The 288,358-nt window shown below is 41.5% G+C and overlaps 2 protein-coding genes across 3 annotated transcripts; both read right to left on the bottom strand.

Moving 5' to 3' along the window:
* Nucleotides 1–109,411: 109,411 nt before the first annotated feature.
* PDK1 (pyruvate dehydrogenase kinase 1) lies at nucleotides 109,412–149,186 on the bottom strand. Its single transcript, XM_060106413.1, has 11 exons — nucleotides 148,906–149,186; nucleotides 146,959–147,100; nucleotides 143,967–144,038; nucleotides 141,748–141,932; nucleotides 141,118–141,213; nucleotides 140,022–140,099; nucleotides 138,454–138,530; nucleotides 136,539–136,637; nucleotides 118,867–118,977; nucleotides 115,351–115,464; nucleotides 109,412–113,008 (listed from the first exon to the last, which is right to left on the bottom strand). The coding sequence occupies exons 1-11, from the start codon at nucleotides 149,105–149,107 to the stop codon at nucleotides 112,868–112,870; spliced, it is 1,317 nt and encodes a 438-aa protein (XP_059962396.1). The 5' UTR covers nucleotides 149,108–149,186; the 3' UTR covers nucleotides 109,412–112,867.
* Nucleotides 149,187–163,587: 14,401 nt separating this feature from the next.
* Nucleotides 163,588–241,597, bottom strand: ITGA6 (integrin subunit alpha 6). Of its 2 annotated transcripts, XM_060106029.1 has the most exons (26): nucleotides 241,213–241,597; nucleotides 203,788–203,912; nucleotides 202,293–202,372; nucleotides 200,628–200,883; nucleotides 198,867–198,998; nucleotides 195,533–195,743; nucleotides 194,633–194,826; nucleotides 194,400–194,488; nucleotides 193,566–193,684; nucleotides 188,413–188,511; nucleotides 188,102–188,163; nucleotides 183,613–183,773; nucleotides 183,304–183,447; nucleotides 181,779–181,894; nucleotides 181,474–181,663; nucleotides 181,302–181,385; nucleotides 181,125–181,204; nucleotides 180,896–180,973; nucleotides 180,706–180,808; nucleotides 179,132–179,305; nucleotides 178,644–178,742; nucleotides 178,433–178,543; nucleotides 178,237–178,335; nucleotides 171,439–171,564; nucleotides 168,163–168,292; nucleotides 163,589–165,989 (listed from the first exon to the last, which is right to left on the bottom strand). In XM_060106029.1, exons 1-25 carry the CDS (start codon nucleotides 241,392–241,394, stop codon nucleotides 168,185–168,187), a joined length of 3,222 nt encoding a protein of 1,073 aa, XP_059962012.1. In that variant the 5' UTR covers nucleotides 241,395–241,597; the 3' UTR covers nucleotides 163,589–165,989; nucleotides 168,163–168,184. The 2 variants fall into 2 exon arrangements, with proteins under 2 accessions (XP_059962013.1, XP_059962012.1); XM_060106030.1 differs by lacking the exon at nucleotides 168,163–168,292 and having other exon boundaries at nucleotides 163,588–165,989.
* Between the last annotated feature and the right edge of the window lie 46,761 nt (nucleotides 241,598–288,358).

Here is a 288,358-nt window from a genome sequence, read left to right as displayed (position 1 = left end):
CTCTGTATCTGAGAGATGGCAAGGCACTGGGCACAAAAATATCACCTTGGTTCTCTCTCTCCTTATACAACTGAAACAGAAGTTAGGTTTATAGAATATTAAACAGAGGTCTTCAAAATAGTTCAGGCAAACGGAACAGGTCACTTCTTTCCTGAGTTTTTCTATCACTGTCTATACCAGGTTGCAGAGTGTTTCTCAAAAATTCACATCCACCAGAACTCAGACTGTGACTTCTTTTGGAAATAGTATCTTTGGAGATGGAATTAGTTAAGATGAGGTCATACTGAACTAGGGTGGGCCCTAAATCCAATGTTATTGGTGTCCTTATAAGAAGAGGAAAGGATGCACAGAGACAGACACAAAGGAAAGAAGACCATGTTCTGATGGAAGCAGAGGACTGCTGGCAACCATTAGAAAGAAGCAAGGAAGGAAACGCCCCCAGAGCCTTTGGAGGGAGCGTAGCCATGCTGACACCTGATTTTGGACTACTAACCCCCAGAATTGTAAGATGATAAATGTCTACTGTTTTAAGCCACCCAGTTTGTTTTAATTTGCTACAGCAGCTGGAGGAAATGAATACATGGTCACATAGAAATTCCCCATGAGGGCAAATTCACTGGCCATCGTCCAGTGCCAGCTCCAACTCTTTGCCTAGTGCCAATTTGCTTCTTCCACCAAACTGAAAACACTCTAGACAGATAATAAGCCTTTTGTCGGTCTCCACGACCAAGGAAGAGGCACCTTAGACAGATCCCGTGTCCATGCATCCCAGAGCATGACTCTCCAAAAGAGTCCCCACAAAAAGGGCAGGTCAATACTTTCCTACGTTCAGCCAGGGATGCTCTTAAATTAAGGTCCTTTCCACAGGCATCCAAAGTGAAGACTTCCAGCTGTATCTCACAGGATCTGTACTCACTCTTGCCCTTTTTTATTGGACAGATAAGATCACATCTACAATTTGACTGAATTTCCACTGAAAAACCAAACAAAATAAAAGCAGGGAATTCACCAACCTATGTAGGAATGTAGGATTTTTGGAATGTACTTCTGCAGGTTCCATGTTTATTCAACCACCAAGTAAAATTTTACTTGGCACAAGTAAAATTTTGTGGAGTAAGTATGTAAGGAGAGAAAGTGTGCTTAAGGGTGAATAAGAAAGACTTGAACCATGTAATGGTAGTTACTATTGCTTTTTACAAGTTGAGTGGTATTTCCATTCATTTGTGTACAGAGTTTCTTTCTTAGCATGATCAAAAAACACCAAAAAAAAAAGGACATGAATGTATACACTTAAAATTTTGTAACATATACCAACAAAAAAAAAAACGGTTTAAAAAAAGGACAAACTAGATAATATTTTCATTACATAAAACTGGGATAGTCAACATTAATTATTTATTACAAATTCCTTCAAAAGATCTGCCTGTATTATCTAGCCATAGAAATGTATGGGTCATTTTTTCCTAATCTATATGTCACTGCGTCAAAATAATCAATTCACAATTTATGTATTCCTGGATAAATGGGGGCTTCTCAAGAGCAGGGAATGCATCACCTGGATGAGATGATACTCAATGTATTGAATACATATGACCCTCTGCTGTTCTCTCATCCACTCCTGCTTCTGTTTACTACTTTCATGCCACCTGCTCTGGGGAAATCTGATCTGATTTCCCAGACTCAGGACCCCTGTTTATGTTCTCAGAGCCTGACGTAGCCCTTCATACCACGTATGAAAATATGCTAAACACTTCTCTGACTACTCGTTCCGTGTCTGGGTCCCAAGCATGTCCTCTGTTCCCTTTGCAAGAATGAACCCCAGGCATTAGGGTCACACATAGTGTATTACTCTACATAAGGTTAATGGATTCGTATGCATAGCACAAAGGTTTTATAAAGAACCCTTTCAAAAATTATTTTCTTTCTCTCCTCTGGGAGATCTTGGTTTCAAAACAATAAGTTAAAGCCTTTCCTTCTTTACTAACTAGAAGGAAACACTGACATTCCGCACACTGGCCTCCATGGTCTCACAGGCACCGTGTTATCTCGCTGTGTATCCCTCAGTCACTCAGAGCAGAGGTCTCCCAGGTGCAGAGCGAAGGTTTTGTCGCTGGTCCACTTGTCCTTTCTCTATCTGCACGTCAACTAAGACAGTGGATCAATGCACAGGCAAAGATGTCCACTGCCCAATTCACATCAAGAGATTCCCATCTGTGATCTTGTGTTAGATGGTGATATGGTCCAAATACAAGGTAGGGATGTTGGAAGCCTGAAGCCAGGGGGAGACGGAGTTGTCGCTCACCAGCTGGGAGTGTCCATTATTGGCCACCTCTTCTTCTGTCCACTGTTTCTAATGGGGGACAAGTGGAGCCCCCGTCCCAGAGAGAAGGCCTCTTTCTACAGACAAATTCAGCCTCCGGAATTCCAAAAATCCCAGTTCGTTAATAATTAATAATTATCAGCTGAAGTGACAGAGTGAGAATGAGGGCTGAGTGGAAGGGAGGTCCCTTGACCAAAGAACATTTTTTAACCACTTTCGGGACTCCGTAAAGAGTGTAGTCGTCAGTGATTAAGGTACCACCCACCCCACAGTCTGGAAGAAGAAACAGGGGAAGCCAAGGTGAGGGTAGTCTATACCTCAGTAGGTGAGTCTGCATGTGGGGCGGCTGAAAAAGGAGGAGTCCTACTCTTCCCTTATATTCCTGCTGGATATAAGACAGGAAACAGAAGGGACCGTACACACTCATCATTTAACCTCACTCATATACCCTAAGTGGGTGGTGCAAGAGTATCTTTGGATGGCTTCTTTAAAAGATGAGATACCGGTACATAGGAAAAAGCAGCATGTTTTGTATAGACAGTGGAAACTGCAGGGCACTTGCGTTGAGGGTTATCATTCTAGTATCCGCTGATCTCCTCGTGCATTTCTGTTTTCAGGTTATGCAGCTTTAACTCAATCACTTTTCTCCTGGGCCGAATATTTTTACTCTTTCTATTGTTCCTTCTTCCCTCCTGAGATTCCAAGATTCCTTTTTTTCTCATCTTCCTTTAGCCACTTTTTTAGAGTAGGTCTGCTGTTGACAATCCTCCTAGTTTTCCTTTATCTGAGAATGTCTTGATTTCCCCTTCAGTCCTGAAGGTTATTTTCACTGAGTATAGAATCTGGGTTGACAGTTCTTTTCTTTCAGCACTTGAAAAATGTTGTTCCACTTCATTCTGGGCTCCACGAGAAATCCATTGTCATTCTAACTGTTTTCCCCCTATAGGTAAGGTATCCTTTCCCTCTTGCTACTTCTAAGTTTTTGTTTGTTTGTTTTTTGTTTTTGTCTTTGTCTTTAGTTTTCAGAAGTTTGATTGACTTGGCATGGATTTCTTTGGGTTTACCCTGGTTGGGGTTCACTCAGCTTCTTGAATTGGTAGGTTTATTTCTTTTGCCAAATTTGGTAAATATTCAGCCATTATTTCTTCTAGCAATGTTTCAGCACCATTCTCTTTCCACTCTCCTTCCAATCGTCTAAGGGACACGAATGTTAGATCTTCTGTTATACTGCCACAGACCCCTGAGTCTCTGGGGTTTTTTCAGTCTATTTTCTCTGTTGTTCAAATTGGGTAATTTATATTGTTCTATCTCTGAGTTCACTAATTCTTTCCTCTGTCTTACCCACTCTGTTGTTGAGCCATCCACTGAGTTTTTAATTTCAGTTAGTATATTTTTCAGTTCTCAGATTTCCATTTGGGTCTTTATTTCTTATATTTCTCTGCTAAGGCTTTCTATTTCTTTGCTTAGATATTCTGTTTTTACCAGTATGTTCATAATTGCTCATTGAAGCATTTTTATGATAACTACTTTAAAATCTAGGTGGGAAGAGCTGCTTCATCACAGTCAGGCAACAGTGAAAGTATAGACTCCACGCTTGATCTTTGCTGATAGGAGTGGGACTACGCCCGCAGTTTTCTCTGTGGTGTTTGTTTAAAGTAGAGCAGTTATTATCTAAAAGTTTTCTGTCTTACTAAGCTACCCCTTTTCTTAACCTGGAGACAACAGGCTTTTCTTGCGGCATAATTTTTGTCTGTGTTGACTGGCATTTCTGGAACACTGTCTCCTCCAGCACCCAGTCTGGGATACATGAGGCAAAAAGAAAACTCAAGGAACACACCACTATGTGATTCTTCAGATAGAGAGATCCCAAGCCAGTCTGCCTTCTCTCCATCATGTAGAGTCTTTTCCTGTTTTTTTTTTTTATATATATATAATGTCCAGGGTTTATAGTTGCACTTAGTGGGAGAAATAAGGAGAATGGAGTCCATTTGTCCAGACCCAGAACTTTATAGTTATCTTTTTAGCAGCATTTGTAATGGGGTAGTTACAATTTCACAACTGCCATATGTATCAAAAGCAAATGTGCACCAACCAGAAACTCATTTACAGAGGCACACTATCTCCAGAGAGGAGATGTTTCCAGGGACATGGCAACCAATGTGCCATATGTTGTTTATTTGTTAATCACTTCCCAACTCTGCCTTTATTGATAACATCACTTCTGAGTTTCACAGCAGCCCGCATGCCTCAGCTGTGGTAATTTGCTCCCTTGCTGTTCAGTATTTATCATGGTGATGTTGACTCCCTGCCCTTTTCTCCAACTGTTTCTGAAAAATAACACTCTATGTTTTCATAATTGCATTCATATTATCCTACCACTTGTCCTCCACACCGCTATAGCATGATTTTTCATCTTTCCTTACCTGGACTTTGCCATTCTCCTACATTTTAGGTGGATGATCTCATTCTAGTTTAAGCCACAGGCTATGCATTTGCCCTGCACCTTGTGTGTGAGATATTTTATTTTTGTTTTCAGTCCTGCTGTCTTCCTCAAAACAACATTCCAAGAACTGGCACAGAGTGTGCAACTCACTCAACTGCTAACCAGGCTGGAAAAGTAGACCTATTAGCCGTGTCATCTATAAAATATAAAACTTCAAATGCAAACCCGGATTGTGGTCTTTCTTTTTCCCAATGTTTTTTCATGATCTACATGAATATTTGGAAATGTCTCCACTTGCCTTTCAAGACACATTCCACGTTCCCTTGTTTTCCTCCTACCTCATTAGTCACTCCTACACAGCTTCTTTTGACGGCCCCTCCCCTTGAACACTTGTTGGAAGATGGCAGGACTTAACTGTTGGTCCTCTTCTCTTTAACAGTCACTTCCTTGATGTTCTCCAAATGTCACGGCTTTAAGTACCATCTATGTATTAATGATTCCCAAATTTCTATCTCCAGCTCAGACCTCTCTTCCAAACTCCAGAGTCACATATCCAATTTCCTACTCAACATCTCCAACTGAATGTCTAATAGACTTCTCAAACTCCAAACGTCCAAAATTGCACTCCCCTTTCCCTTCAAACTTGCCCTACCTATAGCCTTCCCCATCACAACAGAAGGCCCCACCATCCTTCCAATTGCCCAAACCTTAGATTTATCCCTGACTCCCCTTTCTCGCACATTCCCACATTCAATTCATGAGCAAGTTCTATTGGTTCTACCTCTAAAATGTATCCTGCCTCTGCTCATCATTCCCACTGCTGTCACTCTAATCCAAACCACCATCATCTTTCACCTGGATTACTGCAAGAGCTTCCTAGTAAAAGTCTGCCTTCTTCTATCATTGCCCCATCCCCCAGAGCATCTTCTTAATATTGCTATCACAGTGATCTTGTGAAAATGCAAATAGGGTTATGTCATTCCTCTGCTCTAAACCCTTCAGTGGCTCCCTATTTGATTCAGTGTAAAAGCCAAGCCCTTTATAATAGCTGTCGAGTCCCTACATGATCTACCTTCATTCTCTGACTTCCTCCCCTACTCTTTCCCTGGCTCACTTCATTTTACCCACAATAGCCTCCTTACTGTTCTTGGAGCAATCCACACACGCACCCATACCAGGACCTTTGCGCTGGCTGCTCCCATTGCTGGGATGTTCTTACCCTAAACATATGCTTGGTTAACTCCCTTACCTCTTTGCTAAAATTACACTTTTCCAGTAAACCATATTCTAACCAACCTATGTACTACTACAGTCTACACCACCCCCACTAGCACACTTGATCTCTCACTGGTCTCTATTTGTTTTTTGCTGTTATTGCTTTTTTCCATAACATATTACCTCCAAACATAACATATACTTTATTTCATGTTTACAGTTTTTTTTTTAACCTATTTCTACTGTTAGAATATAAGCTATATGAGAGTGGGGCTCTTCTGTTTTGCGCATTGAAGAATCCTAGGCACCTAGAAAGTGTTTCCTAAGGATTCAATAAATATGTGTTGATTAAAGGAATTACCTCATTACCTACCTTAATTCCTCAACTATTCAGAGGATATTTATCTGGAAATCTCAGTTTAAAACAAAACCATAGGGCTTCCCTGGTGGTGCAGTGGTTGAGAATCTGCCTGCTAATGCAGGGGACATGGGTTCGAGCCCTGGTCTGGGAAGATCCCACATGCCGTGGAGCAACTAGGCCCGTGAGCCACAACTACTGAGCCTGTGCGTCTGGAGCGGGTGCTCCGCAACAAGAGAGGCCGCGATAGTGAGAGGCCCGCGCGCCGCGATGAAGAGTGGCCTCCGCTTGCCACAATTAGAGAAAGCCCTCGCACAGAAACGAAGACCCAACACAGCCAAAAATAAATAAATAAATAAATAAATAAATAAAACAAAATCATAGAAGTGAGATCATGTAGCACCTAAGCTTAAAAGGCTTTGTATAACCAAAATTGAGGCCTAAAAATACTAAAACTCTGATATTCATACACTTTACTCAGAAGAGAAATCCTCGGGAGCAAAATGTACACACTCATATTATACATACAGCTCCAATAAACTTGGTTAACCTGGATTCTAAGTCCAAAGGATCAGAAGCAGGATACTATGTTTGTGCAAGGGAAGGAGATGGGACAGACACCTAAAGGGCAGCAAGCAAGGAGCGACAGCTTCTGGGCGGTAGGGAAGAGTCAGGCAAGTAAAACAAAAAAAGGCAGAACTTAAAAAAAAAAAAAAAAGCAACACTGGGGCATTTGGTATTGAAGCATAATCCACGTACTTCAAAATCACCATATTATAATACAGGATGCTAACGTGTTCAATACATTGAGCCTTAGTAATTAAGTAAAAGGAAAATGATACTCAGCATACTTTAGAAAAGGAGTTATATTAAATACCACTTATAAATACCATTAAATACCATTTCCACCAGAATTACTAAATTACACTGTTTGGAGGATTAATTGGGATAAACTTGAGATTTATTCCAATTAAACTTGAAATTAACTTCTCTATGATGCTGAATAACTGAAGACTCACTGTAAATAACTATCCTGTTTGGCTTTCAGCCATTTGTTTATTGTTGTATATCCAGAAATTAATCTTGTGTTCTAAAACAGAGCAGTCTGATCAACTTTGTTTCAGCAGGTTTTCAGAAATCTGGGTAATTTGAGGTTATTATAATTTAGAAAACATGTAATTGGCCAAAATATTTGGGAAATGGTATGCCCTGAGGAGGTGTGCTGGGATTAGGGCTGTTAGAAGACACAAATACACAGGGAGATCAGTTTGGTGCTTTGTGACCACTTAGAGGGGTGGGAGAGGGAGGGTGGGAGGGAGATGCAAGAGGGAGGGGATATGGGGATATATGTATACATATGACTGATTCACTTTGTTGTACAGCAGAAACTAACACAACACTGTAAAGCAATTATACTCCAATAAAGATGGTAAAAAAAAAAAGAAGACACAAATAACATTTCCCACATTTTCTATCATGAGCCTTTTTTTTCCTTGTGCTGTCTATGAACATTACAAGGAACATACTTGAAACACCATTATAGTGGAAAGGCAATGGGGTTTCATCCCAACTTGGTCTCTGGCACCTACCAGCCTTGTGACCCTGGACCGATAATTTAACTTTTTTAAACCTCAGTTTCCTTTATTTGTAAAACACAGATAATAGCAGCTATCTTACCGTCTTCATGAGAAGTAATTTGAAGATATGTATCAAAGCTCTTAGACCTCTTCACACACATTAACTAATTTTAGTTCTATGGATAGCTCTATCCTAAGGAAGTAATCTAAAACAAAGGAAAAACTGAATATATGGGCTTCCCTGGTGGTGCAGTGGTTGAGAGTCCTCCTGCTGATGCAGGGGACGTGGGTTCGTGCCCCGGTCCGGGAGGATCCCACATGCTGCGGAGCGGCTGGGCCCGTGAGCCATGGCTGCTGAGCCTGCGCGTCCGGAGCCTGTGCTCCGCAACAGGAGAGGCCACAACAGTGAGAGGCCCGCGTACCGCAAAAAAAAAAAAAAAAAAAAAAAAAAAAACTGAATATAAAAGGTGATGGCATCACTGATAACAGCAACAATCATTTTTATATGTCTTAATAGTCCAACAATAAGAAAAAAACGTATGCCATATGATCCATGATTTCAGCCAATAAAAATTATATTTACAAAGAATTTTTAATAATCTAGGAAAATGATCATCCTATAAGGTTAATTTTAAGAGGCATGAAATCTTAAAGTATGAGCTCAAACAGGTTAAAAAAATACTCACACCAAAACTACTGTAGGGTAAACACGCTAAAATTTTATGACCATTTATTCCTGGTGATAGGGTTTGCAGAAATAAATTAATAATTATAAGCCAGAAATGCTTTGATTTGCCCCCAATTAAAATGTACTTCAAATCACAGTTCATTACCTTTCATAAGCTCCTGTCATTCCCTCTGGGAAGGAGAAAGACGTGTCAATACGTGTCAACTTGTAACACTCTCAAAAAGAAGCAGGGTGTGTGTGCCTACTGTCAGCTCTCAGCCGCAAGTCAGCAACTGCTCTCACAAACCAAAGGAGAGAAAAGGACGTGGTGAGAGCAACTGCTCACGTGTCACACCAAGGAGTCGTGCTGCCGTCTCCGATGCCTGCTTTAGCATCTAAACAACGGTGGGACTTTTTCATGTTTTTCTTTTCTCCTATACTTTCCTTTATTACTCACCCTTCACTTTTTAAAATCTCTTTTAATTCATTCAATAGAAGTCCTACAAGATAAAACTCCTGTCGATGAAGTTTCTGCTATATAGTTGTAAGTAGAGGTCAGCGCATAACATCAATTTTATGCCTCTGCTGCTTGTCCCGATTCAAAAGAAAGAAATTCAAATGCTATTCTATTTGTAGAGGCATTCTTCGCTGGCAGAATTGGGCTGCAAAATTCTTTACAGGCAAGTAAAAATCAATAGTAAGTAAATAAATAAAAGAAAACCAAGGATAGCCAAACTAAAATGGAAAGAAGAGACGCTCCCTTTAGATAATTTTCCAGCATTTAAAAAATCATTCCATCCTATTGTTTTACTTTATTACTGTTCACTCTCAGTTCTCCCTAATGCCTATACTCTTTCCCTAAAAGTGATGAATAAGATATACAAATTTTTTAATTATTTCGATTTTGCAATTTGACTACTTTATGATTCTCTTTCAGGTAACCCCAAACAATATCAGGCTTAAGTAATGTCCACTTTTGATTTCTGTAAGCTTCTCTGAGGGGCAGTGTCATTGTTTGTTTCTCCTGTGGCTATTTTGGCTACTTCCAATGATAGAGGCCAAAAACATACTAACCACCTAAATACAACGGGTGTTTTTTAAATGAACTTTAATATCCTTAATCTGTTGAATGTTGAATTCTAAAATGAGCCTCTAAAGTTGTTAAGATAAATATCCCATGAAGTGCTGAAAAGGTATGAAGCAAAACAATAAAGATAATGGAAAATTCAACTGAGGAAAAGATAAGGAGCATTCACAAGCTGATAATGTACAGAAGATGAAAGACCACAATAAAACTGTCTTCTATTCCCAGTCAACCAGTTGGCCTCTAAGTCTGGCCATGCTTCAGAGATCTGCCCTATAGATGAAGCCACCTTATTATATGGTCCCGTCAGTATTCTCTGTAATTGCACATTTTTATATCAATAGGGGGCTTCCCATTTATGCTCTGATGACCTGGATAATTAAATAGGGATTCCTGGTCTAAGTATTTAAATTATTTTCCATAAATAAAATGTAAAACTTGGTTACTGATTAGAAAGCTCTAACTCTCACAAATCAGATCTTCAAGTACCACCAAGGAAGATTTTACAATGAGTCTGCTGCATGCAACTACCTTAACATCAACATAGACACTTAACTACTCTTAAGCTGTCTTCAGTTCTTGACATGAAAAAATTTATAAGTATATTGCCATATCATCTAATTAGTTGATGAGGAAAATATAAGAATTCAATACAAAACATTATCAAAAGGCAGATGGTAGAATAATGATAGAAAAGTTGTTTAAGAGAGTGAACAAATCCTCAACATGGAAAATTGCTAGAGTTTATAGGTTTTCAGGACCATTTTCTTGCTCTGGTGTATATTTGTCTGAGAGGCTTGTCTTAAGAGAACACTGACCCCACAGAGGTACCAGACAAATTCATCACTGATAAAACTAAACTGGTTAACTATGAAACCAAAAAGTGCATCAGTAGGATGGGGATGTTGATACCACTATCAGTCAGCCATCAGCATTCATGGTCAAAACCATATACACTATATACGATGGAATATTACTCAGCCATAAAAAGAAACGAAATTGAGCTATTTGTAATGATGTGGATAGACCTAGAGTCTGTCATACAGAGTGAAGTAAGTCAGAATGAGAAAGACAAATACCGTATGCTAACACATATATATGGAATTTAAGGAAAAAAAATGTCATGAAGAACCTAGGGGTAAGACAGGAATAAAGACACAGACCTGCTAGAGAATGGACTTGAGGATATGGGGAGGGGGAAGGGTAAGCTGTGAAAAGCGAGAGAGAGGCATGGACATATATACACTACCAAACGTAAAATAGATAGCTAGTGGGAAGCAGCCGCATAGCACAGGGAGATCAGCTCTGTGCTTTGTGACCACCTAGAGGGGTGGGATAGGGAGGGTGGGAGGGAGGGAGACGCAAGAGGGAAGAGATATGGGAACATATGTATAACTGATTCACTTTGTTATAAAGCAGAAACTAACACACCATTGTAAAGCAATTATACTCCAATAAAGATGTTAAAAAAACAACAACAACAAAAAACATATACACAGTAACTTTCGAAACTCATTTAAATGATAGTACATTTCCTGATCTGTATGGTGCTCATCAATTCTCTAGAGATAGCTTTCTTTTTTCTCAAAAATTAATATAATGAAGACCTAAATGAACAGCATTTTAAATATCTTTAAATAACAATATTTGAAGGATAAACCAAAATTTCAGAATTTATCCTTTTCACCGTTTTCTGAAATTACCTGTGTCTATTACATCCACAAAAGCAATAATATGCTCTAGGTACTATAAATGAAAAACTCAGCTTTCTTCCTTCTTCCCTACCGTGTTTCTCTCCTCTGAGTCTCCTTTACTACTCACACAGAACGCTTCACTTCTGCCAGTTCTGCTCACCAAACGTGGTAGGGGAGTTCACCAAAACAGCACGCAAGTCTCTGATACCAGCTGGGTGTCCTACAATTTAACTCAGTTCTGACACTATCTACCCAGAGATAGCATCAGATCTCACAGGTAAAGGGCTCAGTCCCCCAAGGCTGCACCCCTCACCCCTATTCCAGATTCCAGTGGCAAACTCAGGTTATCACTTGTGGTTTTTTTTTTTTTTTTTTAAATTTTTTTTTAAAAGGGCTTCAAATGCTTGGCTTTTTATTTATTTATTTATTTATTTATTTATTTTTGCTGTGTTGGGTCTTCGTTTCTGCGCAAGGGCTTTCTCTAGTTGTGGCAAGCGGGAGCCACTCTTCATCGCGGTGCGCGGGCCTCTCACTATCGTGGCCTCTCTTGCTGCGGAGCACAGGCTCCAGACGCACAGGCTCAGTAGTTGTGGCTCACGGGCCCAGTTGCACCGCAGCATGCGGAATCCTCCCAGACCAGGGCTCGAACCCGTGTCCCCTGCATTATCAGGCAGATTCCCAACCACTGCGCCACCAGGGAAGCCCATCACCTGTGTTTTTAACCAATCAAGCTATAGATCAGAGGTTCCAACTACCCTCTCCTCAGGTTCGATTAGTTAGCTAGAGGAACTCACAGAACTCAGGGAAACACTTACTTACATTTATCAGTTTACTAAAGAATATGATAAAGGATATAGATGAACAGCTAGGTGAAGAGATACATAGGGTGAGGTCTGGAAGGTCCCGAGTACAGAAGCTTCTGTCCCTATGGAGTTGGGGTGTGTCATGCTCCCGGGTGTGGATGTGTTCACCAACTTGGAAGCTCTTTGAACCCCCTACTATTGGGATTTTATGGAGGCTTCCTAACATAGCCATGATCAATTATTAAATCCATTTCCAGCCCCTCTCCCCTCCCTGGATGGGGGGTGGGTAGGGCTGAAAATTCTAAGCTTCTAATCATGGCTTGATCTTTCTGGTGACCAGACCCCATCCAGGAGCCATCTAGATGCCCACCCAGAGTTGCGTCAGTAGAACAAAAGACATTCTTAGTACTTTGATCACTTAGAAATTTACAAGGGTTTCAGGAGCCCTGCAACAGGAACAGGGTCAGAGACAAACATTAGGACAACAGATGCTCCTGGTGTTTTTGTCACTTAGGAAATGACAAGAGTTTTAGGAGCTCAGTGCCAGGAACAGGGGACAGAAATCAATATATATATTTTTTTCTATTATCTTACAGGTATTTTCTCAAAATAAGGCCTTGTAACCAAACAAAAGGGCACTACCTGACCCATGTTCTCTAAAATACCTCAACCACCTATTTAGTAAAGCATGGATTACACTGATGTAAATTCATACTAGATGGTCTCTCAGTTCATTCAAGGTCTTTGATCATATTTGACTTCTGCCAAAACCTGCCTACCCTCCCTAAAACACCACCACCCCTCAATTTCTTCCCCTGTTCTCTACTTTGTTTTCCTTCATTAGTCTTATCACTATCTGCCACTGTAGTATAGATGTGTCTGTTCCCTGACTCCATATCCTCTTACCTTTGGCCTCATAGCCTTTTTTACCACCTAACTTCTCCTGTTTTGTTCACCACTGTATTCCTTAGCACCTGGAACAGTATCCAGCATACAGTAAGTACTCAACAAATAGTTTTTTGAAGGACTGACTGAATTAATTAATGTCTTCCCAACTAATATGTAAATTCATGAGGTCAGGATCCACGTCAGTTTTTCTTAATAACCTATCCCCAGCAAGAATGTCTGGCACATGGAAAGTGGAGAGTAAAATCTCTGAACGAATGAATGAACAGTAGGAAAGGAGAGGACTAAGATCATATCCTTTTCTTACAGCACATTTGGGTTGAGGAAGGAGGAAAGGAGTGTGACAGAGGGAGAAAGAGAAAGGTAGAGGAGTGACAAAAGTAGTCTCGGCAAGGGACCCGAGAGATAGAACTTTCTTATATCTCAGGTTTGTTTAAAGAAAACATATAAGGACTTCACTGGTGGCACAGTGGTTAAGAATCCAACTGCCAATGCAGGAGACACAGATTCGAGCCCTGGTCTGGGAAGATCCCACATGCCGTGGTGCACCACAACCCCCGTGCGCCTAGAGCCCGTGCTCCACAACAAGAGAAGCCACCGCAAGAAGCCCAGGCGCAGCAGCGAAGACCCAACGCAGCCATAAATAAATTTATATATATAAAAAAATTCACTGGGCATAAAGAAAACATATAAGATTTAAGAACTCAACTTTTTCTGTAACATGTTCAATAAGTAGCCAATCAACAAGTAGAAGAATAAGGCTGTCAGAGCCTGAACACCAGGCAAGACATTAATGCCTTCATCTGAGGTTTAAACAGAATTGAAATGTCATATACAATATCAAGAATCAAATTATCAAGTTCCAAGCGATGTCTACTTCCCATCAAAGGTCTTTTCTATTTGTTTTCAACATCTCTAACAATTAAGCCTTTTCTAAGGGCCTTTAAAAAGTACTTCCCCATTTAATTAAAAGAGAGGTTTTTGAACTTTCAACCAATTTATAGGTAATAATCCTATTGAGCAAGTCATGCTAGTTAATATGCCTACATCTTACAATTTGATTCCATAAAAGGGTTTTCAGAAAATTATACTACTCCTTTTAAGAATGCTTCAGTGCAATTAACACATGTTCCTTAGTTTCTATGGTAACAACTATAGGGGCCAGGCTCTTGACCACCATTTGTGTGTAGAGAGGCACCAACATTCCTCCTTGAGAATACACCCTTGCCCCCACAATTTCACAGGGAAGGGCTGGACCACCATTAAGACATATAGTCTTGTTTGACTATCAAATGAGGATGTAATTTTCCTCCATGTTTGGCTAAGTCCAGAGTCATATAACTCTTCATCTACCCAACAATACAGAACAGTAGCACTCCAGGTATCTACTGAAAAATATTACTTCAAGTCATTGCTACCCAATTTTATTAATTATCAGCAGCTTAGATGTGAAAAAACAGTATTTATGAAAAATTTTCTGAAAGAGAAGTAATCCATCTGTTTCTCAAACAGCCTAAAATCTATCTCAGGATTAAATTAAACAATGAAAAATCTGTATATCATATTGGCCCCCAGGAGAAATCCTCTCTTTCAATGTCCCTTTGGCATTATGCTGTCAAGATATATTGAGAGCCCTATGAAACCCATTGCTGAATTCACTGTTGGGATATTTGTGGAGGATATTGTTCATCATGCTGCACAATATCTTCTCCGAGGTTGAAGAAGTCAACAGGTCCCAGTATCATCCTATTTAATATGCTTACTTAGCATATTAATAGCTCGATTAATTGTTCTTCTCTGGCAGAAATAATTTTTGTTTGTAAATACTGAATAATGAAATAACTGTGCTTCCTTTTTTGAGCTGACTGTGAGAAATCATAGTTTTAATGCTCATGTTAGAAAAGAAGAAAAGTTTAAAATTAATTATCTAAGTTTCCTTTTTAAGAAGCCAGAAAAAGAGAGCAAGTTAAACCCAAAGCTAGTAGGATAAATGAGGTAAAAAAGCACAAATCATTGAATTTCTCAAACAATAGAGAAAATCAACTAAAAAGTGGTTCTTTTAAAAGATTAACAAATTGAGAAGCTCCTAGCAAGCCCAGTCAAGAAAAAAGAGAGCAGACAAAAATTACTAATATAAGATTTGAAGGAGGAAACATCACTATATATCCTAAGGACATTGAAAGGATAATAAGAGAATACTAGGGACAATTCTATGCCAATAAATTTGATAACTTCGATGAATGGACAAATTCCTTGAAACGACTTATTAGAACTGACACAGAAGAAACAGAAAACCTGAGTGGTCTTCTATGTATTAAAGAGATTGAATTTGTCACCAAAAAATTTCCCACAAAGACTACTCCTGGTCAGAAGATATCTATAAAACATTATAAGAGGAAATAACACCAATATTACACCACTCTTTTAAAAATAGGGGAAACAGAGAAAAAAGAAATGTTTCCTGGTTCAAGGAAGTCCATTCTCACCCCTTGTGTTCAACTTTGTCCTGGCAATCCTAGCCAAGACAGTAAAGCAAGAAAAATACATAATACAAGACATAAAGATCAGAAAGAATAAGTAAAACTGCCAGTATTCACAGACAATAAGATTGTCTAGATAAAAAATCCTGAGGAATCTACAAAACAACTACTAAAACTGAATAACTTTCCCAAAGTTACACCATTAATAAAATCAAAACTGGAATTTGAAACAAAATGGTCTGGCTCCCAAACTCTCAACGCCTACACTATGCTTTCTACTTAGAGAAGAGCATGCAGCTACACTTGTATTAGCCCACACATCTCAACACAGCCCCTACAGTATATATTTGTAGTCTCATTTGGTGCTTTGGAAACAGAGATTCAGAAAGATTAATAATTTCACCAAGATCACATGGCTAAAGGGTTGGAAGTGGCAGAATCTGAATCCAGGTGTGGCAGATGCTACATCAAAGTTGATTTGAAAATATCATGCTTTACAGATTGGATAAGGAAACAATGAAAAGATCCAGATCCAGATGATAAGGCCCTAAAACAAAGCAGTAGAATACAAAGGCCAAGAGAAGAACTGGTGACTGGTTAGGTACAACAAGGGACATAGGAAAGGGAAGACAAAGGTGATGCATAGTTTTGAGAATGAGAGTGGTAGTGTCATTAATAAAACAGGAAAGTAAGGAGGAGGAACTAATGGAAAAGGAAGTTAAGGAAGATGAAGTCAGTTTTAGACAAGCTGAATATCAACTTGTTAGGTTAAGGATAGTTTTGACAGCAAATGATAGAAAACCTAACAAAGAGTGGTTTCTAGAAATAGGGTGTGTTTTTCTTGACAACAAAAAAGCTGAAGGTAGGCAACTATTGATCTATTCAGAAGCCGAACAAAGTCAGAACTGGAGTCTGTATTTCTCCTGGCCCTTCCTTCTGGGATTACAATATGGTTGCCATAGGCCCAGGCTTTAGGTAGTAATTCCACGCAGAAGGAAGAGAACAAAGGAGTGTCAAATACATCTGTATCTTTCATCAGTAAGGCAAAAACTATCCTAGAAGCCTCTAGCAGACTTTTGCTGTGTCTTATTGGCCAGAAGTGTATCACGTGGGTACCTAGCCTCTAGAGAGGCTGGGAAGATAAGTATTTTGTTTTTCTTACCTCTCTAGCAAAGGTGGATGAAGGAAAACAATGTCTGCCCCAAATATTAATGGAATATTTGATGTGGGAATATCCAACAGAGAGACAAAAATGCATCTGGTCTAGATGATAAACCAAGGATACTGAGTGTAAGTAATCTGCTCAGCTAAAGCACAGGAAATGGATTGGTGCTCCAAGGAAGAGTGTGCACAAAGAGAAAAGAGGGTAGTAATCGAGCTTTGTTTTTCTGTTCACGCAGGGGAAGCAAGCAATGCACATGGATACAGCTGAGTAAACATGGTACCCCAGCGCCTCCACTCCAGCCAGTCAGATTGTTTGCTTTCCTATGTTTGGCTGAGTCTTTCCCTGTCATCCTCCCCACCCAATTAGTTCCATCCTCTTTCTCTTCCCTCAGTCACTCAGTATTCCCAAGAGGGTCGGTCTCTCCTCTCCCATTCCCTCAACTGTGAATTGAAGGTACTAGAGGGAAAATTCACTCTTCGTTGCCACTGTTCAAGTGCATAAAAATGGATCTCAATCTGACTAAAGAAAAACTAGCTACCTTGGGGTTGGGGAGGTGGAACAAGATAAGAAGCAGCTACTCTGCAAGGGCTATGAAATCTTATAAACTCATAGGAAATTCAAACTAAAAGGGATCTTCCAATCCTGCCCTCATTGGAGGAGACTGAAGTCCATTTTGGGGAACCCAAACTAAGACAGTGAGGCAGAATTTGCTTTGCTGAGCACCACTCTACCTCTGATGACTCTTTCGGGCTCCTAGGCTGTGTCCAGGAGACGAGGCTGCAGGATCAAGAGTGTGATGGACCAAGTACCTTTCTCTCAGGCCCATTGCTCTGCGAGCACACCATCCCCCATGTACCTCTCATCTGAGGGAGTCCAGCTCTGGCTGAACCTTTCCTTTCCTAAAATCCTGAAAGGACAGGTAGAACACGCACCACAGAATTTAACCCTGGTTACATATTAGGGTGTGTTGTACTCTAATTGCTCCACACATATGTCGTGCTCCCATGTTTTGGAGCTACAATGAGATGTCCCTCAAGAAGTTGTAGATAAGATAGTGGCAAGTATCTTTACTTTTAAACTTGAAAGTATTAAAGTTTAAAAACAGTATATTGCTAACATCACAAAAAGAGATCACTTGACATTCTGTAACTCATAATGCAAGTAACACTTCTGAGAAGGATTGTTGCCAAAAAATCATATCTAAATCCAATCAAGCTCTAGATCTAAATACCAATTTACAGGAAATACAGGGGACAGGGACTTCCCTGGTGGCACAGTGGTTAAGAATGTGCCTGCCAATGCAGGGGACACGGGTTTGATCCCTGGTCAGGGAAGATCCCACATGTCATGGAGCAACTGAGCCCGTGTGCCACAAGTATTGAGCCTGAGCTCTAGAGCCTGCGAGCCACAACTACTGAGCCCGCATGCCACAGCTACTGAAGCCTGAGCACCTAGACCCCATGCTCCGCAACAAGAGAAGCCACCGCAATGAGAAGCCTGCGCACCACAACGAGGAGTAGCCCCTGCTCACCGCCAATTAGAGGAAAGCCTGTGCAGCAACAAAGACCCAATGCAACCAAAAAAAAAAAACCTGATTCTTCAACAAATATATTACAAGGAAGAAAAAGAGAGAGCTAGAGGGAGAATCCAGAGATTAAAAAAAGACCTAGAGATATGTCAACTAAATACAACTTATTTGGATCCTAATACAAACAGACTGCAAAAAAAAAAGAAGAAAATATTATGAGATAAATGGGGAAATTTGAACTTGGATATTTGATTATATTAGGGAATTAATGTCACATTTTTAAATGTATGACAATGGCATTTTTTATTGAGTCCTAGCTTTTAGAGATATATATGGAAATATTTACAGAGGAAAAAAATACTAAAAGGGACTTGCAACAAAATAATCCTGGGAGTGGTGGGGGACAAGTGGGGGTATGAATAAAACAAGATTGGATGTGAGCTGATGACTCTTGGAGGGGGAGGGGGTGGGACAAGAGAATTATTATACTCTTCTCTCTTCTTTTTGTGTAGTTTGAAATTTTCCATAATAAACTTTTAGAAATAAAAATTAGAATAGAGGGGCTTCCCTGGTGGCGCAGTGGTTGAGAGTCCGCCTGCTGATGCAGGGGACACGGTCAGGAAGATCATGCCCCGGTCCAGGAAGATCCCACATGCCGCGGAGTGGCTGGGCCCGTGAGCCATGGCTGCTGAGCCTGCGTGTCCGGAGCCTGTGCTCCGCAACAGGAGAGGCCACAACAGTGAGAGGCCCGCGTACCGCCAAAAAAAAAAGAAATTAGAATAGAGCTATGCCCTATCATTTCTTAAAAAGTATTCACATCAGTCAAGAAAACAAAGAAGGAACAGCAGAGGCAAATGCTGGTGCCCACTCAAGCCCTTTCCAAGGCAAAGGGGGCCCGTGCAAGGACTTGCCCTCATGGTGGCAGACGCTACTCCATCCTTGAGGAGGAGGATGCCTCTGGCCATCTCACCCTGATCCCATAAGCACTTTCTACAATCAGGGAGCTGCACTAAAGCTGGAGATAAAATGATGACTACAATACAACACAGCAATACATCAAGTGACACACAAAAAGGAGTCAATAGGCAATTGCGATGAAGTCTGACTTGTGCTACTACATTGTTGGACAAAGCGTGCTATGAGAGCACATAGAATGGTTCTCTAACTGGAAGAGGTGATGGCCAAACTGTCCTGAAGGATTCCCTGAGTTAGCTTCTGATTACAATTCAGTTCCCGGGCTCTGTCGCTCTAGGAAGAGAATGAGCTGGCCCAAAGTTATAAGTGTCCTGATCTCCTGGCAGCTTTGCTTCTCATTGTAAATGCATAACATGGCCTTCTAATAACAATTGGATTTCCATACAGCTTGCCCAGAGAAGGAATACATTAGCCAAAGGATGTCAGTATCCACTTCTCTGATGTTATTTTCAAACTAATGAACTGTCTTTCTGGTTTTTACAGGCTCTGAGAATTTGGTGCCTATGTATCTGTCCCTGAAAAAATGTATTAATTCTTGATGTGCTGACAAGTCAGCATTCCAAGATTGTAAGGCCAGTCCTGAACCCTGGGTAATGTCATCCCTTGGGACCTGCCTGGGTAGACAGACATCAGCCTTCCCCAGTGATAGCCTTCTGCTCTGCGTGCTTCTTTGATCTTCTATATTCCTCAAGGCTGGGACCATGTCTGATGCTTCTTTGATATCTGAGTCATCCTCTTTCACCATGTCTGCTATGAAGCATTCTGGTTTTTAACAAATTTGTTCCTTGATTTCTTTCACTCTCATTCAACCCAATCAAAAATAGCTAACTCAGTATCTATTTGGGGATCAAGTCAGATGCAAAGACACTATGTAAGAGGCATTTTTAGAAACATTAACAATTTTTAAATTCCTCGGCTGTTTTTAAAGATGACAACTTTTCCACACATCCATATCATGTTAACTTCATTTTCTGCTTGGGTCTGTGATCACCAGTGGTCCCCAAACAACCCAATCAGCCAAGGACCTCCCTTGACACTATACTTCTAACTGAAGAACAAGAAACCAAACATTGTGAACTCCTTCCCAGACAAAGACAACTTTCATCTCCAGTGGTTTCTCTGTCAATGGCTTAGGTAGATTCTTTCACCTGTAAAAGGGGATGGCAAACTTTTTCTTCAAAGATCCACATAGTAAATACTTTAAACTCTGTGGGCCACACAGTCTCCTGCCATTGTAGTGTGAAAGCAGCCGTAGACAATACTTAAGCAGATGAGCGTGGCTGTGTTCCAATAAAACTTTGCTTATGGACATTGACATTTTAATTTCATATAAATTTCATGGGTCACAAAAGATTAATCTTCTTGTGGTTTATTTCCAACCATTCAGAAATGTAAAAAAACATTCTTAGCTCAGGAGACACACAGGCAGTGGCTTGATCTGGCCCATTGGCCACAGTTTGCCAACTCCTGCCCCATAGTGATGAATACTGGCAACGATTCACTATATGTATTGTGAATATGAGTAGTCCCTTCATAACACTCCCTTACCAACCATGAGAATTATGACCTATAATGGTTCTTAAATTCACAAGTGGCAAAACTTAAAATCTTATGGAAAAAATATTTTCACTAATGTTAAAAAAAATGGTCAACACTTTTTTTTTTTTTTTTTTTTTTTTTTTGCTGTACGCAGGCCTCTCTCACTGCTGTGGCCTCTCCCGTTGCAGAGCACAGGCTCCGGATGCACAGGTCCAGCGGCCATGGCTCACGGGCCCAGCCGCTCCGCGGCACATGGGATCCTCCCGGACCAGGGCACAAACTCACGTCCCCTGCATTGGCAGGCGGATTCTCAACCACTGCACCACCAGGGAAGCCCAACACATTTTTTAAAAAGGCATTTTACATCCCAAATACTGGGGTACTATGTAATACATTTCTAGTTACCATCCCTGCTCAGAAAAAAGTTGTAAGATCAATGAGGTAGTACTAAGCTTGTTTTACTTTAACAATATTGTCTGTTGAGACTTTTTTCAATGTATTTTTATCCATCCGAATGTTCAATGTCTTTCTGATTTTATAATTAGTATTTGTACACTCTCACCTTCTGGGTCCCACCATAGTCCAAAAACTTGGATGCTTGATACATAAAAAGCTTTGGGTTTTCTTTCTTCAACCTAATCCACATATCTGCATATTTTTAACCCATCTCCCCACATGCAAGCTTATATAGCATTGCCTGTCTATGACAACTTCCTAGGCACACTTAACGAACATTTCTATGGGATTATTTTCCTTGTTTTTTTTAAAGTTGCTTCAACGTTCATTACATACATCTTTACTCCTGCAGACTTTCTACTTTAACTTCCCTTTTTGTTTTCAACCCCTCAGTTGCTCTTTTTCTAGTTGTCCATGCCACTTGCATGATGCAAATATCTAAACTACATTTTCCAGCTGTGGAAAAGGTTCCAGCATCATTTCCCCAAATAGGACATCAAGGATCACTGTACCATTTCCTCTTTGTTTATGTGTGTGCTTGAAAATGTCCATAATCAAGAGTTTTAGAAAAATAGAGTATATGTTCCTATGTTCTTGATTTGGTTACAAGAGGAAATTGTGGTTGAGAAGAAATTAGCATATTTATATGACACACCTGTGTGTCTTTGTTCACATTGCTCCCAGAATTCTCTGCCTGATAAAGTTCCCCTCGACCTCCACGGGCCAGGCAGGAACCTGTGGGAAGCATCCCTGGCAGAGCTGAAGACTCTCTCCTCTGCGTTCCCAAAGCATCTCATACATCTCCATTAAAGCACTTATCGTTGCATTGTGGTCAGTTGTTTATGTAGCAGTCCCACCCCTACCCGCCCACCCCCTCAGTCAATAAGCAACGCTCATCTTTCTTTTCCTGCTTCCCCAGTGCCCAACACAGTGCCTGGAACAGAGCATCAAGACTGCATTTCTCAGAAATATCGAGGGCAGCGTCCCAAAAGGAATGACTCCAGGGGCCTTCCCCAGCCAACTTCCACCAGCACCCTTAATCTTCCTCCTCCCCTAAAAAGTTAACAATCTAAGTAAAAATGCAACTTCAAAACAAGGACCTCAAGGCCCTCTTACAATGAGACTGCCACTCCTAAACTCTCCTTCAAAGGAATTCTAGCACCGACACTGTGGAAAATGCAAGGTTCTCTTAAAACCACAAAATAATATGCTCACATGGCACCTCACAGTTTTCAAATTACTTTCATGATAATTTTTTTTCATTTGGCCCACTAATCCTTGGTAAGACAGTGCTATCCTCATTTTTCACACACTCAAGGAAATAAAAGTCACATGTCCAAGATCAGAACTTGTGACTGGTGACAGCTCTGGGCCTAAAATCCTTAATTTATTGATCTGTCTACTCTCCTGAACTCCAGGAATGCTAGGTTCAGTATCTATGGAGGATTCCACCCCCAACTCCACCCCCGGAGGTTTCTCCCCATTATGAATTATAGTATTAGATTAGATTGTGGCACTATGTTCTAAAACTCCATTCCAAACAAAAACGTGTGGGCAAATACACATTATGAAAAGAAATGTGTTAGTTACCTTGTGTTAGCTTGTGTTAATACTGCTCTATGATTTTTGCTGTAAGTACTTATTGACTGAAGGGTTGCCTGTGAATTACTAACTGTTCAAAAAATGGCATGCCATGAATTTCTGCAAATAGAAATATGCAGTCTATTATCTGAAATAATGAGGATAGCCTTACTATTTATAAGTACAAGAACTTGATTTTCTCTTCCTTGATAATTCATCTTTCCTAAACTTTTTTTTTTTTTTTTATGCGGTACGTGGGCCTCTCACTGTTGTGACCTCTCCCGTTGCGGAGCACAGGCTCCGGACGCACAGGCTCCGGACGCACAGGCTCAGCGGCCATGGCTCACGGATCCAGCTGCTCCGTGGCATGTGGGATCTTCCCGGACCGGGGCACGAACCCGTGTCCCCTGCATCGGCAGGCAGACTCTCAACCACTGCGCCACCAGGGAAGCCCCTTCCTAAGCTATTAAATTCAGATTACTTATCACATTAGCAGGCTCTTCACTTATTCATGCTCTTACTTCCTCTACATAATTCTGTATGAGGAATAACATCCTCATAATAACCATCACTTCAATTCTCTTACTATTTATTGCATGCGACTCTTTCAGTATTAGCACTATCATCTTAGACGTAAACAGGGCACTGCCTGCCAAAAATCTTGCTACTGTGTGGTAATTGAAAGTAAAAATTATTTCTCAGATATATTAAGCTATTCAAATGAGCCACGTTTAGCTTTTCTCAAATTACTTGATTTTTTTCAACAAAGGCCTAGAATAGTAAATTATGTAAAGCAGGTCACGCTTAAGATTTTCAAGTTTGATCTGGTTACGAATCTGCTAAGTGTAAAAATTTCAATATGGCAGAGCGTAAAATATTTCACACAAATGCAAATAGAGATGTCATGCAGATAGCTGCAGGACATGAATCACTGCCCTGCTGCATCAAACTCGAAAATCAGAGGCAGTTCACTCTGCAAGGTTTCTTACCCAGTTCTTAAAAGTTCAGATGCATCACCTTTTAATCAGGGTAATAAACTATAATTGCTAACATACTGTGTAATGTTTACTGCTAAACCCACAATCTGGACAAACAGAAAATTACGCTGTCAGAGCCTGAAAACAACTGCAGTCCGCTATTACACACAGCACCCTCCTTAACACAGGGCTGTCGTCGGGAGTTACAACGCTTTATGGTTTTAATTTTTTAGAGTAAGGGTCCCTTCCCGAGAGGCAGGGTATTAAGACGAAAGCAGTCTCCCGCGTGACCTTCCTAACACAGACCTTGGGCAAGCGACTGCGGGAGCAGAAGCTGAGAATTTCAGAAGGCACTTGACATCTCCACTGGGTCCTTCACACTTGGCTTTCAGGAACTAAAAAAAAAGCACGTTACTCTGCACCTGCCTTTCCCCCCACCCTCCTTAAAACTTATTTACCCCTGAGGGTCTGAACAGCCGGAAGAAGGTAGGAATCTATTTTGCTGCCCTGTGATGCCAAGGAAAATAAACCCCGACCCGAGCGCGGAGCCGGGAGTCGCGGGGGGCGAGGAGACCGTCAAGGAGGGGCGGGGGGGTGGGAAGTGGCGGGGCTGGGGCTCCCCCCACTGCGTCGCAATTTCTCCACCACGTGTGAAGATCTCGTGCACGGGGAGCCCCATGAGAGACCGGGATCTGCGTCCCCTGGTCCCGGGTGCGGACCCTCCGCTCCCTCCCCGCTCGGGGACCCTCCTCCCGCGGCCCCGGCGGGCGTCCCTGCGGCCGTCTCCTGGCAGGGGCAGCGCGCAGAGCCCGGCCCGGCGGGGGCCCTTCCCCGGCTACCTTTTATCCAGGCAGGCGATCCACTCGGCGGAGGAGGAAGAATGGGCAGCGTGCGCAGCGACCATGATGGGCAGCGGCGCGCGGCGTCCCCCGGCTGCGGCGACCTCCCGCGCTCGCTCTGCCGCTGCCTTGTCTCCGCCTCGCCCGCCGCGCGGACCCGCTCCTCCCGGCCCGCCGCGCGCCCAGCGGCCTGCCGGGCGGGGGGCCGGCGAGGGCGGGGGACCCGGGGGGCGGGACGCGGGGACCGCGCTGCACTGCGGCGCCCGGGGGTGGGGAGTCCCGCGGTCCCGCCCGCTGCAGGGAGGGGGCTTGGGAGCGACCCCGGGTGGCAGGCCACCTGCGACTGGTGGCTGCTGCGTCTCGGGGAGACCTGAGCCCCACCCCTCACCTCGGGGCCTCTGAAGCGTGGAGGGGGGAAGGCGCCGCGGGTGGGGGTGGGGGTGGGGGGACGGGTGTCAGTGTCTATGTATTTTTCATACAGCAAATGCCACTAAAATGGCTGCTGCCTCTCTGTTTCCTTAGAAACCCATTAGTTTCCCTCTGCAGCTGTCAAAACCTGCTGGCGGTTTCTTGCTCACCTTTGCTGTTTCCCCTTTCCAAAGGGATGGAGAGGAGGGCTATCTTGGCTTGGGCTGGGGACGCCCACAGTGGTCTCTGAGTGTGGAATTAGTTTCCCCCTGAAGGGTGAGGGAGGGCTGGGATGGAACGGAGAGGCAGTGCAGGCATGGTTGGAAGCCCAAAGGGGAGGCCAGTGGGCCAGAATGGTGACCAGTGGTGACTGAGGGGTTGACAGACCGAAGTCGCTGGCCTTGAACCTTGAAGTTGCCTGGGCTCCCATCACCTGCTTGATCAAACACACACACACACACACACACACACACACACTTAAGAATGGGGAGTAGTGGGGCCACAGCAGAACTGAGGTTTGGATTGGGGGCCAAGATCCCACTGCGCTTGGTGTGACCTGAATGGCTGGCTCCACATGCCCTTCTTTCCGTGGCTGGAGTGTGGAATGGTTGGCTGGTCACTCCACCTGTCCCTTGTAGACGTACAAAACAAATGATATGCCTAGAAGTTCAGTGACGTTCTGCCAAAAATTAAATTACACACCGATGGTTGCTCAGGAATTTGGGAACAAGTTAAATCTTTTTGACTACTACCAAGCAGTGTTTTGATGTTGATGTTCACTTGGGAACAGACAATGGGGAAAGAGACATAGCATTGCTAACCTCACTTTGTTTTTTTTCCCTCCCACCCTCCCCTCACTCCTCTGCTCAGAGGGTGTTCAAGGAGACTGGAGAGAATGAAACAGCAGGTGCATTCTGGCACCTTTTTATCCTAATAAAACTCCTCCAAAGGACCTGCCATTTCCCCTCTGCTCCGTAACCAGGATCTGGTTTCAGACCTGCAGCCGTTCCCTCAGCAACACCTCCCTGCTCAGTGTTTGTCCCCCAGGTGACCTCCATCCTGTTGATTTCTACCGTGTTTAAGGGAAATAACATTTAAAATGCTATACTATACAAAGATTGCCAAAGGTATTCATGTTGCTTTTTTATGCTAGAGGTATGAAGAAGGAAATGAGTCTCCTATATTTATTAAGATTCATTTATAAAGGTATCAGAGAACTCTTGAGAACATTTCAAGGTCACCAAATGCTTTCCCCAAAATGCCTTGAATCAGAGAATGTTTATAGGTAAGGAGCTAGAGGCTAGAGGAGAAAAGGACTGCGCATGACCCGTCATTACCGGAGGCTTGGAGTTGCCATAGTTTTTAGCTATGATACTAATAATAGTCGTCATTTATTGAACTTCTGCTGAGTGTCAGATGCTGTGCAGAGTTCTCTACATGTGTTATCTCATTTAATCTTCAGAACATTTTATGAAGCAGAGCCAGAGGACAGATGTCCAGGGTTACTCCACAAGACAAATATTTTTGAAAATGTAATGAACTAGAGAAAATTATGTTTATCAGTACTTCCGGGGAGAGTGTTGATTGGGTTGGAAGGAAGATGCCAATGACCTGCTTGGAGTGGGAGTGAGAGCCCAAGGCCTCTATCGTGCATTTTAAGGACTGTAGGTCTAATGAACTGCAAGGCTTTTGTTTTGCCCTAGGGGGACACTGCCTTTCCTCCAAATAGAAATTAAAGTATTATTTAAAGAATATCCTTTCGAAGAAGCACCAAGAATCATTGCCTTCCCCAGAGCACACACATGTCCCTATCCAGCCCTGGATGTAGGTTCCAGTAACTCCAATATACTCACTGGGACACTGAACCTCCAGAGAGGTCCATACCCTCAGCTACTGGAGCAGGGGACCCTGAACCAGATTCGGGTCTGTCTGAATCCAAAGCCCTTTCACTGAGTGATGGTGTCACTGGTTGTCTATAATATAAGGGTAAAAGGCATGTCAGAAATGACTGCCCACGTGATAAGAATAAAATGGTTATAAATTGTTTTTTATAATAATTTTAAAAATAATAAACCTGTCTAGTAGGGGAAAGGAAAAAAGAACATGTATTGATCTTTAGGGGGAAAATAAATAAAAGTGTAGAATAAGAAGTAAATATTACTGATAATTCCACCACCTAGAGATAACATTGCTAATATTTGAGTACATTTCATTCTATATTTTCTATTTTTAAAAGATACAATCACAAATACAGCCATAAACACATGCATATAACTTGCTGCTTACATTCAATTATGTATATATGTGTATAGATACATGTATTCATACAGACTTGAAAGCATTAATATTTTATAGGCTACTTTTTCTACTTGGAATGGAAAAATGATTTGTGTGTTTAAGTGAAATCCTCATTAAAAATTTTTACTGGCTACAAAATATTCCAATGTATGGATATAATTTATCTAAACTTTTTAAAAAATTGAGATATAATTGACATATTATATTATATTAGTTTCAGGTATATAACATAATGATTCAATATTCGTATTCATTGCAAAATGATCACCACAATGGCTAGTTAACATCCATCACCACACTAGCTAGTTTTTTTTCTTGTGATGAGAACTTTTAAGATCTACTCTCTTAGTAACTTTCAAATATACAATATAGTGTAATTAACTATAGTAAACTTTCTTTTGAGGCCTATTATTTTGATTGGCAAAAATGTTTCTGCTTAATCTCCTTCCTATAGCTTTGCTCTGTGAGACAGCTAAACATCTCCACTGATGATCTCCAATGAGATGAGGACCAAAAATCACAAGATCCAAGTGTGTTACTGCTAATTATTACTAGTTGTAGAACCTTGAATGGGTTTCTTAATGTTAGAGTTCCATTTTGTTCATCTGAGCAGAGGTTCAAAGTTAGGAATTTGAGGACAAACAGCTGAGTTCAAATTCCAGCTTCATCTTCTACTAAGTGTTTGACCTTAAATGAATTGCTTAGCCTAAGACCCTGTTTCATCACCTGTAAAGTGGATAAATTAATGGTATTATACATGAATATGATGCTTATAGGACGTTTAGCATAAGTGCCAATCACATATGTGCTCAATAACTCTTAGCTGTTATTGTTATTAGTCTCTGTACAATGAAGATAAACAGTATCTGCCCTTTGCATTTCAGAGGGACCTGGTGACAATCATTTGAGATCACTTATGCTAAAGGGCCGTGACATTTGTAAATTGCAAGTTTTGACTATGTAGGATACAAGGGAAACAGAGAAACAGTAAAGCTTTTTTAGACTGAGTCTCAAAACCTTCTCATTCAGTCTATGCCTAGCTCTGGCATTCTTCATAGGACAGCTACAGGTACATAGCACTGGAGAGTTATTGCAATATGTAGGTCAACAGCACAGTAACAGAAGTAGGATAGGGCCCTACATTTTTCCATTCTGTGAATTCTACTGAAGATTGGGCATGCACTCATATCCAGTGTAAGGGGAGGATCTGATTCACCATGTTTTAGGTACCTCATGGAAGGTGGGTTATAAAAACACATTCATCACTCCTGCTGGTGCTGTAACCTATTCATTGAAGAAGCCGTACTTCCCAGGTGAAGTTATAACAGCAGTTTTAATGTTTTCTCTCACTGTCCCTTTAAACTTGCTCAATGAGGGTAATTCTACCCCTGCCACTGGATATAGCTTTTTTGGTCACTTATAGGTAATAGAAAGCATTCGTCTTTCTGTTAGAATATCCAAACCAATATATTACTAAATACTTCAATCTTTAATCAAAGATAAGAATTCTCTCTTCCTCCACCATCTAGAGCTGGTCACAGGCAGGTGTCCAGCTTTTAGGAAAGAGGAGGTGGTCAGCTTCTCCTTTCCTTGCTCATCTCTGCCCCTACTTAATACCTGCTGGTTTTTACCCTTCCAGAAACAGAGGAGTAAGGAAGAGAGGAGGGAAAAGGAGGGCGGGAACAGTTACTTGGCTGGAACAGTTGTAAGATGGCATCATATTTTCTGGGCCTGGCAACAAAGACAACAAAGGTGTCTTTTGGGTGCTTTCATGTATTTTTGGGCGGCCTCCCTGCTGGCCCTTTCAACATGAGCAGGTGTTGCTCGTTTGGTACCAGCTCCCTATTCAGACTTGGCTTTCCTGAGGGCCTCTCCAAACCACCTCCCTCTGTAGGAGAGTCCCAAGGTATCCTCCACTCACATCCCAGGGGTCTTCTTGAGCAGGGCTCAAAGGGGCTGCAGAATGGTTCTCTCCTGTGTGGCCCACAGCTGGTCCGTAGATACACTCGTGCCTACTTTGCTCCAATAAACTGAGCGCAGACCAGTCCTAATGATAGCACTTCTCACCCTTGCCAAAGAAGCTCACCAGTCCCTCTCTCCTGATCTTTAGATTTCCAGGGCTGGAGTCATGTCGGACGTCAGTCCCCTGTCCCCACCAACTGTAGGGAACTGTTCTCTGGGTGGTCCATTGAAGCGCTCCCTTCCCTACCCTTGGTGGTGGGACTCACAGCACAGCTTTCACCAAGAAAATACTCCTCAAGGAATCCTCCCTCTGTTCCTTCTTCCTAGATGCTTTTATTTACTCCTTTGGGTGAGGTGTTTTAGACTCATGAAACTGGTCTTCAGTATTTTGATTGAAAGTCTGCATCTTGCCACCTTACTTTGGAATTTCATATCTGTTCCATTTTGGTGCCTCAGGTGAAATTTGAATTTAGCATCTGTGACAAGCCAGTGAAAACTGAATCAAGTCAACTTTCTTTTCCATACCTTTGACATTAATGCCTGCTCAACCAAGACAACTGCCTTTTCCAGGCAGGGCTATCCACCTGGGAGTTGTAAGGAATACCACATTCATTAGGAACGTACTGCTCACTGGTCCCCTGAGCTTTCCAAAGAAGAAATGCGTAATTTAAGATATCTGATCAGGAAAGCCCCAATTTGTGGGTTATAATAAAAAACTTTGTGGTTTTGATTTAAAACTTTGAAGATTTGTCAATTTGGGGGGAGTATATTTGGATTAAAATCTTAAAACAGTAATAAGCGGGGATACGAAAGTGACAAAATTTTTGTTTACAGTAACATAAATATTATTTTTAAAAATTTTATCCATAAGGCAAAGTCAAATGACCCATAATATTTACATTAGTAAGTTATGTATTACTACATTTCTTTGTGAGTTTTGGGGGCACTGGAATTAGAGCAAACAATAAAATATTATGAAATCAAGAAAAAAATAGGTTTGGGACTATCTAGTGACTGCCTTCCAATTTCCAGATTCATAAAGGATTAATGTAAAAGTTTAAGTCAGCAATGTTTATACTCCCTGTAAAGAGTCTATATGTGGTTTTAGGCCCTCGTTTCGCAGAAAGATAAAGTGTACAGTCAAGAGGCATAGTTAAAAAGAACCGTCTGTCCTCAAAATTATTCAGTTAAAATTTGTGACTTAGTTATGGAAGCAAGTCCTAAAAGAAGAAAACTCTTTTGCTCCAGAAGTAAAATTGTATTCTAGAGAAACATGCTGACTTCTATATAGAAAACTGATATTATTGTATTAGTTCATTTAACATAAGAACTCCCTGCGTAGAGGGAGTGAGCTGTGAAAGAGCATGAATGCTCCAACTGGCCACCTTTCCAGAAGAGCCTATTCCTCTGCAACCAAGACTGGTGAAAATCACTGACATGCAGATCACTCAGATCCGAACTAGGCATAAAGACTAACCAGGTGCAATACTCCACCTGTGCCAAAGGAAGGCCTCTCGACATGTGAACGTGTTCTGTTCGCCACTTCCTCAAGGTGAGTGGTAAAGAGGCAGTAATGGACTTGGGTAAGTAATTTGGGGTGAGGAAAACGTCACCATATCACCACATTCATCTTAGGCCTATTTTCTAGTGGAATATATATATTTTGGTGAATTAACAAGCTTCTATTGCTTTTTGATATTGTGTGAGAGAAGCATAGTACATTATTCAACTGAGAAAATCTCTACCTGTGTCATTGTACACATTTTTCATATTAATAGAGAAAATTACCATTAAAAACAATTTTGAATGAATTGCAGTCACCTAGCTTTTGTTACAATTTCTTTCTCATCTGTAATCCAGTATGGGCTCCTACATATTTCAAAACCAGATTACTGTATATAGGGGATTCCACGGAGAAAATAAGAACAGAAAAGAGAGAATGTGACTAAAAATCTTATTGGTTGTATGAAACCAAGAGCACACAGAACTTGACGGAAATAAAACAGAATTGTCATTTAAAGCAAGATATATGTCACATGTTGACTGGGCAATAACCTGGCGATGAGTTGAGCTCTTTTGCTTAGGTGGCACCAATATTCATGTAAAAGACATGGTAGTGTTGCACAACTAAAGATATTTACTGGCTTTTCTGGATTAAAAGCGTAGTCGATTCCAGAAGCAGAAAATAACTCAGAAGACTTAGGAAGAGGTCAAGAAGCAAAGACAGGGTTCTTTACCCACTGTGACCTGCGGGGCAAGGGCACCACACACCTTCTGCCCTCCACGTTCACTTGAGGGAGATTCCAATTCTGTCAGCTCTCCCTGCCTGATGACCTAGAGGCCCTGATTCCCACATCTCTTCACCTTGTCCAGGAGCTGCACAGTTTAAACCCTGGAAATGGAGCCTTCCCTCCAGGTGAACCTAGGCCTACTCATGACAGGCCTGTCTGTGTCTAAGATAACCCCACTGGCACCCACTCAGCTACCCCCCAACCAACTGGAGAGACAGGGCCTTTTTCATTTTTTACACCCATCGATTCACCTAGTCATTCAATTCAATAAATATGTATCGAGTTCCTGCCATGTGCCAGGCACTGTGCTCGGCACCGAGGGAAGAGCAGAGAACAGACAAATTTCCTGCATTCACGATCCCTGTTGCAGTGGGTAAAATGAGAGAGAAGCAAGTAAGCACATAAATATATCATATGACCAGTGGGGATAAATGCTATGAAGAGCAATTAAGTAAAATAAAGGAATACAGAGATGGAGATGGACTTCTATTTGGTATAACGTAGTCAGAGAGGACCTCCCCGGTAAGGTGACTTTTTTTTGGCTTTTTTTTGTTTTTTTAATTAATTTTATTGGAGTATAGTTGCTTTACAATGTTGTGTTAGTTTCTACTGTACAGCAAAATGAATCAGCCATACATATACATTTATCCCCTCCCTCCCTTTTGGACTTCCTTCCCATTCAGGTCACCACAGTGCATTAAGTAGAGTTCCCTGTGCTATACAGTATGTTCTCATTAGTTATCTATTTTATACATAGTATCAATAGTGTACATGTATCAATCCCAGTCTCCCAATAAGGTGACTTTTGAGCAGAGCATGGGACCCGTCTACACACCACCTGTCTCATCTTCAGCCACTTGCTTCTCCTCAGCTGCCTCAGCAGCTAACCGACCCCATGGTTCCCCACACCCCATGGTTTCCCTGCCTGAGGCTCACCAGCCACAGGCCTAGAATATCTGTCTTCTCTCACCAAACTCAGCTGAAAAGCCAAACTGCAGGGCCTTGTTTCCTGAGCAACTGCCAATGGGGCTGATTGATGCGATCCAGAAATGCAGAGGCTTAATTCCCCCTGAATGAACTTTGACCAGTGGGAGACAGGAGATTGGAGGATACCAGGCAAATAAAACCTCTCCCTTGCTCCCTCTGATGGACTGTTTGGGTGCACGGTTTCTCCATACAGCCTGACTGAAGTCAATCTGTGTGACCAAGCCTGTGTGCTTATTGAGTGCTATGGGTTGGATCGTGTCCCCCAGAAAGATACGGTGACGTCTTAACCCCTGTGAATGTGACCTTATCTGGAAATAGGGTTTTGCAGATGTAATCAAGTTAAGATGCGGTTATGAGGGTGGTTCCCACTCCAATGCAACTGATGTCTTTGTAAGAAAAAGAAAAGACAGAGATACCCAGAGAGAATACGGCCAAGTGACAATGGAGGTAGACACTGGAATGATGCGTGTACAAGCCAGGGACACCAAGGATTACCATCAAACCCCAGAAGCTAGAAGAGGCAAGCAAAGGTCTCCCTTACAGGTTTCAGATGGCAGGTGGCCCTGCCAACATTCTTGATTTTGGACTACTAGCCTCCAGAACTGTGAGACAATAAATTTCTCCTGTTTTAAGGAATCTAGTTTGTGGCACTTTGTTACAGCAGCTGTAGGAAGCTAACATACTGAGTCACCAGCTGTGTTGGATTGTACCTCCTAAATACAGCCCTAACAGTCCTTGCCTGAGACTCTGTTTTCCAGAGAAACGTGACTATGACGACCAGGGACCTGAATAAATGAAGAATGATATTTGAGGGGTTACTTGAGGACAGAGATTACAGACAGAGCGAAGGCTTGATGCAAAGGCCTGAGGTGCCAACATGCTTGATTAGAGGAAGAGGAAGGAAGCCAGCAGATTTGGGGAGTGAATAAGGGGAAGAGTGTCAAGAGATGAACTCAAAGAGGGAGCCGAAGACACCATCCCTAGAGACTTAGAGGCCACAGAAAGGACTTTAGGTTTTTGTTTTTTTTTAAACAATATGTAACTGAGCTATAATTTACATCAAGTAGTAAAATGAACTAATCCTAAGGGTATGATTTTATGAATTTTTTTAACATATTGCTATGGTCTGTATGTGTCTCCCCCCAAAATTCATGGGTTAAAACATAATCCCCAAGGTGATGGTATTAGGAGGTATTGCCTTTGGGGGGTGATTAAGTCATGAGGGCAGATATTTCATGATTTGGGCCTTTCTAAAAGAGGTCCAAAACAGCTCCCCCTTGCCACCTTCTGCCATGTGAGGATAACACCAAGAAGTCTGTGATCCAGAAGAGGACCCTCACCATGCTGGTACTCTGATCTCAGACTTCTAGCCTCCAGAACTGTGAGAAATAAATTCCAGGTATTTATATGCTACCCAGTGTCTCGTGCTTTGTTATAGTAGCCCAGATGGGCTAAGACACATATGCATAGCTTAGTGTGACCATCCAGATCAAAATGTGGAATATTTCTATCACCCCGGAAAATTCCCTCCTATCTTCCAGTCAGTACAACTTACCAATTCTGAGGTAATGACTGCTCTCATTTTTATCGCTATAGACTTGTTTTATCTGCTTTTGAATATTATATAAACGGAACCATATAGTACGTACTACTTTTGCTTGAAATAACGCTTTTGAGATTCACCCAAGTTGCTGTATATATTATACTTCACATATTGTTATTGCTGTATTTCATTGCCTGAGTATAACACAATTTGTTACACATCCTCTTGCTGACGAATATTTGGGTTATTTGCAGTTTAGGTCTATAATGAATGAAGCTGCTAAGGACATTTATGTACTCTTTTTTTGGAAGTATCCAGTAATTTCTCTTGGTATATACCTCAGTGTGTACTTTCTGGGTCAATAGGGGTAGGTTTATGTTAACTTTACTGGTTTTACAAAGTGATTGCCCCATTTCACATCCCTGCCAGCAACGTGTGAGGGTCCCAGTTCCTCTGCATCCTCACCAACCCTCAGATTGTCAATCTGTTTCATTGTAGCCTTTCTGGTGTGTGTTTAATGGTATTTCATACTGGTTTTAGTATGCTTTTTCCTGACGACTAATGATGAGCTTCTTTACATCTACTCATTGATCACTTAGATATCTTCTTTCATGAAGTACTTATTCATGTCTTTTGTCCACATTTTATGTCTCTGGTAAGGCCATATCCCATTTCTGTATCTGTTATCTATTGCAGCATAACAAATTACTCTAAAGCTTGACAGCCGAAACAACAAACATTTATTATCTCCTGACGATCTCTGAGGGTCAGGAACCTGACAGCAGCTCAGTTGGGTTCTGGCTCAGGGTCTCAGGTGGCCAATGGACTGTTGACTGGGTTGTAGTCATCAGACCAGGCTTGACTGGGGGGCCAGAGAGTGCACTTCTAAGCTCACTGAGTTTTCATTGTGAGTATATGTATGATTTTTGTTAGGCTGGTGAAATATTGAAAAGCTTCAAGACACCCTGTCACTCCCACTGACTTCTGGGTGCCCAGGATCTTAGGTTGAAAAAACTCATCTAAAAGAGTAGATAGTAGGAAAGAGAGACCCAAGGTCCCACAATTAGTTGTGGGAGAGGGGGGCAAGGGAGGGGTGTTAACAATCAGAAAATACTCCAGCTCAAAGAAATGTAACTGTTTGAAATGGCTCACTTTTATTAAGTTCCCACTATCTCACTGGCAGTTTAAAAGAATCAGGGCAAAGTGTTTCTAGTCTTCCATAAATGATCATTTGATCCAGCAATTTCCCCTGTGGAAATTTATACCAAAACTAGAATCCACAATATAGAAAAAGCTACATACAAAGACGCCCACTGAAACACTATTTATTAGAAATCTAAATTGTGGAACTGTTACAGAAAATACATATTCCCTCAAAAGAATTCCCTCGAATCATTAAAAGTAGTCATTATAAGTGTTTAAGTTACAATATTATAGGAAATGCTGAAGATATAATGTTAAATGGAAAACTAGATGAAAATTATTATAATGTGATATCATTTATGCACAGAGGAACAGATTGGAAAGGAAAAGTATAATCCCTGTGTTAGAAATGATAGGGTAATTCCCCCCACTTCCCAAGTTTTCTGCTTATTCTTATAATTTAAAACATCTAAAATTACCAATTGCCATGCCTACCTTAGACATTGAACTTGATGAAATAAAAACAAAACATAAATTACCTTATTTTTCTCAATTTATTTATTTTCCTCAACTTTTTAATTTGAAAAATTTCAAACCTACAGAAAAGTTGGGATACTAGAACCATAAATTCCTGTATATTCCTTGCCTGGATTTACCAACTGTTGCCACATTTGCTTGCTCTCTCCTTGTATAATACACATTTCTTTTAACCATTTGAGAGTAAGTGGCAGATATTTTAACACCACGGTCTTAAATACTACCACAAGCATCTTCTAAGAGCAAGGGCATTCTTCTACCTTCTCCTACAGTTATCACACTCAAGAAATCTGACATTGATATATCCTATTATCTAATATAAAGTTTATATTCAAATTTCCCCAATAGACCAAAATATCATCTTTGTCTTTTGCTTGTTTGCTTCTGTTTTAGGCAAGATTCAAACAAGGATCACACGTTGCATTTAGTTGTTATGCATTTATCTGTAGTCTCTGGATCTAAAACTACCCCTTAACGGTGTTCTTTTTTTTTTTTTAATTCTTTCATGACACTGGCTTTTTAAAAGACTCTGAGCCAGTTATTTTGCAGAATATCCTTCAATTTAGATGTGTCCGACTCTTCCCTCATGATTAGAAATGACCTGAATTTCTTGGCTAATTCATTGATCTTATTTTGTGTGGAAAGATTTTACTCTTTCTTATGTCCTGTGAAAATAGAAAATCTTTAATGTGTTTGTTAGAAAGATTAAGCTGAGATTTTGTTTGGGTGAAGTATTAGTTGGACTTGGGTATGTGTATCTGAACTTCATCATTTTGTCATCTAGAAAATAGTAACTAAGAACAAGTAGCTTCTGAAATCCAAGCACTTGAGAGCCACTATAAGTAAACTCTAATTCCCACAGCAGAAAGGAGGGGGTCTGTCTGCTTTTTAACCACCCATGGATTATTTATATCAAAGGAATGTTTCCTATTTTTTATTTCCTTGTATTTGTCAGGTTGGTCTGTAAACCAAACAGGGAGTCAGTTGGTCATAGATTTAAAGATACCAGGTTGCAGCCTAGAGGATAAAATCATCTGCTTAGCCACTGTTCAGGGGAGTAATAGTATGTGTGTTTTCAAATTGTTTTACTAGAACTTTTGAGTCCTGAAAATACCTGACTTCTGAACTAAACAAGCAGAATCTAGGCAGAGGGAAATCTATATTTTCATTTATAACTTGGCCTGTTATAGCTGCCGATAAATCACACAAATTCCTATAAATAAGAGCCATGGCAAAGATATTGCCTTCATGGTAAGTTCCTCTTACTTGAGACTTATGAATCTGGGTGTATTGCTAGGAAAGGCCTACTGAATGCATCCACGGCATTGGCTTAACCCCAGGGATGATGAAATTCTTTGAACCCATGGCATCACTCTTACCTCGCTTGCTCAGGACAGCTACTGCTAATTAATCACAGAATTCTTTCCTTTTAGCCTGGACACTGCCCCAGAAAATTTCCCAGCAGAGCACTACAGGTGAATTAGTAATAATTTGGAGTCAATACATTAGATAAACTCTTTATAACACTTAATAAGACAAAGAATATTTTTCTAAATCTCATCTAGTTTTTAGCTTCTCAACTTCATCTGCACATGAATGACAAAGGCCTGGAAAAATGTTTCTTATGAGTGACCTACAGATAACTGACAAACTTGGTCAAAGACTTGTAATCAGAGCATGTTGACAAGGTGATTTGACAAGGGAAAAAAAAGGAGAGTGTATTAGTCAGGGCTGACTATTTGCTGTGACATATTGGCCTCAATCTATATAATAGCTGAACCAAAATAGAAGTTTATTTCTTGTTCATGAAATAATCCAAATTGGTTCTAGGTTGGGGGGATGGGAATGTGTAAGCTTCATTCTACAGTATGATTCCATTTATAGGACATTCTGGGAAAGGTCAAACTATAAAGACAGAAAAGAGATCCAAGATTGCTAAGAGCTGGGAATAGGTGGATGTCTTGAATACAAAAGGAATTTTTGAGGTGATGGACCTGTTCTATATCTTGAGTATGATAGTAGTCATACAACTTTATGTTGCTGTCCCAATTCATAGAACTGAACACTAAAAAAAAGGTGATTTAAAAATGTTCTGTAAACATATACTTGGCTTAAAAAATAATAAGCTACTACATAAAAAGATACAAAAGAAAAGGGCAGGGACTCTGCCTTACTTTTTCAGTCCTATAGTATACTGCCCTGCAAGAAGATGACATTTATGATCAATTGTATTTTGGTCCAGAAAATCCCTTGCCCTTCCCTGTCGCACCTCCCACTTTGGGAACTTGCCTTATCAACCCAAATGGTATCACTCCAAGTACTAATTCATTTGACATTGTTCTAAGAGTTTGCTAAAAATCCTATAAGCCTAGAGTATTACATCATATTTGATTGAAAATGCATTTAACATCAAAGAAAAAATTACTCTGAATGCTGTAAAGGGCTAGATTTTTCTAAAACATATCTTATAGATTCCAATTATTTTGTGAGCCATGTCAAATCAATCTTTGATCAGTTCAGTAATATGCATTTTTTAAGGTCCCTGTGAAAATGAAAATTGTACCAAATAAGGTATCATCAAGGTACAGTAATTTTTTGCCTTGCCCTCCTGTCACAATTTTGGATTTGCCCAAGTTAGGATGCTACTGGGCAGTGAGACTGTAACTGACATTTCTCTGCTTCACTAGACCCATATTCCTTCCATTAGTGTGTAATTCTACCTGTCACAAACTATCCTGTTACCTAAAACTAAAGACTACCTTCTCTTAAAAAATACATACCATTTCAAATGTCATTTTTATGATTACAAATTTTATATTCTTATATTCAAGTTTTTGAGTAAATTATATTCCACATGGCAGATTCCTGGCTTCTTTTACCTTTCCATTATGGACCATTTCAAAAAAAAAAGATCAGCAGATTTCATTTACCCTTCCCCATGAAAAATAGGACATCCCTCTCTTTAAGCTAGTAGTTCTGAACTCTATTAGAACAATATCCCCTTTTTATAACAAATATTGATATTTTATACTGTTTCCTTTACTATCTTGAAATGAAGTGTCTCGCACACTGCAGATGTCTAACACCCCTAGCTTCCATTCACCAGAAACCAATAAGCTCCACCAATCATGGTGACAACTAAAGTTCTAGGTTGTCCCCCAAGGTGGAAGGAGGGTGGAAACACCGCTATCAAGAACGACTAATTTAGGGCATATTTCCTTAATGGCAAATACTGGGCTACTTAAAACTGATAGATGCAGAGTAAAGAATAATTAAGTAACAAGTTCAATAGGTAGCACTACTCGGTAGCTTTTTAGTTACCTACTGTGGCACAACCAATCACCCCGAAATTTAGCAGCTTAAAACAACACACATTTATTCTCTCACAGTTTCTGAGGGTCAGGAGTCTGAGAGCAGGTTAGCTGGGTGGCCCCGGCTCAGGGTTGCCCGTGAGGTTACAGTCAAGCCAGGCTACAGCCATCTGGAGGCCTGATGTGGTCTCGAGGATCTGCTTCCCAAGTCGCTCACTAGAGCACAGGCTTGGTTTAGCAACACAGGGCCCTCCCGCGTCCCTGCTTCCCCTAGAGCAAGTGATGAGAGAGAGAGAGAGCAGTGTTGTTTATAGGAGTCTCAGAAGTAACCTACCGTTGTTTCCGCCAGATTCTATTGACCAGCCCTGGTACAGTGTGGGAGGGGACACCACAGGCTGTGAGTAGCAGGAGAGATCTCTGCATCTGTAAATAAAAGCCAGTACTCCAACCCATATTCAGGTTACAATTTTACTGAGTTGTAAAAGATTACTTCATAGGACTGAGAGGAACAGAAAATATTGGGGAAGTTTTGTTCCAACTAAATAGAAACTGTTCCTTAGCAACATGAAAATATCGTTTTAGTTATCTGGACTCAGAATCACAGTTGATCCAATGTCAATTTTTACCTCTGTATTTTAGACTTATTCAATCGCTGAATGTGAATAAAAAGCCCATTTAACATTATCTCAGGTATAGATAAGACTGGAAAACACACTCTTTGAATACATATATATATACAGTTGACCTTTGAACAACACGAGTTTAAACTGCATGGGTCCACTTGTACGTGGACTTTTCTCAATTTAAAAAAAATCCAAGGGATTCAGAACTATATATGGAGGGCCGACTGTAAAGTTATATTCAGATTTTGATTGCGCAGGGGTGGGTGCCCCAACCCCTGCATTCTTTAATGGTCAGCTTTACATTAATTCTAGAAAATAAATTTATTGAATTAGAATTTTAGGACAACCTAATCAGCTATTTTAGTAGTAAGTGTATATTTGAGCCAAGCATATGGAAATGGTGTAGACTGAGAAAAATGAAGGTGAATGTATGGGCAAAGTAAACACTTAAAAAAATCAAAGCCTTGTTTCTTTTTTAAAACAATTTTTATTGGGCTCCCCTGGTGGCGCAGTGGTTGAGAGTCCGCCTGCTGATGCAGGGGACACGGGTTCGTGCCCTGGTCCGGGAAGATCCCACATGCCGCGGAGCGGCTGGGCCCGGGAGCCATGGCCGCTGGGCCTGTGCGTCTGGAGCCTGTGCTCCACAACGGGAGAGGCCACAACAGTGAGAGGCCCGTGTAAGGCAAAAAAAAAAAAAAAAAAAAAAATTTATTGAGGCATAGTTGATTTACAATATTATATTAATTTCAGATGTACTGCACAGTGATTCAAAATTTTTATAGACTATACTCCATTTATAATTATACAATATTGACTATATTCTCTGTGCTGTACAATATATCTTTGTAGCTTATTTATTTTATACACAGTAGTTTGTACCTCTCAAACCCCTACTCTTATCTTGCCCCTCTTCCCTTCTCTCTCCCCACTGGTAACCACTGGTTTGTTTTCTATATCTGTGAGTCTGCTTCTTTTCTATAATATTCACTAGTTTGCTTTATTTTTTAGACTCCACATATATTTGTCTTTCCCTGTCTGACTTATTTCACTGAGCATAATACTCTCCAAGTCCATCAGTGTTGTTCCAAATGGCAAGATTTCATTCTTTTTTATGGCTGAGTAGTATTCCATTGTAAATACCACATCTTCTTTATCCGTTCATCTGTTGATGGACACTTATGTTGCTTCCATGTCTCGGCTACTGTATCTAACGCTACTATAAACATTGGGGTGCATGTATCTTTTCAAATTCTTTTTCATTTCTTCGGATATATACTTAGGAGTGAAATTGCTGGATCATATGGCAGCTCTATTTTTAGTTTTTTGAGGAACCTCCATACTGTTTTCCACAGTGGCTGCACCAATTTACATTCCCACCAACAATGTACAGGGGTTTCCTTTTCTCTGCATCCTCACTAACATTGGTTATTTGTGGTCTTTTTGATGATAGCCATTCTGACAGGTGTGAAGTGATATCTCATTGTGGGTTTTTTTTTTTTTTTTTTTGCTTTATAACAAATTTAATCAGTTATACATATACATATGTTTCCATATCCCCTCCCTTTTGCGTCTCCCTCCCACCCTCCCTATCCCACCCCTCCAGGCAGTCACAAAGCACCGAGCTGATCTCCCTGTGCTATGCGGCTGCTTCCCACTAGCTATCTACCTTACGTTTGGTAGTGTATATATGTCCATGCCGCTCTTTCACTTTGTCACAGCTTACCCTTCCCCCTCCCCATATCCTCAAGTCCATTCTCTAGTAGGTCTGTGTCTTTATTCCTGTCTTACCCCTAGGTTCTTCATGACATTTTTTTTTCTTAAATTCCATATATATGTGTTAGCATACAGTATTTGTCTTTCTCCTTCTGACTTACTTCACTCTGTATGACAGACTCTAGGTCTATCCACCTCATTACAAATAGCTCAATTTCATTTCTTTTTTTTTTTTTTTGAGTTTTTAGATTTCCTTTTATTTTATTTTATTTTATTTTATTTTTTTTAGGTTTTTTTTTTTATTTTACAAATTTAATCAGTTATACATATACATATGTTCCCATATCCCCTCCCTTTTGCGTCTCCCTCCCACCCTCCCTATCCCACCCCTCCAGGCGGTCACAAAGAACCGAGCTGATCTCCCTGTGCTATGCGGCTGCTTCCCACTAGCTATCTACCTTACGTTTGGTAGTGTATATATGTCCATGCCGCTCTTTCACTTTGTCACAGCTTACCCTTCCCCCTCCCCATATCCTCAAGTCCATGCTCTAGTAGGTCTGTGTCTTTATTCCTGTCTTACCCCTAGGTTCTTGATGACATTTTTTTCTTAAATTCCATATATATGTGTCAGCATACAGTATTTGTCTTTCTCTTTCTGACTTACTTCACTCTGTATGACAGACTCTAGGTCCATCCACCTCATTACAAATAGCTCAATTTCATTTCTTTTTATGGCTGAGTAATATTCCATTGTATATATGTGCCACATCTTCTTTATCCATTCATCTGTTGATGGACACTTAGGTTGTTTCCATCTCCGGGCTATTGTAAATAGGGCTGCTATGAACATTTTGGTACATGTCTCTTTTTGAATTATGGTTTTCTCAGGGTATATGCCCAGTAGTGGGATTGCTGGGTCATATGGTAGTTCTATTTGTAGTTTTTTAAGGAACCTCCATACCGTTCTCCATAGTGGCTGTACCAATTCACATTCCCACCAGCAGTGCAAGAGTGTTCCCTTTTTTCCACACCCTCTCCAGCATTTATTGTTTCTAGATCTTTTGATGATGGCCATTCTGACTGGTGTGAGATGATATCTCATTGTAGTTTTTTTTTTTTTTTTGCTGTACGCGGGCCTCTCACTGCTGTGGCCTCTCCCGTTGCGGAGCACAGGCTCCGGACACACAGGCCCCGCGGCCATGGCTCGCGGGCCCAGCCGCTCCGTGGCATGTGGGATCCTCCGGGATCGGGGCACGAACCCGTGTCCCCTGCATCGGCAGGCGGACTCTCAACCACTGCGCCACCAGGGAGGCCCTCATTGTAGTTTTGATTTGCATTTCTCTAATGAGTAAAGATGTTGAGCATCCTTTCATGTGTTTGTTGGCTGTCTGTATATCTTTTGTGGAGAAATGTCTATTTAGGTCTTCTGCCCATTTTTCGATTGGGTTGTTTGTTTTTTTGCTATTGAGCTGCATGAGCTGCTTATAAATTTTGGAGATTAATCCCTTGTCAGTTGCTTCATTTGCAAATATTTTCTCCCATTCTGAGGGTTGTCTTTTCGTCTTGTTTATGGTTTCCTTTGCTGTGCAAAAGCTTTGAAGTTTCATTAGGTCCCATGTGTTTATTTTTGTCTTTATTTCCATTTCTCTAGGAGGTGGGTCAAAAAGGATCTTGCTGTGATTTATGTCATAGAGTGTTCTGCCTATGTTTTCCTCTAAGAGTTTGATAGTGTCTGGCTTTACATTTAGGTCTTTAATCCATTTTGAGCTTATTTTTGTGTATGGTGTTAGGGAGTGATCTAATCTCATACTTTTACATGTCCCTATCCAGTTTTCCCAGCACCACTTATTGAAGAGACTGTCCTTTCTCCACTGTACATTCCTGCCTCCTTTATCAAAGATAAGGTGACCATATGTCCGTGGGTTTAACTCTGGGCTTTCTATCCTGTTCCATTGATCTATCTTTCTGTTTTTGTGCCAGTACCATACTGCCTTGATTACTGTAGCTTTGTAGTATAGTCTGAAGTCAGGGAGTCTGATTCCTCCAGCTCCATTTTTCGTTCTCAAGATTGCTTTGGCTATTCGAGGTCTTTTGTGTTTCCATACAAATTGTGAAATTTTTTGTTCTAGTTCTGTGAAAAATGCCAGTGGTAGTTTGATAGGGATTGCATTGAATCTGTAGATTGCTTTGGGTAGTAGAGTCATTTTCACAATGTTGATTCTTCCAATCCAAGAACATGGTACATCTCTCCATCTATTTGTATCATCTTTAATTACTTTCATCAGTGTCTTATAATTTTCTGCATACAGGTGTTTTGTCTCCTTAGGTAGGTTTATTCCTAGATATTTTATTCTTTTTGTTGCAATGGTAAATGGGAGTGTTTCCTTGATTTCACTTTCAGATTTTTCATCATTAGTATATAGGAATGCCAGAGATTTCTGTGCATTAATTTTGTAGTCTGCAACTTTACCAAATTCATTGATTAACTCTAGTAGTTTTCTGGTAGCATCTTTAGGATTCTCTATGTATAGTATCATGTCATCTGCAAACAGTGACAGCTTTACTTCTTCTTTTCCAATTTGGATTCCTTTTATTTCCTTTTCTTCTCTGATTGCTGTGGCTAAAACTTCCAAAACTAGGTTGAATAAGAGTGGTGAGAGTGGGCAACCTTGTCTTGTTCCTGATCTTAGTGGAAATGGTTTCAGTTTTTTACCATTGAGGACGATGCTGGCTGTGGGTTTGTCATATATGGCCTTTATTATGTTGAGGAAAGTTCCCTCTATGCCTACTTTCTGCAGGGTTTTTATCATAAATGAGTGTTGAATTTTGTCGAAAGCTTTCTCTGCATCTATTGAGATGATCATATGGTTTTTCTCCTTCAATTTGTTAATATGGTGTATAACGTTGATTGATTTGTGTATATTGAAGAATCCTTGCATTCCTGGAATAAACCCCACTTGATCATGGTGTATGATCCTTTTAATGTGCTGTTGGATTCTGTTTGCTAGTATTTTGTTGAGGATTTTTGCATCTATGTTCATCAGTGATATTGGCCTGTAGTTTTCTTTCTTTGTGACATCCTTGTCTGGTTTTGGTATCAAGGTGATGGTGGCCTCGTAGAATGAGTTTGGGAGTGTTCCTCCCTCTGCTATATTTTGGAAGAGTTTGAGAAGGATAGGTGTTAGCTCTTCTCTAAATGCTTGATAGAATTCGCCTGTGAAGCCATCTGGTCCTGGGCTTTTGTTTGTTGGAAGATTTTTTATCACAGTTTCAATTTCAGTGCTTGTGATTGGTCTGTTCATATTTTCTATTTCTTCCTGATTCAGTCTTGGCAGGTTGTGCATTTCTAAAAATTTGTCCATTTCTTCCAGGTTGTCCATTTTATTGGCATAGAGTTGCTTATAGTAATCTCTCATGATCTTTTGTATTTCTGCCATGTCAGTTGTTACTTCCCCTTTTTCATTTCTAATTCTATTGTTTTGAGTCTTCTCCCTTTTTTTCTTGATGAGTCTGGCTAATGGTTTATCAATTTTGTTTATCTTTTCAAAGAACCAGCTTTTAGTTTTATTGATCTTTGCTATCGTTTCCTTCATTTCTTTTTCATTTATTTCTGATCTGATTTTTATGATTTCTTTCCTTCTGCTAACTTTGGGATGTTTTTGTTCTTCTTTCTCTAATTGCTTTAGGTGCAAGGTTAGGTTGTTTATTCGAGATGTCTCCTGTTTCTTAAGGTGGGATTGTATTGCTATAAACTTCCCTCTTAGAACTGCTTTTGCTGCATCCCATAGGTTTTGGGTCGTCGTGTCTCCATTGTCATTTGTTTCTAGGTATTTTTTAATTTCCTCTTTGATTTCTTCAGTGATCACTTCGTTATTAAGTAGTGTATTATTTAGCCTCCATGTGTTTGTATTTTTTACAGATCTTTTCCTATAATTGATATCTAGTCTCATAGCATTGTGGTCGGAAAAGATACTTGATACAATTTCAATTTTCTTAAATTTACCAAGGCTTGATTTGTGACCCAAGATATGATCTATGCTGGAGAATGTTCCATGAGCACTTGAGAAAAATGTGTATTCTGTTGTTTTTGGATGGAATGTCCTATAAATATCAATTAAGTCCATCTTGTTTAATGTATCATTTAAAGCTTGTGTTTCCTTATTTATTTTCATTTTGGATGATCTGTCCATTGGTGAAAGTGGGGTGTTAAAGTCCCCTACTATGATTGTGTTACTGTCGATTTCTCCTTTTATGGCTGTTAGTATTTGCCTTATGTATTGAGGTGCTCCTATGTTTGGTGCATAAATATTTACAATTGTTATATCTTCTTCTTGGATCGATCCCTTGATCATTATGTAGTGTCCTTCTTTGTCTCTTCTAGTAGTCTTTATTTTAAAGTCTATTTTGTCTGATATGAGAATTGCTACTCCAGCTTTCTTTTGGTTTCCATTTGCATGGAATATCTTTTTCCATCCCCTTACTTTCAGTCTGTATGTGTCTCTAGGTCTGAAGTGGGTCTCTTGTAGACAGCATATATATGGGTCTTGTTTTTGTATCCATTCAGCCAATCTGTATCTTTTGGTGGGAGCATTTAGTTCATTTACATTTAAGGTAATTATCGATATGTATGTTCCTGTTCCCATTTTCTTAATTGTTTTGGGTTCGTTATTGTAGGTCTTTTCCTTCTGTTGTGTTTCTTGCCTAGAGAAGTTCCATTAGCATTTGTTGTAAAGCTGGTTTGGTGGTGCTGAACTCTCTCAGCTTTTGCTTGTCTGTAAACGTTTTAATTTCTCCATCAAATCTGAATGAGATCCTTGCTGGGTAGAGTAATCTTGGTTGCAGGTTTTTCTCCTTCATCACTTTAATTATGTCCTGCCACTCCCTTCTGGCTTGTAGAGTTTCTGCTGAGAGATCAGCTGTTATCCTGATGGAGATTCCCTTGTGTGTTATTTGTTGTTTTTGCCTTGCTGCTTTTAATATGATTTCTTTGTGTTTAATTTTTGACAGTTTGATTAATATGTGTCTTGGCGTATTTCTCCTTGGATTTATTCTGTATGGGACTCTCTGTGCCTCCTGGACTTGATTAACTATTTCCTTTCCCATATTAGGGAAGTTTTCAACTATAATCTCTTCAAATATTTTCTCAGTCCCTTTCTTTTTCTCTTCTTCTTCTGGAACCCCTATAATTCGAACGTTGGTGCGTTTAATGTTGTCCCAGAGGTCTCTGAGACTGTCCTCTGTTCTTTTCATTCTTTTTTCTTTATTTTGCTCTGCAGCAGTTATTTCCACTATTTTATCTTCCACCTCACTTATCCGTTCTTCTGCCTCAGTTATTCTGCTATTGATCCCATCTAGAGTATTTTTTATTTCATGTATTGTGTTTTTAATCGATGCTTGATTCATCTTTAGTTCTTCTAGGTCCTTGTTAACTGTTTCTTGCATTTTGTCTATTCTATTTCCAAGATTTTGGATCTGGGAAATAGAATCTTGGATCATCTTTACCATCATTATTCTGAATTCTTTTTCAGGTAGACTGCCTATTACCTCTTCATTTGTTAGATCTGGTGGGTTTTTATCTTGCTCCTTCTCCTGCTGTGTGTTTTTCTGTCTTCTCATTTTGCTTATGTTACTGTGTTTGGGGTCTCCTTTTTGCAGGCTGCAGGTTCGTAGTTCCCGTTGTTTTTGGTGTCTGTCCCCAGTGGCTAAGGTTGGTTTAGTGGGTTGTGTAGGCTTCTTGGTGGAGGGGACTACTGCCTGTGTTCTGGTGGATGAGGCTGGATCTTGTCTTTCTGGTGGGCAGGTCCACGTCTGGTGGTGTGTTTTGGGGTGTCTGCTGACTTTTTATAATTTTAGGCCACCTCTATGCTAATGGGTGGCGTTATGTTCCTGTCTTGCTAGTTGTTTGGCTTAGGGTGTCCAGCACTGTGGCTTGCTGGTCGTTGAGTGAAGCTGCGTGCTGGTGTTGAGATGGAGATCTCTGGAAGATTTTCGCCGTTTGATATTATGTGGAGCTGGGAGGTCTCTTGTGGACCAGTGTCCTGACGTTGGCTCTCCCACCTCAGAGGCACAGCACTGACTCCTGGCTCATCAATTTGGGATGATGTGTTGTCTATTCATGTATTCCACAGATGCAGGGTACATCAAGTTGATTGTGGAGCTTTAATCCGCTGCTTCTGAGGCTGCTGGGAGAGGTTTCCCTTTCTCTTCTTTGTTCTCACAGCTCCTGGGTCTCAGCTTTGGATTTGGCCCCGCCTCTGCGTGTAGGTCGCCGGAGGGCGTCTGTTCTTCGCTCAGACAGGACAGGGTTAAAGGAGCAGCCTCTTCGGGGACTCTGGCTCACTCAGGCCGGGCGGGAGGGAGGGGCATGGAGTGCGGGGCGAGCCTGCAGCGGCAGAGGTCGGCGTGACGTTGCACCAGCCCGAGGCACGCCGTGCGTTCTCCCAGGGAAGCCGCCCCTGGATCCCGGGACCCCGGCAGTGGCGGGCTGCACAGGCTCCCGGAAGGGCGGTGTGGGCAGTGACCTGCGCTCGCACACAGGCTTCTTGGCGGCGGCAGCAGCAGCCCCAGCGTCCCACGCCCGTCACTGGGCTCCGCGCTTTCAGTCGCGACTCGCGCCCGTCTGTGGAGCCCCTTTAAGCAGCGCTCTTAATCCCCTCTCCTCGCGCACCAGGAAACCAAGAGGGAAGAAAAAGTCTCTTGCCTCTTCGGCAGCTCCAGAGTTTTCCCGGACTCCCTCCCGGCTAGCTGTGGCACATTAGCCCCCTTCAGGCTGAGTTCTCGCCGCCAGCCCCAGTCCTCTCCCTGCGCTCTGACCGAAGCCCGAGCCTCAGCTTCCAGCGCTGCGCGCCCCGGCGGGCGAGCAGACAAGCCTCTCGGGCTGGTGAGTGCCGCTCGGCACCGATCCTCTGTGTGGGGATCTCTCCGCTTTGCCCTACCCAGGTATGTGGGGGGTTTCTTGCCTTTTGGGAGGTCTGGGGTCTTCTGCCAGCGTTCAGTAGGTGTTCTGTAGGAGTTGTTCCACGTGTAGCTGTATTTCTGGTGTATCCATGGGGAGGAAGGTGATCTCCGCGTCTTACTCTTCCGCCATCTTACCCGGAAGTCTCATTGTGGTTTTGATTTGCATTTCCCTGATGATTAGTGGTATTGAGCATCTTTTCATGTGTCTGGGGCTATCTGTATGTCACCTTTGGAAAAAATGTCTGTTCAGGTCCTCTGCCCATTGTATAATCAGGTTGTTTGTTTTTTCTTTACTATTGAGTTGTATGAGCTGTTTATATAGTTTGGATATGAACCCGTTGTTGGTTGCATCATTTGCAAATATTTTCTCCCATTCAATAGACTGTCTTTTTGTTTTATCAGTGGTTTATTTTGCTGTGCAAAAGCTTTTAGGTTTAATTAGGTCCCATTTGTTTAATTTGCTTTTGTTTCCTTTGCCTTAGGAGACAGGTCCAAAAAAATGTCACTATAATTTATGTCAAGGAGTGTTCTGCCTATGTGTCCATCCAGGACTTTTATGATTTCCAATCTTACATTTAAATCTTTAATTGATTTTTAGTTTATTTTTTTAAATGGTATGAAAATAAATTCCAATTTCATTCTTTTACATGTAGCTGTCCAGATTTCCCAGCACCATTTATTGAAGAGACTGTCTGTTCTCCATTGTATATTCTTGCCTCCTTTGTCATAGATTAGTTGACCATAAGCACATGGGTCTATTTCTGGGCTCTTTATTCTTTTATATTTCTCGACCTTGGAGAAGTAGTCTTTTGTATGAGATGTCTTATATGTCCCAGCAGTGCACTCCCTTCTGGTCACCAGAGCTAAATGTTCTAGGGGTGTCCCCTATGTGGGCTGCATGGGTCCTTCTGTTACAGCAGGCTGACTACTGTGGGCGGTCTGGGAGGTGTGGCTGGCCCCTGGTCCAGTTGGTTGCTAGGCCCTGCCTTGTGTGGAAGCTGCTGGCTGCTAGTTGGTAGGGCTAGGTCAGGAGGCAGCTGGCTGCAGAACCCTAGGGGGCCCTGGGCTAGTTCTGACTCACTGGTCAGTAGAGTCTGAGCCCAGGAGATCCCAGGGTTGGTGCCCTCCCCCTAGTGGGTAAAGCCAGTTCTTGGGGCAGTGCTGGGTCCTACTGGCAGGCTGTGGGGCTGTGGTTGTCCTGGGGCTGGTGTCTGACTCTGGTGGTTGAGGCTGGTCCCGAGGCTAGAGCAGGCTTGCTGGTGGGTGGGGCCAGGACCCAGGGGATTTGGGGGCTGACATCTACCCACTGGTGGGCAGAGCTGCTTCCCAGGGTCTCTGGCTGCAGGGCCCTGGGGGTCCTGGGTTTAGTGCCTGCAGGCTGGTGTGTGGGGCTGGGTCCTGTGTCCTTTGGTGGGCAGGGCCATGTCCAGGGGTGGCTGTGGCCTCGGGAGGTCTTAAGGTAGCCTGCCTGCTGGTAGATGGGGCTGTCTCCTCGCCTAGTTAGTTGCTTGGCCTGAGGAGTCTCAGGATTGGTGCCTATAGGCTGGTGGGTGGCAGGGCTAGTTCCTGAGCCTAGTAAGCTAGAGGGAGGATTCTAAAATGATACTCTCCAGCTGCAGTGTCCATGTGGTAGAACGAGCTCCCAGACATGGCTGCCACGAGTGTCTGTCTCCAAGGTGAGCTCCAGTTGCCTCCTTCCTCTCTGGGAGACTCTTCAAGATCAGCAGGGAGGTCTGACCCAGGATCCTTTCAAATCACTGCTTCTCCCCTGGGACCCGGAGCATGTCAGAGTTTGTGTGCACCCTTTAAGAATGGAGTGTCTATTTCCCACAGCCCTCTGGGTTTCCCGAAAGTAAGCCCCACCGGCCTTCAAATCCAAACATTCTGAGGGCTTGTCTTCCCAGTGCAGGATCCCTGGGCTGGGGGGCCTGACATGGGGCTCAGACCCCTAGCTCCTTGGGGAGAACTCTGCAATTGTAATTATTCTCTGTAATTGTAATTGTTTGTGGACCGTCCACCTTGGGGTATGAATTGACTTATACCACAACTCCATCCCCCCTGCCCATCTCATTGTGGTTCTTTCTTTATATCTTTTGTTGTAGAAGATCTTTTCTGATAGGTTCCAGTCTTTTTAATCAAGAGTTGTTCTGTAAATAGTTGTAATTCTGGTGTGCCCATGAGAGGAGGTGAGCTCAGGGTCTTTCTACTCTGCCATCTTGGGAACTCTCCAAAGTCTTATTTCCAACATAATTCCACCTTCTTATTAATGAGTATGCCATCTACACATCCATCTGTTTACATTTCCTAAATCTCAAGGGCAGGTTGTCCATTTTGTTCCTTTTGCACTGGATTGAATTTTTTCAAAAAATTTTATAAACACCTTATAAATTGTGCCAATTTAAATATAGAGGCTAGGGGAATTCCCTGGTGGTCCAGTGGTTAGGACTCCCCACTTTCACTGCCAAGGGCACAAGTTCAATCCCTAGTCGGGGAACTAAGATCCCATAAGACGAATGGTGCAGCCAAAAAAAAATATTTTTTTTTCTTTTAATAAAATAATAAAAATAGGGGCTAAAAATCATTATAATGAAATGTTCTCTAATGACCTAGAATGATTAATCACAATTATGATACTCTAGATTATAATATACACATTTATTAAATACCTTAGAAAAATGGCATAATAGTTTTATTTCATCTCTAGATTGATAAAAGAATGCTCATTTAGCAATTGAATTCCGGCCCTTCAAGGGATCTTAACATAAATATATATTTAAGATGACTATGACCTTGTCTGAATTTTTCCATTACATTCTAGTTTTTATTATACTACTTGGGCAGCCAGTTCACATGTAACAGGTTTTTTTTTTTTTTCCTTATGGAAATAAACGTTCACTCAAAGATGGAAAGCTATTAAAAGCACTGTATAGTCATCCATCAGGCTTTGTTTGCCCCGTGTCCTACCCTACTGGTTCAGTATCCTGTCAGAAAGGTTGCAGTCCCCTCAGGAAGGCCACTGTCACATAATGATTCAAGCTTATATGAAGGTCTCTCACAGGATAGCCTGGTGAGTTTCCTAGTCAGGCTTTGTGTCTCTGGGCTTTCTAAAAAGTTTAAACTTAAAATACACTGTGGATTTCAGAGGTCTCTACTGTGGACTTCAAACTAGGGTTGGTGCAGGAGTTGTGGGAGTTGAGTATGTTGGACAGTTTTAAGGGGATCGATTTCCAGGCCCTCAAATTCCATATTACTCATGCATAAACCTGATCTGCCTGAGAACTCGTGTTGATGGAGGCATTGTGCCCAGTCTTTCCCAGCTACTCCCTCCCAGTCACCTTTACCCTACTTCATAAAATAAGGCAAACCTCTCACCCACGTGGAGTCCTGCCAGGGGGCCTGATTCCAGGGTGTGAGTGTCTACAGGGACACGGCCTTGATCAAAGCACTGATTTGTGTCTCAGCTGCATGATTTCAAGAAAGAAGAGATAAAAATTACCACGATTATCTGCTGAGCAGGATTACATTTTCAAGTATCCAAAACATATATTAGAAGTGAGTGAGTGTTTTATATTTTCTTGTATATTCATCAGACTCATAAGATAAAAATTGTAATAAACTACTGCAAAAACATAATTAGACACTCTATATTCATTTTTTACTTGGATGCATTTCCTCCTTGTTCTTCTTGCTCAACCACTTTCTACCAGTTTATTCTATCCTATGATGTACTTATTAGATGTATCTTAGCTTAACAAGAATACTTGTGGATTCTACTGTAAACAGTCATTAATACAATTTTTGGTAAATTCTACATGTAAAAATATCCAGTAATTTGTTTTTGCTGTCAATTTCTATTGACATAGTCTATATATCTATGGATATATGGACTAATTAAAAGGAAAAAGGCTCCATCCATCTCATTAAGAGATATAGTTCCAATAACATTTTACTTATTATGTTTAATAATTATCAATTTTAATAATGCAGTTATGTTGTTATGTTTAATTGCATACTAATAACAGTGATGATAACTTAATCCAGAAGAAAAATTTAACACTCAGCTTTACCAATACAGGAAGCAAATATCTTAAATTTCAACATATACATAATTTTTGTTGCAGAAAAGTATGATAAGATGATTAATTTTTTAAACTTTCAAATATAAACAATAAAATTCAGTGGGTAAAGTAAAATAGAAATACAAGTTCAAGGGGAAATAGGTAATGTAAATTTTCCTAATGTTGAAAAAGAGACTATTTATATTTTTATTGAGATATAATTGACATATAACATTATATTAGGTTCAGGTGTACAACATAATGACTTGATATCTGTATATATTGTGAAATGATCACCACAATGGATCTAGTTAACATCTAGCATACATAGTTAGAAATTTTTTTTCTTTTGTTGAGAATTTTTAAGATCTACTCTTTTAGCAACCTCCAAATATGCAGCACAGTACTATTAAATATAGTCACCGTGCTGTACATTATATTCCCATGACTTATTTATTTCATAACTGGAAGTTTATACCTTTTGATCAACTTCACTCATCTGGTCCTACCCCCACTCCCCACCTCTGGCAATCACCAGTCTGTTCTCTGTTATCTATGAGATTTCACACATAAGTGAGATTATACAGTATTTGTCTTTCTCTCTGACTTATCTCACTTAGCATAATGCCCTCACGGTCCATCCATGTTGCCATAAATCCTATGTTTTTAAAAGTAAGCATATGGGCCTCCCTGGTGGCGCAAGTGGTTGAGAGTCCGCCTGCCGATGCAGGGGATACGGGTTCGTGCCCCGGTCTGGGAGGATCCCATATGCCGCGGAGCGGCTGGGCCCGTGAGCCATGGCCGCTGAGCCTGCGCGTCCGGAGCCTGCGCGTCCGGAGCCTGCGCGTCCGGAGCCTGCGCGTCCGGAGCCTGTGCTCTGCAACGGGGGAGGCCACAACAGTGAGAGGCCCGCATACCGCAAAAAAAAAAAAAAAAAAAAAAGTAAGCATATGAAATTGCTTTGGTATTCAGATTATATTGTATACATTAAAAAGAGCTGTTGGGTCTCAGGACAGGCCATCCCCGAATATGCCATGATGACATATTGATTATTTTGAATTAATGTTGTTTGAGAAACAGCCGGTGCAAGAACACTCTGATCCTCCTCCTCTCTGTCTCCCTGAAAGCAGGAAATAAATCTCCCCTGGGAAAGGGACCCTCCCTGCCTCTGAGGGTAGAGAGACAGCCTCACCGCTGGAGATGGGGAATTCAGGGCTGAGAAGCCTGTACAAACAAAGCTTGTTGCTCCTTTGCTAATTTACTACCCAAACCCAACCTCTGCTTGGATTCCTCACTAATTAAGCATCCAAGCCTAAGTTCCTTTGTTCTGTCAATTCCTCACAAATTTGTTGTTTCCTTGTCTCAGAAGTATAAAAGCTGCCTCCTTTGGCCACTTCTTAGCTCCTATTTCTATAAGACCTCCATATATATGAATTAAATTTGTTTTTTTCTCCTGTTAATCTGTCTTGGATCAATTTAGTTACCAGAACAGCCAAAAAAACTCAAGAGGGGTAGGAGGGAAATCTCCCCCTCCCCGGCAGAGTGGTACACTAGGTTTTTGTTAAAAGTGTCAATATCATTATAGGGCTATATCCTTTGCTACTATTTAAATTTATGAGGAAACATTTCAGATGTTAACAAAAAATGTGTGAGAAGGCACATTGTTTTTCAAAACTATTTTAGGGAGTATATAAGCAAAAAAAAAAAAATCACTACTCTAATGAAGTAAAATCAATGGCCCCGGTGTTCTGTTCCCAGATCTACTGTAAAATTAAGCATTTCTTTCAATTTCTTCATTTGCCTTATTTCTCTAAATATAAAATGGGAATAATAATAACTTTCTTTATGGTCAGAGATGTCTGCAGAATTCTTGCAAAAACATCCCCTGGACGAAGTGACAGAGTGGCATGGACATATATACACTACCAAACATAGCTAGTGGGAAGCAGCCACATAGCACAGGGAGATCAGCTCGGTGCTTTGTGTCCACCTAGAAGGGTGGAATAGAGAGGGTGGGAGGGAGACGCAAGAGGGAGGAGATATGGGGATATATGTATATGTATAGCTGATTCACTTTGTTATAAAGCAGAAACTAACACTCTATTATAAAGCAATTATACTCCAATAAAGATGTTAAAAACAAAAAACAAACAAAAAAATCCCCTGTGTAATAGGAAGCCACACTGCATGTTAATTTACTTACAAACTACTGACAGGTTGGAAATAAAAACATTCACTACCTTGTTCTTTTTATATTTGTTAGAAGTTATTTCAGAATCTGAAAATAAATGACCATCCACTGTCCAAGAGTTCTAACAAAAAAAATAATTCAGAATCTCAGAGCTTTAAGACAACTTCTAACTTTCTCTTTTAAACCTATTCCCTTTATTGTCTTAACATGACTGTTTTACATAAATAAACACATATGTCCTTTTGAAAACAACAAAAATATGAGATAAGCAGATAAAAGAACTTTAGAAGTTCATATTTCTAAATCTTCTATAACCTTCTCCTCTTCTGAGCAAACAGAGCTCTTAATAGTCTTCTGTAAGTTTCCAGATATATCATTTGCCTACACCTCAATTCTTATTCTCATTACTGAGTGACACTGACCTTGATTCCTTCACTAAAGAAAAGAAATATATTATTTCATTCACACATTTAACAAAAAATTTATTCAGCATTTCCAGTGGATTTAGCCTGTGCTAAATCACTGGGCAGGGAAGTGATGTTGCTCTATGTGGGAATGTAAACTGGAGGTGGGTGCAGGATTGGGGGTGAAAGAGGAGATGAATATAATATCTCGGAACTCAGTCTGGAAGCAGATCTGGAAGTTCTGGAAAGAAATTGAAAGGCTATATAGTTCTTCATATCAGTCACAAGGGACATCTCTAAGTAGCTATTAATGCTAAACATCTCTGAGAGTAATTGTCCAGGCAGCGAAGACAATCATAGAAATTGAACAGGAGAAGAAAATGTCAAGTGAAATTTGGCCTAAGTCAAAAATCCAGTCTCTGCTGGAAGATGATAGTCTCTGAGCTCACATTTACAACACAGGAAAATATTTTAGTTATTCAGTAAAAGTCATGCAGTAAAAGTAAAAATGTTAGTTTATGCTGGCATCAGCCAGCATTGGACTAAATCACTTCTGACATCTCTTCCAACAAGAGGCTTGCATCAGGGCTTCCCTGGTGGCGCAGTGGTTGGGAGTCCGCCTGCCGGTGCAGGGGACGCGGGTTCGTGCCCCGGTCTGGGAAGATCCCACGTGCCGTGGAGCGACTGGGCCCGTGAGCCATGGCTGCTGAGCCTGCGCGTCCGGAGCCTGTGCTCCACAACAGGAGAGGCCACGACAGTGAGAGGCCCCCATACCGCAAAAAACAAAAAACAAAAACAAACAAGAGGCTTGCATCAGAAGGCTACAATCTGAGCACAGAACCAAGAGAATTCAGTTATGTAACTGGTGATTGTTTATAGGCATCAGAGTCTTCCTCACGTGTGGATAAAATGACTAATCCAGCTGAGAATTAGAAGATCCTTGCTTGTGCTGGGGATGCTTTCCATGCCTTAAGGGTGGCAGTGAAGGGTAGGGCAGGGCAGAATAAAAGGTTGCTAACCACCTGGGTGTAGCTTGACAGTCCTTGGACAATTTCACTAATCTTTGGCACCTCCAGCAGAGGGCAGGCAGGTATAGGGAAGAGAGAGGAAACAGGCCTTTCTCCGTTTCGTTTACAGGCTGTCCTAGCCTTGCAGGGGAGTGTGGGAGCATAAAAATAGCCATGTGAGCTGAAACTGTGCAAAGCAATCTTCATAACTGATAAGTTTATATTCATAACATTGTTCCATGACCTTTAAAATTTTTGTCAAAACGTTTAAACTCTCTCACTATCAGTTATAAATGTATGGGGAAATGAAATAATAGTAAAGATAGTATTTATTTAGTACATTATAATGTAAAACATTAGATACATTGAGAGTTAGTATTTTATTTCTATGTAAAAAAAAATTATCAAGATACAGCGCTTACCTTCTCATTGTAGAACTTACAATAGGAAACACGCATCTTTTCTATGTCTTGGCTCATTTCTAAGCTTGGATCAGCCTCCAGCATCTTATCCTTTGCACTTTCAGTGTCAGTATCACCAAGAGTTCCTTTAACAGCAGTTCTTTGGTACTCCTGTGCTCTGGAAGGATATGTTACACACGATTTCAACAACTAGCCTCGCCTCAGGTATCAAACCAATTACCTAGAATATGTGTGGGTTTACAAATGTCCACCAATCCCTGCCTAGATGCCACCTGCTAATTCCCACCTAAACCACACCATGGCTAACTCCTTTGCAACTGACCTCATACAATCCAAGGGCTCAAGCCCTTGGGAAACTCATTTGACTGGATTCATTTACGCAGTTACTACCTGCCTGTCAAATTTCAATTGAACTCAGCTCTTTTCTTTCTTTAAATCAAAATAGATTATAAGTTTTCTATCAAGACAGTTTTTTGTGGGGACTTTGACACACAAATATGGATAGAACTATCAGAAGAAATAGCTGGCCAAGCAGAAAATGCCTGTGTCTGGAGAGCAGAATTTGGGGGGTAACAAGGTAGAACAAGCTGGTGATTTTTTTGTTATAAGCCATAACTTTTTAATTACGTGCATCTATTACTTTGTTACAAATAAAAATTAAAAAGGAAAAGCAAAAGGCAGCTTTATTTCCTCTGAAATAGGGTGACAATATTTGGTTAAATTAGGTCAGTATTTGTAGAGCATCTGTTATATGACAAGTGTTGTGCTGGGCACTAGGAAAACAAATCAGAAAAGAATGAAGTCCTGCCTGGAAACCGGCCACCATCACCTGAATCCTTCCCACAGAATCTTAGTGGTCTTGTGGAATGAAATCCAGTGTACTGTTTCTAACTTTTACAATCAGTGTAAAAAAAAAGTCAGGCAATGTCTGTATGCAAAGTCAAGTGTCTCAGAAAAAAACATGAAAGATTCAGTTGACTATTTGCAGGAATTGAGGGATGTATTTCCAAGCTCAAATTTATTTATAGCTCAGGTTCACTGAGAAGTTCTAGTTTTACTCAGTTGAGTCTCCTGATAATTACTCTATTGATGATGAATAAGTTTTCCATGCCATTTAATAAGTTCTTGCTGTGCTTATATCCTGCTAATTTTTATTCTCATAGAAAATGCACATTTATCTTGCCATAAAAATGCATAATTGAATGTCTGACCACCCACTGCAGCAAACAGAAGTGAAAGGCTTATGTTATTATGACAACGTACTATAATTCTTTGGTATTTGAATGCCAACAAATTCTGGGAAAATGAGACATATACTAAGGTGTGATGGCTTTTGAAATATTTTAAACGTTCCTAAAATATTAAAATGTGTTTCTCACATAGAAGACAAAATCTCTAGAGGAGGCTTTGAGTCAAGGCATTCTCTTCAAATCTCACCCCAACTTTCATCTGTCATCAGCTCCTCTTGTTGCAGTCCTTCTCACCTGGTCCCACATTAGCATCACCTGGGAGCTTCTAAAATAAACCAGCACCCCAGACCCACCCCATGAGATTCTGATTTACTCAGTCACAGGAGGAGCCTGGTCACGTGCATTTGTTTAATATGTCAACAGGTGGTTCTAATTTGTAATCAGGGTTGAGTACCATCGCCTAAAACAGTGTTTCTCAAAGTGTGGTCCTTGGACTAGCAGCGTCAGCATCATCTAGGAATTTGTTACTAATGCAAATCCTCAGGCCCACTCCACCCCAATGAATCCAAAATTCTGGGGGTGGAGCCCAGTAATCTGCATTTTAACAAGGCTTCCATGGGACTCATGCACAGTCAAGTTTGAACCATTAGACTTAAAAAGAATATAAAAACCGGAACTGCCAGGAGAATGGAGTTAAGGAATGAAGGAGAATAGAGCCAGGTGGGCTCTCTTCCCGGGGTATAGGAAGCTCTGTCATCATGCGGGTGCAACAGCAGGCCTTGCTGATGAAGAGGATTTTCTTAATAATAAGCTTATGCAGCATGATCATACCTTGGTGAAGTGAGTCACACTAGCAAGCTAGCCTGAACCTGCATTATATTTTTTTTTTGCATGAGATGAGGGAGATGCTTGGGAGAAAGAAAAAGAAGGAGCAGAAAAATGATCAGAAGTCTGGTGAGTATGAAAATTAGGAGATCTATATGTTTAGTGGAACAAAATGAGGGTGCATCCATGCGTACATGCACATAGGTACACATAAAGAGAATGCAAAATTGACTGGTTTTAGGAAATATTTTATCTAGTCCTCTAGGGGAGACCTTGATGACTTTTTTCTCTACTAGAAAAATTACCCAGTAGACTGGAAGTCCTTTGAGGCAAAGGTAGGAACGTTCAGCTCATCCCTGGATTGTACTTGCAAAATGAACAAGTGCTGAGATTCTGATCGTTTTATAGGGCTTTCAGCTTTCCAATGAGGTGCTCTGATAGTTGCCACGGTTTTAAGTCCCTTTTGGACAGTATTTTAAATTCTCATCATCAGCAAGGAGCACATGGTGAGGTTCCACTGTGTAGATTTTTTGCTAAAATAATAACTGTGGTAACAGGCAATATGGGTGAGGTACAGGCAGTTGGACTCCTGCTGTGTGAGTGAGCCAGTACCTTGGAAATGGGGAAGCTTCTTCCATCATGTAGTCTCAAGACAAGGATTACACATATTTATTGGAAGATTAAGGCCACACTAATTTTTTTTTTCCTTTTTGTGGTACATAGGCCTCTCACTGTTGTGGCCTTTCCCTTTGCAGAGCACAGGCTCCGGACACGCAGGCTCAGCAGCCATGGCTCACGGGCCCAGCCGCTCCGCAGCATGTGGGATCTTCCCAGACTGGGGCACGAACCCGTGTCCCCTGCATTGGCAGGCGGACTCTCAACCACTGCGCCACCAGGGAAGCCCCACACTAATTATTTTTAAGTGGATCTCCAATCTTGGGGAGAGCCTTATTTAATTGTTGGGGTTAATTAACATCTCTAACCATCTCAGAAGATTGCATTAGCCGAGACATTTGGAGCTGAGTTTGGAATCTAGGGCATCAGTGCTCAGCGTATTCTAAAGATAAGGAGGACAGTTGCTCAGTCCATCATGATGAATATAGTGAGCGCTGTAGTTGGTATAAGCAAAATCTACAGAAGAAATAGTCTTCTGGAAATGTCAGAGGCTCATTAAAGCTGGATATTAGCAGGAGAAAGTAGGAGCAGGAGTCTACCTGGATAGTTTGCCAACAAATTTAAAACTAAATGCAGTATTTAATCCTGTTGTGTTTCTCTGGGACTGTACAGATAGGGCCAATCACAGATCTGGGGAACTGGCCACAGAATTATTTGTTGCCTTGATGATTTTAGCCCAGTGGGTTTTCCCAGCTGGAGTTGGCAAATGGAGAACTAGATTTCCTTAAGGCAGAAAATGAGTAACATTTAACACAAAGAAGCCTCTCTATTCAGAGTAATAGCATAGTCATGATAAACTGGGAAATATGCTCTTACATCTCTAACAAGTTTACCAATTTTACAAGTATAGGATATATGAATTTATATTAATACATAAGTGCTTTTAGTAGAGAAATTTAGAAAAATATTAATTGGGGTAGAGGTATAGGAATAAATTAGGATATATTACATAACATGAATTTTTCATTGATTGGTACAAATGTCACCACTCTTTTCCTCTTCTTTATACATTATTTACATTTGAAGGTGTGTAATACTGTAAAAAGATTTCATACATACAAGGATATTTAATTGTCATGAATATATCATCTTGTGGATATTGAGAAACTCCATAGGACACCTTATGAAAAATATTGACTAGAAGAATTTTAAGAATACAAAAAAATAAATAAATAAAAGAATAAAATTGAATCTACTCTTTATATAGAAACAGAAGGAATGTTATACATAGTCGAGATGTATAAATGGGAAGAAATAAATCGATAATGATATTAAGTCCTAATATGTCTATCATCCTATGTGATCATATTAAAGCATATTATGATTATTACATACTTTCCTCAACAATCAACCTCTCAAACAGATTGTTAGAGCAACTAAATCAAAATGTACCATAGTCAATGATATTCCATAATAATGCCTTTTATCAACACTGTAGGCTATTATGTAGAATTTTATATTGCTGAAAAATGAAAATTAGAATGTGCTAAAAATCTGTTTGGGATGGGTAATATATTAGTTATCTATTAACGCATAACAAACTACCACAAAATTAGCAGATGAAAACAGTATATTACCTCCCAATTTCTTGGGTCAGGAGTCCAGACTAACTGCATTCTCTATTTAAGGTCTTATAAGTGTGCCATCAAGATGGCAGCCAAAGTGTGCTCTCTTCTGGACGCATAACTGGTGAAGAATACTCTTCTAAGCTTGCTCAGGTTGTTGGCAGAATTCATGTCCTTGCAGCTGTAGGACTGAGAGCCCTGGCTTCTTGCTGGCTTTTGGCTGTCAGCTTTCATCATCAACTAGGGGCTTCCCAGAGGTCCTGCCAGCTACCTGCAACTCCTGGACACTGCATGCAGTTCAGTGCCACCTGGGCTTTCCCATTATGGCTGCCCACTTCATTGAGCCCGAAAAGAGAGTCTCTAGACCAGGTCGGCTACAAGATGAAGTCTCACTTAACATTGCATAATAACAGGAGTGGTATCCATCACTTCTGCCATATTCTGTTGGTTAGAAGAAAACCATAGGTCCTGTCCACACTCAAGGAGAGAGAATTATACAAAAGCTTGAACACCAGGAAGCAGGATCATGGTGGGGGGAAGGAGAGGCACCTTAGAGATTTTCTACCACAGGTAACTTATAAAATCTGCCAGCATTTCATTTCCTCCACCTGCAAAGCAGGAGCTCACGGAGCCCATAAACCCCAGCTGATGGGTTGTTGTGTGAATCTAAATGAATATAACACAGAGCCTGACAAATAATAGGCCCTCAATACACAACAGTTAACACCTCTGTCCCCCCTCTCCCTTCCTTTCCTCCACAGTGTGATAGAGTATTTATTTCCTAGCTTTGCATTTTTGTTGTTGTTGTTCCTTGATGAAACAGGATCCTAATGATGTCTATCAAAAAAAAACAAATCAGGATGCTAAATTCTTGACTACTTGGAGGCGGGGGCGGGGGGTGTCTCTTTTGTCTCTGAGAATATTGGTTTACGGTAGCAAAGGATACTTACCTAAAGGTAGTGCAGAGTATAATTTTCTTAAATTAGCACTATGGATCAAGAACAGTTTTTACTCTGGAGACTGGAGGATTCATTTCCTATAGTTGAGGCTAAAAAGAGTTAAGCAAAGAGAAAGAGCAGCTAGCTAGATCCCCTGCCTTCCCCCGTCTCCTGGACTCACAGTTCTCTGCTGTGGTCCCTCAGAGATGAGATGAGCCCCTGCCCATCCAAAGTTGGTTCAGAAGTCCCAGACTGGTGATACTGCACATGCACCAAGAGGGTATAAAAGGTTTCTTTCTCACATAATGAGGCTTTCTAGGGAGAGCAGGGGAGGCTCCCAAGCAGTTCAAAAAATGGCTTGAGAGCAAGAAGACTGGCTTTGGCTTTTACTGAGGTAGGGTGTGGTGCTGGGCTAAGGGTAAGCACTCCTGTGTGAGAGAAGGGGCTTGTGTGCATAGACTTCCTGTGGGCACCAAAAGGGGGAGTGCGTGCGCTTTTGAATCGGCTTGCCCAGATGTGGGTCCAAAAAGGAAGAGGGAGGGATGAGGCTTGATAGCTGTCGGCAGTCAAAAGGGAGTCAGACTCTATTACCTTCATCAAGATGCAGAAAAGGAAAGACAGCTCTGTCCTCCGCCAGCCCTGACCCCATCCCATTTGGGCTTACACGGGACATCAGTGGGAGGAGCTGCTGTCTTGCTCTAGAAACAAAAGATCTAACACTCACACAGCAGCATGAGCCAGGTACCCTCTAAGCATTTTGCATATCCTGACTCGTTTAATTCTCACACCAACCCTATGAGAGAGGTGCACTAATTACTCCAAATTTATAGAGAAGAAAACTGAGGCACAGTGAAGGATCTTGCCCAAGGTCACCCAGTCAGTAAATGGCAAAGCCAGATTTTAAACTCAGGTAGCACCATTCAGAACAGGTGTTCCTAAGCTGTCTACTCCATGGCCTTTCCTGCACAGATGCTGCTGCAATGACTCATGAGTTCATGAGACAGTGGTTTCCGGTCGGTGTGTCATCCATTCTTCCCAGGTGTATCCACATTGTGACTCATGTGTAAAATGTATTTTTCCTACCACCACAGTGATGTGTCAGATGGGCTGAAGGAGGGCAGAGTAGAGCTTGGTGGAGGGTAAGAGGCTCACTGTGGGGTAAGGCTTTCCTCAAGGAAAGTCATGGGTTGCAGAGACAGGAATCCAGTCAAGAGAGTGAACAGCTCTGTCAAGCACCATCCAGTGCACGTGGAAGGCTGAGCTGGAGGATAGGGTGACAACTGTGGGTCCTTTTGCAGATTCTGTGAGCCTGTCACACTTAGGTTGATTGTCTTGCAGACTTGTTTAGTGTCTTTTGATCAAGCAAAAATTTCTAAAGTTTGAAAATGTGTGACAAACGTAAAGAGGTTATGGATTAATATGGTAAAATTCCAGAGTCATCAGTACCTTGTAGTTGAGTCTTTTGCAAAATTTGTTTTTATGATATATTTCTTTACAAATACAAAAATATCTCACTAAGGCATAAAGAATAATATAACCAATTTGCATATCTCTCCATACAGGTTAAGACAAAATATTTCCTATGCCTTGATGCCCCCATGTGCTTATTCACAGGCACATCTCTCTCCACCCAGCCGAAGGTCACATAATTCTGAAAGTCTGTATCGGTTACCTCTGAGCATGAACTCCCTTCAGTGCTCCAATGTAGAATTCTTGCCAAAGTGTGTGTGTGTGTGTGTGTGTGTGTGTGTGTGTGTTTTGTTGCAGGGGAGAGGAGGATTAAGGGAAGAACTCTAGCTATCCCTTTAAAAATAACCCAAGGGGTAACTTCACCAATGTCTTTTGATCTAAATCCTTCCCACTCTGTCTCATGATCCAAGTAAGATAATCAAACAGCTAAAACAGACATTATAATCACATAGTATCCATCTTGGATCTCATCTTTAAAATCAGAGACTTTGAAAATTCAGAGGTTTTTAAATCAAAGCTAATTTTTCAGGAGGAGAATAATGTATGCACTACTGTTCTATAACCATTTGTGTAAGTATGTGCACATTTTTGTATTGTTGAGCTCATTCATAAGAAGTCTTTAAACTTGTTATGGAAATAACATACCAATGTGGACTAGCAGTGTAGTAATGTTACAAAAAAGACCTGAACGAATTTTTTGGCCAACCCAATATTTAGCACACAGTATGTATTTGAAGCTGTAAAGAGAAAATATGACTCAATGAACTCTATTTCCTGCCTCCCCTCAAATATATTTTATTTTGTTTTAATTGGAATCACCCCCAATTACTAATGAAATTAAGCAGCTTTTCTTATGTTTATTTCCTATGTTGTTCCTTCTGTGAAATATCAGGTCCTGTCTTTTTCATTTTTCTATTAGGTTGCTTATCTTCCCCTCCACCCCAGCTTTATTGAGGTATAACTGACAAATAAAGTTGGATATATTTAAAGTGTACAACATGATGACTTGATATATGTATACGTTGTGAAATGATTACCACAATCAAGTTAATTAAAATGTAATTAATATATCCATTATCTCACATAGTTACCTTTTTCGGGGTGAGAACACTTTAAAAATACTCTTTTTTGCAAATTTCAGGTACACAATACAGTATTATTAATTGCAGGCACCATGCTGTACATTAGGTCCTCGGAACATTAGACCTTGTAAGTGAAAGTTTGTACAGTTTTTCTTATTGATTTAAGGAGGTTTTTTTGGTTTTGTTTTTAATATTCTGGGCTCTATTAAGGAGACACAAAGGTGTCAGGACAGATGCTTCTCTGAATACGTGTCCTTTGTTTTTGCATCTCCTGGGCACCTGCCAAGTTTTCCCCGAGGGGGAATGTAAAAGAGGAATTCCCTGCAGTTGGTCTCAGGGCGCCAACTGATATGCATCCTCTTTGTCCCCCATTATCCATTCTAAGTGCCCTCACCCTCAGCTTTAGCTGCCAACAAGGCAGTGGATTTCATGGTGGTGTTTCCTAAGCCTTCATTCCTGAGGAGTCTGGGCCCTTGGTTTAGCGCATCCTTCTCAGGCTGGGTTTGCTATGAACATCCACAAGCAGTTAGCACTGGGCAAGAGCATAGCAGGAGGTGCCCAGGTGGGTGATCTGGGTTCTGCATATATTCTATTCTGCCTGCACTGTGTAGGAACAGCCCTACCTTCTCCTGAGGATCAGGGAAACTGCCCCTGACAAGATGGTGACTTCTCTTCTTCCCCGCTGGCCCTGAACACAGAGTTCAAAGTTCACTGGCAGCAACCAGAGCTTGTAGCTCAGCGGGAAGCTTACCAGGTCGCCTTGCACATTCACCTCCTTTGGGAACTAGGATCTCCAACCCTGCAGAGCCCAGAATTGTGGGGATATAAAGCACATACTCCCACAGCACGTCATTAAGAACCATGGTAAGTGGGGCTACTTTTCCTTTCACTCTTGGTTCCCAGACACACCTATTTTTCCTTTTGAGACCACAGTGCCACGTAAAGTTCTCTGATTTAAAAGTCTCATCTTACAATACAAAGGAAATTATTTACAAAACAGGAACAGACTCACAGACATAAAAACAAACTTATGGTTACCAAAGGGGAAAGGGGGGTGGGTAGATAAGTCAGGAGTTTGGGATTAGCAGATACAAGCTACCATATATAAAACAGATAAACAACAAGGTCCTACAGTACAGCACAGGGAACTCTACTCAATATCTTGTAATAACCTATAATGGAAAAGAATCTGAAAAAGGATATATATATATATATATATATATATATAGGATATATATAACTGAATCACTGTGCTATACACATGAAACTAACACGCTATTATAAATCAACTATGCTTCAATTTAAAAAAGGAGTACATAACAAAATTTAAAAATTAAAGTCTCATCTTACAGATTGTTGTCTTGGACCACGCCTGGTACCACCCGTGTTAGTCTGGGTTCTCTAAGAAGCAGATGCTGAGATGGGATTAGATATGCCAAAGATTTGCTGGGGGAACTGCCTGTGAAGCACAAAGGAGGGGAGAGCAGAGGAGACACAGGGCCTTCAGACCCTGATCATGAGGTGGGGCTGACATCGAGAAAGGAAAGAAGCTTGGGAGAAGAGCCTTGGCCCTCAGTGTACCGCTCTAGTAACCCTACCTGGTCATTTACTGGCTGCGAGGCCTCAGCGTGAACATCGTGCAGAATCCAAAGCTATTTCAGCTGGAGCCTGTCAGTCAACTCGGCTCCCCACAGCACGTTCTGTTAAAGGGAGAGCTGAGCAGTGCACCTACGTGGCTGCCGCAGGCGATGGGATGTGTTTCCAGGGTCAGGATTCCTGTCAACACCCTTTGAGAGACTTGTGTAAAGAACAAAATCCCTTTCTAATGATATTTTGGCCAATTTGGACTCTGCTTCTTTAAATGCAACAGCACTTGGATATTCTACATCACACAAGGCCTTAATAGTTAAATATCTAGCACCTAACAGCTCTGGGAATAACGTAGAAACTCAATACATTTTGTGTGAGAGATATTTTTCAGGAGCATAGATTTACATACTGGAAATGTGAAGACCAAGAGTAGGAATTTGAACTTGATTTCATAGTCACTGGAGACAATGAAGATTTTTTGAGAGTCAGTATGACGCTGCAAGTAACCACATAGAGCTGTCTGTTAAGCATCAAATGGAGGATTATGGAGTTTTGTAGGTACTTGTATAGAAATAAAAATCACCCAAGATCATTACAACCCCAAAGCACTGATTTATCAAACAAATATGTATCGGGTGTATGTATCAGGTTCTGTGCTAAGTGCTGATGTGGCTCACTCAACGATAATCAGATGTATCCTGCAATGCTAAACACTTACATGTTATTCATGTGATATCTTACTGTTTAAATTAGTAACATTCCTGTGAGGGAAATATTATTATTCTCATTTTACAGATGAGGAAACTGAAGTTTAGAATATTTAAGTAACTTACCCAAAGCGAGGCTTTGTTCATACATTCACTCAGCAAATGTTTCTTTGGGCACAGCTGGCAGAAATCAGACCATGTAGAACCCTGAAGGTCAGCCTCAGGATTTTAACCCAGGGGGAAGGGAAGCAGGGAAGTGCTGTGAAAAGGTTTGCAGTTTTAAAGGCTCCCCACTGCCCCTGGGGTGCTCTACAAACAGAGGAAACCCTCAGGGACTGTTTTGAAGAGGAAGCTATTGGAGTGTTTCAGGTGAAAAAAGATGGTGGTGGTAAATGGAGGGGAGGAGACGAAGTTGAGAGATATTAAGGAGGCCAAAATATTCAGCAATCGGTAAGTGACTGCACATGGGGTGAGGGAGCAGGAGGTATTAGAAATAACTAACAGGGCTTCCCTGGTGGCGCAGTGGTTGAGCGTCCACCTGCCGATTCAGGGGACACGGGTTCATGCCCCGGTCCGGGAAGATCCCACGTGTGGCAGAGCAGCTGGGCCCGTGAGCCATGGCCGCTGAGCCTGCGCGTCCGGAGCCTGTGCTCCGCGGAGGGAGAGGCCGCAACAGTGAGAGGCCCGCGTACTGCAAAAAAACCCCAAAAAAACCCTAACAGGATCTGGCATGAGCCACTGAGTACATAATGATGCCACTTGCTGAGATCAAGGGCACAGGTGAAGAAGGACTAGGTCTGGAGGGGAAGACGGCATTCACAGTGAACCCCTTAATCCCAGTTCGATTAAAGTTGCTGGGGTGTCAATCCCAAACCCACTTGAGGTGACTGAGTCATCTTCAGCTTAGTTTACTGATCTCAGAAACACCTACAAATTTTTCTTCTCCCCAAAATACACCTTTCTCCCTGCCGTCAGTTCTCTCTTAAAACATAGAACTAATTGATTATCACTATTGCTCAAAAAATATATATATATATATATTTCTTTCTTCTGCTCTTGAGAGACAAGGATCCATGTTGAGGGCCCTGATCTTTAGCACAGAGCTCTGCACTTCTACGCATGGCAGGTCGGTGTTTCTGGCACACCACACTCTCCTGCTTTTCTGTCTTTATCCCTGGTTGCTCTTATTCAGTCACTTTTGCTGATTTCTTCCCATTTTCCTGATCTCTTAAACTTCATCTTAAAGATGAAGTACCCCAGGGCTCAGTCCTTTGACCTCTTCTGTAACTATACTCACTCCCACGCTGATCTCATCCAACCCCATGATTTAAGTACAATCTCTACATTGATGACTCCCAAGTTAATATTCCTGGCCGGACATCTCCCCCCAGCCCCCAAATTATGTGTCCACATTTTAATTCAACATCTTTACTCAGAGGCCAATAAACATCTCAAATTTACACATGTGCAACTGCATTTCAATTGACCCCTTAAAATTGGTTCCATCTGCTCTCTTCCTAACCTTACAATGTATCAACTTCAGACCCATGAGGTCAGATTTGCTTCCTCTTTTTCTCTTGTACCCAGCATCCAAGCTGTCACAGAATTCTCTGGGCTCCACCTTCAAAATATATTTGATTTCATTTCATGCTGCCTCCACCCCTCCCACGTTGTTCCAGGCCACCACAGTCTCTTACCTAGACTAGTGCGATAGCTGCCTAATAGACCTTCCTGCTTTTGTCCTTGACCTTTGTCTTAGTTAAGATTCGCTAGTTAGCTATAACAAACGTACCCCCCAAAAACAGTGACTTAAAGAGCAACAAGCTTTTTTCTTATGTGATAGTTGAGGACTGGGTCCAAGTCTTTTTTCTTTCTTTTAAAAAGCTTGTTTGTTTTATTGGAGTATAGTTGATTTACAATGTTGTGTTAGTTTCAGGTGTACAGCAAAGTGAATCAGTTATACATATACAGATATCCACTCCTTTTTAGATTCTTTTCCCATATATGTCATTACAGAGTATTGAGCAGAGTTCCCTGGGCTATATAGTAGGCCCTTATTTGTTACCTATTTTATATATAGTAGTGTGTATATATCAATCCCAATCACCCAATTTCTCCCTCTCCCCCTTTCACCTCGGTAACCCTAAGTTTCTACATCTGTGACTCTTTCTGTTTTGTAAATAAGTTCATTTGTACCAGTTTTTTAGATTCCACATATAAGTGGTATCACATGGTATTTCTCTTTCTCTGACTTACTTCACTCAGTTTGACAATCTCTAGGTCCATCCATGTTGCTACAAATGGTATTATTTTGTTCTTTTTATGACTGAGTAATATTTTATTGTATATATGTACACATCCTCTTTATCCGTTCCTCTGCTGATGGACATTTGGGTTGTTTCCCTGTCCTGGCTATTGTAAATACTGCTGCGGTGAATATTGGGGTGCATGTATCTTTTCAGATTATGTTTTTTTCTGGGTGTATGCCTAGGAGCAGGGTTGCTGGGTCATATGGTAGTTCTTTTTTTAGTTTTTTAAGGAACCTCCGTACTGTTCTCCATAGTGGCTGTATCAATTTACATTCACACCAACAGTGTATGAGGATTCCTTTTTCTCCACACCCTCTCCAGCATTTATTGTTTGTAGATTTTTTTTATTATGGCCATTCTGACCTGTGTGAGGTGATACCTCATTGTGGTTTTGATTTGCATTTCTTTAATAATTAGTGATGATGAGCATCTTTTCATGTGCTTCTTGGTCATCTGTATGTCTCCTTTGGAGAAATGTCTATTTAGATCTTCCACCTATTTCTTGATTGGGTTGTTTTTTTGATATGAGCTGCATGAGCTGCTTGTAAATTTTGGAGATTAATCCTTTGTCAGTTGCTTCATTTGTAAATATTTTCTCCTATTCTGAGGGTTGTCTTTTCGTCTTATTTATGGTTTCCTTTGCTGTGCAAAAGCTTTTAAGTTTAATTAGATCCCATTTGTTTGTTTTTGTTTTTATTTTCTTTACTCTAGGAGGTGGATCAAAGGAAGATACTGCTGCGATTTATATCATCAAAGAGAGTTCTGCCTATGTTTTCCTCTAAGAGTTTTATAGTATCTAGTCTCACATTTAGGTCTTTAATCCATTTTGAGTTTATTTTTGTGTGTGGCATTGGGCCCAGCTCCCAGTGCCTCAGCATCATCTGAGTCCCATTACTTCTCCAGTCTCATCTCCTTCTACTCTCCCCTTCACTCTCTCCATTTGACCCATAATGGGCTTGCTGTTCCTCAAACATGCTGGCCATGTGCCCACCTCAGGGCCTCGGTGTGGCTGGATTCTCTTCATGCAGATGTCTTCCGAACTCACTCTTTCATCACCTTCAAGACTTTGCTCAATGCCATCTTTCAATAAGGTCTACGTTGATTTCCCCATTTAAAACTGTGACACCACATCCTGCCCTCTTACACTCCATACCCATTACCTTGATTTTTCTTTTCTATCACCTATCACCTTCGAATATCTATGTAATTTACTTATTTAACGTTTACTGTCTATTTTGCTCAACTAAAATACAATCTCTCTTTTATTTACTGTTATGTTTCCAGTACTTAGAATAATGCCTGGCCCCATCACAGGTGCTCAATATTTGTTGAGTAAATGACAGCAGCTGAGAGTAAGGCCCAGGATTTGTAGGTGCTGATTCAGATTCTATCCGAAGGTTAGGGAGTTAGGAACTACTACCCCCTAAATGTGTGCCAAGTCTCACAGAGGGAATCTGGAAAAGCAACCTCAGTAGACTGGTACAGTTCTATTCCCATTACAGCAACAAAAAATCAAAACTAATAAAATAAAACCCCATAATGTACATGTCTTCTAGTAGTGACCGGAAGTGCCATCTTCACTGGGATTGGGCCATATTACATAATAAATAAGGCCGTTGTTCCTGGTTCAGAGCATCACTTCACCTTGTTTTGGCTCCCTTCCCTAGTGGTCCCCACCTCCTCCCCCAATAACTTAAATATGATAGCTAATTTAAATGCCTGCTATAGAACTCTTACCAAAGAGAAGGAATAACTCTCATGGTTATTACAATCTGAGACAACAGAGCTCACAATATCCAGGGAGCACATACCAGCCCAGAAATAAGCCAGACTCACTAAGCCTGTTGCCAGGAGAAGGATCTAGAACAGTTTTTTTTGCCATAATTTATATTTCTCTGAGTTGCTTCACAGTTTAGGCAGTGAGCTAACAGTCACAGAAGGAAGAGAAGTGTCAATGCCTGGAGTTAATCCTAGGTTTTTCCTTTGTCTCACTGGCCCCAGGCCCTCTGCAGTTGCTCCTGAAACCTGCCTTAAGCTTTCCCAAGCTGGAAGAAATGCCTGCAGGCTTTCACAGTACCGACTGTCTTGTTCCCTCTGGCCGGAGAGCTTTGTTGCCAAATTCACAAATTTATTGTCTGCGTCAAGACTTAAATGAGCCCACAGTTGTTTCCAGAGACAGTGGTTCCTGTAGACATAAGGTAAAAAAGAGTAGCAGAATTCAATTTATTCAGGAAATATTGATCGAGCATCCAGTATGTGCCAAGCACTTCGTAGCGCATTCAGTGATGAACAAAATAGAAGGGTCTTTTCCCCAAAGCCTGCAATTTAGTGAGAGATGCTGACAAGTAAACAGACAATTACATACAAGTGATAAAGGCTGTGGCTGAGGACGCTGTGGGAGAAGCACCTGGCCGGAGTTTGGTGTATTAGGGTAGAGATGGTGCATCAAGGAAAGCTTCGCAAAATAACTCTACTAAGAATGGACCTGACATAATGCTTTCTTGATCACGGAGGGAAAAAAATGGTTCCAGATTAAGGAGAGTGTTTTTTGGTACATTTTGTGTTTGGCACAGAATTTTCCTTTTAAAAAATTAAGATCAGGTTAGATATGCTAAGTTCAACCTGGTTTCCAATGGCTATATCCGTGTTACTGCCCTCTTTTCTTCGTTGTTTCTGTTTTCCTCCAGTCCCGTTTTTTCCCTCCCCATTTTTTTTCATAATGTTTTCAATTTACAGGACAAATAAGTTGAGAAACAATGAGCTGAAATTTCATGACCTGTTGATCCTATTTCTACTGCAAACACTCTGACCAGGTTTTTCAGCCTCTGGTGGTCGTCACTGATCCAAGCCCTCCTGATAAATATAGTACATAGGTTGTGAAAATGCTTTCAGTCCCCACTTTCTCCGAGATTTCATCTCATTGTTCAAATGACAAGAAAGAAAAGACTCTTGGGATATGAAAATTTGGGGAAGTTAACTAACAGGTATCAATTCTGCAGTAAAAAACAACAACAATCAAACCAAAAAACTGTTCATCCATAAAGGCACACAATACAGCCTATGATTTCTGAAAGTTTAATTATTTGTTAATTACCATTATCATTAATTAACATTATTAATTATCATTTTAGGCACTATTGTCTTAAAGGGATCTCTGCAAGAGTGTCAAAATTTTATATTCTATGCTGTAGAGCTCAGTTTTATTAAAAGGTCTCCCTCCTCCGAGTTGCCTGCAGGATCCCCTTCTGGTGAATCCCAGACACTCAGGATAAACCTGGAGTTACACCTGTTAGCTGTTACACCTATACTTGGAAATATCATCTGATAAACCTGGTTTCTAGAAGGTTCTTCTGCCTTTGAAAATATTACAGAATCTTGCTTTTAGTCACGAACAAATATTTAATAAACACCTACTTTGTGCCAAGGCCCTATTTCAGAGACAAGTAGAACCTATTACCTACTATCCAATTGTCCCTTTCTTAGAGGGGGAAGCATCAAATGAATAGTATGGGTAATAAGTATTACAGGAGAACTCAGATATGGCCTCTTGCTAACAGTAAGGAACATTTTAGTTCGTTTCAAAAAACATTAGCCAAGACTAATCTGCTCTAAAATTTAATTTTTAAGTTTTTCAATATAATGCATAATCATTGTTTTAAATCAAATAGTACTAAAAAACATAAAAAGCGGCAGGTCTCCTCTCCTACTCTCTCCCCATCACCAATCCCACTCCCTAGAGACAGCCACTTTTAATCTGATTAGCTGTCTCATCTGGCATTTACCTCTACATTTAAAATAATATGCCTATAAGTAAGGTGATCAGATACCCAGTTTCCTCATCAGTTCCAGTTTACATCTGTTGTCTTGGCATAATATCAGTGGTTCTCTTCACTCTCATCAGAAGCATCTCTATGTGATAAATTACACAACTGCCATACTTACAATGAATCATCATGATTTGTTGACTAATTACAGGACCTGTAGACTTATGGCAACTGAGCCCTCTAACACCCTCCACTTAAAAAAAAAAATCATCCTCCTAACTTAGCTATATAATTTTGGGTTAAATCCCAAATCAATATTTCCCCTATTTTGACTATCCATTGCTAAGCCAAGTACTTCACTGTGATATTATCTTTCTTGTATAATGTTTTGTTTTCGCTGGAGTTAATAACTGCTTCTTTAAAATTTAATTTTTTGTTTACCTTTATCTTTCCCCAGGTGCTTTAACAGAGCTATGAAATGCATAAGCAGCAATTTTTCCAAACGCTCAAACACTTCAGATGATTTTTCCCTTGGCAACATTGTGCCTAGAGCCCTGTCCTTCTGTTCCATTTCAGACCCATTTGCTCCAGACCAGTTGCACAGCTGTTGTCCTGAGACTTCTCTTCAATTTCTAAAAAGACCATTTTTCCATAGAATCTAAAACCCAGTCAAACAACTGAAGTGTAAAGGCAGAATAAATATATTCAAGAATCAAAAAATATACCTCGCAAATACCCTAGAAAGCTATTAAAGGATGGGCTTCAGCAAACGAAGTATGCATAGAAAGAAGAAAGCATAGCATATTGGTACTCCAACTAATAAAATCTCTGAATTTTTTGTTCCTGCCTGAGGAAGTATAAATGCTGTATGATGTCCCAAAATGAAAACCATTTATCACTTTGGAACAAAAGCAAAATATAGAGAGATCTAAGCAGGCTTCTGGGTTATGATCTAAAACTGCAAAGCCTTAATAGTTGTGGCATATGGCAAATTGCTTGAAATTTAGACTATGAATAGAATAAACATTTAAGCCAAAAACAAATTTAGTTTGTAAGGAGTGGAGGAAAGAAGGTATGTCATCCATAGAGAAGCTATTTTGTGATTCGTGGATAAGAATATAACCTGAACACTCAAAGTAACTTAGCAAGAGATTTTGTTCTGATGTAATGATGCTGGTTTTAAACTTTAAACATCTTGAAAACGCAGGGGAATGTCTGAAATGAAAGTTGCTGCTGATTCAGAGATGAAGAATATAAAATCAATAGTTCTGGGGGAAGGTTCCACATTTGTCTTCCTCTCTGCAGACCAAGAATAGCATTCGTCTCTTTCAAGGTCAGGTAAGCTCTCTTTATCAATACTCCTGCCTCAACCAACTCACTATGCTTATCTTAGTCCCAAGGTTTTCCATAGAAATAGTAAAAGAAAAAATGTTCCTGAATTTCTGCTACTCTATCCAATTAATTTGTTCATTCATGTGATAAATGTTTATTGAGAATCTGTCTTTCTCCAACTTTACATTTATCTTTTTCCCCCCTCCTCTTAAATATATTTAAGTTTCTACTGTGTCTTCACTTGCCTTTTAACTTTCTGGGGATCTCCTGAGGGTGACAATAGAATTTTCTTCTAAGACAGAAACATTGACTCTTCTCTCTCTCTCCTGTAGTTATGTTTATCACAGACACAGAGAGATGTAATTACCCCTTGCTGTTTATTTGTGTCCAGATTTATTGGTTTAATTACATCATCAGTATGCACTATATCAAGAATAGCCTTCATATCAAACATAATAATGTGGACAGTAGTCTACAAAAGGCTTTTCACAGCCACTAATTTAAGTTATAAATTTTTATAATGACCCCCTAAAACAAATGGAAAAAATATTATTATCCTCTGAGGAAGTGACTGAGGCCTAAAAATATTGAATTTGAAAAAAAATCAAAGGACCTTGTCTTATGGATATATCCCAATCTTTTTTGGTTTGCAAAATTCCTAAAGAGCAGAAACTATCATTGCAATTATCTATCTACTATCTATTCATGTCAGTGATCAAATATCAACTATTTATAATTTATAATTAAATGTATAATATTGCTATCTAAAGATGAAAGATCACAATGGTTAGTGAGAAAGAAAACAAAGTTGTCCAAAGGTTTTAGATTTAACTGAAGAAGATTGGAAAGACTAAAAACAAGTAGTTGAAAAATAGACTTCTCCTACATTGTATTATTAAAAAAAAAGATACTCAGAATAACAGTTGTGAAGAAGACATATAAAACTGTATTTAAAAAAAAAAGAAGGCTTCCCTGGTGGTGCACTGGTTGAGAGTCCGCCTGCCGATGCAGGGGACACGGGTTCGTGCCCCGGTCTGGGAAGATCCCACACGCCGCGGAGTGGCTGGGCCCGTGAGCCATGGCTGCTGAGCTTGCGCGTCTGGAGGCTGTGCTCCGCAACGGGAGAGGCCACAACAGTGAGAAGCCCATGTACCGCAAAAAAAAAAAAAAAAAAAAAAAAAAAAGCACCAGGGATTAATATTTAACAGCGCTGTCCAATAGAACTTTTTGTGATGGTGAAAATGTTCTGTGTCTGTGCTCTCCGATATTGTAGCCACTCCCCACATCAGGTTACTGAACACTTGAATGGGGCCAGTGTAACTGAGAACTAGGTTTTTAATTTTAATTAATTTAAATTTAAATAGTCACATGTGGCTAGTGTCTACCTTATTGGACAGTGCAGTACTACAGTATTCAAAGAATTCTATCAAATCACCAAGAAAAATGCAAGGTTTTCCAATAGAAAAATATGAATAGATTGATAGATCAGGAAGCCTAAACAGCTAGCAATGATATGAACAGGCCCGAAATCACAAGTAATTAGAGACATGCAAATGAAAATCATAAGATAGTACTGATAAAATTTAGAAAGTCATATAATACATGTTGGTGAGAAGGTGGGGAAAACAACCCTCATTTACAGTTGAAGGTGGAGTGTAGACTTGTGTGGCTATTTTGGAAAACGATCTGGTGAAATTAAGTATGTGTATCACATAGACAACCAATCCATTTCACTTGCCCTAGAACAACTCACACACAGGTCATCAGGAAGGTGTATATGCAAAGCTGTCCATCATACGTTGTTTATGATGGTAGAGGTTAGAGACAACATTCGTTCATCATGGTAGAAATGGAGAAGTAAAGTGCAGTGGAAGCGTACTATGGAATATGCTGCTCCAGTTGGAAATAATGAACCAGACAGCATACAGCAACAAGGACTTAAAATGCTTAAAAACCTAGCGTTTGGTGAAACAGATTGACATGTGTAGTATAATCCTATTAATGCATGTTTTCAACAGCAACTCACACAGAAACTAGTGCTATTTTTTTCAAAGATGCTTACATATCTAAGGACAAATACCGAGCCCATTATTCTTGAGCTATGAGGGGGAGGCTGGAAGGAAAGCAGAGAGCAGGGATAAAGGAAGAAAAAGAGAGAGGGCTGCTGCAAAGAAGAATGATGATAATATGCCATAAGTGGAAGAATATGATTATCTTAACCCTCTGTACCAAAGAAGGGGGAGCAAAATATGGCCTATTACCTGGATATTTTCATCACTGTCTCCAGTTTTCTTGATACTGTGCTTTTTTTTTTTTTTTTTTTTTTTTGCGGTACGCAGGCCTCTCACTGCTGTGGCCTCTCCCGTTGCAGAGCACAGGCTCCAGATGCACAGGCTCAGTGGCCATGGCTCACGGGCCCAGCCACTCTGCGGCATGTGGGATCCTCCCGGACCGGGGCACGAACCTGTGTCCCCTAGCATCGGCAGGCGGACTCTCAACCACTGCGCCACCAGGGAAGCCCCTGGTGCTCAATGTTATTCCTTCTTTACTACTGTGTCTTTACTTTTCCAAAATAAGTAAATGAAATGAGTGACTAAATCTTCAGTCCCCCTGTAAGCTGTCAATGAAAAGATCTCTTCTTACTCAAGGTTACTAGCTCTTTGAAGATAATTATCAGAAAATGTACCAGAGATAAGCCAGTAACATAAAAGTAACTCTGCTATGGCTAATTTTTCGGGACCCTTTGAGTTGCAAAGTGACAAAATTGAATTCAAACTAGTTTAAGTAGGTAAGAATTCTTTATCTCATGAACCTGAAAAGTCCAGAGGTTCACATGGATTCAATCATAGCTGTATTCAGGGACTCGAAGGATGTTATCAGGCCTCTGTCTTTCCATGTCTCAGCTCTTTGCTCCTTGGCCCTGGTTAACTCCCAGAGAGGCTCTTTCCTTGTGGTGACCCAGGTGGGTAGCCAGCATCTCCAGACTCAAACCGTCTCTAGTGCTTGTGATCTCAGGAGATAAGCTTCCCCTAAGCCTCCTCTTAGCATCCCTAATAATCCCTGGAAAAGGATTCTGGACCTGTTTGGGTCAGATGGAGGGAGTCACTGGGTAAGTCGCTGTCCTGGTGTGTATTAGGGTTCTCCAGAGAAACAGAACCAGTAAGATACATAGAGACATAAGAGGAGATTCATAATAGGAGTTGGCTCCTGTGTTATGAGGCCGAGAAGTCCCACCATCTGCCATCGACAAGCTGGAGAATCAGGAAAGCTGGTGGTATTATTCACTCTGAGTCCAAAGATCTGAGAATTGAGGGGATGATGATGTAAGTCCCTGTCTGAGTCCAACAGCCCAAGAACCAGAAGTACTGAAGTCCATGAGCAGGAGAAGACGGGTGTCTCAGCTCAGGGAGAGCTAATTTGCCCTTCCTCTGCCTCTTTGATCTGTTTTGTTCCTAACAGATTGGATGGTGCCTGCCTGCATTGGTGAAGGCAATCTTCTTCACTCAGTCTCCCAATTCAAATGCTGATCGCTTCTGAAGATGTGCACAGACTCACCTAGAAATAATTTTTCACCAGCGACCTGGGCATCCCTTAGCCCAGTCAGGTGGGCATACAAATTTATCGATCAGAAGGCGGATGGGAACTTTGGCCAGCCTGAGTCACCCCCTAGTGGCAGGGATCCAGGATCTTATGGTTTGCAGCCCCGTCAGGTGTCAGAGGGGTAGTTACTGAGTGAAACAGAACAGCACTGATACCAGATGGCAGGTGTAAGTAGTTGAGCTCCAAATTCACCATCTGTGACCAAAGCAAGTATAAGTTTTAATTCCTCATTAAATTTTGGTGTAGAATCTTGGTAGAGCTGAAGGGGAGAAAGTCAACCTATCAAACTCAAGTTAGGAGAACCCAATGAGCAACCTCCTGTGCTCTTAATCTGTCACGTGGGGTGACTAAACCATTTCCACTTTGTAAGTATAGAATGTCAGATTTTTCTCATATCCATATGTTCATTGCTATTTTATCTTTGAAATGGCATAGTTGGACCTCGATCTTAACCTATACTGAGTTTTATAGGTCTCCTGTGGAAAGCTGAGTTTGAAATCTACTCTGCACTAAATCACAAAGGAAAAATGACCTGCCTTATCCTGTTGGAATATGATTTATGAGTTCATGCTTAGGTGTTTTACGACTACGTATCATAACTTATTAGTGCTTCCGTTAATATCGCCAGTCATGAGCCATAAAATCAACTCTGAGAGTATCCACAGGCTTTTTTTTTTTTTTTTCCACAGGCTTTTATAAAGCTCTGACTTGGGCTTCCCTGGTGGCGCAGTGGTTGAGAGTCCGCCTGCTGATGCAAGGGACACGGATTCGTGCCCCGGTCTGGGAGGATCCCACAGGCCGCGGAGCGGCTGGGCCTGTGAGCCATGGCCGCTGAACCTCCGCGTCTGGAGCCTGTGCTCTGCAATGTGAGAGGCCACAGCAGTGAGAGGCCCGCGTACCGCAAAAAAAAAAAAAAACCTCTGACTCACTAGTTTTTCTGTAAATCATATAAAACATTTTTGTAAACAAGTGGCAATTTCACATGGTTTTGGTTTAGCATTCGCATTTTCTAAGAGTAGAACCAGAGCTGTGCAGAACTGTGGAAGCACTTAGAAGTCATCAGGTCCCACTCTATTTCTCTCTGAGTGGAGTGCAGGCAAACAGTACCTTTAGTGGAATGAGTGAATCTCCTCCATGACGTCATGCTGCTGATAAACATATTACCTCACAACAGTCTACGTTTTTTGGGTTTGTTTGCTTTTAAGAAGAATTCTAATGACCAGAAATTGGCCCTAGTTGTTTTTCTTTTGGGTCCTACAGAATTCGCCTCCACACGTCAGGTGCTGCACTTCTCATTTCCAGATAACCATGGCTTCCCCAGGGCTCCTCTTCCTCAGACGTCATGTCCTCTGTTCTGTCCGACTCTCTGCATGTGTCATAGTTACCATAGCTACCTGTATCTTGACCATTTGACTTTGGACGTGTTCCTGTTCTCACTGGCAATAGTTGTTCATTGTATTATAAATCTGCCAGCCCCTCTGTTTTCTGGTCCCCATTTTTTGCATCTTATTCATAGTGAAACCTCAGAAGACGGTCAAATTATTTGCTGGAGTCCGGATACCTTATTTCAAGGCCTTTGCCTGAAAACAAAAAATCTAAAAAAAATGAGATGTGTTTTGTCTGGCATTTTCCCTATGTGGAACATGAAGGTTATCAGTCTACGATTTGCAGCATCTTCTTTCTTCCTACTTAAAAAAAAAAAAATGGAGACTTTTCCCTGACTTTGATCATTGGATCCTTTTTCTTCTCCCTGAAGCATCAAAGACTATTAGAAAGTTTCATTGATCTCATCCACAGGTCCTGTTAGGATCCTTGAATGTAATTGTGGCAGGATAATATTTTGAGATGTTACCCAAGATTTTCTTTTCTGAATTTCTTTTACTCTTTGCCCTTCATTTAGTCAATGCATTCATTGCCTCCGGGAAAGGTTTTTAGAGCAGAAAAGCAAAGAAAAGTCTTTTTAAATCTCTGAAGCTTGTGCCTTTGGACATTACCAAAAAAAGAAAAAAAAACAAAAATCAAAAAACAAAACCCTTGGCCCAGGGGGAACTCATGTCATAAAAATTAGGTGGGGAAGAATTGTGTTATCTGCAGTCAGACTCTGCTTTTCTCGCTGTCACACCCCCTGCTTCTCTTCATCTCCACCTGTGGTCTATTGAGCTACATGAATTTGTACAGACTGGAGAAAGAGATAGGAGGAACCCTCTGTACATTTGGAAATCCAAGACCAGAAGAGAACATGGGCACCCCTGAACAAGTGGCAAGGGGTGAGGGTTTTCTCCTACCCAGAAGGAGCAGAATGAGTGGAAGTGTCTAAATGATGTATCCAGGCAACCAAAGACAACCTCACAAATTCCTCCTCTTTCCAGTGCAACTTGGGACCTGATTCTTTTGCATGACTGATTTTTTATTTTAAAAAGTGTTCATATAATTATCTTAAAGATGATTTTGCATATTAGTTATCTTTGGGGAAGCAGCACCCTGCTTCTATAATTTAGTTTTAATGGCAACAGAGTTCTAAATTTTGTTCTAGCAGCTAAACCATGCAAAGAGTGCTTATGCTCTCAAAATATTAAGCATTTTTCAGAAAAACATGAAATATTGGATTTAATTCCAACAAATTAGCAGTATTTTTTTCTAACAGAAAATGACTACTTTAAGTAAATAGTGTAAAATCACATCCACAAAAGTCTGTTCAAGAAAAATACAAACAGCTATTCCTGTCACAGTTGTGTACTGATACTTGTAAATGGATAGGTCATATGAGGCACCAAATTTATGAAAAACTAATGGAAGAAAACAATATTGAGAAAATTATGTCTATCCATTACCTTAATTTTTATGAAAATTTTTTCTAAATGTTTTCAAATTAGAAATAGGTGATTATTTGTTTTAAAAAAAAAGAAAAAAAAATAGGTGATTATTACATGGTTCTGGCTGATAGGTGTTCCACAGAAGCATGATTTAAAAACCGCCTTTCTCAAAGGAATTCAATTAAGTAAGGAAGGGGTTTGGCAGCAAAAAAAAAAAAAGTTAAATAGGAATTTTACTTCTATACGTCTTCTACAGCATTTCTTCTGAGGAAGTTATGGGGGTGTGCTGGTCAGCTCTCCTTTCAAAAAAGAACTTACCATTTAGCTGGGTCGATGAAAATAATCAATAAACAATCTGTAATAGGAATATAAAAGAGTTTTGAGCCAAACTGAGGACTATAGCCCAGGAGACAGCCTCTTAGATAACTCTGAAGAACTGCTCCGGAGAAGCATGGTTTTCAGCACAGTTTTATATCTGTCAGAACAAAGAACATCAAAGGAGTGAGGGTACATTCCTTCAAGGTTTAAAAAAAACCGATGAGCAAGTGCTCAGCGAGTCAGTGTGACCTTGGCACCTGGGAAGGGAGTCTTATCATTGAAGGAGAACCAGCAATGGTGTCCCAGGAAGGGAGGCATTTAATCTTTATTTTTAGCATGGACATTCTTCTCTTGTGGTCAATGTACCTTTTTCTTTAATAAAGTAGATGTACAATGTATGTTTGATAGGCCACAAACAGGCTGTTTTAGTTAGCATAAAATTCAAGTCAACTCGTGTTTAAGTCAGAATGACTTCTCCATACCTCAATATGTAAAAACTTCTTTCATCAGCTATAAAGAGTGCAATTAGCTAACAAGCTCCATCTGTTGGCACCTTCAGGCTCTGCTTCAGCCTTCAAGCCAAGGCCACTCTTCCAGGGTAGACCCCAGCCAATGGCTGGTTATGGTGAGTGTACCGGCCATTTCTGCCCTAGGAGGGGGTCCTCATGGGCAAGCTTTGCTCTTGAGCTCCCCATTATGGTAGCCAAGACTGTCAGTCCTACATCATGGTCTAAGGCTCTCCCTACCCAATACTGTTTCCTCCCCAATTCATCTCTAAACTTGGTTCTCATTACCCCCCAATAAGCCTTCTGCCATCCTAACTTTGTCTCAGTGTCTGCTTCCCAAGTACCCAACTGACACAGCTTTCTGTAGCATGGGCTTTAAGTAAAACACTAGCTGGTAGCATTTGTTTTTACTGACATGCATATATAGCATGTAGATAGCTGAAGTTGACTACAGGGAAAAACTGTTAGTAACTGGTTTAATTGAACTTTGGATTGATAAAGTAGTGATTGACCTTGTGAGAGCATGAAAGCATTTCCATCATATAAGACCACAGATTTGAGAATGGATTTGAGAAACTTATCCATAGCTTGAAAGTGCTTTACATTAAAAAAAAATTTTTTTACATGTGGCAGTAATTGATGTAGAAAACCTCATGACATCATTCATTTATAATACTGATATTAATGGCTATCATTTATTAGTACTGACACTATGGCAGAAAATGTGCTAAGGGTTTAACATACATTATCCCATTTAGTTCTAAAGGCTGATGTCTAAACAATATTAGTTCATGAATTAGTTAATTGCTCTTAAGTGTTTCAGCTTTAGCCAGGAAGTACATTAGCACTAGATCTGGAAATTGCTATCCTGGCTATATAATGAGTATGTCCATTAAAATGTTAATGTATAATGGTGGATCTTGGGAACAGAAACGTCATGGTGTTTATCAGCTTAGTCCAGTAAAGTGTATACTGTAGGAGTAATTATGAACCTTCCAACTACATTATTTATTTAGAAAAAGTACTATTTATGTGAAAAAATCACACTTCTACTATGTGACTTGGAAAATTATGATACAATAAATCTGTGTTTGACTTATACCACTTCCATCCATGTATTTCTTTTAAAATCTGAGTCCTTTACCAAATGGATATGAAATGAATTTTTCTTATGTAGTGTATGGTCAGGCCACTCAGGATGGCTGTTCTCTTGCTCTCTGTACATCCCCTGCTCACCCAGTGCCTGCTTCCCCTATACCCTACTCATATGAACGTGCTTGCCCCCTGTCCCAGCTGGTGATTGTTCTAATCCTTAGGCCAGAACGACTCCACCTGCTAGTTTACTAAAGGGAGACATCTGCCCTCATGATGGTCGTGAGGGTTGTTAATCTGAGGGGGTTTTAGGGACGTGCCCCAGCTGTTGGTTTCCCTGGTAACTGATGAGCCAACTGACGACATCAATTCCTCCTATAAATGGTAGCTTTCCCCCACCCACCTCCCAGACTAGTGAAGACCGCTGCCACGTCCTGTCTGCAGTCTGCAGTGGGGTGTTGCTCCAGGACTTTTTGCTTCAGAGGTGGGTGCAAGATGCCCTATCCAATAAGCCATTGATGTCTCTGTCACCATCTCCAGGCTCTTTCTTCAGTTTTGAGGCTGCGTAACCACAAGGCTTGCAGGCCTGTGTGGTGCAGCCTAATAGGGAGTATATCAAGGATGGGAACAGCTGCCTGAGAGTGGAATCAACACTACCAGATCCCAAGGTAGGGACCCCTGGCTATTTGGAATGAGGTTGGATTTTGTCAAGTGCTTCTCCTGTGTCAACTGATAATATCACTGATTTTTCTTCTTTAGCCTGTTTATATGGTGAATTACATTGATTTCTTTTTTTAATGTTGAACTAGCCTTGCATATATGGAATAAATCCCACTTGGTAATGGTATATGCTTTTTTACAAATTGTTGGATTTGATTTGCTAATATTTTGTTGAGGATTTTTGCATCTAAGTTCTTGAGAGATTTGTGTGTAGGTTTCCTTTTTGTACCATTTTTGCCTGCTTTTGGTATCAGAGTAATACTGGCTTTATAAAATGAGTTGGGAAGTGCCTCCTTCTGTTTTCTGGAAGAAATTATGTAAAGCTTACATTAATTTCTTTAAATATTTGGTAGAATTCTCCTATGGAACTATCTGGGACTGGAGATTCTCTTTTGGACTTTCAAATTACAAATTTCCTGGTTAAAGGATCATATAGATTATTTCATGCTGGTTGAGTTTTGGTATTTTGTGGGTTTTCTCTGGCTGTTTTGAAAGGAAAGAGGAAAACATTCAATATGACTTTCAGATATAATATGAAGATTTTACTAGTAATTTGAGAAGAAGTTTGCAGTGTGAAGTATCTTCTCAGGATTTAACTATTATGGACTTGTTAATCATGAATCTAAAGCATTGCTAAATGCAACATTGAGGGCTTGTTTATCAGTTTTTTCCTTCTTTCACCCCAAATTTCTGATTTTATTGGCTCTCTTTTCAGATTATTGAAAGAAAATGATTCAATTTTTATGCAACTCAAACCCCAAAATCCTAACAAGTATTTCATTTGAAATCATACATGGAGTCTAGAAAATAAAAACATCCTCTGCTATTGAAATAATACATTGGATATGTGTTTGCTATTTTTACAGCTGTATTGGTCTCACACACAAACAGCAGGATAATCATGCCTTCCAATGAGGATGAGCATTTAAGAAAATGCATATACCCATTTTACAGACCTAGTATCCAGGGATGTTTCCTTTCTTACTTCTCTGAGTTGTTTGGAAGTATTTCTTCTGTGTGGTCTTGATTTTATAGAATGCAGTGGATAGCTTAGTTGCCTGCAGCAGTAATGCTATAAATTGCTGTAAATCAAATTAACTTCATTACACTGGTCCTGAGAAAAGTTAATCAGAGAAAAATGTAAATCTTATTTCCTTTATTGAAAATAAAATTTCGGATTGTTTCTTCTTTTTTTTTTTTTTTTTTTTTTTCGGTACGCGGGCCTCTCACTGTTGTGGCCTCTCCCGTTGCGGAGCACAGGCTCTGGAAGCGCAGGCTCAGCGGCCATGGCTCACGGGCCCAGCCGCTCTGCGGCATGTGGGATCCTCCCGGACCAGGGCATGAACCCGTGTCCCCTGCATCGGCAGGCGGACTCTCAACCACTGCGCCACCAGGGAAGCCCCAGATTGTTTAATATGATACTTAATAGAAAAAAAGGCCAGTTGTTTGAATACACTGAGGAGTAGTAAAAGCTGTCTTTTACTTTGTTCAATTAAAGGTACTTGACCAAAGAATCACAATGTTGCCCCTTCTAAGACAAATTGGAGAATCTTCAGTTTGAATATGTTCAGTTTTTTCACTTAATCATTTTCTGGAGGTTTTGTGTGTACGTCTCATAATGTTAAACAGAACACCATTGTAACTTTGCTTTGAATTCAAGTGCTATTATCTGCTGATTGGAAATAAGTACATTTAGGGTCCTCTCAAAAATGCCCATTATTAACTTGAAAAAACATAGGTCTGAGGTAAGCATATTCTTAGTTTTGCCTATTGCAATAACTCACAATAATATGTGGGACTTACATTCTTTTTTCATTATAGAAATTTAAAATTATACAATTTAATGTGGTTTATGAAAATACCCAATTATCCATGAGCCTCCAAATGTTCTAACTGAAAATGGAACCCAATCAACTGAGTGGCAATTAAATGATACTGGGAAAGAAAAATTTAATTCCATGACCTAGAAAAACCATCTGAGGATGGTGCTTTTCTTGTAGTCTTTTAGGCCCAGTGCCTTTCATGAGGCTTGCTATACAGTAGACACTCAAAAAATACATGTTCAGTAAGCAACCAATCATAGGTCAAATAGCTTTTAATATTTTCTCAAAGGGTCTAGATGCCTCACACACAGGGAAATGATGTATAATTCAAAAGAACATTAATGATTTTAAACAGAAGGAAATGGAATAAGCAAAGAGACATTCGAAACAATAAAAAAGCAAGTTTTGGAGGCGGTAAAACAGCCACGGGTAAATGTATGGATTGGGTTTCACATGGACAGACTAAACATATAATGAATCATTAACTCTCATACAATGAAGCATGATGGAATTTTTGAATTGACCTCTTTGCCTTAGGCATCTCATCCTCAGCTGAGCCAAGTATTGGCGAGGCTACTATTAGTAATCCTTAGATAAGTACTGCTGAGATTTTTGCTTTATACTGCAAAAGCTGCATACCATCTCATATGGCTTGGACAGCTATGGTCTTCCACTAACCATAGCTCCTTTCAAAAATATTTTTACTAGAATTGCCCGAGAAACATCTGGAGAGGAAGTGTACTGGAAATGGTACACCATCCTGTCCTGAACTGGAAGCTGTAGTTTCCAGATGTCAGTTGCCAATTCTTATTCTGTTCCTGGGAGTTTCCCCTCCCTCTGCTCCTCCTCCCTCACCTGCTGCCTGCAGGGTACTTAGAGTTGGCTGCTGCCCAACCTGCTCATTTAGGACTGGCCCTGCTACAGCAGGACACAGGGTCAGCCTCCACTTGGAGTGTGGCCAACCTCATTCCTGGTGCCATACTCCTGCGTTCTCCATCACATGACTGCTGAGGAAGGGCACTTCGCTTCATTCCAGTAGCTAGAAAGAACACAGAGCCTAGCACTGTGGGGCAGCCTGTAGCTCTAGTGATGACACTGCGAATGCAGTGAGAGTTGGCTTGCCTCAGGCTAGCACCACCTCTTATATTTGTTTGAGGTAGGCCCAGGAATGCCAAGACAACTGGGGGCATGTTGAAGCCATAATTCTTGACTGGGTCAAACTACATCTTAGAGAAAAGTATGAACAGCAGGGATTTGTGAAAGAACTATACTCATAATTTACCCAATTACATTTTCACAACTGATTGTATTTCCAAACTCATAAAACAAAATTTTTTCAAAAAAGCACTTACTATGTTGGATTTTTAATTTAAAATGGACCCAAAATGTAAGCATGTTGGTGTTAGTCTTTGGCTGGTTTAAAACATTCCCTTTGAAGGTAATATGTCCAAGAACTAATCTAGGCACAAACTGTTTCTCTAGGATACCCTTGTATATTTTCACTCTTATGTAATTTACCACTGCAGAAAATGACTCCAGGATAAGCTCCCAGGAATAATATCTCAAACCTTACTACAAAACTGCCATGAGAAAGAAACTACCCCTGCTTAATAGTGCAGGGTTTCCTTTTGGTGTGATGAAAATGTTTTGGAACTAGAGAGAAGTAGTGGTTGCACAATTGTACTGGATGCCACAGAAATACTTTACAACGGTTAGTTTTAGGTTGTGTGAATTTCACCTCAAGGAAAAAAGTAGAAACAACAAAAAAGGGAAGGAGAAAAAAAATCACCACCATATCCTGCCACCTCTGAGCACTAAAATCTAGGAACTCGACTTTACAGTAGCACCAGCACTGATGCCATTTCTGTTTCACGAACGTGACCCTTGCGACCACAATGCCCTCTGAAAGCCACACAGATATGCCATGACTCACACCAGCACGTGGGAAACTGCACGGAACTTGTTCTTCGTGTTGCTTAGGGCAGGTGTTTCTAATCGCCAACGCCCAGCTTACTGTCTGTCCTCTAGCAGCAAAGGAGACTGAGGAAGCAAGACTCATAATACGGACGTTTACTAAAATATAGAAAGGCCATTCAAAAGATGGTGGGCTGCCACAAAATGGTAAGATTTATTACATCCTCCTTGTCATGTGGATGTCGTGGATACTGAGAATTTGATTAAGTGCTAAGAGACAGGAGGCTTTGGCACATTTGACCTCCCAGATGATCAGGCAAAATCTTTGTCTAACAACAACACTCAGTTTCTTTTGGGGGTATTTATACTACAATCAATATTTGGTGTGTATACTACATCACTTGTTAAATTGGCCTGCATTCTTCTCCCAGGCATCACATTCCCAGGAAGCATGGTTAATCACTATCCTGTTTAGACATAGGACTACCCTATCTAAGAGGGGGCCCCAGAGATGCCACCCTTGGAGTTATCCACACAACTAAATGATTTTATATATTTTAAAATTGAAATATAGCTGATTTAAAATATTGGATTAGTTTCAGGTGTACAGCAAAAGGATTAGTTGTATATATTTTCAGATTATTTTCCATTACAGGTTATTACAAGGTATTGAATATAGTTCCCTGTGCTATATAGTAAATCCTTGTTGCTTATCTATTTTATGTATAGTAGATCATATCTGTTAATCCCATACCCCTAATTTATCCCTTCCCCCTATTTCCCCTTCGGTAACCATAAGTTTCTTTTCTGTGTCTGTGAGTCTGTTTTGGTTTTGTATATAGATTCATCAATATTATTTTTTAGATTCCACATATAAGTGTTATAATATTTGTCTTTCTCGGTCTGACTTACTTCACTTAGTATGATAAACTCTAGGTCCATCCATGTTGCTGCAAATGGCAATATTTCACTTTTTATGGCTGAGTAATATTCCACTGTATGTATACCACATCTTAAGCCAGTTGTCGGTTGATGGGCACTTGGGTTGTTTCCACATCTTAGCTATTGTAAATAGTGCTGCTATGATCATTGGGGTGCATGTATCTTTTCAAATTAGAGAATTAGAGCTTTCTCTGGATATATGCCCAGGAGTGGGATTGCTGGATCATATAGTAGCTCAATTTCTAGTTTTAAGGAACCTCCATCTGTTTTCCACAGTGACTGCACCAATTTACATTCCCACCAACAGTGTACGAGCATTCCTTTTTCCCCATACTCTCTCCAGCATCTATTATTTGGATACTTTTTGACAGCCGTTCTGATCAGTGTTAGGTCATTGTGGTTTTGATTTGCATTTCTCTAATAGTGATGTTGAGCATCATTTCATGTGCCTGTTGGCCATCTGTATGTCTTCTCTGGAGAAATGTCTATTTAGGTCTTCTGCTCAGTTTTTGATTGGGTTGTTTTCTTGATATTGAGTTGTTTGAGCTCTTTGGATATTAACCCCTTGTCAGTTGCACCATTTACAAGTATTTTCTCCCATTCCATAAGTTGTCTTTTTGTTGATGGTTTCCTTTGCTGTGCAAAAGCTTTTAAATTTGATTGTCCCATTTGTTTATTTTTGCTTTTATTTCTTTTGCCTTGGAAGACTGAGCTATAAAAATATCGCTATGATTTATGTCCAAGAATATTTTGCCTATGTTCTCTTCTAGGAGTTTTATGGTGTCAAGTCATATTTAGTCTTTATTCCATTGAGTTTATTTTTGTATATGGCATGAAGGAGTGTTCTAATTTCATTGATTTACATGTAACTGTTCAGCGTTCTCAACACCACCTGCTAAAGAGACTGTTTTTTCTCCATTGTATATTCTTGCCTCCTTTGTCAAGGATTAATTGACCATAGGTTGGTGGGTTTACTTCTGGGCTCTCTATTCTGTCCCATTGATCCATTTGTCTGTTTTTGTGCCAGTACCATGCTGTTTTGATTACTGTAGCTTTGTATTATTTTCTGAAGTCTTGAAGGGTTATGCCTCCAGCTTTGTTCTTTTTCCTCACGATTGCTTTGGCAATTCTGGGTCTTTTGTAATTCCATATAAATTTTAGTATGCTAGTTCTGTGAAAAGTGTCCTGGGTATTTTGATAGTATCACATTAAATCTATAGATTGCTTTGAGTAGTATGGCCATTTTAACACAATTCTTCCAATCCCAGATCATGGGATAACTTTCCATTTCTTTGAATCATCAATTTCCTTTACCAATGTTTTATATTTTCAGTATATAGGTCTTTCATCTCCTTGGTTAATTTTATTCCTGGGTATTATTTTTTTATGTGATTTTATTTATTTTTGGCTGCATTTTTTGGGGGGTGGGGTCTTCATTCTGCGTGCGGACTTTCTCTAGTTGAGGCGAGCGGGGGCTACTCTTTGTTGTGGTGCACTGGCTTCTCATTGTGGTGGTTTCTCTTGTTGTGGAGCACGAGCTCGGGGCACGCGGGCTTAGTAGTTGTGGCTTGCAGGCTCAGTAGTTGTGGCGCACGGGCTTAGTTGCCCTGCAGCATGTGGGATCTTCCTGCACCAGGGCTCGAACCCATGTCCCCTGCATTGGCAGGTAGATTCTTAACCACTGCACCATCAGGGAAGTCCCTTTCAATGTGATTTAAATGGGGTTGTCTTTTAATTTCTGATATTTCATTGTTCGTGTAAAGAAATGCAACAGTTTTCTGTATATTAATCGTGTATCCGACTACCTTGCTGAATTCATGTATCAGTTCTAATCCTCTTGTGTGGAGTCTTTAGGGCTCTGTATATAGAATATCATGTCACCTACAAATAGTGACAGTTTTACCTCTTCCCTTCCAAATTGGATACTTTTTATTTCTTTTTCTTGTCTGATTTGCTGTGGCTAGGACTTCCAATTCTATGTTAAATAGAAGTGGTGAGAGTGGGCATCGTTGTCTTCTTGATGAATTTAGCAGGAAGGTTTTCAGCTTTTCACCATTGTGTTTTACGTTGGCTGTGGGTTTGTTGTAAATGGCATTTTTTATGTTGATATATGGTCCCTCTATACCCATTTTGGTGAGAGTTTTTATCATGAATGTTTGTTGAATTTTATCAAAAGCTTTTTCTGCGTCTATTGAGATGATCATGTGGTTTTTTGGTTTTTTTAAATATCTTTATTAGAGTATAATTGCTTTACAATGGTGTGTTAGTTTCTGCTTTATAACAAAGTGAATCAGTTATACATATACATATGTCCCCATATCTCTTCCCTCTTGCTTCTCCCTCCCTCCCACCCTCCCTATCCCACCCCTCTAGGTGGTCACAAAGCATGGAGCTGATCTCCCTGTGCTATGTAGCTGCTTCTCACTAGCTATCTATTTTATGTTTGGTAGTGTATATATGTCCATGTCACTCTCTCACTTTGTCCCAGCTTACCCTTCCCCCTCCCCGTATCCTCACGTCCATTCTCTAGTAGGTCTGCATCTTTATTCCCTTCTTGACCTTAGGTTCTTCTGACCATTTTCTTTTCTTTTCTTTTTTTTTTTTTTTAGGTTCCATATATATATGTTAGCATACAGTATTTGTTTTTCTCTTTCTGACTCACTTCACTCTGAATGACAGTCTCTAGGTCCATCCACCTCACTACATGCTGAGAGGTGGCTGTGGGCTCAGCAACACTTTAGGCAGCCTGTCTGCCGATAGGTGAGGCTCTGTTCCCACCTAGTTAGTTGTTTGGCCTGAGGCGTCCCAGCACTGGAGCCTACAGGCTGTTGGGTGGAGCCAGCTCCTGGTGCCAGTGATCCATGTGTCAGTCACCAGGTGTGTTCAAGAGGCCAAATGCTCCTCACTATGTCTGCCACCAGTGCCCATGTCCCCTGGGTAAGCCACATCTGCCCACCCCCACTGCCTCCACAGGAGAGTCCCCAAGACCCGCAGATAGGTCTGGCCCAGGCTTCTATCAAATTACTGCTTTTCACTGGTTCCCAATGAACATGAGTTTTCGTGTGTGCACTTTTATTTTTTTATTTTTTATTTTATTTTATTTTTTTGCGGTATGCGGGCCTCTCACTGCTGTGGCCTCTCCCGTTGCGGAGCACAGGCTCCGGATGCGCAGGCCCAGCGGCCATGGCTCACGGGCCCAGCCGCTCCGCGGCACGTGGGATCCTCCTGGACCAGGGCACGAACCCATGTCCCCTGCATCGGCCGGCGGACTCCCAACCACCGTGCCACCAGGGAAGCCCTGTGTGTGTACTTTTAGAGTGAACTCTATTTCCCCGAGTCCTGTGGGGCTCCTGCAATAAAGCCCCACTGGCCTTCAAAGCCAAATGCTCTGGGGGTGTGTCTTCCTGGTGCTGGACTCCTGGTCTGGGGAGCCTGACATGGGGCTCAGAACTCTCACTCCTGTGAGAGAATATCCGCAATATAATTATTCTCCAGTTTGTGGGTCCCCTGCCTGGGGGGTATGGGATTTGATTATATCACAAGTTCACCCCTCTTACCCACCTCATTGTGGTTCCTTCTTTATGTCTTTAGTTGTAGAAAATCTTTTATAGTAGGTTCCCGTCTTTTTCATCAATGGTTGTTCTGAAGATAGTTATGACATTGCTGTACTCCTGGGAGGAGTTGAGCTCAGGGTCTTTCCACTCTACCATCTTGGCTGCTCTTCCCCTGGTTTGTATTATGCTTGAGTTCTCCTCTTTTTGGTTTTGTGAATGAATTGTATATTTTTGATTTGTTGTTACCGTGGTTTTCAAGTATGTTAACCCCTCACTATATCTACTTCTTTAGACTGCTAGTCATGTACGCACATTTTTAAAAAAATCTACATTTTCTTTGTCACTTCCCCTCCCACACATTGTAGGATTTTGATGTCCTCTTTTATTTTTTTTACATATACATGTACCTATATGTATAGTTTATATATGTATAATAATATATATTATTCTTTTCCCGTTTATATTATTACAGAGTATTGAGCAGAGTTCCCTGTGCTATATAATAGGTCCTTGTTGGTTATCTATTTTAAATATAGTAGTGTGTACATGTCAATCCCAAACTTCCAGTCTATCCCCTGACCCTTCCCCTTGGTAACCATAAGTTTGTTCTCTAAGTCTGTGAGTCTGTTTTGTAAATAAGTTCATTTGTATCATTTTTTTTAGATTCCATGTATAACAATATCATATGATATTTTTCTTTCTTTGTCTGACTGACTTCATTTAGTATGATAATCTCCAGGTCCATCCTTGTTGCTTCAAATGGTGTTATTTCATTCTTTTTAATGAGTGAGTAATACTTCATTGTAAAAATGTACCACATTTTCTTTATCCATTCATCTGTTGATGGACATTATGTTGCTTCCATGTCTTGGCTATTGTAAATAGCACTGCAATGAACACTGGGGTGCATGTATCCCTTTGAACCATGGTTTTCTCCAGATATATGCCCAGGAGTGAGATTTCTGCATCATATAGTGGCTCTATTTTTAGTTTTTTAAGGAACCTCAATACTGTTCTCCATAGTGGCTGTACCAATTTACATTCCCACCAACAGTGCAAGAGGGTTCCCTTTTCTCCACACCACCTCCAGCATCTATTGTTTGTAGATTTTTGGATTATGGCCATTCTGACTGGTGTGAGGTAATATCTCATTGTAGTTTTGATTTACATTTCTCTAATGCTTAGCGATGTTGAACATCTTTTCATGTGTCTCTTGGACATCTGTATGTCTTCTTTGGAGAAAAGTCTATTTAGGTCTTCTGCCCATTTTTTGATTGGGTTTTTTGATTTTTCATATTGAGCTGCATGAGCTGTTTGTATATTTTGGAAATTAAGCCCTTGTCATTTGCATTGTTTGCAAATATTTTCTCCCATTCTGTGGGTTGTCTTTTCATTTTGTTTATGGTTTCCTTTGCTGTGCAAAAGCTTTTTACTTTAATTAGGTCCCATTTGTTTATTTTTGTTTTTATTTTCATTACTGTAGGAGACGGATCAAAAAAATATTGCTGTGATTTATGTCAAAGAGTGTCCTGCTTATGTTTTCCTCTAAGAATTTTATAGTATCCAGTCCTACACTTAGATCTTTAATCCATTTTGAGTTTATTTTTGTGTATGGTGTTAAAGAATGTTTTAATTTCATTTTTTTACATGAAGCTGTCCAGTTTTCCCAGCACCATTTATTGAAGAGACCGTCTCTTCTCCATTGTATAGTCTTGCCTCCTTTGTTGTAGATTAATTGACCATAGGTGTGTGGGTTTATTTCTGGGCTTTCTATCCTGTTGCATTGATCTATATGTCTGTTTTTGTGCCAATACCATGCTGTTTTGAAGACTGTAATTTGTAGTATTGTCTTCAGGGAGCCTGATTCCTCCAGCTCCATTTTTCTTTTTCAAGAATGCTTTGGCTATTTGTGGTCTTTTGTGTCTCTATACAAATTTTAAGATTTTTTTGTCCTAGTTCTGTGAAAAATGCATTGGTAATTTGATAGGGTTTGCATGAAATCTGTAGATTGCCTTGGGTAGTATAGTCATTTTGACAATATTGATCCATGTAATCTAAGAACATGGTATATCTTTCCATGTGTTTGTGTCATCTTCTATTTCTTTCATCAGCATCTTACAGTTTTTGGAGTACAGGTCTTTTGCCTCCTTAGGTAGGTTTATTCCTAGGTATTCTTTTTTAAAAATATTTATTTATTCATTCATTCATTTATTTATTTAGATGTGCTGGATCTTTGTTGTGGCACACGGGATCTTCGCTGCTGCATGTGGGATCTTTTAGTTGCAGCATGTGGAATCTTTAGTTGTGGCATGCGAACTCTTAGTTACAGCATGTGGGATTTATTTCCCTGACAAGGGATCAAACGTGGGCCCCCTGCATTGGGAGTGTGGAGTCTTAGCCACTGGACCACAAGGGAAGTCCCCCCTCAGTATTCTTTTTGATGCTATGGTAAATGGGATTGTGTCTGTAATATCTCTTTCTGATCTTTTGCTGTTTGTGTATAGAAATGCAACAGACTTCTGTGTATGAATTTTGTATCCTGCAACTTTATCAAATTCATTGAGTTCTATTAGTTTTCTGGTAGCATATTTAGGATCTTCTACGTATAGTATCATGTCATCTGCAAACAGTAACACTTTTACTTCTTTTCTAATTTGGATTCCTTTCGTTTTTCTTCTCTGATTGCCATAGCTAGGACTTCCAAAACTATGTTGAATAGAAGTGGCAAGGGGGAGGCTTCCCTGGTGGAGCAGTGGTTAAGAATCCATCTGCTGATGCAGCAGACACAGGTTTGAGCCCTGGTCTGGGAAGATCCCACATGCCGTGGGGCAACTAAGCCCATGCACCACAACTACTGAGCCTGAGCTGTAGAATCCGCGAGTCACAACTACTGAGCCCATGTGCCACAATTCCTGAACCCCGTGTGCCTAGAGACCGTGCTCCCCAACGAGAGAAGCCACTGCAATGACAAGCCTGTGCACTGAAACAAAGAGTAGTCCCTGCCCACCGCAACTAGAGAAAGCTTGTGTGCAGCAACAAAGACCCAATGCAGCCAAAAGTAAAAAAATAATAATAATAATGCATAAAAGTGGTGAGGAGGGACAGCCTTGTCTTGTTCCTGATCTTAGAGGGACTGCTTTCAGGTTTTCATCATTGAGTATGATGTTAGCTCTGGGTTTGTCATATATGGCCTTTATTATGTTAAGGTATGTTCCCTCTATGCCTACTTTCTGGAGAGTTTTTATCATAAATTGATGTTGAATTCTGTCAAAAGCTTTTTCTGCATCTATTGAGATGGATCATGTAGTTTTGATTCTCCAATTTGTTGATGTGGTGTATCACACGGGTTGATTTGTGGATATTGAAAAATCCTTCCATCCCTGGGGTAAATTCCACTTGATCTTGGTGTATGATCCTTTTAATGTGTTGTTGGTTTTGGTTTGCTAGTATTTTGTTGAGGATTTTTGCACCTATGTTCATAAGTGATGTTGGCCTATAATTTTCTTTTTTTGTGATATCTTTGTCTGGTTTTGGTATCAGATTGATGGTGGCCTCATAGAATGAGTTTGGGAATGTTCCTTCCTCTGCAATTTTTTTGGAATAGTTTCAGAAGGATAGGTGTAACTTTTCTCTAAATGTTAGAATTAGCCTGTGAAGCCATCTGGTCCTGGACTTTTGTTTGTTGGGAGTTTTAAAATAACTGATTCAATTTCAGTACTGATAATTGGTCTGTTCATATTTTCTATTTCTTCCTGGTTTAGTCTTGGGAGATTGTACCTTTCTGAGAATTTGTCCACTTCCTCTCGTTGTCCATTTTATTGGCATAGAGTTGCTCAGTTTCTTATGATACTTTGTATATTTTTGGTGTCTGTTGTAACTTCTTTTGCATTCCTGAATTTATTGGTTTGGGCCCTCTCCCTTTTTTTCTTTATGAGTCTAGCTAAAAGTTTATCAATTTTGTTTATCTTTTCAAAGAACCAGCTTTCAGTGTTATTGATCTTTTCTATTGTTTTCTTTGTTTCTATTTCATTTATTTCTGCTCTGATCTTTATGATTTCTTTCCTTCTACTAACTTTGGGTATTGTTTGTTCTTTTCTAGTTGCTTTAGGTATAAAGTTAGGTGTTTTTTTTTAAGATTAGGTTGTTTATTTCAGAGTTTTCTTATTTCCTTAGGTAAGCTTGTATTGCTAAAAACTTCCCTTTCAGAACTGCTATTCCTTATTTCAGTGCTTCTGAGATAAAGGAATGGGCTAGATGGCAGGGGATAGCATCAGTGGACACTCTAAAGAAAAAAAATATTTTTATTCAGACATAAATAAAACTTATATTTCAAAAAAAACTGCTTTTCTTGAGACCATAGGTTGTGTATCATTGTGTTTTTATTTTCATTTGTCTCTAGGTATTTTTCGATTTCCTCTTTGATATCTTCAGTGATCCATTGGTTGTTTAGTAGCATATTGTTTAACCTCCACATGTTTGTGTTTTTTGCAGTTTTTTCCTTGTAGTTTATTTCTAGTCCCATAGCATTATTGTTGGACAAGTTGCTTGATATGATTTCAGTTTTCTTAAATTTACTGAGGCCTGTTTTGTGGCCTAGCATGTGATCTATCCTGGAGAATGTTCCATGTGCACTTGAAAAGAAGGTGTATTCTGTTGCTTTCAGATGGAATGCTCTTTAAATATCAGTGGTCCATTTGGTCCAATGTGTTATTTAAGACCTGTGTTTCCTATTTGATTTTCTGTCTGGATGATCTGTCCATTGATAAAAGTGGGGTGTTAAAGTCCCTACTGTTTATTGTGTTATTGTTGATTTCTCCTTTTACGTCTGTTAATATTGCCTTATATATTGAGGTGCTCCTATGTTGGGTGCATATATATTTACCATTGTTATATCTTCTTCTTGGTTTAATCCCTTGAGCGTTATGTAGTGTCCTTCATTGTCTCTTATAACAGTCGTTTTTTTCCTGTGGGGCAGTGGGGAACAGTCTTTATTTTAAAATCTATTTTGTCCGATATAAGTATTGCTACTCCAGCTTTCTTTGATTTTCATTTGTGTGGAATACATTTTTCCATTCAATCACTTATTCTGTTTTTGGCTGTGCCATGCTGCTTGCAGGATCTTAGTTCCCTGACCAGAGATTGAACCTGTGCCCCAGCAGTGAAAGTGCTGAGTCCTAACCACTGGACTGCCAGGGAATTCCCCCCTTTTTTTTCAATGACTAGATTTTAGTGTCTTTAAATTTTTATTTATTTATTTATTGGCCACACCCTGTGGCTTGTGGGATCTTACTTCCCTGACCATTTATTGAACCCGTGCCCTAGCAATGAAAGGGCCAAGTCCGAACCACTGGACTGCCAGGGAATTCCATCCTCCCCTCACTTTCAGTCTGCATGTGTCTCTAGATCTGAAGTGCATCTGTTGTAGGCAGGATATATTTGGGTCTTGTTTTTGTATCCATTCAGCCAACCTATGACTTTTGGTTGGAGCATTTAGTCCCTTTAAATTTAAGGTAATTACTGATATGTATGTTCTTATTGCCATTTTGTTAAGTGCTTTAGATTTGTTTTCGTAGGTCTTTCCCCCCCCGTCTTATTTGGTTCTCCTCTTGTGTGATTTGATGACTGTCATTAGTGTTATGTTTGGATTCCTTTTCCTTTTTTGTGTATGTCTATTACAGATTTTAGGTTTGTGGTTACCATGAGCTTTTTGTATAGCAGTCTATATATAAACATGATTTTTTTAAAGTTGCTGATATCTTAATTTCAAATGCACTTTATTTTTTTTAACATTTTTATTGGAGTATAATTGCTTTACAATGGTGTGTTAGTTTCTGCTTTATAACAAAGTGAATCAGTTATTCATATACATATATCCCCATGTCTTCCCTCCTGTGTCTCCCTCCCTTCCAACCTCCCTATCCCACCCTTCTAGCTAGTCACAAAGCACCAAGCTGATCTCCCTGTGCTATGCAACTGCTTCCCACTAGCTACCTATTTTACATTTGGTAGTGTATATATGTCCATATATACACTACCACTCTCTCACTTTGTCCCAGCTTACCCTTCCCCCTCCCCATGTCCTGAAGTCCATTCTCTAGTAGGTTTGCATCTTTATTTCCATCTTGCACCTAGGTTCTTCACGGCTTTTTTTTTTTTTTTAAGATTCCATATATACTTGTTAACACACAGCAATTTTTTTCTCTTTCTGACATACTTCAATCTGTATGAAAGACTCTAGGTCCATCCACCTCACTACAAATAACTCAATTTCATTTCTTTTTATGGCTGAGTAATATTCCATTGTATATATGTGCCACATCTTCTTTATTCATTCATCTGTCAGTGGACACTTAGGTTGCTTCCATGTCCTGGCTATTGTAAATAGAGCTGTAATGAACATTGTGGTACATGACTGTTTTTGAATTATGGTTTTCTCAGGGTATATGCCAAGTAGTGGGATTGCTGTGTCATATGGTAGTTCTATTTTTAGTTTTTATAAGAACCTCCCTACTGTTCTCCATAGTGGCTGTATCAATTTACATTCCCACCAACAGTGCAAGAGGGATCCCTTTTCTCCACACCCTCTCCAGCATTTATTGTTTGTAGATTTTTTGATGGCCATTCTGACTGGTGTGAGATGATACCTCATTGTAGTTTTGTTTTGAGTTTCTCTAATGATTAATGATGTCGAGTATCCTTTCATATGTTTGTTGGCAATCTGTGTATCTTCTTTGGAGAAATGTCTATTTAGGTCTTCTGCCCATTTTTGGATTGGGTTTTTTGTTTTTTTGATATTGAGCTGCATGAACTGTTTCTAAATTTTGGAGATCAATCCTTTGTCAGTTGCTTCATTTGCAAATATTATCTCCCATTCTGAGAGTTGTCTTTTCGTCTTGTTCATGGTTTTCTGTTCTGTGCAAAAGCTTTTAAGTTTCATTAGTTCCCATTTGTTTATTTTTGTTTTATTTCCATTTCTCTAGGAGCTGGGTCAAAAAGGATCCTGCTGTGATTTATGTCACAGACTGCTCTGCCTATGTTTTCCTCTAAGAGTTTTATAGTGTCTGGCCTTACATTTAGGTCTTTAATCCATTTTGAGTTTATTTTTGTGTATGGTGTTAGGGAGTGTTCTAATTTCATTCTTTTACATGTTGCTGTCCAGTTTTCCCAGCACCACTTATTGAAGTGGCTGTCTTTTCTCCACTGTATATTCTTTCCTCCTTTATCAAAGATAAGGTGACCATATGTGCCTGGGTTTATCTCTGGGCTTTCTATCCTGTTCCATTGATCTGTATTTCTGTTTTTGTGCCAGTACCATACTATCTTGATTACAGTAGCTTTGTAGTATAGTCTGAAGTCTGGGAGCCTGATTCCTCCAGCTCCGTTTTTCTTTCTCAAGATTGCTTTGGCTATTCGAGGTCTTTTGTGTTTCCATACAAATTGTGAAATTTTTTGTTCTAGTTCTGTGAAAAATGCCAGTGGTAGTTTGATAGGGATTGCACTGAATCTGTAGATTGCTTTGGGTAGTAGAGTCATTTTCACAATGTGGATTCTTCCAATCCAAGAACATGTTATATCTCTCCATCTGTTTGTATCATCTTTAATTTCTTTCATCAGTGTCTTATAATTTTCTGCATACAGGTCTTTTGTCTCCTTAGGTAGGTTTATTCCTAGATATTTTATTCTTTTTGTTGCAGTGCTAAATGGGAGTGTTTTCTTAATTTCACTTTCATATTTTTCATCATTAGTGTATAGGAATGCAAGAGATTTCTGTGCATTAATTTTGTATCCTGCTACTTTACCAAGTTCATTGATTAGTTCTAGTAGTTTTCTGGTAGCATCTTTAGGATTCTCTACGTATAGTATCGTGTCATCTGCAAACAGTGACAGCTTTACTTTTTCTTTTCCAATTTGGATTCCTTTTATTTCTTTTTTCTCCTCTGATTGCTGTGGCTAAAACTATGTTGAATAAGAGTGGTGAGAGTGGGCAACCTTGTCTTCTTCCTGATCTTAGTGGAAATGCTTTCAGTTTTTTTACCATTGAGGATGATGCTGGTTGTGGGTTTTTCATATATGGTCTTTATTATGTTGAGGAAACTTCCCTCTATGCCTACCTTCTGGAGGGTTTTTATCACAAATGAGTGTTGAATTTTGTCAAAAGCTTTCTCTGCATCTATTGAGATGATCATATGGTTTTTCTCCTTCAGTTTGTTAATATGGTGTATCACCATATTAATTGATTGATTTGCATATATTGAAGAATCCTTGCATTCCTGGGATAAACCCCACTTGATCATAGTGTATGATCCTTTTAATGTGCTGTTGGATTCTGTTTGCTAGTGTTTTGTTGAGGATTTTTGCATCTGTTCATCAGTGATATTGGCCTGTAGTTTTCTTTATTGTAGTATCTTTGTCTGCTTTTGATATCAGGGTGATGGTGACCTCATAGAATGAGTTTGGGAGTGTTCCTCCCTCTGCTATATGCTGGAAGAGTTTGAGAAGGATAGGTGTTAGTTCTTCTCTAAATGTTTGATAGAATTCTCCTGTGAAGCCATCTGGTCCTGGGCTTTTGTTTGTTGGAAGATTTTTTTTGTTTGTTTTTTTTTTTTTTTTTTTTTTCTTTTTGCGGTATGCGGGCCTCTCACTGTTGTGGCCTCTCCCGTTGCGGAGCACAGGCTCCGGACGCGCAGGCCCAGCGGCCATGGCTCACGGGCCCAGCCGCTCCGCGGCATATGGGATCCTCCCAGATCGGGGCACGAACCCGTATCCCCTGCATCGGCAGGCGGACTCTTAACCACTGCGCCACCAGGGAGGCCCCTGTTGGAAGATTTTTAACCACAGTTTCAATTTCAGTGCTTGAGATTGGTCAGTTCATATTTTCTATTTCTTCCTGGTTCAGTCTCGGAACATTGTGCATTTCTAAGAATTTGTCCATTTCTTCCAGGTTGTCCGTTTCATTGGCATTTGGTTGCTTGTTGTAATCTCTCATGATCCTTTGTATTCCTGCAGTGTCAGTTGTTACTTCTCCTTTTTAATTTCTAATTCTACTGATTTGAGCCTTCTCCCTTTTTTTCTTGATGAGTCTGGCTAATGATTTACCAATTTTGTTTATCTTCTCCAAGAACCAGCTTTTAGTTTTATTGATCTTTGCTATCATTTCCTTCATTTCTTTTTCATTTATTCCTGATCTGATCTTTATAATTTGTTTCCTTCTGCTAACTGTGGGAATTTTTTGTTCTTCTTTCTCTAATTGCTTTAGGTGTGAGGTTAGGTTGTTTATTTGAGATGTTTCTTTCTTGAGGTAGGCTTGTATAGCTATAAACTTCCCTCTTAGAACTGCTTTTGCTGCATCCCGTAGGTTTTGGGTCGTTGTGTTTTCATTGTCATTGTTTCTAGGTATTTTTTGATTTCCTCTTTGATTTCTTCAGTGATCTCTTGGTTATTAAGTAGTGTGTTGTTTAGCCTGCATGTGTTTGTATTTCTTACAGATTTTTTCCTGTAATTGATATCTAGTCTCATAGCGTTGTGGTCAGAAAAGATACTTGATATGATTTCAATTTTCTTAAATTTACCAAGGCTTGATTTGTGACCCAAGATATGATCTATCCTGGAGAATGTTCCATGAGCACTTGAGAAGAAAGTGTATTCTGTGTTTTTGGATGGAATGTCCTATAAATATCAATTAACTGCATCTTGTTTAATGTATCATTTAAAGCTTGTGTTTCCTTATTTATTTTCATTTTGGATGATCTGTACATGGGTGAAAGTGGGGTGTTAAAGTCCCCTGCTATGATGATGTTACTGTCAATTTCCCCTATTATGGCTGTTAGTATTTGCCTTATGTATTGAGGTGCTCCTATGTTGGGTGCATAAATATTTACAGCTCTTATATCTTCTTGTATTGGTCCCTTGATTATTATGTAGTGTCCCTCTTTGTCTTTTGTAATAGTGTTAGTTTTAAAGTCTATTTTGTCTGATATGAGAATTGCTATTCCAGCTCTCTTTTTATTTCCATTTGCATGGAATATCATTTTCTATGCCCTCACTTTCAGTCTGTATGTGTCCCTAGGTCTGAAGTGGATCTCTTGTAGACAGCATATATACGGGTCTTCTTTTTGCATCCATTCAGCCAGTCTATGTCTTTTGGTTGAAGCATTTAATCCATTTACATTTAAGGTAATTATCGATACGTATGTTCCCATTACCATTTTCTTAATTGTTTTGGGTTTGTTATTGTAGGTGTTTTCCTTCTCTTGTGTTTCCTGCCTAGAGAAGTTCCTTTAGCATTTGTTGTAAAGCTGGTTTCGTGGTGCTGAATTCTCTTAGCTTTTGCTTGCCTGTAAAGCTTTTAATTTCTCCATCAAATCTGAATGAGATCCTTGCTGGGTAGAGTAATCCTGGTTGTAGGTTTTTCTCTTTCATCACCTTCAATATGTCCTGCCACTCCCTTCTGGCTTGCAGAGTTTCTGCTGAAAGATCAGCTGTTAACCTTATGGGGATTCCCTTATGTGTTACTTGTTGTTTTTCCTTTTCCTTAATATTTGTTCTTTGTATTTAATTTTTGATAGTTTGATTAATATGTGTCTTTGTGTGTTTCTCCTTGGATTTATCCTGTATGGGACTCTCTGTGCTTCCTGGACTTGATTAACTGTTTCCTTTCCCATATTAGGGAAGTTTTCAACTGTAATCTCTTCAAATATTTTCTCAGTCCCTTTCTTTTTCTCTTCTTCCTCTGGGACCCCTATAATTCGAATGTTGGTGCATTTAATGTCATCCCAGAGGTCTCTGAGATTGTCCTTAATTCTTTTCATTCTTTTTTCTTTATTCTGCTCTGCAGTAGTTATTTCCACTATTTTATCTTCCAGGTCACTTATCCATTCTTCTGCCTCAGTTATTATGCCATTGATCCCTTCTAGAGAATTTTTAAATTTTTAAATTTATTGTGTTGTTCATCTCTGTTTGTTTGCTTTTTAGTTTTTCTAGGTCCTTGTTTAACGTTTCTTGTATTTTCTCCATTCTATTTCCAAGATTTTTGACCATCTTTACTATCATTATTCTGAATTCTTTTTCAGGTCGACTGCCTATTTCCTCTTCATTTGTTAGGTCTGGTGGGTTTTTGCCTTGCTCCTTCATCTGCTGTGTGTTTCTCTGTCTTCTCATTTTGCTTAACTTACTGTGTTTGGGGTCTCCTTTTCACAGGTTGCTTGTTCGTAGTTCCCATTGTTTCCGTTTTCTGCCCCCCGTGGCTAAGGTTGGTTCAGTGGGTTGTGTAGGCTTCCTGGTGGAGGGGACTGGTGCCTGTGTTCTGGTGGATGAGGCTGGATCTTGTCTTTCTGGTGGGCAGGACCATGTCCAGTGGTGTGTTTTGGGGTGTCTGTGACCTTATTATGATTTTAGGCAGCCTCTCTGTTAATGGGTGGGGTTGTGTTCCTGTCTTTCTAGTTGTTTGGCATAGGGTGGCCAGCATTGTAGCTTGCTGGTCGTTGAGTGGAGCTGGGTCTTGACCTTGAGATGGAGATCTCTGGGCGATTTTCACTGTTTGATATTATGTGGAGCTGGGAGGTCTCTTGTGGACCAGTGTCCTTGAACTTGGCTCTCTCACCTCAGTGGCACAGCCCTGACTCCTGGCTGAAACACCAAGAGCCTGTCCCCCGCATGGCTCAGAATAAAAGGGAGAAAAAAAAAGAAAGAAAGAAAGTAGAAGATAAAATAAAATAAAGTAAAATAAAATAAAGTTATTAAAATAAAAAATAATTAAGAAAAATAAATTTTTTAAGTAATTAAAAAAAAGAAACAAAAAATGGACAGACAGAACCCTATGACAAATGGTAAAAGCAAAGCTATACAGACAAAATCACACACAGAGCATACACATACACACTCACAAAAAGAGAAAAAGGGAAAAATATATATATCATTGCTCCCAAAGTCCACCTTCTCAATTTGGGATGATTCATTGTCTATTCAGGTATTCCACAGATGCAGGGTACATCAAGTTGATTGTGGAGATTTAATCCGCTGCTCCTGAGGCTGCTGGGAGAGATTTCCCTTTCTCTTCTTTGTTCACACAGCTCCCGGGGTTCAGCTTTGGATTTGGACCCGCCTCTGCATGTAGGTTGCCTGAGAGCATCTGTTCTTCACTCAGACAGGATGGGGTTAAAGGAGTAGGTGATTCGGGGGCTCTGGCTCACTCAGGCCGTGGGGAGGGAGGGGTTGGGATGCTGGACGAGCCTGCGGCGGCAGAGGCCAGCGAGACGTTGCACCAGCCTGAGGTGCGCCGTGTGTTCTCCCGGAGAAGTTGTCCCTGGATCACAGGACCCTGGCAGTGGCGGGCTGCACAGGCTCCCGGGAGGGGAGGTGTGGATAGTGACCTGTGCTTGCACACAGGCTTCTTGGTGACGGCAGCAGCAGCCCTAGCATCCCTTGCCCGTCTCTGGTGTCTGCGCTGATAGCCGCGGCTCGCACCCGTCTGTGGAGCACCTTTTTTTTTTTTTTTAACATCTTTATTGGAATATAATTGCTTTACAATGTTGTGTTAGTTTCTGCTTTATAACAAAGTGAATCAGTTATACTGGAGCTCCTTTAAGTAGCGCTCTTAATCCCCTCTTCTCTCGCACCAGGAAACAAAGAGGCAAGAAAAAGTCTCTTATCTCTTCGACAGCTCCAGACTTTTTCCCGGACTCCTTCCCAGGTAGCTGTGGCGCACTAGTCCCTTCAGGCTGTGTTCACACTGCCAACCCCAGTCCTCTCCCTGGGATCTAAGCTCCGAAGCCCAAGCCTCAGCTCCCAGCCCCCACCCACCCCGGTGGGTGAGCAGACAACCTCTCGGGCTGGTGAGTGCTGATTGGCACCGATCCTCTGTGCAGGAATCTCTCTGCTTTGCCCTCTGCACCCCTGTTGCTGCGCTCTCCTCCGTGGCTCCAAAGCTCCCCCCTCTGCTACCAGCAGTCCCCGCCCAGGAAGGGGCTTCTAGTGTGTGGAAACCTTTCCTCCTTCACAGCTCCCTCCCACTGGTGCAGGTCCCATCCCTATTCTTTTGTCTCTGTTTGTTCCTTTTTCTTTTGCCCTACCCAGGTACGTGGGGAGTTTCTTGCCTTTTGGCAGGTCTGAGGTCTTCTGCCAGCATTCAGTAGGTGTTCTGTAGGAGTTGTTCCACGTGTAGATGAATTTCTGATGTATTTGTGGGGAGGAAGGTGATCTCCGCGTCTTACTCTTCTGCCATCTTGAAGCTCCTCTGATCATGTGGTTTTTGACTTTTCTTTAGTTAATGTGGTATATCACATTGATATGCATATGTTGAACCATCCTTGAGACCCTGTAATGAGTCTAATTTGATCATGGTGTATGATCCTTTTTATGTATTGGATTTGGTTTGCTAATATTTTGTTGAAGACTTTTGCATCAATGATCATCAAAGATATTGGCCGGTAATTTTCTTTTTTTGTAGTGTCTTTGGCTGGTTTTGGTATCAGAGTGATGGTGCCTTCATAGAATGAATTTTGAGAGTGTTCCCTCTTCAGTCTTTTGGAATAGTTTGAGAAGGATTGGAATAATTTCTTTTTTTTTTTTTGTAGAATTCCTCAGTGAAACTGTCTGGTCCTGGACTTTTGTTTGCAGTTAGTTTTTTTTTAAATTATAGATTCTATTTCACTTCTAGTGATCAGTCTGTTCAAATTATCTGTTTCTTCTTCACTCAGTTCTGGCAGGCTGTTTGTAGAAACTTGTCCATTTCTCCTAGTCTGTCCAATTTGTCATATAACTGTTCATAGTATTCTCATAATTTTTTGTATTTCTGTTGTATCAGTGGTTGTTTCTCCTCTTTCATTTCTTATTTTGTTTATTTGGGTCCTCTCTCTTTTCTTCTTGATGATCCTTGCTAGAGTTTTGTCAATTTTATTTCTTTAAAAAAAAAAGCTTAGTTTTTTTTCTTTTCTTTTTTTAAAATTCTCTATTTTATTTCCTCTCCGATCTTCATTTCCTTCCTTCTGTTGACTGGGTTTTGTTTGTTCTTCTTTTTCTAATCTTCTAGGTGGTAGTTTAGGTTGTTTGAGATTTTTCTTGTTTCTTGAGAAAAGCTTCTATTGCTATGAATCTCCCATTTAGAACTGTTTTTGCTTCATCCCATAGGTTTTGTGAGGTTGTGTTTTCATTGTCATTTGTCTTGGTATTTTCTGATTTCCTCCTTGATTTCATCGTTGACTCACTGTTTTTTTTTTTTTTTTTAGTAGCATGTTATTTAGTCTCTGTGTGTTCTTTCCCCCCACACACACCATGTTTCTTTCTGTGGCTGATTTCTACTTTCATACCATTGTGGTCAGGAAAAATGCTTGAAGTAATTTCTAGCCTCTTAAATTTGTTGAGGCTTGTTTTCTGACCTAGTACGTGGTCTATCCTAGAGATTGTTCCATGCGCACTTGAAAAGAATGTGTATTCTGTCTTTTGTTTTTGGATGTAGTGCCCTGTAGATATCAGTTAAGTGCAACTGGTCTAATGTGTCATTTAGGACCTTTCTTGCCTTATTGATTTTTCTGTCTGGAAGATCTGTCCATTGATGTTAGTGGGGTGTTAGTCTCCTGCTATGTATTCCTGTCAGTTTCTCCCTTTGTGTCTGTTAGTATTTGTTTTATACATTTAGGTGCTCCTATATTGGGTGCATATATGTTGAGTGTAATATCCTCTTGTGTTGATCCCTTTATCATTATATAATGTCCTTTGTCCTTATGGACTTTGTTTTAAAGTCTATTTTGCCTGATATGGGTATTGCTACTCTTGCTTTCTTGTCATTTCCATTTGTGTGAAATATCTTTTTCCATCCTCTCACTTTCAATCTATGTGTTTTGTGCCCTGAAGTGAGTCTCTTGTAGGCAGCATACTGAAAGGTCTTTTTTAAATCTAATCAGCCACTCTGTCTTTTGATTGGAACATTAATTCATTGACATTTAAAGTAATTATTGATAGGTATGTACTTATTGCCATTTAAGATCTGGTTTTCCAGCTGAGTTTTGTAGTTCTTTGTTCATTTCTTCTCTTTGTTTTTCCTTCTGTGGTTTGATGGTTTTCTTTTCTATTATGCTTGAGTTCCTTTCTTTTTAGTTTTTGTGAATCTATTGTATGTTTCTTTGTTTTGTTTTTTGTTTGTTTTTTTTAATTTTTTTTTTTTTTTGCGGTACGCGGGCCTCTCACTGTTGTGGCCTCTCCCGTTGTGGAGCACAGGCTCTGGACGCACAGGTTCAGCAGCCACGGCTCACGGGCCCAGCTGCTCCGCGGCATGTGGGATCCTCCCAGACTGGGGCACAAACCTGTGTCCCCTGCATCGGCAGGCAGACTCTCAACCACTGTGCCACCAGGGAAGCCCGCTATTGTATGTATTTGATTTGTGGTTACCCTGGTTTTATCTACTTGCTTTAGACTGATAGTCACATAAGTTCAAACATATTCTATAAAAGATCTTTCTTTTCTACTCCCCTCCCCCACATTTTGTGATTTTGATGTAAAATAGGACATCTTCACATTTATCCTTTTGCTGTTAATTGTAGTTATCACTTTTACAAAATTTGATTTTTTGTAGTCTGTGTACTGGCTTACTTAAGTGACCTTCAATCCTTTGATATATTTACCTTTCCTATTGTGATTTTTCCTTTCCTATAGATTCTTACTTTTGTATTTAGAGAAGACCTTTCAAGGTTTCTTTCAGGGTAGATTTGGTATTGCTGTATTCTTAGTTTTTGCTTGTCTGAGAAATTATTTTTCTCATTCTACTCTAAATGAAAATCTTGCTGGGTAGAGTATACTAGGTTGAAAGTTTTTGCCCTTTCAGGACTTTGAATATATCATGCCACTCCCTTCTGCCCTACAAAGTTTCTGCAAGGAAATAAGCTGATAGCCCTATGGGGGTTCTCTTGTAACTGACTTTGTTTTTCTCTTGCTGCCTTTAGAATCCTCTTTTAACTTTTGCCATTGTAATTATGGTATGTCTTGGTGTAGGTCTGCTTGGGTTCGTCTTGTTTGGGACCCTCTGTGCTTCCTGTACCTGGATATCTGTTTCCTTATTTATGGTTGAAAACTTCCCAAACCTAATTTCTTCAAATACATTTTTGATCCCCTCCTCTCTAACTTCTCCTTCTGGAGCCCCTATTAGGGGTTGGCATGCTTTATATTATCCCATAGATCTTGTCTGTTGCTTTCATTTTTTTTCCCATTGGTTTTTCTCTCTGCTGTTCTGATGGGGTGATTTCCATTATTTTATCTTCCAGATCACTTATTCATCCTTCTGTGTTATTTAGTCTGCTATTCATTGCTTCTAGATTGGTTTTTATCTTGGTGATTGAATTGTCTAATTTTAATTGGTTCCTCTTTAGAGTTTCTAGTTCCATGTTACAGTGATCTGCATTTCTATCGATACTCTTTCTTAATTCCTTTAGCATTTTTATTACCTCCTTTTTGAACTAAGGGTCTAGTAGACTGAAGTCTGTTTCATTAATTCTTTCAGGGGATTTCTCGTGTTCTTTTAATTGGGAGTAGTTCCTCTGCTTTTTCATTTACTTGTTTCTTCTAAAATCATAGAGACAGAGAAAGTTATCTACTGTGGTCTTGAAGGGGTGTTTTTATGTGGGAACATCCCTGTGTAAGACTGTGAGTCCAATATTTTTGGTGCAGGGGCTGTTTTTGGTATGGAGGCCAGTCACGTATTTCCTTAAGAGTGTGCTGGCCATTATTCCCTTCATAGAGGGTGTGATTGTTGTTGTGGTGTCCAGAGCCTTCACTGGGCCTCCTCTTTGCTCTGTGGCTGTCATATCCCTGTGAGGGATGGGGTTTGCCGCCTGGTTGTTGGAAGAGAAGCCTTGAGGGTCAGGTTTGATAAGGCTTCATTGCCCTGAAGTGTGTGCTGTGTCTCAAAGGAGGTGATCGCTGAAGCAATTGAGGCCCCTGTGGTCACAGCAAACCTATGTGCTGCCCATGCAGGTATGTTCAGTTCTGCCTGGAAGCAGCCCAAGGTCGCGTTGCTTTCTCCGTTATGTTCATCCCAGACCTAGTACTAGGCTGTAGTGTGGGGTGGGCTGGTGCTGTGGCTGCAGGAATGGAGGTGTTTGTGCTGCTGCCTGGGACTTGGGCTGCCTCCATGACAGGCCTCTCCCAGGACCTGTCTGCCCCAGATATGGCCCCAGGTTACAGTGTGGGGTGGGTGGAACTGGAGAGCTCCCACTGGGAAACAAACTGCTGTGTATTCCTCCCCAGGGACTGTCTGCACAGAGAGATGTGTCTCTGTGGCACCACTCTGTGTGTGTGCTGGCAGTGGGTTCCGATGCTGGACCTGTGCCCCACTGTTCACATGCTGACAATGAGCTCTGAGGTTTGGCCTAGACCACACCCCAGGCCCTCCAGGCTGTCTCCATGCAGTTAGACAGAGTCCTATCCCAGGACCTATCTGCCCGAGATTCAGCATCTTCCCACTCTGCGTTCTAGCAGCCCTGCTCTGCACGCCTTTGGGACTGGGAAGGGCATGAGGTGGCAGCTGTCAGTACTGATCTCCCTCCGCCCTGATCGCTAGGCAAGTCAGCATGCACACACTCCCTGCAATCAGAGTCCAGGCCACTCCAGCCTCTCCCAGCAGACCTCCCAGCAGGCAAGGGGGCTCCCCAGAGTGAGAGCCTACCCATGGGGACCTTTCCTCCTTCACAGATCCCTCCCAGGGGTGCTGGTCCCATCCTGATGCCTTTTTTTCGTTTATGTGTTTGGTCCTACCCAATTACATGGAAAATCTTTTCTGCAGCTTTGGTTGTGTAAGAGATCTTCTGCCAGTTTCCAGTTGGTTTTATGTGAGAATTGTTCCACATGCGGGTGTATTTTTGATGTGTTTATGGCGTTAAGTGAGCTCCACATCCTCCTACTCCACCATCTTGATCCTCCCTCCCCCAAATGGTTTTATATCTATAATAATATAGAATTTCATGGCCACCCAATTTTATGGTCATCTCATGTCATAAATTCGAAAAAGCTGGCAATCTTGTCTCTCGCTATTAAAAGCCTATGGTTAATGACTGCTGAAGAAACGTGAAGGGTGGGTAGTATATGCCTAATTATTTCCAAACGTGTAAACAGAACAAAAGGTGCAGTAATTTAAGAATGCCAGGACTAAGCAAACCAGCAGTGTGTTTTTTGCCATACATAAAATACTTCACGCCACATTTTTTCAAGTGCATTCAGTTTGACTATAAGAAAATTTAATTTGGGGGGCCAGAAGTTAATCATATACAGTATTTGCAAACCAGCTTAACTCAACCCTGATTACCCATCTGTTTAAAACTTCACATTTATGGCACAGCAATGGAAGATGCAAACTGAAATTGGTTTTTTTTTTTTTTTTGGCTTCCTCTCTGATTGGCTGTTCACAAGGCCACAAAGGGACCCTAACACTAGTAGTCTGTTTCCCTGGTTCTTTAGCTATGCCGTCCTTTTATGGAACTTGTTGGCTTTAATAATGAAGGGAAGATTGATGGTCATATCCCATTGATCAGGAACAGGACAGGAACCTATCTTTGACTAGAGGAGTTTAATTTTGACTTTCGGCTGGTACAAGCACACAGTAATGCTGGTTAAATTAAGGCTTTTCCTATATTACTTATATTGTGAAAAGTTATTCAAAGAGTATACTAACATAACCTCTTGAAAATCACATAAGAGAAGATGTTCATTTATGCAGTAAGTCAGTCATCTGTGGATGTTTGGATAATGAAAATCTAGCATAACTCAAACCATACAAACTACTGCCTGCTTTGGCAATTAGAATACACAGGGAAATCTAAACACTTCCTCTACCAAGCATGGTGAGGTGCACTATGAGCCATGTAGCTTCGACTTTTTTTTTTTTGGCGGTATGCAGGCCTCTCACTGTTGTGGCCTCTCCCGTTGTGAAGCACAGGCTCCGGATGTGCAGGCTCAGCGGCCATGGCTCACGGGCCAAGCCGCTCCGCGGCATGTGGGATCTTCCCGGACCGGGGCACGAACCCGTGTCCCCTGCATCGGCAGGCGGACTCTCAACCACTGCGCCACCAGGGAAGCCCAGCCTCGACTTTTTGAATGTTTACAGAAAGCTGACCCTTGATGATGAAAGAGACCTTTATTTTAAAAAACAATTATATTAAAAAAAACCTAAATTGGGTCAATTTATTTTCTGAGTAAGAGTTGATCCATGTTTTCAGTTTATTGCCATACACAAAACATTTTATAAAATAATAGGGTAGACTGCCACTTCAACATCTTCATGTAAAAACTTCACAGTGCAAGAAAGTGATTACCATTAAGTATGAAGACATCTAAAGCCAGCTAGTATTTTAAGTACAGGGCAGAATACTTTTTGTGATTCTTCCTAAAAAAAAAAAAAATGTTGGCATATTCTTTAAATGCCCAGGTTACAAAAATCACTTAGTATCCATTTCTTATCTTTTAGTATATTTTTAAAATCTACATGGCATCATACTAAATGCTGGTGAGGAAAAATAGTGTAAGAATCTAAAAACTTTTCAGGTAGCATAATAATTTAAAACCATCTAGGAGAAAGCATTCCCCCAAATATTTTTGTATGTAACTTTGTGTCCCTTACCACAGTAACGAAGTGAAAAAGCCATTATACCTTAAAAAGAAGCTAAAGGAAAAGATTTCACTCTTCCTTTGAAAACACAATTTCTTAGCTCTTAAATAAAGAGAAACTTTAATTCTGTGTGTGTGTGGGTGGATCGTAAGTAAAAATATCAAATTTATGTCAGTTGTACAAATGTCTCATTTAGGAAAGAAATACTTTGATTCAAAGGATTTGAAACTATTTCATCATTACAAGTGTAATTTTAAGCTAAAAAAACCGTGACACATTGAACTAATATAAATCATCCACTAGCATATCCTATTGTTTATCATAAAATCCATAATTAAGGAGTAATAGGTAAAAGATCTTTTTCCAACATTTGGTCCCATCAGCTAATCAGCCCTGGGCAAACCCCACACACCCCGAGTTTCAGGATCCTCATCTCTTATGTGAGAGTCCTGGGCTAACGGCCCTTTAACATCCCTTCCAATTTACAAATCTGTATAGCACTGTTAAGCTTACATAATCCTTTTGAGAATGAGGTGTTTCAACTCAATGTATTTTACCAGATAAAGTTCCCCATTTAAGTAGTAAAGCTGTTCTTTAAACATTTAAAATCTTACTTTAAAATTTATTTTCAGTGTACTTCCCTGTCACCTTAAAAGATGAGGTAAGACTAACAACTTAGTCTCCTGACTTTCATGATCTCTTAGACCAGGCGACTGACAGTGATCAGCAGATACAGCTTGAGCCCTCACTCCAATTCTGGGCAGCTTTGGGCTATACTTTGAGTCTCAAAAACGAAGATGATACCACCTGTTTGGTATCTCTGTCTTAAAGCCCAACAGAGTTATCATAATATACTGAATATACCAAAAATTTGTATACTACAAATTAACATTCGAATGCAAACATTTGAATGTGATAAGCCCAAGGTGACTTTTTCCTGATAAAGTATAGATATTTTTCATAACATGTTTTTTGTCAATACCTGTGCATTTACGGTTCTAATCCTTTGGTTTCCTGACTCTTCTGTAGCCAACTTGTCTCTTGCTTCCAATTATGCTTCTAATTGCACCAGTTTGTTCCTAGAGTCTAGAAGTCTGACCTTTCAATAGGTGAAAACCAAAATCTAAAGATCTGTTATGTTAGCAAATGTGGTATCATCATTACTCACTTTAAAAGCGTGGCTTCCTAACTAGGTGAGGCATCAGACTCATCTAGGAAGTGTTATAAAAATTGAGATTCCTGGGCTCCAGCCGCAGCGTCTGATTCTGTATGTCTGGAGTAGGACTCAGAAAACCTTTCTCAAAAGCTCCCCCAGGTCATCTCAACAATTGTTAGTACAGTTTTGGGGACTCACTGTTCTGCCCTCAATTTCTTAAATTCAATTTAGAATTTTAGCAGCTGTTAGGTTTTAGTATAAAAATTTCCCATTGCATTAATCACAAGCATATTCAAAGTAGATTGCCCATGATCTTGGCTTAGTTCCATAGGAAATCAATCATGACAATCCTTTGCAATAAAATTAAAACATGATAAATTAACTTCAGAGTGAAGACAATGCATGTAGGTGCTGAAAGGTGGCTGGTTCTACACTTAACAGGGCAACTGTTTACTACTTTAATTGTAGTCAGTCATGTAAATCTGTAGATCATCTTATTACATCTGTCATTACTAAATAAAGGCTGGCAGAACTCCTCTAAAACAGAAAGATGGCTAACTGGCTAATCGATATTAAGGAAATGTTTCTAGCAGACATAAAAGTATTTCTTAAAAAACAACACAGCTTCCTGTAGAAACCCAAAGACTTCTACGCTTCTGAAGTCTACTGTAAAGAGAAAGTTGACCAGAACTACAGTTGTTTAAAAATGTTCAATTAACTGTGAAAATTTAAGTGCAAAATAGGTACAATTTCATCCTTTAGGAGATTTAACAGGCATAAATGGAATTTAACTTACCACTTATTCTATCTACCCAAATAGTTAACTGTAAAAACGACACATGAAGTATTTGGTATAATGTAGTTCTGAACACCATCCCTTCCAAATTTAATAAAAAAAAAAACACATCTGGATTTTCCAGGGGTCCCAAGTGTGTCTAGGCACTGCGGAATGTCGTCATGTCTTTTGGTTCTCTGCTGGGAACACACCAGTCGTCAGCCTCATGGTTGGTGTTGTAATGCTTCCAGGCAGCTTTGTTATACACCGGGAGTCTTTCTATTGATTCTGTTGACAGAGCCTGAAAGTCAAAGCAGGACCTAAATCAGACATTTTTTTAGAATGCATTATTTGAGAAAATCTACAATGGCAAAAAGGTTACTACAAATTAAACAATACTTTATTGGATTTGTATTTTATCAAACATAAGACCATCTACATACATTTTAAAATAGAGCACATATTTGAAATGTGTTATTTACTAAGCCTATGGCAACTGCTTGATGTGCATGTTGAGTTTATTGCTTGCGGTAATTCTCCAGACAGCCTGGGAGCTGCTGGATTGAAGTTTTACACACGTGTGATAGACATTCTTATAAAACATGACAAACAGAAGTTGGTTAACTGAAGAAGTCAGTTAAGTGTAAAAGCATAAAAATTCACATATGTACCTTAACATGTAATCGTACAATCATTTAATGAAATCTGGGTTTGATCCTGTGTCTTCTCCTACATTAAAGTCACCAATGTTAGTTACAGCATACATGATTTCTGCATCATGCAGAGTTAACCCTCTGTATCACCACCCCACCCCCGCATGCATACCAAAGTCTGCCCATGCTCAAGTCGCTTATATAAAATACTGTAGTATCTGCGTATCATCTTTACATATCCTCCTGTATACTTTAAATCATCTCTAGATTAATTATAATAGCTAATACAAGGTAAATGCTATACAAATACAATGTAGATATTATGTAAATAGTTGCTGATGTGCAGCAAATTCAAGTTCTGCTTTTTGCAACTTTCTGGAATTTCTTTTTTCTTCAAATATTTTTGATTCGTGTTTGGATCTATGGATATGGAACCCAGGTATACAGAGGGCTGATTGTAATTTCATGTTTCTAACATATTATCACAATTAATTCACTGTTCTATTTCAGCTTCCTGTGTATCATTGAGATAAACTATGTTCCTCATTATCTTCAAATTAGGAATTTTGGTAGGGTTTCAACCTTAAGCCACAGGTATTCCCCAAGATGTAGAAAATATTGAACTGGAAGTTTCATTCCAATAATAGTAAGGAAGGACCTTAATTATTCTATAAGACTTCATGTATTCTATTTTTTTCCAAAATGGAGCTAGAAACCTTTCACCTATACATCATATTCTCTTTATGCTGGAACTCCTTGATCTATAGACTCAAACAAAAATGTTACATTTGATGATAAAAAGGGCATCATGAAGGCAGTGTTTTTAAGTTCCTCACAATTGAGATGGTTCAAAAAAAGAAAATTATCTTGAAAAAAACCTTTTCAGACAAATTTTACTTTTTCTTTTACTTTTTTAACTTTTTCTGGTCTTTAGCATTTCCTATAAAATAGGTGCCATCTAGTGGCCAGAACAAGAAACTAGCGTCGCTAAAAAATTAGGTACCAACAGCCCACTGCTGAACTAATCCAGCGCTTTCTATCCCTGTAATTTATACTGATTTGTCAGATAAACACATGGAACAACCCAGGCAAGTGTGTTTCCACCAGGTGAGCTATATGCTTACGAAGAGTCACCTGTAATTGTTCCTAAATCTGTTAATATACTTAAATCTGTCATTGTAATTTAATCTAAGTATTGCTTTTAACAAAGCAGAAAAAATGGGCGGGAGGGGGTTCTTTGAAAACTAAGATGAATGTTTCATAAAGACTCATGAAGGAAAGCCACATAAAAATTGCTGTCAAATCAGAAGACAACTGTAAGGAACTGCATAATAATCAACAAGGATTATGCACTTGGCTGTTTCTTTGATTAAAGAAACCAAAACAATGTATTGTAAGTATAGCTTCTGCAAGAAAGACAATTGAAACTTCAATCTGCAGACCCATATGCAAATGAAAGGCCTCAGCAAGTACAGCAAAAGGCTGGTGAATCAATGTCAATTCATGTGTCTTATCTTACAAATTTAATTTTAACATAAGTTTTTTTTTTTTTTTCCGGTACGCGGGCCTCTCACTGTTGTGGCCTCTCCCGTTGCGGAGCACAGGCTCCGGACGTGCAGGCTCAGCGGCCATGGCTCACGGGCCCAGCCGCTTCGCGGCATGTGGGATCCTCCCAGACCGGGGCACAAACCCGTATCCCCTGCATCGGCAGGTGGACTCTCAACCACTGCACCACCAGGGAGGCCCTAACATAAGTTTTTGACTCCCCACTTTAACCCAGTTTTTTTTTCTATTAACAAAGTCCTGATCATTATAGATGAGCATTTCTTACCTATAGTCAAAGAGATCATTTGTCAAAACAGATGAGATCCTTGTTATAAAAACTTTTATATTTTAATAGCACGAGGTAGAAGAAAATTTCATTACAGTTAAATGCTGGCATCTTATAATCAATGAAGTATCATTAAGTCCAGAAGACTATGGTCATTACCTTAATGTAGATAACCGCATCTGTCCCATAGCCCTCTAGGGAATACAGCTTTAGGTCTCCTTGGAAGTACTGTGCATAAAGGCGTGATATGGGCAATCCGTAACCAAAACCAGCCTGTTTGATGAGAAAAATGAAATTCTATTCGGAAAGCCACATACTGAAATACTTCTCTAATTAAAATAAACGTTATTGGAGTATCCCAGGGCTATCAGAGCCCGCATCTAAAAGATCAGTTAATACTTAAGTATTAAAAATGATCAAGCTGCAGCCCAGTTGAGTACTGCATTAGATGGCTTCCCTCTGGTCATTTAAAATTTCTCATTATTCTTATTTGTATAAAACGACCTATGGGGGTCTAGAAGAAGCACATTTCTTCTCTTCTTTATTGCCCTGCTCCAGAGCATCCCAATACTGCTTTTGGTGATACTATATAAAACATGGCCTCTCTCAGGAGCAAGAGTAGAAAGAGCCTGGTGGCAGCCTAACAGATCTATGTCATGGCCTCACACCATGAACTGCAGCCCATGTTCTGAACCTGAAGAGATCCCTAATAGTTCTCTTTTAATTCTCACTGACAGGTCACTTCCCCTGCTTAAAAATCTTCGAAGCACCTCAAAACCCACCCCACCTCCATCATCCCGACCCACTGCCTAAAAATCCAAGCTTCTAAAGAGCTTTCAAGACTGTAAGATCAGGTCTCTCCACCTACTCTCCAGTCCAGCTGAAGTAAATCTCCTGCTCTTAAGTCCCTCAAACAGATCATGTTATTTTTCACATCTGTGTCTGTTCCCAGTATCTGGAATGGCCTTCTTTACCTGGATAAATCCTACCAATTCTTTAATACAAAGAAGAACATTTGGATAAATGTAAAAAAGGGTTTTATCACCAACTCAGATGTTCAATGACGTTCCATATAGTACTTCAGTAAAGAGTGTATGTGGATTCAGGAATCAGTGCTATTAACAAATCCAGGCTCTGGCCTTATCTACCTCTATCATGTATTACTTGATTTTTTTAAACCAGAGTTTCTGTTTACCCCTCCAAATCAACTATCCATTCTCCACATTTCTCCTTGCCCTGGGAGGCTGATCTGAACTGATGTCAGTGGATTTCTGTGCCCTCTGGTTCCAGTGGGTATAGCCAATGGGGAACCCAGTAGGAGTTCCAAGGGAGTCAAGTCAGGGTATTCATCCCCTGCTTCTTTCTCACTGAGGTTGCTTCCCCTGGGCAGGCTAGGTCCCTGGAGAGTAAGCAGCTGCTCTGCAACTTTCCCTTCTGGGTTCTGCTATCTTCTCCTTCTCCCTTTGAGTCAGGGTGGTGACAGCTCTGCTGCTGCTAGCCAGGATTCCTGTGCTATCCCACCCCTATTTCTATCATTTGTCTCTTCATAGATAAGCCTTCCTTGAATTATCATTTGAGCTATCTCTTTCCAGGTGGGACCCTGACTGATACATTAAGTGGCTCTAGAAATGGCCCCAGGAAAACTGCATGAGCAGGTGGCTCAGGATCCCATGGTACCTGATCTACTTTATCACTGCCTCTCCCTGAACCTACCACACCTGTGGACCCATCAGGCTTCCCCTGTAAGTAGTTAACATAAAAGTAAAACAGCATGGGCCTGGTCCACTGCTGGATCTACAGTGTCCCACACCAGCCAAAAGGGGACTGCCCTTTCACTACAGCCCCTCTCAGGGCCGGGCCTGAAGGACAGGAGTGAAAGCAAATCCTACCAGTGGGTGGAATTCAAAGTGGAACACCTACATGGACCATGGGCAGTGGCAAACGGGCTGGCTGGTCAGAGACTTGGAAAGAACAAAACTGGATTAACAGAGAAGGTCTGGAAGAGGGAAGTGTGGACAGTCCTCTCTGAAGAGGCTTACAGTGTGAAGACATTCCATCCATGTAGATGCCCACCAGAAGGCATCCACGTGGAGGAAGCTCTCAGTAATCAGGTATGACCTGATGACCACTCCTGTGGAGGTCAAGCAGCCTTTCCCCAGCTGCGCCAGTGCTTGCCTACTGGGTCCACTTACAAAGGGGTCATGACATCAGGAATGAGGCTCTGTAAAAGCTTAACAATAGGCTTACCCTCAGTAAGGCTGTGTAGATGTATGGGCAGCCTGTGCCACATCAAGCCTCCTGTTTTCTTAAAAACTCAAGTAAATTTTGCATCCTAAACAAACACTTACATGGCATTTACTATGTGCCAGGTACTATAAAAAAGTATTTTAGATATATTAACTCAATCTTTATAATAATTCGATTTTTTTTTTTTGCCACACCACGCTGCATGTGGGATTTTAGTTCCCCAACCAGGGATCGAACCCGTACCCCCTGCGGTGGAAGCACAGAGTCTTAACTATTGGACCTCCAGGGAAGTCCATAATTCAAAATTTAAAGATGGGGAAACTATGGTATTGAAAGGTCAAAAATATTCCTAAGGCTACACAGCTAGGATGTAGTACAGCTGAGAATGGACCAGACAGTTTAGATTCATAGTCTGGACTAGTACACTATGCTGCTCTCCACAAAAATTCTACAATGTTTGTTCACTACAAAAGCAGCATATCCCTTTTCTCCACTTCTTAGAGTAAAATCAGAATCTAAGAAGATACTAGTGTTTATCTGACCTTTTCTGTCCCACAGCACATGGATGCCTACCCATATCTCAACTTGAAAAGCACATTCCTAGAGCAATCATTTTAAAAGTTTGGTAAGATGTGAACTGTATTACAGTTGTAGCTACAGAATCTGTGCTGTGTAACTAGAATGTGCTGTGCAATTAGAATGAAGTCCTTTTAGTAACTTCCTAGGAAAGAGTCTAAAATAGACCCATCTTATACTGTTTGTAATCATGTTACAGCATAACTCCAGTGTATATGCCAGAGAACCTTCAAAGCCTGGAAGAACAAGAGTTTTTCCAGAATTACAGGTAATAGATCTGGCGAAGTGCTTTTCTGGGTGTTGCAGGACCATGAATGAGTCCATTCAAAAGCTAACCTTATTAAAACCTGAAAATAGGTGACTATGATCAATTAAAAAACCCATCAACGCAATTATCATTTGAGCCATTTTCAGGTTGGCAGGTAAACTGATCAGAGCTCTAGTCATACTTCTCAGTCTCAAAACATGTAATCTTTCTAATTACAAGTACTTGAGGGGAAAAAACAAACAAACACTGAAGATTAAACCAAGTACTAGTAAAGCTGGTAATTTAGGCTTCACATTAGAGATAGTATATCAAAGTGTGGTTTACCACATGGAAACTACTGACACACCACTATTAACCTTGGCAACAAGAACTCTAAAACCGTACTCCTTGTCCTATGCTCTTATCATTAAAAAAAAAAAAGCATTTTAAAAACTATAAATTCAGAGGAAAGTGGGTTTTTTTCCCCCCTAATAGCTTCCTTTCGTCCTTGTGGTGAAACCTACACAATGGCTTAACTGATTTATGTGGTAAATTATTTTATGACAAGTCACAAAAACCTGCTTCACAATTTCTTGATCACATACCAAGGGCACTGCTCGGGACGTCTCAACACGAGGCCGGGGTGCAGTTGAATACATGTAGTTGAAGAGTCGGTCAATTTTCCTCAGAGGAACACCACCTCCTCGGTCACTCATCTAAGGTAATAAAGGATCATGGCCTGTCACCAAGTCCCAGAAACAGCAAAATACCAACACATGCTGTGTCACCATTTAACTGCTGGCTGAAAAGCTCTGCTTTCCAACATGAATACCATGCAATCCAAGTTGCGAATGTAAACACTTCCCTCACTGCTGGACTTAACCCCTTTAATATGTAGAATTCTAAGACATAAGGAACTCCACTGTAATACAAATTTCAATGCTGTGGCTTTGTGTAATTATGCAGTCACACTAATGATGCAGTACAGCACACAATGGGGCATAGGCTTAGCTTATCTTGGATGTAACAATAAATTTGTAATTCCTTTCTGTCAGGCAGTTTGGCAACCAGATGAAACATGCATGTACCCTTTGACACAACAATGTTTATCCTGAGAAAATAATCCAAAAAGCATGCTAAGTATGTATGAGAATATCCATCACAGCACTGTGTAGAACAGCTAAAACTGGATTACCACCTAAATAGGGGGCTATTTAAGTAAACTAACACACATTCTAAAACAGAATACTATTTCGCCACTAAATATTAGGTAGAACCGTATGTACTGGCATGAGAGGCTCATAAAATATTGCTAAGTAGCAAAAAAAAAAATGGAGAAGCATTTATGACATTCTAATTCTGCAAAAATTATAAAGAAGTCTAACGAAATATAATTCTATTGTCAATGGAATTTTGAGTGACTTTCTTCTTTTGGGGTTTTAGTTTCTTAATTTTTTTCCACAATTACCTCTAATATGGAAAAAAAAAAGTATAATTTCCATTTTCAGGAAGGAAAAAAACAGAACCATTTCATTGTGTTTTAGAGTCTCATCTACAAGTAATTTCACAGCATAGTCTCCCAGACAACTTTCTGGTGAGTTATAAAGGACATAGTTCTTTACATTGTTCTTATGTCATTTTCCAACTCAAATCATATGGTAGATTGAATTTAGTAATTTATTTAGATTGTCTTCATTGTTTTCCTTCAGTTAACATGGACTTGTTTTCCTAGCTATCGTACAGCTTATCTTCTAATCTACTTCAGCCATTTTCCCTTGTCACAAAATCTAAATTGATTCTATCTATAATATTAACATGGTTGTGAGATACAAACCTACTTTTAACAAATGTATATAGATATACAGATAAAAACTGTATGGAATGATATGTATTAAAAAGCCAATTTGAATGGCTTATAGCTGAGTTTTTATATAGTCTCTAAAAAATTTATGTGTACATCTATTACTCTCACAATGGAAATTCATAGCTATTTTAATTTTTAAAATACAAATCTGCTTTGAAATATCATTTGAAGACTGGCCTCTGATGTCTATAATTAGATAACTACAGTATAAAAATATACAAGAACTTTATTAAGAACTTGTATATGTAGCATTATGCTTGAAATTGTTCTTGGCTGTGAATTCAAGCCCTGTGAAGAGATTCATTTTAGTAAGATGAATGAAGGGCTCTGGGTATTTTCTGAGATCCATCAATTTGTTAATTATTCATCCTCTAATTTAATGCTCTGCTGCACATTTACTGGTAATATGAGTCAAGTGTGGTTCTATAAATATGAAGTAAACAACACATTAGATACCAAGATAAAAAGGTACACTTCAATAAATATTTCCTGATTTTCCTTAACCTTTTGGTCAGAAACACTACAGCAATCCAGCAGGTATGAACAAGAAGTGATTTCTAGCCATAGGTTAGTATGATACAAGCAGAGAGTGGAAAAGAAAGGCCAGGGGTGACTCTGAGAAGTGTCATCTCAATAGAGGTGAAGGGGTAATCTAAGCCATGGAAATAGTTAAAAATTGATAAAGGTAACTGCTTTTGCTTTGCAGCCAAAAATGCAATAAACTGGAACCAGTACATTTTTGAAGTGGTCAAAAGAGTCTCCAAGAGAATTGTAACAGGTATTATAACAGAACCTGAGTTCTTTGGGAAAAAGGGACAGAGGGAATAACGGAGAGACAGACAGACATGTTTGGTCTGCATGTATTTAAGACAAGAAGAATGGCACTCTGATGACAAATATATTGAGAAAGAGATGTGAAAACTGAAAAACTCTAAAGATTATTTGAAGAAAAAGTCAAGAATCATAGAAACATAAGCCTACACCAAGGAAAAGGAAAGAGATTGTGAAAGAGAAGGGCAGTGTGGAGTAATGTCAACAGGAAGGCAGAGGAAGAGAAGTTTGCCAATTACTTTGAAAATTTTCTCCTCAGCGCATGAAATCACCACCTCTCAATGTCATCTGAGACCTGCCATCCCTAACGTCCTGTTTCCCATAACACTAGGCTCCCTGGGCTAATATATGTGGATTTTCAGGTCCACAGGAAATGAACCACTACTAACTTGATGACAGGTCTGAAGGCAGGAAATTTACTAATCCTGAATTCACCCATAGCTCCTGAAGTTTCTTATTCAACAGCTTTTTAAGGTCCGGTTTGTAAAATTGCCAACAGTGAATGAATCAAGACAGTTAAGTTTTAATTTATAAGACATGTGGCTATAACACTTATGTTATTTACTCGATATAGACCAAACACCAAATCTGAAACAGTAGCTAGACTTGTAAGTCAGAAAAAAACAATTCTTTCACAGGATTTTTAGCAGAGGGATAAAAAGTAAAAAAAAATGTCAATAATTTCAACAAGCTAAAAGAATTGGGGAAAAAAAAATCCAGGCCTTGATCCTGAAAAGTCTAGAGTAAGTGATGGGGATGAAAGCTCTACTGAAGAAAATTAAAGCAAGCATTTAACATGGAAAGTGCTAACAAGAGCAGATGCACTCATGTGACCTGGATGTGAGGAGAGCCTGATATAGCTAAGGACTTGTACAGAAGCTTCTGGAACAGTCTGTTCAAAACCCTTATAAGCCTTTCTTTTTTTAAACAGCTTTATGGAAATATAATTCACATACCATACTATTCACCCATTTAAAGTATACAACTCAATGGTTTTTAACATACAGGCATACCTGTCAGATATTGTGAGTTCAGGTCCAGATACCACAATAAAGCAAATATCACAATAAAACGAGTCACTTGAGTTTTCTGGTTTCCTAGTGCCTATAAAATTATGTTTACACTTATCCTGTAGTCTATTAAGTGTGCAACAGCAGTATGTCTAAAAAAATGTACATAAACATTAATTTAAAAATATAAAACAAAAAACAATTAGAATAGCAAAGATCACTGATTGCTATAATAAACACAATAATGAAGAAGTTTGAAATTTTCAAGAATTACCAAAATGTGACACAGAGAAATGAAGTGAGCAAACGCTGTTCGTAAAATGATGCCAACAGACTTGCTCAACGCAGGGTTGCCACAAACCTTCAGTTTTTTACAATAATGCTGCAAAGTACAATAGAGTGAAGCATCATAAGACAAGGTATGCCTCCATTCACAGGTATGTACAACCACCACCACAGTCAATTTTAGAGTATTTTCATGAAACCACAGGCTCTTTACTGATTACACTCCTAAGCAACCACTAATGTATCTCTTGTCCCTATATATTTGTCTATTCTGGACTTTTCATATACATTAAATCATAATGGGTGGCGTTTTGTGATTAGTTTCTTTCACTTAGCATATTGTTGTCAATGTTGTAGCATCCATGTTGTAGCATGAGCCAATACCTCATTCCCTTTATGGCCAAATAATATTCCATTGTATGGATGTACCACATTTCTGTTGATCTATTCGTCAGCCGATGAACATCTGGGTTGTTTCTAGATTTTGGCTACTGTGAATAATGTTTCTATGAACACTCATGTATAAGTTTTTGCTTAAATACCTGTTTTCAAGCTTTTGGGGCATATACCCAGGAATGGAATTGCTGGGTTATTATGAACCTTTCTTTATACCAGACAGAGTCCCTAAGCAAAGCCTGTCCCCCAGCACAGAATGAGTCACTGATGAGTGCTGAAGAGCTCAGTGAACCTTGATCCATACAGTGATGGATGACCACAAGTAATGGAAAGCAGCTGCAGACCAGCATGCTAAAGCACAGGAAACACAAACAGAAAAAGGTATGAGAAAGATCATGCGGCAGCACAACTGATGCCCCAAAGCAGAAGACATATGGGACTTATTTTGAATCAAACAGACCTTAATAAGCAAGTAGCTAACACATAACTAACCAAAAAATAGGGACACATTAGCATCTGGACTGGAAAAAAGTGACACATTCACATTACTTTTTCAGCAGAGAATATTCCCATATATTTATTTGTGCCTCATTCTTTTATATGAATAGCCAAGAGGGATAAACAGAAAAGAATTCAGAGGAAACAGTACAGAGAGCTGAAGCATTTTAATTTTTTAAAAAACAACTAATATCACTATTCTCAGAGTGATTTTAAAAAAAGATGAAACCAGAACAGAATACTACAAAAAAAAAGGAATAAGAAAAAAGTTCCTGGGAAATTTATAATAGAAATAAGAATTCAATAGAGGAGTTGGAAATTCAAAGTCAAAGAAATCTCAAAGTAGAATGAAAAGTTCAAGATATAAAAAACAAGAAGAAAAGATAAAAATCAGAGGGCCATTTCACAAAGTCCAACATCTTTGAAATATGACTATCAGAAAGAGAAACAGTAAAGAAGAAAGTATTTCAAAGAAACAGTGGAAATTCTAAAGGACCCAGCTCAATGGGTACAAAAAGGCTCACATCAAGTCACATCATTATGAAATTTCAGAACAGAGCTGAAGATCTTAAAAACTCCAATTAAACAAAGAAAACAACAAAACCTGTCACTTATAGCTGGTCACTTACAAAGGAACAGGAATTGGAATAAGCATAAGTCTTCTCAAAAGGAATAGCAGGAGTGACGTCAGCAGAAACAGTGGAGAAAGGACCTCCAAAACGTCCTCCATCAAAGCACCAAAGCAAAAAGGCAAAAATTGCTAGGACTCTGGAAATTAACCAAAGGCTTGTAGCAATCTGGAGAGTATTGACTCAAGAAAAACAATAATGAGCTTTGTGGTATTTTAACTTGGCTTATTCCCACGTCCCATTCCCCCACCCATCAACAACTTGCAACCAGAGTTGCCTGGCAGCCACTGGGAAGACTATCTTTCTCTGACCTGATTCTGTGCCCCCCAGTGCAAAAAAGGCTTCCGTGCACGTACCCCCCATCCTCAGAAACACTTGTCAAAAACACTTAGAGGTAACTAATTAATTAGACAGCTGCCTGAGGCAGTCTACGACAGTTAAGGCAAATAATAGGCTACCCAAAAAACTTAGTAGGAAAAGCTAAGGAATGAGATGTCCATAGGGGCTTAGAAAAGCTCAAGGATATCCTGAAATATAGAAGATCATGCTCATGCCCAGGGCTATGTTCAGGAAGAACCTAAGAGGGTCCTAATCCTTCACCTCTGACTGACCTTGAGGCTCTGTACAAGCAGAACCTGAAGGTTAATTCAGAGTTGTCAACTGCCGGGCTAAACATTGAAGGTGTGCCCCAATACGCACACAGAGTCTCTTGAAAAAGACTGGGAGAAGGCATTTAAAGAAACCTCAGTCCAATGATTAGTTGACTACTAAGCAGAAAGCACACACAACAAAGAATATAGACATTATAGAATTAGTTTTATAATGAAAAGTCACCAAACAAACAACTACCATCAACAACTTTAGGGACCTGGAAAGTAACTGATCTTCAGAGTTGTTGCATAATATATATATTTTTTTACACCACACCCAATTTTCTTTATTAATATCTTACACTAATATAGTACACGTGTAACAATGAATGAACCAATAGTGATATGTGATTATTAACTAAAGTCCACATTTTGTTCACATTATGCCTTTTTTTCCATAACAGGACACCCCATTACGTTTGATTGTCAGGTAAATGTCTCCTTAGGCTTCTCTTGGCTATGATAGTTTCTCAGACTTTCCTTGTTTCTGATAACCTTTCAGAGTTTTGAGGAGTTCTGGAGAGTATTTCATAGACCGTCTCTCAGCTGGGATCTGTTTGATGTTTTGCTCATGGCTTGACTGGCGTAAAGGGTTTGGGGAAGGAAGACCACAGAGGTAAAGTGCTCTTCCCATCACATCCCATCAGGGGTTCCTACTATCAACATGACTCATTTTTTTTGGTTATGGTCTTTTTTTAAAAAAATATCTTTATTGGAGTATAATTGCTTTACACTGCTGTGTTAGTTTCTGCTGTATAACAAACTGAATCAGCTATACATATGCATATATCCCCATATCCCCTCCCTCTCGTGTCTCCCTCCCACCCTCCCTATCCCACCCCTCTAGATGAACACAAAGCACTGAGCTGATCTCCCTGTGCTATATGGCTGCTTCCCACTAGCTGTCTATTTTACATTTGGTAGTGTATATATGTCCATGCCACTCTCTCACTTCATCTCAGCTTACCCTTCCCCCTCCCCGTGTCCTCAAGTCCATTCTCTACATCTGAGTCTTTATTCCTGTCCTGCCCCTAGGTTCTTCAGGACCTTTTTTTTTTTTTTAGATTCCATATATATGCGTTAGCATATGGTATTTGTTTCTCTCTTTCTGACTTACTTCACTCTATATGACAGACTCTAGGTCTATCCACCTCACTACAAATAACTCAATTTCGTCTCTTTTTATGGCTAATATTCCATTGTATATATGTGCCACATCTTCTTTATCCATTCATCTGTCAATGGACACCTAGGTTGCTTCCATGTCCTGGCTATTATAAATAGAGCTGTAATGAACACTGTGGTACATGACTCTTTTTGAATTATGGTTTCCTCAGGGTATACGCCCAGGAGTGGGGTTGCTGGGTAATATGGTAGTTCTATTTTTAGTTTTTTAAGGAACCTCCATACTGGCTGTATCAATTTACATTCCCACCAACAGTGCAAGAGGGTTCCCTTTTCTCCACACCCTCTCCAGCATTTATTGTTTGTAGATTTTTTGATGATGGCCATTCTGACTGGTGTGAGGTGATACTTCACTGTAGTTGATTTGCATTTCTCTAATGATTAGTGATGTTGCACATCCTTTCACGTGTTTGTTGGCAATCTGTATATCTTCTTTGGAGAAGTGTCTTTTTGGGTCTTCTGACCATTTTTGGATTGGGTTGTTTTTTTGATAATGAGCTGCTTGTAAATTTTGGAGATTAATCCTTTGTCAGTTGCTTCATTTGTAAATATTTTCTCCCATTCTGAGGGTTGTCTTTTCATCTTGTTCGTGGTTTCCTTTGCTGTGCAAAAGCAATTTTAAGTTTCATTAGGTCCCATTTGCTTATTTTTGTTTTTATTTCCATTTCTCTAGGAGGTGGTTCAAAAAGGATCTTGCTGTGATTTATGTCAGAGTGTCCTTCCTGTGTTTTCCTCTAAGAGTTTGATAGTGTCTGGTCTTACATTTAGGTCTTTAATCCATTTTGAGTTTATTTTTGTGTATGGTGTTAGGGAGTGTCCTAATTTCATTCTTTTACTTGTAGCTGTCCAGTTTTCCCAGCACCAATTATTGAAGAGGCTGTCTTTTCTCCATTGTATATTCTTGCCTCCTTTATCAAAGATAAGGTGATCATATGTGTGTGGGTTTATCTCTGGGCTTTCTATCCTGTTCCATTGATCTGTATTTCTGTTTTTTTGCCAGTACCATACTGTCTTGATTACTGTAGCTTTGTAGTATAGTTTGAAGTGCAGGAGCCTGATTCCACCAGCTCCATTTTTCGTTCTCAAGATTGCTTTGGCTATTCGGGGTCATTTGTGTTTCCATACAAATTGTGAAATTTTTTGTTCTAGTTCTGTGAAAAATGCTATTGGTAGTTGATAGGGATTGCATTGAATCTGTATATTGCTTTGGGTAGTAGAGTCATTTTCACAATGTGGATTCTTCCAATCGAAGAATATGGTATATCTCTCCATCTGTTTGTACCATCTTTAATTTTTTTCATCAGTGTCTTATAGTTTTCTGCATACAAGTCTTTTGTCTCATTAGGTAGGTTTATTCCTAGGTATTTTATTCTTTATGTTGCAGTGGTAAATGGGAGTATTTCCTTAATTTCTCTTTCAGATTTTTCATCATTACTGTATAGGAATGCAAGAGATTTCTGTGCACTAATTTTGTATCCTGCTACTTTACCAAATTCATTGATTAGCTCTGGTAGTTTTCTGGTAGCATCTTTAGGATTCTCTATGTATAGTATCATGTCATCTGCAAACAGTGACAGCTTTACTTCTTCTTTTCCGATTTGGATTCCATTCATTTCTTTTTTCTTCTCTATTGCTGTGGCTAAAACTTCCAAAACTATGTAAAATAACGGTGGTGAGAGTGCACAACCTTGTCTTGTTCCTGACCTTCAAGGAAATGGTTTCAGTTTTTCACCACTGAGAATGATGTTCGCTGTGGGTTTGTCATACATAACCTTTATTATGTTGAGGTAAGTTCCCTCTATGCCTACTTTCTGGAGGGTTTTTATCATAAATGAGTGCTGAATTTTGTCGAAAGTTTTTTCTGCATCTATTGAGATGATCACATGGTTTTTATCTTTCAGTTTGTTACTATGTTGTATCACATTGATTGATTTGCATATATTGAAGAATCCTTGCATTCCTGGAATAAACCCCACTTGTTCATGGTGTATGATCCTTTTAATGTGCTGTTGGATTCTGTTTGCTAGTATTTTGTTGAGGATTTTTGCATCTATGTTCATCAGTGATATTGGCTTGTAGTTTTCTTTCTTTTTGGCATCTTTGTCTGGTTTTGCTATCAGGGTGATGGTGGTCTCGTAGAATGAGTTTGGGAGTGTTCCTCCCTCTGCTATATTTTGGAAGAGTTTGAGAAGGATAGGTGTTAGTTCTTCTCTAAATGTTTGATAGAGTTTGCCTGTGAAGCCATCTGGTCCTGGGCTTTTGTTTGTTGGAAGATTTTTAATCACAGTCTCAGTTTCAGTGCTTGTGATTTTATATTTTCTGTTTCTTCCTGGTTCAGTCTTGGAAGATTGTGCTTTTCTAAGAATGTGTCCATTTCTTCCAGGTTGTCCATTTTATTGGCATAGAGTTGCTTGTAGTAATCTCTCATGATCCTTTGTATTTCTGCAGTGTCAGTTGTTACTTCTTTTTCATTTCAAATTCTATTAATTTGAGTCTTCTCCCTTTTTTCCTTGATGAGTCTGGCTAATGGTTTATCAATTTTGTTTATCTTCTCAAAGAACCAGCTTTTTTATTGATCTTTGCTATTGTGTGCTTCATTTCTTTATCATTTATTTCTGATCTGATCTTTATGATTTCTTTCCCTCTGCTAACTTTGGGGGTTTTTTGTTCTTCTTTCTCTAATTGCTTTAGGTGTTAAGGTTAGGTTTTTTGTTTGAGATGTTTCTTGTTTCTTAAGGTAGGATTGTATTGCTATAGACTTCCCTCTTAGAACTGCTTTTGCTGCATCCTATAGGTTTTGGGTCGTCATGTTTTCATTGTCATTTGTTTCTAGGTATTTTCTGATTTCCTCTTTGATTTCCTCAGCAATATCTTGGTTATTTAGTAGTGTATTATTTAGACTCCATGTGTTTGTATTTTTTACAGATTATTTCCTGTAATTGATATCTAGTCTCATAGTGTTGTGGTCAGAAAAGATACTTGATATGATTTCAATTTTCTTAAATTTACCAAGGCTTGATTTGTGACCCAAGATATGGACTATCCTGGAGAATGTTCCATGAGCACTTGAGTAGAAAGTGTATTCTGTTGTTTTTGGATGGAATGTTGTATAAATATCAATTAAGTCCACCTTGTTTAATGTACCATTTAAAGCTTGTGTTTTGTTATTTATTTTCCTTTTGGATGACCTGTCCATTGGTGAAAGTGGGGTGTTAAAGTCCCCTACTATGATTGTGTTATTGTCGATTTTCCCTTTTATGGCCATTACCATTTGCCTTATGTATTGAGGTGCTCCTATGTTGGGTACATGTTTACAGTTGTTATATCTTCTTCTTGGATTGATCCCCTGATCATTATGTAGTGTCCTTCTTTGTCTCCTGTAATAGTCTTTATTTTAAAATCTATTTTGTCTGATATGAAAATTGTTAATCCAGCTTTCCTGTGATTTCCATTTGCATGGAATATCTTTTCCATGCCCTCACTTTCAGTCTGTATGTGTCCCTAGGTATGAAGTGGGTCTCTTGTGGACAGCATACATACAGGTCTTGTTTTTGTGTCCATTCAGCCAGTCTATGTCTTTTGGTTGAAGCATTTAATCCATTTACATTTAAGGTAATTATTGAGATGTATGTTCCTATTACCATTTTCTTAATTGTTTTGGGTTTGCTTTTGTAGGTCTTTTCTTTCTCTTGTGTTTCCTGCCTAGAGAAGTTCCTTTAACATTTGTTGTAAAGCTGGTTTGGTGGTGCTGAATTCTCTTAGCTTTTGCATGTCTGTAAAGCTTTTAATTTCTCCATCAAATCTCAATGAGATCCTTGCAGGGTAGAATAATCTTGGTTATAGGTTTTTCCCTTTCATCACTTTAAATATGTCCTGCCACTCCTTTCTGGCTTGCAGAGTTTCTGCTGAAAGATCAGCTGTTAACCTTATAGGGATACCCTTGTATGTTATTTGTTGCTTTTCCCTTGCTGCTTTAATATATTTTCTTTGTATGTAATTTTTGATAGTTTGATTACTATGTGTCTTGGCATGTTTCTCCTTGGATTTATCCTGTATGGGACTCTCTGTGCTTCCTGGACTTGATTAACTGTTTCCTTTCCCATATTAGGGAAGTTTTCAACTATAATCTCTTCAAATGTTTTCTCAGTCCGTTTCTTTTTCTCTTCTTCTTCTGCAACCTTCATAATTCGAATATTGGTGCCTTTAATGTTGTCCCAGAGGTCTCTGAGAGTGTCCTCAATTCTTTTCATTCTTTTTCTTTATTCTGTTCCCTTTCTCTTCTTTGTTTGCACAACTCCTGGGGTTCAGCTTTGGATTTGGCCCTGCCTCTGCATGTAGGTCACCTGAGGGTGTCTGTTCTTCGCTCAGACAGGACAGGGTTAAGGTAGCAGCTGATTAGGGGGCTCTGGCTCACTCAGGCTGGTGGGGAGAGAGGTGTACAAAATGCAGGGTGAGCCTGCAGCAGCAGAGGCTGGCATAACACTGCAACAGGCTGAGGTGTGCTCTGTGTTCTCCCGGGGAAGTTGTCCCTGGATCACGGGACCCTGGCAGTGGCGGGCTGCACAGGCTCCTGGGAGGGGAGATGTTGATAGTGACCTGTGCTTGCACACAGGCTTCTTGGTGGCTGCAGCAGCAGCCTTAGCGTTTCATGCCCATGTCTGGTGTCCGCGCTGGTAGCCGCAGCTCGTGCCCATCTCTGGAGCTCGTTTAGGCTGTGCTCTGAATCCCCTCTCCTCACACACCCCGAAACAATGGTCTCTTGCCTCTTAGGCAGTTCCAGACTTTTTCCCAGACTCCCTCCCGGCTAGCTGTGGTGCACTAACCCCCTTCAGGCTGTGTTCACGCAGCCAACCCCATTCCTCTCCCTGAGGTCTCACCTCTGAAGCCTGAGCCTCAGCTCCCAGCCCCAACTCGCCCCAGCAGGTGAGCAGACAAGCCCCTCAGGCTGGTGAGTGCTTGTCGACACCGATCCTCTGTGCAGGAATCTCTCTGCTCTGCCCTTGCAGCCCTATTGCTGCGCTCTCTTCCGTGGCTTTGAAGCTCCCCGCCGCCCGCCACCCCCCCGTCTCCGCCAGTGAAGGGGCTTCTTAGTGTGTGGAAGCTTTTCCTCCTTCACAGCTCCCTCCCCAAGGTGCAGGTCCTGTCCCTATTCTTTTGACTGTTTTTTCTTTTTTCTTTTACCCTACCTAGGTATGTGGGGAGCTTCTTTCCTTTTGCAAAGTCTGAGGTCCACTGCCAGCGTTCAGTAGGTGTTCTGTAGGAGTTGTTCCACATGTAGATGTATTTCTGATGTATTTGTGGGGAGGAAGGTGGGCTCCACATGTTACTCCTCTGCCATCTTGAAGGTCTCCATGTTATTTTAAATGTTTAATTTTCAACAGAAATTATAAGATATACAAAGAAAAGAAGGAAGAAAGTGTGCTCTATACACAAGGGTAAAAAAGGAATCAATAGAGACTATACCTGAGGAAACTCAAATTTACTAAACAAAGACTTCAAATCAGCTATTTTAAATATGTTTACAGAACTAAAGGAAATCATTTCTAAAGAAGTAAAGTATGAGGATGATGTCTCACCAAATAAAGAATAGCAATAAAAAAAAAAAGAAATTATGTAAGAGAACTAAATAGAAATTCTGGAGTTGAGAAGTGTAATAACCAAAACAAAAAAATTCACTAGGAGGGCTCAACAGCAGACTTAAATACTTGTAAGAAAGAATCATCAATAGTGATGACAGGTCAACTGAAATCATCCCATCTGAGAAACAGAAAAAAAAAAGAACAAAGCATCAAAAACACCTGTGAGACTCCCATCAAGTGTACTGACATGCACATATTGGGAATTCCAGGAAGAAAGAGAAAAGGACAAAAGAATATTTGAAGAAATAATAACTGAAACTTCCTGATTTTGATGAAAAAGATGAAGCTCTTCAAACTCCAAGCATAATAAACTCAAAGAGATCCATACCTGGACAGATTACAATCAAACTGTCAAAAGCCAAGAAGAAAGAATCTTAAAAGCAGCAACAGAAGTGACTCATCACACACAAAGGATTCTAAAAAGATTAACAGCTGGTTTCTCATCAGAAACCATGAAGGCCAAAAGGCAGTAGGATTAACATATTCAAAGAAATGAATATAGAAAGAAAAAGACTATCAACCAAGAATTCCATAGCCAGTAAATTATCCTTCAAAAATGAAGGAGAAATTGAGACAGTCTCAGATAAGCAAAAACTGAGTTCATCATTGGTAGACCGCCCCTATCAACAAATACGAAAGGGAATCCTTCTGCCTAAAATAAAAGAACAACAGACAGTAAATCAAATCCACATGAATAAAGAAAGAGCACCAGGAAAGGTAACCATATAGATAAATATAAAGGATGGTTTAAGTGTATTTTTTTGTTCATAACTTTTTTCTCCTGTATTATTTAAAAGACGACTGCACAGAGTGATAATTATAAATCTGTGTAGATGGGCATACAATGTATAAAGACATGTATATGTATATGCCAATAACACCACAAAGGATGGGGAGGGGGAGGGAACAGACCTATACTGGATCAAAGTCTGTGTATACTATTGAAATTAAGTTGGTATATAATCTGAACTAGATTGCTATAAATAAATATTAAGTATAATCTCAGGACAACCACTAAGAAAATAACTCAAAGAAATATAATTTTTAAAAAAACAAGAAGGAAATTAAAATGATAAACTAAAAAGTATCACTTTAACAAAAAAAGCAGCAGTAATGGTGAAATAAAAGATCAAGAAAGATATGAGATATACAGAAAAAAATGATAAAATGGCAAATGTAAATTCTACATTAACAACTATTATGTTAAATGTAACTGGCTTCAACAGTCCAATTAAAAGGTGGACATTAGGGGCTTCCCTGGTGGCGCAGTGGTTGAGAATCTGCCTGCCAATGCAGGGGACACGGGTTCGAGCCCTGGTCTGGGAAGATCCCACATGCCTCGGAGCAACTAGGCCCGTGAGCCACAATTACTGAGCCTGTGCGTCTGGAGCCTGTGCTCTGCAACAAGAGAGGCCGTGATAGTGAGAGGCCCCGCGCACTGCAATGAAGAGTGGCCCCCACTTGCCACAACTAGAGAAAGCCCTCGCATAGAAATGAAGACCCAACACAGCCATAAATAAATAAATAAATAAATAAATAAATTATTTAATTAATTAAAAAAAAAAAAGGTGGACATTGGCAGGATGGATTTAAAAAAATGATCAAACCATATACTGTTTACAAGAGACATGTTTTAGATTCAGACACAAACAGGGGTTCAAAGTTAAAAAGTCTGGAAAAACATACACGATGAAAACAAACCAAAAGAGAGCTGGGATGGTTATACTAATATTGGATAAAATACACTTTAGGTCAAAAATTGTTAATAGAGACAAAGAAGGACATTTTACAATGATAGAAGGTCAACACGTCAAGAAGATATAAAATTATAAACATATATACACTTAATAACTGAGCTCCGGGGCTTCCCTGGTGGTGCAGTGGTTAAGAATCCGCCTGCCAATGCAGGGGACACAGATTCAAGCCCTGGTCCAGGAGGATCCTACATGCCGTGGAGCAGCTGGGCCTGTATACCACAACTACTGAGCCTGAGCTCTAGAGCCCATGAGCCACAACTACTGAGCCCACGTGCCATGACTACTGAAGCCCGCACACCTAGAGCCTGTGCTCCGCAACAAGAGAAGCCACCTCAATGAGAAGCCTACACACTGTAACAAAGAATATCCCCCACTCACTGCAACTAGAGAAAGCCCGTGCGCAGCAAAGAAGACACAATGCAGACAAAAATAAATTAATTTTAAAAAGTTCATCATATAAAAGTAAAAAAAAAAAAAGACTGAAAGCTTTCCCAAGATAAGTAAAAAGAAAAGGACACTGGTTGTATTCAACATTGTACTGGAGGTTCTAGCCACACAATTAGGCAAGGAAAAAAAACAGATTCGAAAGGAAGAAGTAAAATTATTTCTATTTACAGATGACATGATCTTGTGTATAGAAAATCCTAAGGAGTTCACAAAAAAATTATGAAAACTAATAAATGAGTTTGACAAGGTTGCAGGATACAAGATCAGTACACAAAAATCAATTATATTCCTATACACTGGCAATATACAATCCAAAAATGAAATTAAGAAAACAATTCCATTTACAGTAGCCCCCAAAAGAATAAAATAATTAAGAATAAACTTAGGGCTTCCCTGGTGGCGCAGTGGTTGAGAGTCTGCCTGCCGATGCAGAGGACGCGGGTTCGTGCCCCGGTCCGGGAAGATCCCACATGCCGCGGAGCGGCTGGGCCCGTGAGCCATGGCCGCTGAGCCTGCACATCCGGAGCCTGTGCTCCGCAACGGGAGAGGCCACGGCAGTGAGAGGCCCGCGTACCGCAAAAAAAAAAAAAAAAAAAAAAAAAAAGAATAAACTTAACAAAATACGTGTTAGACTTGTACACTGAAAATCACAAAACACTGATGAAAGAAATTAAAGAGATCTAAATAAGTGGAAAGACATCCTGTTGTTCATGAACTGGAAGACTTAATTGATCTAAAACATTGAACACGATCCCCATAAAAATTCAAGCTGGTGTTTCTTGCAGAAACTGACATGCTGATACTAAAATTCTTATGAAAATGCATTGAACCCACAATAGTCAAAACAACCTTGAAAGAGAAGAACAAAGTTTGAGGACTCACATTTGCCAATTTCAAAACTTACAACAAAACAATAATAATCAAAATGTGCTTAAGGAGAGATTATTGACCAATGGAATAGAATTGAGAATCCAGAAATAAACCTATACATTTACAAGCAATTGATTTTTGACCAGGATGACATGAAAATTCAATGGAGAAAGAAGTCTTTTCACAAATGGTACTGGGACAACTGGATATCTACGTGCAAAAGAATGAAACTGGATCCCTACCTCAAACCATTTATAAAAATTAACTCAAATTAGATCAAATTAGACCTAAACATAAGAACTAAAACTATAAAACTCTTAGAAAGAAACAAAGGCATAAATTTTTGTGATTTTGGATTAGGCAATGGTTTCTTCTTAGATGTGACACTGAAAGCACAAGCAATAAAAGAAAAAATAGAACAACTGCAATTCTTCCAAATTAAAACCTTTGTGTTCCAAAGAACACTATGATGAAAGTGAAAAGATAAGCCACAGAATGGGAGAATGTTGGCAAATCATATATCTCACTAGGGACTAGTATCTATGATAGAAAATAAATAAACAGAACTCATAGCTCAACAATAAAAAGACAACTCACTTAAAAACTGAGCAAAGGATCTTAATTGAAATTTTTTCAAAGAAGATATATATCACTTACACCCATTAGAATGGCTATAATCAAAAGGACTGACAATAACAAATGTTGGCAAGGATGTGGAAAATTGGAACTTTCATTCATTACTGATGGAAATGTAAAATGGTACAGTCACTTTGGAAAAGAGTTTTGCATTCCTCAAAAGTTAAACAGAGTTACCTATAAGCAATTCAACTTGTAGGTATATTCATAAGAGAACTGAAAACCAATGTTCACATGAAGACTTGTACACAAATGGCAGCGTTATTCATAAAAACCAAAAAATGAAAACAACCCAAATGTCCATCAACTCATGAATGAATAAGCAAAATATGTTTATACCCATTCAACATAATATTATTCAGCCATAAAAAGGAATGGATACATGCTATAATATTATACTAAGTGAAAGAAGTCAGTCACAAAAGACCACATATTGTATGACTGCATTTTTATGAGATGTCCAAAACAGGGAAATCCATACACAGAAAGTGGATTAGTGGTTGCCAAAGGCTGGGGAGAGGAGGAAATGGGGAGTGACTGCTAACGAACATTGAGTTTTTTCTTGGGAGTGATGAAAATGTTCTGAAATTAGACAGTGGTATGGTTGTACAACCTTGTGAATATACTAAAAACCACTGAATTGTACACTTAAGAAAAAAAGGAGCAGTAGATGCCTTCAAAAGTTCTGCAAGATGATTATTTTTAGTCTGTAATTCCATGTATGAACTTAAATGCTAGGAAAATGGCAATTGAGGCTGGGGGAGGAGAAAGAGGGGAGATGCTCTAAGAGAGCTAACTTCTCAGCTACCATAACTGAAAGCTGATGTTAGCTATTTAAAATTTTCTAATTTCAGAAATAGCAATATTAGAATACTACTTTAAACTACCTAAATACCAGAAGAACTAACTAAAAGACTATCTCTGAGTAGTGACCTACAAATGGCAAGGACCTGACATATATGATTTTTATATGCTCTTCATTTATTAATTTAATACAAAATTTTAAATGACTATTTTAAAGAGAGAAACATCATCATACTCTAAGAAACTGGACTATCTGAAAAATGTAGTAGAGAAGGCCTGGCACTCGGGTCAAAAGACTGTCCTGTGTCATTTATTGGCCATCTAATAATGAGCTAATCACTGTGTCTAGTTTCATATCTGTAAAATTGAGAATAAAATTACCTTTGCTCATAACCAAAATTTGCTATGAAAATCAAATGAAACAAAAGTAGATTAAAAAGCATTGTTTAAAAATGAAAAATTATGTACTATCTACGTAACACTACAAATATCCAAGTATTTTAGATTTTACTTATCAAAGTAGATACCAAAGTGGACATTCATGATGCTGCTAAACTGTCTGTCTCCAGGATTTACTTTAACTTGAATCATCTGGATGAAGGACCAGACTAGAAACAGACTCAAGGGAATATTCCATAACCTGCCAGATAAATGAAGCAATGTGCTTATTATCAATTAGTTACAGAATTTCTTTCTCCTAAGAATAAACTGTCTTCTAGAAAATATGTGCATGCCTGTACATCAATTTTTAAAAATAAACAAAGAACAGCATTTACCTTCACAGTCAAATCCTCATTACCCAGTGTGACGTGGACTTGAATAGGTGGGTAAACACCTTTGTCGGCGTGATGCTCCATCGTTGCTCTCATTGCATTCTGAAATACATAAGGGTTACATTAAAAATGCAACTTTAAAGAGAGAAACTAATTACAATTTTCAAGTACATATGCACTACTTGAAATTTTTCTAAAAATTTAATTCAATGGAAATATGCCAGAGAATCATAATTCTTATAACCATATTTAAAGAATTACTTAAAAAAATAAGTCAGTTTTGAAGGACTTGGTAGATATTTAGATTTAAAGATCCCAACTAAATTCTGCATATTTTCCAAAACCAGACTTCTCGACACTTTTAACTAGTTTTATATGAAAGCAGAAAATTCTATCCAAATATTTTTATAATTTGGTAGATAATGGGCAAATTTGTTTTTTGAAAACAGTTTCATCTCCATTTTAAAGAACCATTTTAATTTTCATAAATTGCTTTAAGAAAAAACAATTTTTTTCATTTAGTATTAATAGCAAGTCTTATTATGATGTAGAAATGAATCCAAGTTACCACTAGTTTGAAACTAGGGTATTTACACTGTAAAACTGTTTTGACCAATTTCTAAAGGATACAGGGTACACAGTGCCAACATATCATAAGCACTAAGTGATAACATGACATGTAGCACTGGAGTAGGAACTGCTAAGACTAGATACAGTTTAAAAGGCAAAAGACAGGACTGAACTTGGAAATAAGAGTGTGTGGCCCTGGAACACCAATCAGGACTGAGTCCCCTAAGGAGGAGATTCTGTCATCTCTACCAAAGGCCATTTAAGATACGGTTTCAGACAGAAGCCATTATCACTGACATAATATAAAATCTGTTACATAATATGGTAATATTTCTTTTATAAAGCATCATGGGGAACAAGATCTTTATGTGACTGCAATTTCAAGGAAAAAAGTTACTTTTAATCCTTGAAGTGCCAATCGTTTATTCATTTAACCACTTTGGTAGAAAGATTTTTGTAAGATGTTCGGTATGTTCTTGCTGTCTTAGAACCAAGAACATTCTTCAATCTTTGCTATTCTAAGACAGTCAACCAGTTTTTCTGTGTTTCACTGTATTTTTCTTTTTCATGATCAGGCTGAAAGCTACCTCTTCTCTCTTCCACAGGCTCTTGGCTGAAGACATGGTAACCACACTGAGAAAGACTACAGGCTTGATTTGGGGTGTCATTTTCAGCCACATGGACCCGTACCACTCCTCATCACTCACTTTCCTGTCTACCAGCAAGTGTCATTGGTGTGTTGATGAGAAAATATGTACTCTCAATATTATTAGCATAATTGTATTTAGTTTTCAAAATTTGTTGTAAAGAGCAAAAATAACAGCATAAGTCCTATAAGTCAATATAAATGACTTTCTCAAAAAAAATGCATGTAACAGTGGGACTGGTCCTTTAGAGGTGAAAGCTGAGAATCATTCTTCTAAATATTTTGTTCTGTAAAAATATAAATAAAACTTTATTGAGCACCTATAGTGTGCTGCCATTGTATTAGAAGTTAGTATGTTATTCTCTTCATAATAACCTAGATAGTATTATCCTTGTTTTACAGAGGAGTAAACTGAGGCTCAGAAAGGTTGAGTGACTTGCCCAAGGTCACAAACATATTATGTGGCAGAACTGGAATTCAAATCCAGGTCTTTCTGAGTCCCAGGTCTGAGCTTACCACTAAACTGAGGGGCCCGTGAGTGTTGACAAACAGCTGATCTCCAGTGATGTGACATGACACCGAACATGAAAGGGTATCTTTTAATGAAACTGAGGAAAATGCGGTACAGTATTTAAACTTTCAAAGCAGATTCCTAACCTTAGAAAAGGACTGATAAAGGTGATGTAATACTATTTTACAAACCTTGAAAAGTTCAAACACCATGTGATAGAGATGGGATGGTACATAAACCACTTGTATTGGCTGTCCTGGTGATTTTGCTACAGAGCAGAAGAGAAAAATATGAAAGTACAGAGAGATGTGCTTAGAGCATTTTAAAGAATATATTGTGTAGTGATGAAAAGAAAACATTTACTATGGAGGATAGTACTATTTGGGGGAGAAGGGCCACACCAGTTCTTCACTGAATCAGTGTTTGAACCCAATGCTCACACAAATTTATAACTGACTGTGACAACACGAGTCCTGCGCTCACGCTTGCAATCCTGCATAATGATCTACCAACCCATCTTCCCATTCTTGTCTACAACGGTGAGTCTGTTTAAGACACTCAGCCTTAAGGTCGGAATTCTACCTTCCAAAAAGAAGTGTTAAAGTCTACTTGGTCCAACCCACATAAATACATTCTTTCTTTAAAAAGCCATTTTTTAATTGTTTCACCCGGGTGGAACGTTTTGTCTTATTTTAGGCACTTCAACGGATATAGATCTGAATAAAACCTTTGAGCTAGCATCCATTTATCAAGGACCACTAATTCTACATCCAAACATTTAATAGGAGCCCAGCTGGGGGTAGAGGGCAGATAATAAGTAAAGCAGAACTTTTAGTAAAGGAGTAAGAGTCTCCATACCTTAGAATTCTAATTCAGCCAATAAACTGGACTCTCCACTGAATACTGTCCCTTGGAAACATGGACAGTACATCTGGAAACTGCCCACAGCAGTTCAGGTTCCCAAACTATCACTTGTGCATTGTGGTTCTTATTTACTGAATGGTACCATACGGCTTTAGAAAACCAGGCAATTCTATTTTCAAAGGGGCAACTTCCTCCACTGCCCTCCCACTCTAAGGTCCAGAATACAACTCAGTAAAGCCTACTTAATTTTATTCTTCTTAAAGGGTGATTTTAACTTAGGAAATGTTTGTCCCTCTATCAAACTACCCTACCTCAAGGAAAAACAGGGAGACTCATCAATCTCCTTCCAAGGCATCTAAACCTTTTGTGTCCAAAAGGCACTAGTCAGGGTAAAAAGAAGACCACCAGAAATAATCAGATTCTCATATAGATGAGCATCCTTCTTTCCTCTTTTACATCTCCAGTCTTTTTACTTCCTCAACAATAAAAAATGGTTTACAACTCAGGAAATAGAAATCTTAAAGGGTAAACCATACATTATTGAAGTACATATAAAAGTCAGATGTAATTTTCTCGGCATCACTTTTTTCCATGACTAACCAGAAAATCAAAAATAAGCAAAGAATCAATATTATCAATTAAAAATAAGGAAAACGGGGAAGAAAAAGCCAAAATGTCTTTCAGAAAGGATCCAACTAAATTAAAAAATATATATATATGTACACACACACATAAATACATATATTTTTTAACATGATTTGCTCTCCCTCAGCTTTCATATCCAATAAAGAAGTTGATGAAAAGTTCTTTTAATTAAAACAAATCTAAATTCTTCTTATCATTCCTTCTCTGGTAATCATAACACTAATCATTAAGGAAAAGGCATCAGGCTTACCATTTAGTTCTTCAAGTTCTAGTTCGGGAGAGTTAATATAATACAAATCACACAGACGCCTAGCATTTTCATAGCCATCTAGTGTGAATCAAAACAAAAACGTCATTAAATAAATTTACTTCTGTTTCATGCATTAAGATGGCAATAGTATATAGACAAAAGAAAATTTTAAACTTTCTATAGAAAAAAATTTACTTTAATAATCTTAGTTTGGGGAAGGTCTTTTTTAAGTACGACATGACAAAGCCTAAAGGCCAGAAAGGAAAATATGACAGATATGATCACAAAAAATTAAAATATCTGTATGGGAAAAGACACCATAAACAAAGTAAAAAGAAAACCAGAAGGCTGAAGAAAATATTTACAATACAGATAACAAAAATTTAGAGTTGGTAAGGGTTTAGGGAATAGCCACTCTCATTAATTGATACGTTTTTGGAGGTATCAAAATTTTAAATGCACTTTAAATATTTTTGATTCTAGGAATCTTGCCTTCTAAAATACTAGCAAAAGTCAGCACACATCTAAGGATGTCCACTGCAGTACTGTTGGTAATAGAAAATTTAAAACAACCGAAGTAGGCATCAATAGGAGGATGGATTAATACATTCTGATACATCCGTAACGGCCATTCAATAACCTGGTGTATATCCATATGTACTGCACATGGTACAGTGTCTGTAAAGTTGTAGAAAAACATACACAAAGTACCCATTTTCCAAAAACAAACAATATAAGACCAACAGTTATGTATGTGTGCGAGTATACACGGTACAAACACAAAGAAGTGTGGAAAGATGCAAACCAAACTATTATGAATTATGGCTCCAATATAGGGAATTAGAAAGGGGGGAGGAGGAAATATTTTGAAGTCAACAGATAGCCTCATAATATCACCACACTCTGCCTAACAAAACACTGTATCAACAAAACATTCGTCCTATTCATAGTGCACAGTTAGCATTATAAAGTTATATTCAAACCCATACATCCACTCCTAACATTTTATCTCATGATATAAATAATTATTTTAATAGTAAGAAATAATACTCAATTTTGATTTTTTCATTTTTTCTGAAAGGAGAAAGGTACTTACCTTTAATAACTTCAACCACATTGCAGTTTGGATTTATGCTTCCAATGTGTTTTCGATGAGACAGGCTTCCTTTGCCTTTTCCACCAAATAATAAAGCTATCAAAAAATAAAAAACAAATAAAATAAGCTAAAATACCTAATGCCCCTGTCCAGATTTGAATACTGTTTCTCTAATTGGTAGCAAACAGTAGAACAAGTATTTTCCTTAAACATAAACATAGTATTTTACATAATGTTAAACATAAAAACTCAATTTAAAAAAAGCTCCTTTGTACGGCAGTCTATTTGCTTTCTTATTTTTTTTTTTTTTGGCGGTAGGCAGGCCTCTCACTGTTGTGGCCTCTCCCGTTGCGGAGCACAGGCTCCGGACGCGCAGGCTCAGCGGCCATGGCTCACGGGCCCAGCCACTCCGCAGCATGTGGGATCTTCCCGGACCGGGGCACGAGCCCATGTCCCCTGCATCGGCAGGCAGACTCTCAACCACTGCGCCACCAGGGAAGCCCTATTTGCTTTTCTTAATACGTGAAAAAGTAAAATTAAATGTTCTCCCTAAAAGGAAGTTTTCTAAATAAATTTAAAATATACCAACACATCTTATTTAGCTTCTTCTCTTGACTTCCAGACACTTACAGTGCTGATTGAGTAGCATTCTAATTGAAATGCGACTCATGTAGAAACGATCCAAAAAGTACTGAACATTCTGGCTGGTGACAGGATCCACCCCGAAGCTCTCCTTGTATTCAATCACACCCTGAGCCATCGTGGGAATCACGTCATTGTGTCGGTTCCTGATCCGTATTACAGTATCTGTAAAGCTAAACAAACCTGTCTGTTGAAACAGCCAAATATTTTGGCAAGTGAATGGGATACTAAAATCTAAGTTTACTCAATCATACTAGGCAAGGAAGCCCTAATTCAGTAAAAGAAGCATCGGTGCATGTTTTCTTACACTTATTTAAATATATTTCAGATGATAAAATATACCACATCTATGGAGATGTTAAGGAATTCCAAAATAGAACTTGTGAGATGTAATTATTTTCTTGGAACTCCTAAAAGTAAGGCTGCCACAAAACACAATCCTACAAATGTGAAGGGTTTTCTTTAACCATTATTAACTCAGATTGTCTGAGCACTTGCTGTGAGGATGGATCCAGGGACATTCAGCATAAGGGAAGACAGAGCGCTTGCTTCTAGGGAACACATGCTCTGTAAGGAATGAAGATGAATGAGCCAATAAAGGCTGTCTGTTTTGGAACTATTCCCCAGGTTCAAAAAGAGAAAGGGCCACTTAGAAAAGTAGAAAAGAATTCTAAGTCCATTCATCCAATGAGTTTAAAAAAAAATGGGAGAAGAAAAGGTGAATGTTGTGTTCAGAGAAAAATCTTCAAGCCATCCAGGCTTCCCATTTCTATCATTCGTTAGACATTACTGCATGGTTAATTTAAAGAACTAAATAAAAGAGGAAAGAAGTCCTAGTTATGAAGTAACAAAATCCATCTTGTAATATACCCATAAGAATTTACACTTCTGAATGAGTGCTTTCTCATTCAAAGTCATCATCTTGAATGCTATTAACCTATTCCAATGATGCTCTCACTACTCAAAACATTTTTTGGAATTCCTAGCTTGTAATTAGTTTCGAGACCAAACTTAATCCAAAATATAAACAACAAAACTCCTCAAAAACAACAATCAACTCATCATTTCTAGTCACTCCTTAATCATTTATTTCACATCTCTCTCTCCTGTCAAAACCAAAACCAGCAGTATTCTGCCTGGCTGCTCACCTTATTTTTTAAAATTCAGCTCTGAATAACTTTGCCCAGAAGGTTCTACAGCATAATGTTTCCTTTTAAGTAAGACTGAGTGGGTCCAAATCCATTTGCTATCTCTGTGACCTTAATGCTATCTTATGTTACTTAACCTCTTTGTGCACACAGTATTACCTCAGTAGAGTTATTTTAAAGATTAAATGACATCACCTGTGTAAACTATGCTGCATACCAAGACACAGAGTAAATTCTTGATGTTATTTTCAGACCAAAATCATGTTTAAAAAGTGAAATGTTGCTATCACCTTTAAAGACAGTAAATAAAAAATGTGTAATGCACTCGAAGACAACAAAAGAGGTAGTCTTTAAGTTCTGAGCAACATTCACTGGAATAAGCAGGTAACTTTCCTTAGGGGACTATGGGGCTTATTAGTCCTGGTATGTTGATTATTAAACAGGTCACATTACTTACACTGTCTCACAGACCACTGGTCATAAACTGGAGACCCACAGACAAGTTTTTGTAGGCCTTCAGTGTTTGTTAAAAATTTAATTAGTTTCCAATCTTTCAAAATTAGGAGATTTTACTTTAAAAAAAAACTAGACTTGCAGTTTTTCTTACACACACACACACACAGATCGGATGATCTGGGCAGTGTTTCTGCTCAGCAATGATCAGCGGAGCTGAGATGGCTGTCCTTTAGAAGCATGTACTCTCCAGGTCAAGAGTCCTCACCAGTCCCCTATCATCCAAGTGGCACTGAGGCCACATCTACATTTCCATATTGGTCATCACATTTGAACTGTATCTTTCTTTACACTACAGTTAAGAGGAACATGAAGCTTTTCTTATGTCCAGCCCAATTTATGAACTTATGTTACCTGATTGGCCTGTATGGGCTGCTATAGACACATATACCACCATATGTTCTAGAGTAGTGGGAAACTAAAAGTTAATCAATTTTCCTAAAGTGACCCAACAGCAGGTATAAGCTCAATACCTTTATATTTTTTATATGATGTTCAAACAGTATAAAAATTGTGTTCAGAATAGGGTCAAAACTGTGTACTTACTCATAAATAGTTTTAGCATCTTCAGCACTTTTGTCCTTAAAATCAAGAAGCTCCTGAAGACTCTGGATATACCTAAAATGCAAATCAACCCCTCGTAAAGCTGTTCTTTTACATTTTGAAACTTTAATATTGTGAAAATGTTCAAAAGGCATTTTTAACATTTCTTAATTTTTAATTAATTTTTAACAAATTATGGTTGAAGTAGGATTTTTATACCCATTCACATTCAAGCAAAGTGCCTGACAATAATTAGAAGAAGGTACATGTTTTCTCCTAAAAGCTTAGGTTAAATTTGATTTAAGAATTTTAAGATTTCCTACTTCTTTTTTTTTAAGTTCTATACTCTAAGATAGTTTTTAAATTTCTTAAAATTACCACTGTACCTTACAGTATAAATACTGACTGTTATGAGAACTGACTGTTATTGTCACAAATAGCTATGTGATATTGGGCAAATGACTTAACTTGTCTTAGTCTCAGTAAAATGTGGAGGCCAGCCTACCTTGGTCTAAGAGTCTAACTTAAATGCCTCTGTTTTAAAAACTTAATTTTAGATGTTTGTGTCTAGTCAACAGATGTTTATTGAAAGTTTACAATCTAACACGTGGTTCTTTTAAACAACTGAACAAAAACACAAAAGTCATGAAAATGCAGGTTTTTAATTTACCTAACAATTCAAGGGAGCAAATCACCTGGTAAAGGAGCAAAATGAGTGAAGCCAAATGACTCTCTGAAGGTCATGCTGAGGAGCACAGTGGCAGTGCAGTGCCAGAGCCAAAACACCTAACATTCAATGACCATCAGTAGTGTAAGGTCTGCTTTGGCTTGATCTAAAACTGCCATAACTTAGCAGGCATCCAGGGGCAATGAAAGTGTTTTAAAAATCTGGGGCCTCCCTGGTGGCGCAAGTGGTTGAGAGTCCGCCTGCCGATGCAGGGGATGCGGGTTCGTGCCCCGGTCTGGGAGGATCCCATATGCCGCGGAGCAGCTGGGCCCGTGAGCCATGGCCGCTGGGCCTGCGCATCCGGAGCCTGTGCACCGCAACGGGAGAGGCCACAACAGTGAGAGGCCCACATACCGCAAAAAAAAAAGAAAAAAAAAAAAAAATCTGTAAATCCACACGTTGGTTTGGAAAGTTGTTTCTGACAAGCAATATGCCTTACTGCTTGCCAACACATTCCAAAGTCAAGTGATTCTGATGTCTACTGTTGTGACTTAACACTTACTTTTCTCTTTATTGGCAAGAACAATTATGCTCTTTATTCAAGAAATACTGAAACCAAGCAGGACCCTGTGGGGCTCCTGGGCATGGAAGCCTTTCCGTGTCCCCTGTTTCTTGTTTGTAGGGAATAGACTCCAGCCTCCACGACCTTCCCTGAGTTCCAAAGGGCAGGTCCAAACAGTTGGTAATCAGGGAAGGGAGGGGATGCAGAGACAAGGGAGGAGCAGCCAAGAAACAACAGTGCAGCCTTGGGGCAGGGTCCTGGTTCCACCTCAAGGGACAAACATAACAATATCTTTGAGCTTTTTTACAGAACTAAAACCCCCAACAAATGGAATATGTTAGCATTCTTTAATCCAGAGAAGGCCACAGTTTGATAACCTCAGGAAGCTCATCAGGAGACCACCTGGGGCCAGATTAAAGGACTGCAGGCCCTGCACATACCCTGATCCTTATCAGCAAACCCTGCCCTTGAACCACTGCTATAATCACCAAATCTCCCTGGGTTGGGACACAGTTTTTCAGGGCATGAGCCCGCTGTGTCCCCCTTTGCCTGGCCAAGCAATAAGCTATTCTTTCCTACTTCTCCCAAAACTCTTGTCTTCAAGATTTGATTCAGCACCAGTGCACAGAGGCTGAGTTTTTGGCATCAAATTATCAACACTTACAATGTGTTAGGCACAGATAAGATTTCAAAATGCAGCATATTCTATTTTTAATGAATTAAAAACAAAACAAAACAGGAATAAGCCTCCATAGAAAATTGTATGTCCCCCTTCCATCAGAGTTCCTCTTACTTAAAACCACATTTCTAACTGTTACATTCTTGGACTAAATGGCATCTGATTATCATTTATGTAGCAGTCATACTTCTTTCACTTATTTAAAAAAAACTGACATTAGATCAGCTTCTCCCAAAACTATAATGTCTACAACAGGAAAGCTAGGATCTTCACGAATCATAACTGGGAAATGTCTTGCAGCTCAATTTTTCCATTTAAGACTGAAATCTGGCAAACTCTTTTGTTTGAAATGTATAGTGCTTAAGAGAATAACACTTTTAATAGCATTAACAAGAAAGGCCACATATGTGTGCACACTTTTAATACCTCTACTGTCATTTTTTAAAAGGGAGACCATAGTTTCTACACAATTCTAATAAGTTCTAATTGTTTTTAAATGGTAGAATAAAGATTTTAACTTTTGTGATTTATAAAAATATACTTCAATAAAATAAATTCAGTTTATAAAAAATAGTTACACCCTTTAATACATTTTATTAATCTGACCACAGCATGGGGCAGTAGAAACAAACAAATCTGAGTTTGAATCCCAGCTCCACCAGGACTGGTACTGCCTTGGGCAAAGGACTTAATCTGTAGGTGCCTCAGTTTTCTCATCTATAAAATGGAGGTAATCATGCCTACTGTGCAGGGTTATTGAAGGGATTAAAGGTAATGTACATAAATCCCTAACTATCAACATACGGTAGATATTTTTATTACATTATAAAATAACATCCCTGCAGATTTAATAACACAAATCTTAAATATAGTGTTTGTATTTCTGTGCAGTTCTGATTGTTTTTTTCAAAACCAAAAAGTAGTACAGTCCAGGATTCAGGGGATAAGCCCAGATACATCCAAACAAAGGAGGAGGAATGCTGCCACTACCTTAAGATTCCACTGAAGAGTAAAAAAGTATTTGCTTTAACTTTGGCTAAAGTCTACAACTCTATCGAAATTGCAAACACAAGACAGAGAATCTTACCAGCTTTGCACCAATTGAACTGATGGTGTCCTGAGAAGATTATCTGGAAGAAGACTTATTTCTTTCATTATATTTGCCAATCTCACAGGCAACTCTTGCCGCAGAAACATAAATGAGGTCTTTTCACAAGCATTCACAGATCCTGAAACCAATCACAGTGGGAACAGCAGTAAGTGGAGGCCATAAGGCAGGGAGAAACACAGAGGCAACTGGTAGCATCACCATATGACAGGACAAGGAAGAGGAGGCAAGGGACAAGACAGCCTGAATGACCTTCCAACTCCCGACCTTCCAACCACACTGTAGAGCTGCAATGAGGATACTTTCTTATCTCCCTTACTCACATCTCCCATCTTAGAACTAAGACAACCTAAGCAAGCCTAAGCAAGTCACAGGGTCTAATTAACATAGGACCTGCAAAAACCTATCCTATATAACCTGTTGTTGCTATCATTAAAAAAATCTGTTTCTTAACTCTAGGTTTATGAGAAGAAGCTCTCTAAGAAACAGTGGAAATTTTGACATGTTCACAGGAAGATGCATTGATTCCACGCAGAACCACTATACTAACTGCCATAAGCAACGAGTAAATGTAGAAGAGTCTTTCAGGCAACAGAAAGCAAAAAATACCAATGCCTGTTCAGCAACCATCTTCAAGCTTCTCCCCCAGCAGGTCCTATTCAATTGTTTGATTCCTGGAAAGCAACCTGCTTCCTCCTCCACTCCTATCTCAAGATGCTAAGCAGAACAGCTGTAGATTCTCCTTTGGCAAGCAGTTTCATTTAAAGTTAAACTAAAAAGCCCTGTTGTTTCAGTAATGCATTTTAAACTCACTGATTTAATCTTGCTGATTTAGCAAGAGACATCCTTAGCAAAAACTAGATTGTCAATAGCAGGAATTATTGTATTAAAACATTTTCTTGTGAAAGTTTAATGGCATACTTGGGAACAAGGCCAAATTCACCCCTTAATCACACTAGAGTCATTTTAAAGTAAAAACAAAAACCAAGAGCTCTGAGCCAAACAAAACTGCCACTGTAAACCACAAGTTCAAGATACCAAAAGATACCATGGTGGTATCTTTCAAGCCACTAGTGATCCGTTAGTGACCAAACAGCACTCAAAATGCAGAAGATAACTTTGCCTACTCAAAATTTTGACTTTATTAGTTTTCCCCGTTTCCCCTTAGCGCCCCCATATGAGAAGTCAAAGTTAAATGCCTGACTTTGCAATTCCTCTCTGCATCCTTTCTAGAGAAAACCAGGAAGCACCCATCCGAGGAAGAGGAAAGTCGATAGTCACTGTGGTAAACAAACCCCACATCATATTGTACTCACGCACTTTACACGTGCTCCAGAGTTTGTTGTTGACGAAATGAATGTGCCACTGGTGGAAACTCCTAAGCGAGTGGCAAGGAAAACATTCTCTGAAACACCGGGCCAGTTATAACCTGCTTCCCCTATCAGCACGTCACTTTTATGCAATCATCATATGCAAAACTAAGCATTTATCAGCACTCTGCAGAATCCCAACGCGACTCCCGGAGGTATCAGCACACTCGCTTCCCACCGGAGCTGCGCTCTTCCGAAACGGCCAGGCTGCGAGCGCGGAGGTGCACACGGGCGCTGAAAAGCGAAGGGTCGGTCAGTCCGCCCTCGGCCCCGGGTTTGTTTTTCAACAATACACGGCAAAAAAACAAAACAAAACAAAAAAAAACAAAAAAAAACCCCACACGCTTCCAGCTATCTCGCCTGCCCATGCACCTGAGCAGAAAGATCCATCCGCGAGGGAGGAAGGAGGCGCCTAAGGCGCCGGGGGAGAGACGTTGAGTGGGGCGCTCAGAAGACAAGAGGGCGTCCGCGCGGGCCGGGCCCGGCCGGGGTCAGCGGCCGCAGCTCTCGGCTGGGGGTGCTGCGCAGGAAGGCCCGAGGTCCTGGCCGCACTCACCGAAGTCCAGGAACTGCTTCATGGAGAGCGGGGACGGTGAGAAGCGCGCGTAGAAGTCCACTTGGCCCGGAACGCCGCGTTCGGGCGCCGGGCCGGAGCCCGAGTCCGAGGTGAGGCTGCGGCTGACGCTGAGGCGGCCGGCGCGCAGCCCGGGGCCCGGACCGGCCGAGGCGGCTCCGCGCAGCAGCCGCGCCAGCCTCATGCTGAGCCCCGCCGGAGGAGCCGGAGCCCCGGGCGCCAGGTCGCCGCTCCGCAACTCGTCCGGGTGGTACGTGAGGGACGTGGCGGCCTCGGGGGCGGGGAGCGGCTGTCACCGCCGCGGCCACCGCCCCCTTCGCCGGAGCCCGCCCCCTTCGCCGGAGCCCGCCCCCTTCGCCGGAGCCCGCCCCCTTCGCCGGAGCCCGCCCCCTTCGCCGGAGCCCGCCCCCTTCGCCGGAGCCCGGCCCCTCCCGCGCCGCTGGGCGGGGCCCGGGGGGAGGAGGCGGGGAGCGCGCGCCGGGCCGTCCCCGGGTCAGAGTCCGGCCCCCAGCGCAGCGGGGGCCCGGAGAGCGGCAGGGTGGGCGCGTGCGCCTGGAGGCCTGGCGCTGTGTAGTGCGCCCTCCCACGCCCTTTGGGAACAAAACCCACCTTCCTCCTTACCCCGCCCTTCCAGCCTCAGCCGAAAGGCTCAAGGGCGGGGCCTGGCTCCGCTTCCAGGCGCCAAGGTGTCCTGCTGTGAGCGTGTTGCAGAAACCCTCCTCTGTGATGCAAGCCCAATATTTTACAGGGGAGGAAACTGAGACCCAAAGAGTTTCAGGAGCAGACCGTTGCCAAACAGTGGGACAAAAGTACGAATGGTGATCACTGCAGTGTGTGGCCCTAAATAATAGCACAACGACCGCCGTCCCAGGAGAAGAGAATTGGCAGCCCAACTTGAAGCGTTATCTACAGGCATTCTCGGCCTGGGCATCAGTGTATTAAAAAAGGCTCCCTGCACTCCGATTGCCCTTCTCTCTGTCCTCTTAGCGTCACAGTTTGGTTGCCCCATCCTTTCCAGGTTTCTAAATATAATATAAGACTAAATATAATATAAGACTAGAGAATTTCTAATTTTGATTCAATCCCTTAGAGTTGCAAAGGCTGAGTCACAGTGAAAATCACCACTGTCCCTACTCTCCACTGCTACTTCCCCATATTATCGAACCACAGTGCTTTATAATGTCCTAGATGCAACAAAAATACTTTTCCATGGGTGTATAGTTTATCAATTTTATTGTATAATTATACAATAAAAATTTTATATGTATACATATATACATATATATGTATATATATACGTATATATGTGTATATATATCCAGCAGTTACTGGTATAGAATAATTAATTTCTCCATATGGTCAGTTCTTGGGTTGTATAAAAGTATATGTATAAAGAATGAGATGAGGACTTCACTGGTGGCACAGTGGTTAAGAATCCGCCTGCCAATGCAAGGGTCGCGGGTTCGATCCCTGGTCCGGAAAGATCCCACATGCACGGAGCAACTAAGCCCATGCGCCACAACTACTGAGTCTGTGCTCTAGAGCACATGAACCACAGCTACCGAAGTCAGTACGCCTAGAGCCCACGCTCTGCATCAAAAGAAGCCACCACAATAAGCCCACGCACTGCAACGAAAAATAGCCCCCACTTTCCACAACTAGAGAAAGCCCGTATGCCGTAACAAAGACCCAACGCAGCCATAAATAAATAAATAAATAAATAAATTTATTTAAAAACAAAGAATGAGATATAAAATAGATAACTAGTAAGAACCTGCTGTATAAAAAAATAAATAAAATTCAAATAAAAAAATAGAATGAGTGAGAGTCTCTTTTTAAGGCGTATTGGTGTTACCAAACCGAGTTCTTTGCCCAGTGTGCAGCAAGACAAACTCTTGAGATGCCGAAGTTTGCAGCAGGGGAAAGGTTTATTCACAAAAAGGGAGAATAAATTTTAAATCCACCTACCCTAAGGCAAGGGGCTTGGGATATTTATGGGATAAAGAAGTAGGGTGGTCTGAGGCCTGGGGAAAGGTGAATGGAGGTAAGGTGGTGAAGTAACCCATGTTCTGCACATGCACAACTGAGCTACATGCTTTTTCATGGGATGCTTGTTCAGAAAATGGAGGGCTTAGTATGATCTGAGGGTGGAGTGTTTTGGCCTTCTGATGTCAAAAGGTCATCTATCCAATAGTGCAGAAGGCCCAATTGAATAGTTGGTGGTCTCAACCAATATGAACTGGGCAAGACTAACTCCATGTTCCTGAAAAACAACTTTTGAAACCGTTACTATAGTGATCCATACGTCAGAGGCGTTATCTATAGGGGGCGGTTAAAGGAGTCTTGTGATATATTGTCTAAGCTATGTGAAGCTTGAAGGGTGTGCAATTTGTAGGAACAGTTAAGGCAGGTTTGATCAGTGAAGGCAGGTTACATGATATGATTGATTAAGCAAGTTACAGTTTAAGGGATCTGTTGACTGCCCTTGCTTTCATTATCCCACAGGTTTAACTTGAAGGAGAACATTGACCACCTGGAAACAAGCGTAGGCAGTTGAGGGGCTGGGGTGGAAGCAGCACTCAAACATATTTTCCAAAAGTGGTGCCTCTAATAATTCTTTCAGGTATCTGTTAAAATGGTGGTTGTTATGATTTTGGTGACAATATCTTAGAGGAAGCAGTATGAACATAAAACTATGAGATATGTAGCGAAAGTAATCAGAGGGTGGTATCTCTTTTATATGTTTGCTGCCCCATCAACCATACTCTGTACCCTCCAAATGTGGCCTTCCTTCATCCATTCTATGAATATTTGTTGAATGCCTAGGTACCAGGTCATGTTCTAGGTGGCTGGGAATAAAGCCATGTGCAATTCAGATAGGATCCCTTTCACATATGCCTGCTTTTACAAAGCATATTATGCAAAGTCCAACATGGTAGAAGAATTTTACACGTTGTCTTCCAATATTAACCTGCTCCATAAAAGAAGGATTAGGTTTGTTCTGAGTGGCCCAGACAGCAGATGGAAGACTTGTGCGTGGAAACTGTAGGGAGACAGATCTGACTCACACGTGGAAAAACTTTGGTTACAGCCCTTTGACTGTGAAATGGGCAACCTTAGAGGAGGAGGGGGTTCTTGTCAATGACTGTTAGAGTCTGGAGGACAGCTTTCTAAGGACACTGTGGGGAGGATGATTAGGAAGCAATTGGTGCTATGAAAAGAGACTGGATTCTGGTGTCAAATCCTGGCTCTTTCGTAAACTGGCTATGTGGCCTTGGGTGAGTTACTTGACCTCTCTGAGCCTCAGCCTCCTTACCTAAAAAGAGGGTATAATATCTGTGTCACTGGGGGTGACTGTAACATAGATAGTTTAGCCATCTGTGTTAGCACAATGCCCAGGACATACTAAACACTCAAATGCCCTCTATTTTTTTTTTTTATCATTACTGGTGATTTTTAAAAGTTATTTCCTTATTACGGTTTGATCAGAACCACTCACATACATGTTTTGCATGAAGCCAACTTTACCAAAGATTTGGTAGAAAACAATTTACAATGGAATATTAGCCATCCTTAAAATAGTCCCTCAACTACTCTGCGATTCTGCTGCAGCCTCCAGTCGTTTGCCTTCCTTCTTCTCCCCTTCCTTCCAGATCACTCCTTGAGCTCTAAATTCTTCTCACACTATCATGCAGTTTTATTCAGCTTCCTCAGCCCTGATTTGCAACTGTGCTGTTTTCCACCCGAGCATGTCGAGATGCTCAGCTGATCATTAACTTGTGTGAAAGCACAAAGGCCGGGCAGAAAGCTTGAGATTTATCATATCAAGGTTCTTTCACCCAGAAACCAATCCAACTTTTCTTTTCTCCAAAGTATATTCACCAAGCTTCCACCCAATATACAGAGAATGAGTATATAAAAATAGATTTAAAATTACATCAACTTTTCACTTCTTGGTCAGAGGCTTAGGGTCCAGAAACTGGAGAGAACATTAGATTTTTTTTCAGGTATCTGTTAACATGACGGTTGTTAAGACTATAGTAAAAATATTTTAGAGGGAGCCAGAGGAGCATAAGACTGTAAGATATGGGATCAAAGGTAGAAAGTGATCAAAGGGTGGTATCTCTTTTACGAACTTTTACCAAAGGGCTATATTATTTAACTATGTACATATAAAGTATAATTGTAATGTAAGGCTCTATAAAAATCTTTATAGCAGACTTGGGCGGGATTCTCTAAATTCACTGAGATTTTATGATTCTTGTTGGACTGATCTGACTGAAAATCATGGAAACAAGCTGGACTATGTTCACCCTGTTTCCTTTACCCTCTGGCTTCATGGGGCTCAGAGGACAAGAGGGAAGTTATGACTATTTATTCTCCTGCCCCTTCCTGCTGGGCCATTATTTGTGTCCCTCTTAAGCGTGGCCACAGCTCCCTCCCCATGCCCAGTGAGCCCTAGAGGTGGTACCAGTTTCCTTCTCCTGTTAATCGGGGGTGCTTCACGATCCCTGTCTCTTTACTCTTGCCCACACCTCTGTAAAGAGTCCCTTCACACACTCTTCAGTTTCCCCTTTGAATACGCTACCATTTCCTGTCCCAGAACTCTGATGCTTTACAAAGGTAACTTTCAAACAAAAGATAAAAATCATGACTTTCATGCAACTACAGAATGAACACATCATCACATTGTGTACTTTTAACATCTTATGATTTTATCAATTATACTTCAGTAAAGCTGCAAAAATAAAATGAACACACCAAAATTTTAATTAACACATTCATTAAATGAGGGAATCAGAAAAGGTATTACAACTAGTTCAAAGGAGAAGCCAAAAAATAGGATTACAGAGATGAATTTGTAAAGGGCTGTAAAACTGGCTTTTCCCCTTACAAGTCCGGAACCCTCCACCTCCACCTCCACCAGACAGAAGGTATTTGCATGGATATAGGCAAGAATTATTTGCATTATCAGTTACCTACAATTTACATAGTTATAAATAGCTCAAAGACAGTGAGTCAGAATCAGACACCCTAAGAAGTTGTGCTCTGAACAATGCATGGTAGTTTACTGAGGCATGATTTCCCCCTACCTACCCTTACCTTCTTTCTTTAAGGAGGACCGTCATTCAAGTGATTACCTGTGCAGTGATGTGGAGGCCATCCTGTTCACCAGGACTTGTTTTAGAGAAATCCCCGTATTTATCTGGTGTAGGTATTTGATGTGCTGCTGGAGTTGAGAGGGAGATCCCCAGGCAACGAGTAACAGAACAGCCCTGCAGGAAGCTAGGAGAGGAATCCACTCCGCAGAGCTCAGGAGGAGGGGAGGTGGCATTTGCAAAGGCTGTTTCACAATGAGAGCGCCCCCTGAACCCTCAGTAAAGTTCACTAGAAAAAGAAAAAGATGGTTGAGACTGGGTCTTTTGTGCCTTTGTGCAAATTGGTGAAAGGGGTGAATTTTGCATGAGAATTGGGGGCATCATTTGCACTTGAGGAGCCTAAGCAGTGGTCGGGTTGATGGGGACTCTGAGGTCAAAAACCCCTAAGAGTTTACAGACCTGACAGAACTCTGGACCTGGACAAACTGGAATTAGCCATTTGAGCTAATTCTGGGGGCAAGTAGTCTGCTGATGTCTGAATTATATATGCCATCAGCACAGTTGTTCTCTTTAAAATTTTGTTGTGGGGGAGGGCGTCCAAATTTCTAGTTTCACCATCAATTTCCCTTTCTTTCTTTCATTTCTTTCCTTCTTAGGTTTCTAGCTGCCTAGCTCTGGGGTTCACTCATTCTGTAAATGTTTCTTTCGACATGCTGTGTCCTGGGCAGGCACTAGTTTAAGTTCTGGGGATACAGCATCGTACAAGACATCCAGGTCCCTACTGTCATGGGGCTTCCATGATAAGGGGAAGAGACAGAGAATAAATATATAAGATTATCTCAGAGAGTGCTACAGGCTAGAACAATAATAAACAAGAGTTGTGTGTGTGTGTGTGTGTGTGTGTGTTGTATGGAGGCTGAGATTAGGACCTTCAGAGGCCCTAAAAAAAAAAGATGTTCATGTGACTCCTCCCACCATGAGCCCCCAAAAAACCAATCATTGCTACTGCAACTAACAAAACAAAAAATCCCTAAGCTTGTTGGCCTTCATTCATTCATAATTCAGCGAAAAAGTCATTAGGTGAGACTTTGGATTATGATTGCTATGATTCCCTCAAAACACATAGCTGGCTACGGTCATCACCTCAACTTGCAAATAACCGCGGGCAAGGCACAGAATTAAGGCTGAGGCGCTGGTCTTTTGCTTCCTGGGCGCTGTCCTCTCCAGCCCCCTCCTCCACTCTCAGGAGATCAACTGAAAAGCTTTCTCAAAGGTCCTTTTCCATTTGTTCTGCCTGTGGAGGTGCCCCCCACTGTCTGTCAGGAAACTATAACTTAAGATTCTGTAAAAAGCTTGGAGCTACAGCCATGTCCTCTTCAGAACAATGTGAGTTGCCATATCTCACTGATACTTAGAATTTTTTTCTTTCACATTTTAACACTTCACAAATCAACAAGGTCTTACAATTCCTATCAGAACAGGTGTTGACATTGCCTTTTTTTTTTTTTTTTTTTTCGGTACGCAGGCCTCTCACTGTTGTGGCCTCTCCCGTTGCGGAGCACAGGCTCCGGACGCGCAGGCCCAGCGGCCATGGCTCACGGGCCCAGCCACTCCGCGGCACGTGGGATCTTCCCGGACCGGGGCACGAACCCGTGTCCCCTGCATCGGCAGGCAGACTCTCAACCACTGCGCCACCAGGGAAGCCCTTGCCTATGTTTTTGATCATCAAAACTTGCAGACTGGGTATCAGCTGTCTGGAAGAAAATCCTGAAGAGTGAAGCGCTCTCTTAAGAAATGCTGCATCTTTTTTTTTGGAAAAGACATTTATTATTTTGAGCTAAAGGTTAATTTTAGATTCAAACTGTAAATATAAAGAAGTTCTTGGAGAATCTTAACCAATTTATTTCACTTACTTTTTCCTATTATATGCATAAGGAATAAGATGATTAAAATCTGTCTAAATGTATCTAGAGCTCTTAGTAAGATAAAATTTTAAGGGATAAGAAAGCATTGTCATTGGCAACCTTTTAAAATTCTTACTAGAAGGAATATCAGGAGACAATAAACTGTCTCTAATGCAACTGGTAATTGGAATTGAGATCACCTGGGGAGGGTACAGGACGCCAGAGACAATCCCTCACAGCAAAAATATTTAAGGCATGACAATAGTGGAAGCCAAAGAAAAAGCGCTTTCAAAAATGAGGGAGCAGGGCCTCCCTGGTGGCGCAGTGGTTAAGAGTCCGCCTGCCGATGCAGGGGATACGGGTTCGTGCCCCGGTCTGGGAGGATCCCATATGCCGCGGAGCGGCTGGGCCCGTGGGCCATGGCCGCTGGGCCTGCGCATCCGGAGCCTGTGCTCCGCAACGGGAGAGGCCATAACAGTGAGAGGCCCACATACCGCAAGAAAAGAAGAAAAAAAAAAAAAAAAAAAAAAGAGGGAGCATTCGATATTGTTAAATATTCTCCAGCAGTCAAGTAAAATGAGAACGTAGAAGTGTGCTTTAGACTTAATAACCAAAAAGTTGGTGGTGGCTTTGGAACAAGTGGCTTCATGAGAACAGTGATGAGGAAGTAGAGATGATAACTGTAAATAAATACAGTCATTGGGAAGGGCCACTGTGGAGTTGGTTTATTTATATATTTTACAATGGGAAAGTCTTGAGTATGTCTAACTGCTGGAGGTGAGGAACTTATGAAGCAAGCTGGATATAAAGAAGAGGGAGAGGTTAAGTGCCTGAATAGGGTCCCGGAGGACTGGAAGCGTTGCCTTAGATGGGAGGAGGGACACATCTTTGATTGGGATGCGTTATCAGTATGTTTAAGAAATGTGTGGCATTGATATGGGCAGACCTGGGCTGGAATCAAGGCTCCACCACTTTCTAAATGGGTAACCTTGGCTAAGTTCCTCACTCTTACTAATGATTACAGCCATTTCTCTTTCTGTGGCGTAGGCACTAACCAATGAAGCAGTTATTTTAACAGAGAATGCTGAGGCTGTATAGCCTAGTGGAGAAAACATTGTGTGTTAAATCAGACCAGGGCTCAAATCTAGTCAGGAAATTGAGAAAATCCTTATACAATAATTTGCGTTTTTTGTGTGTGTGAAGCAGGAGGTATAGTGTGCTTGAAGCTAAAGGGAAAGGTGGGAGAAGCTCACTGGATAAACCATCTAAGGAAAGGAAGTTCAGAATAACTATGTCTTCTTTTGATAATCCTTCTAGAGATGCGTTAGGGTTGACGGATTTTACTTTGTATTAAGCAGGACTCTTTCAGACTCAAGTACAGAAAACCTAGTTCAAACTTCTTTAAATAAAAGACCATTTTTTTCTCAAGTCACTGAAAAATTCTTTGAGTGGTACATCCAAAGCATCAGAGTGTGTCCTGCCCTCCTCTTCCTCTTTCTTCCTCCCATATTTCAGCTCTGCTATTCTTGGTGTTGGGGTTTCTTGTGAAGCTTCACAAGCTTCACAAGACTGACTCCCTGCATTATTTTAGAGATGGACAGAGTAGCAGCAGGCTTTAGTCCCTGATGGGCAAAAGCTCAGTAGTGAGCACCCCTCATTGCTCTAGAAAAACACTAGGATTGACTCTGGCCAGGCTGGGGCCATGTTTCCAGCCCTGGAAACTGGAAGTAGGTGTGGAGAGGTGGTACACACACACCTATACCTATCCAACATCAGGGACTGAATTAGAAGAAAGGGAAACAGCAGATTCTTTCATCTGAAGGGATGCTGGGCAGGTAAAGAAACAACACATTATTTCCATGTTCTGCAGACTGGTAATGTGTTTTCTTATTAAACACTGGGATTTAATGGAGACATTCAATCCATGAAATGTGACATTCTCTCACAGGATAATGATTTTTTTCTCTATTTTTATTCCCTTCATTTCCAGATTATTTAGGTCAGATAATGTGCATACACATTTCTACCCTCTTTTAGAGGAGATTTAGAAAAAAGAAACAAGATTCACCTTGATGTGACATATATCTTGGAGAATCAGGTTGATCTTAAAAGCAATAAAAGTATTCTGAATCCAGCATTAGCTAGAAGAAGGCAGTTACATCCCCTCTATGTATTTTCTTTTAATTTCCTAGATCTTTTACCATTTTCTTTGGGTGAGTGACCATAACAGTCGGAATTCAGGGCATAAAAATAGAAATCATTCTAGATATTGCTGGCATGAAGGGAATTAATTCAGGAAATTACATGTCTACCAAATAGACTAAAGTAGGCTCTAGCCTGGGCCTCTGAGGATAATTTCTAGAACAATGACCCATCTGGGAATTTCTGGAAATTGAGGAGAAGACAAATACTTGTAGCTGCAATCCACGGTCGAAAACAGGAGAAAAGAGACCACCACCAGTCAATCCTTTCTGATACTTAAAGCTAGAAGACACTCAACACTGAACCTCCACAACCATGTTTGCTGTGGAAACACCCACTGAGTCCACCTTGCAGATCTCAAATGAAGGAATGTAATTCATAGACTCTAATTCACGTGCAAAATCCCTAGCTATAAGGGAGTCTGGAAAAGTATTTTTAGCTTTCCAGCCCTTCTAACTAGAAGAAGGGCGGAATAGAGGTTGGGCAAGCCAATCTATCACAATGGTCTTAGGCATCTTATTCATTTGTTTTCTGGCAGGAGTAGTTGGGTTGTTTGTGGTGGCAACAGGCAAAGGGAAACTGAAGAATTGTTGCTGCTTGAGAAAGGAAAAGTCAAATTCAAAACCTTAACTCTTAGAGTTAGCCTGACCCTTACTTCAGTCTTTTTCTTTTGTTACTGATTTAGAGAAGTCACTATAACCAGACCAACATATCACTGCTTCTGTGGGTCAGCCACCAGAACTGGAAGATTGTTCCCCATTCAGTTGTAATGGGATTCACTGTAATGGGATTTTGCTTCTAGCAGGGCAGGTGTCTTGAAGGCATGACCCATAGAAGTAGCCTAAAATGAATGTTATCTCTCCTGTCAAGACAGTGGAAGCTATAGACTCACATATAACAAATACTAAAATGTGCCCTGACTGCACTTTATCCACAAGTCTGAGGATGTTAGGGGGTTGGAAATTGTATAAAGTGAGTAGATTGGTGTCTATTTCCTAGAGGCCTAGGTTATAATCCTGCTTACTCCATATACCGTTTTATAGATGAGGAAATTAAACCATTAGGGGTAAGTAAACTTGCCCAAGGTCACACAAGTAGGAAGTGGCAGAGAAGTAACCTGAACCTTGAATGAAGATCGACTCCACAGACCCTTGCTGCCCAACGTATCATCCGTGGACCAGCAGCATTGCAGCACCTGGAGCTCATTAGAAATGTTGACTCTCAGGCTCTTTTCCAGGCTGCCTGAAGCAGCACCTGCATCTTAAGATCCCTAGGTGATTCTCGGGCATGTTAAAGTGTGATGAGGACGGCTCTTAACCACTTTGTTGATTTAAGACTTCCTAACCAGGGTGGCTTTCTCAGTTTGGTAAGCGCCCTAGAAGTTGTTCCATTAGCAATTTGATGACACCATGGAATCAAACAGACCCCCAGCTTTCCTAGGGAAAAGTGCCTCGGTTTTTTTTTTTGTTTGTTTTTTTGTTTTTTTGGACTTTATCAGGTCTTTCAGTCAATGCATTGTGACATGTGCGAGGGAGAAATGGGAGTTGTTCCAACTGTCCTTCCAATGACAGACTTGGTCTACTGTAAGTGATGTAACTCAAGCCCGAGATGGGCTCTGTGAGCACATCCTCTTCTGCGTAGCAGTAAAGGTATAAGCAACAAAGCTACAACATGCCTTCCCATTACAGGGAACCAAAGAATCAACAGTGTGGGTGAAGAACTGAGGAAGGGTTCAAAAAAAATAATCCTTTCTTTTTACACTCTTCCATTTCAGAAAAAAAAAAAAAATCAAGAAGAATCAGTACATAGCAATTTCAAGATGCCTACAGACTGACTTTGTGCGCAGGCTCCCACCCCAACCCACATTTTGGTCATTGTATTAAGGGCTTGAAACAATTGAACACAGAAGTAAGGTCACTCTTGTTGTACAAAATGACCTATGTTGATAAGCAGTTTAAGAGTTAGGCTCCCAGTATTTTTTAGTTAGTTACGGGTACTTGGACTTGCAGATTGTAGCTATAACAGGTAAATCACAGAGTATGATAGACCTTGAGAGTGAGGAAACGAAAGGCCAGCGACAGTTAAACTATGTTTCCCCATCTGTAAAATGAGGAAGTAGAACTAGATTTCCATGCTTCCTTCCTATTTTAACGTTTTATGAATCTATGTAACAAGTGTGATTATAAAAATAGCTAACATTTGGGCTTCCCCGGTGGCGCAGTGGTTGAGAGTCCGCCTGCCGATGCAGGGGACACGGGTTCGTGCCCCGGTCCAGGAAGATCCCACATGCCGCGGAGCGGCTGGGCCCGTGAGCCATGGCCGCTGAGCCTGCGCGTCCGGAGCCTGTGCTCCGCAACGGGAGCACAGTGAGAGGCCCGCGTACAGCAAAAAAAAAAAAAAAAAAAAAAAAAAGCTAACATTTAGTGAGCACTTTCTGATCATCTATTTCTTATAAAAATCCACGAGATAGGTACTAGTATCAATCTTACTTTACAAATGGAGACACTGGGGCACAGACATGTCAGTCACTAAGCGGGGTTATATTTCTAAGAGGGGGAGCTAAGTCACACCCTGGCAGTCGTGACTGCAACCGCATTCTTGTTCAGTCACCTCCTACTTTATGGCAAATATGCCTCTAGCTTCCAAGCTCTCATTACTTGGAAGCACCACACACAGAGATGAGGCATTTCCACATAGAGGGCGGACCCCTTACCATAAATATTCAGGCCGTCCAACGACCTCTATAGCAGCTCTCAACCTGAGCTACACTTTGAGTCACCTGGGGAGCCTTAAATAGCACTAATGCCTAGGGTCCCACCCTCAGAGATTCTGATAAAGTCAGTCTAACATGAGGTCTGGGCACTAGGACTTTTAAAAAATGTTTCTTAGGAATTCAAATAAGCAGCCCAGATTGAGAATGACTACTTCCAATTTTCCAGGAATGGGGTTTGTTCTGAAGGCAAGTTCTACCCACACAGAACCAGGTACTGACCTTATGTGTCAACCGTTGATACCTTGTTGCAAGATTTTTAATCTGCTACTTATGTAAATTTACCTGTGTTCATCAGTACCATCTGTTATCTTAGATAAGCTTCCAATAAAAGGTCAGAGCCCATGTCTTATTTGTATGTGTATCCCCAGAGCCTAGTAACATCCTAGAAATTTTATTTCTAATTGGGAAAAAAATGATGAAACCACACTAACCATCTCCATATTACAATCACAGGATCTGTTACAGTGACAATAACAGAATCTTCAATCTATCTACTGGTTATTGTTGAACTGAATTCTTATCTGCTAGGCTTCGAGGTAGTAAAAGCAGCACATTCTGTCCCTGTAGTTTGAGATTTCTTGGGGATGTTCTCAAAGAATGAAGAGTGTGTGAGAAATTTTATCTAACCTCTGCTAATACGATATGTCTCTGCTTATTTCCATGACCCCGGCACAGGCAGCCTGACAGAGAGATGCTCCAGGGTCAAGGCAAAGAGACTGAGGCACTTGAGCTTTGCTGACTGCTACAAAAATCACACTTGCTTTCCTTCATTCCAGTATAGCCATGGACCATTACCCGGTTAGCTTTTCCTTTTGTGGTGCCTGGTCTACCTTGCACTGTGCTAGACAAGTTTTCTCACTCTGACTTGTGTTTTACAGTTCACTTACCCATAGAGGATTTAACCAGGAATCGCTTTATAACACTTCCCTCCTAGATGGGTCTGTTGGTAACACCTCTGCAGACCTGGCCTCAGCCACTAGCACACAGCACTCTCACAGTCTAACAGCTGGGTCAGAGTCAGCAAAACCTGTGTTTTAAGGTACAAGGGAAAGAAAACTGTTACTCGCCATTTGACTATAATCAGGAACTAGTGGAGGAACAGATGCCCACTAGCTTCTTTGCAATAGCCAGTCTTCTGAAATCATTCTTCAGTTTGTTTGCTCCATCTCTTTGAAGCTCAGTGCACGTGGCTGGACCACGGAAGTCCAACCAGAGGATGGACCATCCATCCTTTGGTCTCAAGGAACTGCCTTTAATCATTTACTTCATGCTACCCAAGCTGATCAAACAATCCTTCCACATTCCTGTTTTCTCAGCTCTGGGGATGTATTTATGTGGAAGCCAGCCACCTACAGCATTTCACTCTTTCCTCTTTTAAAACAAAACAGTCCGTCAGTCCCAGCCTGTCTTCCCACATTGTCCTTCTGTGGGTTAGGGTACTAGAGATGAGCTTCTTATTGTTTTCATTTAGGGTAGAAGGCTAGAACTTATCCTTACTTCCCTGGTCTGGACAACTTAAAGCATTCCCCACTGACATCAACCCCACATTCTAGAATATTCTGAACCACAAGGGCATAACATAAGCCATGATGCACTGTGAGGTTGTGGCAATGACACGTCAGTGTTTGCAGACGGGTCCAAGGATCCCCTGTAATAATACCACTATCACTCCTAGGTGTCCCTATATTTTATGAGGGGGGAGAAGTGAATAGAATCACAGGAGTCATATAAAGCACTGCCACGACCTCCAGCCGAGAGCATTTATGCCATAGCCTAGCCAAACCACAGTTACTGACACTTTTAACAGTTATGTTGATTACACATTATTGCAGTGATTTAAACTGGGTATACCCATAGGACTGTGGCTAATAAAGGGTCACAGCCACTGGCCTATCACTAAAAAGTGCCAATCACTCATTTCTTTGGGTGATAACATCTGTCTGATCTTCCAAGAAAGCTAAGACTTAACACATTACACCAAGTACAATGGAAAACTATTACCTAAGAGCCTGGGCATATAATACATTTTAGATTGGAAATTTATTCAGGCCAGGGCATGCTATATTGTCTGGGTGCTATATACATACCTTATATTTATTAAATTGTGATAATCCAGCTAGAGAAGTTTCATAAAATTGCTTAAATTTAAACGAAATCCATTGGTGAGGAAAATATTTTCTGACCTGTCAATTCTGCCAAATCAGTCCTTGGTGACCAGTATAATGAGTCATGTCACAGCTGGCCTGCTCTCACATCCAAAGTGTGTTCTAAGAAGAAAGCAACTTAGCCATAAGAACTTTTCACTTCATGCCATGGTATCATTGCTAAATGACGTGCTATCCTTCACAGGCATCATAAGCCTTTGAAGCAAATGAATCAACACATACAGACATCTCCCAATTTGTAGGTATCTTGAACAAACCACCTTTAAGATCATTTTCTTTTGAAAATATTCTCAACTGAACAGTAGAGCCAAAAGGGGGGAAAAAACCCCATCAATCACATTTACATTGCATTTTGGGGGGGCACTAATATCTTTGGCTGATGTGACATTATTCTTAGTGTCCCATATAAATAAAAACACGAAAAACTTTACAGTTTAGTTTGATGAAATAAAAAGGCAATTCACATTATTTATAATTTCACATATACAATGCTGTGTTACTAAGCAATGAACACTTTCATAAAAAAATTTATTTCACACTTTTTTACAAATATCCACAGGTGTTTTTCTAATCATGAAATAATTTTACAATGCTAGTTAGTATAAAAATGTATCAAATGCAAACAGACCAGTGACTTGACTTGAGATGACATTTTTAATAACTATAAATTTAAACACCACTACATTCTTGCTTCTTTTGTTGTTGAACCACCCTTGTACCCACCCCCCCCCCCTTTTAGGACATTCACTTTTATAACAAAGGTCTATAAACACTTTCAAAATATCAGCTTCTGAGCAACCTATACGCCAGTGCACTAGGTTGCAAGTTACCTAAGCAAGAAACTGAGATTTTAAACACTGTTATGACCTGTTTTAGAGAAATCTTTGTAAACAAAATATCACTTATAAAACTATTTTTGTTTTGAAAATTCCAAAGTACAACTAGTATCTTAAGGGCACAATATTTCTGAAAAGAAAAAAAAATTAAAACTCCAAAGCAACAATGGCACACGTAGCTGTATTTTGTTCTTTTAAAAGATTCTGAGGGCTTCCCTGGTGGCGCAGTGGCTGAGAGTCCGCCTGCCGATGCAGGGGACACGGGTTCGTGCCCCGGTCCGGGAGGATCCCACATGCCGCAGAGCGGCTGGGCCTGTGAGCCATGGCCGCTGAGCCTGCGTGTCTGGAGCCTGTGCTCCGCAACGGGAGAGGCCACAACAGTGAGAGGCCCGCATACCGCAAAAAAAAAAAAAAAAAAAAAAAAAAAGATTCTGAGATGCTGCTTACACTATAGCCAAACAAATTAGCACCTGTTTGCTGTTGCGCCCCATATAACTTAACATTTTGAAGTACAGTGATTTTTTAAAATTTAGTTTTCGTATCTATTCAATCTCTATTGAAGGTATTATATAATAATATCTTCCTCCTCCCTCCCCTTCATCTTTAAAACTAAACAATTTAAAGTTCTTTTTTAGAGTAGTCAAAGTCTTTTGGGGGATGCAGACAGGAGAGGAAACAAAGCAAAAAACAGAACATCAACTCACTGATTAAATGCTTTCAGTAACATTTAAAAATGTCAAAGCCACGATGTTCTGACTTTTGGTTATCAGGTATTCAGTAGTCTTACGCTGGATCGGTTTGGGTCCACCCTAGGTACTCACCGTTTCTTTCAAGTCCTGAATATACAGTATTTTCAGCAGTGACTAAACTGCACTAAAGTCCAACAAACAATCCCATCATTTCCAAGAGTTCCTGAAAGTTATAGCATGAAATTCAGAAATATCACACAGGGTTCTAAACTAAAAAATATCTGCTGTCTTTAAGAATTAAACATCTTACCGTTAAATCCTATTTCTTAAATGTTTTGGGTCTGGAGGGAGGGGGTGACGGCTGCCACGAAGGGAGATGTTTTAATAACTTAAACTTATCTGTAAAGTATAACAACTCTGATACATTTATAAAGAATTACTGTTTTCTTTAGGCAGTCAATAATTTAGGTCCAATCAACGACCTCTCGTGTTCTAATTCTGATTGCTTAATCCAACCTGAAGGGTAAACTGGAGAATCTTTGGCCTGTTAGTCAATAAAAAAATGGTTTGTAAAAAAGAAAAATAAATACCATATACAAATAAGTATAACTAGCATTCAAATCTGTTATGCCTGTGTGTTTTAGTGAAAGGGGAATTAAACCTGTGTATTTGGTGTGAGCAGGTATTCACACATCTAGGAAATGGAAAAAGATGGCAGGATGGCGGCATCACCTTCTATTGCACACTTAATTTATGGGAGCACTTTAAACTGAACCCAGCTACCCTGGCGGCATAGTCTTGTAACACAGGACAGTTGACTTGTAGGTTCTCTGGTCCCGCGAGAAGAACATTTGCAGAGGTGGTGCCGAGGTCAGGACGGTCACTCTGTTGGCGCAGTGGTTGTGGTGGCTTCTTCCAGCTATACCATCAAGAGGATGTGGCAGGTCCTTCCCCAGCACAGGTAAGTCAGTCACACCAAAAACAAAGGCAACCCGGAACATTAAATTAAGGCAGTTAAAGAAAAATCCATTCCAACAGCCTTCATATTGGCCGTGCAAAACAGGAGCCTCAGGCTACAGAACAATGTCCACAGTTAAAACTGTAGGCTTGTACTGTGTGTAGTCTGTCTGAAATCTATATTCAGGTATTGAACAGGCTTTTCAATCCATTTGAATTTCTGGGTTGGGGAAAAAAAAAAAAAAGCAGTTTGGGTACTGTGAAGCTTTTTTGGCTCCCCTAGGAGTAGCTTTCATTTTCATTCCACCTTGTGATCCACTGTTTTTTTTCAAGGTTATCATTATATTTTTCATCTTGGATCTCTCGCTCCTCTTTCCGGATCCTTACAGCATGGTATCGGGGAACACTATCGTCGTACCTAGAGCGTTTAAAGAATCCACACTGGAGGCGGGGGAGAAAGACACAGAAACAAATTAAATAATTCCAACAAGAGCAAATCCACTAGATGGCAATGTCTAAGCTTTCTGTTCAGCTATGCCTAACTTTGGACTTGGACAAAGAATAACACATGGTTTTCTTTTAAGAAGGAACCAATAGGTCAAAAAGAAATGATAACAGCCGGTGGGGATAAACGGAAGAGAACAGCTGTAAAACTGGAAGAAAAGTCCCTTTTTCCATCCTGTCTTTCCATCTTATAACAATGTTAGTTGCCTTTAACAGTTGAAGAGCTTATGAAACAGTGCTTCCATTTTTTATAATCACAATACTGTATGTAAAAGATCTAATTTTCAGATTATTAGAACATCATGTTAGTTTCAAGAACACATTTTTTTCAAGGCCATACACCAAAGATTATTTGATGCCCTCTTCCACTAACAAAATGGAAATCAGGTCACAAATATTTTATAAATTACTACTTGAAGTGGGTCAATTTAAGAAATCTCTCCTCCAAGGCTCCAGTACTTATCTCTCAATAGCTAGAAGGTAATTTATACTGCCTGGATCTCCAAACAAAGCTTCCAAACTAAGCTGTTTCATTAATAAATCATGTAGTAACTGTGTCCTGCAATAAAATCATTTATGTACTGCAAGGAATTTGAGGAAACTATCACTTGACTGAATTTCAGAGCATCCCATAATTTCTTTTTTTTTGGCGAAAAGACAACATTTACATTTAAATTATTAATAAATATATATTTTATTGATCTTTAAAAAAATATTCAATCTGATCCAAAGTAGATTTTTATTGAGAACATATCTGGAAATTTAAAAATCAGATTGAATTTTTTAAGTGAATAAAATATATATGTATTTTTTTAAAAGATGTGTTTTTAATTTAAAAATGCAGATTAAAAGGTGGATGAGGAAGATACTTAGAATGGTTGGTTAATGTGTTTACTATGTGACATCAACAGGAACAGAACATTTGTTTTGAATGATGTTAAGTTATAAAAATGGCATGGGGCAAAATAATGTACGAAGTTATCACTGAGTCAATGGGAAAAATGGACCAAGAAGTTTTGTTCTAAGGCCTTTTCTATTTTCTGCAAAAAAGCCAAAACACCTATCTGTTACAATATGTGGCTCTTGCCCCATTTAAACAAAGAAGAAATCAAGGGTGATACATAAAACTGAAATGGAATTGGGATTCATCGTGACAGTGCCACGGAAAGGGATTATAGGGGTAATTCTACCCTCTCATGCCCACAGAAATGGAAAAAGGAATCTCTGCCATTCCCATTTCCGTGGATTTACAAATAAGAGAAGCCAAATACAAACTTAAAATCAACTGAGACCCAAGATTTAAAAAAATCTCTAGGAACAAGGAACAAGGTCAAACTCCATTACAACGTTCTGAAATAAACTGTCCAGGGCATTTTTATATTAGAATTTTGTATACTGAAGGCCATGTTTGGCAAAGAATCATCTGAAGTTGACCATAATGTCCATCACGCCAATAGTTAGAGTTTGTTGCAATGGTCTTTGACCCATGGTAGATATGCAGGGAAAGGAAGTTGCATGCTTAGCTAGCATAAAACAATTTCTGAGCAACAATAAAAGCATTCCAAGCCTTCCCCATCACTTCATAGCAAGGAGATCAAAAAGATGACAGTGAGAAAGGCTTCTCTTCAAGAGAAACACAATGTTTCCAACATGCAATAGGTTAATGAGGCAGTCAACACAAGCTTCTATCTGTGGGAAATTCCAAAATGGACAAGAAATCTGGGATGATTTCTTATGCATCTTTGAAATTCCAAGTGAGATGCTACATACTGGATTAACAACACATGGCAAACTGGGCTACTGTGGAGGTCTAAAGCCTCCTTTTGTGTGTACATAGATTGCTGTTTTCTTCATTGCTGTGGGTAATGTTTAATAACAACAACAACAACACAAAATTACTCACCTGCAATGAAAGATTCTTTGTGCATTTTTTAAAAAACTGTAAGCTTTCAGGTGAAATAAATGAAATAAATCCAAGCAAGGCAAGCCAGTGTGGACATTTGGAAACATCTGTTAATGGGACACACACAGCAAGCTGTTGCTTTTAAAGTTAGCCACCACAACCATAGCAGGTCCCACAGCTAGCAATTAAAAAACATTGATCAATTACCAATTACAGAAGGAGATCAATACTATGCATCAGAAGTAAGCCTCTCTTTATCAGACGGCTGAGCATGGATCTCAGCCTTGTGATATGTGGCATCATAATGATCTTTCTTATTTCTCTTGAAGAAACCACACTACAAGGAAGCAAGGTATTTAGTCAGTGTTAACAGTTTTGTGTATAAAAGCTAAACAAAAGAAAATCTCAGATTTTAACCTGTTTTCTACTTACAGCTTGTTTACAAAGAGACCACTATGGATCAACCAAAAGGGACCAGCCCCTGAGCTATACTACATGGTGACAGCAATTAACCCAACTCTATTACCATGGGTCTCTGGTCAAATATTTATATGGATGACACTAGCTGATTGATTTTTCTATTTGTAACAAATCCTAAGGACCAAAATCATCCTAAAAGGGAAAATATATACACATCTGATTACAGCTTTTGGGTGGTTTCTTCTTGCAGGGAATACAGAGTCTAAAAATAGGCAAAAGATTGACATCTACAGTTTACTGATTCAAAGTTTAAGGAATAAATTCTCTAAGGCTTAGCACAAATCCAAATAAAATAGATTCTGTGAACATTTTTCTGCCCTTCGCAGTGAATTTTATGGAATAAATGCCATTTGCTTGGGGCCTTGGTGGGGGTAAATCACAATATAAATTCAAATACACTGTCATGAAACAACGACAGCTGTCATTTTCCCAAATTCTGAACCACCGTGTAACACTTAAGTGGTAGGAACCTGTACTCCTCAGGTTAGGTCACTCTAAATGAGTATAAAGGTATAATTCCACTTTCTACTATAATTTCCTCATTCAACTGTGGAGAACTTTTTCTACTTACTTTTATCTAGTTCATAAGGCCATGGAACTGCCCTTTGATATATAACTTGATTGAACAATTTCTGCTCTCCTGGAAAATTCTGCAGCCTAGCCTGGCAACTCATGAAGTACAAATCTTGATCTGCTTTGTACGATGTGGTAGCTACTAACCACGTGAGGCTATTCAAATTTAAATTAAATTTAAAAGTCAATACCTCCATTGCACTAGCCATATTCCAAGTGCTCAACAGCCACATGTGACTAGTGATTACCATAATGGACAGTGCAGCTTCAGAACATCTCCATTATTACAGAAAGTTTTACTGTTCAGCGTTGATCCAGCCTGTTGATCTAGGCTATTTACCTGGATATTTATTTCTGACATTTAATTTATTATACAGTGAGCACACCCAGCCAACTTTCAGTAACACGTGCTAGTAAATATTGTGGGAAAAGGAATGAACCACAAACCAAGAGTCCTTGTTATGCCTCTAACTTGGCAACATTCTTAATATCCATGGGCGTGAGCATCTTTGTTTACTAAATGAAGGTGACTGGACCAGGCTGGAGGACTTTTCTCTTATATCCTCAAACAAAACGCTATGCAGAATCCCTATGTTCAAAGCAGATAAAGTCACAACAGCTCTGGTTGAAGTGGGGATACTGCCCCTAGCCCCACCTGCGTAGCTTCGTCTTAGCACCTACGTGGATGTGCAAAACTCAATTTAAAGGCCACTGAACCAGAGTCCTCTCTGGTCCTCAAAGTCTATTATTTTAGCACATAAAAGCAAACAGCTCAGCTTCAGAAAGAAAAGTATAAAGTAATAAAAATGGTTTTCATGGGGGGGTTGTAGAAGTTGTCTGATTACTTTAGAGTTCACTTGTGAGTCTGGATACTTTAGAACATAAAAAAAAGAAGACACAGATCATCTAGTCCAACCCACTTACTAAGCAGCTAAGGCAAACCAGTGCCCCAGGGAGGTGAAATGATTTGTCCAAGATTATATAGCTTGGGTTTCTTAACTCTCAACTTACCCTCATTAGAGACTGCCAATAAGATCTGCTCTGAAAAAGATTGTTCTTGTGACCTCTTCTGGAGAGCAGAAGGCCATCCTCAAATATCAAAACTTGCATTCAGATTTTGATATCAAAATAATCTCCAGAGCATCTCCTATATTGGCTGGCTGTGCTCATCAGACAAACCTACTACCTGAAGTAAACATCAGAGGTAGGACTGGCTAACATCCCATGGGAGGATGGGTCTTGGCATGAGCAGATACCAAGCTTCAATCACACAACTGGAGGACACAGGAAAATTATCTCAGAAAATTATCTTGGCAAGAGGGAGTTACTTGGAAAAATAAAGCTAAAAAGAGATGCCCAATATTTGAAAGTGAGAATATCCTGAGCCCTTGTCCATTATACTCTTGGATCCAAGGAAAAGATAAGGATAGTTTGATCCTAGATATTGTCGGTCGAGTTTCATAATCTGTTAACCTCTAGACCAGATGTGTTTGGAAACCCAGAATTTTTGGCATTTTAGAAAAGTAATACACTGCATACATAATGTCACAGTAATCAAAACAGTATTTCTGCAGTGAGACTAATGAGTAAAGGATAAAGACCATAAAGAGCCTCTCTTCACATCATGTCAGGTTGTGCTGCCAAATAAGTCATTACAAACTGAGTTTTTTTTTTTTACAAGTTGTGATTGTTGACAAAGGTTGATAAAGGTCTGTGAACCTCCATTACTCACTGAGAATAATCCAAAGTCTATAGGTCATAATCTCTGGCAACAAAAGTATGCAACATCTCATACATTTTTTGTAATGTAGACTATTTACTGGTAGAAAGCAGGAGGAAGATACTACATTATATTTGCAGGACCGAATTCTAATGAAGAACATTATATTAAACACAGATCTTCCTTATGTTTGATATAGGCTATGATAACTACTCTGGGATTCATTAATTTCATGCTTTCCTATTCCTAATCTAGCTGTAACTATAACAAGTCCCAACTGCTGCCATGAACATTTCTTTACGAAAGTTGAAATTAACCGGGATACAGATTCTGATTAATGTGATACCCAACAATTTGGCTTAGATTCAGAAATTGATCTTAGATGAAGAAAAGGTCATAGTGGTAAAATTTTTTAAATTGTTATTTGCCAAACGTGCTAAATTACATGTGAAAAACACCAAAATTTACACACTTAAGAAGCTCCTTATAATGTACAAATACTATATATCTTTAAATACAAAATGTTAGACAGATATTCAGATGTTCATTGTATAATTCTCAAGTTTGCTGTACGTTGGAAAAGTTTCATAGTAAAATGTTGGCAAAAGGAAGCAATGAAAAAAATGTATATACTATCAGTGTTAATTTACTTTTTAAAAAACCTGAAATAAAGTTTGTATCACAAAACTCAAGTGCTAGATATGACTTACCTTCCATAGTAAAAATACTAATAGAGCAAGCATCAAAATCCCAGCAAGAATAGCCACTAGGATGATCCACCAAGGTACTCCTGAATATTGAGCTACAGTCTTTGAGGGAAACACAGTCACACGAACCTATGGGGCATAAAAGAAAGCAATATCATTATAAACTGAGGTGAGAATTAAACCATGAGTTTATATTACTAATTCTGCTTCCAGACACATTTTGGTCAATGTAGCCTATGGACAGGTGAGATGTCTTTTTGATGTGAGATCCTTTCCTTTAGTAACGGAATACTGCTTTAAGAGACATTTCTTGGAGATCTTTTCCCAGAACCTGGAAAATGCTGGATTGTGGGTTTTTAAAAAAATTTTATTTATTTATTTATTTTTATTTTTGGCTGTGTTGGGTCTTCGTTGCTGCGTGTGGACTTTCTCTAGTTGCAACGAGCGGGGGCTCCTCTTCGTTTCGGTGCACGGGCTTCTCATCGTGGTGGCTTCTCCCGTTGTGGCGCACAGGCTCTAGGCATGTGGGCTTTAGTAGTTGTGGCTCACGGGCTCAGTAGTTGTGGCTCGTGGCTCTAGAGCGCAGGCTCAGTAGTTGTGGTGCACGGGCTTAGCTGCTCCGTGGCATGTGGGATCTTCCCAGACCAGGGCTTGAACCCGTGTCCCCTGAATTTGCAGATGGATTCTTAACCACTGCGCCACCAGGGAAGTCCTGGATTGTGTTTTGACAAAGTAATTATTTCTTTGCTAACTTATGTTTTTAAAATTTTTGTAATCAACAAAAGTAGAGAAAATTGTATAATGAACCATCATTTATTCATCACCAAGTTTCAACAATTATCAATAGGGACACAACCTCAATCTTGTTACATCTATATAACCTGGTATCTTTTTGAGAATGGTCACCTCTCTTAATATAGCATCCAACAATGGCAACAAAAGGGTCTGTTTATGCACAATAAGCCTACATTCCTCCCTCAGATTTTAAAGACATTATGAAATACAAAAATAGGGATGGAGCTATTAGATGGTATTAGAGGCATTAGATGGATACCATTCTAATTCTTCCTTAGGGTTGAAACCGAGCAGTACCCTACAGGGCACCCCCAGCTGACAATTACTTGGAACCACAGGACTGAGATGGTCATCTCTGAACATAGATTACCTCCTCTCCAGCACGTAGCCCCTCTTTTCCCTACATAATCTCTGAGCAAAACCTGGTGAGTTGGTTCTTTGGGATACAAGTCCACCTTCTCCCCAGGATTGCCAGCTTCCTCAACAAAGCTATCTTTTCTTTTACCTAACACTTCTCTCTCACAACTGGATTCTTGAGTGACAAGAAGCCAAACCCGAGTTCAGTAACAGGATAGCAAACTAAGGATCCTCATAAAGAATAAAATTTCCTGAAATGGCTTGGTGTCATCTTCTACAACAATGTGTATAGACAAACTAGACTCTGGATTCATTCAGAGGCAGCTTAGAGCTTTAAGTGGCAGGTGATGAGAAGCTTAAGTTCTAAACATTTGATAGCTGGCAAATACCAATTAAATAGGAATAGTGTTTATTTAGAAATCTAAAAAGTTGCTTATGGCAATTTGCTACAACTTGGTTACATGGGTTTAGAATTCAAGTGGATTTTTGTAACACCAGGAGACTTTTTTCCCCCAGGAGATGATTTTTCAAAGCACATAAAAGACCTGGTGAAAGCTACAAATATGATTTTGTAAACTATACTGATTAGAGATCTACCAGTTTGAAGTTTCTGGTATTTTTGAATTTAGAGAATATAAAGTGAAGGGTAGAGAAAATTTAGAGGGAACAATTTAATTTCTGAGAAATGTTTCTATTCACGTATTCTAAATTAATATTGAATTCTGGATGCTGCCTAAAAATGCTTCTAGGTTTACACTGTGATTCAATATTACTATACTAAAACTCTTTCTTTAAAAATCTCTTAAAGTACTTCCCTTCCTACTTATCCTAGAAAACAGCTTCTCAACCTCCTTTGGCTTATGGAATATACTTAAAAGCAAGAACTGCTTTCCTTTAAACATTTAATAGGAAAGAATTCACTTTTAGAGTTTTTAGCATAAACACCTTTCTCAGCTACTATGTTTCCTGTTATGCTCTCAATGAGGTTTCACTCAAGCTCCCAGCCCCAGGGAGGGCCTCATGGCTCACTTCTGTTGCCTCCCTTCCCCCAACAGGTCTCCTAGCTTTAAGCTAAAACAACCCTTTCTTGAGGTTACTGGTTCAAGCAGAGGGGTACCCACGAAGTAGGGAAGAAAGAATGGTGAGAGACTGGTGAAGAAGTAATATAGTTGGTGTGACTGCTAAGCCAGACTATTCTAAAATAAAAAGATTATTTCAATTAGCCTATGCTTTATCTCATTTAACTTTGCTTCCCTAGTATGTAGCATAGGGAAGCCACACAGTGTGTCCCTGGGGCAAGGTGATGACTTGGAAGGGCCATCCTCATGTTTAAGAATAAGCTCTGATGAAACCTTTAAGTGGAGAGTGGAAACTGGTCCATGGCAAGGGCAAGCAGCCTTATAGTCACACCGCATACCAGAGCCTTTTAAATGGCTGATCATAGGGGGAAACCATGCCCATAAAAGGCTGCAATCCAACAGCATAAGGGCTGAACAAGGTAGTTTATTTTGTGGGTTGGGGCTGGGGTGGTGTGTAGTTTTAAAAACTAAAACAACTCACTGTGCATCAAAGACTGAGGACTGATGCTAGGGGCTGGGCCACACATTTAAAGGCCAGATGTGCTCTGCAAACCCAGTGTGTGCAAGGCCAAAGTGCAGTCCAGGAAGGCAAGAGAGGCCAGTCAGCAAGATTTTATTGTTTGTTTCCTTAAATTGTCAACTGTGTGTGTGTGTGTGTGTATGACAATCATTCTCCAGCTGGGACTGAGAATGGGGGTTGTATGGAGCTGGCCTTAGAATCGGGTGAGGGGAGACCAACTGTGAGCTGCGACTCCCAGAGCGCGGGAAGCCTTGTCTCATCTTGTCACAGCAACTGTTACTGATGGACAATGACAGGTTCAGGCCAGTAGAAATTACTACAACTCCAAAAACAAAAAAAAATTTTTTGGTTTCATTAAAATCTAGGCATTTCCATAGGGATGACCTGTGCATGTGAACCTCATCCATCATGTGCCCGTAAGGGGAAAAAGGGCTTAACTCTGCTGATGCATTAAATTCCATCACCAGTGAGCAGTGCTGAGACCACATTAGCTTGCCCCCAGCCAAACTGTTTCCCTAAATCACTCTGTCATGTAATATCCTACGCTCTTATTGAAGATCAGTATAAGAAACCACCCGATGAAGGGATTTTCCTATCTTTCACAAAACTCTCTATTAAAGACACCATCCCCTTAGTGAGTGTTCTTCATATCAGAAATCCATCTTATAAAAGGATCCATATCTCAAGTTCTTCTCTGAATTTAGAACCAAAAAAAAGAAAAGCTCCTCCCCCTGAAAAATGAGGCACCTACTTTCACCTATCACATTCTTTCTCATCTATGCCAGTCAGGAAGCTTAGACACTCTCTTCCTGCTTCCTTAGGAATGAAATGGCGGTATATAAGTACAACCCATAAGTAATCTCCTTCTTCCTTGGCTTACTTCAACAATTCTCTCCCAGTTCGCGATCTCCTAGACCGTGAAATTCTTCACAATTGACACTATCTTGTTCAACTTTGCTTCTCTAGCATTTTTGCAGGGAAGGCACGTGGTGTGTCCATGGCTAACTGGATTGTTAATTGGATCAATTTAATTGATACTAAAATTTTAGTAACCATCTTAGCTGTTTCAGTTAGGTGACCAGCTCTCTCTGACTTTGTTGTAACAATATCTTGAAAGTGTTTTATTAAGAAATGAACACAAAACTCTTGAAATTAGTTGGATTATAAGGAAACAAAGGATTTTTTTTCATCTTTTTAAAGCCAGGATTAGAGTAAAAGCAATGGGAAGATCTTTCAATATTAACACCAAAAGGGCTTCCCTGGTGGCGCAGTGGTTGAGAGTCCGCCTGCTGATGCAGGGGACATGGGTTCGTGCCCCGGTCCGGGAATATCCCACATGCCACGGAGTGGCTGGGCCCGTGAGCCATGGCCGCTGAGCCTGCGCGTCCAGAGCCTGTGCTCCACAACAGGAGAGGCTCCAACAGTGAGAGGCCCGCGTACTGCAAAAAAAATAATAATAATAATAACACCAAAAGACAAGACTGAATTATTCAACCTCCTTTGCTTCTATCTCCAAAGAAAAATTATCTAGACACTGGAAAAGAGAGAGGAACCAAGATATAAATGAAATTGAAACCCTCAGTAAGTGAGGGAATAAAAAATGAAGGCATCCTGACACTTGAATTAAGCTTGAATCTTTAGGCCTCCCAAAACTGCACCTTAAAATCTAAAGAAACGTGTAGATATGATATCTGAGCTACTATTGTATCTCAGAAATCAGTTAATAGAAGAGGTAACAGAAGACTAGAGACTAAAAAAACAGTCTCGGTTTTCAAAAGAAATGGGTTCTAGACATGAGACTAATAACCCGTTTTCAAATCTACCAATTATTAAACCAATCAAGTAGGATTACAGCAAAGATTCCAATTCCCATTGGTAGGCATGGGCTCTCAAAGCCCGAAGAACATGAAATGCCCAAGAGAACCTCATCTGCATTTGTGACCCAGCCATTAGACTGGATACGAGGGGACTTAGTTCCATTATCTTCGAGAAAACAAGAGCACCTGATGAGGAGCTTTGAGCCCGAGGTCTGATCTTAACTCCACATGCTGGTCCTGTGACCCTGAGGGAGAGACAACCTTCCTTTCTGGACTCAAGTTTTCTCATCTAAACTTGAGATTTGGGGACTTAATGGGGAGCAAGTGTCACAGAGCCAAAGAACAGGAGCCCTGAAGTCAGACAGGTACAGATTTCAATCCAGGACCCCAAATGACATCCCCTCTCTGTGCCTGCTTCCTTTTTTGTGAAGTGGGTACAATGTCTACCTTGGCATTCTTCTGCAGTCTAAATGACAGCATATCGGTAAAGCATCTAGTAGATGGCAGACATTTAATTAACGTTTTATTGTTAGTCCCTTACCCCTAAAGTGTTCTCTTTGCAGCTCTAAAAACTCAGTGATTCTCAGGGTTTCTGATTAAAAGTCACAGAAAGTTATAGCAACTGCCTTCAGTCAGAGAGGGAGTTAAAGGATTCTCAGGGAGGGTGTAGCTTAGTTGACAGTCCTTATGATGCCTTATTAATAAGAGGTAGAAAGGTGGGCTGGAGTAACCTGCAAAGATAATGTAAGGCCAGGGTGAGGGTACGTCCTGGTGAGCCTGGAACAGTCCTGGCTTGCACCAGATGCCCCAGCATCCTGCCCAGATAAACGTGTCCTGGTTTGGATGATAAATTTTAACAGCTAAGGGCCACTATATCTCAGAAACCAAGGTGATCAGGGAGACTCACTGGATTTTCAGCTGGTGAAAGGACTGAAGGCAGGACACTGTCATAAGTACATCAGTAGATCAGCTTCAGGACAGTAATTCACAATCTTTCCTTCTCCATTCATTCTCTTTTGCAAAACATTCCCAACTGTAACCTGTAGGCATTTACTTTGAGAGCTTGATACAAGCCCCTGTGGGTGCCAGACCCCCACAAGGAACCTCTGACTAGTGGTACACAAGCTCCTACTCTTGTTCAATAGTTTTCTTAATTACCTGGAGGAAGACACAGTAGGCATGCTTCTTGGTTTTAAAAAAGATAAAGCTTGCAGGGATAGAAAGTTAACAGAGAGCAAATGACCGAGACTCAGAATTCTGTTGTAAACCCAAACAACGGACCAAAAGTAAATCACATAAAATGCAAGGATACACTTAAAGGCATGCATTTAGATTTTTAAAATTTGCTCAAGGGTGGCATATGGGAAATACAGCTTGACAGCACATTCTGATGAAAACACCTGGAAGTTTCAGCAGAACACAGACGTAAAAACGGCAGTTGCGAGAAATGCAAACAATCCTCAGCAACCATTTAAAAACCAAATTTTAGGCTGAACTAACAGAAGCTTGGGTCTGAGACACTGGGAGGCAGGTTCGGGTAAGCTGAAGGAGGCAGACCACACATCTGCTCAGCCCTGCCTGGGGCCGGCCCAGGAAGGGCAGAGACCTGGAACCAGTTCAGCTGCGCCAGGGCAGGGCGGAAAACTGAAGAGCTGGGTGCTTAGCTCTGAAGAGACCTGTCCAAGGAGGCATTACAGTTTCCTTCAATTATTTCAAAGGCTGCTACGTGGCTGAGAGAGAGGACTTATTTTGGACTTGTTCCAGGGGGCCATAACCAGAGACTGATTTTATAAGATTCAACTCTGGATTCCTATATAGAGATCATTTCTAGTAACTGCTGCTGGCCACACATGCCACGAGCTACCCCATAATGCAGTGAGGCTACCGTCACTGGGGGCACGCCAACAACGGTGACAAGCATCAGGGGCGGTACAAGACGTGGGGTCTTTATAGACTTGGGAGGTGCACCCATTCTCTCCTAGAGCCAAGAGCTCTCAAATCTACCCCATGCACCACAGATCGAGATGACCCAGGAATCACTTCTTTCTGCAATGATTCTATTGAAACACTGCTTGGGGTGGGCAGCACCTTAAGACACCATCTGCTTTCTCCTTAAAGGGGGTAACAGTGCCGTGAGGGAAATGAGATCCAGAGCAGCACGTCCTCAGGCCACGGGCATGGGGTGGAGGAGAGAGATCTGCTCTGAGCTGAATGAAGCCCGGGGACCCCTCACCTGAGTGCCTGCATTGGGCAGCTTAATATTCTCGGTGGCAGCCGTTACATCAATGGAAGCCCGCACGAGAATGTCCAGGTAGTTCATCTTGGAGTACTCCTGTCGGAGACAGAGTTAGTGAAAGCATTAGTGAAGAGGGAAATGTGCTGGGAGGTGGCAGACAACTTGAGGGGCACAGCCCGGCAGCGGAGCCCACCTCCAGAAATGTGCTGTTCCAGAGCCTCGAGCGCAGAACCACGGAAGCCTTGCTATCCAGCCCTTGGAGCGGGCACGCGATGTTCACACAGTTCACATTGACGCTGCAGTTCTGGGGAGAAAAGGAAGAGCAGGGGTTACGGCGCAGTGGTCTGGGGAAGGCCTTCCCACCACCTCCTGTCAAACACTCACAGCTCTTGAAAAATACTTACGAGGGTCTGGTATTTTCTTTCGGCAAATAAAGAAAATTTTCTACCATCGTCTGTCTGTCTTTCAGCAATTTCTCGTTTCTTTCTTGAGTTGTGAGCCTCCTGAAAAGAATTACATCCAAAATAGTTCCACCTACGCAGTGGATGAGAGTCCGCCTGCCGATGCAGGGGACATGGGTTCGTGCCCCGGTCCGGGAAGATCCCACATGCCGCCGAGCGGCTGGGCCCGTGAGCCATGGCCGCTGAGCCTGCGCGTCCGGAGCCTGTGCTCCGCAACGGGAGAGGCCACAGCAGTGAGAGGCCCGTGTACCGCAAAAACAAACAAACAAACAAACAAAATAGTTCCACCTAATTTTTTGGCACTACTGTACAAACCTCTTGAGCTCTCCCTCCCAAATACTGCCAAATTCACATGATTGACAATTAATCTTCACCCTTCTCCCATCACCAAAGGCGCAGAAATAATTTAAGTGTAAAATCCACCAACCTACCTTTAGTTTCAGGAAGTTTATTTCATTTTGTGGCTGACAAGCTATCTTTTCCAATCCTTTGGATTCTACTTTCACCAAATAAAGCAACCATTTGCCATTGCTAACTTCTTTTGGCCACTGGATATTCAAGGTTGCTGTGCCGAGGTTTTTAAGAGGTTTGCCCAAGTTAATCACCTGTTAGAAAATAATACGTTATTATCTCAGTGTAATTCCCTCAACATAAAATTAAGTAAGCAGTTCCTATTGCCAAGAGAAAAAAGCCAAAATATCTGGCATAATACTACAATAAAAGCACAGTTTCCAAAAATGGAGTACGGATAGGGCATTCAAAAATAGAGATTCGTGCTTAAAGATTCCTGTCGATAAAAACAGAAAGAAAAAAGAGATCAAAGAGAAATAATTGTTCATTCAATCCAGGAACAACTTTTGTTGTAACAGAATCTGCGGTGTAGATATGCCAGGCTCTCAACAGACCCAGGAAAAAGTCACATGTGTGTTTGTGTATCACTCTGTAACCACACTGCCTGGCAGATGACAAAGCCTGCGTGGTGGCAGTGCACCCACACAATCTGCTTCTGGGAAGCCCCACCTGCTGCAAAAATGAAGCTGTCCCCGTCCTTACTATGCAGGGGAGGCTTGGGATAACAACTGAGAGACCCGGAGTAGGACCCTTCTGGCAGCCAGGAACCCATGCAAGCTGGGGGCGGGCAGGGAGCAACTCCCTGCAGCAGAAATCGAAAGAGTCTGTGTGGAGGGCTGCTCCGGAAACCACAAACCTCTCTTCAGCCACATCTGCCTAGGTGCCATGACCACCACCCACTACCTGTCCCATCCACGTCTGCAGAGCTCACAGAGGCTTTCAGAGGAGAATTCTGCCTCTTCACCCTGTTGCAGTCACCGGGGGGGCCCATTCTTGCTACTTCAGACTTTCACACCTCAACAACGGTCACTGTGTTTTCAGGAACATGATTGGAGCCACACAGACCTAAACCTGCCTATGACTTAGGAGCCACCTCTGTACCACGAGAATATGTTCATTCAACGGGACCAAGAGCCACTGGGATTGCCTACTTTGAAACGGGTCAGAGCGACCACTAGTCTTCCTTACTGGCATATGCGAAACCCACATTCACCATCACAGCAGTGGGCTCGGGAAAGGTCGTGAACGTGAACCACAAGCAATAGGAGAGATGACCTTATAATAGAGGAAGAAATAAATCATAACACATTCTAAAGCCAGAGAGAAATTACTTTGAGATTTTTGTTTTATAGACAAGACTCTGGAGGGGGAAAAGTCGATTCTTCCTTTCTCTCTACACCACATGTACATTAAAACTCTCTAGGACCAAACTGAACTGGATTCTGAACAGAGTCTTATGTTGAATGACAGTTGTGGTCCTCCATTCTGGAAAACGTGACTTTTACACTAAGCCAGTATATGGTGTTTAAAAGCTGGCAAACTCACTTTATCATGTTTATTTATTACTATGTATTAAAATTACATATTCAAGACCCTATACAGCACATGTTAGCTTTCAGTACATAGAACAGAAGGGCCAACTGCAGCCACTTACCCTGAACTCATACTCAATTAAACTTCCCACTTCCTCTTCAGATTTCATAGCTTGCTCACCAATGACTGTACCTCCAAAATACACCTGGGAAGGTTTAGCAACTCTGTTAAATTAAAAAACACCAGTTTTAACGAGGATTGTAAATGGTTCTTTCAAACACTGATGTGTTGTGCTAAACACAAACACTTACCCGGAGACCGATAAAAGCAGTTCAATAACCACTCTTGCTGTAGCTGTAATTGAGGCCAAATTATCTTGATTGCTTGTTCTGAAAATGAAAAGGAAACAATAGGGTTTTATTTTAACAGTCAGTTTTCTCATTAAATTACACTTCTTTTATGATTTAGATAAAGACCAATTCATTGACTTGCTGTGTTTTCATGAAACAATTCTGAATGGAAGGTTGAAAGAACTCTTACGTTTCCAACTTCAGATTAATATCCAGATCTGTGGTGTCAAAGGTGATCTCAGTTGTACTTAAAATTAAATAAAAAGTAACCTAAAAAACAGAAATAGCTGTTAAACACAGACTGAGCATATCGACACTGTAATGTTATTTAAAACATTAAAATACAGTATGTAAAGGCATCACCTACACTGGAATTTCTTTTAAAAGGATTCCCAAGCTCGCAGTCTGCTTGTGAGCCATTCTGGTTTGCAACACAACTCAACTGTTTCTCCTGGAACAGAAGAACATACCAGATCACAGCACATGCACCTGCCACACAATGTTTTTTTCCGTCCAACACGGTCTCCAGAAATACTTACAGGGAAAGCCCTCAGTTCTCTATATGCAGAATAAGTCAAAGTGTCCGGAAAAGTGGCGATGAGTTTAGCTTCATGAGCGTCATCCCCATCTTTGGTGGGATTCTTTGGGTTGGAAGGGCTGTTTGTCACTGTTATTTCTAAAGCAATGTCCTTCTGATCTTTTAGAACTAGTTCTGGTACACCTTTTTGACTATTGAAAAAAAAAAGGAAAATGACAAAGTTCTCAATACATTTTCAATAACCCTTCACAAAAAGTCACTGCAAAGCCAGAGTCATTTTTGCTAGTGCTATGGAGCAATTCTTACATTGGTAAGTAAGAAAATTTGTCTTGATTTCCTTCTCGGGTACAAAATTTATATTCTAGCTTAAGGTTGCTGTTACATACGTTGTCGTCTCCACATCCCTCTTTTAAGAAGTGCACCTGTAGGAAAACAAAATCGTTGTAATTTACATCACTTAGGACTCTAAATAGGTGACTGTTTCCATACAGTTCATTTCCCTGTGTGACAATTGCCACAGCAGAATCCAAGCTACAAACATACTTTGCATCAAACGCCCACTCTGTCCTTTAATGAAACTGTGTTTTCAGAACACTCTGGCCAGGGCACTGAGGTGCTGTAGGATAGTAAAGAGTAAACCTGGCTCTGCTGCTCACTTAGTTGTATGGCTTTGGGCGAGTCACTTAACCTTTCAGAGTCTAAGTTTCATCACAGGTGACACGGGATACCACCTCCCTACTATACAGGGTTACTGTAAGAATTACCAATAATAATGACAGTGCTACCTAACTAACACATGATTACATATTTTAACTCATGTAATCCTCACAAGGGATCTATGAGGCATATACTATTCAGAGCCCCATCGCACAGATGGGGAAACAGAGTTCAAGGTCAGGAAAGCAAAGGGCAGAGTATCTTGCACTGTGCTAAGGGGTGCTCAATAATCACACTGATAAATAATTAGGAAAACAGTCTCCTTGCTTGTCACATTTAACGTGACCATGGAGCTGGGAATATACACAAGGAATATTAATGTGACTATGACATTGAGAGTATATTGAAAAGTATACAAGGAACTATGCTTGATGACAATAAACACTACAATGTGTAGATTTAGGCATCAGCCCCCAAGCCTAACTCACTCGTGAAAACCTTCGTCAGTGAGCCATTAGAACCAGGTGCCTCAGAGTGGACGCTCCAGTATGAACTAGAGTTTAACAACAAGTACAAAACGCCAAATCAAGATGTCACCACTCCCAGCCTAATCTGGCATCTCAGCCATCCTAAACCCTAGCAAACAGACCGCACTTCGTAAGTGGTATACAGCAAGCCATCCAATATAAATTTTTCTTCCTAAGATTACAGACGCTACATTAGGCACTAAATGACTATTTCACTGTTAATACATTTTTGCCTTGCTGAATTTTGATACTCCTTGATTTTAACATTCAGACTAACAACAGTTTGTTTTCTACATTTCAATGTTCTCAGTGGTAAATAAAATACAATGCATTTTTCTTCCTACATACAGCTACAGGAGAAACTTGATGTGAGAATAATAAGTGCTGTCAATTATAGTCTCAATAAGTTTCAGTGGCCAAAAATTATTAAGAACAATACTCTCTGGCTCCAAATTGTACCCTGTATGTTCACTGCTGATTTGGGAAACATTTTCTGCAACAAACCTTGCATATATTAAAAAGCTTATTTACTGAAAAGGAATGGCCTTTAGAGCAAATCAATCACTAGTTCTATTGCCTTCAGAGATGTCTGATTTAGCATAATAACATGGCAAACAATTGGCAAAATGAAAGTCAGAAAGACTTACATCTGTATGAACAGACTTGGGTTCGTTTGAATTCAGAATTGGAAGAACTTCTGGAAGTGAATTCACTCGCCTCCGAGTGCTTGGCTGTTGGATCTCTACTGAAGCTGTTATGGGGATGGGACGCAGTTTATCTCTGATATTTTCCTGGAAAGTATGCAGAGATACAGTTAAGTATGATATACATGCTACTGGGGAACTCCGAAACAATGCTTTCCTTTGTACTGGAAAATGGGTTGCTAGCATAAATGTCAGAAATCTCCACGTCACCACGGACCCCCTTTAAAGAACCGATCTGTCTGCAGCCCTCACCTGGAGCCAGAGGGTTTCCTCCATGCACGTCTTCTGTTTCTGCCTGCTCAGAGTGAGCTCTTGCGTATACTTGGGCTCAGAACCGTGGTTTCGAAACTGAACTCTTGATGACAGCCCAGATTTTCTTCTTTCCTTTTCAGCCTCCAGTGTGCCCGCAATGGCTAGGTGACATCAACAAAATCATGGCAACTTAGAAATGCATTCATACACAAGGCAGCTATAAAGTATGGTGAGTTCCTTTCTGATATATTTTAATACCTCCTAGAACACTTTTTCCCACTGCCATTGTTTTCCTTCATATTTCCTGGTAATGTACATTCTGACTGAATTATGATGTTTCAAATCAAGCTGTTCTTTCCCATCCATTGCTGTGAACAATGTTTTAAAGCTACATTTCCATTGGGCCACCTGGGGGAGCTCGAGAGTAAGTCAAAACCTCAGAGCAGCATCTAAGAATCAGTTTCTGACTGTGTTTCTAGAACTCAGAGTACCTCAGACAACAGGAGGGCAGCCAACACTCCCTAAGCGCCTAAACTGACTCCCCCTTCAACAGTCCTATGCTTAAATTCAAGAAAGTTCTCTAGATCAGCAGCAGGGGCTTCTCCTGAGTTGTGTCAGGAGTGCAGAACCTTGGGCCCCAGCCAGACCTACTTAACCCGAATCTGCATTTTAACAAGATCATCAGGTGGTTCTTATACACATTAAAGTTTAAGAAGCTTTGATACAGGATAGTTGTCTAAAAGAGGAACAATATATATATTAGAGATGGAGATGTCTTTTGACAATAGGATGAGACTTTTCACTTAAAAAAGAAAAAGAATTAAAAGGTAAAATATACTTCCTTTCAGGGGCTAGAGGGCCCGTTTGTCAGCTAATAAAACTCCGACAACCAAAGTTTCCACTTCCAAAGCCCCAGAAGGCACATCTTGCTTGTGATTACCTACACTAACAGAGCTTGGAGACAAGCTAGGATTTGGATGATCAAAATCTCATTTCTTGACTTCAGAATGCATTCTTTGCCAGTTCGCTATATGTAACTGCTAACTCTAACTATGTTTCTTTATGGGCCAATACTTAAATGACTTACATTTATTAAATCACTCACTAACCATCAGAAGAGGAAGTGACCCAGTGTGTACAGGGCCAGAGCAGGTAGCTTCAAGGAAAAAAATCTGCTCCAGAAAATACAGAAAATGAATAACCCATGTTCTAATATTCACATTAGAGTTTGGAAGAGACCTTTTTAAGAGCCTCTATTTTAATTCCCTCTTCTTACACATGAAGAACTGGAGGCCCACAGAGCTAGGTGGCTGGCCCAGGGTCCTACAGTGAGGGATGGAGGCAACTCCTAAAGTCTCTGTCACAAACACACAAGATGACTGCCTTACAAAGCCTCTTAGACATGCAGGTTCCCACTTCCCCTAGGCCTCTGCACAAGTCACTCTCCCCCTTCTGCAGGCTGCACCACCCCCTACTTTTTGACTCCCCGTCACTGGCTGACTCACCCTACTCCTCCTTCAGATCTCAGCGTGGACATCGCTTCCTCTAGGAAGCCTCTCCTCGCCCCTCCTGGGGGTCCGACAGTATTCCTCTCATAACCACACTTAGCCTGCTGAGCTGTGACTGCCTGACCATCTTCCCAGGCAAAGCCGTGCCAGGGATCACCTCAGTCGGTTTGCCACTGTACTGCCTGGCAACAGCACAACACCTGACATAAATATAATTGGTAGAATAGATGAACAGAAGCATACACGCCAACATACAGCCAATGCACATTTGCACACACACAATGTGACGTTATCCTTATGCTGAAACAATAGCTGTTCCAATATGGAAGGCCAAAATTTAGAAATGACAGTTTCAATAGTAATTTCTGTGTCCATCTAAAGAATTCTTAAATGTCACGGCTGCCAAATGGAATGTGCCTCCATTTTAGGCCCTCTGTGAACCTTGACATCATCCATTTATCAGTGACCTGCTAACTTCACAATGAACCAGACGAAGGCTCACATGCTGAGTGCCCCTCACAGCAAAAGCAGGGGAGGGTGTGGGTGCATTAAAACCGTTTATCTACCAAACCCACTCTAACCTCTTCTGACCCTCCAGACAGTTCACATCATCTTAAAATCCCTGCCGGCCACCTTTGCTGACCTTTTGAGGGGCAAGCCAAGTAGAATAGTCATTAAGGTTCAATTATAAATATCTGTACGTATGGAACACCAACCACATCTGAGGACTGCTGAGTTAAAACAGCCTAGTCAAACAATAAGCTCACACTCTCTGACACTGGGAACACAGATTTTAGAGGTATTAACTTCTGCAGCTTTGTGCAAGTTCTGCTTTATTTGATTCAGAATTTCCCAATACCGTGGAAGCAAAGGCAATGAAAACAGGTTTTCTCTCAATGGCTTCAGAAAAAAAAAAGTTCTGTCTATAGTAGGCCACCCATAAACACTTGGTTAATGGAGTAGTTATATAATATAAAATCAATTTACATGGCATCAAGTGCAGCATTAAAGCTAGAAGAAAGTTTGTAATTTATTTTGTATAAATGATTGATCTGGGGGAAGACACGGAGTGTTCTGGTGAGATTTCACATCTATAGGCAAACAGAGTGGTTTGAGAACATGACCAATAGAATAAAAACGTGTCTCCATTTCCTCTCCTTGCCCAGTCAAAGAATCACTGTTTCTCCTGGTCTCTCTAGGCTACTTCCAAACATAATGGTAAAAGGCCCGTCACCCAAGCCAGCAAGGGTAAGGCACTGTATTTGGGTAAAAACAACACAAACTACACTGAGAGGATGACAGATTGTGAGAAATCATGAAATATGTCGTCACTGAAAGCCACACAAAAAACTATTTTCTGTACTCAATAAAATACCGGCTACATCAAAAGTAAAGTGAAAGGCCACAGCTCCTCTGGTGTAGAAAGTCCTAATACACGCATACCGTGCACACTCCATGCAAGGTCCACAGATCCTGTGGGGAGACCGTACAGCAGGAGGTGGCCCAGAAGAAGGGGCCTAAAAAGGTCAAAGAGATGAAGAAACCACCTGAGGACAGTTTAAAATCTGGTAAGCTGAAGGCCAAGTAAGCCTATGACAGCATGGATTGGGTGAAAGCAGACTTAGTTGTCCAATTCTGGGGTGTTATAAAGGGACATTTTTTAATAAAGAAAAGAAAGTAATATTTTAGGTAACACGAACAAACCCTAAGAGAACTCACTCCATCTCAAGGTAGAGTAAAAACTGAAAGCCATGAGAATAGACTACCCTGTCCTTCCAGAAAGCTTCTCCTGGGGAAATTGCTGCACTAGAATACCAAGCTGCTGGGACCACGGCCGACCCAGGAAGGAAATCACCCTCACTCTGTACTTCCTCTTTGGGGAAAAGATTTTCTTTAAATTCCTAGGCCCCCAACTTCACTCTGGCTTACTCCTGAAGAGGTACAGCTGCTACTAAAACATACCAGACAAGGTCTTGGTGATCATCACTACTGTGAGAGTATTGTTAAAAATTTGGCAAACTCTGTGGCAAAACTCCTATTCGGGTTATAAAGAAAGGAACCGGACTAGACCTTATAAATGACAACCTGCTTTCCCCACCTTATCTCATTTGCTCTCCACCACAATCCTATGTAGTAATTCCTATCAGAAGAATTTTTTTTTCTTTTTTTTGCGGTACGCGGGCCTCTCACTGTTGGGGCCTCTCCCGTTGCGGAGCACAGGCTCCGGATGCGCAGGCTCAGCGGCCATGGCCCACGGGCCCAGATGCTCCGCGGCATGTGGGATCTTCCCGGACCGGGGCGCAAACCTGTGTCCCCTGCGTCGGCAGGCGGACTCTAAACCACTGCGCCACCAGGGAAGCCCAGCATTTTTTTTTTAACTGATAGGAAAATAAAAATTCAAACGTTAAGGGACTTGCTCTGTGTTGAAGGGTCAGTCAGCATCGGTGCTGGAACCAGAAGCAGAGCCCAAGTCTCTGAGTTGTCAAGGCCAGCCTTCAGGTCCCCCCAGGGCCCACCCTCGGGGACACAGCTTGGGTGTTCTGGGTCACGGAGGCCTCTGGGAGGGGACCGGGCAGCAAAGAGACTATAAACTGGCAATTATTAGAGCAGGACGCGGGCTCCTGCGGTCACTCTTCTACAGCTAGCACCCCCGCCACCTCACAAGTACAAAACCAATTTTCCACACTGCTTTTCAAAGACAGAAATGGAGGAAACGGCTGTGCAAGCAAATGAGTACTTTTCCAAGGCATTCATTCTGTCCTACACCATCTGCTCTGGAAACTTCAAATGGGGACCAAATGCAGTTTTCCCCTTGGGCTTCACCCTCCTGATTAAAGAGGAGACAACAGATAGACTTAGTTCTTTAAACCAGAATTTATGGATCCATTCTGGCCAGTACAGTTTTTTATTCTTCTATTATTTATGCAACTTTCAACCTGGCAGACAGAAAAGATATAATTTTAAAAGTACCGGGTACTTACTTATTGAAGGATTGTAACCAGTGGGTTTGGCAGTATATTCAAAACAGGCCTTAACCTTCAGGCTGTATAAAATCAAACACATATTTCTTAAGAGATGCGTTATTGCCCTAGAAAAAAATCCCAACACATTCCCCAACCCTGAAATCCCCCCAGTGACGACTGATGAGTAAAATGTTATATATTCACTTGACAGATTCCTCTTCCCTTTGCCCATTTCTCTTAATCTTCCCTGTGGCTCCTCAGGGTCACAGGGCCATCATGAAGCAGAGACGTGACACTGGGGGAAGAGTGGACACAGCGCAGACGCTCACCATATCCCGCTAGGCGCCCCGCAGGGCATTTTCTGATGGAGATCAATTCTGTTAGGTGTAACTGTGACGGTTTGCTGAATATTAATCACAGGCCGGGATCTGAAGACAAAGGAGTGAAAAAACAAGCTCAGCCTTTTGCTACTTGGAGGTAAGATGAACTCACATACTAGATAGGCACCCTCAGATGTGGCATCTTAAAAAACACAGGAAAAAAAAATGTTCCCCAATGTGATTTCTGCTCCCACACTGCTAAAGAAAACAACTTTTAACAGAGATCATTTAAAACCTGTTTACACGATATTTATAAAAATGCTTAAATATGATTTATTTAAAGTTATAGACTGTTTTAACAATTTTAGAGTTTTTTAAACTGAAAGAATAATATGGGCAACATGTAAAAGTTCCAGAGTTTTCAGGCAAATATGTCTCGTCCCCACCTAAACCCCTAAGGAGACTTGCATGTCCTTCCAGACATATCAGTCTGTTTCAGTTAAAAATATTATCTAAAATTAAATATAAGAACATGCATCTATTTTTTAAGTGGGAGCTTTTCATGCTTATCGCTCTGCATGCTACTTCTTCTCATGCACTAACATTTCAGAGGTCTTCTCATATCTATACACACAAACCAGCTGGTGGTGTTGCATGTGTCAACATAACATCATTTATTTAACCAGTCCTTAATCAGTAGACATTGATAATTTTTTTAAGGCTTTCTGCTCTGACAAACATCCTTGCATATACATCCATGCACATGTATGTGTCCTAAATACATACATCTATTTATCTGTAGGATAAACTCCTAGGCAGAATTTCTGAGTCAAAGAACACATGCATTTTTAATTCTGAGTAATCTTGCCCAAGAAAGATTACACCAACATACACCTAACACCTGGGGTGCTCGCTGTCAGGATTTCTACACACATGTGAATTTTAGTAAGCCAGGCAAATCCTGAACTTACGGGTCCCCATCTTACAAACATTTGCCCTTCCTATCCTCCCTCGGAATCTCCCACCCCCAACCTTAAGCTTTTGTCCACCTGCTGCCAGTACTGACTACAACTTTTCTACCCGCACAATATCTCTATAAGCAAAACCTTGAATCCTTTATCCTTTCCCCTCTCTGCTCTGCCTAACCCAACCTCACAAGCACACAAGAAGCTGAGTCCCACAACGTTAGCCCTTCTCACCATGTAAAAACATCATCTTCCTCCCTTACATATTCTTCCCGACTTCCCACAGCCAAGGGGTCACCAAGGGCCTGTGGCTTAACCCCTGCCCCAGAGGCAGGGAAGTACAAGTGTATGGTGGCTGGGGAGACAGCGTACCACTCTGCTCCGTCGCTCTCCAGCACGGACTCAGAGCAGGTTCTATTGTTCCACTACCACAGGGACTCAGCCACCCTGACTTTAGTGGGTTTGTGGTAAACCCAGCCATTCTGGAGAACAGTGTTTCGACAAGAAAATGTATCCAAATTCCAAACAGCTACTTCTGGAATCCCTCTATCAGTAGGCCAGAGAGGTTTTGAGTACCATCCTGGAGAAGCCAGGAGCCAATTAAAGGGCAAATGTTGCCTACATTTTGTTTCTTCATTTCCCTTTATCTTAACTCTCTACCTTTCTATTGTTATTTTACATTTAGACAGCTACTGATTTCTAAGATCCTAACTACAAGCATACTTCGGAGATACTACAGGTTTGGTTCCAGACCATGGCAACAAAGCAAAAGGACTGCAATAAAGGAGTCACTTGAATTTTTTGGTTTCCTAGTGCATATAAAAGTTATGTTTATACTATACTGTAGTTTATTAAGTTGCAATGGCATGATGTCTTAAAAAAACAATGTACATGCCTTAATTAAAAAATACTTTATTAGCAGAGCAGCTCCCTCGCTGCGATCTATTCAAAGTCAGCCCTCGACACAAGGGTTTGTAGAAAAAGAAAGAAAAGGAAAAAAAAAAAAAGAAAAAAAAAACCCTTTATTGCTAAAAAAAAAAAAATGCTAACCAGCATCTGGGTCCTCAGGAAGTCATAGCAATAATATCAAAGATCGACCATAATGAAAATAATAATAATGAAAAAGTTTAAAATGTTGCAAGAATTACCAAATTGTGACACAGAGACATGAAGTGAACAAATGATATTAGAAAAATGGCACCTCACCACAAACCTTCAATTTGTTAAAAAAATAACCAAGAACCCTGTATCTGTGAAGCACAATAAAGCAAAGTACGATAAAACGAAGTACGCCTGTAGATATGTTCTTAAAGTTTTGAGAGCATATTTAAAAGGCAAAAATTCACAAATATTTTAAAACCAGTTGCTACAGATGCTAGAGTGTTTTACATACAATAGTATTAAGGCTTTAGTGCGGCATAAATTTCAAAAGGAAATATTTTAACACATACTTCTGCCTAAATCCTATTTTTATTTCTGTTTTTAAACACACAACATACACACACAATTTTGAGTGCACATTATATATGAATCATAAAAAATGTTTTAACACATAAAGCAAATCTTATGGCTCAGCTGTCTCATGTTTAATTAGCATTTATTTATTAAGTACCCTGAAGTACTAGTATAATTTAGTGGGGAGAAATGCCCAGGGACTGAAGTTGGGAAGATTTAGGTACCACGCCCTGTTCTCACAGGATCCAGCCTTAAAAGTTCAAGCAAGTCCTGGGCCTCCATTTTCCTTGTTTGTAAAATAAGGGAGTAATCTTATTTCTTATTATCAAAGGCTTTTGAAATTTACTTTCATACTATCTATGAGGAATGAAGGAACACATTTACAGGGTTCATAGTCAACCTACTTATGAGGACAGGAAAGTAAGGATATTAAAATATCAATTACATACAGAGGCAAATTGGCTAAAGTCAGGTTATCTGCTGGGAAAGACGTCGTAACCAAATTTTGTTATAGGAATTCAAGTCTTCTTGACACCTGCGGTCTATACCTCAAACTAGAACTAGAAGTTCAAATTGCTTTTTGATGGAAACTTGCTAAAATACTTGAATGTTATGCTATACTCTTCCACCTTTTAAAAATGTTGACTATTTTAAGGTTAATACCTAACACTTATATGTACAGAGAGAAACAGGCATAGAAAGGTAGTAACACACATTCATTCAGTTAATTTTTTTTTTTTTTTACTTTTTCCTTTGGCCTAATATCCCAGATACATTTTTCTCCACTTATTTTCACATCTCCTACTTTTGTCATCTGTAACATCTCTTGTGGTTCTTAGTTTTCATATAAAATGGCTTTCATAGATCTTGCCATTTAACTAGAAAACTATTTTTCTACAGTATTCTATACTACAGTATATAAACATACAGCATATTCTAGTTTTTTAATATAGTGTTCTCTTCAGAAGTGTCCTGGTGTCGTTTTCTTACCCCCAGGGGTCTTGCTTAGGATTCTATTTAGACATAGAGGCCACATCTACACTTGCATCCTTCTGGAAGAACAAAGGGCAATATGGCACCAAGTGTACATATGGCACAGATTTTTTTCTTTTAGGGTTTCATTGTACATCACTGCCCATTTTTTTAAAAGACATTCTTTAGATAAAAATGACTATAAAGCCAAATAGTTAAGAAAAAAACAAACCCAAATGGTTCACTCTCACCAATGAGCAAAGAAATGCAAATTCAATCAAAAGATGAGATCACATATCACACTGGCAAAAATTAAATAGATTCATCCTGTTCAATGTTGGTATGGGTGTGAGAAAATGGGCCCTCTAGTAGGTTGTTATTGTGAGCATAAATTGCTACAACTTTTCTTTGGGTATATGTATTAATACAAAAAGTGCTAACCTTATCCCAGCAATTCTATTTCTAGGAATTTTTCTTTAAAAAAATCCATTACCAGAGATACATACAATATACTATATAGCACACTGTTTATAATAGCTAAAAGTCAAAGACTGTCTAAAACTTCCATCAACTGAGGATTCATTAAATGCATATTATGGAATAATATTAAGTTGTTAGAAAGAGTAAGATTGATGTATCTGCATTAACAACTGAAGAGATTAATTTTTAAAAACCAGAAGAGAAAACAGCAGTTATAGTATGGCCTTTTGATGATACCCTAGAACTGGAGAGAGACTCAAAACTATTAAAAGCTGTTTCGTGGAAGAAGAGAATATTGGGGAACTTGCACTTAACTGAAATTCTGTATTAACCTTTTTTTTTTTTTTTTAAGAATGTGCTACTTTTTAAATAATAAAAAAAAATTTTTTTAACAATTTTTCCTGGTGATTTCCAGCAGTGATGGAATTGCTGGGATAAGGGGACTCAGACACAGCTGATGGGCACACTGTTGCAGCCTTTCTGGAGGTCATTTCACTTGTGAACCTGAATCACATGTCCTAAAACACACATGGCCCTTCAACTTAGCAACTCACTTTTAGGAATTTATCATAAGGAAATAATCCAGGACACAAAGAAAATTAAGGATGTTTACCACAGCTTTGTGTATCATAATAGAAGCAAACAACCAAACCTGGAAAGCAACATAAATGTGTCCAATGACAGTATGGCAGTAGTTAAGTAAACTATGATCCGGCCATGGGATATCTCAGACAGCCATTAACTTCATTTCAGAAAAGTATTCAATGACAGGGAGATAGCCCACTATGCATTATAAACTCAGTCATGGAAAAAGGCCACTGTACGTTACAAACCAACAAAAGCAGGTTACAATATGTACATTATGATCTCAATTTTGTTAAACATATGTGTATATTCACAGAAAATTAAAAACTAGAAGGATATAAACCAAAATTTTGGAGTTTCATAATGGATGGTGAAATATAGGACATTTATTTCCTTCTTTATATTCTTTATACTATCAAATTTTGTTTCAGTTTTTATGAAAATAAAGGTTTTTGAAATATATTCAAAAGTAAAAATTTTCCACCAATTCTGACCTTTTTAAAAAAATTAGTTCAAAATTACAGCAAGACTTTACAAAATAGGTTTTTATTACATCATTACACTACTCTGAAGAGAAAAAGAATATTCAAAATTCATACAAGCCTTTGCCTTTGAAGTATAGTTGTTAACAAATTTCAATTCAAAGGTAAAAAAATTCTAGTGTAAGCAGATTACCAAACATGCTTTAAGTCAGAGATTACACACCTGAAAATAGTTACTGAATCTGAGAGGGAACCAACAGCAACATCGGGGTAGGAATTTCTATCAAGGTCCATGTTTCCGGCAATTGAATATCCAAAAAAAGGTGATTTACCCTCGAGAATCTGAAAGGAACAGGGCATCAGAATGGACACTGGGCCACCAAAATGAGCCTCTTATCCATGCTTTGAAAAAGGCACATAAGTCTCTTTTGAACTGAAGATTAAAAGTTTACTTATAAATTACATTAAGTCAAAACTAAATCATACATAAGTATACATATGATCCAATACTTCATACATTTTATTTCATAAAAGTTATCTGATTTATGTTGTACCTCAAAAGACAAAAGAGACAATTTTTGATGAGCTTGTGTACTATATTAAGTGGATCAGTGTATTTCAAACCAAATCTCTCTACCTGCTCTCCAAATGTCTTGTTTTTCTCGAAAGCAATTTTTAGTTTTTGGTATCGGAATTCTATTCAATTACAATCATCTCTTATGTTTGTCCAGTTTCATCTCTATTTAGTATGCTACTAAAAGGAATATATCACATTTCCATCTATTTATGCTGTCAGGGTAGAATAGTCTTTTCCTTTGGCTTACTTTGATTCCTAATTCACCAAAGAAATTTTACAATTTAAAACAACCAGGTCATTGCATTTATATCTATTTACAAGCTATCTTCTAATAATACATTTTTTATAAACACAAAATTCATACTATTGTAGACTTGTAAATAAAACATGATTAGTGTGAAAATTCACATAAACCTAAACATTCTATTAGAAAGCAAACTGTTGAGACCTTTATTGTAGAAATCCAGGTTATCTGGTTACCTGTGTTGGTTTGGTATTTATTCCGTTCGCAGATCCGTGATAGATAAAAACCTTCCCCTTACCATCGTAGGGTGCTCCAACTGCAATATCTGTTGACAACGCCACAGTTTAACAAACATTAAATTTTAAAAGCATTCCAATACAATGTTTTAAAATAAGATGCCATGAGCACTCACTATTTTAGACAATCAAATAATCTATAAATCATGACCAATTCATAATCCATTGTCTACCTGGGTAGCCATCTTGATTAATATCACCGATATTTTTGACCGCAATGCCAAACATAGAATCTTTGGTTCCATTAAGACGAATTGGCTTGACATTATTCCATCTGCCTTGCTGGTTAATGTAGACATACGCTGCACCTCCAACTTCTCCACTTCTGTCAAAATACTGTGGGGCTCCAATAACTATATCTTGCCACCTGAAAACATAATGAGGGGAAGAACTGTGAACCATTGGCTAAAATACCAGCGAGCTTAGGGAGAATCCCACATGCCCAGGCATTAAGGACACTAAGAGATATGATAAAAGGACCTCAAATCTGGAATTTATATATCATCAATTAAAGTATTTTTAAAAAACCAAGGTAGCCTCTAATAAACACCCAAAGAAAAATATCAAGGGTAAGAACTTGAAGCCAGTTCCCAAGTTACATCTATAGTGCGCAGACTCCCAGTAAAGATTCCACTCCCCTCCACCTTCAACTCTCTACGAGACCCAAACTGGCACCACCAGCCACAGGGACCTTTGTATTGACTTTGTCACCAATCCCTACTTTCAACAGGACATTCTGGATGCTCCAACAGCCCCTCAAGAAACCACAGAACAGAACCTCATAGGTGTCTTTTTTTTTTTTTTTTTTTTGAGTTAAAGTTTAATTCTCACGGACCCATGATCCCAGCACATAGTAAAACTGAAAACTGAAAATGTAATCCTACCCGCTGGGGAGGGTAATGGACGCCTACTGCCAAAATATAAGTGATGAAGAGTGATGGAATGGTAAACATCTGGCAGCAGAAATATTTTTTCCATCAACTAACCTGAAAGGATATTTCTTCTCAAGATCTACAGAAGCCAGAGCGGCAATGAATTCTTTGCAAATATAAAATAACCTAAGAGGCTCTTACCCATCTTTGTTAAGGTCCACCACTGCTACGTCATAGCCAAATGAAGAAGCCAGCCCTTCCCCATCAAATATGTGCTCAGGGAGAAGGTGCGTAGTATTCTCCTTTATTTTAAGCAAAACCACAGCTCCACTGTGATTGGCTCTAGGAGCACCAGATACAAAAGTGATCTCATCTTTGGAAACAATACCCTTCCCTGAGTCCAAAGAAAACCCTAGAAAAACAAAACAGTACATATCAACTCTGTTTTTCAGGAGGTATATAACACTGGTTACTCCCACCACTCTCCTTCTGACCCTCCCCCCCACCAGCTATCACATCTACGATAAGAGTCACAGAGCCAAGAGATTTGACACAAGTACAAAGTAGTAGGCTACTGCATTGCTTTCTATGGGAATGTATTAAGACTTTTAAAGAAAAGCACCTATGCTATTTGGCATCTGTGTAACTTGAATCATGAAGCAGTCATGCATCTTAAGAATCAGTTCGAACCCCATTGTAATACTGAAACTGCTGTAAAAGGAGATCAAGCTAGATACTAAATTATCATGGGAAAGTTACATACTATATACTGAGATACAACCTGACATAATGTAATTGAGTGCATGTTATAGGGTTTTGCTATAATGTAGTAGTTAGTAACTTCTGTATTCAATCTCCTTGGTCGTCAGGCAAGAATAAGAATGCTAACAACATTAATATACCACAGACAGCGTTTCACTATTTGGGGTCAACTCAGTTCTCAGACACGAACATGCAAACAAAACCATGACTGATGAGCTGGAGTGTTTGAGAACCTAGTATAAACAATAGAGGTGAGCAAGTTGTCATCTGTATCAATTACATACTTGTTCAGAGGGCAGAAAAATGGTAGAACACCTCACCATAAAGCATCAGGTAGGATGTCAGATTACCAATATTGAGGTTAAATGGCAAGCAAACACAAAGGCCCATATCAAAATCATTCAAATTAAGCCAATCTTCCTATGTAAAGGCGAGGCGGATGCAGAATACTATAAGCTGACCCTTTTTATTGGGTTTTATTTACAAAAAGCTTCACCACTACTGTTGCAGTTCTCAAATTGTGAAGTGAGTCAAAAAATAGGATGAGCTACAAGTTTAGAAGAGGGCGATACAATTGAATCCAGCTCTGGAAGCCATCTGTTTGCAGCGCCTCAACCACGGCATGCTTTTTATGTGTGCTTCACTTGAAATGAAATAGAAAATAAAAAGATTTATGCTCTGTATGGATCAAAAAAAAATTCTTAAATGACCATGACCAAGACAATTTATTTGTCATCTCAGAGGTCACAAACCTAGGTAGCTATTCATCATCACATCAGGGGATGTGTCGGGCTGCTCCCTGGGAGGCTGTGTTTTATAAACAAACTGATCGGGATCTGTATAGGAAATGCTGGTCAAAAACAGCAGGCCTGTACACATGCACGGGACGGAAGAGATTGAAGAAAAAGCAATTATACTCGGTAAGAGGCACGCCAGCTACTGCCGTGCTCGCTGGATGATGAGGCCACCACTGCATCTGGCAAGCCACCCTCTTTGCCAGCTTCCAAACCTCATGCAGATCATTTTATTCCTAAAACCTACTGATTTTTTTTGAAATGACAGATGCACAGACAGCATGGACAACCAAAATGTAACAGTACAAACTTGACACTTTTTCCCCCCAGGCAACCATTTTTGAGGAAATCCATTCCAAAAGTGGCAAATGCGTTCAATAAAAAATGCTTAATATTTTCAAATGTTCCAATAGAAACTAAATTTATAAAATCCATGGGCATCTATCTTACAGACCAAAGTGTTGGTTTCTTGACCAAAGCCTTTAAATTGAAATATCATAAACTAATTCCTAAATAACCCATTTGAAGGGTTGTCTGTTAAAATTTATTCAAATAAAATATTGGTTTGTTGATAATATTTACCTTGGAAAGGATTTTACCCTGCAAAAGCCTATTTAATAATTGAGACTGCAAACCACTCGGCCTTGTGTTCCCTTCCTGTCCTGCAAAGCCACTAACAACATTCACACACCCAGCTGCTTCCCACCCTGCCCCAGTCATTTTCATAAGAATTTCTTCCCTTGGCTAGGGGATTATTAATTGTGTGACCTTAGACTAGGAAATTAATGTCCCTAAGGCACAAGTTTTTTTTTCCCCATCAGCAACAGAGGGACAATAATACTTATTTTATATTGTTGGGAAGATCAAATAAGACCTATAAAGTAGTAAGTATAGTGTGTGATTTATAGCACATGGTAGGTGCTTAACAAGTGATAAGTATAACTTTTCTCCCTTCTATGCCTTCACACCAAGTTTTTAATTTGGGGGTGGGGAAGTTTCTGAAGGGTTTTTTTTTTTTAATTAACATTATTGTTCATACATATCTATGTAATTACAAAAATTTTTGAAGAATACATTTACTAATACCTTGTTTAGAATTATTTTTAGATCTACACCTATTTTTTCTCTTTTTTTTTAACCTTCCATTGTTCTAGTAATATCTCTAGCATATGGGTACGTCTCTATTTTTGAAAAAGAATAGGTTACTATTTAGGTTTAGGAGATTTTTTACATTTTTTCCAAGAATTGCACAGTAATTATTCTTTATGTCAACTCATACCAAGAATTAAAGCTTTTAAAAGCCTTTGTGTAATTACCATAATGCACATGAATAATTTAGGACACCCATTAGTAATGCAAACAAGCCTTAGGAGTTAAGGAATTGGCACTTAGACACAATCTGGGTGTCCTCAACAGCTGCCTTAGCAGTCCTGCTTAGGCTCAGCTGTAAAGCCCCCGTGCCACCCGCCAGGGGCTTTGTGACAAGAGGGCCCCAATCCAGGAGCAAGGCCAACCCGTGGAGAACAGCAATCACAGAGGACGGACCTGGAGGTCTTGACCTGCCACTTAAGAGTAACTTCATAAATGCAGCTCTTAAAGAGTCTCTCTCCAAAAAGAGGCACTGAAGGGAGAGGGAAGGCATTTCAGCCTCGTGCTAACATCCATGCATGAACAGCCTGCCTCAGGTTACAGAGGCCGACACTAGCTCAGGAAACAGACCTCCACATGGGAGGACAGAAGATTTTAGGAGACAGTGGTAGGTTTCCTCCTGCTTTGAGCAAGCTCAGGTCAGACGGGAAGGATCCCAAGCATCAGTCAGGTTACCTTGGGATCACCAAGGCTTAAATTCCAGTAAATGCAGCCACAGTCCCCTGGCTCCAACCTGGCCTCTTCTCAGCCTAGCAGTCCAGGGTCCTGTGACAGCGGTGTTACACAGAGGCATCTGGAGAGGCAGGCATGCCGTCTACTCTCGTTCCTACCTAAGTAACTGTTAGCAGGAACAGGAACTAGACTTTCATCACGGTTACTCTCTCCACCAACTTCATAAGGCCCATCTTCAAAGATGCTCATGTCAAAAAAAGTGTTATTCTTTTGCTCTACGCGAACAATCCCTAAAAGAATGAAATGGTTAAAAAAAAAAATGAAGATGAAACAAAATAAAATAGATGGTTCCTAATAAACATTCCTTGTGTTATCATTAAGCACAGAAAGAAACGTCTGGAGGAAGAAAAGGAGAAGAAAGATGACTTTTGAGGTTATTAAAGTTAAAAATCATGTTCGTGTAGATTTTTACATCAAACAAATTTGTTCTAGTAATAAAAAAAGATGCCCATGCATTTTCATGAATTATCTTTATAATGCCATGACACTAGATGGAAAAGTGGAATGTTTACTTAGTTAACTAAACCTACAAAAAACTTTTAACTTATATGAACCTGATATATTTTACATTTTCTATAATCCTAAATCAATTTATCTTTTTACTATACTGTGAAAGTAAGATTAGTAGTTTGATCTTTTCTTCCAATCACTTTAACCAAAGATTTAAAAGCTTTAAAAAAGTTTCACAGCTAATAATTGAAAAGAGAAGATCTCACATAGTCCACTATAATTGGTAACATTTTAAGTCAGAATTTATAAAGCAGATAAAACATGTTTCCCATAAATTAAACCATACATAATTGATGGGTGTTTTTATTGTTTTGTTTTACTATGTATGGCCTCTATTCTTGCTAAAATAAAACAATTTCTAAATTCATGTGTTATTTCGATTAGGTCAAGATAACCTGACAAATGCTGTTACGTGGAAGTTTCGGTTGGGGCCGGGGAGGCCAAAGGAAATTCCTCCCAAAGGTTGCTATCGAGCAAGGTGTTCTCAAGGATCATTTCTAATAGGAAATTTCTGAATGGAAAAAGGGAAAATTTTCCTAAGTTTTTCCTGACTAGTGAAAATGTTATAACACAGGATTTATTTTAATAAATTTCTCAAAAAAAAAGTCTTATTTCCAGATCAGATGCATTTCTCTTCACTACGGATTACAGTAAGGTTAATTGTCCTTTATAACACAGTGGTTTTTCTACACCTGCTTAATTTCTTCAGAGAAGTTGAACTTTTACTACAGGATCACTGACCATGTTCATCCAGGCAAAAAATGCAGGCCATTCTTCTCCCTCCCTCCCTCCCTCCCGGTGTCTCCTTTTACCTATATCACGAAATTATTTAAACAATACCATTAAACAATCTTTCCAGAAGTTATCCAAAATCATCTCAAAATTCCCTAATTTGACATCTACGCTTCTAACTATACTGCTTTATTAGCAAAACACACCCTTACATAATGAAAAAAATGTCTGTATTAATACAATGTTATTTGTACATGACACCACTCAATTTTTTCAGTTTTCAGATCCCTGCCTTAAAATTAAAACTTTCAGCCTCATGAAACAGGCAAACACAAAACAGCAAAAACTAATGTTAATTATATTCTTACAGAAGAAAGTTAATTATATTAATGTAAACTGCTGGCAGAGAGAAAAAAATCTCTTAAAACATACATTTTGAACATTATTTGTTTTTAAAAATCAGAATTTAGATACTTTGCTATCCTACCCTACTTCTACAACATAAAAGCGCCTTATAACACATTTTGTTTTCATTTAAAATGTACTAAATCATGGTGCATATAATAGCAATTATGTAATAATTCTAATCTCTATTTCTATAAATACACACGCCATACCTTTCCAGTTGTAAGTGCCTGGGGCTCCAAACGCAATGTAACGAAAGTCTTTAGTAAAAGTAGCTGCTACACCTTGCTGGCAAGAACCAAATTTTTCATGACCTCTTAATCGGCCATCACAAAAACTCCAGTCTCCTCCATCCATATCATCTTCAATCCTGAGATTCTGACTCAGGACGTAACACCTTCCAAAAATGTCTCGGGATTCCTGATTTGTATTAACATGCTGCCTTTTTTCATATCGATGAGCACACGTCTGCAAACAGATGGAATAAAGTAGCCCATACACGTCAGCAAACCTTACGTTTTTCATTACAAATTGATGAAATTGTCAATAATCAAGAGGTTAATTCTAAGTGGGAGGTTAAATGTGGCCTCCTCCTGAGATTGGATCTGAAAACCAGCAAATCTTCCTCCCCAAAGTTGCAAGAAGGAGACCATTATCTAGCACAGGGCTTCTGTCTTGCCCTCAGCCTGAGAATAATGCTCCAAACCAAATACTGAATGCCAATCTGTAATCCACAGGCAAATTTATTTATAAATTTACTTGTCACATAAACAGTGGGAAACACCCGATTTCATCTTCTCAGTTTAATTGGTTTTTAGTGGCTATATAAACCTTCACATCAGTATGTTTGTGAAAAATAAGTACTCATACTCCAGAGGAGAGAAATCATGGACATATTTTCACAGGGATCAGGCTAACACTGCTAAAACAAAGACATTTTCCTTTTACCTATACTATTTCCTTATAATCAATACTAACTAACTTATCCTCTAAACTCTGAGATTAAATTTATTTTAAAAGGCAGAGACAATTACACTGCTGGGAGAGATGAAATAATCTCTAATTTTACAGGGTATTCATGGCCACCCTCCATATAACAGGCTGAAAACACTTTACAATGTCCAAGTCAATTTCCCATAATGCATCCCCTTAGATATAAAAATTCAGTGTTTGGTAAAATTCTCACTTTTCTCAAAATTCTACATAAATTTGTTACAGCAACCAGATTTTGAAAGAGACAGAAAGATCATCATAATCCAGCCTGGCACCTCCAAGGCCACCTCGCACAATCCATCTAACAAACCCTTTTTTCTTCGTTACCACTTCTATTTGAAGAAGCTCAGAATATATAATAAAAGAGTTTAAAATTATCTGATCCTTACTTTCCATGACCATTCCCATATTTTTTTTATAACTCATCTATAATAGCTACATAGTTCCTGAGACAAAAAGCGTGCCTAGTTTTTTTTGTTTGTTTGTTTTTAACATCTTTATTGGAGTATAATTGCTTTGCAATGTTGTGTTAGTTTCTGCTGTATAACAAAGTGAAGCATCTCTAGTTTTGCTTTGCTTCTTGTTTTAAGACCATCTAGAGTTTTAGGGACATTGGTAAAGGTTTTTAAATAAGTTTTTTTGAATCTGAAAGTTCTAAAGAAAAGCAGATTGTAGAGCTGTTTCAAAATAGATCAGAAATCACAGGAAAAATAATGCTTTCATTTCTTCTTGACATCAATTCCTGATTTAAAGCAGTCACTTTTCTAGAATGTATACTCTATGCAAGCAGAAGCTCTCCCTGTTTTGTTCAATACCGTAAGCCCAGCAGTGGCACACAACAGGCACTCAGACATTGTAGAATGGAGACACTTCTCCACACTTACCACAACTTTGCCCCCTGGACCTTGGCTCTGGACGGTGACCCCCATCCACTGATCTTCCTTGCTTTCCGATGAAGGGTCAGCTGTGGAGAAAGCAGCACAGGTTACACACACACAGTTAGGACTTCAAAGCCATTGCAACAGGAAATGAACCAATAAATGAACAAAAATATAAGAAACAGCTTCTAAATTGCCTTGACTCCAAGTCTAAACACTTAGTAAATTTAGTTACTCAATCCAGAAGAATTACTTCTCATCTTAAGAAAACGGGTGAGTGATTATTGGTATGAATGATGCATAAAATTCTTTATATAAAATACATACCTTTACCTGGTAGCCCTTCACTTTCTCTGACATCCAGGGTCCCGAGTACAGAAACTACCATCCAAACTAACAAAAAGTGGGTACTTCTCTACATACTCCCAAATTTGTTACATAATAGCATGAACTCTTCTTTACTGCAGATGGGAAGACAAGGCCTCAGACTCACTTTATATCTTCCTATCAATGCAGAAAAGGAAAGTGATATATTTATTTTTATCTCCTTCCTCCAAAAAGGAGAGAGGGAAACCATAAATCTCACCATGTGCTCATTTCAGTATCAATCTGAGCCTACTGTTTGATCCTACATCCAAATTTTTGCCTTCCCCAATGAGAAGGCAGGCATGATTTCCAATCTTGAATCATTACAAAACTATGAAACCTAACAACTTTAGGTAGACAGAAGGAAGAAATGCCAAAATGTTAAGTAAAGAGCAATTATGCCTACATTATCAGTGGGTCTGGGTTTTTTCCTTACAGTTCAAAGTCATTTACAAGTTTCCCACAATTAACATGTATTATTTTCTAATCAGTAAAAAAAACAAAAAACAAAACCCAAAACAAGTGCTGTTGCTAAAAAGATGAAAAAGCAAGAGAAGCACATAAACATGAATCTGCAAATCTGCTTAGACCAAGAATGTCAAACTAGGTTTGGTTGCAGCTTCTCGGGACACTAATTGCTCTGCCTACCACACAGAGTCTGTGCAAAACAAGCCTCTAACTGAGATAGTAGGGCAAAATGTATCCATGTTGGCCACAGCTTTCATTTTAGAGAGATATGATGTTTAAACAGTCTTTCTCCCAAATATTTTAACAGCAAATGAGAACTTTTGGCCGCTGAGTACAAAATACACACTCAATTTTCTTCGCGGCTGTGAATACAGTTTCTCTCCCTCCCGTAGAACCTCAACACATCACTAGGTGGCGACATCGATACACCATATCAGTTTAGAAAGCAGAGTTGGCGGGGGCGGGCAGGAACTACGCTGCAGCCCAGTGACTTAAAACGTAAATGTGCTCGGGGCAAGCAAGAAACAGACGAGGCTGATGCAATTAACAGAGGCTCTCTCTCCAAGAATAAATGCTTGTCCCCCCCCTTTCCTTCCGCCTGGAAAGGGCAAGTGGGATACAAGGCAAGTTGGTCAAGGGAACCCTGAGCGAGTGCAGAAGAACTCACCGTCGTTATCAAATTCAACCCGTGGGCACGGCCCCCGGGAGGTGATGTCGCAGCTGTACAAGCCTCCTGTTCTGCTGGCCTTCTGCAGCGGAAGGGCCACTGCCCGTGGGGCCCCCACGAGCAACCTGTTGACGAAGCAGAGAATTTGCAGATTTGAGTTGAATACGCATTTAACGTTTCAATCAGTCAGAACCAGGAGATATTGGGGTTATTCTTTATCAAGGAGTCCCCTAATTCTCTGCCAGTTTAGGTGGTGAGGGAGAACAAAAGCAGAGCCCTGTGACACACACACACACACACACACACACACACACACAACGATGCAAGTCAAGCACAAGAAGAAGGGTTGTTGAAACAAGGTGAAGGATACGCGCGTCTCTCATCGTATCAGCAGCTCTCCTGCGGAGCGCGATTCTGGTGTTTCAGAAGCCACGCTTTGCACAGAGCTTGCCCCCTGCACCTAAGCCAAGGACGTTATAAGGAACCTAGACACAACAAACACTCCCACACTGGAGAAGAAAAATGGTCACATAACTCAACAAGCGATGATACGTCCATTTCCAACATTGTGCCTTCCTAGGGGTGGTTTTCAAAGGTAATTTTGAATGTCCCCCAGATTTCCAGTTTTTACAGTTATTAATTAAACCGGGAGGCCATTAGACTGAGGTGGCTCTAACGCTGCAGCAGCCTACGGAAGCGAACCAAAATCTCAGCCCGTAAACGCCTCAAGGTTGCAAAACCAAACCCTAAGGGCAACCAATCACAAACTGTGTCCATCCCATCAAATCATTTCCTTGCTTTGCTTCCTTACTTTCTCTGTGTCTTTCCCTGCTCCTGTTGGTGGAGCACCGCTAGCCACTTCCGCTTGGCGCTGCCAGGTTCGCACTGATTTCTGCTCAAACTCGTCGAGTTTTTAATATGCCTCAGTTTACCTTTTAACAACACAGATTTGGAACCAAACCTTTGCCCACGACACAACTCAACTGAATTACTCTTTTGCAGCCTCTTTCTGCATCAGTTCTTACTTCCTGGCATTTTGGTCATCTCGACAAGCTCCTCCTTTATCGTCCAATTAATCCCCACCAAGGATTCAGGGATACCACTTAGGTACTAGGCATCCTAATATTCCCTCTCCCCTCCCACCTCAGGGTTCTTGCTATCTCCAGTAAGAGGGGTTCCTAAGCCAAACCCACAAGCCTTAAAATCTGTTTCCCAGCCAGAGGGATCTTTAGAGACCCACTACCTTTCTGCTGTGTTCTTTTTACTTAGTGCCCTTTACCCACCATCACTTTTACAATCTTTGGGGTCTGGCTGACTGACACGAGGAGAAGAAACAAAGAGAAAGAACATACACCTGACTGGACAGCAAAACAGAGCTGAAAGAGAAACCAGGCTGGAGTTGGGGAAAAGGGCTGGGAACACAAATGTGAACCAACAACCAACTCCCAAAACAGAAAAGCCACTCCTGGCCTTCAAGAAACTCACAAATCTCAGATGCCAAAAACAAAAAACAAAAGAACAAATAAACAACCCCACACACACAACAGTCCTTACCACTTTTGTCTTTGCTGTGATCCCAATAAAGGATTTAACTTTTTTCTTTTTTTTTTTAAACCAATGCAATGCAGTGGGTACAACGGAAGGAAAGTGCACTCAGAAAATAGAGACGGGAGCCAGACTCTGCCCAGGGAGAGCCAGTGAGGCGGGTTTTACAGAACGATGGCTGGCTTGGGTGGGAACATGCATCCCTAGCACCAGCCCTTCCTCCCAGACCCTTGGGTGGGAGCACCATCAGCCTCCACCTCCAATCCGTCCAACATTTAAGGGATGAAACAAAACACACCGAAGTACAGAACTGCAGGACCAAGGTGGGGTCCTTTGTGCCTGGAACTTGTAGGCAGAGGCAAGGCCAAGGGCTGTCCCACACCTATTCCGCTAATGTCATTTTTGATCCCAGGAGCTCTGACAAAGAGCTGAGAGGTGAACTAGGCTACACTGTGAGTGAACAAGCTCAATTATCCAGCAAGTGTGGAGATGGAACCCTGTCTAAGTACTTCGAGGGATAAGCAAAAGTGCTGGGGTCAGAAGCACAAAATCACAGGATGTGGGCATTGGAAGCACCGGAAAATGCATCCAGCCCTCTAACTTCACAGAAGAGGAAACAGAGGCTTTGGGGAGGAGGGTAAGTACCCTGTCCCTAAGACCTCACAGCTAGTTGGGAGCCAGGGAAAAAAAACTACCTTGGAGCAATGTTTTCTCCATTCCTCTAAACTGCTTCCCAGGAAAATAAAACCCAGGATTTTAAGGTGTTTACAATTTAAATGAAAGGGCAAAACCTACACAAATGAAACATTGAAACAAGAACTGTTCCATTTACTGACTAAGACTAATTCAGAAAGGGTGAGGGAAGGCAGAGGCGAAGCATTATTGCAGCTGGGTAGGGTGAAGGTCACGAGGAGATTTCCTGTAAAGGTAATGACTCCAACCGGGAAGGCTATAAAGAGCAGAGCGGGCCAGGAGTTCCAAGGTTATTACAGTGCACCTTCTCTGACCACCTCCCCTCCTCATCCCCGCCCAAGGAGCCTGGCAAGCTACCATAGGCAGGTACTGGGGCTTGTTATTTCCCGTTGACCTTCCTCGCTCATTTGTTCACTTATTCATTCCACAAACATTCAAGAGCCTCCTAGGGTGAGTAAGAATTGCCCCCTCCCTGCCAAACCCTGGCCCTGTGGGAGCCAGATCCATAATCGGGTCTTTAAACCACAGGGAGGTAGAAGCAATGGGAGGGCAGGGCAGAGTGCCGCGCTAAACCCGCCCTGGAGCGAGTGTCACCTAGAGATGACAGGAGCTGGAGGTGGCCCAGTGAGGGGCACAGCATGTGCACAGGCTGAGAGGGAAGGGGCCGGAGGAAATGGAGGAGGAGGAGTCGGCGATGCAACAAGACGGGATTGGGGATGGGCAGCCTGATCTGCGGAGCTCCACGTTCCGGTGCAAAAGGCCCCAGATGCGCACCTGCGCAGCGCCTCAGAGCCCCTGGCTTCCGCTGACCGTTTGTCCCCAGCAGGGGACAGGTGCTTCCGGGTTTCCTGTTGTTGAAAAAGCTGCGGAGATTGTTCCATTTACATGGACAGTCCTTCAGAGCCAGCCGCTCCCTCCAGCCCCTTTTCCCCTGGCTGAGTGGGAGGGCTTCTCCCTCTCCCGTACCTGCAGATTCCACTGCTTCCCAGGCCCTCAAAGGGCGGGCCTCTACCATGCAGGAACCCTTTGACATCAGTTGGCTGGCTAGTTATAGGGCTGTAACGACAAAATTTCCCAGATGCTACGAATGCCAAGCTCTTGCAGAAGTTCCCCCGCATTCTTTGCGGTGGCTACTGCATCTGAAAGCTGACCACAGACAAGGATGGAAGCAGCTGGAAGATTTGGGGGGGGGGGACAACACATAGGAAAAGGGAACTTGACAAAATAAGAGAAATGTACCTCTGGAGAATAACGTTAGCTGTCACACTGCCTTGTGTTCCCAGCACTATTTTTCCTCCCAGGTCCCTGGACAGTTAGCACAATAAGTCCCGCTTCAGAATCTGTCCCAGTTCAGAGGGAGGAGGCGGGGTGCTCTGGGGCCTCAGGCCACAGGCAGCCAGAGGGGGAAGAGCAGACACCCATCAGTGGGGGGTGCCCCTGCTCTAGCTGCACCCCGTTCCCTGGGACCACACTTACAGGAAGACAATGATGGGGAGGGCAGGTAGAGCTAAGTCAGACACAATCAGTCATAGAAAAGGTAAGGGAGCACCTTGATGGAAGAACACGGTACCCCCAACCAAAGTCCACAAGTGGCAGGTGTCTCAATCCTCAAGATAAAGTCACCGTCTCCTGTTCAGGAAATAAGCAAACTCTGATTTCTGCTTAGAACCAGCCTTAATCACAGGACGCCACAGCCCATTAGCTGAGGCTATGTCTGGCAAGGATAAAGAATTGAAAATAGAGCTGTATCCAGTCAATGACACCATCCCCGGTGCAACCCACCTACTTCCTCATTAAGTCCTTAGGGCCTGGGCACTGGCCTAAGCCATTCAGAACCCAGCCAGCTCCTGGGATAGCACAGCGAGTGCAGCTCTAGGAGGGACAGACTGCATCTGGGGGGAAGACTCAGGCCACACCAAAATCCAGTTTCTGCTCAAATCCCACTTTTTTCCCTTTGAGGCTGGGTTTAATGTGAGCACCAGAAACTCTGGGCACTGCAGGGATGGATGCCCACAGCAACTGCTAGGGCCCGGGGAAGCAGCTGTCAGGCTGTTCATTTCCTTTTAAGAAGCAGCAGCAGCAGCTGCTTTTTACTGACCCGCCCGGTACCACTGGAGGAATTTCAGAACTACAGTCACACCTCACATTCAGAGTGACAGGGACCAGGGAACATGAAGTTACGGCTTTTGAAGGGAAGTGGTGGAAATTAACAGAACAGGGTCTTAGAAACCTATTCCCATATATCAGGTCAAAAGAAAAACTGTAATCAAGGAAGGGCAAGAATCTGGATTTGAACTAAGATTGCTAGTTCAAAGGAACAGGAAAAATTACTTCCCAAATTGCTTTCCACAGGGCCATTGGACAATCACCTCCACTGTTTCAAGCTGTACTGACATAAAAACTGCCTTGGGATTCCAACATATTGGAAACTTACCTTTAAAATACAAGACTCAAAATGTGTAAAACCACATCTTCTTTAAAGATGAGAAATGAAATTTGAAATAGTAAAATACAATGTAAAAGGCAAATTGCACAAGTGTGGCAGTGACTGAGGACATGATATAAATTCAGGTCTTTGGAGTCTAGATCAAAATTCTTGGCACAAAGATGCAGGACCCTTATCATGCTATTAACCACAAGGTTATTTCAAACTTCAAGCAAGCCATACTCCTATTTCCTATAGTCTAGTTCTCCCCCAAGCAGACTCAGTATACTTTTGCCTAACTACATCAACCAAAAGTTCTAAACACTGGGGTACTTTTAAAACTCTAAGGACAATAGCAGCTTTGCGTCATTGTTTTTGGCGATAATTCATTTCCTCAAGGATTAAAGATTCTGCCTCTAGCTATGCAACTCTGTCCCAGGAAATGTGAAATACTGCTTCATTAGAACAAGGGCACTATTATTGCTTAATTTAAAACACAGCCTTCTTAGTTTGTCCAAATTAAACCTTAATTAGAAGATGGCATTAATAATTCAACTGTGTCATCTCTACATTTAATCCATCTTTGAGCTCAGTCTTTAACAGTAATAAATACGGATGGCAAGAAATCAAAAACAACTTACAGTGGAAAGCAACAGATTCTACACTCATCCCAAGTCCCACTCTCTGGGCAGAACTCCTTTTAAATTCTGGATTTACTTCTCTAGAATGCTAGATATTGATGTTATGCTAATACATTTATTTCTTGACTTAACAGCTTTAGGCAATTAACTGTTGACACCACAATATGAAAAGGGGAGAGCTTAAACGACTTGCTACTTTCCCTCCTATGTTTAATAACTATATTACTTTAGTTCTTCTATTTGCTACGCTTTAAGTTTTAAGTAATATATTTTAATTTCTATTTTCCCTTCATCAATTTCTGACAAAATCTCTCCATTCCCCAGCTGGGGAGATAATGCTATCAGCACTCTGTCTCCCCAACTTTCCTCTTGGTGCCTCCAAGTCCTACCATCCATTGGCTATACTTTTACACTATTACCAGAGCTATTACCATTTACAATTTGTCTTGTAACCACATTTTGGTCACCTGTTCTTTTATACAACCAGGTAAACATTATTCAGTGCTGAACCAAACAGCATTGAAATTACCCTCTATCTGGGACCAGTACCAGAAGCTCTTGCCCTCCAAGGACACTGTTCCTAGCATCAAGGTCAGACAGACTTGCTTTCCTTCCATTCTATCAGTTGTTTGGTGGACTTCACATTTGGACCATGACTTCTACTTTTCTTGGCGTTTCTCATTACCAGTTTTTCTCCCTTACGTTGTTTGCTTTTATTCCAGCCTCAATTGTTTCTAAGCTCCCAACTGTACCTGAAATCAGGATCTCTTCTTTGCTCAGGTGTCCTCCTCAGAGCCCTTGGACCTCCTAGAACCACACAGACTGACTTGTTCTTCTGGGTCTGCTGTCTGAGGTCATCCTAGCACTTCCCTTTACTGCCCCCTCCTGGATTGGTCTCCTTTGACCTAGGATCTCATGTTTTCCTCTTATTTGGTTTTCTTAAATGTCATCCTGAAGAACAGTACATGATAGGTAAACTGAGTCCCTGCATACACAAAAATGTCATTCTGCTCTCACTCTTGACTGATAGTTTGGGTGTAGGATCTAGGTTGGAAAACACTTTCTTCAGAACTGCTCTAATTTATTCTAGTATCCAGTGCTGCCAATGAAAATTCTGATGTTAAGTCGTATTTTCGTTCCTTTAAAGGTGACTTTTTTTTTTTTTTTTTTTGCGGTACGTGGGCCTCTCACTGTTGTGGCCTCTCTCGTTGCGGAGCACAGGGTCCGGACACACAGGCTCAGCGGCCATGGCTCACGGGCCCAGCCGCTCCGCGGCATGTGGGATCTTCCCGGACCGGGGCGTGAACCCGTGTCCCCTGCATCGGCAGGCGGACTCTCAACCACGGCACCACCAGGGAAGCCCTAAAGGCGACTTCTAGGCTCTGCATGTTAACCCAGGCGTCCTGAACAGCACGACAGTACCTGTGCGTGAGCCTTTTCTCGCTCACTGTGCACTGCATGGCCTCTTTCAATCTAGAGACTTAGGACATCAACTTCCAGGAAACTCTTATGGTGCATCGGTCATTTTACTCATTCCATTTTCTGTTCTTTCTGGAATCTCGGTTAGCTAGTCAAGTGTGGGACCTCCTGGATTAATCTTCTCACTTTTTCCTTCCCTCTCTCTGGTTCTGAGACTTGACTTAATTTTCTAGTATTTCTAATGAAATTTAAGTTTCAGCAATTATATTTGTAATCTCCAAAAGCTCTTTGTTTGGACTGTGCCTTTCACATAAGAATGCACCCTATTCTTATTTTGTGGATTAACATATTCTCAAATTCTCATATGCTAAGCATTTTCCCTAGACGTTTTTTTGGTTTTGTTTTTCCTTTGTTCTCCTTCTGTTCCCGGATTTTCTGTTTCTTCCAATTTTTCTTCTGGCTTACTTCAGCCATTCCCGTTCATGCTGCTAGCTGTCATCATATGCCGGATAATCCTTGGTTCTCTTGTTTTGCTGTTGCCTAAAAAGTTCCATTTTTGGCTGGGTCTCACCCCGATCAGGAATTCTGAAAGGAAGTCCTGGGTGGGGCCTGCTGACGGAGGAATCACTTTAGGCTGAGTGAGTAGGGAGCTGCTGTCAAGACTGAAAACCAGTCTTGAAATGCTGGAGGAGGAAGGCTTAATTCTTGGGCTGCCAGTGTTCACACTAGAAGCCCCAGCTTTCCCTAGCTGTTTTTTAAATACTATAACTGCCTTGCTTACCTCTACAAGAATCCATTCTTGAGTTGTAATCATTCAAGCTTTGTAAAACACGCACCTGTCAACATCCCCACCCCTTTCGCCCCAAAAAGAAAGCACTATGTTTTTTTTTGTTTTTGCCAGAGTGTTAAATGCCAGCGTCCTATACTCTGTACAGAGAGATGGGGAATGAAGGTGTCATCTGGCATCTGTGGTCCAGCATATAGACCTTTACTTCCAGATCCACGCCTGATTCCCAGAGCCTGCCTCACCTGATGATTCTCAGGGTGGGCACAAGGCAGACCACCTGTCCCCTTTTTCCCAGTCCCTGCATGATATACTCCTGAGTGTGGCTCCCTCCCTTGTTAAGGCCATAAGCCAGATCCCATCTGCTTTCTGCCTTTTAGTAATAATCTCTCAGCCATCACAGAGCCCTGAGGAGCCTGCAGGGAAACCTGTATATCTAGTCAGCCATCTGGAACCATAAGTCAAAATCCAATCATTTCTTGAAGGAATCAGATTTTCATCCCAGCCTGGATTCCTTGCAGTTTGAAGGTGAATGTCTTTTTCCCAGCTGTTACCACAACATCTCTATCATTACAATCACCCCTCACATACCAGGGATTCCTCATAAAACTCCGTGCATGGGGGGAAAAAAAAATCCAAAAAAGGGTTTTTTGGCCAATTTGTATATGTAAGCCTTTATGAATGTAGATGAAAGAGTCCACTGACATTTGATTATATATGCAAACATTTTGAATAACATCTTATTAAAAATTCATCTAATAGTTTTACGCTTCTTTCTCAAAGCAATTGTATTCAAACTCCATATGCTGCTTTGACATTACTTTCTGAAAAGCAATGTCTAACCCAGTTTTCCAGGGCATTTCTAGGACATTTTAAAGTTTATAACCACACCTAAGACTTGCAATTATCGTGTCAAATCCTGAGGAATTATTACTAAGTGTGAGCTAAATTTCTTTGCTTCCTTTTTGAAATCATTTTACTTAAAATATTTTAAAACAAATTTAACCTCTATCAGCACCCACACTTATAATTGATTGAGGTCCCTTTAGGCTAATGTGTTTATAGCGAACAAAACTTTGTTGCTCAAGTAAAGTAATCACGAGGGCAGCTCTCCGAGGAAAATGACTTTATAAGGGCTCAAATATAAGGTGGGATAATTTGGGGATAAAAATAGATCTTGCCTTATATTTAAAGGTGTATGGAAAATAGCTCTAAAGCCTCTAAGTTGGAAAGCTCTCTGTGCTGTGAACAGGAATCTTAAGAAAGGCCCCTGGGTCACGCCTTCTCCTCCTCTGGAAGGTCTAGGCCCTTCCACACAAAGGCCACGTTGTACTGAGTCATTTTTGGTCAGACTGTCCACAAAGTGGTTAAAGCTTCCAACACTTCGCTGGGCTGACCATAGGTCCAGGTTTCCCCAGGACACTCCTGATTCACACCTATTGTCCCGGGCCCCCTTTCATTCTCAAAAATGTCCCAGTTTGGTAGATAAACTATATAGTCATCCCAGCCTCAGGTATAAAGCTAGCAATGTAACCTGACTGAGGCAACAACTTGAATTTAATAACGCTATCCTTGACAGTCCAACTGTGTGCTTGCATATGGCACAGTTTCCCAGGTACCGGGGAGTTACTTCGGCCCGGGAGGCCCTGCAGTCAATTTCCACATGACCAGGCTCGCCGAGGGCAGCTTGTCTGGTCATCGAAGCTCCAATGGCCCTCTGACAGCCCCTCTCCACCGCAGCCAGGCTGACTCTCCAGGTGTCCACCGGCAGAAGCACTGTCCCTCCTCTGGCTGGAGGGGGAGGTGCCTGCTTTCCAAGGACGAGCGGTCAACAGGGAATGTCCACACCCCACCTACCACCCCCAGCCACCATGAGCAAACCTGGTAACCTGCCAGGTTTTTGCTAAGGATTGCTAAGGAGTTTTGTCCTTTCCTCCCCTTCCTTCTTTACGTGGTGAAAAGAAGAACAGGCATTACAGCTTGCCTGTGCTTTAACCTAAACCCCGCATCTCTGCCTCTCAGTCATACGGCTTCAGAGGAAGGGCCTGCTTCTCTCTCCTTTGGAACCAGAAAATCGGTCAATCATCAGACTAACTCCCATGTTAGACTTTCCAAAGTACATACATTATTAAAGTTATAAAACTTAAAAAGACTATTCTTATTTTGATGACTGGTTATTTGAAGATCTAAAAATATACAAGGGAACTCTGCACTCAAGAACTGATATCCAGGGGCTTCCCTGGTGGCGCAGTGGGTAAGAATCCACCTGCCAGTGCAGGGGACACGGGTTTGAGCCCTGGTCCGGGAAGATCCCACATGCCGCGGAGCAACTAAGCCCATGTGCCACAACTACTGAGCCTGCGCTCTAGAGCCCGTGCGCCACAACTACTGAAACCCGTGCACCTAGAGCCCGTGCTCCGCAACAAAAGAAGCCACCGCGATGAGAAGCCTGCGCACCGCAACGAAGAGTAGCCCCCGCTCGCTGCAACTAGAGAAAGCCTGTGCGCAGCAACGAAGACCCAATGCAGCCAAAAAATAAATAAATTTATTTTAAAAACCCTGATATCCAGCAGCAGTGAGCTGTGCATTAGCAAATATTATTGTATTTAATGTGTGCTGTTAGTCCTGAGGAATCATTTCCAAACAACCCAAAAACTAAGTATAGATATGTTGGATAAAACTCTAGTTTTCCTATAAGTAGTCAAGATAGGAAACAGACTTGTCTTGTTCAGGGAAAGTCACTGCTATTCACAACCACGTAGCAGTGCCCGGGTGCCTGGCTGAGTGTCTGGACATGAACTCTCTGCCCTCGCCGGCCCTCTGCATAGGTCAGGGCTATGAGGCATCTAGAATGTAGCTCCATGAAGGCACACATCTTGCTGTTTTTAACCCACAAACCTATCCCAAGCTCCTACAGCTGGTGCCAGCACCAGCGATACTTGGCGATGCCCAAGTATTCACTGAAGGATGACCACAGCCCAAGCACCTCGAGGTAGGATGTGTAAGAGCCATTCTCTACTGCCCTGAACAGCAAAGCAAGTAGCAGAGGTCGTTACTACCAAGTGACTTGGTGGCAACAGCCACCTACGCAACGAGACCTTGAGTTGGGCAGGTGTGTTAAGTTTTCTGTGGCTGCTATAACAAGTTACCACCAACTTAGTGGCTTGAAGCACAGATTTCTTATCTTACAGTTCCTGTGGTTCAGGTATCTAGAATGGGTCTCACTAGACTGAAAAACCAAGGTGTCGGCAGCTCCTTTCTGAAGGTTTAGAGGAGAGTGTTTCCTTGCCCCTGCCAGGTTCTAAAGCTGCCTGCATTCCTTGACTCACAGCTCCTTCTTCCATCTGAAACAGCAGCAAAGTATGTTCAGATCTCTCTTCTGCCTCCCTTTTCCACATTTATAAGGATCCCTGTGACCATACTGGGCCCACCCGGATAATCTAGGACAATCTCGCTACTCTTAAAGTCAGCTGATTAGCAACCTTAATCCATCTGCAACTTTAATTCCCCTTTGCCGCTTAACCTAATACATTCACAGGTTTGGGGGGTTAGGACATAAACTCTTTGTAAGCATTATTCTGCCTATTACAGCAGGAAATCTAAACAGTCTCTTTCTTATTGAATTGTACACAGACACCAAGAACTTGAATTTGCAATGATAACCTAAAATACTTTTGCTGAAGCTAAGTATATGTCAGGAGCACATTCTGGGTTTACCTTCTCCCTCACTTTCGACCCTTTAGATTGGGCTGCTTTCAAACCCCTCAACTACCATGCTCTCTCCCGGCTCAGAACCTCTGCACACACTCTTCTCTCCCCCTGGAATCCTCCTACTGTCCCTCTTCAGATCTCTGCTTAAAACCCTTCATGTACCTTCCAAGCTAGGCCGGGCCCCACCTCTTATAAGTCCTCATCTACCTTCCCTTCCTAGCGCGACCACGGTCAGTAATGACATGTCAGAGGAACTGCATACTGGCCACCTCCCTCACCATAAGGTCAGCTCCATGGGGGCAGGGCCATGTCTGTTCTGTTCACTGCTGTGTCCCCCAGTGTCCAGCTCAGGGCGAGCAGTTAACAGGTATTTTTAATGAACCAAATTCATCATAGTCATTTACACAGCTAAAAGGTGAAGTTCACTTCTAATGATTTCAACACAGCAGATTTAAACTAAACTGAGACGCCTTCCACTATTTCTACAAGTGGCCCCGTAGAGGAAAACGGGGGACAGCACTGCCTACTGCCAGCCCCCATCCCTTGGCCTATTTCCAACAAGTCAGACTTTCCTTTGAGGACTCCAGTTGGTCTTCAAAATATGTCAGTATTCTGTTTTGTACAGTGATTTTTAAACTGTATGTAAAAGCTAGATTATAATGCATAATGTAGCATTGTTTCAGAACAGTTATGCCAACAAATCTGAGTAAATGATGGTGAAATGCTGGCAGCCAGTCTGAGAGCACAACCTTTCAATCATCCCCCTGTTCACTCCTTCATTCCTTCAGCAAATATCTCCCAAGCTCCCTGCTGCAGGAAGCGCTCTGCCCACGCTGTGACCGGGCTGCCTCTCCGCCTCAGCTGGACCTGTTGGAGCAGTCAGTGGTTCCGATTTCCAGGATTCCTACCAATTAATGCCTTCCCAAGAGACACAAAGGAAACTGGTCTTAGCAACACCTTACACAGACAGAAGTTTGCCTCCGTGGCCCACACTGCATCTGGGAACCACAGGAGGGGCTGGGAGGTTTCAAAGGTATAGCTTTAACATCAGCGCTCTTACCCAGGACCCAGCTGCAACGACACACACACAAAATGAGCCCGTAGGATGGGTTTTGGGAGAAAGCTTTAAAACATCAACTTGTCAAATGAAGCTTGAACTTTGTTTCTGGTTTTAAACATGCAGAACCCATAAACCCTAACGTTTTTGAAGGTCTTTACTCAACCCACTTGGATTTTCCACAGGGCTACTTACAGACGAGAAAATACAGGAGAACTGCCCTGTTCCTGTATGTGGGGTCACCATGTGGCTCTGGGCCTAGGACACTGCTACCTTGTTACCACCATCACTTCCCCACCCCGCCCCACCGAGAATCCAGCCGGACCGACCACCTGAATTCGTCCTTTCCGCCAGGCTCTTCGTTCATGCTTCCACACTGCGCAGACGCCGTCCGTTCCCCGCAGAACGTCTGCCCCATGCCCAACTCTCCCCTAGACCTCCGCTCCACTCCAGCATCACCTCCATGAGTGAAGCCCAGCCCTCTCTGCCTCCTCGGGTGTTGGTTGCCATGTGGAACGTAGCTGAGCCCTGGCATCCCTCTGGGCAGACCCAATGCCCACCGACCCCCACCAGGCCCTGGTTTCCTGGAGGAGCTCACGGAGCCCAGCTTGATCTCATCTGAGCCCCTGATTTTAGGCAGATAGAATAAAGGTTCAAAGAGGGCCTGCCCAGGTCCTGTGGTCAATTACGCAGCCTGCATTTAAGACCTTAATAGTCAAAACAATTAACCGGTGATCCAGCTAGAAGATGGAGGGAAACTGGACAAGGAAACTGACTACATTCCACCTCTTTCTGAATCAAATTCTAAAGCCGTATTTCATTCACTGTTGGAGAGGAATCCCCAGAATATCAAATTCCTCCACAATCTTAGCAGTAAGATTAAGCACCAGGGGCTCCTCTTCACTGTTAGAACTTGACAGGATAATTCTAGGAGGGCACCATGCAGAGAGCTTTGAACTGTGGGCTCACGTCCCTTATTTAAGAGGAGAGGGACCCAAGAGTCTCTGCGACTTCCCAAGTCTAGTTTCGTGTTGATCTTCTAGTCCCGTCCAATTAGGAACTAGACAGGGCAGCTGGAGGAAAAGGCAGCAAGGCCTATGATACGAGCCCATCAATACTTGCCAGATTTATCCTCCCCCTCGCTGGTGGTTCCCCTTCCAATAGATCTTGGAGGCTTTCCTTGTCTCTGGCTACACTCTTGTCCTGGGGCTGGAAACACCTTCATTTAACAGGTGACTCTCAGAACATCTTTTCAGCCCAGACTTCTCCGCTAAGCTCTGCACTCCGACACCCAGCTGTCTACTAGACGTCGGCACTTAGCATCTCACATTTAATGTGTTCAACACAGAACTCAGCATTCCCCCAGTCACGCTCCCCACAAGCCTTCCCTCTCCCGGTAAATGTACACTATCCACCCACGTGTCTGCTCAGGCTAGAAACCTAGGAGCCATCCTTGATTCCTCGCTTTCCCTCACCTTCCACATTTGAGGCATCAGTACATTCTCTTGGTTCTGCCCCACATTTCACTCTGACCCACTTCTCAGTGGCTCCTTTGCTGTAAGGATGGTCCAAGCCTCCATCTGGTCACATCTGGACAACTGTAATACCCTTCTGACGGGTCCCACCTGCTTCCACTCTTGTCCCACCCCAGCCCATCTCCACAGAGCAACCACTGCTCTTTCTATGTCTTAAGTCACATCACATCACCCATCTGCTTACAGTCCTCACTGGGTCCCCATGGCCACTGGCATGAAATGCAACCTCCCGCCATGCTGCACAAGGCCCTACATGAACTGCCCTTTACCTGCCACTCTAGCCTCACTCACCTCGTGTGTGCACTCCTGCCACACTGGCCTGGCTTCTGGCATTTGAACACCAACCTATTTTCCATTTCAGGGTCTCTGCAGTCACTTCCTTCGGCTGAGACCATTCCTGCCTCAGATCTTTGTGGGATGCACCCTTCACATCCCTCAGGGCTCAACTCAAAAGTCACCTCTTCAGAGAGGCCCTCCTTACCCATCCTACCTAGAGCTCTCCCTAAGTCACTGTCTACAGATTCTCCTTATGTAATGATCTTCACAGCCCTCATCAGTACCTGAAATGACGAGGTTTGGCACTTTGGGTCAACTGCCCATCTTCCCTGCGCTAGAATGCTACTGAGCGCTCCAAGGGTGCGGGGGCTCTTCTTTTTTTTTTTGCGGTACACGGGCCTCTTAACTGCTGTGGCCTCTCCCGTTGCGGAGCACAGGCTCCGGATGCGCAGGCCCAGCGGCCATGGCTCATGGGCCCAGCCGCTCCGCGGCATGTGGGATCTTCCCGGACCGGGGCACGAACCCTTGTCCCCTGCATTGGCAGGCGGACTCCCAACCACTGCGCCACCAGGGAAGCCCACGGGGGCTCTTCTTTTGCGCCCTGAACACACACCTAGAGCAGTACCTGGCAGGTGGATACTGCTCATGCATCCCAGGCTCTGCCTTAGCAAAAGAGATTGCTCCCTACTCAGGTGTGCTAACTACTCACATTTGTACGGCACTCTATAATTACAAAGTCCTTAACATACACTTTTATTCAGCTATGTCTCAGCAATTGGGAGGTAGGTATCTGCATCTCAGAGATGAAGAAACGGAGGCTCAGACACCACCTGGCATGGGTAGAGCTTCCCACGTGCCGTACTCCTCCCACTGCAGTGGCAGCCACGCCCTGCTCTCTGTCCCCACACTAGCCATCCATCCTAGCTGCCCCTCTGCCCCTCACCTGCCAAGCACACAAAGGTCTTGGTGCCTCGGCTCACGCCATCCTGCCCCGGTTCCACCAAATCCTCCTCAACAACAACTTCCAAACTCCAGCTCTAGGCTTTATATATCAAGACCCTGTCTCAAGTTTCACCTCTCCAAAGTAAACTTCCCTGGACCAGGATTTCTCCCAACTTCACTTAATTAGACTACAAACGCCTTGAAGGCAGGAATCTGGTCCCTTTTTTTTTTTTTTTAAATAACCTCAAGGGATGTTTGGCCAAGAAAAACCAAAACCCTATTTAACTATACTAACTGGTTGATCCAGTAGGGCAAGCCTGAGCAAAAATTCACAGTGGAACAAATCTGTTCACTTCCCAGCCTTGGGTTTTCACATTTACACAGAAAGGTAAATTTTCTCTATGAACTACAATCTCACTTTCAAAAGACTAGATTTCTAATAACCTTCCAAGAAATCACATGAGAAATACATACCCTAACCTGCAAATCAGGGCAAATAAGCAATTATTATTAGTACACTGGAGCTATCATCTCCCATGCTCTTACAATGTATTAGGCAATCTGCTATGAGCTCTTTAAGAAGTAGACACTGTTACTACCACCCATTTTACAAATATGGAGGCAGGTTCAGAGAGGACAAGTAACTTGTCCAATGTCACACAGCTGGTAATTGATGAAATAGGGGTTCTGCCCAACACTCCCTAATCTTGCTCTATATCACTACACCCAAATTCTTCTTTCTGCTTCATTTTAAAAAGTCTTTATTTTTCAAGAGTTATAATCAAGGTCTATAAAGCACTTTAAGATCCATGCCACAGAGGCCCAAAGGATACTTGTGGCCTTTACGTGGATCACAAAACCAGTCATCTTGTCCTGGCCTTCCCAACATTTCTTGAGACTTTTTTCCTGTCTCCTTGGAGAAACATGCTGGAACTAAATTCAATCTCCAGTGACTATGAAACTCCTGTGACATCTGAGCCTGAGGGTTCTAGTTCTTACTTGACTCAGTACATTTTACTACAGGTGTGTCTCTGACTAAGAACAACCGAGCTCATACAATAAAAGAACACCCAAAGCAGAACATGTTTTTATTATCCACAACACGCAACTCCTCTTCCGGCTCAGAACCTCAACCATCAACTGGGGGAAAAATGTGAAATCACAGCATCAATTTCAACTATTTAACTGGAATGCCAACAAGGGCGGTCAGATCAGCAACATGGAGAAGCGGGTGGGGAAGGAATTCTGGTTCCAGCCCTGGCATCAATTTTTGGAATGACCTTGGTTCAACATTTGCTTCTAACCTCCCAACAATAGAGATTTAAATAATCTGAAGGAAAAAGAATATAGTTAGCACCCAACAAGATAAAATCACGATACTGGCCTATATTCAGAACGGCCAAGAATTCCACTTCAATTCAACAAAAAATGATAAAGTATAAATATATAACCAGGGACTTCCCTGGCAGTCCAGTGATTAAGACTCTGTGCTTCCAGTGCAGGGGAGGCAGCCAAAAAAAATAATTAATTAATTAATTAAATATATAACTAGCTAATTTAAAAAAATAAAATCATGAGCTGAAAAGGGCTTTTCAGCTGACCAAGCAACTGATTACCAGTAAGACATCACTCAAGGAGTTATAATAAAAATGCTTTTATCCCATAATTCAAGAAGACACATGCACCCCAATGGTCATTGCAGCACTATTTACAATAGCCAGGTCACGGAAGCAACCTAAATGCCCATCGACAGACGAATGGATTGGGCTTCCCTGGTGGCGCGATGGTTGAGAGTCCGCCCGCCGATGCAGGGGACACGGGTTCGTGCCCCCGTCCGGGAAGATCCCACATGCCGCAGAGCGGCTGGGCCCGTAAGCCATGGCCCCGCTGAGCCTGCGCGTCCGGGGCCTGTGCCCCGCAACGGGAGAGGCCACAACAGTGAGAGGCCCGCGTACCGCAAAAAAAAAAAAAAAAAAAAAAAAAAAAAAAAGATGTAGTACATATATACAATGGAATATTACTCAGCCATAAAAAGGAATGAAATTGGGTCATTTGTAGAGACGTGGATGGACCTAGAGACTGTCCAACAGAGTGAAGTAAGCCAGAAAGAGAAGAACAAATATCGTATATTAACGCATATATGTGGAACCTAGAAAAATGGTACTGATGAACCGGTTTGCAGGGCAGAAATAGAAACACAGATGTAGAGAACAAATGTATGGACACCAGGGGGGTAAAGCGGGGCGGGGGTGGGGGTGTGATGAATTGGGAGATTGGGATCGACATGTATACACTAATATGAATAAAATGGATAACTAATAAGAACCTGCTGTATAAAAAATAAATAAAATTCAAAAACCAAAATGCTTTTATCTACTGCAGTAAGAAAAGGAAGAATGAAAATCTCCAAGCAATCCTGTTCTTTCAGTTTTACAGTAGCAGCTGCTTGTCCAATGTGGCACTGGATCACTTCCTGTGCTTCTGAATTATCAGATACCTGACTTTCCAGTTGCCAAATCAAATCACGTTTGTCCTTCTAGTGAGCTGTCCTTTTAAGAAACCTGTCTGAACTGGACTGTGAGCCCACCCTCCCATCCTTGACCTTCACACAGTGCTTGGTATACAGGCATTTAGCAAATTTCTGGTAAATGAAATTTTATAATTATCATTGCATTTCATAATTTTAAATTCAAGTATGTTGTTACCATATGGTTTTTCTACGCCAAGTGGACTGAGCATATCATCAGTGCTAACTCAAAAAAAAAAGACTCATTTCTTAAAGGCTGTTATCAAATAGCTCATTTGCAAAGGAAAAGTGACTTTTCAATTTCCATCATGCTTAAGTCAAATACTTTTAATAAAAGCCGAGAGAAAAGGTATATTTTAAAAGCACATACCTGGTAGGTCACTATATCCATTTGACTATTCCAACAGCTTAGGAAATCCAGATTTTTCAATGTTTTGAAAAGGAAATTAATATGATCACATAGTTTATTTTCTAAATGAGATAACTGAAGCAACGGGCTTAGTAGCTGGGCCAGAGACTGCTGGCTGGCACCCAGTGCCGGTTTCCCCCTTTTTCCATAGTAAAAGAACTTTTAGCTGGGCATAGGGCCATAGAAAGCCCGCGCACAGCAACGAAGACCCAATGCAGCCAAATTAATTAATTAATTATTTAAAAAATATTGAGCAATCAATATGACTTGGAAACCAATTAATCAGCACAGATGGTGGTGTAGTATTGGAGCTACATCCCAGAGCGCCCTGTTGTATTAGGACATTTCCCCATTAGTTGCTGGATTGTGGCAAAATATGGGGGGGGGTGTCCTATGGGAAGAGTGGCCAGGGCAGTGTCGAAGCCCACTTGGGAGATGGGGGAAAGCTCTTACCAACCAGAAGTATTTTGAAAGTTTAACAACTAGCACTACTTTATTGGTATGCACTGGCTAAACATCCGTCCTACTTGGGCCTGTCATTATTGGGATAATATGGTACATGCTTATCACAGCTACCACCTCCAGCTAGCCCATGCCTTCTTACCTGCCTGGTAACAGACTGGTAAGTTAAAACCATAATCAGAAATGTGAGGGAGTTCCACGAAGACCTGGTGGGTTCAAGTCCTGGCTGTCCCACCTATTAGCTGGGTGTCATCTGTATGATTATCTGTGAAATGCTCCTATCTAAGTTTTCTCATAGGGTGTTGCAAGGATCAAATGAAATGTCAAATAACCCTGTTAACTCCAATGCAGGGATGAAGCACTACATGTGCTCTTATCAGTATCTGGTGAACACACATTCCAACAAGCCATTCTAATTTTAACAAGTACATTTTAACAAGCATAGGTCCAGGTGGGGCACAAATGCTGAAGGCATGAAGAATCCCAACAGCTTGGGCTTAAGACTGTCAACTCTAGCTGTTAAAAAGATTCCAGCAACTCTGCCAGCTGAGTAGCCTATAATAATATCAGATGGTAGCATATAGTTTGTGACAGAAAGTCATGAAGAGCAGCCAGACACACCTCCGGAATCAGCCATGATCATTAAAACAATGCTGGACAAGCCACTGCACCAGGAAGTGATCCTCTACCTAAGGTGAAAGGAGGAAGGTATAAAATTCTTCACTGCAGCACTGCTTTTAACAGCAAAAGATTAGAAAATACCTGAATATCCAGATTGGTTCAGTGAATCATGGTTCATGCTTAAAAACGAACACTATGCAGACATTAAAAATACTAAAGAAGCTCTTTATTTACATCAAACAAGCTCTAAAATATGCCGAGAAAAAAAAAAAAAAAGCAAGGTTCAGAAGAATACATGTGGCATGCTATCATGTGTAAAAAAAAAAAAAAAGTAAATTCTTTCACAGGTGTCTGCAAATTTATAAGCAAATATAAACATACACAACCAACTAGTAAAACAACTGTTGTCTCCAGGAAGAATAGGACGACTAGAGACCAGAAGTGCAAGAGTAATCTTTTTTTAGTTTTTATATTTGTACCATGTGAGTATATTACCTATTCAAAAGTAAATTTAAAATGTAATTTTAAAAATGATGTTGGATGATGGACACTGGCTTATTAAAAGCCTTGCAAAGAAAATGACAGAGATAGATGGTCATGGAGGTTAAAAATCAGTGCCCAAATCCTACTCCTGGGCATATACCCTGAGAAAACTATAATTCAAAAAGTCATGTACCACAATGTTCATTGCAGCTCTATTTACAATAGCCAGGAAATGGAAGCAACCTAAGTGTCCACTGACAGATGAATAGATAAAGAAGATGTGGCACATATATAGAATGGAATATTACTCAGCCATAAAAAGAAATGAAATTGAGTTATTTGTAGTGAGGTGGATGGACCTAGAGTCTGTCATACAGAGTGAAGTAAGTCAGAAAGAGAAAAACAAATACCGTATGCTAACACATATATATGGAATCTAAAAAAAAAAAATGGTTCTGATGAATCTAGGGGCAGGACAGGAATAAAGACGGAAATGTAAAGAATGGACTTGAGGACACGGGGAGGGGGAAGGGTAAGCTGGGATGAAGTGAGAGAGTGGCATGGACATATATACACTACCAAATATAAAACAGATAGCTAGTGGGAAGCAGCTGCATAGCACAGGGAGATCAGCTCGGTGCTCTGTGACCACCTAGAGGGGTGGGATAGGGAGGGTGGGAGGGAGACACAAGAGGGAGGAGATATGGGGATATATGTATATGTATAGCTGATTCACTTTGTTATAAAGCAGAAACTAACACACCACTGTAAAGCAATTATACTCCAATAAAGATGTTAAAAAAAAAAAATCAGTGCCCAGAAATCATGCAAAGGCAAACCTCATAACTGCATAGGACAAGCTCACACGTGCTTTCTGTAGGCAGCTGCAGGCAGGCAAGAGTTAGAGACTGAGTTTCACAGCCCATTCCAGAGGTATGACCACACACCAATAAAGAGACACATAAACCCGTACCTACTGTGTACCAGGCACTGTGCTGGCCAGCCATCTGGGCGTTACAATCAAGTGCAAATGTATTGTAATGGACAGAGGCTGAAATATACTAAGGAGGGACGCATAGTTTTTCAAGGCTGGAGCCCGCTGTGTCCCCCTTTGTCTGGCAAACTAATAAAGCTACTCCTTTCTACTCTTCCAAAAAAAAATTTTTATACACACACACACACACACACACACACACACACACACACACACACACACACACACACACACACACACACACACACACACACACACACACACACACACACACACACACACACTGAGGAGAGGAAATCCAACCAGCTGAGAGGGTGGACAAACTTTCCACCACAGTCAAGTGAGATGCAGAATAAAATGCAATGACATCAGAAAGAGGAACTGTCACTTGGCTATAAAAGTCCACGAAACTGACAGCATTCAGGGGAACATCTCAGTTATGGAGAAACAACACAAAACGCTCACCCCTCACATCTTCCTTTAGAAGGGAATGAATGTGCCCAGTTCAGGAGCATTGCAGGGTTTAAGTGCGGTAAGTACCTTTGACAAATAGCTGCAGGGTTCAATAAATGCCTTTGTCTTAGATGCTGTGGACACTGTCCAACCCAGCCCGCAGCAGCCACCTGCCACAGGGAAGAGCGGGAGTGAGTCACTGCCTGAGGCAGTACCTCGCCTTACATCTAATCTAAAGCATGAATGAGAGGTGTGGAGGGAGCCTGGGTGGCTTGTTCAGAAACAGAGGAGGGGGGGCTTTCCTGGTGGCGCAGTGGTTGAGAGTCCGCCTGCCGATGCAGGGGACACGGGTTCGTGCCCCGGTCCGGGAAGATCCCACATGCCGCGGAGCGGCTGGGCCCGTGAGCCATGGCCGCTGAGCCTGCGCTCCGCAACGGGAGAGGCCACAGCAGTGAGAGGCCCGCGTACCGCAAAAAAAATAAATAAATAAAAGAAATAGAGGGGGTAGGGATTCCCCATGGGGAACACACAACCGCTTCTGCGTGCTCAACCGCAATCCCAGGCCCGGTTCCTCATGGAGAAACGGTTATCTCAGAAACTCACGATGGCAACTTTTTTTAAAAAATTAATTTAATTAATTTATTTTTGGCTGTGTTGGGTCTTCATTGCTGCGCACGGGCTTTCTCTAGTTGCGGTGAGCGGGGACTACTCGTTGAGGTGCGCGGGCTTCTCATTGCGGTGGCTTCTCTTGTAGAGGACAGGTTTCTAGGCGTGCGGGCTTCAGTAGCTGTGGTTTGCGGGCTCTAGAGCGCAGGCTCAGTAGTTGTGGTGCATGGGCTTAGCTGCTCCGCGGCATGTGGGATCTTCCCCGGGCCAGGGCTCGAACCCGTGTCCCCTGCATTGGCAGGCGGATTCTTAACCACTGTGCCTCCAGGGAAGCCCAGCAACTCTTTTTGATGAGTACAGATTTTCAAAGAAACTTGGTGGAACTTGTACAGATCTGCTTAAGCTTCCGGTGACATTTTATAAAAACAGACACGTTGGCTAGATTGATCCCTGCAAGGGTGGGCAGTGGAGGTCGAAGACAGGGAGGGGCTCAAGTGTGGAGAGAGCTCTGGACACTAGGGGAAGGAGGGGTGGAGGGGCATCTCTGCCAGTAGCTGGCTGCATGACTGACAACAAATCCTAGGCCTCCAGTTCTTTATCTATAACATGAGAGAGACGGACTACCTTTCTAGATCATTCCCTGGGTTCCTTCCTAACTTCTGCAGGGGGTAAGTAGTTTTGGTAGTAAAGCAAGCCACAAAAGCATTATTGGGTAATATGACTACTCTTTGTGCATGTGTGGGGGTCAGATTTCTTTTAAAGCACGTTTCTGTTTTATTTGTGAAGAATGACGCACGTCAGGCTCCACGTTAAAGCAAACACAGATAAATCAGTCCCAACCTCTTGCCTTCAGAGGGCCCACAATTCAGAACCACCAGTAAGCTTGATTTTGACAGCTCCCAAATAGCTTACTAGAAATTTCATAATGAAAACATCAATAAGAACAAAGCAAGCCTATTAAACTCAACAGATTCTGGGCAATACAGAAATTAGTCATTAGAAATCCAAAGAGACAATGAAGAGGGGAAAACGATCATCGAATACCTGGGAGCAACTTTAACAGGGCTCTAAAGAAAGCGGGGGGTGGGTGGGTAGGGAGGGTGGTATGAACAAAGTATGTGCAAGACAAGCTCAAGCCGGCCTTACCAACAGGGACAGCTGTCAGTCTAATCTGATGTTCCCGAACACACACTTCCTCCTGGACACCAACCCGTGAAGGTGCCACTGTCACATCAAACCTCAGCTGCACCTGCACGCAGTGTGCCACTGCAATCGGTCTCACTTCAAAGCGACTAAGAGGTAGGTAGGAAGAGTAGCAAGATAAAAGAAAGAAACAGCCAGGGTTTTTTTTAATCTGTTGCCATTTCCTCATAACTTAGCAAAAAACTGAAAACAAATTACTTTGGTTTCTCAAAGAATATGCATGAGGAGCCCTAGGGTTCCACAAATGGAGTCAAGGGCACAGCTGCTGAAATCAACCAGGAGCCGTCCTTTACCAGATTGGAAAGACATACTAAGCTAGGAGACTGGAATTTTTTTTTTCACATCTTTATTGGAGTATAATTGCTTTACAATGGTGTGTTGGTTTCTGCTGTGTAACAAAGGGAATCCATTATATGTATACATATAACCCCATATCCCCTCCCTCTTGCATCTCCTTCCCACCTTCCCTATCCCACCCCTCTAGGGGGACATAAAGCACGGAGCTGATCGAGGAGATGGAATTTTTAACATCATAAATTTGTTAAAATTTTAATTCCATTGCCACTAATCTATGTTAGAATATCATATCAGATGATATGATTTAGCACAATTCTATGTTTAGGTATTTAAGTTTGGTTTATCAATATTTTATGGCCTCATAATAGGGTCATCCTGAACGGTAAGTTGTGACAAAGTGAGAGAGTGGCATGGACATATATACACTACCAAACGTAAAATAGATAGCTAGTGGGAAGCAGCCGCATAGCACAGGGAGATCAGCTCGGTGCTTTGTGACCACCTAAAGGGGTGCGATAGGGAGGGTGGGAGGGAGGGAGATGCAAGAGGAAGAGATATGGGAACATATGTATATGTATAACTGATTCACTTTGTTATAAAGCAGAAACTAACACCATTGTAAAACAATTATACTCCAATAAAGATGTAAAAAAAAAAAAAAATAGGGCCATCCTAATTTCAGGGCACTCCAGAAGAAGTTTAAGGAGTACAGGGGTGTTCACAACCATGTGGGTGTTTAACACTACTGAACTGTATACTTTAAAATGGTTAAGATGATAAATCTTATGTGTATTTCACCACAGTTTTTTAAAAAATAAGTAGTAGTACTAATATCAGGGCATAAAGGATCATTCTAAAGAAATGGTCACCCCACTTCCTATTTTCTACAAGACTTCAGTGTATTTGGGAAATTAACTCAAAGGGCTTAACAAGTGCCTTTTGGGTACCCATTTCTGTCTATCAGATTGGAACCAAAAATGGACAAGCCATCAGCCTTGCTCTTAAGAAGCTCACAAACCAGCAGGAATAATGTCCATCAGGGAGACATTCAGAGAGTGCCTTCCATATGCAGGGGATTTGGCCAGGCCAAGAGGGCAAACAGATGCTGTCTTACATGCAAGCACCTATACATACATCAGCAGAGGCTAACTAACGCTGACCTGGAGAATTCTGAGACTCAGCTGGAAGAAGTGCTACGGTCATTTGGAGTGCCCCCAGTTGGCAAGGGGGAAAGGGTAACAGTGGCTGTGTATTTGCTATCGCTATACCAGGCCATTATGGGGGAAAGACATTTAAAAATGTAAGATACTGTTCTATTAAGAGCAAGACCACAGGGTACAGGTTCAATTACAGGAATCGCCTACCAAGCTGTAGATGTGTATGGCATAGCACCTGGTGAACTGGGCATTGGGCAGCTGGGTTCCAGGGCTCATGCCGCTACTACCTAGCTGTCTCTCGACGTTCCTGGGTGTCAGTCACCCCTCTGCAGAGAAGGGGTTGCGCCGGTCAGTGGTTCAACCATTTTCTCAGAAGCCCTGACTGACAGGGGAGATGAACAAGTATGGGGGCATAGCCCAAGATGACCGCCAAAAGCTTGAACTGTCTTTAAAGCCTTGTGTTTTATATTAAAAACATACTCATATTTCATTCTGCACTATACTGAGATAACTTTTTTTTTTTTAATAACTCACCACCATGCCACCTCCGAAAGATGTTCCCTAATGAATCTGTGGTACACCCCAGGGTGAGGGTGGCAAGGTCCTGATGAGCCACACTCGCGTAACTGCAGAGATATTCTATATCCTTTTGGATTCAGATTTACCTCAAGCTACCTCTTTAGCCAATAACACTTTTCTTGAAAGAAGAGACTGAAAAACTGCCAGTATTTTAGAAGCCACAGTGGCACTTAGTCTCGTTTTCTACCTCCCTGACAACTCAACAAGGCCATACATCATTTTTGTTCAATGCTCGCAGTGAAATGCTGCATACGTTGACCTTGATCACCAAGACAATCAATCGGGCCAGGGAACAGGAAGCCGGGCCTTGGCACCCCTGTGTGTTGCCCGCTCACTCTCACCCAGCACGGTACCCACCCACCTGCCAATGCCCCACCCCCACCACGTCCACCCAGCCTGCAGGACACACGGATGCTGTACTGTCTGAGACAAAACCAGATTCCGGAGCTGCAGACACTCTTACATGGGAAACGTCCACCCAACACATAAAGTGAGCCTTGTAAGAATTTAACAAAATAAGAAGCTGTGCTTCTCTGTAGCTCAAATATAGCATAAGAAACTGGAAATCCTTAAAGGGTTTTGCCTTGTTTCCATCTTCTCTTCCTTCCTCCAAGTCCCGTATTTCCCCTTCCTCTCTTCAAGGCAATGTGATAGTTCCCATCTATCTGTGAACCTCCCCCCGGACTCTGGGGGCAACTTCACCTTTGATCTGACCCCCAAAGGGTAACCTCTGCTGTCTGCCAGACAGTAAAGATAAGATAGCTACAAAACTCCCCCACGTGAGGGGATTATAGTACGATTTTACTCTAAGGCAGCCACAACAGGAAAGGCTAGTGTTACTGGACGTGATGGGCATGACGCTAAGGGCTTCACACTCACTACATTCCATCTTCACAACTCTACGGGGTACTTATCATTAGTGCGTCCATTTTACTGATGAGCACAAGCAACTCGCCCAAGGTCAAGTCAACAGAATGTGAAGCAGCTGGGATTCAAACTCTACACTGCTTTGCCTCTAGAATGGAGTTCTTACCCCTACAAGGCAAACTTCTATGCAGGTACTGAGTAAATTAGGGTTAATGATCTATTACTATTCACTGAGAAATTAAAAGCAACCAGAAAAACCTCACAGTCTCCCACCAAGGTCACTACCCGCCAACCTGCATCCGGGCCCCTTTATTCTGTGGTGTGATGAGCTACCTGTGCTCCAGTAACCAGGCTAACTTCTCCACTGGTGTATCCCCCTCTCACCTACTCACAGACATCACGCCGGCCATTCTCCCCACTGCTGCCTTCACTTTTCCCTTTCTACTGAATTATCCTCATCAGCAGACCAGCCCACTGTCACTTCCTCCCCTCTTAAAAAAAAATAAGCTTCCCTCTTGACCCCAGTTTCCCCTCCAGCTCTTGCTCCGCTCCCCTCTTCAGCAAAACTCAGAGTCCCTATTCTCTTTAAATTTATTTATTTAATTTATTTACTTTTGGCTGTGTTGGGTCTTCATTGCTGCACGCGGGCTTTCTCTAGTTGTGGTGAGCAGGGGCTACTCTTTGTTGTGGTGTGCGGGCTTCTCATTGTGGTGGCTTCTCTTGTTGTGGAGCACGGGCTCTAGGCGCATGGGCTTCAGTAGTTGTGGCACGTGGGCTCAGTCGTTGTGGCTGGCGGGCTCTAGAGCGCAGCCTCAGTAGTTGTGGCGCACAGGCTTAGTTGCTCCGCGGCATGTGGGATCTTCCCAGACCAGGGCTCGAACCCGTGTCCCCTGCATTGGCAGGTGGATTCTTAACCACTGTGCCATCAGGGAAGCCCAGGGACCCTATTCTTTGCCTCCAATTCCTCTTCTAGTCTCTCACCAACCCACTCCCACCAGGCATTGCTCCCACTCCACTCCACAAGGCTTCTGATAAGGTCACCAATGGCCTCCATACTGCTAGGCCAGGGATCAATTCTCAGTGTCATCTGACACAACTGATTGATCACTCCCTCTCTGAAACACCTGCATCATGTGGCTTCCAGGATAGCACATCACCTAGCTCCCCATCTTACTGGCCACCCCTCTCCGTGCCTGGTGCTGGTCCCCCCATCTCCCTAACCTCTACGTGGGGAGTGCCTTGCAACTGTGTCCTTAGTCTCTATCTTCACTTCCTTGGTGAACGCATTCATTCAGCCCACCATTCTATATACAACCTAGAAGCCCGGGGCTCTACTATTTGTATCTCCAATCCAAACCTTTCCACCTAAACTTCAGACTCATATTCTTCGACTGCCTTCTCGACAACTCCACTTGATGTCTAGACATCTCAAGCCTAGGATCTCCAAAATTAAACTCCTGCTCTTCACCCTAAATCCATTTCTTCTATAGTCCACCCTAAACCATTGAATGACAACAGTTTTCTCTTCCAGCTTTTCTCTCTCTTATGTCTAGTCCATAGGAAATCCTGTTGACTGTACTTTCAAAACATATCCAGAATCCAACCACTTCTCACTATCGTCACTGCTACTATCCACTATCATCTCTTACCTATTATTAAAAGGACCCTCCTCATTAAGATCACTACATCTATATACTTGAGTCTATTCTCAGTAATGTAGCAGCTAAAGAAATCCATTTAAAATCTAAGTCAGAATATGTCACACTCTTCTCAGAATCCTCCAATGGCTCTCCATCTCATTCGAGAGTAAAAACCAGTCTTTCAAAGACCTATAAGGCTCTACACGATTTGGCTCCAAGGAGACTATAGGCTTCCTTGCTGTTCCTGAACATGCTAGGCATGCTTCTGCCTCAGGGCCTTTGCACTTGCTGTTCTCACCACCAGGGATACCTTCCCCCCCAATATTGACATGGCTTGCACCTTCTCAGTGAAGTCTTCCCTGCTCGATGGCCATTCACTCCCTACCCCACTCCCACTCTTTGGTCCCTCTCTCCACTTCATTTTCCCCTGTATCACTATTACCATCTAACATAATACCCCTATTTATTTTGTCTCTTCCATCAGAACCTAAGTAGGAATTTTATCTATTTTGTTTGCTGCTGTATCTCCAGCCCTAGAACGGTGCCTGAGTATTTATTAGCAACTTTTATATGGGAAAAAGAAGAAGCTGGTTATGGCTTTTCTAGCTAGTCCACAGCATACTCCCCTCCAAGTTTTTACTTGGTCCTCATGTTCAAGTAAGGATAAAAATCCCTATATATTTTAGGTTGAAATATACAACATATATGCACATACATAGAAATAAACGAGCTTACAAAAGACCAATTTCTTATCCTATGTAGTGAAAAACCTTCTCTGTTGGCTTCTGGTTCGTGGTGTGGCTAAGCTGAGGGGATCATCCTCTGAGGGTCCCCAGGACGCTTCTCCACACTCCCACACCCTTTCTCAGTTCATCTCTGTAGCAGTCTTGGGCCCTTTCTGAATACACAGCTTAGAAAGTACTTTTCTTTCTAAACTGGCTGGTCTGATATGGAATGTGAAAAGACTTTACCACGTGCTGTGCATTAAAACACTTCTCCAGCTGGCCCCCAAAGTCTTCCCTTAAGGTCTGGACCATCTAATTCAGTGGGTCTCTCCTTCGATCTTCCCCAGGACCCTATCCTTGATCCTCTAGAAGGCCCAACAGAGTCCAGGGCCATCTCCTTTTACACTTGTGGGTTCGTGCAGAGACTCTTCATCACGCAGATCTGAAAGCCAGATCTCAACTTTTTCTGAGTATTGTCCTAAGTTGGCCCGTGGGCCTACTCTCACTAGCAGCCATGAGGCCTCAGTGGCAAAGCCATTTTCCTAGAATCATGTCTGCATATCCACTTGAGCACATCTAAACCTCTTTAAGCTTTTCCTTCTTTAAAAACTCTTAGGTTTATTTGTGTCCCAGCAAAAGTGAATTCCATATGCCCAATCAATAGTTTTTCAACAACCTCACATTCACTCCAGGTATTTTAAATATCTTTTCCTACCTATCTCCAATCTCTCCAGAGCCTTGTAGAATTCTAAACATTTCCATTTCACTACTTCAAAATACCTTTGTTCTCAAGGGACAGATGAAACTACACTGCCAGGAGGAGGGGGGTCAGCCATCACCTGACCGGAGGTATCAGTGGGAAGGGGACCCAGGAAAGATTTTTTTACTCTCCTCAGCAAAGAGAGGGAGTACAGAACTTCAAACTCGCAGTGCTACCGAATGGGCCATTCACACCAAGGAGCGACCATTCCACACCTACACTATGCTCACTCTAATGGGATCCTCTAGTTAACTTTATATCATGTTGCTTTATTGGGACCACAGAAGACTGACCACTTGATCAATGGCAGTAAACCCTGAAGACAAGGAGTCTGGTTCTGCAAAGACAAAAGGTTAACTGGCTCAGGAGACCTACAGTTCAGTGACATCCTACGCTCTGGGTCTGAAACAACTTATTATCATGTGTATCCCTCCCTCTCTCTCTCTCTCTCTCTCACACACACACACACACACACACACGATTAAAATAACTTCAGTACAAATGAATGTCCTTTTCAAAATGAAGAAACTGTAGCAACACTGATATCGCCGAGCAAAGCAAGCACACACCACAGGTAAATAGGCATTACCCTGTGCTTTGTTTATTCTTCATATCACTAAGCAATGTGCCCCTTGCATAGTATACCAAAGTTTATTTTTATTTCTATACTCCCATTGGCTACGTATATAGCCAATTTCTCTAAAAGGTTTTTCTGATATCTGAAATGGCTTTTCAAAAAAAGTAATCTTCGGATTGTATGACATGTAAAACATATCCAGCTGGTTGGCAAATAAACATGCGAGCAGACAACCAGGGCTCCATGTCACTTGTTTTTGCCTTCTGCACTTTCTTTTGTGGCACTTTCCCCATTCCTCCTAATTTAATTCGGAACAGTCATCTCTACCATTTAATTGGTTTTCGAGACTTGGAGTTTTCTAAAGTCTTTTTGCCGATTTGGGATTAGATGAAGTGACCGCAATATCCAACGCTGGAATCCAGTACTGTGGCCGTGTGGGGAAGGTGGGCTGCTACACTGTGGCCTATGAAGGTGTCATTCTGCAAACACACCAACCACGGATCAGGTGAACTGATTTAGAATTGTCTTGCCCTGTTTATCGAAACGGAAAAGCCAGACAGCAGTGGTTTAGATGGTGATCATTCTACCCTGTTACTAGGCTAATAAGGACCTACACTGGTGAAGAGCCAATTGACTTGTCCCAGTTCACAACTAATTCACAATTAGCCTCAACTGAGTTCCAAGAGATCTCTGTATGCAATTCTAAATGCCAGTTTAACAGACAAACTAAAATCTGCTAGAACATGACCTTCACACTTTGTCCGTGCATCTTTCAACTTTAGGCAGCTTCATCATCAACAAATCAGATCCAGCTTTGCACAAGCTCCTTCCTACCATACATTAATGCCAAAGGACTAAGAAAAATAAATCGTCATCAGCCCTGCCCTGGCTGGAGTGCACATTACCCAGCCTACCAGGAATAAGGGGGGAGCTGAGACTTTCAAAGTCACAGGGGTCTGAGAAGATCTGGAAACCAGACAGTATGAATCACTCCACCCTGTAACTGTACAATCCACCCTCCGTGGGTACCCTAGGCCCGAAGTCCCTGCCGTCCAGAAGTCCCTGCCGTCCAGAACTTCATCATCCCCGCACCAGTCTGCTCATTCATCTCCTCTGCTTACTGAAACCCTGCTGGTGTTTTATCTACCGCGTGGCAGCTACCAAAAGGACACAAGGCGTGGTTCTTCTGAGGTGTACTTTCCAAACATGTAGCTGTAGAATGGATGCGAAGGGAGGATGGACACTTGAACATTACCCAAATCAAACCCCAAAGGAGAAAGCATACACTGCACAGGCCGGGAAGCGTGGAAGATGTGGACTGAGAACGAACTTGCCCAACATGTCATGGCCACTTCACCTCTCACAGCCTTGGTTTCCACATTTATTTAACACACACACAAAATGCTTATTACTCTGAGTCAGGACTAGTCTAAGGTGCAATTATCCTCACTTTACAGCTGAGGAAAGAGACCCAGAGAGATGAGGTATTGTGATTTATAATAATATATTTGGTTTTCCTTCCACTGTTCCTGCCACAGAGCTCCTAAAACCCTTGGAATTTCCTAAGTGAGGAGAGCGACAAAGATGTCTTTTGTTATGTTAATGAGATGGCCAAGGGACTGCACCTGGGAGGGGGGCTGGTTGCCAGGAGAACCAGGCACTTGATTAGAGGGTTGGAACTTTCAGCCCCACCTTCCCAACCTCGACCTCTGGGGAGGGAAGAAGGGCTGGAGGTTGAGTTCAATCAGCAATGGCTAATGATTTAATCAACTGTGCCTATGTATGGAAGCCTCCATAAAACCCCTAAAGGATGGAGTTTGGAGAACTTCGGGGTTGGTGACCACGTGGAGATTTGGGGAGAGGCGCATGCTAGGAGAGAGCACAGAAACTCTACTTTCCCCATACGTTGCCCTATGCATCTCTTCCACCTGGCTGTTCTTGAGTTATATCTTTTTATAATAATCTGGTAATCTAGTAAATAAAATGTTTCTCTGTGTTCTGAGAGCCACTCTAACAAATTAATCAAACCCAAGAAGGGGGTCATGGGAACCTCCAATTTATAGCCAGTCCGTCAGCACAGGTGACAACCTGGACTTGACATGGGCATCTGAAGTGGGGGAGAGGCAGTCTTGCAGGACTGAACCCTTAATCTGTGGGATCTGATGCCACCTCCAGGTACAGAGTGTCAGAATTGAGTTGACTAGTATCTGAGAATGGCTTGGCGGTGTATGTGGAAAACCCCTACACGCTGGAATGCGGAGCAGAATTATAGGTATCCTGCACACTGTCACAACTAGTAAATGGCAGAGCAGGATTTGATCCCATCTAGCTCTAGACTCTAGTTGGGATCTAGACTCTAGCTCTAGAGTCTGCTCTTATCCACTACGCTATTTGTGCCTTCTGTGTGAAAAAGGAAAGCTCATCTAGCTCAATCTTAGAAAACTTTATGAACAGATTCTTAGATCACATCTATGGAAACTAGTACAATAGATCTGAACTGAGTCTAGAATTATATTTTTTATAAAGAGATTCCCCAAGTTACCTTGACGGCCAGCCAGATTTGAGAACCCCTAAGGTTCCTTGCAAATATAGTTATTTGATTCTAAACTTGTACCCAAAAACACAAGGGTAAGATGAGCAGTAAAGCTCCCAGGGCCCTTTACTGCAGGGCTCAACCTTGACCACCCTTCCAAAAGGCCATTAGCTCTCGGTTGAGACACGTGATCCACTCGGTTCACCATTCTATAGCTCCCACTGGAGGGGGTCAGCAGCTTCCTCACCACTGCACTTAAGAGTTACATGTATCCAAGATTCCCTTACTAACCATGAATAAGTAAAGCTTTAGCCATCAATTCACAAGTGCCCTCACATTCTTACTTCCATCTGCCCTCCACACCCTTGTCAAGTAGCTTCCAGGATCTTAAGCTATGGCCATCCTTCTCTATCTAGTCTCGTTGTAACAACCAGCAGATCCTGAGTACGCACTGCAGTGCAGGTCAGCCTGTATTTCTGGGGTTAAGTTCTAAAGCCTGCCTTTAAGGCAAAAGTCAAGTGTAATTAAAAATCACCCATGGGGCTTCCCTGGTGGCGCAGTGGTTGAGAGTCTGCCTGCCGATGCAGGGGACACGGGTTCGTGCCCCGGTCCGGGAAGATCCCACATGCTGCGGAGCGGCTGGGCCTGTGAGCCATGGCTGCTGAGCCTGCACGTCCGGAGCCTGTGCTCCGCAACGGGAGAGGCCACAACAGTGAGAGGCCCGCATACCGCCAAAAAATAAAAAAATCACCCATGAAAAAAAAAATCACTCATAAAAATCCCTCAGCTGGGACCTGGGCCCCTGAAAACTCAAAAACCAAGAATTAAGGTCTTGTGGAATCTTTGCGTTACCACCATAGCTTCTCTTTCCCTGGGGGCAGCAGAGACCAATGCCTACGGTGAGCAGGGAAGGACAGGGGGCTAAATAAAGGGATTTCTCCGTCTCTACCCTGAGCTGGAAAAATTGATTTCACAAGTTAAATTGAGTGTATGATATGACTCCATTGTACTTGCAAGGCATATGCTACGTGCTATCAGGCAAAGAAATGAACGTTAAGACCCCTGCCCTCACATAACCTATAATCCAGCTGGGGGAGATTAGATCATCCTCTGAAAATGGCAGATAACATAAAACATAAAACCATCAGAACATGATACGAAGGGATACGGACCTTCAAAGGAAGAAGAAGTGCTGTAGTATGGGTTGGGCTCAAAAGGCTTTCATGGAGAAATTTAAACTGGTTCTTACAACATGATTATGTTCTTCAAGGTGGGCTGACTCGGAACCAACCAGGGTTCCAGGTAAAACTGACCCTGTCACTTAAGCAAAGGATAGTATTTTCTATTATGTCTCCACTTTCTATCTTGAAAGTGCCAGATAATTCACCTGCCACTCTGTCCATAGCAACATGTTAAGTCAAGGTTCTTAGGGGAACCAGGCACCATAGTTCCAGTACTATTTGGTTACAAAGCTTAAATTAAATCTTGATATTACTGTTATGCTAAAATAGAAAATTATACAACTAAGAACACAGTACTGGCTTCTTTACAATAGTGTAAAACTTTATTACATGAGGATTTCACCTGACTTTCCCGACATATTATTCATACCACAAAAATACTTTTCTTTTTTGACCCTAAGTCATTACTTGGATGGGCTCACACCAGCCTGTGTTCAAATTAAACTTGTCCATTTCTGCTTTCTTGCAGAGTCCTAAGATCTCCTCCAAGTCTCCCTGCCCATTTTGGCTCTTTCTTGACTCTGAGGACTCAAGGTGACTGAGACAGTCCCTGGACGATGGCCCTGGGCCACATGGCACTCTGAATGAATGCAAGGAAGCAAGTACTTAAGTACACATCCTGGACACAGTTCTGATCCTGAGCTGGCTCCAGTCACCCCTCACTGGGCTTTTTCAGAAGGGGAAGGAGTGACAGGCAAAGAAGGACCCGGGAGCTGATCCAAGGCCAGCTGGAATAAGGGTCAATAGGAAGAGAGTCCAGGCACAGATATTTAAATAGACAGCCTGACCCACATGGGGAGCAATTTAATAAATCAACCTCACATAGCACATTTCCAAAATTCAGATGCTGGCCAATTTCTCCAGGTCTGAAAGACACTTCTGACTTTTCCTTTTAGAGGTGAAATGAGCATGAGTCAGAAATACCAAGTTCAAATCCAGATTTTGTTAAGATTCTGCTCAAGCACTCATGAGACTTCAGACATTTCCTAACTTTCAGCTTCAGTTTCTTCATCTATAAAGGGAGCTAGTTGGGCTAGATGATCTCTAGTTCAGTAAACACGATTTTAAGAGCGGGAGCATCACAAGTCTGAGAAAAACCAAGAGCAAATGTTAAAGAGTCAGAACAGAAGTGACAGTGGGCCTGGAGAGCCTTAGGAAGACAGCAGTGATCAGAAAGTTCCCCAAAATAAGAAAATGGCAATTGGATTAGACCCAGGATTGCTCCCTGAGGATATCACTTATCTCTTCCTTCCAGATTCTGCCCTGCAGTCATACACAGATCCATCTCTTCCCAGAAGAGCTAAGAGGGATGATTCACAGGATGGACATACCCACAGATACCACCCCCTACTTTCTACCTAGGCAGGGTGACTCAACCTTAACTACCTAAGAGAAATGAAAGATTTCAAGGTCCTCAGACCTCAGTAACTCAACCAACCATCTAATAACCTTTCGGAGTCTGAAACTTCTTTAATACACAGCCGAGGAAAGTTTTACAGTCTCTATTTCAGTTTTACAGTCCCCAAAGTTTTAGGAACACCCAGCATGTTTCAAGGCTCTCAGATACAATATTATTCTGTTATAAGATGTTAAGTAGAGTTTAAGATGTTATTAAATATTTAAATGGCATCGTAGAAAGTTTAACCCACAAAAATCTATGGTTTGTTCCCATAATGCTGCATTCATCTGCTATGCCCACACATCTTTGAAATTTTACTTCTCCTGCCTCAATAAAGTCCCCTGTTCAAGAAATTAACTTTTGTTATAAGTCTAAGATGGATTAAAGTTAAATTGCTTTGAAAATGGGTTTCATAAATGTGACTAAGTTTAAATTACCCAGCCTACAATAACCTTCGACTTTACTCTTTGGCAGAGTGAGAATCACAGGATGCTTAACACCTGTGGCAGGGCACACAGTAGGAATTCAGTTACTGCTTCTAAATGCATCACCGTGTAGTCAGCAAATATCCATGCCAGGCAGGAATCAGGCACTTTGCATGTTATCTCTTAATCCTCACGACAACCCTATCAAGCAGTAATATCTCCGTTTTACAGATAAAGACACTAAGGCTCAAAGTAACAGCTGCTAAACGCCGAGAAGGAATTTTGAGCTCAGGTCTCTCTCACCAGTTCCCTGAAATACTCCCACTGAGCTTTTCCATCAAGTACAGAGTTTAGGAAGCTGGCCCAGAAGTTGTGAGGTCTCAGCCTCACCGGCTGTTATTTACACACACATCCTTTACTGACAAAGGTTACAACTGATGTGGATATGGCCTGTGTGTGCTGGTTCTCCTGGTCGGGCCAGCGCTGCTGGAATACTTGACCAAAAGAAGCGATTGGGGGGGGCGGGGGGAGGGGCGCGGGGGGGCGGGGAGCAGCATTTGACATAAACCACAGCCCCCTAGAGTGTGGTTACTGCCACACTCTGAGCTCTAAGGAAAGGTACAGCCCCCTTAGAGTGGGCCGCTCCTCTCCTTCAGTCCCTAAGAAGAGCATTTCTAGAAGGCATCAGACCCCAAACACAGGCTGCTTCTTACTTGCAGCAGCTCTAATACAGAAGCCCACCAGAGAGAACAAGTTTTAGCAAGCATGCGGCTAACCATAGTGACAACAGAGATCCTGGCTGAAGTCACGTTTTGCACATCTCCACCCCCAAGACACTTTTTTGCCCCAGTACTTCCCCTTCACAGTCTTTGCTTGAACGAGTATTTCAAGGAAACCACCAGGTTCAGTAGGCATCTGGCGCAGAGAATGCTAAGGAGAATGTATTCCCTCTGCGGGCCCTCGATCATTTCTGCACTAACAAGTTCATTCTCCATATGGGTAGATGCACATCTACATGCTCAAGTATTCAGAGACACTAAATGTCATCCATTCACTGAGTTACCAGAAACCACCTTCCATTTCAAATGTACAGCATAACAATTATTTCTACTGAGAGAAAGCAGAGTATAAGCAGCAGGCCAGGCCTGCAGACCATCCCAACTAATTTCTTTGCTTCACTAGCAGGTGTTACCAGAAAAATCTGACTTTAAGATTCAGGGACCTGCAACATTCACCAATTCCAAAGTTCTCAATTGCTGAAATCAAGAGGTTTCCTCCAGCCCTAAAATCCCATTCCCCTCTCATAAACACAAAGTGCTCTTTCCTGTAGCTGCACTTTGCTTTCTTTGCTCTGTTGGTCCTGGAAGGACCTCAGTTCAACTAAAGGCCTGGGGGGAGGGGGGACCTTTTGTGAGTTTATTTTTCGGTAGCACAGATCAAGAATGTAGCCCACAGCGATTATGGCGACTAAGCTCCCAAATACCCTCTCCAGCCTAAAGAGTTTGATCATGTGGGAACCAAACACTGTCTCCAAAGAAAAGGAGAGGCTAAGAGTGCCGGTCTCCACTTTCTCCAGGGAAGAGCACCGCTCTGCCATGGTGCGGGGCTGTCACTTCCAAACCTTGTTTGCAAAGCACCAGCCCAGATCGGACATTTTGCTTTCACCCCTCGGCAGGGCCTGCCCAGTGCAGGGGCCCAGAGGGTCTCGGGTGGCGCCGGACGCTTTGGGGCTTGGGCGACGGGTCGGCCACACCACTAAGAGGGTCTTGTTTTCTCAGCTGATCTAGCCTGCGAACAGGTGCGTGGTTAGTTCCATCTTTTTGAAAAGGGGAAAGGCATGTAAAAGTCTCTCCTACTAGAGCACCCGCCCTTCGGGGAAAGCCTCGCAGGACGTGATAAAAGGTGGCTTTCCAACTTCTGCTGGGCGCGCGAGCCTGCGGGGGTCCACGGTGCTCTCTGTGAGTTTGGGAAAGGCCTGGATCTCCCTGAACGTCCCTCCCAGTCACCTCACCGCAGCGTACAGCGACCCTCCACCCCACGTCACCCCCGCCTAGCACACACGTGAAGCTCAGCAAAGCATACCACCTGCCGGGTTCCCAGCAAACACGCCCAGAGGGAAGGACCGCCGGAAAGCACTTTGTTTGAAAAAAAAAAAAAAAAAGTAAACTCTCCCGGGGCCGAGGACAGCCCCGCCTGGCACCGGGGCCGCGGTCCGCAGGGGTCGGCCCCCGGGTTCTCCTCCTTCCGGGGCTGAATGGGGGGAGGCGCGGCGCCGGGCGGGGCCGGAGGCGAGCGCGCGGGGCGTCGGGCCCCGCTTCCCCCGGGGGCCGGCGGAGTCCCGGGCGGGGCAGGGCCGGCCGGCGGGAACGCGGCGCGCCCTCGCCCCGGTTCGCTCGCGGGCCGGCGCCCCGATGGGGTGGACAGAATAGGGGAACTCACAGCCGCTTGTCCTCGGGCTGCAGCTGCCAGTGCATGGCCAGCGAGAAGCCGAAGAGGCTCCCGGAGTCCCCGGTTTTCTCGATCACATTGTCCTCGCGGGTGTCCAAGTTGAAGGCGGCGCCGAGCCGCGGCAAGAGCCCCGCCGACAGGTAGAGCAGCCACAGCCGCCCCGCGGCCGCCATGGGCCGGCGCACCGGGAGGGGAGCGGGAAGCTGCGCGGCCGCCCTTCGCTCCGGGCTGGGTTCGAGGCTGCCGCGCCGCTGCCGCCGCGGCCACCTCGGTCTCCTCTCGCCGCCTCGCCCGGCCCCACCCCCGGGACGAGTCGCGCTCTCCGCCTGGCCGCTCCCCCTCGTGGGCAGCTCCTGACCACTGAATGAGCCCGTTGTTCTCTGGAGACTCGCAGGCGTTTTATCAAGTGACGAGGACGCCGGCCCCGCCCCGGCCCTCCCCACCCCCTGGCCCCTCCTCGCACGCCCGCCGCCTGCACCTTCTCGGCCGGCCCGGCTGCGGTGCGGTGCGGTGCGGCGCGGCGCTGCCCCTCCCTGCCGCCCCGCACCTGGCCCGGAAGCCGCGGCGGGGAGACCCGGAGTAGAGCTGAGGGCCGGGCAGCCCCAGCTCGGGTGTCCTCCTAGAGAGAAACACTTGAATTGTGGTTGCCATTCGGCGCAGAGCCGGAAAGGCGTTTACTACCTGTTAGTAAAGACAAGTGCTGGTGATGCGCCGGCCCTAATGGCCCGGAGCCCTGGGCGCTCGCCGACCGAGGCCCACGTGCAAATGCAGGCTTCCTTCATTCATTCCACAAGTGTTTATGGAGCGATTAACGCGGGCCAGGTACTTGGGGGAATGGAGCTGCATAGGTTGTCCTCGGCCCTCAAACACCTAACAGTCGAAAAGGATAACAGCACAAATAGGGCTGTGCAATTGACAACGCGCAGCTATTATCTCATTTCATACTCCTAACAATCCTTTGAGGTGGGTGTTTTCTTTTTGCAGATGAGGAAACTGAAGCTCAGCCTTGCCCCAGAGCATCCACGGATCTGCGTCCAGGTGGAAAAGAGAGTTTGTGGGAGAAGTCACACTGGTGTAGGCAACTTCACACTTGGTTTCCAGGTGTTCTCAGACTGAGAAGGTCCTCAACAGTGAAGGCTGAGTTATTTAAAGTGGCACCCACGAGCTCAGGAGCCCTCCCTTCCTGCCCCCAAATTCCCAGAACTAGTTGGGAGGAGTACTTCCCTGCCAAGAGACCGCTCTGAGTTCGGTGTGGGTGGCCTAAAGGCTCCAGCCTCCAGCACAAGGGGTGGGGGCCTCCAGTGAGGTGTTGACCCCTGGGGTAACTTTATCCTTCAGGGGTTGTTAACCCGGGGAGAGAGAATTCAGGTTACTGTGAATTTGAATGGCCAAAAAAAAAAAAAAAAAAAAATTACATTTTTATTTTCACTAATACTTTAACGGACATTTAGCATTTCCTTCCATTATGAAGGTAGGCAGTACACCACGGTGGCAGTAAGAATCCATGACTTAGTCTCCAGTAGAACCCATAGGTTTTTTACATCACATCACAGTTGCTGCAAATATCTTAAATTACAGTAGTTATCAGACCCTCAGCTAGATCTTGTTATGTAATATGTCAATTAAAATGTATATAATAGTGCTATAACACAATTTTTAAAAAATATTGTGTTAACTGTATTTCAATATAATTGGTTTCCTTTGTAATCCCATGTATTTTATTTTATTTTATGCATTTAAAAACCTTGTTCTGGGCCTTCCCTGGCGGTCCAGTGGTTAAGACTCCGTGCTTCCAATGCAGGGGACTCAGGTTCCATCCCTGGTCGGGGGAACTAAGATCCCACATGGTGCACGGCATGGCCAAAAGGTTAAAAAAATAATAATAAAAACCTTGTTCTGAAAAGGGGTCCATGGTCTTCAGCAGTCTGCCAAAAATGCTAGCCCAAAGGCTCCTGGAATGCCTTGGGGAGCCTGCCTTGAAATCTGACATAGAAAGAGAAGCAGAGTGCAGTCCCAGGGAAGAGCTGGAGCTCTGTGTGTGCATGTGGTGATGGGGGGTAGGGGTCATGTGCCATCTCGCCTCAAGGGGTATTTACACCAAGGGAGCAGCCTGTACCACACCGAAAAGCCACCTGAACATCATCAAGGGTCCACAGGTGGTAACAGCTGCCAGGAGTGGGGTATGTCCCACTTCTCTCCCAATCGATAACTCCAGTCAAATATAGTCCAAAGTGGGGTACAGTGAGTTCAAGTTCAGTAGACAATCTTGAAGATCGTACTGTTTTAACCAGTACGTGATAACCTTGATAAGGTTGAGAAACCGTTGGAGACTATAATCTAGTAAGCTAAGAAACATCTGCAATATGATTTTTCATGCAAGTTAGCCTTTCTTCTTCATGTTAAACACATACTATTCCAGAGGGACAGGTCCCAGCTATTATAATGTGCTTTTTTTTTTTTTTTTTTTTTTTTTTTTTTGCTGTACGCGGGCCTCTCACTGCTGTGGCCTCTCCCGTTGCGGAGCACAGGCTCCGGACACACAGGCTCCGCGGCCATGGCTCGCGGGCCCAGCCGCTCCGCGGCACGTGGGATCTTCCGGGATTGGGGCACGAACCCGTGTCCCCTGCATCGGCAGGCGGACTCTCAACCACTGCGCCACCAGGGAAGCCCCCAGCTATTATAGTTAGAGCACGACGAACCTCACTGCAGGCTGGTACTCAGCAGGAGCCACTGATGGGGCTGTAATGGCTGTTGAAATACTTTTGAACTAGTAGCCAAAAGCTATGCCCTGAGCTCCCCAAGTTCAACTGGCCCCACCCTGGCCACTTTCCTAGGACCCGCCAACTTCCCCACAATTCAGCAGCTGAAAGGTTTGAGCCCTTAAGCCCTGCCTGGCACTACAAGGGCTTCTTCTTTTTTGGGTTTTTTTTGCAGTACGCGGGCTTCTCACTGTTGTAGCCTATCCCGTTGCGGAGCACAGGCTCTGGACACGCAGACTCAGCAGCCCTGGTTCACGGGCCCAGCCGCTCCGTGTCATGTGGGATCTTCCCGGACCGGGGCACGAACCCGTGTCCCCTGCATCGGCAGGCGGACTCTCAACCACTGCGCCACCAGGGAAGCCCTACAAGGGCTTCTTCTGATTGGGTGTGCTCATGTCATCCCAACTGTTAACTATACTGAATATCACCCCTTGCTTCCACGAGTAATTCTTGCTTCCTCCCAAAGATATGTTTAGTCGATGACATTTGAATAGCCAGAGTTAGCTCCTTGATCCCAAATACTGATTATGCTCAAATTGAAATTTTACATAATGTTAAATTTAAATATAGTGCTACCGAATTGAGTACTACTTGTGCGGGAGAAGGAGGGGATAAAAACAAGGATGAGAGACTTGTTCTGGAGTGTGCCAAGTGCCCATCGCAGATGACCCACACTCTTGCCTTCCACCTATCTCTGGCTACGATGCCAAACATACTTGAAGTTGAGTCAAACCCAGGCTCTTAATAATAAGCTCTTTGAAGATTGGCAGCGCTTCCTGATTAACTGTAACAATCAAGGTTTGTGAATTAGTTGTCATTTCCGTGGTAAATAGTTAAGACGGACATAAGAAGTGTCTTAGAGAAAGGAGGTTTAGAGGTCCTTCAGGATCTGCTGAGGACAATGTCAGTCTATAGGGTCAAAGGAATGAAAGAATCAAGACCTCTAAAAATTATGAAGTAAAGACCTGAGGAGGGAGGTACATAGTTATAATGAAAAAAAATTCTGGAACAAAAAGACACTTGTCTGGAACCAAAGTGAGAGAGATAGCTTGATGATAAAGGTGTGCTGACCATTAGATGGCATGGGGGGGCTGTGTGTATGAAAAAACCAAAGGGCTCTACAAATCCAGTTATGACAAAATTGTGTCATGTTCCCAAAAAGCCTCATTAGAAAACAAACAAAATGGAATACCTAAGAAAATGATACAATAATCACAGAAGAAATTTTACAAACTGAAATTTTTAAGTAAAAAGGCAGTGAAAGCAATGAATAGAAGCATTTGCTCAGTTGACAGCTTTTGAATTCTTGTATTTTACCAATACACTTTTCAAAAGAAATTTTTTGGTTCTATATTCCACTTTTGGTAGAGCAGCTTGTAAATAATTTTAAACTATGGGTCACCCATGCGAAGGTCTGAGGAACTCATGTCATGTCTGATATATTTTCCATTTCCTGGGACCTACTTTAATCATTTTTGCTCTCAGGTTCCCTGTTCTATTGACTTTGTCGTCAACAGATATCATATTTGCTGCCTTTAGGCAACGTAGAAACTATTAAAACATCTCTTTATTCTTCTGTGGTTGCATTACATCGCCATATCAACAGTTTCACGTGTTCCCTGCAGCCCTTTAATGAAGGCCATTTGTCAGAGTGGTTAGCACATGGTCCGTGGAACCCAAGTCACTTCAAATCCCATCTCTGCTCCACACTGGCCAGGTGACCTTAAACAAGTCATTGAATCTCTCTCCACCTCAGTTTCCCCAGCTATGAAGTAGGGATAATAGTATCCACCCTCAAAGAGTCGCCTTGCCTTGAGGATGCATAAAGGTAGCGGGAGTTGAAGCACTTAGAATGTTGTGTTAGAACTTCCACCCGTGTGTACAGGCTTTCACAATTTGGCTTTTACAAGTTATGCACGGACCCATGGTATACCTACAGTTTTATAAACTAGGTGTATATAGCAAACTGTTCCAAACTGGGATTCAGACTGTTCAGTGGCAGATTTTTTTGTGTTTCAGAAAAAGAAATAGAGTTTTCCCCAATTGCTTTTTTTGTCTCTATATACACGTTCAGGGGTTTTCCTTCCCCACTGAACCTTAATGCTTTTTGTGTGGATATTTTATTTGCTGTAAGTCACAGCACATTTTCTAGGGGCAAATCTGCCTTTGGTTTGGATCAGGATAATCCAAATTGCCAGCTCTACCTTATTTGAACACTCAGATCTATTTTATTTATTTATTTTTCCAGTTTTATTAAGATATAATTGATATAGAACATTGTATAAGTTTAAGCTATACAATATAATGATTTGATATATGTATATATTATGAAATGATCACCACAATACGTTTAGTTAACATCCATCACCTCACAGAGTTACAGTTTTTTTCCTTGTGATGAGAACTTTTAAGATTTATTATCTTAGCAACTTTCAAATATACGATACAGTGTTGTTAACTATAGTCACCATGCTGTGCATTACAACCTCACAACATATTTATCTTATTAACTGGAAGTTTGTTTCTTTTGACCACCTTCACCCATTTCCCCCACCACCCGCCTCTGGTAATCACCCGTCTGTTCTTTGTTTCTATGAGTTTGTTTGTTTGTTTTTCAGATTCCACATATAAGTGAGATCATATAATATTTGTCTTTCTCTGACTAATTTCACTTAGCATAATGCCCTCAAGGTCCATCCATGTTGTCACAAACAGCAGGATTCCTTTCTTTTTTATGACTGAATAATATTCCATTGTGTAATATATATGTGAAAATGTGATATATATTTTTTTTCTTTACCCATTCATCCATCAATAGACCCTTAGGTTGTTCACCAGATCTTTTTTTTTTTAAAAGATGGTTTTTTTTTTTTTTTTTTTTGGTATGCGGGCCTCTCACTGCTGTGGCCTCTCCCGCTGCGGAGCACAGGCTCCGGACGCGCAGGCTCGGCGGCCATGGCTCACGGGCCCAGCCGCTCCGCGGCATGTGGGATCCTCCCAGACCGGGGCACGAACCCGTGTCCCCTGCATTGGCAGGCGGACTCTCAACCACTGCGCCACCAGGGAAGCCCTAAAGATGGTTTTTAAAATTTTATTTTATTTTTGGCTGCGTTGGGTCTTCGTTGCTGCATGCAGGCTTTTCTCTGGTTGCGGTGAGCGGGGGCTACTCTCCATTGCAGTGCTCAGACTTCTCATTGCAGTGGCTTCTCTTGTTGCGGAGCAGGGGCTCTAGGCGCGCAGGCTTCAGTAGTTGTGGCATGGGGGCTCAGTCGTTGTGGCTCGTGGGCTCTAGAGCGCAGGCTCAGTAGCTCAGTAGCTCAGTAGCTGTGGCACACGGGCTTCGTTGCTCTGCAGCATGTGGAACCTTCCCGGAACAGAGCTTGAACCCATGTCCTCTGCCTTGGCAGGCAGATTCTTAACCACTGCACCACCAGGGAAGCCCCACCAGATCTATTTTAAAGTAAATTTAAGTTGAATGTTTCTAATTTGCTTGTTATGAATGCATTAAATGTTGTACAGTATTTCATGTTGCCATTTTAGGTGGGATTCTTTTTTTCAAATTTGTTTTGAGGGAAATTTTCTAAGCCAAGAAGGCACATTTTGCCAGCCAGCCAGAAATAAATTCAAACTTTAAATGAATCAAGTTAAATCTAAAACTGAGCTCCCAAGGCTGAGGTGAAACCCCTACTGGAAAATTTGGTTTTCCATCCCCACCATCATCAGAAACAAACATGAATCTCTGTGTATCTCATGCCGTACAAATGCAGTCTTGACAGGCCAAACTTGAAGGAGATGTTTTTAAATTTTTTTCTTGCTTTCTATAAAAATATCTTAACTGGAAAAAAAAAAAAGACAAGCTGATTCTGAGTTAGGACTTAACCCAGTGATCTCTGGAGTGTATCAATTCAGGTCAAAGCAAGCACTCAAGGAAGGCAGCTTAGCCTCACCCACTTCCCAGCTGAGGGCCTGGAGCAAGTTCCTCTACTTCTCCAGGACTCAATTTTCTAGTCTGTAAAATGGCCAGAAATCTTACTTCACCAGGTTGTTGTAAGGATTAAATGAGATTATATATGTGAGATACAGAGCACAGTGTCTGCTATTAAATATGTGCTGAATAAAATAGTAGCTGTGAAAATGAAGGAGAAGAAAATATACTAGAATATAAAACAAAGGAGGGCGTCAGACCAGGGACACATAGGGAGAGGAAGCATGTGAATGAGGTCACCTGCGCCCCACATTCACCTAATGTAAGTGGTCAGGGTAAACCATTCCTTCCCATCATAGCTTGGCAAATAATCTCTGTCATATCATAACTTCTCAGTGCTTGAGGTTTGGATGGAAGCAAGTTTGTGCTTCACCCTGGCTCTGGACCACTTCTATCTCCTGCCAGTCTTTGCAGAAGCAACAATGGGTTCCAAATTCAGTATCATAAGTTTGGAAGAGAAAAAGTTCAGAGGACTCGCCAGCCAGGAGGCCTGGTAGGAGAAAGAGATGAAAAGTGGACATATGTGCCCAAACACATCCTTATCTTCCTCTTTCCACGATCTGATCAGCCAGGGGAAAAGTAACTGCTAAATATTATCAAAAATCATGGCCAACTTAAAAATCATTGTTATTTTGTTTGAAGCTTTATCTTAATTGAATACATCTTGCTGCTAATATTAAAGCAGCTTCTACTACTTAAAATGAATCCTCAGGGTAATTAGGAGAAAATGACACTTCACAGGGAAATCAGATCCTGAACTTCAAAATTTCCTCAAAATTTTTGAATCTGGAAAGCAAGCCACTTGCACACAAATAATTAAGTACTCAGTATATTTAACAAGTTGATTCTCCTGTTGCATTAACAACACATTTGAAGGCAATGTAATACATTCTGCCCTGTGAACGCACCACTATAAAGAACAAAAAGCAAAGAAAGGAGAAAAAGAATGCAGAAATTTGGACCACCTAACAGCCAAGAATGTTCCTGTAACAATGGCTTTGCTGTCCCAGATCACGTGATCCAAAGTGAGGGGCTGAATGGTTCTGCATTGTACAAGGTGTTTCTGGATGCTCCCTGGTGAAAAGGATACTTACACCACATTTCATTTTCAAAAGCCTTTCAGTGCATCTCCACAAGGCAAAAGGTATTGTCCTATTTTATGTCTGGAGACATCGAAGCAGGGACTTTTCGTAAGAGACAGTGTCAGGGTCTCCGACCAAATTAAGACTTAGGATATCCTGACTTCTGATTTCATAACCAACACCACACGTTCATAACCAACCTTTTTCAGCCTTGGCTGACAAATAGTCCACCAAGACCAAATTTCCTGACTCCCAAACAAGGAATTGTAGCAGCTCACAAAATGTCATCTTGATCAAAGCTGTTCTCTGGCAGGAAAAAAAGCCAGCAGTCACGTTTTATCAGTTAGGCTGGGGTGGGGTGGGGTCCATACATGAACACGTGTTGCTTGTTCTTGCTGCTCACAGGAGGACGGAAAGCGTAGAAAGGCTAACCAGGGTGGTTTGTGCCCTACCACGTCTAATGAACCAGGGTGAATTTTTTCAGCCTTGGACCCTACTAGGAAATAGAGGCTCCACCCCATTGCTCCAGAAGTTTACTTTCCCCAAGTAGCCAACTCATCCCCGGTTGCTGTTGGTTACAGACATGGTTGGGTAAATGCTGTACTGGTTGAAAAGGAGGTAAGAGAGTATGGGAGACAGTCAGCTCTTTGATTTTGAAGGGCTATTAGAATTTCCTAATTTACTCTCTGTAAATAACCAAAATACGTACATCTATTTCTCTGAGACTTTATGTGTTGACTGCAGTCATCTAGCGATGTCTTTAGGGGTTATAAACAGTTTTTAATCTGTAGTTTTTAAATAATTCAAATGCAGGAAAAATGGTTTGAGAGTTATGTGTATTTTTAAAACATATTCCAAAGTTGAAATATTTTCAAATGTTAATTATATATTAAATGTTTTATATATATGTGTGTATATATACATATATATACACACATATATATGTGTGTGTGTATATATATATATATATTCCAGTCATCAGCCACTTAGAATAAATATTCAAAGAAGAGAGAGTAGCATTAAGTAGACACCATATCCATCTGCCCAGGCACTCCCTTTTCAGACTCCATCAACACTTTGCATACACCTCTCTCCTACTTCATATTGAATAATACTGTTATTTATATGCTTATATAACTGTCTGCTAAACTGTTAGTTCCTTCAAAGTAGGGGCCATGCTTTACTCATCTTTGTATCCCCAGTACCAATAATTAGGCCTGGAACATGGAAGCTACTAAAAAAATGACTGACTAGGGTACCTAAGGGTTTTCATCAATCATCACTTTTATGCCAGAAGACTTCTTTGAAGTTGGAGAGGTTTTTTAGAAAGTGTGTCACCCTTGCATTACGTACTTAAAACCGAGCATACCCAATAGTGCACATTATTCAAAGGGCACATCCTCCCCACCCAGATTCCTCTAAAGATAAGTAATTCTCATGGAAATGGAAAACCCCTGCAACAAGTCAGCCAAGTAACAAGGCGCCATTTTGGACTCAAGGTCTCTGATACTATAATCCTGCCAACAATTCAAAGACAGCTAGAAAAAGTGAAAGTGGACTGCCTAACCTGGAGTGGAAATTCTTAACAAAGGATTTTGGGGAGATTGGAGGGAGAGTGGAAAGGAGGAGGGTGGATTGCAGAGGGGGGCATGATGGCTGCAAATCCAGAACTCCTTTGAACAAAGAAAGCAGGCACATCCTAAGAAGGCTAGGTTCCTGAAATTGGAAAACACATTTGATTCACTCTTTGGTCTACTGTCCCAAAGTGCTAACAATGTTATCACCTTCAGTCTATCTTGTCCTTTAGTCACCAGAGAAAGAAAAGACATGGTGACATGAAGTAGGAAAGGTTCAGGTGGTAGATTTCCCTAACCTCCCACTCCACCACCCAATCTACCCAATAGTATATAATAGTATATAACTGGGTCAGCTCTGCACCCTGCCCTCTTCCCATTCCAACTGCACATGCCTACATGGGAGGATGCTTAATGTCAGCTAGACATTCTCAGGAAAAGACTTCTGAGAGAAAGCATGCATTGAGTATCCAGCAGACACAGCTGAGGCTTATGAGCGTGAAGCAATACCTCAGATGTGATTTTTTTTTTTTTTTATTGCAAGGAAAAAACACTGCAGGGAATAGGCTTCTGTTTGCATCTGTAAAGATGATATAATGTGGTTCCAAGGCACAATTATAATTTACATAGAATCCTGGAGACATGGGCAGTGTGTGAAGGAGTATGGTTGTAGCAATAAAAGACTACAAGGTGAACAATAGGAAAAGGCATCCAATGTGTGAGTCCCAGAGTTTAATACATACAGACTATATTGTTTTATATAAACATCAATGTTCTCTGTGATTTATTCAAGGTTGATAGTAAAATTGTCAGCCAAGTGTTATCTACTTGAAACCTGTGCAATTACTCTCAATCATATATTTCATTGAACTGATCCCCCAACTGTTACTAAATATTGATATTATTAAGCACTCAATGCATATCAGGGTTTACTAAATATTATTAAGCATTCAGTGCATACTCAGTGTGTGCATAATGGTTTCTTAAGAGTTTTCCTCTACTTTTTCCTCATTTTTGGATAAGGGATTTGAGAAATGACTTATAATAATGAATTATTTCTATATGGTCACAAGAAAGTGTTTGAGGCAAACTTGAGATGGCCACAGATTTTTTTGACATTCCTCTCATTGAGAGGTGGGGTCTACTTCTCTTACCCTTGAATCTTAACTGGCCTCAGTTACTTTCCTGACCAATAAAAATTGGTCAAGAAAGCAGATATGACATTCTGGGACTCCCCAGGCTAAAGCCTAAGAAGCCTTATAGCTCATTCCTGGGACTCTTGAAACACTCATTCTTGGACCCTGAGCCACTATGTAAGAAGTCCACCTTCCATGGTGAAGCAGCCATGAGACCACATGGAGAGGGAAGGGGCTGACTGAGCCCAGCTTTTTGGCTGTCCATGCCAAAGTGCCATGTATGGGACTGAAGCTATCTTGGAGCCTACAAACCTATCCAGCCACCATCTGGATACCACCAAGTAATCCCTGCTGACACTTTATGAAGCAGAAGAATCACCCATCCAAGCCCTACCTGAATTCCAGACCCACAGATCTTAATAAAGCGACGTTGTTTCAGGCCACTATGTTTCAGGGTCGTTTGTGATGAAGCGATAGATAACCAAAACAGATGCAGTATAAAGTTCCTGTGTGGGACTCCTCCAAAGGTAAGCATTAGCTTCTACTCAGTTGACCCATCTGCTGCCATCTTTCTCAGCGGGAGCAAGTCCACAGTGCCAGGATGTGGTTGACTAATCTACTGAGCCATGCTCTTGGAGAAATGAGATCAGTTATACTTGCTTAAAAGTTGATTAGAAAGAGTTTGGGGGGAGATGATTTCATGGTTCCATGACTAATTCCCAATCACTCAATAACAGGTCCAAAGCATGAGCAAATACGGTAGGCTTTATACATTTTCTCCCAGCCTCTAGCATGGGGAAAGGAGAAGAACAAAAAGCAGCTCTGTCATTGTGTGGTTGGTGATGCCTTCCATGGATCCATATGGTGCTCCCTGACCCATTTCATCTTTAAGATAGTCCCTAGTTCCCATTAGCATTACACATACCCATCATCACAACGAATCTGAAGATGGCACTAAAGACTTTCTGTTAATCAGGAGGACAAATCCCAAAGTATCATGCCAACACTGCGCAGGAGAACCTCAGCACAATGGAGGCTTCCTAGAAACTTAAAAGATCCCCCACCAAAGTCTCTCAGCCTCCCTCTTCATTAAAGGCTTGTTTTTTTCTCTCTCCAACTCTAGTTTCATTTCGTGAAAAGGTTCACCGCCTTATGTGCCATGAGCAGACAAGCTTATCGAATGAACTGTAAATCTAATCACTTTGGCATAGGGGTTTCATGGGAGCCATGTAAACAATAGCTGGAGTTGTGTTAAGCTTCAGTGACTCCAACTGATTCCCAGTGTGGTTCATTTGTGCAGAACAGTTGGAGATACAAAGCCAAGCCCATTAATTTCAAGAGAGTGGTTCTAACAGAGGAACAAGCTGTCAGTCCTCGGGAGGGTTTCAATCCAAGCTCTAACTACAGGATTTTATTTATGGCATAAGATATGTCTTTGAGTTACTCAGTTTCTTTCCATTTCCTCAATATTCTGTATTTCTAAGAAGATCCTGGCAATTCTTGTTGAAATTGGAATCCTGTGGAAAAATGAGCAAAGAACATCTCCGAGTTCCTCTGACCCCTCATAATAGTGAACAAAGTGGGGTCCTGAATCCCCACCCAAGAGTTTTCTTAACATGGCGGTGCCCCAGGTTACCTCTGAAAAATGGACTTAATTAGTTTCAGCAACCAATTCAGCTCTATATCTCATCTGTATACTTTTACAGCAACACATTTATTTTTTTAATGTGCATGACACTCTCAAGATTGTAAAGTTTATGTAGTTACAGTACCGAAGTCACACCAGTTTTCAATCTGCTAAATCGCAATGTGCTTAAGTTTCCAGATGGAAAAATGAATATTCACCACAGCTCTATCAGGAATGCCAATTTCCCATCACTCCCTAGCATTGGGCAATGCAGTTTAAGTACTGTGTTAATTTAAGACATTTTCTGGTCCTCCAAGACTTGTATTTACATACTAGCTGAAACTGCAAGTGGAAATGAATGGGGGATGATGATATTTGCCTTATCTCAATTTTTCTGTGAGAAGGAGAAAAGCACTTATGCTTGAAATAAGCAGATGTGAAAACACTTCTCACTAATCAAAATGTTTACCACTAGTTTAGGAGAGGCTGCCTGTTTAGAGGCAGTGAACTTGATACATATACTTAGCAAGACGAGTGTATTTGGTGTGACAGAACCTTGAAGCAGAACTTTTTCAGCTTAGCTCAAGATGAACATGAGCAATACCACATTTCTTTGCTTATTAGGCTTTTCACAGTTCATGAACTTGGATTCGAGAGTGACTCGTGTCTATTTCAGCATAGACTCTCTCACATCAATATATTCTCAGCTTCAAGTCACTATAACCAAAAGTAATACAGGGGGAAAAATGCAAAGAACAATGTCGCTACCAGAGTCAAAGAATTAGCTTTGTAAAATATTTTTTACTAAATTAAGGGAACTTTAATTGGTATAAATTAAATATCTACTATTCTGGAAGACAACAAAAATCATGCAATTGCTCTCAATTTGATCCCAGGCATTTGATAATATTCATAACAGAAAATTCATGAAATAATATATATGAAGATGACAGAAACTTACCAGCATGATTCTGTAAAGAGCTTTGCATAACAAACCACTCTGATTTCTTTCTATAATAAAATTATGGCCACATAAACTGGTAGAAAGTGACAAGAAGTCCACTTGCATTTTCTTGATTAAGACCATTGTGGTTGTAAAATTCATAGGCTCCCACCTGAAACTAGCTTAAGCTATACAATTAAAATTCAACAAAGTTTATGGAACTAATTATAACAATAATAACTAACATTTATGGGATATTTGCTCTGTAGTAGGTACTGTTCCCAGCACCCATTTTCATTGATTCATTCATTTAATCTTTGCAATAACCCATATCATTAATATTCTTAGTAATCCCATTTTATACATAAGGGAAGTCAGGAGCAGCAGGGTCACATAAGTCCCCCAAGTTACATAAATCTGAAGTGGAGCCAGATTTTGATTCCAGGTGGGCTGGCTCCAAAGCCTGTATGCATGACCCACACACCCAACCAATTAATTACGTGACTCTTTATCAATGAGGAAAAAGTGTTATCTCCTGGTTTTATTTTGGTCCGAGTTAGAGTGGAGCTTACGGATTAAAGTCAGAAGGTGGTAGTGTTCAATGGAACAGTGTCCACCTGTGATGTTCTGAGGAGAGTCTCATGGGGTTCATTCTTAGACTCTATCTCATTCAATATCAGTATTTATTAGGTAGAAAAATGAGTTAGAATATATGCTCTCAATTTTTACATGATAATGACTTTAGTGAAATTGTTAATATCATGGAAGGCAATAGAAATTCAAACTAACAGCAAATGGGGAAAATAGTTCTATAAAACCTACTCAATTTAGAGTTATTTGTAGTGAGGTGGATGGACCTAGAGTCTGTCATACAGAGTGAAGTAAGTCAGAAAGAGAAAAACAAATACCGTATGCTAACATATATATGGAATCTAAAAAAAAAAAAAAGGTTCTGAAGAACCTAGTGGCAGGAAAGGAATGAAGGTGCAGACGTAGAGAATGGACTTGAGGACATGGGGAGGGGGAAGGGTAAGCTGGGACGAAGTGAGAGAATGGCATAGACATATATACACTACGAAATGTAAAATAGCTAGCTAGTGGGAAGCAGCCGCAAAGCACAGGGAGATCAGCTCGGTGCTTTGTGACCACCTAGAGGGGTGGGATAGGGAGGGTGGGAGGGAGACGCAAGAGGGAGGGGATATGGGGATATATGTGTACATATGGCTGATTCACTTTGTTATACAGCAGAAACTAACACAACAATGTAAAGCAATTATACTCCCATAAAGATGTTTAAAAAAAATCCTAAACAAAACAAAAAAACCCACTCAATTTAGATGTGCCAGACGTACCAAGATGTTTTTTAATCACAGGGCCAAATCAGCCACTCCCCGCTGCGTGCTCTTAGTTTTTCTGCTGGTTTTTTTTTTTTTTTTTTTGGTTTGCTTTTTAATTTTTTAATTTATATTTTTGGCTGCGTTGGGTCTTTGTTGCTGTGCACAGGCTTCCTCTAGCTGCGGTGAGCAGGGGCTACTCTTTGTTGCGGGGCGTGGGCTTCCCATTGCGGTGGCTTCTCTTGTTGCGGAGCATTGGCCCTAGGCACACAGGCTTCAGTAGCTGTGGCACGCTGGCCCACTAGTTGCAGCACACAGGCTCTAGGGTGCACAGGCTTCAGTAGTTGTGGCTCAAGGTCTCTAGGTCGTGGGCTCAGTAGTTGTGGTGTACGGGCTTAGTTGCTCCATGGCATGTGGGATCTTCCCAGACCAGGGATTGAACCCGTGTCTCCTGCACTGGCAGGCAGATTCTTAACCACTGCACCACCAGGGAAGTGCCCTCTGCGTGTTCTTTGAATGACCACCTCCCATGCCCAGCACAGATGATTGCACATGGGTGAACACCTGACCCAGGGGGGTCAGATCACCCTTGGGTCACAGTCAGTCCACAGGCTGGAATGAAAAGATGAGCTGGGCCTATCAGATCCCCACTCTTGGGAATTTGCTTTGGAAAACAGTGACCCAGTTGGCAACAGTAACTTAAGGTGAAAAGTTGTGATGTAGGAGAGGAGAGAAGAGGCCATTGTGGCCACGTCATAGGCAAGCCAAAGCTAAAGGGGAGCAGAAGCTTTGAGTGAGCAGACAGAGCAAGGTAGTCAGTTTAGAGGGGAGAATGAGGCAGAAATAAAGTCACAGAAAGGTTGCAAGTGTAGGAAAGCTCTGTTTTATACTACATGGTGTCTTATTTATCACTCATTAAGAATCTACTTGACACAATCTCTCCGGTGTTCTATGTTCTTCGGTGATTTCTCTTGGTTATAAGAGTAACTATGGCTAGGGTGATGTTCCCCTGATATTGGGGGAGGGGTTTATAACTTGGTCTGATTTGAAAGAACATCCTCTCCAGTCTCATTATGACTAAGGCAAGTCCGCGCCCAAATACCTGAGGGTTGTGCCCATACACGCTGCAATTGAGATAACGTAACCTCAGGTGCTATTTATCTGAAGGGCTCCCAAGCTGCTGAGCTCCTGGCAGCTGTTCAAGAAGAAGGAACACCCATACTTGGGAAGGAATAGTAGCTCCCATGGTAAGCACAAGACCTATAAGTAGAAGCCGTAACACCTGGCAAGCTGAGTGCCAGCTCTCATGGTCTCAGATAAGCAATTAGCTTTCACTCAGTCCCTTGTAGCTGAATCGGACACAGGGGGTGAGGCACAGGGAGTGTGTATTTAGCACAAGTGCTCGATGAGGCTCTGTGCATTGTGGTGCAAGATACCACCGAGTCCTGCCTAGGCAGAAGGAGACAGGTACAGCCTAAATGATTGTCAAAGCGCTCCAAAGGCTGAGCAATTTGTGTGATTACCCTTCACTTTTCCTCTCAATTGGGCACAACTCTGACCTCTAAATTTCACCACAATGTTCTCTGTGCCCCTGGAGTGCTGTTGTTCGCTGCCTTGATTTCTTCATCCACAGAATAGGGTTCTCAGTGCCTGTCTCCAAAGGAGAATCAGTTGGTTCAAGCCCGAGATAGGTGTTGAAAATATCGATCAACAGCCACAAAATCTCATTACGACAATCACAGAAGGTTTCCCAATGCCTTCTGTTATCCTGGAATATTTTTTTTTTAAATCAATTACAGCTTGAAATAAGCTCAGGTAATGTTTCTCAAACTGAGACTCACAAGTTCTGAAAGAATTTTTTGATTTGGGGTTTTCCTTAAGACTACGATCTAAGAAAAGTAATATAAGAGTCTTCTGAACCATTGGGATGACCAAATGCTGTCCAGAATTCAGCATCTGCATTTGTGTCTCCGAGAGACCCTGTGCTAAACCCTCAGTGTCATATATTATACAACACTGTACACACACTGTATACAAGGCAAAGTACTAAATTGATTGGATAACCAATATAATGGATAGAAACCCAACCATAAAAGCTAAAAATAACAGCAGTGACCACAATGAAGCATCAAATAATGATCCATCATGTTCAAGATGGAAAGAATCAAGTCAACTAGTGAAATGTAAAACAACTGAACACATATGTTATTAAACCCAACATCAGCAATTTTGTTTCCATAACATACCATTTGTTGCTCATTTAAATTTTACTTATTTTATAAATATGGATGTTTAATTGAAATGTCTTTTGGTGCTATGTTTGTTTAAGGGTCATAAACCTAAGAAGTATATACCTAGTTTTGTGTGTGTCTATATTTAAGTAATGTTACTTAAAAGTAATAGTAATTTGAGTCATCACTTGGGCTACTAAGAACTTTTTCCATGAAAAGCCATCCGTACGTTAATTTGAAAAACACCGAATTAAGGAATTAGCTGGGTTTTGTATATGAAATAGAAAAATCTCATTCTAATGTTAGCTATTGTAAAGGAGTTTTGTCAGTAACTTTCAAGCAGAGACTTAAAGCTGGTGGATCTTCCTAATGTTATTCAAATGCACATTAATTCATTTCAATGCACATTAATTCATACAGTCACTCACTGATTCATCGAACATTGAATATCTACTGTTAACAGGCACTGTGCGGGAATGAGAATGAGTAATATGGTAGTATTTTTACCTTCAGGCTTCACAGCATAGTTGATAAACCTAAGAAATGCCCAGTAGAAATCTGTTTGCCTGGAAATCAGTAGACACCTCTTTGGGGAGAAAAACTCTAATGGTACGTGTTCACCTCTGAGTGTGTCTACCCTATTAGTGGCATGACCAAATATGTTATTTAATCCTGTCCTATTCACCTATTCCTATGATAGCACCATACTGTTCTAATCAAAAAAAGTTTATGATATATTTTTAAACGTGGGCAAGTCCTACATCCTTATTCTACTTTTTCAGGATTTTCCTAGATACTCCTACATGTTTTTTTTTTTCAGATGAACATTAGAACATTTTTGTCAAGTTCTCCCTAAAATCCCATTGGCATTTTTCATTAGGAATGTGTTAATAATCAGAGCTTAATTGAGGAGACTGGCTTATTAATATTGTGTCTTCAGTGGTAGAAATATAGAAAATGTTTCTCCATGTATTCAAATCCTCCTTTCCATGTCTCAAAAAGAAACTGTTTTTTTCTAAATATAAGTCTAGCACATTTCTATTTCCATGTATTTTATGTTTTGTATGTATGTCTTGTGAATGGGATCTCAATTTTTATTACATTTTCCATTAATTGCTTGCATATAGAACAGTACTGATCTGCATAATTATTTGTAACTGATCCCCTAAATGCTTATTAGTTCTGATAATTGAGTAATCCCAAGTCTTTTCACCTGAACGCCCCAAATGGCAGATGCCATTTTAACTGATGTAATTAACTCAATTTCATTAAATCTCTTATTTTGCCATTACTTGCATTTGATTCCTTAATATGGTATTTGTTGTAATATAAACAAATTTGGAGAAACAATTTTATTAATAAAATCGATTCTCTAGGATGACTTGTCATGCTTATCTCCCAGTATGTTCATTCCAATTTGACAAACATCGTTTTTCACTTGCTCCCCTTGGTTTAGACAGTCTTGTTTTATTTTGGGGGGGGGGCCGTGCAGGGCAGCTTGTGGGATCTTAGTTCCCCAACCAGGGATTGAACCTGGGCCACAGCAGTGAAAGTGCCGAGTCCTGACCACCGGACCACCAGGGAGCTCCTAAAACAGTTTTCTAATTTTTAAATTAGGATTATTTCATCTCCTATTAAATATGTAAATCTCGCAAAATATTTTATTATAAAACAGCAATGTAACAGGTTCTAAAATATTCATGCTACACTTTACTTAGTCAGATGCCTTACATTAACTTTTAATTTAGTGATAACATTGAATAATAACACACTGTTTCAGATTTCCAAACAGTGACAGGTCAAAAGCAAAAATCTGGTTGCTAATCGGCTGCCCTTGTGCCATGTCAAACTCTGGTTTCGAGCAGCAGAATTTGGCATTTTTGTTCTGCTTGCTCACTGTCTTGGCCCAAGGAAATGAGTTGGACGAGTGCCCTTCTTTTTTATTCAGAGATGCCATAGATTAATTGTAAAGACTTCCTTTCATCTACATAACAGAATGGGTTCAGATAGCCTTTTAAGCTATTATCTGCAGTTTGGAACTTTGTGCGGGAAAGTCATAGCATTTATACAAAAGAGGTCTGTCAGAAACAGTGAACAATGAGAGTTTGACATTTTTCTCCTTCTGCCTCCAGAAAAAAACCAACGCAACTATTTGATTACATTAATGTATTTCATAAAAGAATGTGAGGTTATATTCAAATGCCAGCAAACCTCATGGAAATGACAAAACTGTGCAGCTTGTTTAAGTGGACATTCTCATTAATACCTCACTCCCGTTGAGCTGATGGAAGGAGAGTGGCAGCGAATTATTCCACGTGCTCTATTAATCACTCAAACTGCGTACTTGTTTAAATGTAAGAAAAATAAGAAGCCATGCCCAATCTAGGATGAAACTCAGCCTCATTTTGTAAGGGGGGGCAGCAAGGAAGGGGGAGAATAGTAAATACTGTGCAGCACATTTAGGATTTTGGCTGAAATAAGGCAAGGTGTGCAAATACTTTAAACAGAAATTAAATCCAAAAAAATTTCTTTTGCCCTTCCTTGTAAGTACTTCTTGGTTACATCAGTTTTTTTTTCTGTTTCCTCTCTTGACTTCATTGATTTTGTGTGAGCCTGCATGTGTGCACATTCTTTGAATATAAATTGCTTTAATTAAAAACCACCTGAGCCAGAGCATTCAGTTCTCAGTTTAACAGGGTGAAGGTTTAGCAGAAGGGCTTTCACATCCCAGTTGTCCTTCCAAAGGAGCTGTGATTTTCCAGGACAATCTTTTCTTTGAACCCAACATGAAAACACATTAGAGCTCTTTTTGGAACAAAGAAATATACATAGGAAATAAAGACATTGTTTTATCAAATCCTCATCTTCTACTCTGACGTAAGCTGGCTAGGAAAGAAAGTGTCTCCTTCCCAAGAGGAAAGTGGATCGAGCCTGTTTTCTCCATACCTAATCCTGCCCCACCTGACTGGTATTATAAAAACGTAGAAGCGAGTTTTACTATTTTCTCTTCCCTGGAGTTTCATCCTTGTCTCCCCTCATTTATCCAGCACAGCCATTGAGCCAGTGTGAATCATGGCCTGAGTAACCAGGGTTGGGTCTGAGCTCCTTTATCTGGACTCTTCTGACATTTTTTTTTTTTTTTTTGCGGCACACGCGCCTCTCACTGTTGTGGCCTCTCCCGTTGCGGAGCACAGGCTCCAGACGCGCAGGCTCAGCGGCCATGGCTCACGGGCCCAGCCGCTCCGCAGCATGTGGGATCTTCCTGGACCGGGCACGAACCCGTGTCCCCTGCATCGGCAGGCGGACTCTCAACCACTGCGCCACCAGGGAAGCCCTCTTCTGACATATTATTAATCATATTTATTTAAGCTGATTTGGCCTCATTCTAGGATGAGGAAGAGCTTTTGCTGTCCGAGTCTGGGCTGCTCAGAACACAGAGGAGAGCAAAAACCCCATTTCTCCTCCACCACATCACGCCCCACAGGCCCCCTGGCTAAGACCAATTCAGGGTACACTCATCCAGGGTGTTCTGTCTACATTGTGTCTTCTGACACACATTGTGTGTTTGTGGTGGCCCTCAAGCTCGCCACTGCATAAACCAAGAGTCCAACATCTTCCGCCTCTTTCAGAGCTCACCCATTGCCCCAAATAATGCCTCTCCACCCACAGACCCAACTGTAGGTTTGCAGCAACGAGGTCCTTGCTGCATCCCATTGCCTCTGAAGTCTTTCCAGTACCTCCTTTCAGGGGTCTCTCTAGCTTCTTTGCCCTCTGGATTCTCTACATGCAATCCAGTTCTTGCTCTCCCTCTACCTGTGTGGACTTGATGCCAACCCTACCTTCAGTTTTGGACACAAACTCTAGCCCATTCACTTCCAGAGGCTTGGGCCCCGTCTGCCAGATGCCTAATAAAGACACGCTTCAGGATGTAAGTAAGACGATGGGATGCACAGAATACCCAGATTGTGATCACTGTCTCAGAGTTTGTTCTCATCCTAATATCAAGAGTAACAAAAGTCTAGTCATGCTACTTAACAGTCTGGTATCTGAGGACATCTAAGGAATATCCAAACCAAGTGTTGACAAAAATCACATGGTTCAGTTTTTATGAAACTAGCCAGGCACTTTAGTAGATTTAAAAAAAAAAAAAAAAGGTATATAATACACTGCCACTTTGAAACTTTTAAATTAGAGTTTAAAATATTTTTCTACACTTATTTAGCACCTACTCTATATGCCAGGTGGTGGACTAGGCACCAGATAACAAAAGTGAATGAAGACACAGTTGGTTAGCCCAGGAACTTTACAATGTCATAGGGGAAATGAGACATAAACAAATAGCAGTGGTGCTCTAATAGATGTGAGCCCTGAGGACAGCGGGGACCCATGGCAGAGCTTAAGAGATCCTGAGTGGAGGGGTTAGGTCATTCTCCAAAGATTTATCAAAGGCCTAGTTTGTTCCCAACACTAGGAATAGAGTTAAAAGACAGTCCTGGGGGGCTTCCCTGGTGGCGCAGTGGTTGAGGGTCCGCCTACTGATGCAGGGGACACGGGTTCGTGCCTCGGTCCGGGAGGATCCCGCATGCCGCAGAGCAGCTGGGCCCATGGGCCATGGCCGCTGAGCCTGCGCGTCCGGAGCCTGTACTCCACAATGGGAGAGGCCACAACAGTGAGAGGCCCGCGTACCACACACACACACACACACACACACAAAGACAGTCCTGGTTTTCAAGTTGCTCACCACCTACTAGGAGAGCAAGATAAATAGATGAATATAGAGCAATGTGATACAGGGTATAATAGGGATATATAAGGGATAGAGTAGAACTCAGAGAAGGAGGTCCAACCATAGTGATTCAAGATATGCAACTGACCAATCAGAACTGACTCCAGCCGTGAACGATTGGCTCCATAAATGGCTTTACCAGCTGATTAGGAAAGAACCTTGTCCCTAGCCCAGTCTGGATGGCCAGGGGGCTTCCTGAAAATCAGGAAGTGATGCTTGATTAGACACTTGAAGGACAAGTAGAAATTGGCCAGGCAAGGTCATTTCAGACAGAAATGACAGCACAAATGCTTGGTGGAGTGAGAGCACAGTGCACAACCAGGAGAATCAGCATGCCTTCACCAAACACCCCCAGTGAGCACCCCGTGGGGCTTATCAGAATCAGGCCCTGTGAAATGAGACAGCCTGCTTGTTGAAACCATCTAGAAGCCATCAGAAGTGACATTTGAAGATAGTCAGGACTGGAAACAACACACACACGCACACACACACACACACACACACACACACACACGACACTGCTGTTTATAACCAGAAGCCCAAGATAGGTCCTGGATGATGAAGACTAACGCTGAGCCAAGCACTAAAAGGGAGAGACTGGTAAATAAAGGAAAGCAGACGGAGGATGGAGAGTGGGAAGCAAGAAAACAGGCTACCTCAGGAAAGGCCTGAAAACATTTCCCAAAGGAAAAAAAAGAGAAAAAAGGTAAAGATCGAACCATAAAACTGCTCCAATGATAATCTATTTCAGGGACTTCCCTGGTGGCGCCATGGTTAAGAATCTGCCTGCCAATGCAGGAGACACGGGTTCGAGCCCTGGTCTGGGAAGATCCCACATGCCACGGAGCAACTAAGCCCGTGAGCCATGGCCGCTGAGCCTGCGTGCCACAATGAGCCCCTGTGCCACAACCACTGAAGCCTGCGTGCCTGGAGCCCATGCTCTGCAACAAGAGAAGCCACCACAATGAGAAACCCTTGCACCGCAACAAAGAGTAGCCCCTGCTCGCCACAACTAGAGAAAGCCTGAGCACAGCAATGAAGACCCAACGCAGCCAAAAATAAATGAATAAACAAACAAACAAATAAAATAAAATAATCTATTTCACAACTAAAGATAAGATAGTAAGACTGAATGGAAAAATAAATGGAAAATGAGTAAATCCAGTGTAACAAGTATAGCAGGCATCTGTTGCTTCTGCCTGCCCTGACCCCACCCCCATTCTTCTGTAACAGAGCCTCCCAGGCCATGTGGTTCAGGTGGACCTGACCGGCTGGTCCTCCCTTTGCCACGGGTATGGGAATATGACCCAGGCCTGTGAAGGTAGCCCATTCTCTCAGGCCCCAGGGATGGGTTCACAGGTGAGCAAGTGATCTAGGCTCAGCCAGGCAGTCTCTGCCAGCACTTTCCTGAGGGAGTTCAAAGGAAGGAACTCTTCCTCATTGAGAGTTTGGAGCAGGTTGCATGTGAACTTTGAGATGCTGAAAACCACCTTCACCAGTGAGAGATGGAGTCTAGATTACATCATTTCAGCCTCTCCATCCCTGGGCCTCTGTGTTATTTGAGCTAATTCCCATTTTTGCTTGAGCCAATTTAAGTTGGAGTCTGTTGCTTGCAACCGAAAAGTTCCTGATTAATTCAAGTAAATTTTCAGGCACTAAAATAATGGTTTTAAGTGACAGGCGTTCTGGCCAGTTCCTAAGAACGTCCCTAAAGGGCTAGATCTTACATTGAACTCTCACCAATGGAAATATTGGAAGTGAAAGCCAGAGAGCATTCACAGAAAGCACTTGGTTCTGATTTATTACAGAATTCCTGGTACCAAAAATTTATGCCAACAAAAAGCACTGCACTAAAGTATCTCCCAAAAATTTTTGTGAGTCAGAAAATCTGCCGAATGGATTCCTTCACTTCAGAAACATTGAGCAGGTCCGGGGCCAGGCACTGGGCTTGATGTTGGGAGGAAACAGAAGGCATCCTCGCGTAGAAAGATGCACAGTCTGGGGAGACAGACATGTGAAAGTGAGCAGGGCAAGAGGTGTCATCCGGGAGAAACAAAGTGCTGTGGGAGCCCAAAGGAGGAAGCAAACAGCTTCCTCCCCTCTGAAGTAAAAACAACCCTTCCGTTTCAGTGGAGAATAGATCGCAGACAGGCTCACCTACCACATTCATTTGAAACGTGTTAGTTATGGCGGAGAAGATCCCCTCTAGCTTTGACGTGCTTTCACACTCAGTTAAAAGGAAGGGAAGCTGTACTTGTTGAGTTCCCACCCTGCGCAGGGCATGGTTATGTATCTGTGTTAACTCAGAGGACAAGGTGCTCTGTGACATGACAGAAGTACCAGGACCTCAATATGCTCTGAGACCTTCAAGGAACAGTTCAACAGCTGACTCCTCGGACAGTCTTGGTGATTAAAATACTGCTGACTCAGTCAAAATGTAAGGGGGATGGGGGGCAAAGAAGTCAGTGATCAAGGCAATTGTAATTTTAATGCAAAAAAATCCAGGGTAAACAAAATATCCCGATTTTAAGTAAAGACTGGATCAGACCCTGCACTTGCGTGACTCAGCCTCACTCACCTCCCTTAAACTCCAGCCTTGCTCCGGAGATGGGGGTTCTGTGCATCTCGTAAGCTTTGTCATCTCCTGTCTGTCTTCCTGTCCCAAACAGTAAAACAGTCCTCCAAATGGGCATGACTCATGTGCCCATATTTGGGGACAACAGGATAACGTGAAGCCAGAAACTGTACCTACAAACTTTGTTTCCTATAGAGAGAGGGAGAAAGGAAGGGAGGTGCACCCTCCACCTATGGACGCTTGCAGAGAGGAGGGAAAGCTGGTGTGGAGCGTGGAACCCAGTCTTGCTACTGAGATAGGGAGAGGGCTTGGGTAGAGGGTGAGGAGGCTGTGTGTCCTATAAGAAGGCCTCGCTCACCAGGGTTATTAAAAACAGCATCAGACCCTCTTGAACAGTGATGACCTGATGGAATTAACCAAATCCTCCCAGGAATTTTGAAGACACCAGTAAGTAATGAAATTCCCCAGTTTCCCCCATTTTCCCTCTCTCCTCCATCCTTTACTCCAGCCCCATTTTCTAGGAGCCTTTGGGGCCAAGTAGGCCAGGTATAGGATTGTCCTCACCAGGCTCCATGCAAAGCAAAGGTAGGAGTAAAACGGAAAAAACTGATGGGCTACCGACTCAGAGGTCGCTGAAGACAGGCTGGGACCTGAGATCTAGCCAAATTCTGCTCCTAACCCATCCAGTTTTTCATCTGCAAATTGAAGATGTATTTCTGGCTTTGCTATATCGAGGCATTCCCAAAGAAAAAAAGACTCCAAAACAAAAAGGGCTTCGGATACAAGAAATTATTCTGTATATTTAGCTATAGGATTTTCCAAAAATTATTTTTAATTTGCTTTTAATATAACATAAGGGTGGGGAAGTTCTTGGCATTAGCTGTGATTTGTACTGAATGGGGAAGCATGCCACTTCACTACCCACATTAAAATAACCAAGATAGCTGACATTTATGTGCCACACATCATACCAGGTTTATATATATTAACTCATTTAAAGGTAGAGTTTTTTTTAAATAATGGCGTTCAAAGAAAATTAAAGGGAATTTACATATCTTCTGTTTATTAAGAGACATTTTTTCATTCATTTGACAAAGACTTATGAATGGATAAATGAAGATACAGGATTTTTACTTCTATATATTTAAGGCCTCATAGAATTTCATGTTATCTTAGGAGATTTTGGAGTCATTCATAAGACAGAAAACCGATTTAGCCAATAATCGGATTATACTGACATCAAAAGTTATCTCAGGCTCTGAACTCACAGTCAAATATATTTCCCCTACTGATACCTTAAAACCATGCAGTTTTTTATATTTTGACTTTTGATGGTCTCCTCTCATCCTGGAAATCACCAAAATGCCCTCATGTAGTTCATGCAAAGCAGCCATTCAAAAAACATTTAGTTAACACCTACTGTGTTCTAAGAACCATGTGTTGTTAGTTGCTGGATCTACGGGAATAAATATGGTCCAGCTCTCACCCATGAAGAGATCATTGTTAAATGAAGACGTACACAAATAATTACAATACATCCTGATATGTGGCAACAGAGAGGAACACAGTAAGTGGGCATGAAGAATCCAAACTGCGTATTCTCGATCTTTCACATTCTAGGAACAAAAAAGTACAACACCCACTTCATAACATTGAATGATGTTTTCAGATGATCAAGAGAAAATCTACAACCAAGTGAGAAAGAAACTGGGAAGCTGGTGTTTAGAAACCTTATCAGGAAGTGTGGATTATCACACTCTTGAGAGATGTCCCTTTTACCCCAGCGAGCAAGTCTTTCGGAGTCAGATGGTGAAATCAATCATTGAGGCGTCGGATTTCAGAGCCAGCTGGGAAGAACTGGCTGGACTCCAGCTCTATGGAATGGCCTGGGAGGGGCACCCTCTGGATAGGCATCCTGCACTGTTTGCTTAAAGCCCTTCTAGCATGTGCTGTAAGCAGCAGCTGACTGGTCTAGGACATCCCCCGCCCACGTGCCTTTCCCAGGTGTTCTGGTAAAAAGCATCCCTGAAAGTCATTGAGACTGAGGAAAGAAGAAGGGAGGAACAGAGCACAGCAGAAATTCTCAAATGAGTTAAAAACATGAATTCTCTATCTCACTAAGCCAAACAGGAGCCATATAATACACTAAGTCTACAAGGGAGCTACAATTCCCCCCCAATTAGCCCTTTATTTGGGCCATGGCTCCACAAAATAAAGAATTGACACCCAAACGATTCAAGTCACTTGGGAATAGCCCCTTCCTATTCTTGCCAATAATTGTAATTATTTTCCCACACGTTATTTGAAGACTATCGACTGTCCATGCCTTACCCAATGAATAATTTGTCCAGTTGTAAAAATGTTGTTGCTAGAACAACTAGACATCCAGACGTGAGAACTCTGAGGTCCAGACCAACTAGCTGAATTGTCAGGAAGTTGGTAATAGAAAATAGCCTAGAAGACCCCAACGGAGCTCTGGAGTCCTCACTGAGGGCTTTGGTCAAAAAGTGTCTTGTATATGTTATGTCTCTCACTCAGACAATGATACTGAAGGAGAAAGAATCATAAAATTTACATTTGTGAAAGGTTTTCTATATATTAACAAGCTTCCGTGTACTTTTTTTTTGGGGGGGGGGGCAAGGCTGGTGTTTCTTCCTAGCTATTAGCTCACTCCCTTACTGTGCTTCAGGTTCTTTGATTCCAGGGGAACAGCCTTAAGGCTCAGCCTGAGAACACTGCACGCACTCCCCCATCTCCTCACCTCCACAGTGGAAGGTCCACTTGGAAGCCGCCCAGGCCAAGTCCTCCCCAAGGAACGGAGAGGATGCCACCCAAAGAGCTCGCGGAGCTCCCGCCACCTCCAGTGCGCATGTGCTCCCCGCCCCAGCAGAGACCACCGCTGGTATTTAGCAAGAAGCCTGCAGAATAATTACTATTGCTGACAGCTGTTAAGGGCCCATTAGGGAGTGTCAGTTTTCCACAGGCAGCTGCATTTCTGAGAAAAAGGCCTGACCTTGGGGCAAAAAAAAAACAACAACAAAAATCCCCCACAAAGCTAGCAGCTCTTTCCATTTCAAGAGAACAAGTTGTTGAACCTGAAGTGGCAAGAGAGTTCGCAAACCCCTTGATCCCTCACTTCTGGCACGTTCCATCCACTCTGGGCTAAGAAGTGGGTCTGGACTATAACATAAGCACTTCCTCTCCCTACCTCCAAAACACATGCTGAGAACATGGTGAACAGCCTTAGGAATTCTTCACAGTCAAGGAGGAAGTTGGGGAGACTTGGGTTTGAAGCATGAGGCCAACCATGGCACATGCTTGGATATCCATTTATCACCTCGTGTTTGGGAATGTTAATAAGTGCATGTACAGTGGTTGGTGCTTTGGAAGAAATGAAGGAGGCATCAGATGCCATCCCTGCCCTGGAGGAGCATACAATCTGGAACGAGAGCTAACACTTGGCAACAATTAAAAACCAAAACAAGACTAAGTACTACACATAATTCAGAGATGGTATCCCATGGCACTCACAGAGCTTAGGGAGCAGAGAGGTCACCAAAGGCCAGAGTGTGGTCCTCAACCTCCCTTTCTTCGGGCCCTCTGTAGATGCTGTCCTCCCAGGAGTCTGTCCCAGCTTTCTTGCTCAGTAGTTCCTAAGAACCCATATTAGGATTCTCTCAGGTGCTGCTGACACGTACCCAACTTGAATGAGCATTAAGAGAGTGGGTCTCATAGAGAACAGACTTGCGGTTGCCAAGGGCAAGGGAGGGATGGAGTGGGAGTTTGGGGTTAACAGATCCATACCATTATATATAGAATGGCTAACAACAAAGTCCTACTGTATAGCCCAGGGAACTATATTCAATATCCTATGATAAACCATACTGGAAAAGAATATATTTTAAAAAGGATGTATATATATGTAGAGCTGAATCACTTTGCTGTACAGCAGAAATTAATACAACATTGTACATCAACTATACTTCAACTAAAAAAAAAAGACAGTGGGTCTCCATCCTGGCAGCACATTAGAATCACTCAGGGACCTTTAGAAATTACCTATGCCCAAACTCTGTCCCAGACCGACTGAATCATAATCCCCAGATGAGGGTCCCCAGCATCAGATTCCAGTGGGTACAAGGTGGAAAACCACCGGTTTAAGTAATAGAGGGTAATTTGCAGGCTCACCAAGGAAACCACAGGAAGGGCCAGGGGGAGCCACCTTAGGGACAACTGGAACCAGGACATTGAACACAGATCTCCTCTGTTCCCCTGCTCACTTTCACACCCCTCTGCTGCATCTTCTCAGACCCCTTCCTCTGTGAGGTGAGATTCATTGCCAGTAGCAGCTCCGGCTCACACTTTAGCAACTAGAAAGGGGAGGGCTTCCTTTCCTTGGGTCTATATTGAACCCTCAACCTTCAGTTTTTAAAACAAGGCAAAACTCTGACTGGCCCATGCGCCACCCCCTGACTTGTGTTGAGATAGTATTGGTCTAGCTTGGTTCATGTTCATGTTGCTACCTCTGAGGAGTGCTGGGAGACTAAAATAAAGCCTTGCTGTTCAAAGTGTGGTTCATGGACCAGCTGTGTAGACATCACCCAGGAGCTTGTTACACATGGAAATTCTCAGGCCCCATCTCAGGCCTGCTGATTCAGAACCTCCCTTCTAGCAAGATCCCCAGGTGATTTGTATGCACGTAAAAGCTTGAGAAGGACTGCTCTGTGCTCTGGTATTACCTTCTCAGTTGGTGAGAGTATAGGTATTCCTTTCTCTTGGTTTTATGTCAAAGCCGCAGAAAACAGATGCCACCATTCCCCCTCTGCCACACCCACCAGCAGTAGTACCAACACCTGGTCTTGCCTGGTTGGCAAGAAACCCAATCAAGCTCCTTGCGCTATTTCTCTTTGCCCTTTGCCCTTCTTAAAAGCTAGCTCTGAGGACTTCCCTGGTGGTACAGTGGTTAAGAATCCACCTGCCAATGCAGGGGACACAAGTTCGATCCCTGGTCCAGGAAGATCCCACATGCCGAGGAGCAACTAAGCCCACGAGCCACAACCGCTGAGCCCTCGCGCCACAACTACTGAAGCCCACCTGCCCTACAGCCCGCATGCCGCAACCGTTGAGCCCACACACCGCAACTACTGAAGCCTGCGCGCTCTAGGGGCCCACGTGCCACAACTACTGACCCCGCATGCTGCAACTACTGAAGCCTCATGACTAGAGACCATGCTCCGCAACAAGAGAAGCCTGCACACCGCAAACGAAGAGTAGTCCCTGCTGACCACAACTAGAGAAAGCCCACACACAGCAACGAAGACCCAAAGCAGCCAAAAATAAATAAAACTGAAAAAAAATAAAAGCTGGCTCTGATCAGCAGACTGGGGTCTGTGGTTTTGCTGCGGTAGCTGATATGGAAGGGGATGTGGTACTCTGGGCCAAGTAGGGTCCAGCAGCTGGTGCTTATCAGCCCCACCCTGAGATACACACAGATGTGTCCACGCTGACCTTCCTGGCTGAGGACATGTGGGAACTCAGAGCTTCCCATGGGAATGGATGATGGAGCAAGGAAGCGAGAAGGTTGATGTAGGTGTTATGGCATCCTGCCAATTGCCTCTGAATGCAGAGCCCTGGCGTCTCTGCCAGCCAGAGAGGGGGATTTGCCTCTGAAACCCGGAAGCATGTGGGAAGCACCAACATACAGTTTAGGCATCTGGACACTCTGTTTGCTCAGTGATGCTCTAGGTCCCCCCTGAGGATACCATTCTTATATTCAGTGCACTCCCGAGGCCCCAAGCCCACCTTCTGCGACCAGATGTCAGCCAGTTTTTTTATCCTCACCTTTCCCTCCCCGTGTCCATTTCCTTTCCCACTCCATGAGGAAAGGGTAAAAATTAGTGGGCATTCAGTAAATATTAGTTGAAGAAATAAATAGATGAATAAATAAACAAATGAAATTTTTCATATTTTTGAAGGAAAGAGAGTTGACCTTGGCTTTCACCTGCTTTGATGGACAAATAGTTTCACTTCTGGGGAACTACATGGAATGAACATTTTAAAAAATCATCACTTCATTTTTGTTTATATCTTTCCTACATCTCCACCCTCTACAAACAAGAAATCCGCTATATATTTGTACTCCAGAGCCTCAAATTTTTATTCTCCCAAATATGAGCTATAGGAAAAGCCTTTGGTCTCAGTGGCTTCTTACCAGCAGCTCCCCTAAAGGATGAAGATCATTTCCCCCCAGTTATTTGAGTACTTTAATTCCAAGGAGAAATATATTTCTATCCCCTTATTCCAGAGCAGAATTAGAAATGAGAGCTGGCCTAACTACTTCATCTTATAGAGAAGTGAACTGAACTCCAAGGAAGGGACTAGATTTGTCCAAGGCCACACAAATAGTAAGAGGCAAATTGTGAGTCTCCTTAGTTCTGATCTAGTTTTTTCTTTCATACCACAGTGTAGCCCATTGACTGCCCTGCTATTTGCCCTTAACTCAGGGGCAATGGCGTGGCCACTTTCCTGTGATAAGAAGCAGCCTAGGAAAGGGCCCCACCAAGTGTTCAGTCCAGCAACCCCACCTCTAATGGGGGACAGGGGGAGGATGGACCATGCAGAATTCCTGTGGCCAATTCCACTCCAGCCCCAAAGTTACTGACCTGATTTTCCAAAAGCCCACTTTTTTCTGTCTCCTTTCCCCAGCCCAAGCAGCAATGGAGAGAATTTTACTCAAACTTTCCAAGATAACTTCCCTTTAGGCTGAGACCAAGCATGTGTAGCCTCAGGCCAAAGGAATATTGGGAAGTTTATGAGCCACTAAAAATAGACAGTTATAACAGAAACTCCCTCCTACTTCTGCCATTTTCCCTGTTGACTACACAAATACGGAGGCAGACTCCAACCATGAAAGGGAAAAGAAAGCATCACTGTAGCTCCAAGCTATGGTGTAATCTGATGGGAAATACGTTTTAGAAAGAACTGCGATTTCAGGAATGACAAATATCACGCATGGAAAGTAGAGGACCCATTGGAGCCTTGTCTGGTGCTGAACCCTTCCTCCCAAAGCTAAGGGAGGGCCGGGCAAGAAGGAATGGCAGGGCAAACCCACAGCCAGAAAGGCAAACCCACCATAGACCACTGCTCATTTGCAGCCTCCGGACGCGCAGGCTCAGCGGCCATGGCTCACGGGCCCAGCCGCTCTGCGGCATGTGGGATCCTCCCGGACCGGGGCACGAACCCGTGTCCCCTGCATCGGCAGGCGGACTCTCAACCACTGCGCCACCAGGGAAGGCCCCAGGCTCTCATTTCTTTTGGGAATGAAAGCCAAGTTTAATCATGGTGTGGGTTCAAGAACATTTCAGAAGAACTCCAATAGGACAATTGGTTTCTTTGAAGAATGTTTGCGCCAGTGATGCAGACTGTCCCTTGCTTTCTGCCTGGACTAGGTCTGTACTTGGTTGCTTTAAAGGTTCTGTTTCATTTTATTCACATTATAGAGCCTGGAAAATAGCCAAGTTAAGTACGGTCTTTAGGTCCCAATGTAGCTCGTTTCCTGCCAGCCACATATCAGGAATCCCCGAAATATACTCCACTGAGGTGAGGGTTGTAACTTAGTGGCTTGGGTTAATCCAGTGTCCACTAGGCCTGTACAGCACTCCACGTGGCATTGGGATGAAAACAGAGAATCCCACGAAGAATGAGGGTCAACCCAGGTGCTTAAGAGAAACCAGGTGCCTGCTTGGTTGGTCCTGAAGCAAATGACTTTCATGGCCCTCAGGCTGTATAGGTGTGAAACATCTGCAGTTATACAAAGTAAGGAACAAAGAATAAGAGAGACAAGTCTGCAGAAGAGAAAGCATGTATTTTCCATCCACTTCGTCCAGAAGGTAAGTGGGGCCCTGACGTAGTTCTCCAGATTCTGGTTCTCCCCCAAAGGAATAATTTAAAGTTGTGCATGTTCCAAGCGTTACCTGGGCACTTCTTGTACTTGAACTCTGTTTGGATCCTCTGCATTGATGACTGACCCACTGTAAGATGGCTCTGTTCTTTCTATTTTTAAAGACTCCCAGAGGAGGAGAACCAGAACCTTCTTTCACTGGCCATTTTAGTCTTTTAACAGCTCTTTAGAGAAAATAAAAGCATCCTCATTCCTAACCTAAATCCCTCATGCTGCAACTTAAATCCATTTCTTCTTGTCTGGCTCTTGGTAAATACAGGAAACACCTGGAGCCCCTCTTGTGTTCACTGTCCAATTATCTCAGCTTTCCCATTTTATTGTTTTTTTTACCTTCGTATCCATCTCTTCCGAGTCCTCTCCAAATTCTTCATCCCCCTGTCTCGTTATGGAGTCCAGAAGCAGTCACAATAATAAGTAGTGCCCATAATATGAAACATACAAAATGTAAATAACATTATATAATACAATTATATGCATTAGCTCATTTGAACCTTAAAACCACCATTCCGTGTGATGAGTGAGCCGCTATTATTATTTCTATTTCGCAGGTTAGAAAACTCAGGGAGTTGAAGTGAATTGCTCAGGATCACAAATCTAGGAAGTAGCTGGACGAGGAGCCAGACCCAAGTCTTCTAATTCCCAGCGCAGGACTCTTTCATGACACCCTCTTGTCCGTCTTCTGTGGGAAATCCTGCATGGAGCAGAACTGTGTAGACCAGCCTCCTGTCTAGACCCAACCCCTCCCTTGTTGATCCTCTGCACTCTGTTACCACTTGAGTCAGAGCAGGTCACACACTGCCGTTCCACTTGCTTTTCACTCCTGGAGGGCAAAGACCCGGTCCTACTCGTTTTGGGTCCTTGCACCTTGCTGAGTAGCTTGGCAACTGTAGGTGCTCAACAGGTGTTAAGTAGAATGAATGAATAATGAATGATTTAAGTAGAGTGAATGGATGGATGACAAAAGCATCATAGGGAGGCATAGAGGATGGTGTGGATGCAATCAGTTCGACTATTTGCGAGGCAAATAGGCTGAATAAAATAAAAGGTACAATGACACAACTACTTTAGAGCATTAAATGAAGCTTCCGCCTTGAATACGTTCATGAAATAGGCTTTACTGGTCAGAGCATATTATCCAATATTATACCATTCAAATTACAAACAGGTATTGCCATGGTTATAAAATAGTAAAAATACATAAAATGCCAATGTTAAATATTAAATCAATTGTTTTGAGTGATTTCAAATCCTGGAAATTCCTTTCACATGTTAATGGTAGTCATATTCTCCATGCTAAAATGACTTCTACTTTTTTTTCCAGAATATTTCCAAATAGTAAATGTCTAACCTATCACTAAGTACATGGCAAAATTTTTTTTTTTTTTTTTTTTTTTTTTTTGCAGTATGTGGGCCTCTCACTGTTGTGGCCTCTCCCGTTGCGGAGCACAGGCTCCGGACGCGCAGGCTCAGAGGCCATGGCTCACAGGCCCAGCCGCTCCGTGGCATGTGGGATCTTCCCGGACCGGGGCACGAACCTGTGTCCCCTGCATCGGCAGGTGGACTCTCAACCACTGCGCCACCAGGGAAGCCTGATGGCAAATATTTATTGTTCACATTGATGGGTCATATTTTTATTCCTGACTTCCCCAGAAAGCTACATAGGATAAGCCAGCTTAACATTTATGGAGCTTTGCCAACACTTTTCTTCCCATAAAAGATAACAGTATATTGGAAAGCCCAGCCTCTGTTTAGAGAGTGACCTGGGTTTTAACTTCTTTATGGCTTGGGAGAAGTTAAAGTTTAGATAGTTAAAACTAACCATTGGAGCTATGGTTCACATCTAAAGGCATAATTTTAATCTAAGCACTTCATATACTGGGAAATTTATGTCCCCTGTGGCATACTGTAAAAATGGTCTTATTCTCTGCTTAGGGAAAACTTGCATTCAGTTGTGTAGTCATGCATGGTTAGCAAATTAGGAGCCAGCAATGGATCAATAACAGTATCCTCTCACAACTAACAAAAGTCTTAAAAACCAAGTACTTATTTAAATTCTATTCCTATTTTTATTCACTCTGAAAACTGAAGAGGAAGAGTGGTGTTTGATGTTATTGCTAAAGTACCATTATAGGATTAAAAGAAAAAAAGGTAAAGGCTGAGTAATTGTTTATCTAATTATTTATGGTTTCTTATCTAAGATCAAATTTTTTTTTAGGTTCTCCAAAGGGAGAAGGGAAGTGGTTGCTTCCTGTACACAAAACTTGCTTTGTCACAATCAACAATTTGGAGACCATAATAAGTAGTGTAGGACGTGATGGTTTCTTCACTAGAAAGTGTTCCTTAAAGACTTTGAACCGAGTTCTTTGATTTTGACAAACCCAAAGTTCCCTTGCTGGCACCCACCCGGTGCTCAACTCTGCACAAGGAGAAGAAATTGCTGGCATTTTCAATTCTCACAACCTGGAGATCCCCTTTGACTAAGAGAAGTTCAATGTGAAGAAAAGAGAATAGAACATTTCCCACAAATGAAAGACTTGATTTTAATCTAAAATGTCATAGGCTACCATTGGACTACCAATGGACTACCATTTGGTACTAAAGACATCTTAGCAAACTGGAGGGAGAGCACCATATTTGTCGAGGGTTGGCTAGACTTCAGGAAACCAAAGGCTGGCTTCCTAAAGGGGCTGCCCCTTCTTGCTGTAGGGTGTTGAGCATTCAGAAGATCACTGTATTATTCCATTGAAACATTCTTATCCAAAGACTCAACTAAGAAACCAAATGAGAGTCAGAAAACTAGGTCATGGCCAGTGGAAATTCAGCACTTGGTTTAGACAAATCAAGTGCCAGGCTTGATCGGGCTCAGGAATCTGGAAAGTTGATGGGTCTATGCAGACTTCAAAAAAAGCAAATGTACCGGTGAGCTAACTGGATTCAGCGTCTGGTCTTTCAGACTGAGTCACGTGGGAAGCAGGTTCTGAGAATGTGGTTGGGTCGAAGTTCTGCAGTGCTGAGAGTACAGGGAGGAACAGATGGTGCCCTCACTAGGCTTGAAGTTCAAGAGTTTGGGAGGCACTGCCTGGGTCCAGAGCATTGGTTGAAGGATGTGAAACTACCAAGGTGGAATAGGCAGGCAGGCAGCTCTTCAGTCTCATCTTAAACCAAATGCTCCAGCCATATTGAACACCTTGCACCTTTTCTGAAGAAGTTAAACTCTCTTTGCCTTCCTTCTGGGACTTCACATGTGTTGCTACCTCTGCCTAGAAGATACATAATCGCCCTACCCCACCCTACACACACTCAGAAATCACTTTTTATGGAATGCTCTCCCTAATCCATGCCTCACCCCAAGACTGGATTAGGTGCCCTTCCCCATACACCCCCCATGGCCTCCATAGAAATACCACCAGAGTATTGGGATCGTATGTCTCAAAGGGTTTCAGCCTTATTTTTAATTTCTTCAAAAGAAATCTTAACTCAGAACTACCACCAGAGTATTGGGATTGTATGTCTCAAAGGGTTTCAGCCTTATTTCTAATTTCTTCAAAAGAAATCTTAACTCAGAACCTAATGCAAAACCTCAGAGCAGGTGAAGTGCGGGCAGGAGAAGGAAGGAGACCCAGGGCCTGCCTGCCTGGCCCCGTTGCTTACCCCAGGAGGTCATTCTGAGAAATTTCCAAGGAAAGGTTAATGGGGCTCAGAAAATGCTTTTAAAATCTCAGACCTAATATATGTGATTGATTATACATAAGATACAGGCATTCTTCATTCAAAACTATCCCACGAAGTACTTATTTACATTAACACTATTAATCATTGAAATGGTTCCAATCTGTATGGCATGGACACCAACTAATCAGAAATATACCAGCCATTAACCAACAGTGTAGGTGTCCCAGCGCATACCAGATGAAGGTAAGCGTTGAACACCTACAAAATATATCCACTAGACATCCTCCATTCGTGTGTATTTTCTTCAGGCTCCGAGTCACTAGCGCTCAGCTACACTCCCCTGAGTTAAACAATCACTTTTTAACCTGATGTGGCCTTTCTTCAGGCCCACCGTTTTACGTGACAGTGAATATCCATCACGGGCGATAAAGTGTGAAATGATGGCGTTGGGCCTCCCAAGAAGCAATGGAAATGACTCACACAGGATTTGGAATGCAAGTTTTAGGGTGCCTCATGTCACCTCCAAAGAAGTGGCTGAGGAAACAGTGAAGTATCCAGATCAGCAGAATTGGCACACATCACAGATATTACAGTAGCCTGGGAGGATTAACCCACAGTTGTAGGAATGAGAGTTGAAAAGAATGAAAGTGTGTTTGCCGGTGTACCAGGAGTAAGACACAGCCCCACGGGACCCTGCTGGAGTGACTCTGTATACTTACCACTTCAGCCAGAGTCCCCAGGTCCAGAAGGCATCCACCGTATGCCCACCTGACCCAGACACCTGGGTGGCACATATCCCTGGAAGGATTTCAACAACTTGGTTGAAGTTAGTGGGGCAGAAAACTGGGGCTCTGCACAGCAGGAGTGGGCATGAAATATTTCATTGTAATCCTTTCATATGATGTGACTTTTATATGTCCACATATAAAATCACTGGCCTTTTATTTGTCTGCCTGGTCCATTAACTATAAGTCCCTTGAGGGCAGAAACCATGTCCTTTTCATCTCAGTATCCCCTACACCAAATACAGCACCTGGTATGTAGTAGGAAGGTAATAAATGGATAGATGGATGGATAGATGGGTAGGTGTCTGGGTAGATGGGCAGATGGATAAACTCATAGGTATCAGCAGACCAGCAGTTTTAGCATCAAAGAGGTATGAGAGCAGGGACCAGGGGCAAAGGGAAGGAAGATCTCCATAGAACGAAACAAGTGAGGCTTAAAACGTAACTGCAGAGGGCAGGGGAGCAGGTGCAGAAGGGTGTGATGGCAAGGCTGACCCCTGCTAGAGGAGGTCTCCTTGCCCAGTATTAGAGCCGGGCGCCATCCAGGGCGCAGGCTCCTCCCAGAGGCTGGGAGTAAATGCAACTCCACCGTGCCCAGTAAGACTTCCAGGAAAGTCAACAGAGGGACATTTGAAGGCTGATGCTCACGGCTTGGAAGATACTTATCTGTCTCTGACTTGAGTGGCTTTCCCAGCCCCTAGAAAGAAAATGAGCATTATGAAAGGATCTTAACTGGCCTGGACAGTGCCAATAGTAACATAAGTTACCACGGTAGCAAATGCACACACTTCCTTCTCAATAAATAATACCTCCTTATCTGCTTTCTAAACAAAGAATGACTAAAAGAAGAAAAAAAGAAAGCAAAGCTACGCCTCCTGCAAGAGATGCCTACTTCCTTCTGCTTTTACTTTTTCAGATTCTAGCTATTGCCTGAGAAGCTGCCCCATGATTATTTGGATCTCAAAGAGCAAACAAATGTTACTTCATAACAGATGCGGTAAAGTCATGCAAGGGCACATTTTGCTCAATTTGACGGTCATAAGGTGGAGGGCCTGTTGAGGCATCAGAGAGAATCTGGAGAATTATTCAGAGTCCACTCATGATGACATTTGCAGTAATTATGGAAGAAGAAACGAAAAAAAAGAACGGCTGTTTGAAACGAATTCTCTCTTCAAAGTGGAAAGGATGATCTTACAGTATTTTAGGATGACATGATGCGTGGACGCTTTTAAAAATTCTTTGGTGGAGACAGTCTGGAATCAAAACTCAACTGAAGATTAAAGGGCTTGGGGGTGGGAGGGGGTATGAACTTACTTCTTTGTTTCATTGGTTCAGCTCCAGTCTTTCTCCTTCATAGAAACCAGACACAGGAAAATAACTTCTGAGGTCATCTTATGGATGCCCTGCAGGGTCAGCGCCAGTCTATTCTCCTTAGGTCTGAGTGAAGTGTCTTATTCAGGCAATTTGAAAGGATTTAAGTAATGCAGTTCCCACCAACTTCCTTTGGCAAATTTTAGTATTCACAGCCTTGAGCGAAGGTTTTGGGGGGTGGGGGGCGTTTTTGTTTTTTGCTTTTACAAAACGGCAGGCAGATAGATAATGGCCTGGCTGTTGCTTTCAGGCCAGCAACCTGCAGGCTCTGCTGTTGGTAGAAATGCCATATGTGTTCTAGGGACCCTACTAAGAGCAGGCTCCCAAGATGCCTCAGCATCAGGGGTACTTTCAGGTTGTTGTGGAATCATAGAAAATTTCCTTTTCTTCCTTTTCACATTTTATCCTACATTCCGGAGGGAACTATCAAGTGCTACAAGCCACAGTCTTCCACTGGGGAACCCCACGCCCCCCGACCCCCATCCCCTGCCAGGCTAGGGGACAGGACTAGGCAGGCAGGCCACAGACGGGTGGGTGACCCAGCATGGAAGCCTCTGCCCGGAGGATTGTTGGTGATACACCCGGGCCAGTCAGATTCTGTCTCTTGGAGAATCTTGACGATGAGATACAAGAGCACTGATTGGCAGGTAAGCGGTGAGAGTCCACAAGTGAACCAGAGTGAGGGGTTAACAGAGGTCATGAGTACCCCTGAGCTGGGGCCAGCAGAAGTCCCTGAGGCAGAAAAAAAGATGTACAGGAACACCATGCAGGTGGCAGGTAGATGCTGGGAAAATCCGAGGAAAGACGAGAAGAGCTCTGCAACCATGATTCTTTGTGGATTCCCAATGTCGCCCTGAGGGAGCAGCAGAACAGGCCCCAGAGACACCTCAGATCCTTCCAGTTCCTGAACCGTACGCCCTCTTCCATGAGGACCTCTGTCCTCTGGTCTGGGCCTTTGTGGGATCCCCATCTCTGTATCGATGTCTGTCCTTACAACATTGCCATTACCTGAGGCAGCCAGAGAGGATCTCCAAAGCAGGAAGAGACTCTCTCCCACGTGGGGCACCTTGTGGCCCTCAGAGATGGACCCTGGCACAATCTGCCACATGACTCTGAATGGAAGGGCGCTGGGACAGGCAGGTGGAGTAGGGATGGAGTCATAGGTCTGCCCAGCCCCTGTCACCTCTTCCCCTCGGGCGGCAAGGCTGAGAAGCCACAGGAGCCAGCGTTACACAGCTCCAGGGTGAATGGGGCCCCTGGAGTCGCACAAGTCAGCCCTGCCTGGCAGCCCTTTAGGAGGCCCAGCGACGGGAAGGCATGTTCCCACAGCATCTGCAGACCTGAGCCTGCCCCTCCCCAGCCCCCGTACCTCCAAATTGTGCCATCTCACTGGGCTTCCAAGAGAGAGCGCCACCTTGGTCACTTCCAAATGCCAAAGTCACTTGGCTCAGCCCTCCTCTACCTGCCCCCATGACAACCCCTCGTACTGTGACTTGAGGGACCCAGAGCATGAGCTGAGCATGACTTTTAGCCACTAACAAATGGCAACTCTTCTTCCCTCTGAGTAAGGAGCATGTGATGGGCGACCTCCGCGGGTGCGGGTGCGGGCAGCTTCTCAGGTGCTCCTCTCTTATGTGGGTACCTAGTTTGCTCTTTGATCAAAAGAAGTCAGGGTGCTAAGGAGGGAAGATCAGTACATCTACCGTTAAATTTCTTTGCAGCAACTCATTACCAAAATAAATTGTAAAGAGAAAGAAACAGGGTAACTTGAAAAGGAAAAATGCACCTTATTAGCGTGTTTGATTTTGTGCAGTCACAAAGGAGGGAAAGGTGATTGGTTTGTTGGTTTTGGTTTTATGTTCCAGGTCTAGTGCTTGTAAGTGCACTCATTTATGAGAAAGTAGCCAGCAAAGGGAAATGTTTTAGACTTTTTTTTTCTGGTTGACTTTTTAAATAAGCAATTGCAGAAGTTTTCTGGAATTTGTCGCCCAAAAAGGTAGGTGGGGACAAAGCAGCACTCCCTCTCCCATAGCATCGTTGGTCTTTTACCTGAATGCTGAACTCTTAAATCTCTATGCACAGTTTTTGTTCCCAAAATGTAATTATAAGTTCAGGATGGTCCATTGTCCAGACCCTACATGTCCCGACCTCTCTGTTGGCTGTGGACTACCGTGGAGTCCTGGATCTAGCAGGCAACACCTCACAGGCCACTGTGCAAGCTGGCGGAGGGTGACTGTCTGGAAGGCCACTCACAGGCAGGATACATCCATGGAAAGAACTGGAATAGATGCAGGCACACGCAGGCCTGCTTCCTCAAGAAATGCATCCCCTGGGAGATTGTATTTAATGGACACACCCTGCTTCCCACTCTCAAAGCCTGGGTGGGTCCATCAAAAATGAGGGAAATGTCTACAAGATGCAGGAAGATCCTCTGGCTCCAAAAGATAGGGCTGGAGAAAGGCATTGAGTCCTGAGAGAATAAGTAACGGGAACCACAGATGGGGAGAAAAGGAATTCTTGCTTCCATTCAAAATTTTTAAGTGCTTTCACCTGCTAGAATGGAGTTGGAATGGAGTTGGAATGACGGCTGTGTGCTATTTTTTCAGTTAAGAGCTCTCCCCAGAGCAGAGCTTATTGTAGTAGGGCTTTGCAACGCATGACTTTCTGTCCTGATGGCTCCATTCCATGCTTCTGGCTTTCTGAAATTCTTTTGCAGAGCAGTGCCTCAAATCTCTCGCTCACGAGTTTATCAAGATTCTATGTGAGATTATCATGCTAAGTGAAGTAAGTCAGACAGAGAAAGACTAATATATGATATCACTTCTATGTGGAATCTAAACAAAAATGATACAAATGAACTTATTTACAAAACAGAAACAGACTCACAGATATAGAAAACAAACTTACGGTTACCAAAGGGGAAAGTGGGGTGGGGAGGGATAAATTAGGAAGTTGGGGGTAACATATACACACTACTAATAGATAAACAACAGGGACCTACTGTAGAGTGCAGGGGACTATAGTCAATATTTTGTAATAAACTACATGGGAAAATAATCTGAAAAAGTATATATATATATATATATATATATATATATATATATATATATATATGAATCACTTTGCTGTACACCTGAAACTAACACAACACTGTTAATCAACTATACTCCAATATAAATAAATAAATAAATACATTTAAAAAATGCAATGGTAAAGAAAAAAAAAAAGATTCTCTGTGAGGATTTAGAACAAGGCTCAGCATTCACTGTAATAGCCCAGCCTTTTTTCTTTCCTGTGATTGCTATGGGGTTTTTTTTGGTTTTTTTTTTACATCTTTATTGGAGTATAATTGCTTTACAATGCTGTGTTAGTCTCTGCTTTATAACAAAGTGAATCAGTTATACATATACATATGTTCCCATATCTCTTCCCTCTTGCGTTAATGAACCTGTTCAACGGTTGATCTACGGGATTCTAGGAGAGGGAGCGCCCAGCCTCTGAACTCAGTCTGTCGCACTTGGAAAGGAACAGAGGCCGTGGCCAGGCAGAGGGGGCCGGGGAGTTTAGGAAGCCTTCCAAGACTCAGACCATTGTGTGGAGATGTAAAAGATCACAGCTCTCCTGGTTATTACCAGTGATGAATGGCTGGGCGGGCAGTTCTGCACCACAAGAATTGCTGAAATTGAGGAAGCCTCCTGGAATGAACGGCAATTGAGGAGGAAGCGAGAGACCTATGGCAGAGTGACCTTAGTGGCAGAAAAGCCATGTGTCACATTGCTGTAATAATTTACGACAAACATTCCTCTGTCTGGGATTTGCCTTTAAATAGAAATCGCAGATGACGCACGCTAGGGGCATCACCTCCAGGCACAAAATCCACCAGCAGGGAAAACTGCATGCAAGGCTTTCAGGGCTTTGGGGGACTGTGGCATGAAAGAGCCCAGCTATTTGAGTTTCATCTGTTAGTTTTTAAAGGCCAGTGGATACGGGAAAGTTGTAGCTGGGAATGAGCAGCCTTTACCTCGTAGGCTGTTAACAAACTTAGGGGTCTCCGCTCATTGCCGTGTCTGAATTCTCCTGAACGGCTCAGTCCCTGGGAGCTGTCTCTTAGGAGCCCAGCCATTTGGACTTCAGGACTATCTCGGGCCTCCGGGGAGGGGTAGTGGTGTCTGTTAGTCTAGACAAAGGAGCTCATAGCTATGGAGACCCTCTGGCACCATGTCAGCCGCACACATTTCCTAGCTTCGTCTCCATTACTTCAGAAACAAGGCTGTAAAGAGTGAAAAACGATGGGGTTCGGGTTACCTCTTCAAGGCAGGTAAGGAAATGCTCAAGGCTGTAGGCAACTGGGCAGCCATTCCAGAAGCAGGACTTCTAGGGATTCAAAGATGGTGCCATCGCAGGGCACTGGTCATAGGAAGTACTTGACCTAGGAGTGGACACTGGCCTCCCCAGCTGGTGAAAGGAGCGGTCACATCCGTTGGCTCCCACGCAAGGACCCCTGGTCTCGGGCCCAACTCCTTCAAACCGCAGTCCTGTCTGTCCCTCCCGAGCACTTGCGGTTCATGAACTTGCCTCCTCTTCCTCTGGATCTCACTGAAAATTTCTACCCCTGCATTTTCTCACAGAGAACTGTCTCTCAGTTTGAGCTGAGGGAAGGACTTGACTCCACCATCACAGCTTAAGTACCATATTCCTCTTGTGTCTGCCCCCCATCCTCCTAGTCAAATAGGGCGACTCTGATGCTTATCAGGCAGCCTGTGAGAGCAAGGCATTCCACTCTCTAGGGCTCAAAGTGAGTCAACAAGGAAACAGAATTTACTCTATTGTGAAGTAAACGTTATCTTTACGGGTATTGGACCCAAACAAGTTCTGTGACACGGAACAAACTGATGGAATTTAAAATGTAGAATATGTAAAACTTAATGCCAAGGATCAGTGGCTCAAAATAAACACAGAGGTGAAAGATCACAGAACTTAGGTCACAATTCAAAAGCATAATACAGTGTTCTGCAAGCAGAGATCCAGAGAAATATCTGTTAAAAGCAAAACATGGTCAGAAACACACTGATATCAGGACTTACACATATATACACACAAATGTAGGTTTGTGTATGCATGTGTATTTGCATACACATATGCGTGTATGCATGTACATGCATACATATGTATACATACACATACATATATATGTATAAAGAGAGAGAGAGGTGGAGATGGGGAAAGATCTCGCCACCATTCTCTCTCCTACTTCCTAATTCCAAGAAGCAAACAAATGGTCCTCAAGACTAAAATTTTAGGTTAGAGGAAACCTCTGGGACATTAGAGACAGGGCATAAGAACAGCTAATGGGAACTCTTTTTACTATCACATGATACCATGTGATTTGCCTTACACAGGGCACTGGTTACCAGCCCCCTTCCACTCCTGTGCCTTCACTCACTCCCTTCCTCTCGCCTTCATGTTCCTGATTCCAGACATAGTATGGACTATCTTAGGGAATTATCTGCAAGGAATCCTGTCTTCCTGGTTTATTGTACTGGACAGCAGGTAGATGAATTATTTTCTGGTCAACAGGCAGGAGAGAACAGTGGTGAGCCTGGATGCGAAGCTATGTTTGCCCAGGCAGCTGTTCCCATCTGTCTTCCCAGGCAAAGAGCAAAGGGGAGTGACTGATGTAGGTTGTCACCAGCACTGAAAATCTCATGTTGAACTGGAACCAGGATCTTGGAGCAGTGGTTCTAGATAGGACCTAAGGCAGTAGGATGTCATGCTTGTGGGCACCTCACCAGAATTCTGCTTCACTGACCATGGGGATCCCCATCATTAGGAGCTAAGCACTTTCTTCTTCAGGGAACAGATAATCTTTGTCTTCAATGCTGCCTTTTAGTTATCAGATGTAGGAAAATCTTTAGCATGTCAGAGTTAGAATGCTTGACCTTTGCCGTTCTAAGATATTTACTGCTTCAGGGCCTCCAACATACTTCCAGAAAGTTCACAGAATATAGAAACCAAAAAAAAAAAAAAAAAGGAAAATCCTGGGGCTCAGGGAAGACTGAGATGAGGGAATGCATCTTTCCATCCACTCTCTTTATGAGTGCTGTTATTAAGAATACGCTAAAGTTGTTATGTATTTTTCAGGCATTTGGCCAAAGCGCCAAGCCACTTTAAGTTTGAGTGGAAGGAGAGTTATTCCTTCAAAATCACTACCTTGATAAATGGTTTTTATTTTATCCCCTAGATGGATTTAATTCAAAGTCATTTGCTTATTGCCTTGAGAGATTCAAGCTCAAAGATATTTAATTATGCCTAACCTTTATCCCATCAAGTAGATTAAAAGTCTAAAGCACTGGCCGGCCTCCTGTATAGCTGGTCTGTTAGATATGTATGTTCAGTTGCAGCTTGCAAAAGAGCAAGAAATTACATCAGCCTTCAGACAGTACTTATTCAGGACTTAGTTCTATTTTGAGCTTACGCTTGGCTTAATTGTACAAAGCAAGGAAATAATAGGACAGCAAAACTACTGAATTCATAAATACATTTCTGTTAGCAAGAAAGACCAAAAATGTCATCCAATGTAAATTTATCCTTGGCTACTGAGTGATTACACTTTCAAGGACTTGGGAAATTGGCAAGACTTCTGGTTCTGTGCCAGCAGTGGTCTTAAATGTGGTCTTATAATAGAAAAAAAAATGCCATATTTAAGAGAGTAGATGCAGGTATCTTGTTTTGGTGAGGCCCCTCTCACTGTGGAATCCCTAAAGGGGAGCTCAGGGAGAAATCTAAGCACTGTGATGTCTAGTAATTTTTCTCTACTTGCCCCAATAAGCAGGCAGATAAGTAACGTGGTAAGAAACTTCAGTTGTGAACGACGCACATACCACAATATCTTCATGAATAACAAGGTTTTCCTTGATATGTGGTACTGAGACGTATAGTAAAGGAGATGATATCTGTGCTAAAAAGAATATGGAAAGCCCACACTGGGGTAGTGTGTGTGTGTGTGTGTGTGCACCTTTGTGTGTGTGTGCATTGGTATGCTGGTAAATGTTTCACAACCAACCCTCTGAAACAAAAATAAAAAGCCCTGGTGTGTAGCATTTGCCAATTTCCATGATGTAAATACTCCCACCACAGCTGATTTCAAGCTCCCAAGGAGACTTCACTGAACAGAGGTGGGAAGAGATGCACAGTAGCACACTATTATATAGTATACCCAGCACATGGATATCATAGGCATAAAAAAACAGGAAGTGACAGAGTTTGAGTGTTTATTATCTTTGCTTTTAAAATAATTTATTTAACTATTAAGTTTATATAAATTTTAATAATGTCTGTGTTTAGTGGTTGGCTTGCAAAGTTCCTAAAATGTAACAATTGGCTTTCAGGAACTGGCTCCAGCACACCGTGTGTGTGTATGTGTGTGTGTGTGTGTGTACACATGCACACATGTGCACATGGAATGTAACTGAGGCCTGGACAAAGTGTAAACCTATCTATGGGCCAAGGAATGTGCCAATACTAGAGCCCTTCTCTTTGAGTTTAAAAAGATTTCTAGAGTGAAGCAGAATGCTTAGTGGACAAAACAAAAATTGGCCAGGATCAGGAATCCAGAGTGACCCCAGAAACCAGAGTATGAGTTCAAGACTCCCCAAGAGTTTGAATGACATTAATGCCAGGCTGCAAATGAAAAAATGCATCCCCCTTGGCTGATCCCACCTCACAGCACAGGATTTTAGTACAATCTTTCCAGCAATTACTCAGAGAACACTGTTTTTGTTTGGGTGGGTGGTTTTGTGTTTTATGGTATCTGAATTGTTTTATTTTTTTGCAGTACGCGGGCCTCTCACTGTTGTGGCCTCTCCCGTTGTGGAGCACAGGCTCCGGACGCGCAGGCTCAGCGGCCATGGCTCACGGGCCCAGCCGCTCCGCGGCATGTGGGATCCTCCCGGACCGGGGCACGAACCCGTGTCCCCTGCATCGGCAGGCGGACTCTCAACCACTGCGCCACCAGGGAAGCCCTGGTATCTGAATTTTTAGCAAAGAGAATGTATTTTTGTAGCCTGATAATATCCTTGATTGTGGATCGAAGAGCATAATAGAAGGGGCTGCTATCATTCTCATTGACCAACTATTTCATAGTGAACTGTGGTCACATATTTTTCTTTTGGTCCAAAACCTTCACACACACCCTTGTTTTGGTAACTGGTCCAGTCTTCCTGACCACAGAAGTGGGTTTCTGACCCAGGTTTGCCAACCTCCTTCTTAGTCATGCTAGTTGGTTTCTGTCACTTGCAACCAAGAATGCTAACTAATAAAGGGATTGGAACAGGTCAAGAAACCTTAAAATTATTGGGATGGATGGAAGGAAGGGGGGGGAAGGAGGGAGAAAGAGGGAGGAAGGAACGGCAGGAGGAAGAAAATAAGGAGAAAACAACAAGAAGGATAAACAAGGGAGGACCAAATTTAAGTAAAAAATTCATGTGTGGGAGGTAGCTAGGAGATCTACCTAACAGATTGGTGGTTATTTGAGGATAAATCTTTATAAATCATTACCCTCCAAAAATCATTTCAAATATTCTTCTGAAACACTCAACACTTTTCAGGTTTTTTTTCATGAACCCTTTCTTTTTTTTTTTTTTTTTTTTGTGGTACGCGGGCCTCTCACTGCTGTGGCCTCTCCCGCTGCGGAGCACAGGCTCCGGACGTGCAGGCTCAGCGGCCATGGCTCACAGGCCCAGCTGCTCCACAGCATGTGGGATCCTCCCGGACCGGGGCACGAACCCATGTCCCTTGCATCGGCAGGCGGACTCTCAACCACTGCGCCACCAGGGAAGCCCCATGAACCCTTTCTTAACACAAGTTTTGCACGTAAGGAACTGGGAGCAGCAGAAGTGGTTTGTTCATAGGGACGCAATGTGGAGACTGGACAAGAGCATGCCATCCAAGTATCTCTTAACTCTGCCCTCCTCTCCTTTCCATCATCTGCCACGGCCCTGAGTTGACCTCTCTTTCTTTGTTGTCTGGACTGTGGCCATAGTCTTCTCTTTGTTCTTCTGGGTTCTAATGTCTTCTTTACTCATCCAGTTTTTATATTACTATATGAATTCTCTTCCTAAATGGAAATCGGATCATGCAAAATAAAGTCTAAATGTCTTGATATGGCCCATGGCATCCTTGCCTCATTGCCCACCATGTCCACCCTGCACTCCAGCCAAATTTTCTGTTATTTCCCAAACACACTGGGCTTTTTCTCATTGTTGTTCTCCTGCTCATGATGTTCCTTCCCTCCAGGATCACTTTTCCTCTTTGCTCTT

This window comes from Mesoplodon densirostris, chromosome 8 (assembly GCF_025265405.1).
Source record: "Mesoplodon densirostris isolate mMesDen1 chromosome 8, mMesDen1 primary haplotype, whole genome shotgun sequence".
Classification (NCBI taxonomy): Eukaryota; Metazoa; Chordata; class Mammalia; order Artiodactyla; family Ziphiidae; genus Mesoplodon; species Mesoplodon densirostris.
This window is presented reverse-complemented; position numbering and strand designations above follow the sequence as displayed.

Bases quoted from the DNA above. Each gene is read 5' to 3' on its own strand.
- PDK1 (XM_060106413.1), bottom strand. From the start codon at position 149,107: ATGAGGCTGGCGCGGCTGCTGCGCGGAGCCGCCTCGGCCGGTCCGGGC. The intron at 136,638-138,453 runs GTTTGTAAAATA...TATGTATTTCAG, and splicing joins TGGTGTTTGAACTTTTCAAG to AATGCAATGAGAGCAACGAT. The intron at 118,978-136,538 runs GTAAATGCTGTT...TTATTACCTTAG, and splicing joins ATGAGGATTTGACTGTGAAG to ATGAGTGACCGAGGAGGTGG.
- ITGA6 (XM_060106030.1), bottom strand. From the start codon at position 241,394: ATGGCGGCCGCGGGGCGGCTGTGGCTGCTCTACCTGTCGGCGGGGCTC. The intron at 178,743-179,131 runs GTAGGTTGGTGG...AATTCTTTTCAG, and splicing joins TAAACTTCCTGAAACTAAAG to GAGGCTCACAACTCAAGAAA. The intron at 171,565-178,236 runs GTGAGGGGTCCC...TATGCCCCATAG, and splicing joins TGCCCAATGCAGGCACTCAG to GTTCGTGTGACTGTGTTTCC.